This window comes from Acomys russatus, chromosome 5 (genome assembly GCF_903995435.1).
Source record: "Acomys russatus chromosome 5, mAcoRus1.1, whole genome shotgun sequence".
Lineage (NCBI taxonomy): Eukaryota > Metazoa > Chordata > Mammalia > Rodentia > Muridae > Acomys > Acomys russatus.
The window spans coordinates 38,931,459-39,141,772 of NC_067141.1; the positions used below are offsets into that span (position 1 = coordinate 38,931,459).

The 210,314-nt window shown below is 39.8% G+C and overlaps 1 protein-coding gene and 1 pseudogene across 1 annotated transcript; both read right to left on the minus strand.

Moving 5' to 3' along the window:
• Positions 1 to 17,940: 17,940 nt before the first annotated feature.
• On the minus strand, positions 17,941 to 193,517 carry Rorb (RAR related orphan receptor B). The gene is made up of 10 exons (XM_051146232.1): positions 193,091 to 193,517; positions 69,842 to 69,927; positions 64,642 to 64,783; positions 57,720 to 58,121; positions 41,693 to 41,814; positions 40,078 to 40,210; positions 37,205 to 37,312; positions 35,102 to 35,212; positions 32,294 to 32,406; positions 17,941 to 18,291 (listed from the first exon to the last, which is right to left on the minus strand). Exons 1-10 carry the CDS (start codon positions 193,095 to 193,097, stop codon positions 18,136 to 18,138), a joined length of 1,380 nt encoding a protein of 459 aa, XP_051002189.1. The 5' UTR covers positions 193,098 to 193,517; the 3' UTR covers positions 17,941 to 18,135.
• Positions 152,675 to 153,133, minus strand: LOC127189420 (40S ribosomal protein S18-like; annotated as a pseudogene).
• Positions 193,518 to 210,314: the final 16,797 nt, after the last annotated feature.

Consider the following 210,314-nt stretch of genomic DNA (forward strand, 5'->3'; position numbering starts at 1 on the left):
ATAAGCACAGATGCAAAATTTCTCAATAAAATACTTGCAAACTGAATTTAACAAAACATCAAAAAGATCGTCTACCATGATCAAGTAGGCATCATCCCAGAGATGCAGGCATGGTTCAACATACATGAAGCAAAAAATGTAATCCACCATATAAACAGACTGAAAGACAAAAACTACATGATCATTTCAGTAGATGCACAAGAGTCCTTTGACAAAATCTAACACCCCTTCATGATAAAAGTTCTGGAAGGATTAGGGATACACAGCCTATACCTAAACATAATAGAAGCAGTTTACAGCAATCCAGTAGCTTAAATTTCAATAAACTCAAAGTAATTCTACTAAAATCAGGAACATGACAAGGCTGTCCAGTTTCTGCATACCTATTCAGTGTAGTACTTGAAATCTTTGCTCTATTAGCTAAAGCAAGAAGACAACTGAAGGAGATCAAGGAGGTATAAATTATGAAGGAAGAAATGTAGCTTTATTTGCAGGAAATAGAATAGTATACATAAGTGACTCTAAAATTCCACTGGGAAACTGCTACAGCTGATAAGCGCTTTAAGCAAAGTGGATGGATACAAAATTAACTTAACAAAAAAAATCATCTCCTTTATACATATGACAAACAGACTGAGGAAGAAATCACGGAAACAACATATTTCACATTAGCCTCAAATAATATACAACATCTTGGAGGTAACTCTAACCAAGCAAATGAAAGACTCCTATGATAAGCACTCTACCAGGTGTAGTGGTGCATACCTTTAATCGCAGCATTCAGCTGAGTTTGAGGCTAGTCTAGTCTACAAAGCAAATTTTAGGACATCCAGGACTACACAGAGAAACCCTGTCATCCGCACACCGTAAGCCCCAAACAAACAAACAAACAAAAAAAAAAAAAAAAACCTTTAAGACATTGAAGAAAGAAATTAAAGAAGGTATCAAAAGACTGAATGATCTCCCATCCTACTGATGTTCATCTACTGATTCAATGCAATCCACAGAAAAATTCCAACAAATTCTTCACAAATCTTAAAAAGATAGTTTTCATCTTTATATGAAAACACAAAAAACGTAGGGTAGCTAAAACAGTCCTGAATAATAAAAGAACTGCTGGTGGTATTACCACCCATGATTGTAAGTTGAGGGTATAGTAATACAAACAACATGGTATTGGTACAAAAACAGACATGTCAATGGAATCGAATTGAAGACCCAGACATAAATCTACACACCTGTGGACATCTGATTTTTTTTAAACAAAGAATCCAGAAACACACACTGGAAATAAGATACTATCTTTAATAAATGGTGCTGGTCAAACTTGACAGCCAAATGCAGAAGAGTCCAAATAGATCCATATTCATCACCTGGCGCAAAATTCAAAATAGATCAAAGACCTCAACATAAAACCAGATACACTGACCCTGATAGAAGAGAAAACGGGGAATAGCCTTGAACGCATTGGCACAGGAAAAGACTTTCTGAACAGGGTATGGATAGCCCAACACTAAAAGAACCATTAATGAAAGCGACCACATGAAACCGAGAAGCTTCTGTATGGCAAAGGACACTTTCATTCAGAGTAATGGGCAGTCTACCGATTGGGAAAAGATTTTTACCAACTACATATCTGATAGAAGGCTAGTATTGAAAAAAAGATAAAGAACTCAAGAAACTAGTTATCAAGGAAACAAACAACCCAGCTTTAAAAAAATGAGGTGTAGATCTAAACAGAGGAACCTCAAAAGAGGAAGGTCAAATTGCTGAGAAACACTTACATGTTCAACATCTTTAGTTATTAAGGAAATGCAAGCCAAAATTACTTTGAAATTTCATCTTACACCCATAAGAATGGTTAAGATCAGTAAAACAAGTGACAGCTCGTTCTGGTGAGAATGTGGAACAAAAGGAATATTCTTCTACTGCTGATGTGAATGCAAACTTGTACAGCCGCTATGAAAATCAGTTGTTGGTTCCTCAGGAATATGGGATTTGGTCTTTCTCAAGATCCAGTTATGCCATTTTTGGGCATATACCCAAAGGATGATTCATCCTACCACAGAGACACTTGATTACCATGTTCATTGCTGCTCTTTTCATAATAGCCAGAAATTTCAAACAACTTAGATGTCCCTTAAAAGAAGAATGGATAGAGAAAATGTGGCACATTTACACAATGGAGTAGTATTCAACTCTTAAAAATGAAATTATACCTATCTGTTACCCCTAGGATGTATATTCTTGTGATATAAATAGACTAGTAATTGACATAAACATGATTTGATCAATTGACAATTAATTTGTCTAACTGACTTATCCTAAACAGCCTGAAATAGCACTTTCAAGGTATTGGAGGTAAAACTTATACTCTACGTGAGTGGTATGGGTACAATACCTCATATCAGAGTAGTAATATATACAATGTGTGTGAAGAATAATATTTTTTCTTTTTTTAAAATTAATTTATTCAGATTACAACTCAGTTGTTATCCCATCACTTGTATCCTCCCATTCCTCCCTCCCTCCCGCTTTCACCCTATTCCCTTCCCCTAGGTCTATGACCAAGGGGGACCTCCTCCCCCACTATATGGTCATAGGCTATCAAGTCTCATCTTGGTAGCCTGCTTATTCTTTCTTTGAGTGCCACCAGGCCTCCCCACCAAAGGGAGATGGTCAAATATGGAGCACCAGAGTTCATGTCAAAGTCAGTCCCTGCTCTCCACACAACTGTGGAGAATGTCCTGTCTATTGGTCAGATCTGAGTAGGGGTTCAATGTTTACTGCTTGTATTGTCTTTGGTTGGTTGAGAAAACTCCCCTGGGCCCAGATCCACCCATCATGATGTTGTGAAGAATAATATTAAATTTGAATTCTATACCAGCATATCAAAAATTAAACTTATTTTGCTTCAATATATAAATTTTTATACCAATAAATTAAAATAACCTTGTGAGCACAGTTAAGGCCTTAAGTTGAGGAGCTGACTCAAATATATACTTTCTGTCTTATAATCCCTATATCTTTCTATATTTCCCTCTTTTTATTTTCAGCCCCTATCTCCAAACCTAAGAAAGAAAGATAATACATCCTAGGGGTAACAGATAGGTATGATTCTATAGACAGATAAGGTAAAATAGATAAGTTCTTCAAAAACATCAGAGTCCTACAGAATATGGCATTTAAATATGTTTTTATTGTTTTAAGGATTCTTTGACAATAAGACAGGTTAATTCCTGGCAACACCCAGCCTACCTCAGAGAAGATGATGAACATCAAAGAACCTCCTTATGGAGATGACTTCAAATGTGGCAAACCAACTGCTGGGCAAAATGTCTTCATTTCGACTACTGACACAATTCTGCCTAAAAATAGGCAAGATTGGATGCAGGCAGAGTCAAAGGCCAAACTCTGCTAAAAACCTGGGGGGAAAGTCCTCAATAGTTCCTGTCTCACATCTATGTCTGTCAGATATGTAGGGCAGAAGGCCAAAGATTATGCTCCAACATTATAGAGAGTTATGGGTGACTGTTTAGGCAGAAAACTGTCTCTGTCATTTTTTTTTTCAGTTTGGAAGCTGCTAATCTGCACTTCCTGTTTACTCAGGTAATTAATTTTATTGCTTCTCAAGTCTCTGAATGTGGTTGAAGACCAAATAAGTTAGTTTCACAATTAAGCCTAGTTCTTTAGGAGTTAAGAATTTTTTTAGGTCTAGATAGATGTTTTAAGTTGATAGAGATGGGAAAAGACAGATATACATTCAGAATTTTAGACTCACCAAGATAGGAAAATGTTTTCTTCAAGGTTGCCAAATACAAATAGCCAAAACACTATGAATGTGACATTAATATAGTTCCTGATTGTTTTTGGTTCTTCTTGTTCTATGTAGTTTATTTTATATATGTATAATAACATAAATGTATATGTAAAAACCTTTTAAAAATATCAACAAAAAGAATTATGTATAGAAAAAAATGAAATCATGAAATTCAGGTAAATGGATGGTACTAGAAAAAATTATTTCAAGTTAGATAACCCAGACCCAGAAAGGAATATATGGTATCCATTCACTTATATGTGAATATTAGCTGTTAAGTTGATGATAATAAAGCTACAGTCTGTAGAGCCATAGAAGTTAGGTATAGAGTAGGGGGCTTGGAGGTGCCAGATCATTCTCTTTAGGAAAGAGAAATAGAATATATAGTTAATGGGAAGGGTGTGGAGACTGGAATGAGAGGATCAAGTAAAGAGGGAGAAAGGGGAAGGGAATAAGCAGAGAGACAGCTAGCGTTAAGGACCATTTGAGGCATAGTATGAAAACATAACATAGTAGAAACTTCGTAAAACATATACATATATGAAGGTGATCTAAATGAAATTGCCAAATAATGTGAGAGACAGACACTCAACTGGCCATCTCTTGTCACCAAATGGAGTTTCCAGTACTGGGATTGGGTTACATCTAATTTAGTTGTTGGCCAAAGGGGTCCCATGGAAATACCCAAATAATCCAGGATGCTCTCTACAAACTGATGGCGAGGACCCATTGCTGAAGACACCCTCCCAACTCATTGAACATGGAGAAACCAAGGTGATGTGTACATAGAGCCTTTACCTCCGTGTGCTACCATCTCACACACTGTGTGCTACTGAAAAAGAGATGTAAGCACCATCCTATTCACAAGCCTTTCATCTACACAGTACTCTTCCTTCAAGATATGCTACTGTAATGGCGGCACAATGTTTGTGGGAGTAACCAACCGATATCTGATTTGAATGAAGGCCTGCTCCACTAGATGGAACCCATACCTTACACTGTTTGGGTGACAAAGAACCCAAGACCAGATAGTGCAGGAACCCCAGGGACATAGGGTTAAAACCAAATACTACTTTTCTAAAACAGCCACCCACCCACCCACCCAACAACCAACCAACCAATCAAATAAACAACCAACCAACCAACCAACCAAAAATCCCCCAGCAATAAAATGACTCCTAATGACATTCTGTTATCCTCATAGATCAGTGCCTTGTTCAACCATCAGAGAAGCTTCCTCCTGCAGCAGATGGGGACAAACACAGAGATCCATGGCCAGAAATTATGTGGAGAATGAGATACCTTGGAACACTCAGATTTAAATGCTATGTTTCCACCAAATCCCTTCCCTCAGGGCTCGTGGAACGCTGAAGAAGAGGAGGCATAAAGAGTATAAGAGACAAAGGGGGTGGAAGATCCCAAGAAAACAAGGCCTTTTAAGTCAACATGATCAACACACATGTGAACTCCCATAGACTGAGGCAACTTGCATAAGGCCTGCACCACTCTGCACCATTTGGGGGCACCCTAGAGATGAGACAGGAAGTGGACACATGTCCTCATCCAGAAGCAATCTCCACTTGATAAATGCTTGAAAATAAAAATGCAGTCTCTCACTAGGGAAACAAACTACTCTTAAGGATAGGCTACATGGCCAGCAGTTTATGGCCAACAGAAGATGAACTCCACGGCATCTTGGGAGGATCCTAGTCTCATAATGCAATTTCAGGGTCTTCCTTTTAACATCTTTTTTGTCATATATATGAACATGCATGCACGCACACACAATTTGTCTTTTACCCTATATGTCCTTTGTGTATATTATGGCTTCTAGTTTAGTATTTTTTATAGGGTTCTCTGCTACTCCTGTATTTTTGGGGCTCGCTCTTTCCCAATGTGTTGTGTTTGTTTTATCTTATTTTATTTTATTATTATCCCACAGAAGCCTGTTTTCTAATGAGAGTCAGAAAGAGGGTGGATCGGGATGGGAAGGGAAGAGCAGAGAAGCTTGCGGGGGGGGGGGTAAAGGGAGGAGAAACTGTAATCAGGATATATTATCGGAGGAAAAACTCTATTTTGAATAAAAGGGGGAAAAGGGAAAGAAGAAATTCATTCTACCGAGCCACCTATCTGGGCAACTAGGAAGATGTTATTCTTCTCTGGGGTGTGAGGGAGCATGCAGGAAGGGGAAAGTTGGAAGATGATGGGATCTTGTATTTAAGACATGTTTGCAGATCTATGGAAATCACACTGAGGGCCGTTTTCTGGCATACGGATTGGCAACAGCAGCATAGCTGCTGCTTTGAACCTGTCTGGATAAGAGATTTAAATTCTGCTTAGAAGTAGCTAAGCGTTTCCCAAGACTGATGCTACTTAATGGAGAGTCAAGGGCTCTGAAAGTTCAGATAAAATTGCTTCTAGAAATTGGAATACTAATTCAAACAGGAATTATAATTGGGAAGGTGAATTCAGAGGAAGAAAATGTAGAGCCTTCCACATTCATCAAAAATAATTAGTCTTGATGAAGAAATATATAAGGCAAAGATTATGTTTTACTTGAATCACATAGAATCAAGATATGTGTGAAGGGATGCCTTTTAAATTAAAATTCTTATTTATTATTTGAATATCATCCATACGTATGTATATAAAATACATTTTGGTCACATACAGCCCTGTATATTCTTCTCATTGCTACCAGAAGCGTTCCCACTATTATGCTCTTTTAGTTTGTTTTTGTTTTTAATTTCTGTTTTTGTTTTGGGTCCCACTATGTTTAATCGGGCCACCTGAGTGGGCATGACAGTGGAGCTATCTAATGGAGCATGAATAATTTACCAGTGGCCACACCAGGGTAAACAACAACTCTCTCTCTCCCATAGCCATCATCTGCTACCCAAGGAAGGCCACCCCAATGAGCACTTCCTTAGAGCATCTTGTTTGTGAAGGATGACACACCCAGTCTTAGGTGGTCATGGACAGCAGTTGTGAGGTCCTGAGTGCAATAGTCGTATCCTGCTCAGAAGATAGCATTTCCTGATGTCTCTTTCCACCTCCTCTTTTGTGATGTTCCCTGAGCCTTCAAAGGGTGAATAGAGCTGTGACACTGAGGGATAATCACTTAGTTGTCACTTATTTTGACCAAGGCAGAGTAGCACTAGTCTATGTATATAAAGGAGGCAGTTTGATTATTATTCGTTTAATAAAACAGACTCAGTAGGGTCACCCTTTGAGCCTATGATCTTCCCAGCCATGGGAGGTACACAGTGACTAGGCGTGAACTATCCCCCACCCTCCTCCCCACTCTCTGCTGGAGGAAGCCTCAGACCAATCAGAGTGCAGTTGATTACTCCCTTAGCAGTGATGTCGGTACTGTACCAGTAGGTACATCCAAGGAATTAACCTATTTACTTATTTGTTTGTATATTTATTTGTGTGTATGAATGTGCATGTGTATGCACATGCCAGAGCACACATATGGAGCTCAGAAGACAACTTTGTGGAGGCAGTTCTCTCCTTCCAGGTTTTAGGGATTGAACTCAAGCCATCAGGCTGTGCAGCGAATATCTTTACTTGCTGAGTCATCTCATTTGCCCCCGAAAGGATTATTTTAATGGTACATTTTACTGACCATTCGAGGTTACAAATACCTGAGGATATAATGGCTTTCAATACAAGAGCAAAAAGTTATCAAGTTTCTACGTGTGCTATGGTTTTAGTCTCTGTAGTGTGTGTCAGGGAATTTTAAGGTCCCATCAACCTCAGTTCCCTGGAGGATGATGTGGATGTGTGGGCTGAGGAAAGAGGAGGTGGAAGAGAGGTTATTGTGGGACAGTCTTTTCTGATTTTACCTTCTCTGCTCACCAAGCCTATCGCGTGGTCCCCGAGTCAGCCCTGTTTCACCTAGTCTTTCCAAAGCTGGGGAAAAGCCAAAAAGCACCATATCTCCATGTGTTTGAGGATTTCTGGATTTTAGGCTTAAAATGTTTGTTCAGAATGGGACACAGAGAACAGTGAAGTCTCAGTGACACCAAGTGCTCTCCCAGGATGGGTCATAGCTCTGGGAAATCTGCTTCTAGTTGGTTCTGTAAGAGGATTATAAATTCTCTCCTCTCCCCTCCTAGTTAACTCTTTTTCCTGCCTATGGAGGAACTGTGAAAGGTTGTAGTTTATACTTGAGTTTATTATATGTTGTAGGATATTTGCTTCCTGTGTAAGGTTTGTGGAAGGGGAATGGAGTATTTAGGAGTGGCTAGCTGCCTTCGAGTCTTAGTATTCCCACTTTACCCATTTACTCCTCTCCACAGAGGCTTACACGGCTTTCTTCAAAACAGTGTAGTTCCCTCTCTCTGCCTCTGCTGATGCTACTTTGATATGTGTCATTTGCATTAAGAACGCACTATATGATTTGTAGATTGGCTGTCCATAATGACGGCATCCAAGTAATACCATCGTTTTTCTGAAATCAGCTTGAAGTTTTCATCAACTTACTGAATGAGTGAGAAATCACAAACTATACGCACTGTGGAAGGAGGGCGGGGAACCCTGCCTGTTTGCTAAAGCATTCATTGAGGTCTGACCCCAGAATGTGACTTCATTTGAATACAGATTCTGCACCATCCAGATCAAATTAAAAGGAGAGCATCAGATAGGATAAGACTAATGGCCTTACAATAATGTGGACCCAGACATACATGCAGGGAACATGCAATGTAAGGATGGAGGCGGAGATTGGGACAAAGCTTCTGTAACTCTTATACAAAAGACGGTATAAAGATTGCTTAAAAAGAGCTAGAAACTTTAGGCAAGGAACAGAATAGTTCTTCCTTATTAGAACTTTCTCAGAAGGAAACAACCTGATCACACATTACCCGACAAAAACGTGAGAACATATATGCTGTCATTTAAAGCACTCTGTGAGATGTCAGCCCTAGAAAACTGGCACACAAGGACAGGTATATTACTGACAATGCTTAATGGCTAAGAGAGAGGGTTCTTCAAACTGCTGCCATTCTGCTGGGAAGCCTTGGGGTACCTGGAAATTATTGCCGAGTGTCTGTCCTTCAACGTCATGACAGTTACTGCGTATTTCTTCAAAATTGAAAATTTAAGATGGAAATTCTCTTCTTTGGTGACTATTTAAGACACATCCACCTTTGCTGGGAAGAGAACTCAGGAGCATGAGGTGGGGGTTCATTTTTCTACCTCATAGAATTCCTCAAGGTTAGGAATTACTAAGACCTTGAATGCTGAGTCAGGAAATAGAAGGGAAAACAAAGATAAACATGTCAAAAATATTACCCTGTTACTACTCTCGGCTCCATCTGGAGAAAAGAAGGGAGAAGTCATTGTTTCATGGCTGGTTGCTGGTGTTCTGCCATCTTTCTTCTCGTTAAGGTTGCTAAAAGCATGGGTGTTTGGTACTCCTGGTGTGCGTGCACGCACGCGCGCGCGTGTGTGTTGAAATGACAGTAGTTGGTTGAAACTCAAAGGGAGATCCCCAAGCATTAGTTGACATAGCTTTAGAATGCTTACATTTTTACCATGAAATTGGATTGTATGAAGGTTTTGGTGAGATAAGGTCATTAAGAATTAATATCATCAGCCATTGTGGTGGCACACACCTTTAATTCTAGCACTCGTGGTGTAGAGGCAGGTGGATCACTGTGAGTTTAAGACCAGCCTGGTCTACAAGGAGAGTTCCAGGACAGCCAGGCCTATTTACACAGAGAAACCCTATCTCAAAAAAACGAAACAAAACAAAAAGAAAAGAAAAAGAAAAACAAAAAAGAAAAAAAAAAGAATTAGTATCATGGAATAACATTTATTCAGTCAGTTAAGTTTAGCTAGGCTGAGTGCAATCAGAGGTGGCCTTAGCCAAGGTGGCATTGGTGAATTTGCTACACTTGTACCTTTCTTCAGATTGGGACCTGTCAGTTGGGGGAGGGACAAACTGGGACAGTCAACGTCACTTTATTCTCTCATGTACATAGGCCTGGTGTATTAATGATGATGAGTGGCTGGTTCTTGTACTGATAGGAGCAGAGCTTTTCATGAAGTTCTTGGTGCCATCACTGGTGACAATGAAAAGCCTAGAATAGGTTGTGATAATGTATTTACTACATCTGATTGGGCACTGGATGACCCAGTCAGAGACCAAAGGACACATATAGTCACTCCTTGTCACAATGTAGTTGTGCTTTCTGTGATCTGTGCCCAGGGCCATGTGGGAGCTGCACATCCTGTGTGGAGGTGTTGCTTGGCACATTCTGCAAGGGGTACCACTGGTTCTAAAGGTGAGAGCTTCTACTTTTGAGACCTCGATTCACATTATGTTCCTCAGAGATTGTGACTCCAGTGAGCCCAGCCTGCATCACTCTGACCTTGGGAAAGGACTGGTTCTTTTAGAACTACTTTTCTCACCCCTGCTGTGCAGCCGTGGTATTAACTATTACCTGCTCCACAGACTGGGAGTCAAGCAAGATTCAAAGCACGTGCTGGAAAACACTGATTTCAGTGGTGCTTCACTAAAACAGCAAAAGAACAAACAGCACAGATCAGAGGCCTGACCAGTAGTTATCACCCGGAAGCTGTCATCAAGTCTAGGGCTTGTCTCATTTATTTCAAACCAGTTGCAGCTTTCAATTGAGTATTCAAAGAGGATTGCTTATGGTTCTGCTGGGGGCGGGGCAGGGGGCTGTTCCTTTTATATGAATGTTGAGAAAAAAGAGCTGTTACTTTTGAGAGACATTGCTCCTCCTTTAACTGTGTGACTTAGCTGAGAAGAAGTACATATCTTAGAAAAATATTCATCCAACCAGTTCATCTCAGCAAGGTTGAGCCAATTACATCCTGGTAAGCTGTTTGGACAAAATGCACCCTGGGTCTATTCTCCAAAGTCACTTTTCACTTAGAGCAGATCCAGGGGTGAAATGATTAACCATCATTCAGTGGGAAAAAGGACAACCCTGCTGCCAGAACCTGCAGGACCTCCTTCTTAAAGCTCCAGTTACAGTTTCCCTCTCCAGCACTCCTTCCTTGTTCCCTGTGTGGGAAGAAAAGCACCAGGGGAGACAGTTTTCTTTTTTCTTCTTTTAATTTGTTCAGCATCGAAGGAGGGAAGGTCATAAACATTGATTGTCATTTACAGGAAACATTCAGAAATCATGTGTGCATTATCAGGGAATGCTAACAGTATTCAACTAATAATTTACAGGACATAAAATAAGGACAAACCCCATTACATTCTAAAGTAATATAAAACTCTTTTTTTTTTTAGTTGTTAGGGAGTGCTGCTTTAATCTATTATATTTATAATTAAAATTTTTCAATGCTTATTTCCTAAATGACTCAGGCTGCAGTTTTACTCACATACACAGAAATTAGGGTTTATATATTAAACAAGGGGAGAGAGAGAGAGAGAGAGAGAGAGAGAGAGAGAGAGAGAGAGAGAGAGAGAGAGAGGAGAGAGATCAGAAAATTGTAGATTGAAAAACTACATATATCACTGGGTTTATTTGTAGTTTGCCTTTTGCCTCTACAGGCTGGTAAGAGTACATGGTAAAAGCGTAACTCAGCTCCCCAAAAAATCCGTGGTTGACTACAGGAGGCATTGCTCTTTTGAAAAAGTATACTTAGCTTTTCAGAATGAATGCTTTTATTTTACATACTCGTGGCAATGCAACGTCAGGGGCACTGCCAACAGTGGTGTGCATGCTAAGCAGGAGCAAGGCGCGCCTTCCACACTGCTCCTCCAGGTGCAGCTGGGGAGTGGGCGGGCACAGCCAAGCCCCAGACAGTCCACAGGTTCACCCCTGCACCTTGTACTGTAGGCTGGAACTACAGGAGAAGCATTAAACCTCAAAAGGTCGGAAGTATAGGAAAGTCATTTATCTCAATCCTAAAAGCAAGGAAGCATTGTCAGGGATTTCAAAAATATTGGAAAGTCTCATTTAACTAAATATCTTTTTTTTTTTTAAATTTTATAAAGCGATCATCATAAAATACTAGCCTTTTAAAGTCATATTTGGGATGCAGGAAAAACCATCAGTTTCACTGGCCCTGCTCTTGCCTGTGTTGCTGTCGTCACATCTCAGATTTTTCCTACCTCTCAGTCTCTCCCCAACCCTCCCCCAGCTTCTTTACAACATTTATTTGGTGGAGGTCAGTTATGGCTTCAGCGAATGAGTGGTCTGACCTCAAGTTATCAATAAGAAATAAACATGTACAAAAATATTTTGTTCATCAGACAGCAGGGCTTGTTTTCCTTAAGCTATTCCTTGCAGAATAGGTTTGGACGGAGCCATTCACTATGAGGAAATGACAACTTCACTGAGACAACAATTTCTTTTTAAATGTGCCTTTTTCATATTGCTTACTTTAGATGGAGTTTGTAGGTCTTAGGCCAATTTTCAACATGGATTCTTTGGAGCAGTTGATTGATAGCCCTGTCCCTTTCTTATTGTATTACAAAAGAAGCATACACTTAACACTGATGACCCGTCCGGGTGCTAAAACCATTACAACCATTTTTCCCATTTAAAAAACTGAGAGGTACATAACACTCAGAAAGGAAGCAAGTACATATTTTATCTTTGTTGTTTATCCCCCTCTAAAAAATTGTTACAAAGTCTTATGCTTAAACAGAGACATAGAAAAATCAGTGTATTCACTGTCTCCAGTTATTTACAGCAAAAATTACAGAGACAGCATACATTGTATTAGACCTTCCACGAGCATATATTAAAAGTAATTACATTTGAAAAAATATTTTTATTTTTCCTCTACATTTCTACAATACAGACTGCTTTCTGTGGGTGTGGTTTTCATTCTTGGATGGGTGTTAATGGGATGAAGCAATTGGTGCTGTGCTTGGTTGTGGGGCTTGTGGCTTTCAGACATTCCTTTTTGAGTGCCTACCTATGGCTGTGCTGGTGACATGGGAGTGGTCCCCATTAGTCACAGCCAGAGCATAAGTGATATGAGCCTCATGTTGTCAACAGGGGTGCAGACACCTGCATTTCCCATGGTTGGGCTTGTTTAATTCCAGTAATCTTTGTGCTTTAGTTTTGCCTATGCAAAACACCACTGGCCTGGTCTCTCTGATCCACTGTAGGTTGTGCTTTGGTCGTGCAGGAAGCAATGGTTGCTGTGACCAGTTCACCTTGGAGGAATTTCAGCAGCTTAGGAAAAAAAATGCACAGACAGACAGTCCCACCTGCTGTGTAGGAACCAGTGACCTGTGACCTGCACTTCAGAACAAGGTGGGGGGGGCAGGGGGAGGGGGAGGGAGGCTATCTTGATGACAGAATACATTTTCCAGCAATGTACAACTAAGAGAAAGCGAGAAAGTGATTTGAAGCCATACATTTAAGGACACATAGACAGGCTCAAAAACATGAAAGTTACACTTCTGACTTTCAAAAAAAAAAAAAAAATGGACAGGAAATCTAGATCCCTCTGGCTCTTCCACAGTGGGGCTTGGTGCGACACATGGAAGTGATTTTTTGTAAGCTATCATTCAACGGATTTGCCTTTATCTTTCCACTGCCAGTTTGTTCGGGCCACCTGTCATTATATCTTTGAGTAGTGATAGGCAAATATGGCAACCAAATTAATGAGAAGGGCGAGGCCTCTCCTTTCACCTTCTGTACCAGAAGCACAATAATGTCACCCTTATTCAAATCTGGCCTGACTGGCTCTGACCAAATAGATTTTTAGATGTGATTTTTTTTATATCAACAAGAGGGGGCAAGCTGTCTGTCTATGGCTGTGTTTTACTCAGAGCTCTGTTTGTTTGGTCTGTGCTACCCTCAGAGTCAAATTTCATCATTTACACCTGAAGACAGCTTACAGAATCCAGAAGCACTGTCCCATGTAGCCTTGGCCGAATGGTAGCTGTTCTATTGTAGGCAGTGCATTTCCTTGCCAGAGCTTACCACAGCTCTGCAACACTATTTGCATCCAGTCTTTGCCATTTGGGGGAATTTTGAGTTTTTATCTGTTGATTTAAATAGGCAGGCACCTCTGGTTCTGAAGCATATTCCCCTCAAAAAGAAAAATGGTTATCAGCCTGTTTCCAAAAGACTCCATGGCTTCCCACACCAGACCTTGCTTCTGGCTACACATGCACCAGCAGTTCCAAATACAATGTCCAATGGCACTTCATCTAGATGGTGGTATTTCCATCCTCTTTACAAAGGGACTCTGCGGAACCTTCCCTCTAGTTGCATACTTAAGAGCTGTTGCTAGCCACTGAATGGCGCTGGACAGAGCAGAGGCACTCTTGCTGGACTCTATTGCCCTTTGTGGTAATTTAATTAAAAACAAAAGTTAATATAGGGGGAAAAACAGGATAATAGTTTTGACAGCTGTCAAAAGCCTTTCTGTTTCTGGAATAAACAGAAATTAAGGATGTGTAATGATATTGGCATTACTCATTTCTGGTGTTTGTGGGGGAAAAAAAACTAGGAGAATTTTAAGTTGTCCTTAGGACACAAGCATTATTTTAGAATTTGATCCCCTCCTGCATAGCATGATGGAGAGCCAGTGGGAGCTGGGTATCCATCTGCAAGACATCTTACAAATAGTTGGGCTTGACTGCTGGGAAGTAACCTGCTCCATAAGGCAGGCATGATGGAAATGCACTGATGTCCTCTGATGTCTCTGGTTAGTGTTCAATTGGGTGCCATTTAGAGTCTCCGAGCTACTGCCAAAGGAATCTAATCACCTAAGACCATAGTATTCTCTGTCTTTTACTTGTAGGTCATTTAGTCCAGAGCCTTGAAGAAAGTATTAAGACAAAGAAAATGCAGAAAGTGTGTTTGGAAACTATATCTTGACTCTCAATGCTAATTTGGGAATAAAAGAGCCCCAGAAAAAGCGACACAAAGATAGCACAAGTCACAGACAGCATGGCCATTTGTAACTGTCAACCACAATTTGAAATCTGTCATTTTCCCTCCAAAATTTGCCTTTCCTTCTCCAGACTACAGATGCGCTGCAGTTGTCGTCTGCACAGCTTGTCAGCTCTGTCCACTGCCCGTTAGATCCCTGCATTTTCTTTGCTAAGGACATACACAGGAAACATGAATTAATCAGGAGACGATTGGGGCAGCCTTGTGGTTTGTTTCTTTGCCCACTTTCTAGAAGAAAATGAATATCTTTACTTGTATAGCACTTTCAGGCAGGTCCAAAGAAAAAAAGGAAATTTCATTCATTTTCTGACCCAAAGCCACTGTAGCGGGCTTGAAGCCTGTCAGAGAGGCACATTCACTTTAGGTCATTTACATTTTGTTCTCATCTTCCTGTTTTGCCCATCCCCTTTCTCGATGCATGTCTTTTTTTTTTTTTTTTAATTTAAATTTAAATGAAGCATCCCTGAGCAGATTCAGTGCAACATCTGCATCAAGCAGTGATTGTCATCCTTGAGGCAGGAAGGAGACAACAGACCCCAGTCCCTTCTTCCAGTGTGTACCTCATCCTTGCATGTTTTGAACAATGGCCAGTTCTCAGGAGAAGGAACAGCATGCTCAGACTGTGTGTGGTAAAGAGAGTTTTTCTTGCTGAAATCTCATGTAGTCGCTGAGATGTTCAAAGGGCAGTGTTTAAAGGCTTTCTTAAACATTAAAAACATGACTTGATTCTCTTTTAAGGGAAAATTGGCAACTGAAACCAAAACTGGAGCTCTGTCCTCTGGATGGGAAAGTGGGCGGAGCCTGTGCCGGGTACCACTGTTTGGTTTGGGTTCAGGTCCTAGCTCTGTTGTTTTTGTTCCTTTGCTTCAAAAGGTTCATGCTGTTCCAATGAACTGCTAGAACTAGTGGAAATGACGCAATTCCAAAACTAGTCTCTCCTGAGGCAAATGTGGGCAACAATCTTTTTCCTACACCACCCACGGGACAAAGGAAGAAAAAAAATAATTCTCAGCTACTTCATCAATTGAGCCGATGTAAATCCTCCAAGGTAAACTGAAGGCAACAAATGATTCCCTTTGCAGTGGAGTGGGATTCACAGGCTGACAGTGGGAAACACTGGGCCAACAGAACAAGGAAAACAAAGTTTGACATGAGTTCAAAGCTCAAAGGGGAACATCAAGTAGACACAGTAAGCACTGCCTATCACAAGCCAATCATAAAACATATATCGCATTTGGAAGTGGCTGGTTTAATTGAGTGCCTTCCATTACCCTGTTTTCCTAGCAATCAGTAGAGTAATCTTTCCATTAGAAGGAAATATGACTCTTGGAATTAATTCTTTATACAAAGAGCTGGCAGGAGTGACATTTACACCAAAAAGAACCGAGTCCCTGTAGCAGCATAACAAGCAGTCTGCAGCTGTCTTCTCAGAACCAAAGGTAATTTGGTTCAATGTAGTTAAATTAATTGAATATAACAGTGGTTGAAAAAGAGATTCATTATTTTAAAGCCTTTTTGTTTCCCCCCAATGGCTTGGAGTTCATCAATCATGAGGTGAGAAAAGCCCCTGTTTTCTGAAAGGAAAGACTAACACTAATGTTTTGATGGGCTCTGAGGCATTCTGAAGATGACTCTCAACCAAGAACTTTGGAAGAGCATAAGAGATTTAAAACAAACTAACAAACAACCTCCTCGCCCAACTAAATTTCTACTGATGAAGTTTTACAAAGAAGGAATGTGGTGTGTGGGCACATGTGTGTGTGTGTGTGTGTGTGTGTGTGTGTGTACAAGGAGAAAGGACAGGTTTTTATAATCTGGGGGCTTTTGGTGTCTTATGAACAAATATGTCCTCTAGCTGTTTCTGGGAAAGTCCTAGTTTGGACTATACATACTAAAGGCCTGGGCATTCTAAGAACTGGGCGCGGGGTAGGGAGGGAATAAATGGCTTCAAGTTCATGCTTTTCCGGTGCTTAATATCAAAAGAGAGTGGGTGAGGAACCTGTATAGATCACGCTTCCATTCCATACATTTCAGAGGCTAAAAAAATAACAAGTATGGATAGAGGATGTTATTTGAAACTGTGTAGGAAATAACTTTTGCATTGGGAAATATCAGTCCCATAAACAAAAGATTTATTTTTTCTAATCTTTTGAAATTTTTTGTTATATTTTTATAATACAGCATTTTGAAGTGGAGTAAATTGGAGGCCCCAGGGTTTAGCCTGTTTTCTCCTTTATTAACATGTTTTCTAACAAATTATCATGAGTGTTAATTTAATTAATTACCTCTTTACTTGATATGTTCTATTTCTTTCTGTTCTTTGGAAAAATGAATAGAAAATGTCTACTCAAAATGGTACAGGGAAGTTGTCTTACACTTCTGGTCATATATTTCTAGAAACATTGATGATGGTCATAATCTATAAACTGATTTTTTGTTTGAATAAATAATAAGCACCAAAGTCAAGTTTCTTTCACATGTTGAAATCCAAATCCAGAGGAGGGGAACCCCCAGTATTTTGTATTCTGGTGAGAAATAGGAAATGTCATTGTCTGTCTGCAGCCCACTCTGTAATACATGAAGTTGGCTTCAAATCTCTTTGCCCCACCCACAGTATGTGCTATCTTGATGGGGCTTTGATGTCCTTGATAGACACGGAGCTTTTAGAAAGCAGTTAACACCGATTCCTTTGTAGACTTGCTTCTGAATGGGTACTATCCTGTTGTTATGTGTGGATGAAAACTCTGGCCAGAAAAGAAAACCCTGATTGTCTAACATAAAAGAAACATATAACAGAGAATAAATCACAGGAGAGAGCCTGACTGAACCTCCATTGCTAGTGGGCATGGTATTTTAAGCCACAGTGCATGAATACGTAATAGTCATATATAATACTCTTACATATTATATATTCATTACATACATGCACAGCACTTTTCCAAGACAGTTACAAATTTCTACATGCATCAACTATCTAAAAACATAGAAATAGGTAAGCCTAGTCAGTGGAATTTTCTTAAATTATATTCGAACAATCAACAGGAAAAGTAACCATGTTAAAGTACGGCTCTGTTCTTGTATATATCTACAATAAAATTCTATAAACAGTTGTCTCCAAAACATACCCGAATAAAATTAAAAAAGATAACACCCAGTGTCCTATATTTGTATATTTATGATCATTTCAAAAACAAACGGACAAACAAACAAACAAACAAACAAAAGAGCCCCACTCAGATGCATATTTACATTCTTCAAACTGTAGCGGTGAAAAATAATTCTATTAAGTGCAGGACATTCCTAATGTTGCAGTAGTGACATTTTCCTTAAGTCTCCATGGACACATTGCTTTTGTCTTAACGGCGATGCATTCCATGACGCTGAGAGTTCTTGTCTCCTTCATTTGCAGACCGCAGAACAGTCAGGATTAAAGAGCTCCTTGTACAATGGAGGAAACAGTGTGTTCACTATGTCTGGATGAGATTGCTTAAATACCTGCAGCTTCTCCCCATGCAAGTTGCACACGGCCGTGATAGTTGGTATCTTGGCTATTAACTGCAGAACAGAGACAGAGGGAGACAAAGGGGGAAGCTCGTTAGTGGGCTGTCGTGTGAATTAGTGTTTTGGCGGGACCCAGATACAGATAAATGGCTTTGGTAAAAGACGTTCAGGAAGAAAGGCAGCTCACTTTCAGCTTCCCTAGAAAAGAAAACAAAAACATATTCCTCATCCTGTCGTCTAAAGGAAAAAAAAAAAAAAATCAAGGGAAAGCCAGCAAGGTAGCAAGGAAGGCTAAGGCTCTGGGTTCATTGTTTGAAATGAAATATGCACAGGAGGTGTTCTTGTTTAGTGCCTGTGAGTGGGTGCTAAGCAGGCGAGTTGCAGGGAAAATTCCTGCTTCTTAACAGTCAAGGAGGGGACACTGTGACAGTGTGACTCCTAGGCACTTTCTGTCTCAGTCGTTTCACTTGTAAAATAGGCTTGTTAATCCCTTCTCCCTTCTTCCCCTTCCTCCGTTCCCTCCCTCCTTCTCTTTCCCTCCCTCCCTCTCTCTCTCTCCATTCCTTCCTTTCTATCCTTCCCTCCCACCCTCCTCATCCTTTCTTTCCTCCCTCTCCCCCCCCTCTGAGTCATGTGACCTCAGTAAGGTAACTGATATGAAAGCATTCAGAAATCTGAAGGTATGAAACAATTGTTACCTAACAGTATTACTACCCATCGCTTCCTGCAGACTTCTAGAACTTGACTATCAGGTCTTATAACTTTGGAGGATTATACTATTAGGAAAGTCAAAGCAAGCTGCATGAGGTTATAACACAAAGGTGGAGGAGACCGAGGGGAGGGAGTCAGCAAGGATGGAGCAGGGCAAACAGAGAAGGCACTGGGCGTGAATATGAGCGGCTGCACTCACTACTATGAAGATGCCATAATGAAGCCTATTATTTCGTTCACTAATTGAAAAATCTTTTTGAGGTGTGACCCATGATTATCCATAATACTTGGAAGTCAAACTCACTAGATCTACCTGCACCTCCCTAGATATTTTTCACTCTGATGCAGAAAATGAGACCATGCTTGCTCAAGAAAGTCTGAGAGGTCACTGGCTTTGAACTTCCTCTGAAAATTATTCTACATATAAGTGGTCACTAGGCTTTGATTAGGTCTGCTCCACTTTCCTCCTCCTCTTTTCCCTCCTTCATCTTCTTTTTTGTGCTAAAGATGGAACCAGACCCTTGTGCATGCCAGGCAGGTACTCTACCATGGACCTATAGCCTCATCCTATCTGTCTGTCTGTTTATCTATCTATCTATCTATCTATCTATCTATCTATCTATCTATCATCTATGCTTGTATATGTATATATGTATATACATATATATTCATCATATATATAATCATAAGTGTAATTCTTTGAGTTAAAAGAAGGAAACTATGTTTGATAATAATTGAAATGATCCTCATTTTGCTGAATGCTTTAAAGGTCTTAGGAGACAAACGTTTCTGATGTTAAACATGCTTACAACCATCTTTTAGCTTAAAGAACCATCAAATTAACTTAAGCAAATGTCTATAGGACAATATTACTGGCAGGAGCGAGAGCACTCTTACTAAAGGTAAGGGAAGTAGTTCACACAGCCGGTCAAAGATGAACTGCAAGGTGACGATGATAAAATTCAATTAAGCAAACCCATGCGATCACCTGGCCAGCTCCCCATGTTCACCTCTCGCCGATAAGAATACATTTCAGCCTTTGAAGTAAACAGCAAATGGATAATTGCTTTGCAGTTTTCCAAAATAAGAAATTGCTCCTCTACTGCTAACTTTCCTTTTAACTACTGATTATCCTGTAACCATGCTATGAGAAATGTAAAACCAGAGTTAGGCATAGAGTTGCTGACACACTGAAGGGATCTGGACATATCTTTACGATGTGAGGGATGTGAGGCTCCAAACATTCAAGGATGTTTGAGGCATCTTGCCTTTGTAGCCTAGCCCTCTCTGCTGCTGTCAGAAGAAAGTTAGGAATGAAAAAAGGGAGAGTCTTTGTCTGTAGTGTGTGCAGACTTCCACTTAGAATCAAGACATTATCTCCAACACTGTGAACTACATTTCTTTCCATTCAAGATACTTTGCAATAATTAACTGCGTGTTTATTTTATATCGAGGCTTCACTAGACACCGGAACACACAAAATATTAAAGTTATTGCTCACAGTGTGCTTGCTAAGACAATTGGGGATCAATTTAACACATTGGAATAGAGTGTAGCCAAGAAGTGCTAGTTACTTGGATGTCCCAACTTCCTGTGACAAGCTTTCCCTGTCAATGTGACAGCAAATCTGAGCAGGGAAGTAAGAGTGAGAACTGTTCAGGCACTTGAGAGGGTACCCTCACATCCCAGAATCAGTGGCAATGCTGGACGTGCAGTGTGCTGAAGGCAGCTCACACTTGCTGAGGCAGTAGGTGAGTGAGCATGCTGTTTGGAGTTGATGAAGATGTGCACAGCCAGACTCTGGCAGTTCTTATGGTCCATGCCACAGTCCTTGGCTTTAAAGATAAATAAAGATGACCGGAATAGCAGACTCACTTTGAGTCTTGGGTAGAAAAGTGTCTTTTGTATATTTTTATATGTAAACAGTTTATAAGTGTCCACTTAACTGGAGCCCCTTGGGAAATTATTGAAGCTTTCTTAACCAGCTGCCTCCCACAGAAGGAAAGTACAACAATTTAGAAACACTTCTTGCACGTTACAGTGCTCCCTGAAATAGCTATTGAATGCGCGGAAGCCCTGAAAGCATTCTATAATCATCTGCTGTTGAATTGATGATCTGCGGTGCTGCTGAAACTTCCAGATGCAACGGTGAAATGACTGCCAATCTTTAGTGCGATAAGAACCACTGGAGTGCTTCTTCAAAGTGCGGATTACCAGGAACCTCTCCCAGGGATTCAGTTCCAACACGTCAGATTCCATGCTTGAAGTAAACATCTCCTGTGAACGCTCATGTCATGAGCCTGTGGAATAGGCTCTGAGAAACAGTGCCTTGGAGGCTCAGATTTTGCCTGTGTGTGTGTGCGGGTGGGGGGGGGGGCTTTTAAAAATTGACAAGTAAATTCTGTATTCTATCTGAATCAGTCATGTTTCCTGAGTGTCAAGTAGGTACGGACAAAGACATTTTCATGTCTATAGAGGGAAGGCTGTATTGTACAATGAGAGATAAGTTAGGAGCTCTCGGTGACATACAGGCGCCACATAGAGAGAATTATGGATGTGGGCTTTGGGAGCCGGCTGAGTGTGTTTAGATCCTAGTATTGCCACTCATACTTGTGCAATCCTGCACTTAATTCAGCTTCCTTATCAGTCAGATAGTATAGTAGGGTTTCTAGTGCTGTGATAAAACACCATGACCAACAGCAAAGTTTGGGAGGAGAGTTTGTTTGTTTGTTTGTTTTCCTTCCAGCTTATAGTTTAGTTATAACCAATCCATCAGGAAGGGAAGTCAGGGCAGGAACCTGGAGGCAGGAAGGGAGGCAGAAGCCAAGGCTTTCTGGTTTGCTTCTTATAGCTTGCTCAACCCACTTTCATATGCTATCCAGCACCACCCACCTCTTGTCAGATAGACTCACCCACATCAGTCATCAATCAAGAACATGTTTCATAGGCTTGATCACAGGCCGATCTGGTGGGGACATTTTCTCAATTGAGGTTCCCTCGTCCAAAATGTACTCTAGTCTGTGTCAAGTTGACATAAAAGCTAGCCAGCACAGATGGTGACTGTAACATTTCCTGCTTCAGAGGGAGGCTGGGAGGATTTAATGAGTCAATACACATGGTCTTAGAGTGCTGCCTGCCGTCTGCTGACGACACACATGATGGCTATTGTATTAGTTACTTTCTAGTCATTGCAACCAAAATACCGAAGAACGGCGGCATGTACAGAACTTTTATTTTGTGTCCCCGTTTCAAAAGCATCAGCTCATTATGGCACCAAGAGAGTGGTGGGACAGAGGAAAGTTTATTATTTCAGGCTGGAAGCAGGGGAGGGACTGTGCGAATATTAGAAAGCAGCTGACTTTGATGTTTTTTAACTAGCCCCTTAGCCCTGGGGAAACCTTATTATGGGCAGGCCCCCTGTGATGATTGGAATGAGAATGGCTTCCAAAGGCTAAGATATTTGAATGCTTGGTCCCTAGTTGGTAGAACTGTTTTGGGAAGGATTAGGAGGTGTGGTTTTCTTGGAAGAAGTGTGGGGTGGGCTTTGTGGTTTCAAAAGCTCACACCAGGCCCAGCCTCAAAATCTATGCTCCACCCCCAGCCTCCAATTTCAGGTACAGATGTAAGCTCTTAGCTACTGCTCCAGAGCCATGCCTGCCTATCTGAGGCTAAACTTCCTCCCTGCCATGATGGTCATGGACTCACCCTCTGAAACTGTAAGCAAGCCACAATTAAATGTTCTCTTTTTTTTGTTTGGTTTTTGTTTTGGTTTTTCGAGACAGCGTTTCTCTGTGTATCCTTGGCCATCCTGGACTCACTTTGTAGACCAGGCTGGCCTTGAACTCACAGCGATCTGCCTGCCTCTGCCTCCCGAGTGCTGGGATTACCTTGATCATGGTAACAGATATCCCCAGCCCATGCAGGGTGGGTATTTCTCCCTGAGTTTGACATCTGTGGAAGTGTCCTTACAGATATAGTGTGGTCATTCTTAATTTAGTCAAGGAGACAATGAAAGTTGAGGTGTGATACTTCGAGCTCCATCTATCTCTTCCTTCAAGGAGAGAAAGAGGTACACCTATGCCCTTCAGCCAAAGCCCGAACAGCAGAGACCCAAATTAGTCTTTAGCCAAGCACCCATCTTTGAATCTGAGCACATTGCATGCTATTTCATGGGAAAGTTAGGCATTTGCTCTTTTTGGAATGATAATGCAAAATCATGCTGAATTTATGTTTTCTTGTGTCAATAAAGTTGCTGATTGACTGAGCTAGTCATCCCAGTATTCTGGTTCTTCAGACCTTAGCTACTTCTGTTATGAACAGATCATTTGGGAAACTAAAAGCACAAGGGCAGGCCTAAACCCTTGAGGGTTGCTCGCTTGACTAGGGAGATAGGGAGCTGTATGCCTGGTTTTGGAAAGTGAACACCAACTCCTTGACTTTTTCTGCTAAAAGCTCAGGTCTTGACAGAGCCTGACTCATAGCCAGTTCTGCCTCTTGTATGGGACTTTAAAACCATTTTATATTGTTTACCTGTATTATGGGGTGAATAGCTAATGGACACTGTCATTAACAACACTGAGAAGGACAGAGAGCTTCATCAAACTTGTTATCTCAGAAGAGGCTGCGTGAGACAGCCCATCAGCTGTGGGAATGGAAGTGCTGGTGGGGCAAGAGCATTCTGCAGGCATGAAAGGCCAGGAGCCATGAGAGACACTGCCGAGCACTTGGCGGAGCCCACAAGGGCCCAGTGGAGGAAGCAGCTGGCAGCCACTTATTGCTCGTGAATATTATGTACCACAGCTGGGGGACCCACAGTTCAAAGGGAGCTCAGAGCAGCCTCAGCAGCAGTTAATGGTTCAACAACTTTTTAAACAGCTGGAGAGGTGATCCAGAAGTCCTTGGAGGTGGGGGGCGGGGGGAGTAATCAATTTGAAACCATCATGAAATTCCTTCACATTCAAATAATCCCCATCACAGAACTAGATAGAAGATCTATAAATGGGCACCTCACATTTCTTTTTTTAATGGCAAGCATTTCATATAAGAAGGAAACTTTAGCTTATATTTACAGGGGTCTATGAGGAAAAGAACCCAGCTATTTGAATAGACATAACAATCCTACAGTTCTCTCCAGAGAGTGGTTTTATAAGAGAATTCACATTTTAAAATCTGGTACATATGATGTTGGGAAAGTGAGACAAACAGAGGATAAAACAAGCCATCAGGATGTTGTCCATCCTCATGAAGAAAGCCAACAATGGTTTGATCAAAGAGGAAGAAAGGAGAGGTTGGATATATCCCATTTACTGGTTCAGGTTCACAGTGAGTGTGTGTGTGTGTGTGTGTGTGTGTGTGTGTGCGCGGGCACACGTGTGTGTATGTGTGTGTATAACCAGACCTAGGAATTTGTATTGAAATAAAATTAATCCTGAGAGTGATTTCCAGGTCGTAAACTCTTCCTGTTTTCTCCTCTGCCCATTCTTGACATTCATGTTCTGGCACATGTTCTTTCTACCTGGCCATTGGTGGTGACAGCAGGAGTGGGCATTTGTCACAGCTAGAACTGGGGTTTGGAATCAGTCTGACAGCATCAAGGTTCTTACTAAGTGTAGTGAAGACTACAAGTAACTTCAGCAGCTAAGTGCTGGATGTATACCCTCATGGGGACCTGAAAGCAGGGAATGTTGGTACACACACACACACACACACACACATAGGGAGGGAGAGAGAGAGAGAGAGAGAGAGAGAGAGAGAGAGAGAGAGAGAGAGAGAGAGAGAGAGAGAGAGAGAGAGAGAGAGAGAGAGAGAGAGAGAGAGAGAGAGACTTAAGATTGATAAATGTACGGTGGAAAAATTTTAAGGCTTCTGAATTCCAGTATCTTCATGAGTGGGAACTGCTTCTTTTTTCTTTAAAACTTTAGGTTTCATCATACTTTTCCACTGCTTCATCTCATTTTATATATTTATTTTTAGCTTAGTTAAACTTGACTCATGTTACGTGTAACTAAAGAACCCCATTGAAACCACCAACCTGCAACTTGAGGAATGAAGGGTAATAGACTAACTCTCCCATTTTACAGAGGCTTCTCCTGGTGGACAGTGCTTGGAATCTTGTGATGTTGGCCTTACAGTATGTGCTGGTCCATCATAAGCAGCTGAAGTACACAAACACAGCCTGGTCTCTTAAAGAGTCCCTGAAAGAAATGGGCATGCACTGCTCTCCATGTTCTCATGGCTCCTGTATTCCTAACAAATGCAGGCTGAAGGGGCAAACCATCCCCGGAGAGAGCTGTGCTCCATAGATTTATATTTGGAATTTAAAATTTGGAGACTCTGTTAGGGTGTTTTATATAATTCTGCCTGTTTTGGCATTATTCTGCTGGGTATTTACAGTTGTGTAGAAGCCCAAAGGGGAGCTTCGGGGATGCCCCGGATGTGGTTACAAAGGTTTGTTACATTGGGAAATTCACTGAGCAATACAAGCACTTTGAAAAAAAAATACAGACACTTAAAATTACAGAACAATTCCCATGCAAGTAGAAAAGAGACTAGCGAGATTGAGGACACAACCCACAATATCTAGGCAGGCCTGTCTTAGTTTCTTCTAGGCCCCACTGCTTACTTCACATGAAATTGACCCCTGTTCTCTACCTACCCAATGAGGAACCCTCAGAGCTCCCTCAGACCACACCGATATCCCACACGTGGGAAAGGGTATACACGCAAGGCCTCAACACTCCATTATTAACCAGAGCAGCAGCTGATTCTGACCCAATGGAGAATTCAAGAAAGAGCAGTGTGAATGGCTCTCTAGCTTCCCTGGCTCCTTCATTGTTTGCCGCATGGACTCTATGGGCCAAATGACTGTTTTCTTCCAATTTTATTTTACAGTGTTGTTGCCGATGCCTGGTCCTCATGGGAGGATACATCTGCACTTAGCTGAGAGTGGCTAAGAATGACGCAAGTAAACTTTCAATAGGGTTAACTCTCCCACTGTTTAAGCTTTTGCCTAATAACTTAGGTTTTTATGTTTAAGAAGTAGTTTTCTTATTTAGGCTATGATAGACAAGGGAATCAAAAAGTTAGAGAGCCTGTTGGCAGTGCCTTCCCAAACTCATCCTAGTGCAGGATTCTTGGGATGTTAGAAGCCTTTGGGAGGGGTGTCTCTTTCTGAGTTTACCTACAAATTAGTTGTTTAGGTGCTGGTAGGGTCTTAGATTTAAATTCCGACTCTCTTGCTCACACTCTGGCCCATTTTCAGAAAGACACATGATTACTTGAGTTTTTAATTTTTCTTTCATAAAGTAAGAAAATGAAAATGTAACTTTAAAAACTCAGTCAACCTATGTGGACAGGGCTGCACACAATCAGTTCTCAGCCACTGGGAATCACACATTGCTTCGACCCCTCATGTGATTTTGGTCATTCACTGTTTTTTGTTTTCTTTTTTAATTGTAATCATAGGAGTACTACTTTGCTTTATGCTTCACGTGATATGGCGTTATCTCTCATATGCACATATATTGCATCTTTGATCTGTACTAGATGTTTGTGAAGTAAATCAAGTCACTATGACTTAGGAACACCTTTTCCATGGGAAAGTTTCTTCTGCAGTGTAAAGTGGTGGCTGTGATGTTGTGTGGGTAGGGGGAGCATTGCTTCCTGCAAAGTTAGGGCTTCAGACAGTAGCACCTCACCTGGAAGGGGAAAGTCACGCCCAGCTCTTTCACTTAGGTGAGTGGTTAAGCTCAAACACAGAGAAGGGGATGGAAGGCTTTGTCTGGATTGGGCAGAAGACATGAATCATCCTTCTGCCTGAGCTTCAGAGTCTAAACTAGCAATGTCCGATAGAAACAGACCCGAGAATCTGATGCTCTCGTATTTGTCATTACAACTTAGGGTAAGAACACAACTCCAGGCATTCTACTTTCAAGACTGCTAGGAAAATAAATATATAACTAAGGATATCTCATGACTTTACTACCCCAGAACACACAAAGAAGGCCTGCGTCAAACATGCCTCCAGCTGTGGGCCAGAACCAGATGCTTCATTAGGTGAAGGGTGGGAAACAGACTTGAGAGCAAAACTGAGTGAGACACCCAGTTCTGGGCTTTGCCCTTGACTGTGAATATACTGTCTCATCATGATCTACCTTGGACTGGTCCCCACTTCTTCTCTAACTTTGCCCCTATGGTCAGAGCAACAAGAAGGGAAGACATTTAGTGACCTATAATGAGGAGGGACAGCAGGCCAGAGGTTTGAAGTGACAGCCATCTTCACAGTTCAAAGATTTACTGCTGATTTCCTTCCATCAGTTCTGCCTCAGTAGCAGGCCTGTTGTCCTCAACTGGTCCCTGAACATCACAGATCGTCACCGAGGAAGCTAATCTCCCCAAATGAGTCAGATCACTCTCACCACATCAGGAGCTGCCACTGCCCTGGAGAGTTGATGGAGAGGTTGACCCCTAGACAGACACCATCAACACTTCGTGGTGTAAGCTTTGGCTTAGAAGATGACTCCAAACAACACGCTTATGGTATATGGTATAAGTTTGAACCTTTAGGATGTGGGGGGAAAAAACCCCAGCCTTTTCTCTTCAACGTTACAATGGAAAACATCTAAGGAGTCCTTAAAATAACCACACAGGACTGAGCGGTAGAGGGCAAAGAAAATGTCTGGAAGAACCTTTGTTTTTTTCTTTTGGACATCAAAGGGTGTTATACTGAAGGGAACTTAAAGACCAGGCAGTCCAGCCTACTCGTTTCCCAGACAAGAAAAGTGAAGGCCAGAAACAGATGGACTGCCTCCTCTAGTCATATGTGGCTTAAAATATATATATGTCTATTTATTTTTTCATGAGCTTTCATGCAAGTGGCCAGTGTTATCTCATTTCCTGGGCTCTCAAATTCAGGATCTTCCCCAATCTAACTCTTATTTATAGTGTGAGTGAACCCTCTACTTTCCTCCATCTACAATGCGCATCCTCCACTTTCCCCATCATCCACTTTCATCTTGTGAAAAGTTTCCACTCCTCAGTGATGATATGAAACACATTATTTCTTAAACAGACATTTTCTTATTGAAGTAAAATTCCTTTGGCCAACACCAATAAAGCAATAGCTTAGCTTACATAGTCCTTTTTTATGGACTGAATGGAATACTTACAAATTATCTCAGACCTTTAAGGACCCCAAGACACTGATGGCACTTTCAGTCCTGTTATATAGGGAGTTTCAACTCTGTGTTTGGGGTTCTTAGAAAACACAGTTCTATAGCTGTTGTAGCTTATTAATAATATAGCACATATTAACATGCTTATGAGGAGAGGAAAATGTACTCTCTAAAACTTTTGTCTTTAATATCTTTACAAATGGGAAAAACTGATTAATTTATAGACACTGAAACTTCCTAGTTAATGGGTTTAGAACCCTAAATTCTTGAACTCTTACTAGATTGAAGTTTAGCACAAAGTATAAGGTACTGCTGCCTAAATTTTAATTTCAATGTATGTTGAAACCATGTTGGAGTCTGTTCTTTTAGGATGAAATTCAACAACTGCACTGACATTGTGCTTTATTTTGTTATCATTTACACCTATTCAGGGGCAAACAGGCAATTGGTATAATTCCCCCTTTTAAAGGCAAACAGGCAACTGGTATAATCCTCCCCTGAACCCCCCCCCCCCCGCCCCGCTTTTAAAATTCTAACAGAGGCTGACTGATGCTCCTTCCCATTCTATGAAAATAAAACCTAAGTCTCTGCCCTTGAATATAACATTTTGGGTTTGTATGGCTTTTCTTAGAAATAGCTTCAGATTTTCCCATGGGTTTTATGAATAGCAAATGTTGAGAATGGCCATTGTTATTTAAGATGTGACCATGAAGGAATAAGGGAAGTTTCTGTAAAGATAGGAAGAGTCTACAGTGAGTTGGAATGTTTTTCTCTTGAACTAATGAAAAGTATTCCTTTGGGGAGTTCTGTTGGAGGGTGTTAGTTTTCCTTGGGTCTTAAAGGTTCTCCAAAGGTGTATGTGCTAAATGCTTGTTGACAAGCCTGTGGTGGTGTTGGGAGGTGGTGAGAGGCCTTTAGCAAATGGGACATAGAGAAAGGAAGTTAGGTAACTGGGGACATGGCCTTCTGGGGGATACTGGAGGTTTTCTCTTTTCTTGATTTGTTCTTTGCATCTGGCCAGTATGAGGTGGGCAACTTCATTCCATCATATGTTCCTGCTATGGTGTTCTGTCTTTCCAGCGGCTTCAAAATTACAATGAAATGACCATGGACTGAAACCTCTGAAATCATCAGCCAAACAAACCTCCCCTCCTTATAAGTTGTTAATGTCAGGCCTTTTGTTATAGAGACAACAAGCTGACTTATACACTGTTCCAAACACTGATAGCACCTGTGCCTCAGAATGTTAAGGCAAAAACCAAACCAAAAAACAAAACAAAAAAATCCAAGCTCTCCAAACAAACAAACAAATAAACAAAACTCAAAACAAAAAACTAGATGTATTCATGCCTGCACTTGACAATGGATGTGAAATTGAGACAAATCAAGTTACATATCTGAATTTACTGGGCACAAATGGGAATCTATTCTTCATTGTGGTTTAGTCTTTGACTAATGTGATGACTGTTATGAACAGTCTAGCAGGATCCACCATCTACACATGAACTCTGGCTATCCTTCATCAACTGGCTCCAGGCAATGTACACAAGAAACAATCCTTGTTTACAATTTTCCCTGAATCCAATCTTCTAAAAATACCATTTTATTAAAAAAGAATGGAATTGTGTATTTTTCTCTCCCTAAAAATGAAGAAAGTGGGCTTAAGCTGATCTGTAGAATCAATGTTGGAAGTGTTTTATTGCCATCAAATGTATGACATTTGTCAATTTCTGTCTATTTTCTAAAACCTCAAGTAGCTCAAATCATGACCTAGAAACCAGGATGTAGATTCTAGAGTAAATATATAAACACAAACATTTAACGTCCCAAGAAGAGACATAAGCTTAATCTTACAACACATCTGTTCCGAAGCATTTTAATCCTTCTTGTATAGATGTTACAAGCATAGTTTTTAGGCCAACACACACCCCCCCCCCCCTAGCAGAGTAGCAAGAGGTTTTGTTTAACTCTGTTTTCTTTAAGACCTTAGCTTTAGAATGTAAATGGAGAAACCAAAACTTTTGAGAGTTCCAAAACACAAACTAGAAAAATTACTCGAGAAAAGAGAGAGAGAAAAGGGTGGAAGGGATATGGTCAAAATACATTATGTATTTGTATGAAAATACGCTTATGAAACCTACTACCATGTGCCATGAGTAATGCACCAAGATAAAAGGAGACACCCACTACATCAATTCATGGGGAACACTTACACCTACTAGCCAGGAAGCAATTATAGACTTACATGCTGATATTCGTATTGCTTCCTTTTCTGCACAGAAAGGCTAACAGTAAGTTCAAGCTTTACTCTTGACTGGATGAAAACTGAGATACAGAAAGCAAGCGACTTGCCCTTGGGAAAAGTTCTGTCGAAGGAAACTATCACTGTAAAATGGCGTGGAAATGTTCTCCCTTGTGGTGTGTTAATTTTAAGAAACTTTATCATAATGAAGCAGCATATTTAACTTATGATTTTTTTATAGCAGTTCTCAGTATGTGCAAAGTAAAATATGATGATGTCTCCAAATAGTCTTTTACCTACCCCCTCTTAAAAATAAAGAGCTCTGAGGGCAGAGTGGGAAGTCTAATGATAAAAATATAACAAGTAGGATTCCTATTCTCTTTAACTAGGAATGAGTAGAAGTTCCCAATTTCTAATCTTCTGAAGATTTCAGATCTTAAGAAGCCAGAGATACGTTAAAATTTAAAATAATGTTCCTCTAAAAAATTCCAGTACTTGAGAAATCAGTTTAAGATTAAAAAAAAAAAATGCTGAATGTCAGTCATTGATGCCTCTTCCTTCTATGATCACTTTACTTTGGTAAATAAGTTCTCTCAATACTACTCTGCTATGTTACAGTTTCCTGGGAAATGGAAACATTTCACCCTGAAGGGAAGCTCCTTAAGCAGGGAGGTTAACAACTCAGTAACTTCAGGAAGTCCCTGAAACTGGCCAGATTCCCTAGGCCCCTCTCTGCCACAGTAAACACAGACTGGCAGAGCTAAGCTGTAATGACTAGGAGAAGAACCAAGCTGCAAAGAAGACTCTGAGGCCAGGCCAGCTTCCTGGGAGAAGCAGAAATCAGCTGAGCTGCCCGGGAGAGGTATAGACCGGAGTCCCTTGGAAAGGACACTTTCCACCCTGTGGAGCTGCCTGCTGGCTGTGCAGTGTGCTCCAGCTTTCCAGCTTTTGTGAACTGTCACCTGAGCTGGGGTGGGCCTTGGTGATACAGCTTTCTTTGAGTTCTTTCTCCTCCTGTAAGTAACCTCTCACCCATATTCCTGTAAGTAACCCCAACTAACTGCCGCACCCCACCCCCACCCCCGCCTGGGTTAAACAAGTTGGACTCTGGTAGTATCCATGGTCTGTTGTAGGTTTTCTATCTGAGATAAGTAGACGTGTGCATTGCATTTCCCTGGGAAAGTTGTCACAGCGCATCCTCCTCCTAAAGATCATCATTAAGTTAAATCAAGAAACAGGTTTCACGTTGCTTGCATTCAACCCTGGTATGCCCATGTTGAAACAACCCAAGGGCCGACGTCTATGAAGAGATCAGAGTGGAAAGGAAATTAAGAGGTCGTCAGGCTAATCGTCCACTCTCAGTAGGACTGTTGTTAGGACACACCTGAGCACTAAGCAGACAGTGTGTAGTGGGACCTGACAGTGGCATGCTGCTTCACATGGCAGCCCACTCTTGTGTTCAGAAAGTCACACATAGCATTTGATGCTTCTTTCTAATTTTGCATAAAAATCTAAGTGATCTTAGTCTTGGCCCAGGCCCCGAGTCCTGTTGGGGTGCAACCTTCTCTTCCTCACAGATGAATCTGAAGACTTGTTTCTACTTCAGGTGTCTGCTCCATTGATGACATTGACACACCTGTGGGTCTGTCTCCTTGGGCTCTGATCTGTCAGTATGGTCCTTCTCCTCAGCCAGGCATGGTGGTCTACACCTATAACCTTGGCATTTGGTAAGCTGAGGTGCAGAGTGCAGGGCTCGTGAGTTCAAGGTCAGCCTCAGGGAAATAAGCCAGGCCCTGTCTGACATCCAACCAACCAAAACCCCAAACTGGTCCTCTCGCAAGGCAACATGTATGCAGCTATGCTGCTGAGGAATCCCCTTGCTCATGTAGGGCTCCTTTGGGGACGGCAGGCATATGACTTGAGGACTTACCTTTGCCAGGGTCTCATCATCCAGGTGATTCTTCTGAATCACATGTTGAAGTGCAAAATAGATTTTTTCCTGAAGCTTCTGGACTTTCCTTGGTTCTATAAGCCAGGCTCGGTCTAAAAAGGAAAAACCAAAGAATAAGAAGAGAGCATGAAGGGTTTGCTTCATTTGCCTACACGTGTGAGCACTGAGGTTCAGACCCATCTCAAATCACTTAGCTTTAAGTTGCTTTCGAAGATACATACTTATTTATATGAAATGTGAATATCTTATAAACACTAATGCGGCAAAGCCAGCTACACATGGTATAATGATATAGGGAAGGCATTTGAGTCAAACAAATGCCTTCATTGTCTAGTGCTGGTGACTGCTTCAATGTCTCCTCCTTCCTCTGGACAGATGCTTAGATTTTCTTTTAAAGCAGAAACAAATGACTCAAAACCATATGGGAATACTGTTAACAATCGCAGACCCCTTCCTTAGTTGAATTATTCCTTCATCAGGATAAACCTGATACCATGCTGTAATTTTTAGAGCACACACATCAATTACAGAAATATACTTCCTGCCCTGAATTAAGTGATAGGTAAGTTACCCCTTTTCCTTTCCTTGTTCTGGTACACTCCCTTTTTCCTAATGTGCTCTCTCTCTCTCTCTCTCCCCTCTCCACTTCTTTCTTCTTTTCTGTTTAGAAGATTGATACACCATGGTGACAAAGTGTGGTCTAGTACCATTGCCTCAGTTTGGTCAAGGGACTCTGGGAGTCTCCAAATGCTGAACAAATACTCATGGAAAAGCACTTGGCCATGATCCTCCTGAACGTAGTTCAGGTCAGGTGAGAAACTTGATTCTGTAATCTTAGACAAGGCAAGGACAAGTCAAGCCAAGAGTTAAGCAAACCCTTACGTAAGTGAGCACAAAGGACTTCAGTGACAATTGTCAATCAGAATAAATGATGTTCCCTTCTCTTCCCTAAGCTGATTTGGAAGTAAATAGACAGTAGCTATCAAGTCAGTAGCCTGGGGAAAAGTGGAATCTGACTTGAGAGGACACAGGTCTATCTTCTGTCTCCTCTAAGCGTGGCACCATGCCAGGATGACAAAAAGAGTGCTTGAAATTGCAAAGCTTTGGACTGTGGGTGTGCTACCAGGGCTAGGAGACTCCCCACTAGGAAGAGAGATAAGACAAATAGAATGCCTCCAAACTCTTCAGAGAATGAGGCTAGCATCTATATATATTTTTAAAATGGCCACAGTTCAGTTGATTTCTAACTCATGAAGACCAGCCTAGTGTCCTGGGATGGTCATTTCTGTAGCCCTTTCAAGCTGAAGATGGTGTGTCTTCAGCATGGGCAGCTGAGAGTTCGCTGAGCTCTACAAATGTGCTCAAAGAGGAAAGGACGTCAGTCTTTGCAAGGCTTTTCTCATGAGTAAGCAGGAAGCGGAGCAGGGTTGTCTTCTGCTTCTGTAGCATCATCTTCCATGAAGCAGAGCTTAGAGTAGACAATTAAATGTGATGAGAACATGAGAGGACATATTTAGTATGTAGCTGGTATATAAAAAGGACTTTTGTCACCTTCCCCTATCTGTGTTCCTGCTTCTGGGCCTTTCCGCTTTTGATGAAAAGGGTCAAATAAAAACCAGAAACAACATTTTGAAGACTTGATTGGACTATGAGGGATCATAATGTGAGGAGGATGGACTGTGCATAGGAAGATGCAGAGGCACCTCTTTGTGAATGTAGCTAGGATGACATGTCAGAGATATGATAGAATCATCATTGGAAAAACTATTTTTTTCTAGCCTTACTGAAAAAAAAATTAGGTTATAAGTAAAGAGATTGATCTAGGAGGAAAATGAATTACAGAAAGAATTAACCTTAGAAGCAGAAGGGTTATATTCTTCATTCAAGAGAGATGACAATGAGCTGCTATGCTACATAGCTAATAGAGTGACTCTAGGCAAAGAGAGAGCATACAGTTACCATCATAGTATTTTAATTAGATTAGTATGATTATACATTGCTTAGCTGTTTATTGTTACACTTCAAGCTGCCCATACACTTTAAAGTGTGTCCATTGCTATAGTCTTAGTTGATTCATAAATGTCCCATTTTAACTTTGGAAAACAGTTTACTATTGTACTATGTTTTAGAGGTAGAGAAGGTGCCCCCCTTCCCCCATTAGAGTCTACTTCCTTATTTTATCAATGAAGGTACTCCAGCTTTGGAGTCATGCAGATAAATAATGGCATGCCACAATGTCTGAGATTCTTTCTCTCCCACTAGGCAAGCCCCGGTCCACAGCTATCCTTCCCCCTGGAAACACTACTACTAAGAAAAGAGCTACTTAATTTGTCCCAAAAGATGATCGCAATGCATGCTAAATAGCAAAGTCAAGGAAAGGTAGTTAAAGTCCCTACATTTGGTTTTTCAGTTAAGTATTTTCTCTAAGTTTCTAGCTATTTGACTGTACATTACAATTATTTTCTTTATTCTTAAATTCAGAATAGAATCCAGCTGTTCAGTCAAACCACTATTCATTTTTATTATTTGTTGAGGAACAATTTTTGCTTACCTAGATCTGGGGTGATTCCTGCCACATGAAGCATTCTTGTTTCAGGGGGGAAAATTGGCCATTAATAAATGTAAAGCTACTTGCCTTTGCATTGTAGAAAAATATCAAACAATTGCTAGAGAAAATACAGTCCCTTTAAAGTTATTTCTTGAACACTTTGGCTTGGGTAGGTGTAATTGATGTTAAAGAAAGTGAAGCAGGTTTGAAAAGAAGGCAAGAGACCGGCGCCTTCCTACCTGGGGATATCAGAACAGCAGAGGAGAACAAAGCGATCTCCTCCTCAGTCAGCTGCAAGGAACACAGATTCTTCGCAAAGTCAAAGGCTTCATTCACCAGGTCATCAGAACCTAAAAGGAAGAAGAAATCTTAAGCAGACATCCGTGAATTTGGGATGGGGCACAGTGAGAAACACCTCATTATCAAGTAGGTACTCAAGGGTTTGAATATTAGAAACCAAGACAGGACATGTTAAGGCCACAGTCACACAAAAGCGGTTTGATAAGAAATGTAGAATGGGGGAAACTGGGCGACACCTCTGTCAGGTAACTAAGTGAGTATTTGGTATAACATCATCTGGGAACACATAACCTGAGTCCTAAAAATCTGAAAATACTTCTATCTAAAAAATTGGAACTAAGCTGGATTTGGTAGGCACACGTATAGGATGCCAGCACTAAGGAGGATGAGGCAAGAGGATTGAAAGTTTGAAGTCAGCCTGGGGACACAGCGCAACTTTGTTTCACACCTACAATGACTATCTAGATATGAGCTGAACAAGGACAATTATAGATGGGGAAAACAAAAGGCCTTAATGCCACACAAAGACCTGCAGACAACTAAGGAATTCTGAGAGTGGGAGAAATAGTTTCCCCCATGAATTGGTGCAATACCAAACGGTCAGCCCTGAAATCAGCCCTGAAAAGAAACGTTGCACCGATGGGGCAGGTTATGTTTAGAAATATTTATTTATGTACTTCTACATTTATGCTTGGAATAATAATTAATGAAAAAGCTACACATCTGAAACAGCAAGGAGGGGTGTACTAGGGTGTTTGGATGGAGGAAAGAGAAGAGAAAAAATGGACTAAATATCTTATAAGTTCAAAAATAAAAGAAAAAACAGAAGAATTTAATAAGTGATTTGAGAATCCTTTATACTAAAACCATAGGTCATAGAAAACCAAGAGCATTCTACATTGGGGCTCAGGGGGTGTCATTTGTAGTGGCATTTGAACCCAGCAGCATGAGGTATCCAGGGTCTTCAAACTGAGACCTCTTATACAAAGCTCTGTCCCCCAAATTAGAGTGATTATCATTGTCTAATTAAATGACTCACAGGTCAGTTTCTTACTCCTTGTGAATTTTGGCAAAATAGCACTGTATCTGTGCCCTGATCTCTGTAAATGTTTATTTGATGAAGCTGGAAATATCCCGAAGCTGCTTGCCAAGGCTTTTCCTCCTTTCTTGAAAATCTAGCCTTGGGAAGGACATGGGTGCATATCAGTTGTGGAAGGGGAATGTTGCCAGCCCATTGGGCTTGTCGTTGGCTGCCATATCAGCTAACAGCACAAGAGGTCAAAGGGCAGTGGCTTCTTCGGTGTCCATGGGCGGGCCCGGAACAAGCAGCCCTATCGTTTGTGCAGGCCTTTCCTGGCACCAGCCCATCTTTGCTAATGTTATCCTCATGCTTAATCCTAACGATTGGACGTGAGGACACTTGGCACCTCCAAGGCTGAGCCTGCTGGTGTAGCCCACAAGAATTGTCTAGGGGCCACTCTGACCAGCTCAGTACCAACTCGTTTGTGCTCCCGGAAACTTACGAGTTCACAGGTAGACACACAGTGTTTTGGGTGGGAAACAAGTACAGCAACAGGCTTTGGTGGTAATTACACATGGTGATTGCTCTTCATCTTGACCAATGATTATGAATTTACATAAGAAACTTAGAGGTCACTTCTATAGACCCCCAGCGGGCTGCATAGTATTGTATTCTCTGTTGAGCAGTGAAGTGGCAGCTGGAAAAATGGTGGCTGTTCAAGGAATGGCCTGGAGTGGACCCAGCTCATTTTAGCATCACTCTTGTTTACTTCCACAAGGCCTCAATTGTGCCAGTTTTAATAGGGTTCGTGGTTCTCCCCTTCCTTCCTGATTTGGAGCTGTGATTACAGGAACTCTGGAGGGTTGCATGAAATACTGGACAGTCACCTCATCTAATGCCAATCAAATAACGAGAGTCTAGCTTCTACCAAAAGGCCAAGGCATGTCGTTTGATATTTTAGACTAAGTAGGGAACCTGGTGACACTTAGCAGAATCGTGTTGTTATCCAAGGGTAACTTACCTAAGGCTTTGAACATCTGCATTCCTCCATATTTTCCTTCAAACAGAACAGTGTTGTTTAGTGGATTGAAGGCACGGCACATTCTCACTAAAACCACTTCCAAGCAACCTATGAGATAAAAGAATTAAAAATGCATATGTATGTGTCACATCCAACAATAAAATGGTCCTTAGTGCATCTTATACAGAGCTAAAAGAATTAAAATTGCATATGCATATATAATATATCCAATAATAAAGTGGTCCTAGTGCATATGAGACAGAAAACATTGTACAATTTTACTTTTTTGATAGAGGATCTCTGTATTTTGCCTATGTTGCCTTTAGACTCATGATCCTCTGGCCTTAAACCCCAGGTTTTGGATGTACCCCCAAAACCTAGGTCCTTTCAAGAGATTCTTTCTTCAAAAGCAGTCACTTCAGGGGGCAGTGGGATGGCATAACTGTTAAGAGCATGCACTGCTCTTCCAGGGGACCAAAGTTGGGTCCCTAGCACATGTCAGGAAACTCCAACGTCAGGGGATCCTAGTCTTTCTTCTGGCCTCATGTTGTAGTCACACACACCCCCCCACACACACACAGAGGAGGGGGAGGGGAGAGGCAGACAAAGACAGAGAGTAGTAATTTTAAAAATAAAGATCTTTTGATATTTAGATAAAGAATTAAAGAGAAAATATACTTTAAAGATGGATAAAGTGGAAGGCAGGTCACCTTTTGTGGGGAGGAGTGAAGCATTACATTTAATTTTTTGACTAACTTTAAATTCCATTCCAGCTTCTGATAAGTGGCCCCGGAAGGGTGTGCCTCAGCCACATGTGTCTGCGAGCTTTGGTAAAAGCTTCTGGAAAACCACCTTTGGGTTTTCGCAACATGGAATAGCAGGAGATTTTGGGGGGTAATTCCACTCAGTCTTGCATTATGTAGGACCAAGGAAAGCTCCCAGCACATAGTAGGTACTTAATAACATTTACTGAATGAAGATAGTGCCCTTGATTTGGCTGTATCTATGCTACCTTCCACATGCCTTCACTTTCTATTTATGTTTTTTATTTTGTTTCCCATGTTTTGCTGAATTTTCTTTACTCTTAGCCTGTGGGTTTAAAGACAGGAGAAGATGCACAAATATTAACCCAGTATGGCCATCTTGTCACCAATGGAAACAGATAGCATTTACTGTGTGTCTGCACTGCAGAAAACACTTTCCTTGTCATATCTGCCACATGCAATGACCATTTCATGTGAATTTTACATGGCTTCATGTATGTAGGCATCACAGGAGGCTTTAAGGTGCTAAGTGCCTTTACGCTGGAGACAACATTTATACAAGAGGAAGAGGAGATGTTTATGATCGTGTAATTCAGTGGCTTCCAAATACCAGCCCTGAATTGGTGATATATGGATCTCAGGCACACACTGAAATGGGATTCTCTCTAACGGGGCTGCACTCCATAATCTGTAATAGTGACTGCATCTCTGAACTGTTCCTAGTTTGGAGTTCTGTGTTTCTAGTCCCATTCTTTATTTTAAAGGTTAGGACACTGACATCTTAAGGTGTTAGTTCAAGGTCATACAGCAAGTGGGTCAGGTATTATTTTTTTGATGAGAGTCACAAAAGTATTATCTATTCCACACTTCCAAAACCTTATTGTAGAAGCCATGCTTGGGACCTTTGACCCTGGGTAGGCATTCAGGATGGCATCAACTGATAGAGGGTGTACACAACCTAGTGTGACTTCTTAAGGTGTGTCAGAAGAGGATAGGAGCGCCTGCTGTGCTGTGTGAAAATTCTGGCTTCCGGAGCCCAGTGACTATCTGCCTGAAGTCTAGGCCATCTACGGAGGAGACATCTTTCTTACAGGGACAGCAATGAAAGCCCCAACCCGGATGCCAGGCTGTCACCAGCGGATTGTTCTCTGTGTGAGCAAGAAAGTGGATTCTCTTGTCCGGATGTTGCCTCAGCGCACACCAAGAAAACAAGCAGAGTAGTAGCAAGCCATTCTTCTTAGCCCTATGAACTGTAGCTTTGAGAGCAAAATAAGTAAATGATTATTTAGCTACATTTTAGGATGGTTAGATAACTGATAGCACTGAATTTAGTGCTCCAGTCAAAGTTTTTGCCCATTTATATCCCCGGTGAAGGACTCATCATGATGTTTCCATAACAACTCTATGTGGCCCGTGTTCAAATACCAGCTTTATCACGATCTGTGATATTGAACACAGCCTTTTACCACTCTCTATCTTTGCCACCTTTCCTTCAAGTATGAAACGATACCAACCTCATAAGAATAAATGAGACCCCGGTTGCTATTTTCGGTGTGGAAGATGAACCCAAATGCTACTATGTTCCTTTTTTGGGGCTGGGGTTAGAGCAACAACATCTTCAGTATTAATCCAATGTGTTAAAGAGAGAATCAAAGAGGAAGGAAAGGCCCCAATACAGAGGTGTTTCTTCCAGTAGATCCAGGCTGCAGGCGATTCTCATTAAAATGATTGGATGTGACCACAGAGGCCACGCTCAGGCAGCCTGGGTGTTTTTTGTTCTCTTGCAGGAGGCAAGGAGCTGGTTTTAGCGCCAGCTCAGCAATTCAGCCACCTTGCCACGCTAATTACTTTCGCTGCCTGTCAAGCTGGGCATCTCAGCCTCCTCAATTAATAGCTCTATTTTCAATATGTAAAATTGTATTTGACTTCAAAGGGGGGAAATGAATGAATATCAGGGCGTCTTTATTATTGAGTCTCCTTAGGGAGTTAGCTGACAGTGTGGGTGGTAAAGCGACCTACCTGTGGAAGCAGGGTTTTCTAGGTGCACCAGAGTGCTGAGGGTCAAATGGTCCCTATCTGAAACAGGCCTCCACATGTCACAAGGCTCACCTGACTTCAGAAGTAAGATCTGATCGTTCTGACACAGCTCCATGAAGCCTGTGATCCGCTTTGCGAACTCCACCACGTACTGGATGGCATGGGTGATCTGGATGGCACACTGCTGCCACAGAGCCTCCCTGGACTGAAACAGAAGACACAGCCCTTGAGCTGAGCTGATGCAGTGCAATGCCCCACCCCTGACTTGTCACTGCCACCCAAATGGGAAAGTCAATTGATTTTTGTTTTCTTTCTCGTTTCATTATGTGAACTCCATTGTGCTCAGTTGTCAAAGTACCAAAGCTAAATTAGGAGAATCTATGTTTATAGAATGCAAAACAATTCTGTCTCTTTACTATTTTCCCCATTTCTTACCGAAACAAGCTCAGTCTTAGTCCACTAGCTGAAAACAAAGCCCATGTTCAGGAATAGTGATTTTATCGAAGTGTCCACCATAATACTATCTTTATGGGAACCCGGTGGACACCGAGCATAGTATTTTTATGTTGTGTTCTTTACCAGAATTTAAGAAAAAAGACCCTAGGTTATAATATTTTGTTTGTCCATTATTTTATGAGGAGGGCGAAGTTTCACCATATGTCCCAGGCTGGCCTGAAACAGAAGATAGAGCTCAGAGGGCCTCAGTTTCATAAGATCCTTCTGCGTTGGCCTCCTGAGTGATGGAATTAAAGGCAGAAGCCACCAAAGTTAAGTTAGAAATAGTTTTTGTTTGCTTGTTTGTTTTGTCTTAATTTTTTGATATAAGAGAAATTCCATGGGAAAGCTATGAGTTCAAATCAGGTCACTCTAAAAAGTCTTTTAGAACCTCAACTATATTTTAATATGTGAGTTATTTTCTTTGCATCAAGGAACTTAAGTCTATGTGGCTGTGAAGTCTACCTTTATGGATCTTCTTGTGTTTGTTTTCATAATTGTGTAAAAGAAGCAAGAGTTAGATTGGCAAATTGCCTAAATCATACATTTATATAAACACATTTATGTTACTAAATTTCCATCAACTGGCAGATCTTATGATTGTCAATTTCAGTCTGAAGTCAAGTAATATGAATCCTGAGCCTCTAGGAGCAACTCTTTCCTTTATATGTGTCTAGAATACTTAGAGAAGCCAGATTAGATAGCATATAGTGAACTACGTTCTTGTAGGGTCATTTCCAAAAATGTTGGGCAGGAATAAAACTGTAGAATGCTTTGTTCTTGTGTTTGTTTAAGAAACCTTTGGGCATCATTTTTTTTTTTTTTTTTGTGGTGATCATCTATTGTCTTCTGGTCCTTGGCTGAACTCATAGCTGCCACGAGAAGTCCCAAACCATTTGACAAAGGCATCGTCTCCCTGGTCATTCAAACGGGGCTATGGCTTTCAATCAGGGTAGTTTGCCTTCTGGGGAACTTTTGGCACCAAGCAGATGTGTTTGTTTGCCATACTGTGTGTAGGCTGGCATGTTGTAGATACTCTGAGTCAGAAACCAGGTAGGCAGTGAACTAACTGCCCCTACAATGCACAGAGTGGCCAACAGCCAAGAATGCTCAGGCCTCAAATGTCAATAGTGCTGAGATGAATAAACCAGAATTGGCAAGCACAGAGACTTCCCCATGGTCTTAGGAGTACCTTGCTTTGATACGCTTTTATTTCCTCATAGGTGTGGGTCTGCCATGCCAGCTGATGTAGCTCTTCCATTGTGTACTGACATGTCTCCAAGTGGGACTTAATGATGTTTTGTGCAATTCGATCTATGAGAAAAAATAATCAATTTGAGGTTTTGAGTTAAATCTTTCTACAGCAGGAAATGGTTCCAAGAAGATCGTCTGTAAGAATGCAGCTGGTGACAGGCTAAGTGCACAATCATATGAGAACATCTAAACTCCACCTTCTACCTGACTACATCCAAACTCAGTCAAGAGTTTCTCATCTCCCTCTTTGATTATAGCTTTGGTATATTGCAAGTTGTAAAGCATTCAAATAACTGTTTGTCTTTAAAACATATATTCAATTACCCCATGTCAATTCACTTATAAAGTTTAACATACGCATCTCAAATACTCAAAAATGTTTCAGAATCACTACAATCATAATTTATAGCAGGGAGAAGGGATTAAGTATCCGTGTCTGTGCTCATTTTTTAAAAATAGGGGTAATTAGTACAATGAAAAAGAAAGCCTATTTGTGTGGAGAAGGGGAACAAAGTAGAAAACCAAAACTTTACCCAGTGACATGTATTTCTATCTCTATGTGGTGCTATGTGTGTATCTCTCAGAGTTAACACCAAGAGAAAGCAATAGGAAAGGCCCGTGAGTAGGTAACTGATGAAGCTCTTCCATAGAGCCATCAAATTCAATCTTATATTTTTTTCATGCGATGACACTTTTGTCAAAACTTTATAAACAAGACAATGATCATATCAACAAAAGGGAAGTGACAGATTATCTTTTGGGCTGTTTGTCTCAAGTAGGTTGTATTTTATATTCTGTCATAAGTTGCTGTCATTTTGGCTTTGGTTGAGTGATAGAACTAGACAGGAAAGCTCCCCTGAAAATCTGCTAGGAGTCACTTGTGTCAGATGGAACTGCCTGAAGGTTCTTCATAGCCCCACATGCAGTTTGAATACAAGGTAAAAAGAAAAGCTTGAAAAGCCAAAACACTCATGAATCCTGTATGTGGGGTATGCATGGAATGAAGACAAGCAACTCTGCTCAGTAAGTACTGTTCTTCCAAAAGTTTTCTTGTGTTTCAGATGCTTTTGGAAATGTAAACTTGCTTTTATTCTAACTTGTTTTACTATGGTTCTTTAGGATAGGTCTCCAAATAATATACAGATATTGTATATGTCCCTCATTGTGTTTCAGGTATACATGGTGTGAAGTCAGTTGCGTTTCAGTGATGAAAAAAAAAATGTAAGCTATGCTTCTAATGAACTTCCTAAGTGAAATTCTCCCTAGCTGATTGTCTGGCACAATGGAAACTGAGTAAATCGTAGCTCAGTTATCACTGCAGGACGTTCTGTGTGATTTCTCACCAGGGAGGCAGAATGAAGAGTTGGATGGAGACAAAAGAGAGAATTATTTTGTATTTCAGTCAGTGCTACTGATGGGAGACATTTCAATACATGCTAGCATTTTTAAACCAGAACTGTAAAGTGACAGAGATCAAGACACCACAAAATGCTAACTTATGATGATGGTCATATCTTGTTGGCTTCAATACTGACATTTCTAGCCTTTTAGCATATTATTTTACAAAACCCTTTCCTTATAAATCTTATATTCAAAGTTTATTAAAAATCCTATGTTATAAAGAAGGGTAGGAATTGCTCTCTATGTTGTATTAAAATAGATTGGTAAGTCATGGTTCATTATTTTTCAATTTCATTTGGGGAGTCTAATTATTTATATTCTAAAACACAGATCTCTGTTCCCCAGTCGTTACGTAATGAAAACCTAACAGTCAAGCTTTACAGTGTTCAGACCCAGGGAGGCTTATTCTCATCTTCAAAGGTATGCTGATTTGTTGGTGATTCACAGGCTTCAGGGTTTATAAGAAAAACTAGAATTGCTACTTAGAATTGCACTGCAACTGGTGATCTGCTCATCCAGGTTATCTTCGGGGAACTCTGGACCAAAGTTTAAGAATCCTCTGGTGTTCTGCTCCTTGACATGTAGTTTGGTGGCGTATTAGAGAGGGGCACAGGGACAGTCTCTATGTGGAGGAGCTGAGAAGATGGACGCTATGTCTGTACACTCACTCCAGGACTTGGCTGCTTGTGTACTTGTGAGGAAAGCTTCCTTGCTTCTCTGTAGCCCCATACAGTTGGGCAGACAGGCCATGCTCTGATACCCCCTCTTTCTGATGAGTCCTGATTTTAGCCTGGGTGATAGTGTATGGTTACTTTTGTAGAACTGTCTGTCTTAGACCATTCACAACTCCAAGCTTTTAAAGAACTGGAAAACAATACTATTGTGTGTTCACTCAGCAAATATTTTAATTTTTAAAAATTAACTGCTTATTGCTATTAAAAACAAGGAATTCCCGAAATTTGTGGATAAATGGATTGAGCTAGAAATGATCATAATGAGTGAGTTAACCCAGAAGCAGAAAGAATCAAATGGTATATACTCACTTATATCTGCATACTAGCCCAAGGGGCATGTCCCACGAAAGCCTTCACTTACCAGGAAACTGGGACAGAGGGAAAGGCATCCTATTGGGACTCTAAATGAGAGACGCATGGGAGAATAGCAAAATAAAAGGATACAGAGGGTCCTAGAAATCTACAAGTAGAACATTATGATAGGCAGATTTGGGCCCAAGGGTCCCGCTCAAACTAAGGCACCAGCCAAGGACAATACAGGAGGTAAACTTTAAACCCCTTCCCAGATCTAGCCAACGGTCAGAATATTCTCCACAGTTGAGTGGAGAGTGTGATATGACTTTCTCACGTACTCTGGTGCCTCACATTTGACCATGTCCCCTGGAGGGGGAGACCTGGTGGCACTCAGAGGAAGGACAGCAGGTAGCCAAGAAGAGACTTGATACCCTATGAGCATATACAGGGGGAGGAAATCCCCCTCAGGAACAGTCATAGGGGAGGGGAATAATGGGAAAATGGGGGGGGGGAGGAATGGGAGGATACAAGGAATGGGATAACCATTGAGATGTAACAAGAATAAATTAATAAAAAAAAAAAAAGAAAAAAAATTAACTGCTTATTTATCAGATCAAGGCAGAGATTAAAACAGAAGACATCAGTTTTATTTTTTAAGGGTCTAATTGTAGTTTTACAATAGGGAGTAGTAAATGCTCTTAGTTATTGGGGGGATCCCCAAGAAGAAAGTGGTCATTTATATCTGGGGAAGATGGGGGAGAAAGAAGATAGGACAGAACCTGAAGGCTGAACACTGGTTTGTGACATGGAAGAGAATAAGATGTACTTCAGGCACAGGGGACAATAATGAAAAGGCAGAGCTAGAGATGTACACTAAGCTAGGTCATTGCAAATGCTGTCTCTCACACTTGCACAATCTTTACTTCTTATCACCAACTTCCCTTTCTACTTTTCACTTTATTACTACAGAAACAAGGATCTGAAGAGCCAGCAACTCTGGACTAGGTTACAGAGAGCTTGCCAAAGCTGTTCTGGAGTCATCTCCATCTTTTCTGTCAACAGGTCCAGTGTTTGTCACACCGAGTATAGAGGAGATAGGGAGAAATGAGTCTATGTGGAGGGCAGGGATTGGAGTGTGGAGAGCTGAGTAAGAAGGCGCGAGCACGGCTTCTCCTAGGATTTTTGACTTGACCTTTCATCAACGAGGAGCCAGAGGGCGCTGTGGTGCAGAAGGGTGACATGATTAGAGTTTTGTTCCAGAAAGGTGATCTTAGCTTTGGCCAAGAGAAGCAGCAATATTACTGAGCGTGTGAGTGGAATCAGGTTGTTGTGAAAATGTAAGATATAAGATGCCCTGACCTAGATCATGACAGAGAGTGGCTAGTAAGGTTTGGATGTGGTACAATTCTGGAAGAAAATACACAGAACTAGAAGACATGGTCACAAAACAAAGGCCACTAATAGTAGCAGATGTTTAACGGTTGTTGACTTATGATGTCTAGGTTTGAAAATGCCTGTACATAAACACATCCACCATCTTCCATTGAATAGGCACCCAAGCTTCCTTCCCTCCCCTCCTTAATTCACAAAAGGGTTGAGAAAGCTAAGCTTGATCTTTCTGTTTGATAACCTTAAAGCCCAAGCATTTAGAATGGAAAGAAGAGAGCATTATGAATAGACTGTAATTTCCCAAACCCTTGTGGTGAGAAGTGAGTCCAACGATTTTTGAACATAAGGTTTGTACATGGCGTGCACAAACTAACTGGATCCTTTCAGGGGTCAGGTCAGTAAAGCACGGGGCAAAGCTATTCTTGGTCTTAAAAGAATGTGGCTGGAGGACTCATTCTGTCCCTTAGAAAGATGCCTGAACATCAGAGCAAGATAGTTTTCTTGGACTGAGAGTCTGCAGTTGTGAAAAGGACTTAAAAAGAAAGGACAAAGGAGAGACAGTGAGTGCAGTATGCTAAGTTCCTGCTGGGAGCCAAAGGAGCTTCAAGAGTCTCTGCCTGGAACAAGAGAAAAAGGTAATAGCAGATGCAGTCCCCTCCAGGGACCAAGCACATGAGAAAGTCCAGACAAAAGAGGCTGAGGAGAAAGAACAGAGGAGATGGAATCTTACTGGGCAATCACACACCCTTCATCTGGTACCCTGACTTGGATTGCAGCTCCGTCTCAGCAGTCGGCTTTTATTGGTTTCTTTAACTGGCTAGGGCTGAAGATGGTACGTGTTGAAAGAGGAGCTGGCATGAGCTGTGCTGGGATAATGAGTTCAACAGGAATATGACAAACTCTGCCATGTCGAGAGGTCGTGCACATGGACACTACGCTTTCGGAGATCAGGAGGAGGAACGTGATTCATCCGCACTGGCAAAGGGACGTCTAAGGACAACACAGTGTCTACACGCTATAAAGACCCTGTGCGCATGCTCAGTAAAGCCGAGGTTGTGCAGTTTACTGAGTCCGAAAGCTGCTTTAATAGCTAATAAAATGATGTTGAAGAATGTGAAACACAAAATGATATGCTCAGTACTGCCTTCTACTCTCAGTTATAAGGGGGAACAGTGCTGGCTCTGCTGCTGGCCCCGGAACACGGGTGTATAATTATTATTAAGCCCATGTTCTTGACGTCGTATTTATCAATTTCACAGAACACATCTCCCCTCCCCCATGCCTTCCATGTATGTTTCCATATGGATAAAAATACATTTTTTTCCTTTCAATGAAATTACACTTAGAATTAGACTGTAGTCCTGGTTCTTTTCTTAGGGGAAAGCTTATTTGAATCCATGTTTTAAAATTAGTCAGCAGAACTTGTAAATTCATCATAAGTGAGTTAACTATATGAGACAAAAATTATGATGGTAATTCACATGAGATAATAACCCATGAGGTAAAAAGATGTAAAACAATATTGCTACATTATCACACTTCCCCAAAAGTTTTAAGAGCGGTCTTTCTTTTTTCTTTCTTTCTTTCTTTCTTTCTTTCTTTCTTTCTTTCTTTCTTTCTTTCTTTCTTTCTTGAGACAAGGTTTCTCTGTGTAGCCTTGGCTGTCTTGGACAGTTTGTAGACCAGGCTGGCCTTGAACTCGCAGAGATCCATCTGCCTCTCCCTCTCCAAGTGCTGGGATTACAGGCCACTGCACCCAGTTTTAAGGGGGATCTTAACTCTCCATATGGTAAGGGAGATAAGAAGAGAGAACTTAATTTTTTTGAAGGAAAAATGGAATAAAATTGGTGATAATTCTCTGCAGTGTATGCAGTGATTATGGATGTCTGGGGCTGGGGCTAAGCTCCTTCATTTTCAGATGATTGGTGCCTAAATAATGCTAACCGTTTCTCTCTGTCTGTCTTTGTCTCTGTTTCTCTCTGTCTCTTGTGTGTTTCTGTCTCTTGTGTGTCTCTGTCTCTTGTCCCCTCTCTCTGACTTCCACACTTCTTGTCCATCTAGAGTACTGTATTTAATGAGTCAAAGTGAAAAAGGAATCCTCTTGAAGGCCCTTTCAGCATGATATAACCATACTGGGGAGAGTTTACACAGCTAGATAGAGTCTTAAAGTCAGTTATACTGGATAGCAGGAAAGGATGTCTGAAAAATGTTTTGAAGCAAAATTACAGAAATGTATGGAAAACAACTTTTCTTGCATACCAACTCAACAATATCACAAAGTTTAGCAACAAGCCACCCATTGCCAGGTTCAATGGGAAGCAGGCCACCTCTGCTTCAGCAGGGAAGAAAACTGACAGGCAAGGTGACAATTTCGTGTTTGTAGCTGTGATGTTATAAAACGGGGACCAGCTTGCAGCTCCTAAAATAGCAAATGACCTTCTGCAGCTCTGATTCCAACCACTCAGCGGGTTTTTTTCCCCACCAAAGTGGCTTATTTTAGATCTCACTAGACATTTCAGCAAATGGTGCTCTCCAAAAGCTACACCGTTTCAGTCGTGGGCCCCCGCCTCCCACAGGTGGCTTCATTAGGATCTTGGGTCCTGGGAGTTGCTGCTATTAGCATCATTACCAAGAGCACCCAGGTCTAACAGCACTGAGTGGAGAAGACTGACAGTGGATGTTCTGCGTGCCTTTGGACAACTGGCATCTCAACTGCCCAACCCCTTCTTCCCTCCCTTCCCTCTCTTCACACCCCCCTCCCCCACCTCCTCAAGAGAACTGATGATTTTTTTTTCTCAGTGAAAGGCATCTCTGTTTGGTTCCTTTTATAAGAGTTTCTCTTTTAAGTTTGGAAGTATTTTTCCTAAAATACTATATACTCTAGCCTCAATTGAAATGATTAATGGATTTTTAATTTGTCATTTGCCTTAAGGATGTAGAGAAGTGCTGAGCACTCTGTTTGTTACTAGGGTGAATGTGGAATGTTTTGGGGATTCACTTTGGATTAATGCCAGGCTATCTCCATGGAGTCTCTGAAGGCAGGTTTAAGCCCCCTGTGTTAGGTTTCATTGTATCAAGGTTTCCCAGACTCCATGCTTTGAGGCAGCAACTATAATATATTACATTCTAATCTATTAAAGCAGCTGGCTGAAAGGTGAAGCACTAACCAAAAGCACTCTTTGCTTCTTGCCAGTTTTGCTTCATCCCTTCCTGTTGTTTAATAGAACAAGGGCACTGGTTTCTTATCAATAATGTGTCAGAAGAGACCATGTCAGTCAAGACCTTTCTGGTACTTTGAGGTCCTATTTGGACCACGTGACCTCTAGCATGAATAGAATTAAAACATCAGTAACACAGAAGCTTACACGCTCAGTCTATTAGTGATCCATTTACTTTTAATGAAATAGTGGCTTTAGTGTTTATAGGTTGTGTACTAGTCAGTGGGAATTGGTGGCAACAATACCCTGTGCTGTTTGTTGGCCCAGTCCATTGTCCGGCCTTCATTACTCTCCCCGGTGAGCCAGAATAGCTTCTGGTTTGCTTTTTGTGGGAGTTCTTTTCTCAACTCATATCAGAGAAGAGAGAAATTGATTTTTATTTTTTTATTTTTTACTTTATGTAGAACAGCACCAAAAGATCTTTAGAGGGTTCAGAAAATAATATGTTAATCAATATGAAGTTCTAGTTTTATAGTTTCTGGTTTATAGTTTAGCGTGCAGAGTATGATAAAACACATAAATGAAATAGTGAAAATAGAATAAATCAGATTAACGTAGGCAATGCTAATATGTTCACTGAGTGAACAGATGACTAGAATTGTTCATATTTTCTTAGTATTTGGAAAGAGCATACCACAGACACTAGGAGTTTGACAGAAGGTGAGAAGGGGAGAAATTGAAAAGAATCAGAAGAAAACATGCAAAGGTCTGTACTTAAGCGGAGCTGATCCGAAATGCAAAAACCAACCAACCAAACTAAAACAAAAAAAGAAAAGAAAAGAAAAAAAAAAAAAAAAAAGAAATAGCAAAAACAAATTAACTACTTAAAAGGAGGCTTTCTCATCGTTGGTTGAAAGCTGTTTTGGATCATGCCTCCTTTGTTTTATTTCAACAGTGCATGTCTAATTTTTTTTTTTTTGGAAATTAGAGTTTTCTTTCTTGAAACTGGTTGACAAAATTGAGAAAGAATCTATTATGGAGACATTCCATTTGAAAATTAACTTTCAAAGTAAAAGACCTCTTCCTCCATGGAACAATGGGGAAGATGAGAGTGCTTAAGTGCCCCATAGTTATCAGTTTTGAGGAAGCTATATTCAAAGATGGGAAAACCAGACACAACTCCATTTCAACTTTAGTTTATGCTTTTAAGAAAGTCAATTAATCTGTTACTGTCTTGGTTCCATCCATAGGAAAGCTTTGCCACAAAGACACTGTCCTTGGCTTTGGGAGACAGAATGACTCAAGTCTGAGAGGTTCCCTGGCACATTTTGTTCTCTTTGACTCATGCAAGACACATCCTATTGAGCTAAAGAGAGAGTACAGATCCCAGCTTTAAAGGCACATGGCATTCTGACATGACAGACACAGACAATGCAGTGCAAAGCCAGTTAGAATCCTTACTTATTCCCCTTTAAGAACTGTACCTCCCCATCCTGCCCAGAGGACGGTTAGAGGATCACAAATGATGAAATCTAATTATAAAAATTGCTCAGGGCCATCACTAGGATTGATGTTTATTATCTGAATTTTGTTGACACATGGATTGATCGTTAATTTAGATGGAAGCAACCCCTCCCTTCTCACTGAATTTTTAGAAGTTTAGTCAATATATTTCTGACCTTTAGAAAAAAATAATTTAGAGGTAACCATTGGAGATCACTTTTATATCTTCAAATACTTAAATCTTAAAAAGTATATTGATTGCTTAAATAATTCATTTAATTAGCTGATTTAAAATAATACGCTTAAGTAGTCTAAAATGAAACTATCCAAAATGTTTGAAGAGCCTGCTTGAAAACAAAACAAAACAAAACAAAACAGTTTCTTATTTACAGAATAGCTCTTTTTGGCCTCATAGCCAAGGATAAAGTTTATACCTCAAGTTTATTCTCTTTAGTATTGAGGGCATGTTGCCAAAAGAAAGCTTACACCCTAAATTAAAGAAACTAAATTAAAAATTTTCCAATTCAACAGGTTTCTTTGTATCTTAATCATCACAGGAATAATCATCACAGCTACGATGATCAATAGACATTTATAGTTCCATGACCACTGTGGCATTTTAACCCTAAATGACTCTTTCAAAAATGGATACATGAAACAGAGCAAAGTCTGTACCATCCCGACTAGTGATAACACCAAGGCCAAAGCTTGCAATGTGGTAAAAGCATAGCCTGCTGAAGCATAACACTTAGAAACACACAATTCCAGGTGGTGGTGTCAGCAAAAGCCATTTCAAAGGTCACCTTGTAGGTCCCAGCATCCCTTTCTATAAACCAAAGTAGACTGCCCCGAAATCATTCCTTTTCCTGTCTGCGGAGCAGTCCATATCTACGATGGCTTTTGAAATTGAGTGTATAAAATGGAATTGCCTTTCCAATGGCTTCTCCGTGCTTTTGTCCCCTTGCTGGCGGATTTTAGAATCTTCTTACAAAGTTCTGAATCCTGAGTAAAAATTAATCCGAAAATAGTATCTCTAGGGGAATTCCACTGAAGATCAGTTTTTCACAATTTTAACTCAAAATTGAAAAGGTGCTTTAGAAGATTTCCCTACCCTAGTAAATGTTAGCATGTTAGGAAAGCTTTATTAAGAGTTTATGGACTGTGAATAGATGTGTATGTTCATAAACACTTGAGCTTAGCATGTGTGTTTGTGTTGATGGTAGTATAGAGAAATCTTAATATTTGCTTAGAACCTCCCTACTCTCACATTGCTTTGTGTGTGTCTGGATTATGGGAAATCACTGCCCTAAGTGTGGCAGCAGGTAACCTCAGCATCACCACTGGGTGATATACTCAGTCTTTAGGTGAGGGTTTACTAAAGGATACCTATAAAGGTGAATTTGGTTGACCATTAAAAACAGCGACAGAGTCTCTTGTCCTAAGTACCATCAAAAACAGTTCATGGCCACATGCCAGTTAGAATCAATTCTAATCACGGTCAGCTCAAAAGGAAGTGGAAAATCAGGTTGATTAGCCCAGTCCACATACTTAGGGAATTCTGTCTTTGAATAGCAGAGACAATGCTTGAAACTAAGCAGACACTGGGAGATAATCTGTGAGTGATGAAAGAAGATGACAATGTTAAAGAGTCATAGAGGCTAAGAATGGGGCTCTTTTCAGTGACCTAGGTGGCACTCCTCAGTAGTCCAGAACAGGCTTTCTTTTAACTTCATGATCATATTTGTTTTTCGTCCAAGAGAGATTTGGAAATGACCCTCCTGGAGTGGGCTGCTGTAGCCATATCTGTAGAAAGCCATGCATTACTGAGACTAGATCACTTTTAGGTCAATCTCCTCTAACTAGTCATGCTCAGTTATGCAATAGACACATCTAAAATGAGGGCTATTTCTATGCTTGTGACTTTAAACTCCAGATTCCACGAATAGAACACAAAAGGAATATGAGAATAAATTCATGTTAACACAATGTGGGAGCAATGAGACCAGTGAGTTCACACTGCCTTGTCTATATCTAGAGGGAAATTCCTCAGTAAAATATCAAAGCCAGGCCATGGGTATGGAAGGCCCACTATCCTTCTTTAAAGATGCATATACATATATGTCCATATATATACATATAAATATATATATCCAAATATATATATATATCCACATACATACACACATATCTATCTATCTATCTATCTATCTATCTATCTATCTATCTATCTATCTATCTATCTTTCACCTTTCAAAATGACCCTTGAATTATCTTGTCTGGAACCTTCTAGATACCTTATCTATTATCTTTCAGCTCAAGTGAGCTTTATTGAGAGGATAATCTCTGCATCATCCTTAGAGCTTTGGAAAGCTGCGGTGGGAAGCAAAAGGCAATGGCTCCATTTTCTTTTCTGCTCACTTGCTGAGAATCCTTTGCCTGCCTCCCCATCTCTATTACCAACTGCACAAAATTTTATTTCCAGAGACATAACACATCCATCATGCTAGCTTGAAGTAAATTTCCAGCCAAGCCCTGTCAATACTGAGGCCTAAATATTAATTTGTAGTTGACTTCCAGCCTCTTCTTATTTCATGACTTCTTTTTTCTCTTGGGATTTTGAAAAGCCCAGGGATATATTTCTGAAATTTTTTTTGGTTTCTGTTTTCTTAACTGTGTTTTGCTTTCCAGCCTCAAGAGTCTGGGAATAAAAAAAGTTTCCTGTTAAGAAGAGGTCTGAGTAACTGATACACATCAGCTTCCAGACCTGCACATCCAGGATCACCAAGGACTTGGGTTATACGACAGTTTTAGAAATTAATTTACTTTAGCATGTGGAGAGCCAACTAAGGGACGGATGCATGATAGGCTGGTGTTTTGCTGCCGATGGCCAGTCTGTTCCTTCTTAAATTGTAACTATTTCTTTTGACACTTGTCACTTAGATGGAGAGGATAGAAACTGCATTTTACTTGTGTCCAATGACTGGGATAATGTGAAAAAAACTTCTTCAAAATGCACATGGAAGTCTTTGGTAGCAAAATGAGTTGCTGAAATTAGAGTCAGGCTTTATTGCTTAACTAGCTCTGTTCCTTAGGAAACATCTCCTGCTTTTGGCACTCAGCCTTATCTAGAGGCTTCCTCACTATTGACCTTGAGCAGGGGGGTGAGTCTTATGCTGACTGAAATGTGTGAAAAGATGTTCCTTCTAAACAGAAACCATTATCATCAGGATCCTTATCCCGGTACCCTCTGGCACCCTTGTGGAAGGATGCACTTGGTCTGCACTTATTTCGGACTTTGGTAACACATATATACTTGCGTTGATGACTTACACACAGTTGTACAGACCGCTATATTTCAAAGCTGTGAGACGTTGTTGAATACAGGCTAATCTAAAACTTGCCTTAAAAGAAACATCTACTTGCAAGGACTCATCTCAGCATGATGGCAGGGCTGCATGTCCCACACCATCTGAGAAACCAGAGGAAGCAATCAGAACCAGTAGCCTAGAGTGATGCTTACAAATTTCTTAGAGTGCCAGAGCCTTGAATCCATCAATATGGCTAAGCTCAGATATTCTAATTTGTCTGTGCAGGACTTTTTCAGTGACAGCGCACTACCAACCAAGTGGTTCTGAAGCTTAGTGATCAAGTCAACTCAAAAGGTCCACAGAAAACTCTGTGAACTTTATTTAGTGTCACCTAGAATAATGTCAGCAGGCATGAAGTGCCAGGAATGGTTTTCTGTAGCAACGCCTAAGAGTTCCTGAGTGGTTATCACTTCTTGACTGGAGAAAATACACTATCATGTCTGAAAGAATGGCTTCTTATATCTTAGACCTGGGCTCAAATTTGTTCTCTGGTTTTACTTAAGATTGTGACCTCTAAGCCTCAGTATTTTCTTCTGTAAAATGGGTATATAGTGCTTCACAGGATGATTATCAAAATTAAGGGTAGAGTATCATTTAGTGTACAATGGGTACTTAAGAAAAGGTGATCATACTGCCTGTAATAGCTAGGGATCCTATTATGTAATAATTACAATGTCAATCATATAGAGATGATGATAATTCTTAAGCATGGCACATAATATCCACAGAAGTGGTAAGTACCAGCTCAATTATCCCCGTACACAGCACATAGGCACAAAGACAATGACTATTACTGGTCCAGGTTTAGAGCTGAGAGACATAGACTTGCTTAATGAGAGGCATAACTTGCTTAATATAAAAACTTGCGGTTTGACTGTGAACCAGATTCTGTAAGCACTCTCTGCTGTCTTCTTGCATAATGATCCTGCTTTGGACTTACTGTTTTAGTGACATGGATGGCAAGTTTTAGACAGCTCATTAAGACAAGACATCCATTACACTGCTGTGGCTTGGCCCTGTAACCATATACACCTAGATCCATACAGATGGAATGGGTTTGTGTCCACTAGATGGCATTGCTGTTTTAACAAAATCTGAACAGAACCAATATTTAGGTTTAAAAGTCTGTTACATTTGAGAATACTCAAAGGACAGTTCTAATTTCACCTTTAAAGTCTGGTGAAAATTTAGAGCACACATAGAGATCTGTTAAGGCTACCAAAGTCTTGAAACACTTATGGAAAGTTCTCATTGGGTGTCCCCAACTCTGCAGGAAGCCCTGATAAGACATGAGATTTTCCAGTTCTCTTCTGTCAGCCCATAGGAATATAGGCTGAAGGCCAGAAAAGGAAAGTGACTGTCCACAGGAGTTCAAGGCCAATGGTTTTGGCTGTGTCTTATTATAATTTCTATTGAGAATAAGTCATAAATAAACTGTGAAATCTTCCCTTTTGTGTGTGAGGCCAAAGATTGCTCAGCAGTTTCAAGTTTTCATTTCACTGGCATTTAAACACATGGGCCAAACTCAAAAACTTGGATATTATGTAGTATGATACTTTGTTTTGATGTAACCTTTTCAAAAGCTTGGGGGCTTTTGTATACAAAGGCCATCCCTACCAGTTGTGAATGCAAGAAATAGCAGCTACATAGGCGAGCCACAAGACCCTGGAATCAGACTTTCTCAAGTGGACCCTGAGTTCTGACACAGAGTCACCACAGGCTTCTTGTGAAGCAGAGAATTGCCTCTGTAATTTTTTTTTGCAGTAAAACAGGATCTTTTTTCTTTTAAGGCTTTTGTGAAAACGAAATGTTTATAAAGTATCTTTGATCCAATAAGGTCATGGGTAAAGGTAGCAGTATAATGGGCTGGTCAGAGTCCAGCTATTGGTATCTCTTAGTGGAGACATCAACAACTTAATTTTCTGCCATATGAGGAACCACTGAAACAGAGAAACAACACCTCAGGTTTATCATTGCGTGACATCACTTCTTCCTCAGACACATGTTATCAACAGGCTAGAACAGGGCCATAGATTTCATTATATGTTTATAGCAAGTTAAAATGAAAGCACTTGCGTTCTCCAGACACCTGTTTGATGGTAAGTAAGCACAGGGCTTATAAAAATAACTATAGCAGAGACTTGTCCAGTGTTGTTATTCTTATGACATCTCTGTGACTTGGAACCATGATTTGTCCTTTTCAAAGGTTAGAGATCTGGAAGCAAGGCACTTGCTTTACATTATAAACTGCAGAGCCTGGATTTAGACTCAGGTCTCTTGCCTCTTAGCATGGAATTAGTCACTTCTGCTTTTGATCTCGCTTTTTCCATTTTAAGATGGACATGCAGCTCTACTATGGGAAATGTATTAAGACCCTCTTGCCCAGAAGCCTAGCACAATTGTCCTCTGAGAGGCTTCACCCAGCAGCAGTTTGAAACAGATGCTGAGACTCATAGCAAAACACTGGGCAAAGGCATAGGGAGTCTATTGGAAACATCGGGGGAAGAATAAAAAATCTAGAGATGACAAGAGCTCCTTAACACCAACAGAGCCAGAGCCCAGAGGGGCCTGTGGAGTCTGTGGAGTTTGAAGCACCAACCAAGGACCATGCATGGACTAGACCTAGGTCCTCTACATAGATGTAGCTGATGGGCAGTTCAAAGGGTGAAACAAAGAACAAAAAAGGGGAAAACAAAATTACAGTGTCAGAAGAGGGTTTGCCTGAGACAGGGCACCTCTGAGATTCTGCCTTAAGAAGTCAAAAGTCATGTGAGTCCCCTAGTAAGGCAATGGGGTCTATCTCTGACATGGACTTTATTGCCTGCTTTTTGATCACTCCCCCCTCAGGGGACTGCCTTGCCAGGCCACAGGGGAAGAGGATGAGCTCAGTCCTGGTGCAACGTGATGAGCTGGGGTGGGTGGGTAGGGAAGCTCTTCATTTCTGAGGAACAGGGGAGGGGGATGGACGGGAGGGTGGAACTGGGAGGAAGGGGCTATAACTGGGAAGTAACATGAATAAATTAATTAATAAAAAAAGAGTCTTGCTATTTTTATGACAGTTCATTAGATCAATCCAGTAAACATTCCTTGGACTGCTGGAAGTTAAAAGGGTGAAACAAAAAAAACACAAAAATGGCAAAACAAAATTACAATGCTAGAAGAAGGTTTGCCTGAGATGGGGTGCCCCTGAGAAGTCTTGCCCTAAGAAGTCAAAAGTGATCATAACTGAAATATGTCAGTGACTAAGTTGTTACTGTCTATTACAATGCTTTCAAAATGATACATAATCTTTGTTACTGAGACTCAGAATCCCAGGTAGAATTCATATGTGTACACGCCCATGTGTATATGTCCACATATGTATATACATGTAATACATGTAAGCGGGACAACCCTAGCTGTTGTTTATCAGGACCTGTCCATTTTGTTACTTTGAGACAAGCTTTCTCTCAGGCCTGAAGCTCAATTAGTCTAGGCTGGTTGGCTGCCAAGCATAGGGGTCTGCCTGTGTCTACCTCCTTAGTGTTGAGATTATAAATGATGTACCATGTTTATAAAAACATAGGTTCTGGGGATTAAACTCAGGACCATGAGTGTGAACATTCTCCCCAAACTCCCATGTCAAATTCTTGAATTGAGATTCCCAAAATCCATGCTATCATCCGGCCTGCCTGCTGTACCTTTACAAAGGGAAGCTGGGATACTGTGTGTTTACAGTGTTGTCCCATCAATCTTTGAGAATCTTTGAGACACTGCATGACTCCATACTCTGTCTATTTCCCTTTCGATGGCTTTACTTTTTATAGCTAGGAAATTTTCTTGCTCCCCAAAACAACAATTTTTCTTAAATAAGAGCCTAAATTCACTCAAGAGCATCCATCCTTCCCTTATAGACAGCATCTTTCTATTTCTTCTGACTTCCTTCACTCAGAATAGCTTTTATTAAGGCAAGGGGATAGTGAAATTTGTGAGACTATCTTCAACCAATGAAAATTTCCCAGTGGAAACCAGGTATGCATGCAATTTAATTTAGGACTGAGAAAATGGCTTCACTAAGTAGGTTTAAGGCACCTTCAAGGGAGAACTTCAAGAAATAAAGCTTGGAGACTTGTACTTACCGATCTCAGTCATTGTTATCCCTGGAGCTAACTGCCCGTTGTTGAAAGAGCTATAGGTAAACAAGTTGGGTACGGATGTGAGGTCATAGATAGGTTCTTGCTTTATCTGTTTGATTCCAGTCATGTCCAGTCCTGACTGATCGGGAGACGGCTGACCAGAATCTATGTTGTAATAACCCTCGGACTTGGGCAGGTCAATGACGTGCCCATTGGCGTATGTGCTGCCGGTGTCGGTGTTCAGGTTACTGAGGCCATTGCTGATGCTGTTGCTGTACACCCTGGCAAGGGCCTCCGCCTCCCCGCTCTGCTGCTGGCGCTGCTCCTGCAGCCGCTGCTGATGCTTCTGCACCTCAGCGTACAGGCTGTCCCGCTGCTTCTTGGACATCCTCCCGAACTTCACAGCTGGCATGGAGAAGAATAAAAAACAAAACAAAACAAAACAAAACAGAAAACAGTATGGTTACCGTATTCTTTAGTTACTTCAATCTACGGGACGTGACTGGTTGTCCCTTCAGTATCATATAGATAAGTCTCGATTGCTGCAAGCCAGTGCTTCGCTCATTTACAGTTCACATTTAGAGAAAGATTATATTTGGAGTGTGTTGGTTCATATCATAGGGATGAAAGAGGTGTGTTGTCCAGCGTTCTGCCACTGTAACATACCTGAGATGATCAACTTAATAGTTGAAAACCTTTCCGATGTGGGAGAGTGGGGAGGGGCATGGCTTTGGAAAGAAGCGAGGGCAGGGGCATGTCTGAGACAATCTTGAGACCTGCAACAGGGTAGGCTACAAGGAGGGTATGGAGATAATCTCTAGCTGAGCTCCCTAGCAGAAGTGGACATGGAGACTGAGGAGGCCACCCTCTAGCCAGGCAGGACTTACTGTGGGGGGAGGGGAACATCAATCCACCTACAAAACCTTGGACCCAAAATGTACCCTGCCTACAAGATGTGCAGAGATAAAGATAGAGATTGAGAGAATGACCAACCAATGCCTGGCCCAATCTGAGACCTGCCCCATGAGAGAGAGCCAACCCCTGTCTGCTGTGCTTGCAGATAGGAGCCTAGCACAATTGTCCTCTGAGAGGCTTCACCCAGCAGCTGATAGAATCAGATGTTGAGCCAAGCATTAGGAGGGACTCAGGGAGTCCTGTGGAAGAGTGGGGATAGGGGAAGGATAGAAGGACCAGGAGGGAACAAGACCAACAGAGCCATCTAACCCAGACCCATAGGGGTTTAACGAGATGGAAGAACCAACCTATGAGCATGCATGGACTGGACCTAGGCCTTCTACACATAATGTAACCAATGAATAGCTTGATCTTCGTGTGGGTTACCTAGTAAGTTGAACAGGTGCTGTCCATGACATGCACTCTGTTGCCTGCTTTTGATCACTTCCCCCTAACAGGGCTGCCTTGCCTGGCCTCAGTGGATGAGGATGAGCTCAGCCCTGATGTGACTTGATGTGTTGGGTGGGTTGGTTTTGAAGGCTCCCCTTTTCTGAGGAGAGGGAGAGAGGGATATAAGGATGAGAGTGGGAGGGAGGGACTGGGAGGAAAGGAGGGAAGAGGATATGATCAGAATATAAAGTCAATATATAAATTAACAAATTAAAAATATATTAGAAAAAGTTTACTTTTGGCTCCCAGTATTCACGTTTTTTGTGTCAGAGGCAGGCAGATCTCTGACACTTCAAGGCCAGCCTGGTCTACAAAGTGAGTCCAGGACAGCCAGGACTACGCAGAGAAACCCTGAATAAAAAAAAAAAAAAAAAAAAAAAAAAAAAAAAACCAAACAGACAAACAAAAAGCCTCCATAATTAATAGTGATTTTCTTCTCTAGGATTAAGATTGTCGGGTCCTTTGGGAGGAACCCACTGTTTCAGCTTGGGTCATGCTTTATTGGGTAAGAACGAAGATTCAGAGAGTGTGAAACCCTCATCAGTTACTCTCATCTAGACTTTGGAGCAAAGGGTAAGAGCTCTTGGGTGGCAGCTTTCCTCATCTTCTCAGCTCTTGGGTTCATTTTTTCCATTTCTTGCAGCTCTAGCCTCAGACATTTTGTAGGACACTGAGGAAGAGGCTCCATGTGTCCAGGAATAACATAAAGAGGCTTTCACAGCCCCAGCCCCCTCTTATGAAGCCTAACCTCTGGAACTGTTATGAATAGTGACTGTTTCTCATGAGCTGTCAGGCCCTCTTTTAGCATGTGCGCATCTGAGGGCTGGGATGCCTGGTTCAAATCATCTTGCTAATGGCGGGGACTGTGGTAGTCTTGGAGATTCTTATCTGAGTTTCTGATTTTCTTTCTTTGGTGGCAGTTTTCCCATGATCTGTTCATATCAGGACCTCAGAGACTTTATAGGAGGAAGGCAGATAAATGTAGAAACAGATGGGGGGTTCAGTAATTCAGATTGGACTTTTTCTAAAAACTGCCGTGCAGGAAGTACTCCTGGGATCTACAGCTCAGTGGAGGCCTGCATTGTGATGCTGCCGCCATTGGTACCCTACAGCATTCATCCAAGTTCATCTTCTCCTTGTATTGGGAATGATGCTATCAAATCTTATTTGAGCCTGGGATGTTCAAAATGGATACCCCACTTCCCAACCCTGATTACCTAGAAGTGGGAGTGTATGATTAAGTTCTGGATAACAGGATGTGTGCAGGAATATTTAGACACTCCTATATATAGTGGTATGTTTTCTCCCTTCTTGCCTGTCAGATTGAGGCTACGGCTGGCTGGACTTTGATACATTCAGTCTCTCTCTCTTTCTTCGTACTTCTTAATCTCTCTAAAAGAAAATCCCTGCATCCTGGTTTCCCAGTGCTGCCTAAGGAGGAAGATGAAACAGTAATTATCTAGCAGTTCTTTCTCAATGAAGAGAAGCAATCTAATTAACTACTAACAAACTCTTTTTCCCTCTTGGTTGTTGCTTTCTCTGGATCTTGAATAGGTTTAGATTGTTGAGTTTAACTTGCTGTGTAGACACTGCTGTTATTGGACTCTGCTTCTCAGGATTTATTTATGGAGTGTAGTCATATTTCCACTTGTCCATGGGCAGAATTCTATAGAATGTTTAGGGCCCCTTTGCTCAGGGGGCCCTTATGACAGTTACAGTTTTAGCAACACAAGAACTGAATCTGTTGCATGAGATAAAATGCTGTGGAAATCTTATTGAGTAGTGTACATTTACTGGTTTAAATGATAGGAATTGAAAATGAAGAGTGAGCCAGTTTTCTTCATGGGATCAGACTGCCTTTAAAATATACTTGTCATTTAATCCTCAACTTAGATTTCTACATATTTCAAGGGAGCGTGATTGTATTAATGACCCCGATTCCTTTTACCTGCATCCTTTCATGTCCTTCTCTATGTCTAGTCTGTGCAGGCATGCTGCCCAACCCTGGATTTCCAGGTACATGACCTGCCTCGGTCAGTGGGTTATTGACAAATGTGTTCCAAGCAGAGACTTGAAAAAGGCCTGTTTGATTTGGCCACCTCACCATGGCAAGGATATGCTTGAACTAGATTGCTGAACAATAGGCTATACAAAGCTGATTCAGGCCTCTTCCATCACTCAAGCAAGGCCATCTACCATCAGGAGGATCACAGACCGACCTACAGCCAAAGCATGCTGACATGCACTGTTAACCACAGGCTTGTAATTAGAGCTAACGATGTTGGGAAAGCACATTGCCAAGGGCTCTGCTATAATCATCTGGGACTCAACAGGAGAATGTTCATCTCGTGTGAGGTTGACTTGTCATGTGAGTGAGCAATTGGAATAACCAGAAAGAAGTAACATAAAGTGAATACCGTTCAGAATTCTTAGGCTTTGGCTTAAATCAAAGGCTTTATAGATGATGACTACAGAACTACTCCTTGATGGGTCCCCATTTCTTTCTGAAAGGTGTCTCACTTTTATGTCCTCTTCCACAATAAAGCTGGTGATATATCTTGGGAGAAAATGTGCAGTACACCAAGAAAATACACCTACCGAACTTCCTGACATGGAAATATTTTCTGGCTAATCTCTACAGACACATTGATGTATTCAAGGCTCCACTTTTAACAAACGCCTTCGACTGTTACATTTTCAAGTATTTGCATGCGTCTCAGCACTCCCCAGGAGTGAGCACAGCACATATTTTAACTGTTTGCCTCTCTCTAACCTAATTTGTTCTGCTAACGACATTCACTTGAGTACTGAGACAGCATCTTCTTAAACTGATGCCCCTTAAGGAAACCAGTACAATTCTGTATATATTGCAAGTGATTTACAAGTACTCAGGCCGACAGCATAAGGACACAATATACACTTAACTCTCATTGTAATCTCACACTAGCAAAGGACACTTCTGGGTGGGAGGTCAGGAATCACTTCACTTTTGTTTAGCGTATAGGACTTTAAGTAGAACAGAAGTTTTCAGGATGACTAGAAATTAAAAGTCATTTCTCCATCAAATATTTGTACTCCCTTCTGCATGAAGACTGAGCAGGTAGCTTTGAGACTCCAGTTGCATGACCATCATTGGTGACTCTGGTGTCCCTTTGGGAAATTGTTGTGTCTTACTGTATCTAAATCTCCAGGCTTCCACCTGCTACTCACTAGTTAAGCTGGCCTTAGTTTAACTCTTTCAGCACAGGAGATGAGTCAACGCCTCTAGGGGATCTAAGCCTTGTGCTGAAATTCTGAGTCAGTCTACTCATTTTGGCCCTCGGGACACTCAATGCTCAGCCAAACTTTGGATGTGGAGGGTAGCTGCCACTATGGGAGGCACAAGGTGGTATGTGATTGACTTGTGAGGACTTTCAATAGAGAAGTGTGACAGAAGGCCTGACTGTTGGCTTTTCATTGAAATTTAAATCATTGAGTGGTGTGTGTCACATGGCCCAGTTCTGGGTGGAAGACATTTTTTTTTTTTTCTGTGAAGTTTATCTATGAACATAGCATTACCAGTGTTTTCACAGGAGTATGTCATCTATGAGAACACGCTTTAGATACTTAAATACTATAAATTATATCAATATTTCACCCTCTAGAGTTTTGCATGGTAAACATTAAACTTCATATTTTTTGGGGGGTGGGGGCAGTATCTTCCTATTGATATCAAACATTTCTCTACAAATAGTTCTACTGAGGATTGATTTGTAAAGAGTCCAAGGAACAGAAAAGCAGAAGCCATCATTGAGATGTAACAAGAATAAATTAATAAAAAAAAAGAAATTAAAAATAAATTAAAACACTCCAAAAAAAAAAAAAAAAAAAAAAAAAAAGCAGAAACCAGGTTGGGGGGGCACTTGCCTATACTCCTAGCGTGGGGAGGGATGAAGCAAGAAGATCATCCTTGGTTACACAGTGTGTCTGAAACCAGTATGGACTATAGTCTGGGGTTCTATTTCAAAAAGCAAACAAGCAGGCAAAAACAACAACCAAACAAAATGAACATACGTCGCGGAGGAGAAGACTCAAGATACGCAGTGCCTGTTCACACACACTTTTGCCACTTTACTGCACAAGCACACATATGCATTATTTGAGATACATTCATTTTTAATTCTTTGCCTAGGTAGATCTGAACAAATTTGTAATCCCTGAGCTCTGTTCATATATGAAGGAAGGGATAGGAAGCCAATGAGTTGGACAGCAAAACAGCTGTCTATCAAAAGCTGTGATGTTCCCGTGACCAGATGTTGTGAAGGCAGAGGCAGATGTAAGTGGCAGACAGCAAATGCATGTACCAAAATGATACTACTGTATCACCGAGGGAGATGTAAAGACATCTTCCTCTGGCTCCTGTACTACTGCTAAAGCACTGTGCCAGGGTTTTCTGAGTCAGTAGATGGGAAGGATAGTTAAAAAGCAGAAGGAGATGCTGCATTGCTCATCCTTAAGTCCTGATGAGACAAAATTTAGGATTCTTCTGTACCATATGCTACCATCACTTACTGGGACAGGGAAGTCCAGTCCCTGGTACTAGTGGGATTTGTTCAGGACACAAGGCCATTCAGAATGTACTGCAAGAAATCTGGAGCAATATTCATTGTATAAGATTGTATATGTTGGCTGGGCTGTGGTGGTACATGCCTTTAATGCCAGTATTTTGGCGGCAGAGGCAGGAGGAACTCTGTGAGTTGGAGGTAGTCTGGTCTACAGAAGAGAGTTCCAGGACAGCCAGGGCTATATGGAAAAAATGTGTCTTGAAAAAAGAAAACAAGACAAAACAGAATGTATGTGAATGACTAAAAATGAAAGAAAAAAAAAAGAGGCAAAATTCTTTGTTTACTGTGCTTGAATTTTTTTGTCTTGTACTATGAATCTAAGTAATTGGTTGGGTATAAAGGATGAACATACACTCCATCATCTGAGAGGGAACACAGGACCTCTGAATACATTTGTACTCTTCATCATGGCTCAAAATAGTCCTAAGTCTCTGGCTGAGTGTTTATGAACAGCCAATGAGCTGCCTCACTTTCCACAGACATGTGTCTGTTCCTAGTATCTCCATATACTCAGTAATATGTGTGTGTACCAGTCAGATGGCTCTGGTGGATGAAGGGCTTCTGTTCACTTAGGGCTTTCTGGCTTTAACCCTGAAAAATCTCACATCCCAGGAAAACCTTCTTTACCAGACAATGTGGCCAGGTAGTCACTTACTCTCTAGAGTTACCTGGCTTTCACTTAACCTAGTTGTGTAGGCTGCTCTGCAAGCCCTCGCTGCCTTCCTTTTTCTTCTTATTTCTCAGGCAATACTACATTTGATATGTTTCTGCTTTACCTCTTAATTCAGGACCAGCACTCGGGTTCTTTTTTCCTCATATCCCCAATTCCCACAGTTAAAACTCTTCCCGCGGCTTGAATAGCCTCTAGCAAAACATCCATTTGAAGACTCTTAAGAAATAGGAAGGCAGAGGCTTACCATCTCTCGACATTCCTAGGGCAAGACACTTCTGCAGTCGGCAGTGCTGGCAACGGTTCCTGTTCGTTCTGTCAATTAAACAGTTTCGCTGCCTTGGGCAGGAGTAAGAGGCATTGTTCTGCTGGCTCCTCCTGAAGAATCCCTGGAGAGGAGAAGAGAAAGCAAGGGCAGGGTACTCAGAGGAAGGGCGACATCAGCATATACAAGTCTGAACTTTCTACAGCAAGCACAGCTGAGTTTAATCTTTCAAAAGTTTTCTAATGCTTCTTGGAGAGCTTCTAGATGGTTCTGAGAAGAATAGTTATCCACATTTAGGGACCCCTGACAGTATCTTGAGTTCAATTGTCCACTCATTCATTCAATTGTTCAACATTTACTAAAAAAATTTCTCTGAAAAGAAACCAGTTTTGCCCCCAAAAGAACAACAGGGAAGGGAAATTAAAGAAGTATGTTACTGCTGACCAGGTCTGACAAAGTCTGATGGGGATTATGGGCCTGGGTTTAAGCTTAGGGCTTTGGGGTTTGGTTGCATGCGGACTCAGCATCATCACCGCTCTCCTCGCCCCCAATTCTATAATGCACTTTTCCAAATTAAAAATAAAAGGTTGAATTGTCCAGAAAGTGGTAGGTTTTGGGGAGGGGGCTTTCTGTTTGTTTGTTTGAGGCCAAGTCTCACTGTGCACCTCTGCCATCTCTGGCTGTCCTAGAGCTGGCTTTGTATACCTGGTTGCTTTGAACTCACAGAGATCTGCCTGCACCTGCCTCCCCAGTGCTTAGGTTTGGTGCCAGCATATTGGGCAAAAAGATGTTTTTGAAACCCATGATTTTTTAAAATCAAAAATCACATTCTTAGTAAAAGAAATAATAAATACAGTGTCTTCAACCTAATAGAGGCAACAAGCAAATGGCTGCTCTTTCGCTAATGGATGTAAGAGTTTTATGTCAGTTAGGTTTGGATTCTTCTGGTATAGAAGAACTACAATTGCCCCTTGAAATCTGCAGCTGAGTGTGTTGTTATTTTTTAATTCTTTGAATATCAACCTCCCTTAGTTTCCTAATGAAGAAAACACAATAAGGAAAATAAGCATTTTTTTTTTTTTCCCCAGAGACATCAAAGTCATGGTTGTGATCATTTCCCCCGGACAAACAGTTTCCCTACTTAGTGCTTGCTCTCCAAATGCCTACCGTGAAGCAGTGAGAGTGAAATGTGCCACCAGCAAATGATCTAGATAGGAATATTTAAACGACACGCAGGGAAAGATAGCCCTCAGCCTTGCTTTTTTGGAAGTAAAAACCCTCCAAGAGGCTTGGTGTTGAGCCCATAATTTCTTTCAAACACCCATGTTTCCTCAGGAGAATGGAACAGAGATGGTTAAAGTAAAGCACATGAAAGGATCAACTTGGGTATGAAACATACAGTTCACTGTAAATAAAGGCTATTAGGAAAAAGGATGCTTCAATACAGCAGTAACGTCCATATCAATATGAAAGTTCTTAACAGTGTAAAGAAAGAAAGGAGTGATATTATTGCTTTTATCTTCGATTCCAGTGGAGCTTAACCAGGCACTGTGGAGGGGCTTTGTTGATATACAAGGACATTTCGAATGGCTATGTGGCTAAGGGCCCCTTTAGAGAGATTCCACATTGGTTTTGAGGTTTAAGCTGAGATCCATTAAAAAAGGACTACTTTTGCTTCTATAGCTTCATGTGTGGTGTTTGCTACGCTAGTGATTGTACAATAGGGCTCCATGAATTCAGTGCAGTTCGATTCTGGAAACAGGAATCCACCTAAGTCCCCCAGGGGCTGACATACCTGTTTCATATACCAGGAAAGCCGTCCAGAAGCCTGATCACACTGCCTTGCTGCCGACTTACATCTTAAGGAAGAACCACATGGTTTAAAATTTTTTTTCTTATCTTTGGATATTGGAGTGCCACTTATTGAAAGAGTTTGGCAGGGAAGACATTCTGAAGTCACAGCTACGAGCCCTAATTTACAGCCAATTTGACATTAATTATGAGTCATTTCTTGCTTATCTGCTGCTCATTATTGCAAATGAGATTTTTGGCATGAAAAATAGGTACGGTTTCACATTTTACTGAATGAGTAGGAATTGAATAAGTTTTGGGGCTGAACTGATGATGTTTAACATTGTTGCATATGTTGACTCTAGAGCATTATTACAAAAATTCAGAGGCTGATAACTGAATGCACTGACACGGACATCTGATAAAAATGGGATTTCTACAGGAGAAAACTGTAGCATATTTATACATGTCGGCTTTTCCCGCGAAGTCAATAAAAGTAGTGTGATGTGCAGCCAGTTTGATGAAAACCTCAGAATATACTTTCTAGTGACAACGTAATTTCTTCGACGGCGGATTAAAAGGATGACAGGAGCCTAGCCACTTGTTCCTGCTGTTGACATGTTGAGTTATGTTTATTCAATATTTAAGAGCCAATGGCATAAAACTGCTTCTTAAAATGAATATATCTCCACAGTTTCAAGCCCAGTGTTTTTCAAATGCTGTATATAATAAAATAACGAGTGTGCAAGACTCATATACAGATCACTTCAGTGGCTGCAATGTAAGGTAAACTAGGGCTCTTAAACCTGCAGAACAAGCCTGTAGAAATGCCATCACTGCAAAGTGTTCTCATTAGAGACTTACTAATGCTTGTGACAAAAACTATTTGTCTGCCTACCCAGAGAAAATGACTTACTTATGGAGGGTCAAAGAAATAGCCAACTTCTTGCTTTGCTGTATTGCTTTTGATTGATGGAATAAAAAATAGCCCGCTAGTGGATGATACATAGCTCTTAATTCTAACTTTGTAGAAGGATGGAATAAAGGGCTGTTCCATGAACTCTGCCTGAGGATACCAGCAGCCATCTCCCTTCCAGACTGTTGTTCCACTATGTTGATTTTTCTTTTCTCGTGTTATTTTCACTTGTTTTTCAAATTTTTATTATTTGCTTTTTCAATTCCAAGTACTTCATTTTTTTTGAGACGTGTGAAGGCACCGCCAATATTTGAAGAATAATGCTATTTTGGCAGTTACAATCTGTTTTATACTATTTACATATAAAAAGTCTCCTAAGGTTATGTTTGAATCCCAGAATTTATGAGTGTGCCACATTGCTTTCAGTTTACTGAACTGAAAGGATTCACCTAGCCTGCATATTGCTAGTGGCTTTGTCAACATTTACTGTGTCTCTTGAAGATGGCACTCAAGTTTTGTTCTAGTTGTCTTTCTTAAACTCACTGTGGAAATGTTTTGAGTGGACCTTGCTATTCTCATCCTCCCCTTCTTACAGCTTGCTTTTAAAACCTTACTTTTTGCTCCACAGTTCATGGAACCAATGTAAAAATGGTATTTTTTTTGAATTTTTCTAATTCTGGACTCTAGAATTAGAGAAATTATAACAGTTTAAACACATGCTGAGGAATTATGAAACAGAGCTAGATGGAATCTCTGTTGATCCTCCTACCACCATATGATTCTACGTCTTTTCTTTTCTCATTAATTTATTAATGCACTTACTTTACATCCCAGTTACAGCCCCTACCTCCTTTCCTCCCAGTCTCACCCTCATACCTTCTTCCCCTATTCCTGCTCCCCTTCTCCTCAGAAAAGGGGAGCCACCCCCATACCAACCCACCCCAACACTTCAAAGTGCATCAGGACTAAGCACGTCTGCTCCCACTGAAGCCAGACAAGGCAGCCCAGCTAAGGGAACATGATCCAAAAGCAGGCAGCAGAGTCCATGCCAGGCAGAAGCCCTGCTCCAACTGCTGGGGGACCCACATGAAGACCGCACTGCCCATCAACTACATATATGTAGGAGGCCTAGGCCCAATTCATGTATGCTCTTTAGGATAAACTAAGTGAAAGCCACAATAACTGCTTCTTTTGGAGACAACAAGAAACCAAAGAAATCTTAAAACCTGGAGGAAATGAGAGCTGAGGACGGTGCCTTTATAATAGGGCCAGTTTAGCTTTGGTCTCTGCAGAGAAACAGGAAGGTGGGGAATGACCATGACAACGTATTCCTGCAAACAATGGCGCTCTGACTCCAGCTGCAGCCACTGTTGCAGGTGTGAGTTCACTGCTTGGGCAAATTAAGATATCTTGCATTTCATATCAGCTACTTACTTACAGATATTCTTCTGCGCCCATGTATGTTCAAAAAGACATATAGAACATTAAAAAAACCCACCTTACTCTTATTTTTCAGGTTTTGCTTGAATCAGGTTACGTCTGTGGTAACTGCTATTCCCTTTGCCCTGTATTTCCCGACCATCTTATCCACAGGAATGAGTTTGTCATTGGGTTGGTGGCATCCCTCTGAGGGAACAACTGACATATTGTAGGGAAAAAAATCTTGTGATCCTGGTCAGTTTCTTTTTCGAATCTAGATCAATGGCATACGTGAAATAAGGTCTTGCTTATCCTTCAGAATTCATAGAAAAATTAAGATTTTGGGGGGAATGTGACTTTGTTTTGGCGAGGTAGATGACTTTTGACAGATCTAGAATCTACTTCTAACATCTAATGCTTTCAGTGTTTTTAAAATTTATTACTATTTTTATACTTTAAATGTATGGCTACTTTGCCTGCATGTATGTAAGTCTGTGTACCATGTGTGTGCAGTGGTCAAGAAGGCCATGGGAGGGCACCAGATACCCCAGCCTGGAGTTACAGATGGCTGTGAACCACTATGTGGCTGTTGGGAGTGGAACTTGGCTCATCTGAAAGAGCAACTAATAGTGTTCATAACCTTTGAGCCACCTCTTAGCTCTACTTTCAGTTTTAAATTATGAATTCTCTGCAATGTGAGAATAAAGGAGTGTCATGTGTGAATTGCGGTTGTCACCTTGGTGTCTTCTTTGGCTTATAGTCTTTATTTTAATCTTCAGTTCTATAAAATACAAGTAGAATGGAGTCAATGTTGCTAAACTGGGAAGAATTGATACTTATATTTTTGTAGATGTGAATAGTTCAAGCCTTTAAATAAGCATTCATTTTTTTTCAGAAGCAACTGACCAGTTAGTCAAAATTAGGTAAAAGGCAAAGGAAGAGAAAAGTCAGCCCACCCATCGAGCCAGAACTCCCGCCTGGCAGCTGCAGGCACAAATATCCCCCAGGGTGTCTTCTTTAAAGCTTCTGCACACCACCACAATGTGGAGACCCTACCTTGCAGCCTTCACATGTGATGACTCCGTAGTGGATCCCAGAGGATTTATCGCCACAAATTTTGCATGGTATCACTTCAATTTGTGCTGAAAGAGGGGGAAAAAAAAAGACATTTTCAATGGCTTTAATTGCCTTTAGAAAGTGTTCCTGTTCTCATGCTGATTGCCAAGGTGTTTGTGTGAGATTATAACAGTTAGAAGATGTTGGGTAATGCCCTGCAGTCACCATTACTATTTCAATGGCGTCTCTTGGTTCCTTTTAAGGTGGTGGTTCTCAACTTTAGGATTATTGTGATCCTTAATACAGTTCCATATATTGTGGTGACCCTCAACCATAAAATTATTTTCATTGCAATTTCACACTGTAATTTTGCTACTGTTATGAACTGTCATGTGCAAATCTGGAGACACCTGTGAAAAGGTCAGATGACCCCTAAAGGGGTTGTGATACACAGGTTGTGAGCACCACTGTTCTAAGGTCCAGATATTTATTTATCACTCTTTGCTTTGCTTTTCAAACCGAATTTCACACACACACACACACACACACACACACACACACACACACAGACACAATCACACACACAACTGCAGGTGTATGTTTAGAGGCCAGATGTTTCTCTTCCTTTCATTGTTTGCTCCTTTTAAACCTCGCCTTCTTTAAAATAACTTGACAGAAAAATCTTGTGAACTCAAGCATTTATATTTCTTATTCTACTTTTGAAATAGGGAGTCATTATTAGTTTTCACATAGTATTATCTCAATAATACTTTTAAATAACTAAATAAAACAAGGCTGAAGTGTTGGTATTTTGCAACTGTACATGTGTGGCTGGATAGAGTGGCTACCTCTGTGAAAATACCATTGAAATATCAACCAATGGTATTTAAATATCTGCAAAGATACTTAGAGATGATGACTCAGGAGAAGATATGGCAATAACTATGATACTCTTATTAACAAAAAGGTAAATAGTGAAGAAATCAGAAAAATAAGTTATATAGGAAGTTGGCATGCATTTAACTTCAACTGGACATGAAGAGGTTTCATTTTTAAAAGAGTATAAGAGATAGCATATTCTGGGGGCATATTTGAGTGTCCATGGCTGAGGTCATAGATTTAGGTTATCCCAAATTCCATGGTAAAATGTGAAAAGAGTTTCACAAAGTTTTATAGTTTTACAGAACAAAGAAAGTCATAAACCAAGCAATTTTGAAATGCATTGATGGGTACATCAAAGAGGTGGTCACAGCAAAGTGGGGGATGCTTTTCTATAGGTCTCCAATGCTATCTGATGACATTCTGAGCTTTTGGGTTGCTGGAAGCTAGTGGTCTGCTAAAGCAATAGATTTGAAAAGAGCTTTATATATTAGTCACAGGATGTTAGTTCTAACATAGTGGTGGGAATAGAATGGTTATCCAGGGGGTTCAAGCTAGCATAAAATGAGTTAATTAGCCCTGGACCTGCAATATTCCAACCTCTTCATATCGCTGCAATTTTAACAGGGAAGACAGTTCATTTTACAGATTATATGGAATTTGTTTTGGCTTAAGAGAAAGACATGGGACACTGAATGAAGATAGGTCAGAAGTCTAGTATGACTGTGGCTGGTAACCATATAGAGTAATTGGCTCTAAGGGAAATTTGGGTCATATGGCCACACAGAATTCCGACAGCCGACTTTGGAGCCATTGGAGCTAGGGAGGGGAGTTTTCACCTGATCCTATTTGCCACCAGGAATGGACAAAATAAAGAGTAAATGAATGGTGAAAACAAGGCTTGATATGTAGCTCAGTGTTATAGTGCTTGCACAGGGTGAGGACAGCCCTCAACTGAACCCTGAATCCCCCCAAAACCACCCCACACATTACGTGAGACTCGAAGAGAGACCTTTAGAGCTCGGCAGTCTAAGCAGAAAAAAGCAGGTCAATGAAATGTGACTCCTGACATGGGAGTTAGGCAATGGCAGCAGAGAAGGCATCCACTCCAAGACAGAAGGTAGTGAGGGGGCATGTACAAAGATGCTTCAAAGCTGGAAGTGAGATTAAATGCTGAAAGGCAAGGAAATGGAAGCTGATGAAGAAGTGGGGGTGAGTTCTATCTGCCAAGGCTTGGAAGTGACTGACTAAAATGGTGACACGAGGGCCAAGGATGTTGCTGGGCAGTAGAGCACTTGGTGATCATGCATGAGAGCTAGGTTTGAGCATTAGCCTTGGAGCAGCAGTGGACACCTTTGTGGAGTCTGATTCAGTGTGGGACTGGGGCACCCACACTTTCATGGAGCATCTCCCAGGCGCCTGGATGTAAAATGTCTTGGAAGGACATGGGTTTGGCTTCATGGAACTTGTTTAGAGTGCAAGTTTGATAGTACTCTAAAGAGTTGTTAAACCTATTCACACTAAGAAGATCTGCCATTTCCTTTCCCAATTTAAAATAATTATGCAAAATATCCTTCAAAATGCTTTGTACATAAAGTTGACACTTGCATACACTTCTATAGTTTCGCACTCTTGGAGACGCAAAACAAACAAGTGCAAAGCAGTGCCATCTTTTGTTATGACTTCACACAATAAATGTAATACTCAGCTTTAGGGCAACAGCATTAAGTTTTTCAGAATTAAATAAGCCACAGACACTTCAAGTTATCTTTTTCTTGTGTAAGATAAAGGATTCAAGCAAGGGAACTGGGGATGCAAATGTGACTGAAGTGCTTTCAGGATTTGGTGGTGGGGAACCAGGAGGTTTGATACTATTCCCTTTTGTCCTCCTGGGTCACACCCCTTAATCTACCAATGTGTAGGGCCACTGTAGCTAAGATAAAATTTCTGAACTTATGTTTTGTGGCTTATAAATATAGTATTCCTCAACAAGCATCATAGAACGGTGAGATTGAGACGACTATCTTCTAAGAATGTCATCACTTCATCATTCCATCATTATACCCATTAATTGATTCCTCTCCTAACAATTTAGGAAAAGAAGCATATGTCAAAAAGAATAATGCCAAAAACAATTTGACATATTATTGTATCTTTATAAGGTATATTTAAAAAAATAATTCAATGAATCATACAATAACTTATTTGTAGTATGGGTTTCAAACAGTGGGTTATTTATAGTTACTATAAAATGACTAAAATTATCCCAGGTAGCCATTGAATAGTTTTTGGCTCATATGATATTAAGTCAAAGGCTCTCTTTGCATAAATTACTCCACAGGGAGTAACTTACATGTGGGAGAATCTGCTTCAATACATTCTTAATTATAAAATGATCTAACTTTAAAGGAAATGAAAATAGAGGTAATTTGCTCCCTGAGGTGTAGGAAGATGTTTTTGAAAGACACAAAGGTTATCTTATACATCTTCAGAAATACAAATGAGATAAGGAACATTCAATAGGGCATCTGCATATTTATACATATTTATAACCTTGGCTCTACATGTAATCCTGAAGAGCTACAAACATTTCAACAGCATATTTTAAAGAGAAAGAAGTCACCTATAATGTATACATGTTTTCTTATGTGGAAGAAAGAATTCTCAGTTTAGAGAGAATCCTGTGGCTGTTTTTATTCTGGGACAATAAGTCTTCTGAGGTTTACTAGAAGTGAAGATAAATCCGAGTCATTTAAAGTAGTAGCCACTTTTCTTTTCCCTCATTAAAATCTCCTTTCCGAGGTATAACTTTACAGCTTATACCATGTGTTTCCTACAGCACATCTCTAGGCCAGACTTTCAGACACCAGTGTGGATACTAGACTGCATCGTTGTTCAGTGCTTGTTGTTTTTAAGTTTCTTGCTATGGGCAACTACATGGCTTCCCTTGGAAATACACTGTGCAGAGCTAGTATCACATTCTCTGTCATAGCTTTGAGCTGAGCATTTTAGGAGAGTGTGGCTGCTAGGACCTCACTAGCTATGGCAGGTACATAGGAAGAGGAAACTGAGGAGAGAGGTGGTATTTGGTATATTTGCTTGGTTCATGGAGATCTCTCTCTCTCTCTCTCTCTCTCTCTCTCTCTCTCTCTCTCTCTCTCTCTCACACACACACACCACACACGCCACCCTCTCCGCTCATCTATCTCTCTCTCTCTCTCTCTCTCTCTCTTTCTCAGACACACACACACACACACACACACGCCAACACACACATCTATCTATCTATCTATAATCTATCTATCTATCTATAATCTATCTATCTATCTATAATCTATCTATCTATCTATCCATATCTATATATCATCTATATATCTATCTTCATCATCATGTATCTAGCATCTATCATCTACATCTCTTTATTTATTCAGTGTGACAGTCATTGAGAAACAAATTTAGACTATCTAGAATGACCTGAGGGACTGATAAAGCTTACTTGGTTTTCATTTTGTTCATCTTATTAAGTCTCTCTTGCCCTTTCCTTGCCCAGAGTATCCTGCACAACTTTGCACAAAATCCTTGTCTCAGTTTTTCCTGCTTATTGAAATATAATGCCTCTTTAGTTCTGCCCCATTCAAGCCCCTGCTGGTTACCGCAGGTGTTAAGGTCAGAAAACTAATTCAGGCTAATGAGTTAACCAGAAAATGGCTCAGGAAAACACTGTGGCTTTTAAAAAGCATCCCTCAGGAAGGCAGTGATGGTGAGCCTGCCAGGTACATTATGCTGGAGGTTGGTGCATTTTACTGCACGTAATCTTCCAACTCAGCCTGGCCATTTTGTAGTCTGGGCATTCTAAGTTGAAGCAAGGATAAGCCTGTGCTTTTGTATGCATGCATGCATGCGTGCATATGTGCATGTGCCTGTGTGTGTGTGTGTGTGTGTGTGTGTGTGTGTGTGTATGTGTGTTGGTAGATGCATGTATCAGTGCCTACAGCAATGCATTTGCATGTAAAAGCCTGCAGCCAACACTGTGTATCATCTTGTCTTGCCCTCCACCTTATTTTTTGAGACAAGAGTTCTCACTGAACCCAGAGCTCACCTATTATCTAAACTGTCTGACCAGTGAACCCACAGATCTGCCTTGTTTAGTTCGCCCTAGCTTAGAATGTGCATCACAGCCATGCTCAGCTTTTATGTGGGTGCTAGGGATCTTAACTGAGGTACGTATGCCTGTACAGCAATTATTGTAGCAACTGAGTCATCTCTCCAACTCTTGTTTTATGTTTTTGTTGTCTAAAGGAGCTCAAAGCTGTGGTCCTAAACTTCCTTTTATCTTTCAGTTCAAATGAGAGATGTCACACACTCCTTTTTCTGAAATAGACTTTAAGAATTAATGATCTGTTACATTTGGTGTGACAAGAAGAAACAGAACTTCCAGAATGGCGAAAGTAACATATTTTGGTGGAGCCCCTGGTGATTTTGATATAATAATAAGGGTTTTAGGAACTAAATGAATGAATCTACCGCACAAACTACCTCAAAGGCGCAGACCCTGGGGGATGGTCGGCTGGGAAGGGAACGGCCAGTAACTGAACTTTTCTGGCTTTGAGATCATGTTTCTGTAATATCTTCTGGGTTCTGATGGATCTTGCAGGCTGAGGTCCGAGTGCTGGACGCTGTCCCGACACGGCACAGGCTGTACCCCTGCATGCTGGCCTTCCCTGCTAGTTTCTATTTCCCATAACTTTTTGCAGTTAGGCTAAAAGTGGACAGAGCAATTAACTCTCTTAATGTCTGTGTGAAACACAATTTACACATGTAAAAATTTCCAATAAAGATGACTATTTTGGTTAAAAATCTTTTTGCAGATGGTCTCAGTAGCCCATGTCTTATGTCATCTACCCAGACTGTAGCTCATCCACCATCTGTGACAAATTCAAGTTAAAAAAATCTCTGTACTCACCCTCTCTCTCCCTGGCAGACCTGAAAGTATCCACCTCTTTAGTATGGGATTGTTAGCATGAGTCACTCGACAGTCACCCCAAGGGACTACAGTGGAGGAGGTACATTCCACTGTAACTAAGATTAATCAGACAGTAGCTCAAGGATGAGGTGGAATGCACACACAGGATCCTGAATATGTGTTCTATGTCATGCTAGAACGTGATTCTAAGAACTTGGACCATTTATGGGCATTTATGGGTACCTCTCCAAGGCAGTGTGCATTTTAGTGCCAGACTCCAACCTACAAACCTACCTTGCTTGTGAGATTTAGAGCACTCTTATTTCTACTAGAACATTCCTGCATCTGTCTCCTAGAACTCTTCTCTGTAATTTTCTAGGAAGTGGACTCTTCTTCCATTTGGTTGATAAAGTGCTCTTATATAATTTAAGGATACCTTTTACTTCATGTTACAAGAAACTAGATTAAGAAAAAAATATGACCATATGACAATTGCAAACTGATTTTTTTCAAAGAGACAATTGTAAGGGGATCACACTGGGGCTGCTTTATTCTTTATGTAGCATCTTGTTACCCATATAGCGCTGCTTGTTATTTTCATTCTTGAGAACAGAAACAGTAGAAAATGGGACCAACAAATAGCAACTAATACAAAAGAATAAAAAACAGAAATTCCCTCTTAGCCACAGTGCACTTTTCATTGCTTCAGTTACCCAAGCACAACCATAGTATGAAAATATCAAGTGGAAATTTCTTTTTTTCTTCTGAGACAGTGTTTCTTTGTGTAGCCTTGACTGTCCTGGACTTGCTTTCTAGACTAGGCTGGATTTGAACTCATAGAGATCTGCCTGTCTCTGACTTCCCAAGTGCTGGGATTACAGGTGTGACCCACTGCACCGGACAGAAAATTCTAGAAATAAACAGTTTAAAGTTTTCAATTGCACGGTGCCTGATTATAAAAATAAAATTTGGCATCTCATGCCATCCTGCAAAACAAAAGAAAACAAAACAAAAGCAAACAAACAAAATAACTCTTTGCCTAGGGTATCCACATGGTATATGCTACCCATTTGTTAGTCATTTAATAGCTATCTTGATTATCAGATCAATTTGTCAGAATATCTGTACATTAGAAACATTCATTTTTTTACCCTTAGTTGTAGTAAATATCTTATGGTGCCTAATTTCTGCATTAAGCTCCACTATAGGTATATAGTGTGAAATGTCCTCATGGGCATACATGTTGGAGCACTTGGTCCTCAACTGATGGTACACTAAAACGTTCAGAGGTAAGGCCTGTCTGGAGGGAGTGGGTAGCAAGGACAGGCTCTATGGGCTATAGCCTGGCCCTGGTTTCAGCTTGAGTTCTTTGTTTCTTGGAAAGAACCATGTAACAAGCAACTGCCTTTCACACCTGCTGAGATGGAGTTACTATGCCTCCCCCACCCCGTACCAATGTCTGTGAAAATATGAAGCCAAATAAATATTTCCTTCCCTGAGCTGTTTATGTTATGTATTTGGTCATAATGAGGAGTAAAAGAATTAACATTGGGTGAACATTTGTAGGCAACCAAATAAATATAGTGTTTGGTGGTAGTCACTATTTTAAATAGTTACTGGAAGTTTGGGAGTATACAGGAAAAGGGCTGTACTTAATATAGGTACTTTTAAACACTTCTGTGTGCTCTAGTAGTTATAAGATCCTAAATTATGAGGTAATTCCTATTTAACTCATCTTGTCCTGTCAATGTCTTCATATTAATAAGATCTGTAGGTCTTGATGTCGTTCAAGTGGAGACTACTTGATGTCTTTTGTCACCACTCAATGGGCCTACAGACCAAGGGCTTTGGCATAAACTGGGGACAAGTGCAAATGTCACCCAAGCTCAGCTGGGAATCTGCTTTTTTTATCAAGACCCCCAGGAAAGTATTGAAGCTCAAAAAGCATTGTCCTGTGAGGCCAGATGAACAACACAGCTGTAGCTGTTCTGAGAATGGATGGATCTCTAATTTCCCCAGAATTATGATAAAAAGGTTCACAAGTTTCTTGAAAATATCATCTGCTGCTTCTGCTTTTTAGACATCTCTTTTTGTTCATCGGGGTGGTAGGATGCAGGCTTTAGAAGACTGCATCCACTGGAACAGGCCTCACAGCTCTGGTCACTAACTGATGCTGTGGAGGAGGTAGGGGAGAAGAACCCAGCAGAATAGTAAAGCCACCTTGGAAGGCAGTGTGGCATGTTTTATAAAGTCAGAGGGAGCCTTATCAGCAATCGTGTTCCTTGGTATTTTTGTAGCTTAGTTATAAGTCATGTCCACGCAGAGCACGCACATGAAAGTTTATTAATACTTTCTACAAATGGGAAACAATCAAAATGAACTTCAGTTGTTGAATGGATGAGTGTGTGACACTGGTATAGTGTAATGTCATTTGGCACTGTGAAAGAGCTAGCAGGCCATGAGTGACATCCACATGGAAGACCCCAATGCATAATGTTAAGGGAAAGAAGGCAGCCTGCTTCCAGCCACACATTTGGAAAACTCAAAACTATACAGTAAAAAAATATATAAACAAACAAAAATCAGGTGTTGACACAAGCTTGGCATGGAGTGTGCACACACATGAACATGCTCTCATGTATACGCTACACACATATATAATTTAGCCACTTGAGGTTGGCCTGAGACTACAGCTACATGCAAAACCAAGTTTTATTCTTCAAAAGGAATTTTCTGGTTGCACGGCGACACACTCCTAAAAACCTGAACAAAGAGCAGACAGGGGATTGAAAGGTGAGTCTGGAAGAGGAAAAGAGAGTACTTCAATTTAGTGAAGCCGAGAAACCTGAATGTTGAGCTGTCTTTGAGCCTGACCATGGAAAGGGAGCCAAAATTTAAGAAATAAATGTGTAGGGATAGGAAAAACTTAAGCTGGTAGCCAGCTATTGAAAAAGAAAAAGCCAATTACAAGAGTATATTTCCAGTTTAGGTAAATTTATTTGGGAGGGCTTTTTAGTGGCATTAGATGCAAATCAATAGTTAGGTGCTTCTAGGACTATCTCTCTCTCTCTCTCTCTCTCTCTCTCTCTCTCTCTCTCTCTTTATTCCTTTATCTTTAGTTAATCAGCATGCATCAAATGACTCATAGCAAATTGTTACTTTTTGTGCAAAAATTAATTGATACGGGGAATTTCATGTGATTCAACGTTATATTTTATTATTTGTTGTGTTTTAGGATATAGCTCCTGCATTATGTGTTTTTCAGGAATACCTGAGAGCCAGGCACATGCTACACGCCTGTAATATCAGCACTCAGGAGGCCGAGGTAGAAAAATCGTGAATTCAAGGCCAACCTGCTATCCACACTAAGACTCTTAAGAAACACAAAGAAAAGTAAGCATGAAAATAAGCATAAAAGTCAAAGGAGGGATAGAGTCTGTCTGTCTATCTATCTATCTATCTATCTATCTATCTATCTATCTATCTTTCTTTCTATATCTATCATCTATCTATCTATTGCCTAGCATGTAGCATGGTGGAGCACATCTATAATCCTAGAACTCAGGGAGGCAGAGGCAGGTAGATTTCTGTGAGTTTGAGGTCAGCCTGGTCTACAAAGTGAGTCCAGGACAGCCAAAACTACCCTGTCTCAGAAAAAAAAATAATGGTACAGGAACATGCTTTCATATAAAATGAAGCCATAGAATTTGCATTTTTATCATTAATTAAATGATAGGAGAGAAAGACAGGATAAGGGAGGGAGAAGGAGAGGGAGAGAGAAGAAAAGAACTTAATGCCAATGATCTTTACACAAGCACTCATATTTTAAGACTTTATATTATGGATCATCTTCAAGGGCTTTGATTATCTCTAACATGAATAGTGCCACATCAGCAAAAATAATTGCAAGCTCTTCCAAGGAGAATTATGGCATCTTGATATCTATGCTGTAGCAAACTTGCAGACCAGCCACTAACTTCTTAACACTGACTCTTAATGGCGGGAAACCACAGAAGTCAAGCGAACCCCGATTCTTGTCATCTCTAGCGACAAGAATAGCTCAGAGGCTACAAGTCAGCATATTTGGATTTAGTCGACTGTTAGACAAGTGGCCTTCAACAAAGGGAGAGAGACCCCGGTGGGAAGTTTCCTTAAGTGCACAGAGCACCAGAAACCATTTCAGGGGTCAAATGATCATATAAGATGTGACTGCAGAAGTTGTGTCTTACAGCTTTACTCTGTGCTACATGTTACAAAGGGCTGCTGCCCAACACAGTTGGAGTCACTGCTATCCCCTTCAAAGACGGAAGGGGCTGTTCTGCTGATACTGCAGACTTTCTCTAAGGCGATTACCAGCATAATCCTAAATATGATAGGACCGAGCTATCTTATTTTTGAGCTCATCAGATCCAGCATGCTCACATAATCCTCAACAGCTTTACTCTTATGTTTATGTAAGCTGGCTGGTGCCTGGACAGGATGACCATACCTTCTTGTCCCCTGCAGCAACATCAATCTGCATTATTGTCACAAAAAGTAGTAAGAATGGCTGTGATTTTCAAATTCTGCCTTCACGGATTTCCTCTCTTTGAACTGCTCTTCCTCTTTTCCAACAAGGGGGCATTTCCAGCCATGCTTGCCAGTCTACAAATAACATCTGGACAGAGAGAATATTGTATCTCCCTCCCCCCCCCCCCGCCCACACAGCTGGTGTTACACTATTCATTTGTATACAGGCATTTGTATGTCACAGTGTAGATAGCAATGGGAGGAAGATGTTTGGCTTTTTGTTTTTCCATTTGTTTAGGGATTTAAATTGCTTTTAAAAGCAGGGTAGGTATTTATGTCTTTGGGGGAATATTAGACAGAAAAGAAATTGGTGAAATCTAAAGATTGTTAAGTGTAAGACCAAGTGTTGTAGAGAGAGATTGGTCTTCTTAAAGTTTTCACCTTTAATTTAGAATATGTCCTGTAGGTCTGCAAAAATGTAAAAGAAAAAAATGTAGCTCTCTTTTCAAAATGTAAATGCACATTAGTTCCCATGCTTCATTAAACAAGGTTTGTGTGTGTGTGTGTGTGTGTGTGTGTGTGTGTGTGTGTGTGTGTGTGTGTGCATGTGCGCGCGCACAAATGCTTAGGCAGGGCCCTCTAAAATCAAACATTTCATTTTAGGTAATTTTGTAGCAAAAGGTAGCTATATGTTTTGAAATACATAATTAGAAGGAAACCTACATGCTTATCTGTGAGTCACTGTTAATTGTGATCCAGAACTAAAGAGGATTAAGGACATAGACATTAATATGTCCACTGCTATTAATTTCTAAACGACAATAGCAACATTATCCTGAATAAATCTGTTAGTAGTAAGGATAACTAGTTGTTTAAAGACACCATTGATGTCAGAACTGAAATCCGCTGGTCCAGACTTACCTCACCAATATAATATTTAAGAACACAGGTTTGAAATGTGGTAAGTCATGGTATAGAAACAGTGTCTGTGCTCCTTTAAAATCTAAGTACCAGAAGACCATGTACATTGTGAAAGGTGAATTCTGAGTTTGAGATATGTGGGTGCTTAGTTTAGTTCGTAGCTGTTTAGAAACAATTGAAAAGTTTTTTAAAATTATTTGAACAACTGTATCTTTTATATTATAACATTTGCAATTGTTGTTTTTAGCTATTTGATGCTAGCAAAAATGGCAATAAATTCTTTTTGAAATATTTTCAGAACAGATACTCAGGCTTATCCACTCATGAGATAACACATACCTAGAGAGTTATGTCTAACTTGTGAAAAAAAAAAGTAAAAAACAAATCCCCAAACTTCATAATATATCACCATTAGACGAAACAATTAAAAAATAGATTTCTTATGTATTTCTATGTAGAGTACAAGCTAAATTGACTTTTAAAACATCTAGAAAAACCAAGGAACTACAATAATAACTGTAGTAATGTTAACAGGTAAAATTAAAGCTAAAAAATTACACCAAGGATGTTTATATTGTTGGCCTACGGTCAACACAATCTAGCACATGAAAACACTTCAATTTAAGGCCAGAACAAGTGTTTGTAGTAGTTAACCTAGCATATGACAATATTTATGTATAGACATTTCCTCTAGTGTAAAGTTAGGCCCGGGTGCTTGGATTAGTAAATACATTCCCAACTCAGAAATGATTTATTTTCCCCACACATAGCTATTCCATTATTTTGTTTAGAGCCTTGAGACGCCTGCTTTCTCGCCCAAGAGTGGTTGACACTGCTAAATGTCAGCAGATAGAAGAAAAAAATGCAACTCACCAGTGGCGTCAGCTTTAGTTTTGAGCTGGTTCTCACACATTCTGACGGAGCAGTGAAAAGTCTGACTGAAAAATATTACCCGTTTCACTTGAGGTCTGAGGACTGCCCCAATGCTATCCCACAACCAGAATCCCAACAGACTGCATTAATGAGATTAGATGAAAGACGAGTTAGAGGCATCCACTGCTCTGTTTCATTAAGTAAGGGCGAGAGAGAGAGGCTTTCTCACACTGGGAAGGCAGGGGACAGAAAAATTCTTTCTTCTTCTTCTTCTTTTTTTTTTCTATTTACTCAAGAGTACATTTGCTAAATTGTAAGTAAGCAGTTTAGAACCTCCTGCCACCCACCCCACGAATCACGTGGCTGGATATTCTTTCTGTACTTTAAGTCCTCTTTGTTTTCACCCTGCTGGAGCCAGATCTGGCTGCATCTGACAAATAACTTGAGACGAGCAGTGACTCCGAAAGTCTAGCACAGACTTCGTTCAGAATTCGTTTGTAATCATTTTGTCCCTTTTAGTGAGTTGTAATGTATGAGGGTTACCTTTCTCCCATCCTCCCCAGTATTGGATTATGGCTGCCTGTGAGATAATTAATGGGACACATAGACATTTTACAGTTGAAGAAAATGTGTGTGTCTTATAGCCCAGCTGCAACACAGCCTAGTACTAGGGCCCAGACTTCATACTGACCATTAACCCTGGAGTCTTTTTGCTTTTTGTTTTTTTTTCTGTTTCATTTTCCAAGGCAGGGGGTCTCTGTGCAACAGCTTTGGCTGTCCTGGACTCACTTTGTAGATCAGGCTGGCCTTGATCTCACAGAGATCTGCCTGCCTCTGCCTCCTGAGTGCTGGGACCAAAGGTGTGTGCCAGCATGCCTGGCACAACCCTGGAGCCTGAATACTCTATTTGACCAGTGCAGTTCAGTGCTTCCTCTTGTAAAATATGAGTGTGAACATACTTAAATTCTTAGCCCTTATTACCAGGGAAGCAGTGAGGTCTGCAGGTCGTCTGTCCCACCTTTGTGGGAATTTTTATATGGTGTAGATCTTGTGTTAGTAACCACAGCTGCTGTGGGTTCATGAGTGCGATAGCCACGTCATGCCTAAAAGTCATCACTTCTCAGCGCTCAGCTCCATCCTCTAGCCCTTCATCTGTTTCCCATCTCCTTTTCTAAGATGTTCCCTGGGGCTTGCTGGAGAATGGGGGTTTGGTAAAGATTAGGGTTGGGAGCTGAGTGAGGGGTTACAAGAGAGGATAGAGGATGTGCTAACTAGTATAAACTAAAGATTCCTGAGGAAATGTTATGGAAAAACTACTAGTTAGGAAACTAATTTCAAAACATAGCTTAAGAAAAATGAGTTCGAAGGAGGTACCTTGCACAGGTGGCACAGCCACTCCCAGAAGCCGTGGGTTATTACATAAAAATTGCATGGGCTACCCTACTTATGAGTTATTGGTTAGGGAGGTCACAGAGGTCTCCAAGGATATGGTCATTCCTCTTGGTCACCCACCATAATTATGTTAAGATCCTATTGCTAAAGACACCATGGACTTTGGCTGCAGAACATAGTCATATTGAGTTCTTCCTGGCACTGTCTGTTTCATGATGCTGGGAGAGGCTATGCAGGCCCCTGCGGGAGAAAGATATCAGCGGTCTTAACCAGCTCTGAACCATACATGCTATAACACCTACCAACCTTACAGACCAGATGTGTCCACTGGTGAAATAGTGGCATGGCTGGTACCGGTTAATGACCTGTCTACTGGTTGAATTTTAGACTTGCTTTGCAGAAGATTTCCTGCTTGATACTGTAATCTCTGTCAAATATCCCATGGCAGAGCTCATAGGCCCTATGGTAGAACTTGACATTGTTATTGTGTTAAATGGTCATTTTTGTCAAATAGCCTTCCAAATATTTATGTTGGGACCCATAGACCTGGGTGCAAACTTTTTTTTCCTCAGTCCCAGTCAATGGAGCTTGCTTTTGTAGTAGATTGCAGTCAGCCCAGAGACTCATAACTCCAAAGTGTTTGGAAGAAGAGACTGAGGATACATATTTCTGAAATGATCAGAGAACCTACTCACATGAGAAGAAGTGTGAAAGTGCCTACCTTTGTCTGAAACATAGCTACAGCTCAGCAACTAGTTGGATATACTTTTCTTCCTGTGCTTGCTTATCTCAGGGATAAACATGTTGGCAACTATTATCATTTGTGGATTCATGTATTCAATATTGATTAGTTACTAAGCAATTAATACTATTTGTGAAAGTCACTGGGAAATACATATAATGATGTTCATGGGCCAGTTTATTCTCAAAGTCTATAGATTTAATCCTGTTTAATTCCTTCCACTGTCATTGTTAGTTTTCTCTATATAACTAAAAATTGTACTCTCGGAAGACCTGTAGCTAATGTTGCTAAGTAAGCAAATAGATTTGGAAAAAAGTCAATATTTAATTGTTAGTCAAGTCAGTGTTCCATATTTTATAGTTTAATTGTGGAGACAGAACTAATTCTATGAGTGTCTCCCCTCCCCCTTTTGCTCTCTCTGTCCCATGTATGTCCATCAAGAGTCCACAGATTGACTTCGAGCACCTTCTATCTTCCTCAATTGCTCTCCCCCTTATTTTTTGAGCCAGTCTCTCACTGAAACTGGTGCTCATTGATTTGGCTCTACTAAGTGGCTTCAGATATTCACCTGTCTTCCTTACCCAGTAGTGCTGCTGTTCCTAGCTTGTTACATGAATACTGGATATGCAGACTCAGGCTCTCATGCTCACATGACAAGCCTGTTATTAACCAAATACCTCTTCTTTCCTGCTGCAGTAAACTGTTTAAGAATTATCAAATCCTAGCTTGTTTGCAATAAAATTTATATGCATCATCCATAAGGATTGAACATCAGATGCCTGGAGTAAAATCTTACTCTTCTTCATTCCTCCTGACTCTTAAAGGAAACCCAACTCCTACCCTGGCCACCCAAGCCATAGATGCGAGAAATCCGGAACTGAATTGAATGCATCTCATTACACAGGAATTATCCCCTTGATACAAAGTGCAGGCTGGGAGATGATAGCTCACACGTGAGGAGTGAATCTGGCTCATGTTGAATAAAGACGGAAAAACGGGACTTCTCTAGAATTGTGCTTTAATCACATTGCTTTCCTTATGAAAGCCCTGTTGATTTCTGGACTCTGTAAGATAAATTCATAACTTCGTGCTTCTCCTTAACTGGGGTTTTCCTCACAGGGACACTCTGTCTTCACGTCCTTGACTGTAAACCTAAGGCAATGCCAGTCTTTCTGTGAACAGCCCAAGAGCTTCACGTCTCCTTTCCCTTCCTCTCCTCCTTCCTTTTTGTCCTCTGTAAGGCCTCTCTCCAGCTACCCAAATTTACAGCTCAACTCAATTTCAACTACTTCTTTTTAGTGTCTCCTGACCATCTGTCTACAGTGAGCTCCTGTGTCTCTACCACTCGTTCGGTCCTGGAGTGCTTCATTAATCTTGTTTACATGCTTGCTTTTCACCCTTGTGTAAGCTCCTTAGTAATCACCCCCCCCCCACTTTACTGTGTCTCTTGTGTCTAACATAGTACTAAGTCTGTGAATGGGTGATTGTATACTCGCTCATTCACACATTAAAGAATTATATATAAGCCTCACACTCTACCTTTTGATTTTTTTTAACTTATCCACCTGTGTTTTACATGGATAGCTTATTGCTGTAGTGTGTTTGCTTTCTTGCTACTGTTAGGTAGAAAGAAGGGGGGGGGGTTAAGAATGAAAGCAAGCTCTTAAGCTCTTGCCTCTTTCTGTTCTTTATAAATTGGTTCTAGCATATAAACAAGAGAGTGAAATAAACTTTTTCCCATTGTGTCTTTCTCCTTCATGTACTGATTTTCCTTTCCTTTGTCGTATGTTTAATCACCACTTTAAATTATTATCTGATAGCTATTAGATTGATCATCGCATTGATCTACGTCTTCTCTCTATCCTGTTGGCAGATTTCTCTCATAGGGAGTGTTCTCACTGGAAGAGACATGAAGTTGGTTTCCTCCACACACACACCTCTTCCCACCAACCTGGACCACCTCTGGCCTAAAAGAATAATCTAAAAAAATTCAAGAAAAATCTTTCCAAGATTTCAGGATGAAACAAGAGAAAGAATCTCCCTAAAGCGAAAGAAAGAGTTTCATCTTATAGGAAACAGTTCTGGTTTGGGACACAGTTTACAAACTAAGGTCCTTGGGTCAGAGGTGGCTGCAGCAACAGCAATGGCAGCAGTGGAGGCTGCAGCATTACTGAGAATTTATTAGAAATGCAGATTCTTAGGCTCTGAGGAATCAGACACTCTGGGGGTGGGGCTCAGCCGTCTGTGTTTTCATAAGCTCTCCAGATGGTTCGATGCACGCTTATGTTTCAGAGCTACTGGTGTACAGCATGGGGTTCCAGTTAGAACGAGTTACATTTAATTCACAGCTCTGTCACACACTAGCTGTGTGGACTGGATAAGTTCTTTAATCTTCAGATGTTTTCTTTTCACCTTTGTAAAATGGTGGTGTCTGAATGTTCCTGTCTGCAGAATGCACATGCTGAAATCCTGATGTTGCAGCTGATGGCTTTGATGGGAGTTCTTCTGTGAGGTCATTAGGTAACGAAGCATAGTGATCTGCCTTGCCATTTCTACTATATGAGGACATAGGAAGAAGGCACCATCTGTGAATGTGGGCTCCAGACATTGAATCTGCTGGCACTGTGGGTTAACCAACGTCTAGAATTATAAGAAGTAAATTGCTATGGTTTATAAGCCATCCAGTCTATACATTATCATAACAGCTCAAATTGACTAAGACAAGTGGTTGAACACCCACTTTTCTGATGGAGGTGCTACAGGATTTAAAGTATGTTACTTCTTTAATCTAGAGCAGCCCTGGCCATTATAAGGCAGCTAGTAACTTTATGCCATTACTATACTGTTACTTCATGAGAGAATAGAAAGTGTTCCATACTTTTAAAATATCTGCTACTTTTCTCTACACATTTCTTAAGACTTGGCTGCACATTAAAAACACTTGAGGAAATTGAAAAAAAAATCTAATTCCCAAGAGCCTTATGCCAGACTAATTCAGTAAGAATTTTGGGAAGTGACAGCAGTATTTTTATTTTACAGGATACACTAAGATGATTTTCCTGTCAGGATAGCACACTATTGTAATGATTACAACAATTAATCGTTGCAACGAGAAAGAGTTGTGAGATGACAAGTGGATAAGGACTTCGTATCGGTGACATGATATACTGTATTGATGAGCACCCCATTTTGCCTAAATTTCATGGTAGAAGAGTGCAGAGAAATGCTAAAAATTAAATTCTAGAGGGGATGACATGTCCTGTTGTTCACCCTGGCCTGGACAATTCCTTTTCTTCTGAGGAGTGTCTCTCTGTGTTATAAGTACCCTAAGCTACTGTGTAGTCACCCTTTCCCCTCATTATGAGACCCAAAAGACTTTTAAACATTGCTTTCAATTCATAATCTCTTTTAGCATTTCAGCATCTGTGCACAAATCAGAATTTACTATTTAACAATACGATTTAGAGTGAGTTGACTAACCTAGGTCTTTGTGCCTTAATTGTCTATTCCATGGAGATGCTTCCAACTTTAAAGTTGTGTTTTGCTGTTTGAGAAATAAAAATGCATATAGAATCCCAAATACATTGGAAATAGTCACCCGTAGTATCTCCACCATTTGTGTTTGGACTGACAGTCTTTCCTTAAGACACTGGAAAACCCCTATTTTCAAACTTGTATGTAGAAATTGTGCCTCCATTCGCCAATTTATTATTTGGGTAGGAAACAAGAATGATTAAATACTCATAAAATTATCTCAATGTCTACAGAGAGGTACGGGCTAATCTATTAACAGTCTTACAAATGAATCATTTGTGCCAGTGAGCACTCACCTTGCATAACCCATAAGGACTGCTAATTTTGGTGGAGTGTAGAGTAGTGATTATTGCATTAATATAAAGAAGTTATTCTGGTGGCAGAGTTTTCAAATATTTCAACTTGGAATCCGACCAATATTCTGAAACTGAACCTTTTCACATGTCCAAGTACTTTCTCGACTCTTCTTACTTAATTTTTTAATCTAAGAGGAATTTATATGATGAGCAGAATAGGCAACACAGGGACCAGAAGTCTTCAAGTTAGGAGTAGCAGCAAATCTTTTGCTTGCACATTAGGGTTCCCAGTTTTGTTTTTAGGAGTTTTCTGTGTGTGTGCGAATGTGTGTGTTTCTCAGCATCTCTATGTGTTTCTTGTGCTTTTTCTGTGGTTCCATTTTTCCTAATTGTTTTGTCTTATTCTTGTTTGTTTTCATTTTTAATCCTATATCATTTTATTATTATTACTTTGGATGCCTATTTGTATTCTAAGGAGAGAGATAGGAAGAAAGCGTATAAATTTGGGTCAGTGTGGAGATGAGGAGGATCTAGGAGGAGTTTGTAGAAGGGAAACTATAATCACAAGATATTGTATGAAAAAAATCTCTTTCAGTGAAAAGAGACCAGTTCTGGGGAAAATATAACTACCACTTATTAACAATGAAAGGAAATTTGCAGAAAAAAAAGAGGGGGGCAGGAAGGAGTAGCACCCAGACCCCCCTACAGCTTTTGTGTCAGTAACACAACACAAACTCTTGGAAATAACAAGATTTCTATGCTGCTCTGTTGATCTCACCAGTACAGTAAAACAGATAAGAAATGCTATGTGTGGGGTTGCAGAGGGTCTGTCTTATGACTCTAGTTAGAACTTTGTCTTAGATCCTTGCTGTTAAGTGTGTATAGTGTATATCTACATATAATTTGGTAATACATATAGACATGTATGCATACATGAACACCCTATAGTATAAATACAGACATTTTTTTCTATTTGTTCTCAAGTGTGAGATATTTCACTCACTTCTAATTCTCTGTAAGTTTTTCAGTGCTGCTGAGGCCACCAAATGCCATCACTGCTACGTGCAATCTCTGCCCCCTCAGTGTGTGCTTTGCATGGAGACAGAGCACCAAGCATGACCATTATAACCCTCACTTTAGGGCAGACTTTCAGTTCTTTCCTAGCAGTGCACTTTCTGCTTGTCCCCAGTCTGAGGGTTGGTCTTCCTCATGGAAGAGACATCACTGTTAAAAGCATGCGAAGGCACTTGAAACATATGCGTCATAATTTGTGAAGCCGACTTCAGGCAAGCTCTTGAAGTTCACATGCCACAGGGACCATTGTTGTTGGATGTTAGGGCAATAGCAGCGAGTTTGTACATTACTAAGTATGTAACATCACAGGCTGAACTTTGTCCAAAACAACTGACAGAGCAACTAGCTGTTCACTATGGAACTAACTATGACTTTACACCTTTGTGTGAATTTTGTTAGCTCAAAGGTTTCTAATAAAAGCACTCCTAGCTCAGGAGTCTCACCTCATTTTATTTTTTAGAAATATGAGAGATTTTTACATTACTATTTTTTTAAAAGACAGTAGCTAAGTAGGTTAGAGTCATTTATCTCTATTCCTTAAATACGATTCTGTATTCCCCCTTCTGTACTAAGATACCAACAACATACCTTCATTTCCCTGAAAACTAGGCAATCCTGTCCGAGAGAATTCAGGTGGAGCCATTAGTACTAAACTAACTCAGCTTTGTTCTAAACAAACCAGAGTTGAGTTTCTTATCCCATATCTTCTAAAGAACATACTCACCAAGAGACAGCTTAAGGACCAGATACAGTGAATTTACTTAAAAATGTAGAGACGTCCAAGAATAACAACATTATCTCTGTGGGCAGCCCACGTTTACATTAGCAGAAAGAAATTTGTCCCTGAAGCATTTTGTAAAGTAGAACTGCACATGGTCCTCTTCCTTCATCCATCCTGGGACATCTTACAGGAGTTTGCAGCCAGCTAAAATTGTGAATATTTTACTGAATAGGGCGAGAAACAAAGCAAGAATATAAAACTGCGTATTGCCAAACTAAATGTGGAATGGTTTTTTTTTCAAACTCAAAACAGTCCAGCCTGATCTAAAGTAAAAAGGAGAAAATCCAGAGATGCAATCAGAGGCAAACACACAAATTCATTCTGTTTTCAATTCCAGAACCCTCATGGATGCGTAGAATGAAGGAACAATCATGTATCTTTAAATGCGTTATTACCTCATTCCTTTCAGCTAACATGAAAGACATTTACAGAGGTGAGTGATTTCAGGGACACTTCAAGAAAAGTGTGCTCAGTCTTAAGTCTTATGGGAGTATTCGCTCTATCTGAAGTTTTGAGGAATGCTTCTGAGTCCCATAATTTCAGGAGGAGATGGTCCTCACACCTCACATATTAAAGACAGACTGCATAGTACACATGTCTCTTTAAGGTAAGAAGCAGCCTCTGAGTTACCTATTTTTCCTTAGGGATAAGTTAGGGACTGGACATTCTATGGAAAGTAGTTATCCGGGTTTAAATGTTTCCAGACTGTCTCCTTTTAGATATGGCAGAAATGCTCTGTGAGTTTTAGGTCCTGAAGTCTGTTTAGGATCTTCCTCCCCTTTGTCAGATTGGATTATCGGTCATAAATCTGTCTCCAAATGAGGACCATTATTTGTTTGTTTCATACCCTTCCAATCATGCACATTAGATAGAGCAGCCTTTTCTTTTCCTTCCTCTTCTTCCCCACAACTACTCCTGCCTGTCCTGTTTGCTGGCCTTGAACTCATGGTCATCCTGTTTCATCTTCCAGTACATTGAGATTATGGGTATGTATATACCTAGTAGCATTTTCATTAATATTTTTACTTATTATCAGTAATACATTTATAGTACGTCTTGCTGAATGTTATTTCATATTTTGATCTCTGGGAAAAAGAGGTAAGAAATGTATGCCCACGATGCTCCCTCTCCTTAGCCCCAGAAGTTAGCAAGGCTTTGTACAAAACTTGGAACCTCACCTCATTTTCCTGCAACAAAAGGAAAAGGCCCGAATGTGGACAGAATTTAGCAAGCACAGTAGCATCTGCACTTGTGCTGTACTCACTGTTTGTTTCTCATCCTTGATGCTTATTAGGTGTTCAGGCTGCTGTCCTTAGCACTATTAAGTGGGAAAGTTATTTTCAAACTGCTAGAAAAGCATTATTAAAATATAGCTGCATTGGGGGTCAGCAGAGCCTGGGGCGTTTCCAGTGATGTATGTCATATCAACCACTCAGAAGATTTCTTCTCTCACCCTATTCAGACAATTTTTTTTCGTGTTTGCTGAGATAAAGATCTTCAAGTAGAAACAATTGGTATTTAACATCCCACATTTGCTAACAGATAATGATTTTATGATCTGGAAGAATAATGAATTATTGTCTAATGGTTGGAAATTAAGAACTATACCCCAAAAACTAAAGACTTGGGCATGGATGCTGCAGGGGCATTTCAGTAAATAAAGGTCAGCGCATATCTTTGACTTTGTGATGGAAGCATTGATAGAATAGAGAATCCAATTTGCCTGTGACCTTGCAACTAATGGGTCCAAGAATAGTTAGCAGTTGGAATCTGAAAATTATCTTTGGTTTGCTGAAGGCAGTTGGTGGGGTGATATGTCGACCAAGCAGTTGCTTTAGGTATGTTTGACAAAAGTGCTTATTCTGATTTTCTGGAAGAGTCTAAATGGTTGTGCTGAGGAGTTGCTATTGCTTCTGGTATGAAACGGGCAGGATCATTACGATATTCTAAAAAGGCAAAATATTCAACCAATATTCACTCAAAAATGAATCCACTTGAGATTGAAGACAGATTAGTCTGCACTGCATGTGCCCTTTTGGACTTCTTTGAGATTTCATGTCATTAGTTTAAAAATTTAGCCTTCAAACCTTCTTAAATAATCCTACATTACATAAAATAATCATGACACAGCAATACCAGAGTTTTGTTACTACAAGAAAATCACCCTGCTTGGCTCCATTCACCTACAAGTAAATAAACTGTCAGAGCAATGGCTAGGACAATGTTATTCAACTTTTAAAAAGTTTATTGCAATGTATGTTGCACTACATATTGCAAAGCTTTATAGTTCCTCTCCCCTACTCACTCCCATTCACCAATGGATTTCCAGATCTCCGTATTCACTAGAGAATAGTAATTTTATAGGACTGAGCGTAGGATGTTCCCAGTTGTAGACTACTTTTCTAGCATCCGTGAAGCCCAATGTACCCTGTCCCAGCACTCACAAATATAATGCCCATCCATGATGTCAACAGAAGCCATATACAACACCTGGTTGTCATTATCACAAATATCTTAACACCTAGCAATACACTAAATGCCTTTTGTCCTTGGGCAATGATGGAACACAGTAGACTTGACTTTCATGAGCCAAGACCCCAGGGAAGGCTTGTGATGGTGAAAGGCTGGCCTGGAAGAGTGAGATTGAAGACCCAACCTTAGCAATCACTGGTTTCCCATGGGGGTCTTGTACTTTGCTTGGTATTTGGCTAGTGTACTTAAGAGTCATGCCTTTGGTCAAGAAGATCAAGTTCTTTGTGCCTGTTTCTCCTTCAGTTAGCTGGCATGATGATTGCCTTTACAGCGATTGCTTGAAAGAATAAAACACAATCCCATCGGAAGGCGATTGGCCTGTGACTGTCATAAAAACAGTATCACCATGTGGCAGCCACTACTAAACAGGAACACTTTCTACCTTCCAGCTGAGCTCCATTGTCCTGCATCAATAAAAAGCCATGGTCCTAGACACGCTGGGTGCTTGTGTTTATCTGAGTGTACACAGAGGCTGATGTTGGGGAATGGATCTGTTTTGGGAATCAACTCTTGGAAGCTGAGTTGCCAGGCAGTGTATGCTGCAGAGCTCTTCCACAGACCATCTATTTCTTCCTTTAGAAAGAGAGAACATGCTTGTTCTTATGGCCTGTAATGTCAGGGCAGGGAAGACGACATGTGCACTTCTCAAACAAAACCCCACGCTCTTCTGTTGCCACCAGAGCATTTACTTGATCTGGTTATGTTCCCTAATGCAGTGTGAAGGAGTAAAAGTTGTCCCATGCTCATTCTTAACATTTATTCTTTGGTACAATAGTACAGGACCCATTCACTCAGAATTGTATTTGAAAATCATTGAATACTTATAGGTCAAGTAGAGAAATTCAAAATAGTTTATATAAAGCCTTTTTCTTCTTACATTTTTCTTATGGGAAAGAAACTCAAACTCTGAGACAAAAAGGCATTTGGTCAAAGAGGTCTTAAGCTTCCCAGGAAAAAAGTAGCAATAGATTACTTCCTAGGATCTGAGAGGGTTCTGTAATGACAGTGAGGAGGGGCCTTTGATGGGAAACTGGATGCCCCACCACAAAATGGCAGGGATCTTCTTTTTACTATGATAGAGAAATTAAACTCATCATCACACATTTTAGAACTTAGATATGTATAAGATATATTTGATATGATAAAATATAAAGATACATATTGATTATCTTTGGGGAGATGACTAAGGTCATGAAAGAACAATTTACTTGAGAAGCTTCTGTACCATTAAATTACTGCCCATATACCAATCAAATATCCCATATCAAAAATTAAAATCAAAATTTAAATAAAGTATTTCTAAATGACTGTTCTTAATGTCTATACAATATTACCTCATCTCATTTGCTTAAATTCATTCCAATTTCCTCATAAATCATTATTTAGTTGTTTCTAAGAGTTTTCTCCTACTTTACATAGCACATGTCTATTTGCTTCTATTTTCCTAGTAGAATAGTGTAGGAAAGACTACAGTTCCATTAGATGTTCTTTGAAACACTTAGCATGAACATTTCCATCAAATTATCCCCAGCTAGATACTGAGCACCACCTGTTTCTAAAAACAGCGACTGCTGAGGTTGTAGGTGAAGAGTTGCTTCCGGAAACTGTGACATTGTAAGAAATGACTCAGTTTACCAGAGAGTGACTTCTACCTGCTAGTGAACATTGAGGCTTAGTTTTCATATGTTCTGCAGCTACTTAATGCCAATTACCAAAACATTCGTACAACAAACCTGTAACATTGTGCAGATAAGCAGGTTGTGTTTAGGAATATGTATGTACGTGTGTGTGTGTGTATGTGTGTGTGTGTGTGTAACAACAAATGCTGAAAAAAGACACTAAGGATTTGAAAGACAGCAAGGAAGGGTATATGTGGAACGGGGTGGATGGAGGAAAGAGAAGAGAAAATGATGCAACTTAATCTTGAGAAAATGAAATAAGTTCTTTTTTTTTTTTTTTTTAAATAGAGAAATAAGAAAAGATGAAAAGTCTGACTTTACGGAGAGATTTGCTCAATGGTGAGAAAAAAGTACATTTTAGATTTCCTGTGATCTGGTAAACTCTGGGCTGTTTTAGTTCTTCTGTGACTGGAGTGCTGTTGATCCTGACTCCTCCTAATAAGCCACATATACAGTTAAAGGTCAGTGTGCTAATGACTCAGGTTCTGAAATCCACCTCTGAGTCTCGGGATCTGGGTCAGTCTCAGTAAAATGCTGTTATCAAGCTAGTCTAAGGTTTCAGGTTACAATCAGCTATGACCAATAGTCCAAAAGGAGGTGACCATGAGATTCTGTGTGGCCTATTAGAGACCCCATGGACATTCATGACCCCAAGGCTTACCAAAGTTTTCCATGTCTGTACTTATTTTCAGTGAGATAATTGAAACACCTCAGTTGTGCTTTTTTTTTTTTAAAAAAAATGAATTTGACAAAAGTTAGAGTAACTTGGGAAGAGAGAACTTCAGTTGAGGAAACAGCTCCATCAGATTGGCCTTTGGCAAATTAACATGGCTCTTTTTTTTTTTTTAATTTATTCTTGTTACATCTCAATGTTTATCCCATCCCTTGTATCCTCCCATTCCCCCCCCCCATTTTCCCATTATTCCCCTCCCCTATGACTGTTCCTGAGGGGGATTACGTCCCCCTATATATTCTCATAGGGTATCAAGTCTCTTCTTCGCTACTTGCTGTCCTTCCTCTGAGTGCTACCAGGTCTCCCCCTCCAGGGGACATAACATGGCTCTTTTTTTATTAATAATTGTTGTGGATACTTTGACTTCTGCCTTTTCAATTTGTATCCCTTTGATCTCCTTTACTTGTCCTATTGCTCTAGCTAGAACTTCAAGCACTATATTGAAGAGATTCAGAGAGAGTGGACAGTCTTGTCCCTGATTTCAGTGGAATTGATTTAAGTTTCTCTTCATTTAGTTTGATATTGGCTATAGCCTTGTTACTTCTGGCATGGACTCTGGTCCCCACATGTTGATTACTTCCCCCTGGCAGATGGCCTTGCCAAGCCCCAGAAGAAGAGGGCACAGGCAGTCCAGATGAGACTTCATAGGCTGAGGTTAGATGTTAGGGGAGGAGGGCTCCCCCTGACTAGGGGAGGGAGAGAGAGGGTGTGAGGGAGGGAGGATGGGACTGGGAGGCAATGAGGGAGGGGCTACAATGAGGATGTAAAGTGAACAAGTTAATAATAGAGTAAAATAAAATAAAATAAAAATCAAAAATAGAAACACACACAGTTATTTAGTTATGCAAAAATAAAGAATGTAGCCGTTTAGGTGTATTGACATAATTGTTAATTATAATATGGGTTATTCAAGGGCAGGAAGAAGATCAGTAAGGCAGAAATGAAGGAGAGGGTAAGATGTATGTCTCACGCACCCTTGTCGGCCTTGGTAAAGACTTTTATCAGATTTTGGGTTTGGTGGGGAAGTGTGGGGGTTCAGCGTTAGAACAAGCTATGTCATGAGTGAATGTGTAGTAGACTTAGTTTTTCTATTCATAAACAAACAGAAGAGTCTGTTTGGAAACACTTAAAAAAACAGACCGTGTTGTGGGGCACCAACACAGGGCGCTGCTTACTGAGTCATAAATAATAAAAATCCACGGGAAAAGAAAAGTGCATCAAGGCATCGAGGCAGAAGATGTTTCTCTGTTCAGCACTGACCTGTATGTGGGGAAGAAGCCAAGATGGTGTGCAGTGATCTACCTGGTGACTTACCATGATGCATTGAGTATGAGGAATGTGTTGTCTTGTTCTTCACTGATGAACAAACAGTCTCATTCTTTTCATGGAATGTGACAGTGTTCTGAAGATTTCTTAACTTAGACACATTTTAGATTAGAAATCTCAGTCTAAATGTAGCCACAGCAATAAATAATACTTCTTCAAGATCAGAACAACCAACAATGTATAGGCCTGATTTGTTTATTTTTTATTTTTATTTTATTAATTTATTCTTGTTACATCTCAATGGTTATCCCATCCCTTGTATCCTCCCATTCTTCCCTCCCTCCCATTTTCTCCTTATTCCCCTCCCCTATGACTGTTCCTGAGGGGGATTACCTCCCCCTGTATATGCTCATAGGGTATCAAGTCTCTTCTTGGTAACCTGCTGTCCTTCCTCTGAGTGCCACCAGGTCTCCCCCTCCAGGGGACATGGTCAAATGTGAGGCACCAGAGTACGTGAGAAAGTCATATCCCACTCTCCACTGAACTGTGGAGAATGTTCTGACCATTGGCTAGATCTGGGTAGGGGCTTAAAGTTTACCGCCTGTATTGTCCTTGGCTGGTGATAGACCTGATTTAAAATTCCCATTTTGTAGATTCATATGCTATAGCTCACATAAAAATATTCTTACTAAAGGTTGAATAGTTAAAATCACTGTGCATGTCAGTATAACAGTGAAGGTTGACATGGAATTTAAATACATTACCAAGTGCTGGCCTTTGCCTTTTTAGTGCAATGTTTCATAAAGTTTAGCTAATAGAATATTCAATGTGCCCTTCAATGTTTAGATAATATATTTGTGAAGAATCAATGTGTTTTATACAATCTAAACTGTGAATGCATTTTTACAAAAATAAAATAATATTTATGGCAAAAAATACATAATTGCTGTGGAAGGGTCCAGCCAAATGTGGGAAGTGCTGTCCCTGGGCAGGGGGTCCTGCATTGTATGACCAGCAGGCTGAGCTCACCATGGCCAGCAAGCCAGTAATCATCATTTTCCCATAGTGTCTGCCCTGGTTCCTGCCTCCAGGTTCCTGCCCCCAGGTTCCTGCCTCCAGGTTCCTGCCTCCAGGTTCCTGCCTTGAATTTTTGCCCTGATCTCCCTCAGTGATGGAGTATGACCTGAGAGCTGTAATATGAAGTAAAATCTCCCTCCCAAGTTTGATCTCTGGTTATGGTGTTTATCTTAGAAAAAAAAGCAAATTAGGACACCAGGCATGAACTTGGATGTTTGCTTTAATTGGCTGAGAAGATAACCATCATGTGTAGATAAATAATTGTTTTTCACCTGATCAAGTAAATCATTGATTCTGAATAAATTTCTCTCCTGTCTGTCTGATGTCTAAACCTTTCATTCTTTGACCATTTAAGAATATTCCTACTAATCATGAGATTATAACATAATTATATCGTTTCTCTTTTTTCTTTCCTCTGTCCAGACCCTCTCATATATTCCCCTTCTTGCTTTCTTTCAAATTCATGGCCTCCTTTTTTCACTAATTGTTGTTACATACATATTTGTCTATATACACATTTAAATATATCTTTTTAATACACATATATACTCACATATATTCTCATATATATTTACATATTTCTAAATACATAAGTGCAACTGCTTAGTCTGTACAATGTTACTTGTATGTACATGTTTTCAAAGCTGACCATTTGGTATTAAGTAACTGCTTGGTGTACTATTCCCTGAGGAAGATGAATTAATTCTCTATCTCTCAGCATCCCTTAGTTGCCTGTAGTTCTTTGCTCAGGGTTGCAGTTCCATGAGATTTCCCCCCTTCATCTAAACATGTCTATTGGTGATGTCCTTGTTCAGCTCATATTTAGGTAGTCATGTGCATGAGACGTTGTGTGTGTAACTTCTGACGTTCTTAGGACACAATCCCACAGCAAACTCCCTGTTCTTCTGATTCCTGCACTCTTTCCACCCTCTTCTGCAACTGATCATTTAAAAATGACATTACAGTCTCTAAGAGATTGAATCAAAGAATATCCAGACATGCACACATGTGTGATCCCAGCTTTTGGCAGAATTGAGGCATACATTGCGAGTTTGAGTTCAGTGTAAGGTGTTGGAACCCGATCTCACAGAACTCCCCAGTCAAATCAAATATAAGATTAAAACAGGATGGGCAGGCCTCACCTGAGAGTGAATTGGGTGTTACAGACGTGAGGCATACATACAAAAGCTGAGGGAGAAGACAAGATGGGGACGTTTTATGGAGGAGACAGACAGACTCATCTGGGGCTCTCCGAGTGCCACAACTGGAACCACTGATTAACTTGTCATTTGAGGACATGACAAAGCTGCCAAGAGAGCTTAGCATTAGAAGTTAGATATTTGCTAATAAAAGCTTTGAGCTTAGGAGTTTGCCTGCCTCTGGTCATTGTTCAGGTTTTAGTTGTTTAATAATATTCTTAATACTTCTCAATCTGGAGGCTGTCTAAAGAATAGAGATGCTGCCGTACTCACATGATGGCACGTAATCCTTGGGCTTGCTTTCACTTCTTTTTTAAAATATAAATATTTATTTATTTACTTTATATCCCAATCATAGCCCCCTCCTCATCTCCCCATTCCACCTTCCCTCCCTCTTTCCCTACCTCTCCTCCCCTACCCCTCAGAAAAGGGGAGCCCTCTTGCCCCTCACCAACCCCAGTACATCCAAGTCACACCATGACTGAGCACATTCTTTTTCTCAGTGGCCTGGTAGGCAGCCCCGGCCAGGAGGCAGTGATCAAAAGACATGCAACAAAGTTCATGTCAGAGACAGCCTCCACTCCCCTTATAAAGGGACCTACATGAAGAAAAAGCTGCCCACTGGGTACAGATGTGTAGGGGGCCTAGGTCCGGTCTATGCATGATCCTCAGTTGGTTGCTTCAGTCTCTGTAAACCCCTGTGGGCCCAGGTTAGTTGTCTCTGTTGCTCTTCTCATGGAGCTCCTGTTCCCACCTGGTCCTTGCATCACTTGTATTCAGTTGAAGCAGAGTCCAGATTTTTGAATACAGGCCCAATGGCGAGGCAGGTAAGCATAGATACAGTTTATTAACCTGCAACTTCGTTTGACTTGGGTTATATCTGCACCCCTCTCCCAAAAATTCACTCAACAACCTAGGAACCTCAGCCTTATCAGGCTGCTTATAGGAATAAGTTGCTCCCCACACAGCAGTCCCATAGCTACTCCCCTCTTATGGTTAGTTTCCATCCAGATATGTCCTGGAATAACATACCTGAGGTCTAGAGGCATGGGTTCCCACACAGCCTGAACCCATTTTAGGTATAGGCACAGTATGGTAACTTGCATCCTCTGAGATAACTTTTAGAAAATATTCTCTATTTACTATTGGATGCCTATGCATGGTTGGAACTTCTCCATGGAGGAGAATGGATGCCAAGGGAGCAAGAGCTAGCGTTACACAGTGCCTCATTGAACTTCCTGTGATGACGAATGTGTTCTGCTTCTGTCACATCCGATGTGGTAGCCACTGCCAACATGGCTAGGGACTATTTGGGATTTGGCTAGTGCAAATGAAGAAGGAAGAATTACATTCGATTTCGTTTTCAACATGCGTTTAGGTAGCCAGATTCACCAAATGAGGCTGGTGACCATCTAATGATGCTCTTTCTGATAGGCAGGGGAAGCAGATGTTCTGTGGTTGTGATGGGGTAGCTTTGCCTTAACGCTTGCAGTGGTTTCAGTGTTAGCTCTGCTGAGGCAGAGCTGTTAGTCAACAGCCCTGTCTTCTGGGGTAGACTCCCTGAAGGAAGTAATGGATTGACTGGACCAGTGTGTGTTCTAAACCTGGGATTAGGGTAATCAAAACATCCCCTACTCCTTTCCTTGGTAAACACTCATGCAGTTACTTTTCCAGATCAGGAGGTAGAAGCAGGAAGTCTGGCAAGGAAGTCACCACAGACAACAACCATATTTTGTAATTAATGGTTGCATAACCCATTCTCTTCTTTGGGGCCTCAGAACAGGCAGCCTACTAGTTTATTACTGGTCCAAGTCATCTGGCTGTGCTTATGATGACCCTTTCGTACTCGATAATTCTCTTTCTTTAAAAAAAAAAAAAGTGCTCTCTGGAGTTGACAAGTGTCTGTACCTTTGTCCTGAACCCATTCTCCCTCCACTGTTCTTGGGCAATTACTGTGATTTCCTGCACTTCCAAAGTACAGGCGCTTTCCATAATGACACAGAGAAAGAGAAAATGACTGGGTTTCAAGGGATGAGATAGAAAGCCCTCAGTGCCACAGCTCTTATTACTTAAATAAGACTGAATAAGAAGAAAAGTGATGTGCTTTTTTGGGGGGGGGGGATGGTTCAGGTCCTCACACTGTACTTAAGCAGCCCAAACCCTTGCTTTCCTCAGATACAAATCATATTTGATCATGAAATTGAACTGGTGCATGGAGCTGGCATGTGGTTTCTGATGAAATTCTCATCTGACGAGACACAAACTTTGTGGCTTTGGGGTCTCAGAGCATCTTATCCCTTTACCGCATACTCTTTAATTCAGGGTTCTTGAAAGGGTAAATATTTCCCACCCAACAACTGCAGCTTCTGACTCTGCCCCTTAATCTTTCTTCAGAGTGGACCTATTTAATATTTAGTTGTAAACTTTATTCTACAGATAAGCCACAACCTATTTTCAAGTAGAATCAAAATATGACATATGTTAACCATAAGAGTGTCATGTAACTGGGTGAAATGGTGACATAATTGTGTCTTTGGCAACGGGGAAAAGTGACTCAAGGCTGTTGCTTTCAGCATGCCCACTCGGACTCTTCCTGAACGGTGTGCTCTCTCTACCTCATCGATCTAATGCTTTAATTGGCAGACAGTAACGTCTGATGGGAAAATAATGGTCTCTTAAATACCTGAGAATGAAAAGCAAATTAAGTTAGTGCAGTGTAAAAGGCAAGTAATTACATGATGTCAATCCCATTTTATGCCGTTTAGACTTAAAAGGCACAAAGACAGGGCATGTTTAGGAGAGATAAAGGTAAGACTGCTTCCTCAGGTGACTTTGCTCCTGTTTTCCCTTTGAACAGAAAGCTCCACAGATGGCTCAGACCAGGTTGGTCTGTATTCATTCTTCATCTAAGGCCTGTAGTTGTTTCTCCTAAACTCCTAAAAGGTGACCACCATCATGAGCCAAAGTTCTTTCTTTCTTTCTTTCTTTCTTTCTTTCTTTCTTTCTTTCTTTTTTTTTCCTTTCTTTCTTTTCTTTCTTTCTTCTTTCTTTCTTTCTTTCTTTCTTTCTTTCTTTCTTTCTTTTTTTTTTTATGACTACATTTAATAGCAGGGGGATAACCTGACAGAGTATGGGTTAGACCTAGAGAGTCACAGGGGGCGTTGGTTGCTGGGAGGTCTCCATCTTTGACCATGTCCACAAATGGCTTTGTGGCTTCAGGAGGTTTTTGACCTTATGACCTAGGCCTTATCAGCCACTACAGAGGGATACCCTTGGGGACTGGGCATATAGAATAATCACTGGGCTCTTTCACAGAAGTGTCCTATGGTCAAGCAGTTAAAGAAATGTGGAGAAAGATGAAGGACACATTACAGGGTGAATAGCAACTGAGAAATCAGTAAACCAGGCCATCCCACTCACCCAGCCCATTTTGCTCCCCTCCATCCTTCTCCCAGTCTGTCTTTCCCCTTCTCCCTTTTTCTTTTTTCTTTCCTGTTTCCTCATCTTTTTAACTTCCTTTGATCTTTTTCCATTTTCTTTCCTCCTTCTCTCCCCCCTCTTTCTTTATGTTTGTTTCCTTTTCACTCTGCTTTCACTCATCTCTTTTCCATATTATATATATGTGTGTGTGTGTCTTACAAAAAACATTGACAGAATGCAAAGATATAAAAAAGAAAGAAAACTACAAATAATTTTATTTCCTAAAGAAAAATCAGTTAAGATTTTATAGTGTATTTTTGTGATCTTTGTAATACACATCTCCAATTCCATGCCTACCTATTTGTCTTTCTATTTCTTTATATGTGATAATTATATTTTGTATACTATATCAATATATATATACTATATGTAGATTATGCATAATGAATTTCATGATATCTTACACCCAGACAAGCTCATTTAAAATATTCCTTAAGGAACAGGTAAATAAATTATTGTCTGGAACTTCCTAAAGGTTTGATGGAATTAACCACTGTGGGAGTTGACGCATGCAGAGTGTGTGGTGACAGCTCAGATGGGAAAGGCTACACAGTGTTCATAAGTGCACAGCTGGCGCTGATGGTGCACAGGCCTCCCACATGCAAGAGGCACACAGATAAATCAGGACGCATGAACATGAGCCTTCTTTACTCCTGCCTGCTTGTCATTATGCTGAGTATGTTTCTCCCTTTTAAATACATCCTGAAGCCTCAGCTGTTCAGATGTTGTGGTATGAGACACTGCAAAGCTCCTAGATGCATGGTGCCTGCTGTTTACAGCGCTGGATCCTCTTTGGAGCTCTTTATAAAACATATTACATAATTAAAATTTTTTTCTCAGATACAATATTCTGGACATGTGCTAGTTTTTGTAAATGCCTAGCTCTCTTTCGAGGCTTCTGGCATTGATGTGAAATGAAAAGACCCAGATACTATGAGATGTGGACAAATGTTAGTTATCTATGTAAACCAGTTCCAGAGGTCTATTTGTTTCTGAGCTCTGGTGTTCTGGTTATTTCTTCAGCATACCACTTTCTAACTGGCTCAGTGTGTTTTCCTGAAAGAATAGTATTGCTTGTACTATTTTTTCTTTCCATTTCCTCTAATTCATTCTTCCTGTAGAGAGGTCTAGATACAAGATAACTGAGGTTGTTGGAACGGCATGCAAAATGGGATAAAGCACATAAAAGTGGACAAAAGCATTCATCTGGTGTGAATCTGCATGAAAAGGAGATTGCATTTATTTTAAAATCTGATGCCAATTTTTGCTTTTTGTAACTGCGTCCCCATCATCTTTTTTGATCATGATTATGGTACCTGTAACACAATCAGTAAATAGTAACCGAATTAAACAAAACTTTGGTGTGCAATTTGGGGACTACATCACCAGAGAGTTGAGTAATGGATGAACAGGCGACCATACCTGAAGATGTCACAGGTAAAAAGTTCCTGTGACACTCATTAGCCCAAGCAGCAGACTATAGGAACTAGGAAGACCTTGTGGTTGAAAGTTCCACTTGAGCCTGTCCCTGACAGCATTCCTTAGCTTCTGAGCCATTCACTTCCCAGTTGTAAGTTGAACTTGTCTTGGCAGGCTCACAGTGCTGCCTCCTCTTCCATTGTAGATTTTGACACAAATCACTGACTATCTGGTTCTTCTGGTTCTGTTCAAGCATCTCTGAGATGCTCTATGGTCCATAAGCAGCTAGTCATGTGTCTCTAGAAAGTGGCTTGGGCTACCAATGAGTGGTGAAGAAGGAGACTCTTCTCTAAGCTACTGGAGACTCTCTACTCCCCAGTCTTACAGTACTGTTACAGAATATTCCAAAGAGGATGTTGGCCAGCAGTGGGAAGACTCTTACAGGGAAGTGGCTTGCCAAGCTTCAATGCATGTGCAGACCATGTTTAAAGAAAGAGATTCTAGTTCATCAGGTGCACATAGAGTCAGAGTATCAATATTTTTCCATGTCTCTTTCTCTTCTAAGTACCACATTACATTGGCCAGGAATTGAGGCCCAGACATAGCATTCCTGAATTTTTCTGGAGTGTGTGAATGTTAAGAAGAGAAAATAAAGGGCTCCAAGGAAAGTGAATATGGATGACAATGTTCTGCCTTTGGATTATCAAAGTATGGATTACTATAGATGATGAGCCAGTTTCTATTTTACAAAGACTCAAGTTAAATGATAATATGCCACAGAACAAATAATCTCCTCTTATCAACACACACACACACACACACACACACACACACACACACACACACACACACACACTCAATTAAACTTTCCAAGCACTGGAAATGATTAAAAAATTGGATAAAAATAGGACCTCAAGAAAACCAAATATTATTGATTTGCTAAAGGAACATAGCAATAAAATGAGTCATAATGACATTCTCTTATACCCATAGGTCAGTGTCTTGCTCAGCCATCATCAGAGAAGGTTCCTCCTGCAGTAGATGGGAACAAACATAGAGACCTGTGACTGGAAATTATGCAAGAGAGTGAGAGACTTTGCTTGGAATGCGTATCCTAAATGGAATGTCTTAATCAAGCCTCTCTCCTCAGGGCTGAGAGATTTACATGGAAAAGGGGGTGTGATGATTGTAAAAGCCAGAGGTGGAAGATGACTCCAAGGAAACAGTGTCTTTCAGAAACAACAGGGTTGATGCACATATGAACTCATAGAGACGAGAGAAGCATGCACAGGATCTGCACAGGCTCAAGCTAGTGCTGAGACAGGGGAATGGACATGGGCTCCCTCCCCTATACACAAAGCTATCTGCGATTGGTGTCCACTGGCAAAGGAAAAATTGACCCTCTCCAAAGGAGTGTTCTTGGCTATATTAACCATACTTCAGGGTAGGCCCAAAGCCTAGGAGTAGATGGCCAACACAAAATGAACTCAATGCTGCATTGTAGACTTTTTGTTTCATAGTGTTCTATTTGGATTTATTTTTTGGTCTTATTGGTCTTTAGTTTGTATATTTTGGTTTCCATTTTCCTATTTTTGTATGTGTTTTGTAAAATGTGCTTTTGTTTTGTTTTGTTTTGTTTTGTTTTGAAGAAATAAAAAGGGTCCGGAGTTGGGCTGAGGGAGGTGTGAGGACTTGGGAGGGGTGGGGGAGGAGGGAAGCATGATCAGAATATATTGTATGGAAATTTTTTATTTAAAAGATATGAAAATGGCACAAAAGAAGAAGCCAGGCCACTTCCAGTTATGCGTTAGTAAATGAAATGTGCTCAAAATGCCTATTCGAATCCTCTTTATGGAAACAATTCAACATAAATACATTTGTCTTCTAGCTGTCAGAGAATTAAAGTGAATCTCACTTTGAAAAACAACGTGTTTTATATAAAAATAATGTCAAGGTTCATGAAGATCTACTTATTAGTTCAATAATCAGGCAGTAAAATGAACAATTAGCTAAGTCCCTGGGGCTTCATGATTTATGGTCATTCATATCAGCTGTCTAGTCAAAAGAAGAATGTCTATTGCATTGTTTTATTCACATTATTTGACATAAGCTTTTGTTCATCTGCAATGAGTATATACAACCTGTATTCTAAAATATTTTTAACAGTTAGGAATGTTCTGTTAGGGAAAAATCAGTAAGATGCCCTGCATGTTGAATAGATACCAACCCCACAATGGATGCCGGTTCACTGCAAGGGATACTATAGGCCCTGTTCAAGACCAGATTTTAAAAATTTTAAAAAATTTTTATTTAAATAATGTATTCAGATTACATCTCAATTGTTAGCCCCTCACTTCTATCTTCCCCATTCTCCCTCCCTCCCTCTTTCACCCTATTCCCCTCCCATAGACCTGTGATGGACTAGAACTCCTTGCCCACCATATGATTACAGCCTATCAGGTTTTATCCTGGTAACCTGCTTACCCTTCCTCTGAGTGCCACCAGGCCTCTCCACTAAGACCAGGTTTTATTTTCAAAAGACCATTAGTATTTAATTTTACCTTGGGTCTCTGACTAAAGTCTCTTGTTCTTGGTCACCCAAGCAGTGTCATGTATGACTTCCATCTCCTGGAGTGGGTCTTAAGTCAAACCAAACATTGGTTGGTTAGTTGCACAAGCTTTGCGCCACCATTGCCCTAGCATATTTTGCTAGGGTTTGTGGTTGAGTTGGTGTTTATGCTTCTCGTTTAGTAGCCTTCAGAGTACCTTCTCATATCAAAGACTTTAGAATGTAGGTGTACGGATTCTTTGCAGGTACCAGTTCCACCTCTTGATGTTCAGTGAGTGATTTAGGTGTTATCTTTAGCAATGGAACCTTGCTGTCAGTTTGTGGAGAACAAATCATTGTCTTGGCAACATCCTGGATAGTTAGGGTATTTCCATGGGACTTGTTTGGTTACCAATTCAATTGGATATAGACCAGTTCAGGTATTGGAATTATCATTTGGTAACAAGAGATGACCAGGTGGGACTCTGTCTCTTTCATTATTAGGAGACTTTATTAGGATCACCTTCATATATTTTAGGAAGTTCCCGCTGCACTAGGTTTCCATACCGTCCCTCAAATGCCACTCTGTTTTAGCAGTCTCTCCTTTCATTCTCTCCCTTAGCTCCATCTGCCCTCCCTACCCCCAACCTGATCTTTCTAATTTAGTTCTTCCGCCCCCAGACTGAGAACATTTTAAAAAGCATTATGGAGCTGGTTGATGTTAAATGTTCAGTTTACATCAAGGTCCACTGTATAAGAACTCGATCTGCTTGAAACTTAAGTGCTTTCTAGCTAATGTTTGATAGAAAGTATCTTCATTCCTCCTCCTTTTCAATACCACTTAGTTGGATCTGAAATTCCCATTAAAACAATTACATTGCTATGATTATGAAGGCTTTCTAGCATGAAAATGGAAATCATCCTCCCAGGGTGAGATCACACATCTGTCCAGTACCTGCTGCTGTCTCCTGAGGGACAGAACACCCAGCTGGCTGATCCAGAAGTCTAGATGTGGCATGACAGGCCATCATAGGAAGAACTGACTCCAAGCAAGTGCAAATGCTTTTTACTTTATACGCCCTCTCTTATCTAATCCTCACGACAATTCTTGCTTACAGTGAAGAACAATGGTGCAGGTGAAGTCAGTGTCCCAAAGCACCACAATATGGTGGCAGAACTGAGTCTTGAGCCTCAGACTGACTGAGGTCAAGATCAGAGTACAGAATTTTAACCATCCTAGAGTCCACTTATGTATCATACATATGAGATTTATTAATATATATTAAAGTATATGATATATTTTAATCCAATGGTATAATCTTTCAACAATTGTGTTTAGGTACATATAGTGTGCTAGGTACAAGTGAAAATAAAGGGGTTTGAAAATGTGCATTCTAACTTAGCAGGGAATACTGCTATTTCTTGCTACTTCTTGTATGCACAGCACTCCTACCGTGAGTCCTGCTGCTGCTCTTGCCATTCCTCCACTATTATTACTACTATTATGGACTGGCAAGATTTTAAACACCATCTCACTGTTATTTTTGCACAACAGTTCAGTGAAGCACAACAGGGTTGAGTAGCTTGCAAGGTCATGTAGATATTTTGTGAAGTGGGTAGAATTTTACTCTAAATAACCTGATACCAGAGTCCATATTCTCATCCAACACATGACGCTAAGAAGTGTAGTGAACTGATTAAAAAAAAAAAAGGAATGTCACACTGCAACAAAGAAGAATATGGAGTGTGTCACAGGGGACCCAAACTGATTCCCACGGTACGAACATACTTTTCTAGGGATGGTATAATTATTACAGCTGGGGTAGAGTTCACAGGTGGCCAGATCATCAAGTGTCTAGAAAAAGAAGATGACAGGATACACAAGAGGCACATCAAAATCCTCCATGGTACTTCTATGAGAATCCTGTGGTTTCCTTTTTCTTTTCAGATTTAGTACTCGCAGATATGGAGACGAGGAAGCAAAGTGTGAAAAGGAAAACTATGCTTACTGTATAAGGTATTTCATCAGATATATTTTCTTTAGTAAGTGAGTTGATTGTCACACATTTTAGAATGAAAAAACCATTGAGGTTTATAGAGTCACTTGCCCAGAGCCTCGTTACAAGTTAGTCAAAGTCAGAATTGAAGTTTAGTACTTGTTGTTTTAGATTTATTTATGCCCCCCTGCCCCTGCCTCTCTCTGTCTGTATATGGGAGTCCATGTGCTTTCAGATCCCTTGGAGCCAGAGTTGCAGGCAGCTGTGAACTATCTGACACAGGTGTAGGGAACTGAACCCCAGTCCTCTGACAGAGCAACGATCATTCGTAACTGTTGAACCATCATATCCTGCACTATGAAGATGATATTTAAGGAGGAACCTATAACCCATGGTGTGGGTGTGTGGTGGGGGAAGGTTGCTTGGAGAACCTTGGTAGTCACATTCCAAGCCACATGGTAGAGAGGGGAAATAGGCAGAGTAGCCCACTTGGAAGTTTCATTTTTCTCACCACTAAAATTTACAGCTTCCTTAGCTGCAGTTGCTGTTTTTCCTACCTATTTGCCAAAATTACCAATTTGTAGACGAAATATAAATGTGGACAAGTGGGGCGGAGAGGAATTCCAACCCTGAGCACAAATGCTGAGTTGAGAATGATGTCTCTCAGGTACTGTTTGTCCAGTGGCTGAGTGCTGCCCACAACTGTGGACGTTAGCACTGCACCGAAAATGAGAGCTAGAGCCGTTCCTTTGCCAATGCTGCATATAAAGCGTTTGATTCTTTCTGAGTCCCTTGATAAAAAACAAATCTCATCGAACAGAGTCAAATCCAGAAGAAAACAAAAGGAAATAAGAAACGTTAACAGTGCAAGCAGGCCAGAAAAACATACAACTGCTCTGCTCGGGTGATTAAATGATATCTTGCTTTGAAACACTTGGTACCCATACAACCAGGCAATACATGTGCCTTAGCTGACTAAACAAGATTCTATCGATAGCTTAAAAGCTCCGGGTCTTACATAATGAATATACTATTTCATGTACTAATGGCCCCAAAAGAATGAGAAATGCTTTCTATCTTTCCCTCAGAAGGAAAGGTAACTGGATGATGAATTAAAAGTATAATACCCTTGTTTTAAATCACAGACTACCCAGCCATAATGAATGATGACCTATACCAATAGTACCCTGTATATAATGGCATTTATTAGGACAGGAGGCAGACTCATTTCCATCAGTAGCTTGAATCCTACAAGCATTACTTTTTGTGTAGATAAAAAACTAGACACTGATTTCCTTTGACACGAATACAATGTATTGACCTGAACTTGCCAAAGTCAATATTTCCTTATCAAAGTATAATACACCCATATGTTTACTGGACTGCAGAATCAGTTTTAGTACCATTCCATGCACTCTAGTTGCCTTATAGTTGCAGAACACAAGAGCACCAATCCCTCAGTTTCTGGGAGAGGAAACGGATTCTCACTGCGCAGGGTTTCTAGTTGTCGCATTGGCACCTTACCATGGTCCAAAAGCATGTCTGTGTAGGCTTCGTCTACTGTCCTTGCTCCATATCTCCCTGAATCCAGTAGCTATTTTAAATGTTCTCCGTTAAGTTTAAAGGAACATTTCCTTTTTTCCCTTAATTATTAAGAATGACATACAATTTTGTAACTTAAGGGCTGTGCACCAAAGGGAAGAAATGACCAAATTAAGTGATACACACTTACATTGAGTGATTTTTCCAGTGAAGACCACACCCCCGCAAGCCACACTTCTCAATGGAATTTTAATTCTATTAGCCTTTCTCGTTGCATTAGAGGCAGGGTTGTGTCCATACCTCCATATCCATGATTTACAATACAGCACCCTATACTGAGTCTAGACTGTGCATGTGACTTGCTTTGGTCAATGGACAATAGCAGATGTGAGACTGAAAAGTTTTGTTGAGTCTGTACTCCCTGGAATTTGACATTCTTTATTACTTTTGTAATCCAAAGGCCCCCATGTGAAGAAGCCCAGGCTAGCTCATGCAGGAAAGGTCAAGCCTGCTGAGGCCCCTGTATGACAACTTTATAATCACTAGAAATGTGAGTAAGACCATTTTGGACGATTCATCTCCAGTCAAGACTTTAAGTGATCTCAGAGGTCAGCCACACTGACCTGGCTGGCCCACAGTATCCCAGCTAATAACATTTACTTCTGTGAGCTTCTGAGTTTGGAGGTGGTATGTTAGAACATAAGACTAACTGGAACATTTTATGATGGAGATAATATTCATAACCAAAAAGCCCATAAAATAATAGATAGAATTGGAAGGGTATGATTCTAGGTTCAACCATTTGGTCTGATAATTCTAAGATAATTCTCTCATCTTTAGATGTGTTTTCACTCCACAGTAACTTTTAATATAGACTCTTACTTCCCTTGGGGGATGACCAGGGAAGAGCTGACATGAGCAACATCCCATAGGAACACAGGGCCCTCTGCCCAGGGCCAACCCAGATCCTAAAGTCATCAATTCGCAGTGCATGTATGCACAAGGCAGAGCTCTAGGTACCATCTGATGTCCATTGAGTCAAAATGTTCTATTACTTACTACCTACAATTTACATCAAGTTTTTCATTTTGCTGCTGGGGGAAATTGAAATACAAAATTAAGCAATCTGCTCAAGCCAATTAGGTGAATGTCTATACCAAGAGAATGGTTTAGGTACTCACTGGATATCAAGTGAGGCTTTTAATGTGGACAGTAGAAAGAGCTTGTAATGTTCATCTATAGGAACACACACTAACAAGGGCTGTGATTTTAGTTGTGTGATTTAACAAGTTATTTACTTTATTCAATATAATTCACTTTAGTGATACAAGCACATGCTACTCAAGTCATCCTCAAGCCCTTTCAAACTCATGGTCAACAAACAACCTTTGCAAATTCATAGAAAACACTCCAATTTTTGTCCATGTGTTATGGTAAAGCTAGACTAGAGGGAGGAGTAAAGATTTCAAAAGTAAAATATCCTGGGACTCCATACACACACAGACATTCACACATATACTTATTCATACACAATTTTAGTTTTTCCTAAAACATTAATACAAATACAAATAAAAGAAATTTATTTACAGTGTAAGTTGCCAGTTCAGTCTAAGATCTGGTGCCTCTTTGGTGTCTATGGATAGTTAGTGTGTTAGTGAAATTTTTAGGTCACTTATGATTTCCTATCCCCTCGGAAGAAGAGTATCAAATAGGTTGTATTAAATCATCTAGTGCCTATCAACTCACAGACTGTGAAAGTTGAATGATACAATGCAGAGCCATATTCATATACACGGAAGAGAAAAGGTTCTTGTCCACAATACAGAACCTAAGTTGCTATTCTTCCTTATAGGAAAAAGTTACATGATGCAGATCAGCTGCATTCTAACCTGCATACAAGAGGAGTGGCTTCCAAAATTTGGAATAAAAAGACCTGCTTTACCACAGACAAACATTCAAGCTCATCCTTTAAGCTGTACTTTTAGAATCTGTTGACATGGCAGATGTCCAGTTACAAGATGGTGCCAGTGTCCTCAGGAAAGCAGCTTCACTTGAAACATGGCCCAAGTATCTATTTGAGACAATGTTTATTCAGCCTGCAGGCAATCCTTGGCAGCTTTGGAGGTTGGATGTCTCTGCTGCCACCCTGCTGCTCTCTGCTTGGACATAACCCTAAGACAGAGGTGGGAAGGGGGATGAAGTCTTGGCCTACAGAGCCTTGGGTCTGATCACTTTTAATATGATCCATGTTATTAGTCCATGCATAGTTGCTTTGTTTCCAATAGTCCAACTTCGTGTCCCCAGTACACACCTCTATTTCCAGGTGCTTTTATTACCATAGCTGTTGATCCCCTCTGAAGGCAGCTTCATTCTGCTCCTTCTACTTGACTTTGGCTGATAGCTGCAACAGTCTGGAGATCTGTGGCAGCAGTCCCTGAAAACAGAGCTGAGACAGTTACAGACTCTGTATCAATCACCAATGAAGAGTGACAAGAAGTAGGCTAAACTAATGTCTAGCCAAGTGTACTCTTAATGGCATTCTATCTACCCTCTCTGCCATGGAGATAACACAAAGGACAGTCGACTCCTGCCTCATCATTATCAATAGAAATCTCTTCTGATGCAATAAGTAGCCTAGTGAAAGCCTCTGATGTCCCAAGCAGAGGAAAGCATACCATACTTCTTGGAAGATGCTAAGAAATTTATAGTTAGATGCTAACTACTGTTGAATAACTTGAATATATTATTTCATTTAATTATTACCATATTCTGGCAGCCAGTGGCTATTTTACTCTAATACTCATTTTGCTGCCAGAAATCGAGGAGGAAATCGAGACATGGAGAGATTATTAAGCTCAAAGTCAGGCAGCCGTTCCAACTTCAAACTGATTGGCTACAAATCACTCCACCAGGCCACCATTTTACCTACATGTGCTGCAGAAGAACGAAGCCATTATCTTATTTATATATTTCTAAGTCTTCTTAGAATATAGGAAAAAACTTCTGTATGATTTGCTACACTGATCCCACCAGTAGTGAGGCATTTAAAGTTATGAATATTTGCTCAGCCAAACACTCAAGGTTGCAGAGACTATTTCTGGACATCAAGCCTGGCACACAGAGGAACAGCATGCAAGGTCTTCCAAATGTTACCTCATAGAAAATTTCATTTCAGTATCGGTGCTATACAAAGATGGCATTTGCATAATCTTGAACGACACCATCAAAATTCTGAGGCTATTTTCTGTCCAGCTTATCTTCTGGCTTGGCAAATATTAAATTCTGCTTTACAGAGAATGTGATCTTCAGCTTGGAGAAGGCCCCCTACTAACATTGACTATGTTTGTCTCTGGCTATTAAAGTCTCACAGGTGGGGAGGGTCGGTGCTAACTAGCACTTGTTGGGTGCGTACTGAGCTCCCACCATCTGAATGCCCTCACACCAGCCCAAGGGTTGATGAAGCCATAGTGCTGTCTATGGTTCCACTTGCTCATATCCTCTAACTGGCAGAATTCTATCCTGCACCTTTAGGGAGTTGACTGAAAATGCTTAGTTGGTAAAGCAATTATTCAGCCAATAAGTAATTACCTATAGAACTAGGTGCTCAAACAAACTGTATATGTGTATTTGGAAACAAATACAAGAGTGAGGCAAAGAGGAACCTTGCTGTAGAATTGCCATGGCTGAGTGTAGGGAGCAGGTACAATATTTCTCAGGGATTGAGTGATGGCTAGGGAAGAAGCTTGGGTATAAATGGGTTTCCTACATAAACGTAAAGAAGTTTCTTTCTAGCCAATGAGCTTATTTTGTAGCCATTTACAGAACTGGGGGACATTTGAAGGATAATATGGAAACTTAGTGCAGTGGAAACTTCCTAAAATATATGAAGATGATCCTAATGAGGTCTCCTAATAATGGAGGAGACAGACTCCCAACTGGAAGTCTCTTGTTACTAAACTAAGCTTCCAGGACTGGAATTGAATTGACTTGTAGACCAAAGATTTCCCAAGGAAATCCCCGAAGACAAAGGGTTGCTGTCTGCAAACTGACAGCAAGGCTCCATTGCTTACGACAACACCCACACAGTTTATTGAACATGGAGAGGTCAGGATGGTACCTCTATAGAACCTTAGCACCTGTGTTCTAAAGTCTTTGCTATGGGAAGGCGCTCTGAAGGCTACCAAAAGAAAAATAAACATCAACCCAACCACAAACCATTCAATCTACGATGCTGCTCTGCCTGCAAAACATGCTAGGGCAATGGTGGTACAAAGCTTGTGGGAGTAACCAACTGATGTCTATTTGACTTAAGGCCCGCTCCATGAGATGGAACCCATACTAGTGACCGTGAGCCAGAGACTAGAGAGCTCAGAGACCTGGGGTAAAACAAAATACTACTGATCTTAAGAAAGGTAGTGATGAAATGACTCCTAATGATATTCTGCTATACTCATAGGACATCTCCTTATTCACCCATCATCATAGAAGCTTCCTCCGGCAGCAAATGAGAACAAATACAGAGACTCAGAGTCAATGGTAATTATACACAGAGAGACAAAACACACCCTTGACTGCAAAGTGTAATTGTGTCAGTACTTGAAGCAATAGGCTTGAAATACTTTCGGGGAGAGAATGTGGGTGTAGGAAATGATACATAAATCCTACACTTTTATATCTGCGTAAAGCAAAGCCTAGCCAAATCTATTTATTAAGTTAATTTGTGCTTAAAGAGAGATCCTCGTAAATATTATATAATTCAACCCTGAGACTTGAGCTGGAAAATGACAGTGGTCCAAGCTCTTGAATTTAGTCTTGACTATGGATCAGCTCTTACATTATTATTATTATTATTATTATTATTATTATTATTATTATTATTATTATTATTGAAAGCCATTTTGACACCATCCAAATGAGTGAATGGATCATGTCTCTAGTTCAAAAGATAGACACCCAGGGCCATTATTGATTGTCATTTGTAGATAGGAGTCTTAGGAGGCTGCAAATTCAAGTGCCTTCTGGGGCTTGAGCTGGTAATATGTGATTGACTGGAGACAGGCAGAAGAAATTCGGTGTGGCAGAGACGAAGGCAAACTAGCTCTATCTAGAAAATCCAAAGTAGGTCAGAAATAGATGATTTTTAAAGGAGGAACAGAAACTCAAGAGGCAACCCAGATTTATGCATGAAATGTTTCAATCTTTGGAAGGATGTGTTTATTATTATTGTGTGTTTACATGAGTGTTTGTGTGTGTGTGTGTGTGTGTGTGTGTGTGTGTGTGTGTGTGTGTGTAGGTTAGAGGACAACTGTGAGTCAGTTTGCTTCTTCCACTGTGACTTCTGGTGATGGAAACCAGGCTCTTGTAACAAGTGTTTTACTGGCTGATCGACAGTATCTCTTAGTAAAACCACTGCTCACAGTTTGGCTGAACTGGCTGGTAAATGGCTACTGAGGATCTGCCTGCTTCTGCCTTTATCCATAACTAGGGTTATAAATGTATAAGACCATGGCTGAATCTTATGTGGGTGCTGGCAACTGAACTCAGATCTTTCATGTTTGCACGGAAAGTACTTCATCTTTTAAGTTATAGCCACAACATTTACAAGCAGTTTGTTTTTTTGTTTGTTTGTTTGTTTGTTTATAACACTGTAGACAAAACCAAAAATGATATGGTAGGGTTATTTTAATAGGAATCCTGGCAGTTTGTAACATTTATAGTATTTCCAATCTAATAATTGGCTCACAGTTTTGAGTGTCACGGGCGTTCTTATCATTCCTGAGACATGGACTCAGAGCCTCTTTTCTGATGTCGGTAGAGACTCTCATTGGTCTAGTCACTTCTCTGGTTAGCTCCTTTTGGCACATATACTGAAATTAATGTAAAAATTGGTGTTAGAAGTAAATGGGAAATAAATGATCCTTAAACAGTTAATTGGATCATAATTTCAAATCCAACCTTTTGTTTTTATTAATGAAATGACCTAACCAATTTAGTGTTGTTAGAGGATTACAATACCTCTTTCACTCTGTGAACACTGTACTGGGTATTACTTCTGATGAGATACAGTATTTTGTTCAGGTTGCTAACATCAAGAAGAAATGTAAGTAGACACTGACTAGACCATAGAAAATTTATATTTTCATCACAAACCCCAAGGAAAGGATCAGTTTTTTTTAACTGATTGATGCAGATGAGAATTCTTTATTTCAATTCAAAAGTACTGACTTTACAAACTAAAATAGGCATATGATGTTTTAAAATATGAAATAACATACATAAGGTATATCAGTTACCTTTGAGTATTTTAAGCTCTAGAGAAATAGTGCTATAAAATATATGATGGAAAAATCCATAGAAGATTGTTTCCGTGTTTTGATACATATCAGTGGTCATGAATTCAGTGTCAGATGGTGTTGGATCTTTTGGTGGAGTCACTTTATGATTAGAGTATTTCACTGCAGGAGTGTCTGGACTATGGAAGCAGATGCTTGACACATGGGAAGATTGTGGTTTGAAGGATATAATTGGCCTCACACACTGTATAGTTGATGCCCATGGGGCCTTCACAGTAGGATTGAATGTCATAAACTTTCCTTTCTCCATCATTTTGGTGAAGCTGTGAAAATGACTGACTCATTTCTGAGAAAGCTCACTTGGTCACAGAAAGTTTCCTTTGCTCTTAGGGTTATGGTTGAAGAGTTGAAAACCAAAATAAGCCTGGTTCCCTTACTAAATGACCTCATCTTCACCTCTCCTCAAACTCACCTTAATTTAAGAATTCAGTGATGTGGGAATGGAGCTCATACAGCCTGCTGGCTCATCACTTAGCAAAGAGTAGACTTGGCAGGTCCTATTTCAGGCTCCTCTGTACAACTCTCCTTTTTATGTCACAGATGTGTTTCGGTACCTGTGGCAGCATGCAACCCTTTTATTTTGTGTTTCAGATCATTAAGAAAGTATGACAGGGTAGCCAGGCATGGTGACAAATGCCTTTATTCACAGACCCAGGAGGCAGAGGCCAGCCTGGCCTCCAGAGTAAGTTCTAGGGCAGCCAGAGCTACACAGAGAAACCCTGTCTTGAAAACAAAAACCAAAATAAAAACCATAAAAAGATTCTCAAGGCACTGGGGGGATTTTGTAAAGGATAAGAGAAGCTGTAAATATATTATTGTTTCAACTTAGGGCCATCAAGATGTTATTTAAAGGCTCTGTGGTCCTGAGCTACCAAGGAATGAAACAAGAGTGAGCCCCGAGTGTAGAGAGGAAGTCATGCTGCCTCCCTATCTGAGCTTCTGGCTCCTCCTCACATCATGACATCACAACAAATCTTCCTTCCCTTCTACAGATGCTGTGGGGCATTGGAGGTGAGTCTGTATGGCCACATCCTTCTACTTGTGGACTTCCGAGGACATTTTCCTTGCTACTACTTTTGTCTTTATAGGTATGTTCTATTTATAGTCAAAGTAATGGAGACACTATTTAAATTGAGTGTCACAGAGACTTATTCTAGGTGAGGTTATGCCATTAGAAAGCACTGGCAAATCCAGCATCAGACACTTCACTGGGCTCATTTTGGCATGTTGTCTGGGTTGCGGACTGAAGGTTCTGTTTAGCTGCTGCATCTGCTGTCCTTGGTGTTGTCCATGTTGGTGTTCTTTCTTCTCATCACACAAGTAGTATATTCCTTAACACATGATTACACATCAAAGGGAGATGACATGATGGATGAGAACTGACAGCTCTCTGGGATTTCCTCAGCCTGCAGGTTAGAATATTTGTTGGGTCGTGACTCTTAGAAAGATGGCTCCAGATCCCTCTTACATGGCAACTCCATCAGAGGAGCTTCGCTTTCTAGAATATTCATGCTAGTCTTGGCATTATAACGCTGGTGTAGCAGATTGCCATAGAAAAACATGCCTGTATAACCTATGTCTGTATTGGAGGCTTTGTTATCACAGGGAGTTTATCTTAGCTAGCTGATGTCATCCCCATCTCTCTAGTTTTTCTTAAGGCACACAACATCTGTGCCTTTTCTAAATCTCATTCTTTCTAAAGAAATGCTTTCTGCAATCACTTGGATCTTGAATGTATCCCAAAGGCCCACAAGTCAGCATCATTATCTTCTGTGTGATGTCTTCTGAAGGTGGTGGAGTCTTTGAGACATGGGGACTTGTGGGAAGTCCTTAGTCTATTGTGTGTTTGCTGGAGCGGAGTAGTAAACTTTGACCCTCCCTGCTTCCTTCTCTTTTTTCTTTCCACCCACAAGGGGAGCAGTTTGAGCCACCATGTGTTTTTCAGCATTGCCACTGAGATCCCTACCAGAAGATCAAAACAATACAATACAATGCAATCTCTAAATCTATGAACTCAGCCCTTTTCTTTTCATAACTATCTCAGACATTTGTTTTATAGCTTTGGAAAGATGATTGCTGCACTTCTTAAGCCTTTTTTGAACTCTTTCCTACATCAAATAACCTCTGCTCCCTAAGACATCTCAAAATAAAACTGTCCATTGACCAAAGAGAGCCAACGATGACAGGAAGGTACTTTGCCTAACTATACATTGTGACAGTTGGACTGTCCCCAAGAATATGTTCAATCTGCAGCTGAATGACCTTGTGAGCAGTCACTGCTTTCCTTCTTTGAGCTACTCTGATCTATGACCAACTCTAATTTGAGCTTGTCTTGCCCCTTGTTTCATTTTGGGATTCTGGTGGTGACTCGAAGCAAGATTACTTGGACTAAGGACTACTCTTGGCTGACCTCTACTGGTCTAAGACTTTCAGTCCAAAGAAAAGCAATGCGTTTAATGAAAATTGTTCCTAAAGGAAGCAAAGAAGCTAGTTCCTGTCTTACTACCATCACTTGGTATATGTCTGAGGACACTGACACAACTACCTACTTTGGTTCTAAGTTTTCTTATTTGTACAATATGCTGCCATGCTGGCTAGTTTTACGACACATGCTGATATCATTTGGGAAGAAAGAATCTAAGTTGAGAAAATGCCCCCCACCAGACTGGTCTGTGGGTAAGTCTACAGGATACTTTCTTGATTGATGATTGATTTGGGAGGGCCTAGCTCACTGTGTTTGGTGGCACTCCTGGGCAAGTGACCCTGGTTGTTATGAGATAGCCCACTGGGCAAGCCTTGAGGAACAAGCCACTAAGCAGTGCTCCCGTACTTCATTTCCTGTCTTTAGGTTCCGGCCTTGACTTCCCTCAGTACTGACTTCCCTGCCCCTTCTCAAGTTGCTTTTGGTCATGGTGTTTTATCACAGCAACAGATACCAGATACCCTAACTAAGACAGTTGTACAGGGATCAATACATCATCTGGGTGGGGCAGATAGGGTTTTTTTTTTCTTTTTTAAACCTTTCAATTCTTCCACTTAAGATTCTTTGAGTTGGAACCTAGAATCTGTTGTACTGTCTTTAAGGGTGATCCCAATATTTCCTTATGCTTTGGGACAAAAATGAAAGAAATAAATGATTAATTAAATAAAGAACTAGGCAGCTAGTGTGTGTCCAGTATTTTATAGGGGGTCTCATTAATCAGTTGTCACAGCAAACTTACATTGATATGCCTTCATTTTACACCACTGGTCAATGAAATTCACCCAGGCGAATGGGTGAGAAAGCAGGAGAGCTGGGAAAATCTGGCATGTTAGGTTTCTATGTATCTTTCTGATTTAACTTTATACGATGAACATGTGCTCCCCCTCTGCCAGCTTTCTCTAAGTGGCGTTTCACTCTTGGCTTTAAAGTTCATATAGCATTCCCCTTAGAGCTGAGTACAGCACACAGTTTCTTTCTTTTGTTTTAAGAGAAAACACACACACTGTCTTTCCCACTGCCTACATTTTCTATTTGAAGAATCATGTCCTTTAGTACAGCTGCCTTGAACAAATTTAGGCAAAGCAAACAGGAAGGTAGATTCTTACAAGTAAACCTGCAGCCACTCTACACTTAATCCTTTACTATAGTTTAAGGCAGGGATAATTTGGAAGACACAGTGGAGGTTTTAAGTTTATTGTTTAAAAGCACCTATCTGCGCAACCTGATACTAGTGAAAAAATCAAATCCAGATGATAGAACTAATTGTTCAGAAATAAACTAGGGAGCAGAACGAAAAGAAAACCACCAAAATGTGCTTGCTTTGGTTCGTAAGAAGACACACAATCCAGTCTTTCTGAAACCCGGGTTAAATAGAGTATGCAAATACACACAAATGCAGTCTTTCTCGTGTAGACTCATACATTCAAAAACCTCCATAGCATGAACCTCAAAGACAGTAGGTGTGAATGGAAAGAGCATGGATTCTACATGTAGGCTGTCCAGACAAGACAGCCCCTCCTATTGCAAGTCTTATGATCACAGACAAGCTAATTACACTATACTGCCTCAGTTTCCCCATGATTTCATTATAGAAACGAGTTGAGTTCACTTGTCAGTGGCCCACTATTTTTACATATTTCTGCTATTATTATTTCATAGGCATGACATCAAAAAGGCTTTTGGAACCCTCACAGCATGAGACAAAAATGACTTTCAAAATAACCTTTCCTTAGCTCTCCAATTACTTCCACTCACGAGTTCAAAAGCCAGACACTGATTCTTTAAAAAAAAAAAAAAAAGCTAGGCAACTATATGGGCAGTTTTCTAAAATGAAACTTAAAGTTTTCCTTGCTGGACTTAAAAAACTAATCAACAGTATTTGCGTTATAATCCTCCTGACTCTGACAAGAACAATTCCATTTCCTCCCACCTACAGCTTTCCTCTGTCCACTATGAGATCCTGAATTTTCCTCAAGTTCTCCTCTCCCTAACCTTGGCTAATGCTGTGGTCTGCCCCGACTGCCTTTCCTCCTCACTTCTGTCATGTTTCCACACTTCAAGGCAGGGCTAGATAACTTAATGGTGATTAGCTGCTACAGACAGGAGCTGGGGCCAAGAAGAAAGTCCGAAGAATGGTGTCTAATGTGCATCCACAAAGGCTTTTATGTTGAGAATGTAAAGTCTTGTGAGGTGTTTTCAGCAGCCTCAAGGTAATTGCATTGTGCTGGAACCAAACCTAAGAGGTATTTTATAATTAAAGATCACTCTGGTTTCCTTTACTGTCCCCTGCAACTTAATCACATAGTTGAAACATCCCCCAAATAGTGAGGCTGTTTAATATTTATTGGACACCCACAATTATCTTCACATTTCATTTCTCTGGAAACATACTTCTTTAGTTTGGCTTCTAGGGTCCGTGAAGAAACTATTGTTTTACTTAGAACAGGGGCAGAGGAATTCTATGTGATATTAGCTGTGGCATAATTTACGTGTCACAGGGCTTTCTCATTTCCAAAGGGCTTGTGCATTTTTTAAAAAATTTCATTTGATCCCCACACGGTTCTGTGTTCAATTTGTTCTTCATAGTCTGTGGAGTATAATATTCCCTGTGCCACTTGAGAGGTAGAGTGTTATTTATTGCCTCCCCCTGACTTTTAATCTGTATAAGATTTTGAGGTAAATCTCTTAACAGTGTAAGGAAAGATGCAGCTGGTTGGTTTTTTTTGTTTTGTTTTTTGTTATCTGTGTCAAGAGCTGTGGCAGTCAGTTCTTCAATGGCAAGGCCTCTTGAGATGGAGTGTTCATTTGAATGCCCTCACATTCACAATTGTTTTTGAATCATTGAATGAGTAAATAGATGTCTCTGTAGACTCCATGTTCCTTCTCAGAAAATGGTTGGGATCAGAAGCATTTTGGGTTTCAGAGGTTTTGCTTTTGAATCTTGGAATATTTGCATAGATGCGATGAGCTGTGTCAATGACGGGACTCAAGTCTAAACATAAAATTAAGTGATACTTCATATACGCCTTATGCAGACAAACTGAAGGCAGTCTTGTATCACATCTGTACCTGTGTTTACACAGTGGTTTCACTGTAGGAGTCCAGGACTGGAAATGTCCATTTCTGGCATCAAGGTGGTGCTCAAAATACTTTTCTATTCAGAACCTTTAAGGTTTCATATTTTCGGGTGAGGGTGCCTCTGCTGTATGGCTAGAAAGTCTTGTAGGTGATCCACAACAGCAGCACATATGACGTTAGCCTGACATGCCCAAATTACCCAAGCTTCACTGTTTACCACACGCTTAGCAAACTCCAGGACAGCCACTCAGTTTCTCTGGTGAAGAGATGGGCTGAACCAAGCCATGTTGAATAGGGGAAGAGCGTGTCCACCTTCCTCCTGTCCTTGAAGCGCGCCTTAATAGACATTTGTTCAGAGCAACTCTGGAGCCAACAGTGAGGCTAAGACCCCGCTTTTCTCAGCTGTAAAGTGAGAGAAATAATTCCTCTTTACTGGGGCTTCCCAGAGTAAACAGAAGGATTAGAGCTGAGGTGCAGGAAGCATGGCATGTCACTGCTACCACTAAAAGGCATTTCTTCTTCTTTTTTTTTTTTTCAGTAATAGTTTAAAGTTTTTTTTTTCCCCTCTGTGAATCAACCAGGTGTTCAAGTGTTTTCAAGAGTCTGAGAGAAGAATTAATTCCTTATATTTATTTGCCTCCTATTCCTCTTGAGCAAATGCTTCTTTGCTTTTCAACAATACCAGGCCTATGTCTCATGTGAACTGGGCAGCATGGCTGCATGTGTGATGCACAGAGTCCTTCACTTTAATCGCGCTTCTTACTAGGGCATAGGCTTTGGTGGTTATTTTATCTCCTGTATTTATTAGTGCAGGCATCAGTAGCATTTAAAGATGTCTCCTTAGTCATCGATATCAGAATCCCATCATCATTGACTTGGGTTCTAAGTTGTATCTAGCCAGTTTAGTGCTTTTTCATAGTGTTTTTAAATTCTGGGCTTATGAGGTAAAAGACTTAAGAAACTGAAGTGTGCTGACCCTGACCTGGTGGCTTTGGAGCTTTACAGTGACCTGGCAACACTGTGAGGCAGAAGATGGCTACTGCACCAGGTGCCTGAGTCTCTCTTTAATACTCCCTCGACCACTTTACACAGCTGCTTCTCACAGCGTATTTGATAAAGAATGAGAGAGTAAAGACAAATATGAGATCCAGAGAGAAGAGAGTTTGAGGATATTCCTGGAAGAAAATCATGAAGACTTAACACGAGTAACGATCACGAAGAATTAACATAGGCAACTAACGACATGGTGGAATACAGGCATCTTAAACAGCATGCATTATTATCTACTGCTGTGTTTACAGAGGATTCTAGATAGTGCCGCAGACATGGACTTTTTGCTGGTGGGACTTAGGAAGACCGGTGAATCAGAATTATTCTTGCTGTTTGCTGGGAGACAGAGGGTATTATAACAAGCCTGCCAGGTGATCAGGAAAGAAACAATAGGGAGGCAGTCAATCAAAGCTGTGGAAATCTAGAACGGACATCGTCTTCATCTTCCTGGTGTGGCGGGACATCATAAAGGCTCCTCTGTTTCTTTAAAGTGCTACTCCAATAGTGGGCTGGCCTCCTGTGCATTCCGTTGAGGGTGTCTCTAGCTTTACTGAAACACTATCCTGGCCACAGACCTTATTTCCCCTAGCTGCTTTGATACCCTGTCCAGCCAACATATCCTCCAGAGACACAATGTGTGCTCCACAGTAGCTTCAGAAACCGCTTCAAGAGCACCTGAGGACAAGACTCCCCTCCCCCTCTCTTTCATCACTCACAGGAACGGTCAAGTGTTTCATTAGTGAAGTGCTTTAGGGTGCATCTATGGAGACGATCTGGCAGTTGGCTATTGCTCTAACAAACAACCAAAAGGAGTCGGAAACTCGTAAATGGGAGCTTTTGGGCCAAGTGTTTTGTCCTTGTGTGTTTTTGAAGCAGTGCAGGTCATTAGCAAGTCTATGCTAATTGAATTTGATTTCACGTCAACACTGGTACAGTCACACAGAGCATGGCAATAACATCCTGACACTGTGTGCTCTGATCATTAGACTTAGGCTTTTCTAGCAGCAAAAATTTGGCCTTTGGACGATGATGATTTTCACACAGCACTTACGGATTGCGATGGCTCCCTGTATTCCATAGGAAAAATGCAAGCAAACAAGTCATCCTGGAGGTGGAGACAAAGAGAATGGGAGGCTCCACTTGGACAAGTGACATTCCCAAGTGGCTGATTGCCAGTCAGTGTCTGATAAGAAAGCCCTTCATAATACTGACAGGCAGGCTCAGATTCTTCACAAGATGTACCAGTTGATTAATTGCCCAAAGTGGGCTGTGTCATACTTTGCTTTTCTAAAAGGGAGACCAGTAGCGCTTTCTCAGCAAGAGAAGTGTGTGTGTGTGTGTGTGTGTGTGTGTGTGTGTGTGTGTGTGTGTGTGTATGTGTGTTTTATGTTCACATTGCTATATATTTTATAGATTTGGAAAATGGGACACTTGACCGAATTACCAAAATGATTTAATAGAAGATCCGAGATCTCTGTGACCTACAATTAAAAGGCTCTGAAGGGTGAAAATTAACCTCTTGAATTCAGCTAGTTTGCTAATTTTTGAACAGTCCTTCAAGAGGCAATTTCCTCACATTCTCCTTTGTGCTTCTTCACACAAGGGGAAATTAGGAATATATTTCACAAGATGCATTGGGACTCGTTTTAACATACATTGTCACGTTACACCTGGATGAGAAAACATGAAGTAATTAAGTAAAATCTATTGAGGAAAAAGGGGATTTCAGCTGAATTTAGCTAATTGGTCCCGTGACTGGCCTGGAGTGTAGAAGGAAAAATATTCCAAGGGTTTTTTTTTTTTTTCCCTTACTGGGTTTAATTAAGCTGAGGGCAATGGCAGCGTGGTTCGGCTGTGTTTGTATCTCATTACCCTCAGGAGCACCCTTTTTCCTCCTGTGACCTGCACTTTAAGGGCGATACCATCACCTCATCAATTGCCAATGCCCCCAGTTCAATAACCGGCTATCACAGTGGTACATCTTTCTCCACGAGAGGCAATTGCAGGTCTTGGCTCCTTCCAAAAATAGCCAGCTCTGCAGTGCCAGGCTTATTCCCAGACTCCCCCAGGCATCTGTGCTCAGGAAAAGAGTTCATTGCTGGGCATTCTTTGGGATATGTGCAAAGTTAATAAAAAATGCATTTCCTGCGACTTTGGTATCATGACATACTGACCATATTTTCTTTAAATCTCCCAGTACTTAGTATTCCTATTTTCCTTTAAGAGCAGTGACAATTTCTTTTGTAAATAAATGCTGTGTGTGGTTTCCCCATCCTATTGAGTTTAGCAGCTTGAATTTTAAAGAAAGTGAAGGCTTTTCATTTAGTACCTCTGGGTATAATAGGAGAGCCTCTGGGGAGCTGATTTGACTCAACCCTAGCAAAAGCTGAAAAGGATATCTCACTTAGTGGCATGTTGGAGTGAAGAAGTCCTTCTCCAGGAAACGGAAGGAAGTTTTGTTCTATGCAGAACTATGCAGAACTATGGAAACTAGGTAAGATTTACAGGCGAGGGTGGGGTGAGGGAGGAGTAGGAGGTGCAGAGTTAGATACCCAACCAGACTGTCCATCAAGTGATTCATTGATTCTGTTCTGTGAGGAATGTGGCTCAATAATCCTGCCCTTCAGTGTGTCATGGCTTTCTTCCTACATCACAGGGTTTTTGTACTGAGGGCTGCAATCTCCCATTTTGCTAAATGACAGGAACATGACACTACCGAGGTGAAAGTTACCATATTAGGCACCTACTAAGGTCAAAGTTAAAAACAAACCACCTTAACTTTCCTATTATGAATTGGAAAAGAAGACATGACAAAATACTTAATTGTAGGAGATAGTGCATTTTGAAAGCAAGGACAATACTTGACCAAAATATCATAGGTAAATAAAGTCAAAATATTAATTTAGTTTTTAACTATGGAAGTATTTTTCAAGTAATTACACAAGGCAGTGAGCTGTCTATACCCTGTTGAGCAGAACAAATATGCCCCAATTCTAGCATTTAAGGCAATTGCTTTCATCTGGAAAGTAACTCAGTAAACCTCATTGCACTATGTATTGTCTGTTCATAATAGTATAACTCATTCATACATCAAGATAATTAAGATATTCTAAAGTTTGGAGAAGTAATGATTAGTTGTAAAACAGTGAAAATTCTTCCCCTCAAACTTAACCGACGTGATACAGATTTAAGCTCTTTTATTTTGCTGGCAGAGATTCAACCAGCTTTGGGAAATGGTCTTACTTTGCTGTCGATACCAACATCAACCACATGATGTCACCAATAACTTCAACCACAAACCAAGAGGCTTAGGCATGAAACTAAGGCATACATTTCTTTTTTCTTTTTTCTTTTTCTTTTTTTCTCTCTTACTTTCTTTTTATACTATAGGCTAAACTGCTGTGTATTTTGTTAATAACTTCTTGCTGTATTTATTAAACTAATATAAAATTGGTACTGGCTTGCTACTGCTTTTTTAATGAATTGACAACTATAGTGTGACTCACCAAACTTTCTGAACTTGAAGTGTGTGGAAAGTTCGTAACAAAAATAAAATAAAAGTTAGTAATAAAACTAAAAAGTGGGTCTTTTGAAAGATCCACTTGCTTGCTGACTTTCATATATGCCGTCCAATATAATTTGAATGTAAAATGAATATTCGAGAAAAATGATTATTGAAAAATATTTTTTAAGTCCTGTGGTGAGTTGGAGATAGAGAAACATTTATAACATACACACAAATGCTTAAACACATAAGTGAACTATAGGAGCTTTAGTCCCAGTGGATGGCATAGTCTAGAATTCTTTTCTTTTTAAAATTATTTACTTATTTTTTTTTATCATTTTTACATATATGAGTGTTTTGGTTGCATGTATGTCTGGGTACCCCAGGGATGTCTGATGCCTGAGAAGTGTTGAGTCTCCATGTGCATGCTAGAAATCAAACCCAGGTCCTTTGCAATAACAAGTGCTCTTAACCATTGAGCCAACACTCCAGCCCCTAGAATTATTTTCCTATGTTAAGTGAGAAGAAGCATTCCTGTCCTATAGAAGTTGACAGTTATATATAATGTTTTGGTTCTAGTTTGATACAACACATGATTAATTTAAATGAAATTTTCACCCTTATTCATAAAATCAATGTGAATCTTTTCTACCTCTAGTTCTTGTCACGGATGCATTCTGAGGAGACAAGGTTAAAAATATAATCGGTTACATTGTGATTGAAAGACCAACTTTTTCTCTTGAAATGGTTTATCATAATATTATGCTTAATTATGCAAATACGCTGCAGGCTTTTTTATGGGTGCATCAGCCAAATTAAATACATCAAAGATGACAAATGCATATTCATTTATATATTCAGCACATATACCCTTCGTGCAATATTCTATTAATTTAACAAATAATGGCATGTAGTGACACAAATAATGCAAAGTGAGATGGCATAGAACCCAGCTGGCAAATGTCACTGAAAAAACTCCAGGGAGGTCAAGGCAAGAGAAACTGGAGTTCAAAGTCACCATTGGCTAAATAGTGAATTTAAGAACAGTATTAATGAGAGCTCATCTCAAAACCAAAAAAGCAAAACACAAACCTACTTAAACAGATTTTTTTCTGTGTTGATTTTTCTTTGTTATTTCCAGAAAGATTTTAGGGAGAGAAGATATTTCAGTGTTGTAAGTTAATTATAATTTTATTAGTGATAAATAACATCAACTGATGTTTTTATAGTTATGTATGTATGTATGTATGTATGTATGTATGTATGTATGTATGTATGCGTGCCTGCTGCCAAAGTTGGCTTTGCTGTTAGACTCAGTCTATTGCGTCCTACTGTGCCCTAAATACACTTTTTCTTTCTGTTGAAAAAGAAAGGCACATGAGAGGGTATGGTATTTTCTTTTAAAAAATATTCAATGTAGTGCTTTAATTAGATAAAAAAACATGGAATAAAAAAATTTACACTTTCAGATATTTGGTAGAGAGAACATTCACCTGAATTTCTAATTGAGCATCTCTGACATTGAATTTATAGCAAATAAATAAATAAAAGAAAGAAAGAAATTCATGTCTAAATTGTAATTTATGTAGTCATTTTGTGGAAAGCATGGCACATACTTTTCTATTTATATTTTTCTGAGTGTTTTAAAGTATTTGTAAGCAGATCTTAAAGTGCCTTAAACATTTTTTAAGATTGTTTTGATATCACCAAGGTCTTTTAGTGACAAGTAGGGGCTTGTGGATTTGCCACAGTAGCACACACAGGACCTCAGAGTCCAGAGCCTCTGATTCATCTTTCCATTTGCTGTCTCATTGCAAACCACCAAATTTGTGTATTAGTCTTGTCTCCAGCCATCATGAAACAAGCTGAACACACGTAACTACTTTTATATAAGTAATCCATAGAACAGACCTCATTTTGTAAACTATCATTACAACAAGCCCTAGCAAATCCTAGCAGTGTTGTGCTTTTCTGTTTTTTCAGACACATCTTTCTATAGATGCTGAGCTGATTACACATCAGCTTGTTGGATTTAGAGTTGCCCCGAAGAGACTCTGGGCATGCATGGCATTAGCCCTATCCCAGAGGCTAGGGTGCTGGGCTGAATTTGGAGGGACAAAGAAAAAGGCAGCTGAGCACAGTATTCCTCTTCCTTTGATTACTAAGCCATCTAAGAGTGACCATACCCCCACTCCCACAGCTTTGAACTATTTCCATTTTCCTTGAAGTCATAGCCAATAGCAATGAACTGGGTGCCAGAACAGATCATTCCTCCCTGAAGCCACCTTTTGTGAGGCATTTGGTCACAACAGTGAAAACTGCAGCTATAAATTATTCCATATGCATTATACATGCATGCACACATTCAGATACTATATATATTTGCAAAACACGCCTTCAAATATTCATAAAAACTGAAAAGCTTTGTAGATAAAGTTTGAAAAAAATATTCCTTTGTATTTAAAACTTTACCCAAATTGGTCTTATGTAAAACAGTTCCGTTTTGTTGATTTATTTATTTCATTTGTGCATTGTGACAGTGTGGATTGACTTATGCTTTATTTATGTAAACCTTCTTAAAGGTTGATGGGCTTTAGCCTTCAAGAAGAGTACTGTTTATGGCTAGCAGTAGAGTCTCCAGAATTGGTTGGACTTTTATACGTGTCACTACTCTGGAGGAAAAGATGTTATCCACCACAGCTATGGCTTCCCCCACGTTATCTTGTTCCTGTTTCCGAGAGCACTGATATTGGGGAACATCATTTTTCTACCCTTGCCATTTCCCATGTGTTCTGAAGTTCTCTGTTTTTCCTGTTTCAATGATGAGTCCTCAAGGACAGAGAAGAGAGCATGAAGGTTTGATTCAGCCTTGTCTTGAGTCATTCACTACTTATTTGGAATCCATTTGACTTTACTTGGATTAAAGGGTCTCCTCAGATAGCATGTGATCCTTATATACAAGATTTGGGAAATCAATAGCTCTAAATTTCTGGGTTATCTCAGACTTCTGCTTGGAATACTTTTGATTGCAATGAGGCATCAGTATGGCTGGATGGCTGGAAAGGTGTGTCTTCATTGCTAAAACTTGACGATTATTCTTGTATTTTATCCACTTCTCAGATTAACTTAGTAAGGGATGATTTGGGGAACAGATGTAAAATAACCCTTTCTACAAACATAAAACTATGGATATCAGTAGTTTAGAATAATAAAAGAAACACTACTAATATTAGAAAGTGATGGAAATCATAGGTCACCAACCAGGAGAGGACATTTGCATGCATTGGATTCTTCCGGTGACTCTATGAAATAGAATTACTTTGTGATTCTAATACTAAGAGGTTAGATTTCAGAAAGCTGGAAGAGTTGAGTGCTGAGAAAGATTTTAATAAACAGTGTTAATAAAGGGCATATTTTATCTTACTGATTTCTCTGGTCTTGGATTTTATCATTTCCCCACTTATCCTTTCATCATTAGAGGGGATCATAGCTGACAAATGACAGAGGAGGAGGGAGCATGTTTGTCATCTCTTCTGTAGATGACAAGTGCATAAATGACTATGGTCTTTTCACTAACCCTTCTCCCATCTGTGAGAGCCACATATGATGCTTTTTACGTATTTTTTTTTTAAACAGGAAATTTTAGGATTAGAGATCATCAGAGCATCTTGTTGAAAGAGCACTTATCTTTAATCAGGGCAGTTACATTAGAATTAGGCAGTTCTGATGTTCATGTGCCAGGCAGGAAAAAGACTGTCACTAAAACTCTGGTAAGGAAGAAACCAAGGAATCTCATCTGGACAAACATCCTTCGAACTACACAGAACCCCAGAGGAGTCATGTGTTAGCACACAAGCAGAAAGCTCAGGTAAGAACCCTTGAATGCAAAGACTGATTTTTAAAAAGTCATTTTTAAAAATAGATACCTGCCTCCATCTTGTTTTCTGAGTAAATGTAAAGTTAACATTTTTCTTCACTCTACATTCTGTATTTCACAGCTCAGAGGCCCTAGGCCCCATTGCCAAGTGGAGGGCCTTCAAAAATAAGCAAAATCATAGCAATCTGTAAGGTTATGAAAAAGTCTGATGACAGTATCAGCCTGCAAGACCTGGCAGTGAACAGTAACCAGCTCCATCATTTTACGTGATTTTTTTCAACATAGTGTTTGCCGTGACTATGTTTCAGACATCCACCTTTCACCTGAGGTGACCGAATGTTCAGCTAAAGAAGGAAACCAGCCCATTGGTTTTTACCAATTATCATACAGCAAACTTGCTCACACACCTTTGGGAATAAATGCATTGTGCATAGGGATCAACCTTCAGAAGTGGCGTATTTAGTGCATCCTCTAATGCTCGGTCTTTCCAGCTGAGACTTGTTTGGTATTTGCTATTATGCCATTAGGTCCTGTGTACTAGATTCAAGTAACGTTAGATAGAAACCACCACGGAAACAGATGTGGCACAGGAGTTATTTAAATAAGGAGGCGTGCCTTTTTTTCTCATATTAAAGACATCTCTTGTAGTCACTACCGCTCAAAGGTCCTGCAGAACCCACGTTTTGCCGATTCACATCGAGTATATAGGAGAGAGCTGATTTTAATGTTTGCTGTGGGTCACAAAGTAGCCCCTCCCCTGATCTGTGAGGTTTCACTATACAGCCCAAGCTGGTCTCTGTCCCATGGCCCTCCTTCCTCAGCATCCTGAGAGCTAAGGCTATAGGCATGCATCCCTGTGCTCAGCTCAGAAGGTTTTTCAGTTTTTTTCTCTTGGGAGTTGAATCAGGGTCTTGGGCTTTTGAAGCAAGGGCTCTCCTACTGAGCTTCCAGCACATAAAAAACAAACAAACAAACAAACACCCATACACATGTTTTCTCAATGCTACCAGGGTAAAACTAATCTCCTGGACAAGAAGTTCTCAACCTGTGGGTGACAACCCCTTTGAGGATCAGATGACCTTTTCACAGGGGTCACCTAACACCATCAGAAACACAGATATTTACCTTATGATTTATAACAGCAGAAAAAATTACAGTTATGAAGTAGCAACAAAAATAATTTCCATAACACGAGGAACTGTATTAAAGTGTTACAGCATTATAAAAGTTGAGAACCGCTGTCCTGGACTCTACATAATTAAAAAAAAAAAGACATTCTGTAACTGAGATTGCTGTGAGGCACAGCATGGCATTGTTATGTTTCATAACACCGAGTTAAAAAAAATGAAAATCTTCCCATTCTTTAGTTCCTTAGGACCCTAGCAGAGGATGTATTTTTAAAAATGAGACATTATAAGAACCATGTCGACATACATTCTATATTTCTTCTACTAGTGTGCTTTTTACTAACTATTAAAAGAGCCATGGTTGGTCAAAGTTAATCAAAGGGTCAAAAACAAAAACAAAAACACACAAACCAAAAACCAAAAGCCATTAACAGAGACACAACAGTGAAAACAGTTACAACTTCTTCCAAAACTGTCCCCAAATGGTACAAAAAGGTGGGCTTACAGGGAACAATCACTTATGACTTCTACTCCTCATCGGAAATGGAACTGAAGGAGACAGACCAGAGCAAGAAAATGGTTTCCTTGAAGAACAATTCTAAGAAAGAGACATTCTGACTTTGTACATGGGTTATAAACACAAATCATTCTGCTTCATTTACTCATGAGTCGACTGACTGCGTGGATCTATTCCCATTCCAAAACATGGAACATGAAGGAGACGGACGTGCCAGGATGCTGTCACTGATGAGTTTCCGAGAGCCTAAGTGTGTGTCCTAAGGTGATATAGCCAAAGGGATGACACCAATAACTGTGCCTAGGTTTTATGATTCATCATTTGGGGTTTTGTATTTTTGAGTAAAGTTAAATATCACAGCTGGATGGTATGTGGCTATAGAAGAGGGCTGAGAAGTAACAATATTAATTGTTCTCCATTGACCTACCAGGTCCATTGTTGATTTTGTATTTGCTTTGCTTTGCTCTTCTGGAGTATGGCATTTATGAGCTACAATGTCGGTGGTTCATGACTTCTGGCTCCCTGTAGACGGTCATAGGAAAGGATCTACTCCCACTCTTATGGCTTCCATCACAGCACTGGCTGTGCCCATTCTCCTGCCATTTTGCTCATGTCCTCCTTACATCTTTAGTTAAGGCTCTAGCTCACAACCAACAAGTCTGAGGTCATACTGCTTTCCTCTATTGCTGGTCCTGAGTGATTCTGTGTTCCCTCCTTTTTTGATACTTTGCCCTGCTCACTCCTGTCTAAAAAGCTCTCTTCTAAGACTCATCTCTGTTAAAAAAAAAAAAGTGCATTACTTTTATCTACCTACAGGGAGGATTAGAGAAATCCAGGTGAAGGGATCTTGTATGAAATAACTAGACCTTGTACTTCAAAGTGTTGATGTCATAAAAGAAAAAACAACCTAAGAAAACATTTCAGATAGAAACAAACTGAATATGCTTGGCAGCTAAGTGCAGGACACAATCTGGAACTGATTGCACACAAGACCTTTTCTTTTTCTGTGAAGACAATTTGAGTGAAATTTGAGTAAAGGCTATGTACTAAGTAATGGTAGTTGTTAATTTCTTGCATTTTAATGACTGCACTGTGGTTATAAGAGATAATGCCCTATTGTTAGGAAGTGTTCTTTGAATTATTTAAAGGAAACAAATTAGTAAATTAATAACATGTCTTCACCTGGCTTTAAATAGAACAGAAAAATCTTAATACATACTCTCTCTCTCTCTCTCTCTCTCTCTCTCTCTCTCTCTCTCTCTCTCTCTCTCTCTCTCTCCCTCTCCCCCCCCCCCTCTCTCTCTCACACACACACACACACGCACATTCACACTCAGATCGGAGAGGATAAGGAAATAAAGTCAGAGAATGATAAAATCATAGCAGTTCTAAAATGCTAACAATGGAGACATCTGGGGAAAACAGAGACTATAATATTTTGTACTGTTCTTATAACTTTTCTGGGTTTGGCTTCCAGTACTGGGAACAAAAAAGATATAATAATACTACTGCTTAACTCTTTTATCACTTCAGAGCCACTTGGGGTAACCGTGGGTCAGGCTTCAAGGCACATAGCTGTTAGAGGGAGCAGGTCACCCTCAGATGCCTCCTAGAATGTTCAGCTTCCCAGGCCAGCTCCCAGACTGGATTCCCAAGTCAATGTAAATTTATACATTTCTTGATTTTTTTTTAAAACAGTAATCTCAACTGTTTATTGCAGTAACATTAAGACACACATGCACCCAGAGAAGATTGCAGGGATCAAAGTACATTGTAGTCTTTTATTTAAATGTCTACCTCACTGAATTCAATTTTGAGAAGTGAATAGTAATATTTTGGCATATCCGTGCAGGTAAGACATGAAGCCACACCTCACATATGATAAGAAATAGTGTAGATAGCCCAAGGGACATGTCCCACGAAAGCCTTCACTTACCAGGAAACTGGGACAGAGGGGAGGACATCCTATTGGGACTCTAGATGAGAGAAGCATGGGAGAATAGCAAAGTAGAAGGATCCAGAGGGTCCTAGAAACCTACAAGTAGAACATTATGATAGGCAGATTTGGGCCAAGGGGTTCTGCTCAAACTAAGGCACCAGTCAAGGACAATACAGGCAGTAAACTTTAAACCCCTACCCAGATCTAGCTAATGGTCAGAACATTCTCCACAGTTGAGTGGAGAGTGGGATATGACTTTCTCACTTTGACCATGTGCCCTGGAGGGGGAGACCTGGTGGCACTCAGAGGAAGGACAGCAGGTAGCCAAGAAGAGACTTGATACCCTATGAGCATATACAGGGGGTGGTAATCCCCCTCAGGAACAGTCATAGGGGAGGGGAATAATGGGAAAATGGGAGGGAGGGAAGAATGGGAGGATACAAGGGATGGGATAACCATTGAGATGTAACAAGAATAAGTTAATAAAAAGAAAAAAGGAAAAAAGAAATAGTGTAGAATAGTAAAGTCAAATATGCAGCAACTTAGATATAAAAGTACTTGCTAACTCATTAGTAACAGATGCAAGATTATTAGCGATATGGAAGTTTGTACTGTGAGCAGATATGCAGGTGAGCCCCATCAGCAATGTGACATATTATTAACATCCACCATCCTTGATATAATGCGCTAGAGAAGCACTCAACATGGCTGTTCTGTCGTTTTGGCTAACAATACATATTGGCAATCTGTTCATGAGAAAACAGAAAGCCAAGCTCAGCCATGCTGTGTGGCATCCATTATAATGTCTGATCAATACTCATCATGAGAGGCAAGGATATCTAATCCCGTGGCTTAAAGAAGCATACCATCAAGTAAGCCTACTGGGGGGTGGTTCTAGATTAGACTCTGGAAGAGAAAGCAGCAGTGAAGGAAGAGCGAGTGAAGTGCAAATGAGCTTGGTGGACTGAGAATACTACACCAATACCAATGTACTGGTTTTCATCATATCACTCTATCTAAATTGATAAGGGATATTGTATAATATATATCTGGGAAATCTGTGCGTTGTTTTCACCTTCCTGCCAGTCTTATTTTTTCATAATAAAAAATGTTGTTCATGACTAATTCTCTAATGAAATTATGATTGTTTTAGCTTGAATACTTCCAATTTTAAAAAAGAAAATGTCACACTAAGTCAAAAATGCTAGAAACTTTCAGGTTAAATCTTAAAGTAGATACTGGGTGACATGGCTCAGTAAGAAAGGTGCTAAAATCTTGAGGGAGACCTCTCTGTAGTTTCTTAAGTCTAAGAATGAGGAACCTTAAATAAATCACATTTTTTCCCTCTGGTGTTTTCTATTCAGTGACTTGGTACAGAGTGGATAGTGATTACCACATAGCAATTGCTAGAATAGGAAACCACCACTATCTTTGGCATGCTCTAGGTGGGCAATATACTCACATTGGAAAAAAATTCAAGGGACTGTGTCACAATAAGTTCTCTGTCCTTCCTCAAATTCTGACAGCATACATTAAATCACTCTCATGAGCACGCAAGAAAAAAAAAAACCCTCACACTTGAAAATATGATCTGCGATCTGAACTTCTAGACTCGACTCTAAGGTTAATAGCCAAAGGTACGGTTCTATAGACAAAGTCTCACTCACAAACGACATCCTGAGAAGAGGACCTTGAAGTCCCTACACGCCACCGAAGAACAGTGAACAGAAACGAAGGGCTGTAGAATAAACATATGTTCCAATTCTCTTTACATTTCCTGGATACCTTCATCATTTGAGAGATGTGAATGTCAACGGGCCTGTTTTATTTGACCATTCAATATTAATGCATTCAAATAAGATTTTTGAAGGAGGTATACAATGTGGTTGTATGACATTTGGATGAAACTTTTAGATCTTTCTTTAGTGTCCCTACATATTTATAGTATGTCGACTGCCTCAACTTATTCATATTTTTCTATGACTTTTAAATATACTTTTCAAAGAGACAGAACTTTGTTTCTTCATCAGCAAAGAAGAACAACAGTGTTATATCTCCTGAATGGAAGTGCTATGAATATGTCAATGTTGCTCTCTAGGTGCATTCCTCTCTTCCATAGAAAGGTGTCGTAGGAAGCTGGAATATTACTATTATTAACCCATCTAGCCTCAGTGAACTTTAGAACCTAAAGGTCTCGTCTTTGTGAGTTTTATAATCCAGTCTGAAATATCTGGATTTGCTTTTAAATTTCATCACATGCCTAGCTCCATCAATAATGTGCAAAGTCAAAGGTGAAACTGTAGCTATATTAAAAAGAAAAGTAACTCACAGAGACTTAAAAAGCAATGGAGGAATATAGTAGATGGGGTTACTGTGAGTGAGTTTCTTGGACCAGGGTCAGGTTGTCACCCAGTAACTTCACGTAATACAAGTCTTATTAACATTTCCTGGAAGGTGCAGCCAGCTCTGAGCTGTTTTTCTTCCATCAATTTTTTTTTTTTTTATCCTAGAGCTGGAAAGACCCTTTCTGGGAGACTCACTCTACCTCTTTGAAGGTCTTAGCACCCTGAAAGGCATTTTTGTATAAAAGATAAGCAAAAATAGTAAAAATATTTGTCAGGAGGACAAAAATAAGGACTGGGGTATTTCTCAGTGAAAGAACACTTTCTTAGCATTTATGCATCTTGGGCTTGTTTGTTTGTTTTTGTTGTTGTTGTGTTTTAAGACAGGGCCTCAACATGTGGCTGTTGTCCAGGATCTCACTATGTAATCAGGCCTCAAACTCATAAGGATCTTCCTTCTTGTGCCTCCTGAATGACACCATGCCAGCTGGTCTCTGGGCTTGATCTCCAGTGCCACAGGGAAAGGCCACAGACATACAAAGACATACATTTTAAAGACATCTTTTGCCTCAATTCTGCCTCTGAAATCCATGGCATCTATCAGAAGCCATATCCTGAACAAGTTACTGCTACCAGTTATGACATCTAAAGTGGACAATGCAGCTTCAATAAAAGACATTCAAGTGTTAGTTAAATGGGTCAGTTACACACTCTCTAGAATTTTGATTTTATAATTGTTGCTAACAATGCCCATGTACATGTGTCTGCTTTAAATGAACACTCTCTAAGGGGGATTTTTATTTTAGTAGACAAGAGCTAAGATCTTTCTGAAGCTAAAATCCCAGGATAGCTGGCAAATCCCTAGTCCTGGGGCTTATGCAAAACAATATTATATAAGTTGAAAAGTTCCCAAGGAGAAGTGGGGTTCATTGTTTTACCCTCTACATCTCAGCATCCTAACCCTCTACATCTCAGTGTCCCATTCTTAGTCTCCTCACACTATATATTTCTTTGAATACTGAAGAAAATCTCAGATAAACTCTTCAGCACCTGTGTACTGGAGTGACTGACACTCTGGGGAAGGCTGTATTTGATAAAAAGTACCTTTGGTTTGTAGAGTTTGAAAGTCAGCCTGAGTGTCTATTTTTAGGGTTTTACTTTATTACAAAAACTTGGAAATAAATAAACCCACCACTCACTCAAATCAATTATCTACAATTAACACTATATAATTACTGATATGTAACTGAGTATGAGTTCCTTGAGTTGTATGGTCTTTTGGATTTGGTTAGTGCCTGCCGATTTAAAGTTAGTCTTAAAGGAATTATGAGAGCTAGGACAAAAGGTAGAGAGAGAGGAACACTGGCAGAAGTGATGAGTGTAATTCCTAGAGGTACTAATAAAAAGACATAGATTCTTAATGAACAATCACACTACAACCCCTCCTACTTACTCCATCTACTCACAAACTGGAGGTAGTAGGCTGAAAAACAGCCACAGAAGGACTGATTGCTCTGGGGTCACTGTCACGGGTGTACTACTATCACTGAGATGTTCATGTTACGTCAAAACCATAAGTGTTGAAAAGTACTGTGCATGTAAATAGTAATGAAAAAATAGTCTCTTGAATAGATAAGCATATGACACAGATCATTTATTCCATAAGGTGGAACTCTGACAAGATATAGTGATGACATTTTCAATTCCTTCTGATTTCAATACTTTCTAATTTTTTTGTAGAAAGTAGTTGTCACATATTAGGTTCTAAAAAAACTTCAAAGTTTGTTGAAACATATTACATGAAAGAATACCTGTTCCTGCTTAATATGGGTGGCTTTAAAGCATTCAAACATGATGTTTTCTCATTAGTGAATCCAAATTAACTGGCTATGGTGGTACATGCCCGTAATTCCAGCACTCAGGAGGTGTGGATGGAAAGACCAAGAGGTTAAGAGTAGCCCAGTCTACATAGAGAAACCCTCACTCAAGAAACAGGCCAGCCAGCAAGACAGAAACAATAACCACAGAACAACCAAAGCCCCAAAGGAGTAAGGCAGAGATTTATCTTCTGTGGTTTGTTCTGTTCCTTTGTATGCTGAGACCCCAAACAATTTAGTTTTGGTGACTTGAGTTGAGAACTATGTTACAGAGTTCACAGCCAATAGCACAGTTAAAGCCAAGATTGTGCAGAGTTATTATTTAACAACTACAGAGGCTCTTTCTGTTAAAATAAAACCATGTCCTTTGCTTTGATCATAAATATGTACACCTTGTATATCTGAATATTCTAGGTGTATAGAGGATTCAACTTCAGTATCAAAATCCCTGACTCAAACTAGACAAATCATTCAGCTGTGTTAACTCCCTAAAACCATCCAGAGGCGGGAAAGAGGACCAGGCATAGTACCAGTCAAATTTAGCCTGTTCTCTGGCACCCTTTAATGTGTAGGGGGCTAGCTCCTTAAGTTCGATTTCTGTAGTGCTTCAATGTGTGCATTGGGAATAGCAACTGAGGCCACCTGCTTCCTTATTTGGGCTGTGGACGGGCAAGAGAACTTACCCTCCCAATTGTGGACTGCAGACGTTTGGTCAGAGCGTGCTGTCTGATGCTTAGTCTAAACCCTTTTTTTTTTCCCAGACCAATACCAGACAAAGAAGAGAGATCATTTTGAGTCTTACAGACTAAGATTCAACTCATATTACAGGTGGGAATAGATTAACTGAATTTTCTGAGTGATATGAGGAATGAGTTTGTTCTTGGAAAAATAAGGAGTCAGAGAGTTCTAGAGGAAATGGACAATAAATACTGGCGATAAATAAGGACAGTGTCTACAATGTGACAGTGTATTATAGGAGAAAGGGGGAAAAAACAACAAAACAGGGGTCAAGATATTCAGAATATATCCCAGGAGCTGCCCTTTGATTAACGAGTCAGCTGTAAAAGTCAGAAAGTTTCTGGGCTTCAGTTATTGTATTAGCAGCCAGAACACAAGATAATTAGAAATATCTCTATGGCCTTGTGGACCGCCATGATCAGATGCTTATTTTTTATCCCTTTCCCATCCTGCATCCCACTCCTCAACACACAAAGTGCCCACTTCAGCGTATAGGTAAATACCTTTAAAGGAATGACTTTCTTGGTAGAATTTTTTTTTTCCCCTGCTATTTATCTCATGGCAGATCAGCCAGTTGTTATGACCCAGCAAAGCAAGACAGTGTGTGGTACAATTATCTGTGAAATATAAGACAGCCTGTGCCATCAGATAATGCAGGCAAAGGTGGGCTTTGTTTCCTGAATGGTCTGTGGGGTCGCTGCGGATGGTGCCCAATCCCCAGATAAAGGGGCGGGGCTCCACTTTTCTTTGGTTGCTTAACTCTGGCTCATTGTGAGTGAGGTTCAAACTCTTTGCTGTTGAGATAAGATCGCTTATGCTACATTTTAAGAGCCCAGGTTTCTTTTGAAAGGCTCAGTTTGCTCTTTGAGTGTCATATGACACTCTTCACTTGCCCAGTGGGGTCCCTCGACCTACAGCAGAGGCTCTTGTGCTTCTACAATAACATATCAATAAGTATGTGAAATAAGTGAATTAAAAGCATGCGATGCTTCTGTTTTTCTATAAACGGTCAGGAACATATGGAAACTATTCCAACCACAGACTCTGGCACTGGGGGGTTGGTTATACACGTTAAAATTACTGACAGGAGTTATTTTATATGCTTAAAACCTACAGTGGCAGAAAGCAGCAGGACTACAGATTTCCAGTTTAAAAAAAAAAAAGATAAAAACTACTTGGTCTCATTGAAAATGAATGAAAATCCTTTTAATACACAGATAGACATCATTACTTCATCATGGAACTAGTAAAAATGCCACAGAAATACATTTTAGAAATGGAAATCCACTCTGAATTGTGGAATCAGCTTGTGGAGGGAACCTCTGAGAAATTCCTGCTGGTCTTACAGATGCTAATACCTTCTTATTTTCCCACGCTGACATCATATGCAAACTGCCATGTCCAGAAGGCATTTGCAGAATACCCAAGTAGTAGAATGAGCGTCATTCCTTCTTATTTGCAGCCGCTGCGGACCCTAATTGGAGTAACAGTGAATTTAAAGCAGTGGCCACTGCAGGAGTGCGCCGCAGTCTAAGACCTGTGCTTTTTCAAAATGCGTATTTCTGAAAACTCAGTTAAACAGACCTGTGTGCTCTAGGACGTGCCAAATGCAGAGTGCTTAAAAAATATTTAAACAGTTGTGACTTCCAGTTTTTGTCATATTATATTTGGATGCATTTGAACATTCATTAATTTAATACAGGCACATGCTATATATTTGTATTCCTTAAGATTTAATTTCTCTCCCACCAACAGTAATTTCTTAAGGTGCTCCTGGCTTTTGGACTCATTGAAATGGGCAAGCTCTCACTTTAAATGTCTCCTGATCACCGGCTGCTTCCCAGGCTAATAAAAGCTGCTAAATCACAGCTAGGACAAAGGTCTCCACTGTGGTGCATGAAAAAGAAGATTTACAGTCATATGCTATGCTGAACAGCCTTGTTGAGGGTAACGCAGTGCCCAATGTCTGTGGCAGGCTAAAACAAACTGCATGCCAGGTCTGATTTCAGACTTACATAAGAGGCCAGCTAGGCTGCAGCTTCAGCACCTAAGAGAATAAAATGGAGGTGAGTAGAGGGGCCACAATGGGAGATGAGAGAGCGCCAGAGCAGGCAATTAAAGCAGTCGTTTTAAAGACTGATTTCTCAGTGTTGATTTTGCTCACATGCCCACTTTTTCCTACAAGTCATTCTTTGCATCACACCAGAAGCAGCATGCAAACATTGGGGGCAACTGTATCATATTTGGCCACATTCATAACCACAGAAAGGACAATGAGATCTCTGAATTTGTAATATCAACTCATAGCAAAGAAAGCACTGTGGTGGCTTTGAGCTAGCAAATATTAACAGTCATCAGAAAATTTAAGGTAGTCTTTTAACTATCTTCCCATATGTGGAGAACACCTTTGCATTGAATGACTTCTTAAAAAACAGACAGAAAGCTGGTATCGATGATATAATCAGATAAATGTTTGTGAAAATAGATGGTGGGATTTCACTCTTTATTTGTTTTTTAAAAATGTTATTCAAATGGCACCCGTAAGACCTCAGACTTTGCATGTCTAACCTCCTTCTAAAGCTTAGCTGGGAGGAAACAGGGATGCCTGTGCGCTCTCATTATTTATGCAGCTTCCAAACACCTCACTCCAGTAAGTGTCCAAAAAGAATGGAAAGAGCCCAGGTGCTTCAGTGACTTAGGACAGGAAGACAGAGACAGACAGCCATGATGATAGGCCCCAACCTGGGCTTCTCTGGTGAGAGACAAGGAAGTCCAGTTTGGGGTGCAAATACAAGCAGCCAGGAAGCCTGACTCTAGAGCTGGTTTAGCACCACACCAAGCTGGGGTATCTTCAAGAAATCATAGTTTCTTGGATTCTTAGCTGCCTCATACTTACAGTAAAAATGTGAACAAATGGTCCTCAAGTTTGGGTGTGGGCAGATTTCATCGAGTTTACTAATGTGTATGTTACTGGGCCCCATCTCTGATTCTGACTCATCAGGTCTGGGTGGGGTTCAGGAAAAGGCATTTCTGACAACTTTCCACGTCATGAAGATACTTCAAATCAGGAAATTATTCTCTGAGAATTACTGACTATGATGACTTTCAAAGGCTCCTGGGATACATAGATTGCTAGGGATGGACCCTGGGCACCATGTGCACACTAGATGGGCCCTGTATCCTAAGCTGCATCCCCAGCCCGCTCTTTCAAGGCTCTTCACGTTCTCTGTAATACCAGCATGACCTCTTGTACTCCAGTTGCGTATTGCTCATGCTGGCTCAAAGGGGACAAAGGAATGGTGATAATGCACAAGAGTTCATTGATTCTGACGTCAATCACTTACTGCACAGAGCAGAAGACATTAACAAATGTCTGCTTGAAAGCCCCAAAAGCATCATTTTTCAGCAGGTAAATGCAGTGTTATCAAGTCACACAAATTTTGTCTATTGGGAAATTCATTTGCCAACTTCATGTCAGTAAAACACCAGCTTTCTTTTGATTCCCTTCATTTTTTTTTTCTTTTAAACCCACACCTGTGACATCTATTTCCACCACCATCCCTGGAATGTTACTGTTGGCACTTAGTACATAAGTGGGGGCTCAGTTTATTTGATAACAATTGTGTGATGCTAACTCATTCTGTTATTGTGACTCTAGGGAAGTCATTTCACTAGCTGTGTCTCAAAATTCTACTCGGCAAAAAGAACATTCTCCAGAATTAACAGTATTTATTTAGAATTCTGCTTTTCTAAATATGTAAGTAAATGAAATTTTTGGTTTCTGAATCAGAACCAAAATATAAACGAAAATGAGGCAAAGTATGTGAGTCTCATCTGGAGGCTCTAGACTCAGAAAAAAAATTGTTCAGCCCATCTGCTCCTGCAGGACTGCCCAAAATTGCTCTTCCTGCTTCCTCTTCCGCTCCCTCCACCTCCATGAGCTTCCTATGGCCGCAAACTTGGAATCATGGCTGTTCTATCCAGTCTTGCCTGCCGAGGTAGTTTTCCAGTGACTTCATACACCCTATGTGACTGTTTCCCTTTGACTTCTGCCTATTGTACGTTTGTGAATTCAGACTTCCAGAGCGACCTTCTAGAGTCGTGCGTGCCATTATTTATTTTTTTATTTTTTGCCTCTCCATGCTATAGTAACTTCACAGTATTTGTTAAACTATTTCTCACACGTGTAGGGTGTTCATTGTCCATGCCAAGCATTGCTTATGGAGATCGTAGGTCTTGTGATGGCAACACTTTTCTCTGTGTTGGCTGTCCTGTCTTTGAAGCCCAGCAGTATACATACTTGTGATATGTTCATTTTTTTTGTTTGTGAAATGAGCAAAAGAACATTGTAAAGATAATATGAGAGAAGTCTTTCTGCTCCAAACAGACATGTCTCCCTTCCACTGGCTGAACATACTGTGCACAATGCAAGCTAAGTGTTTATATAAATATATAATACCAGATTACGTAAGGCCATTTTCATGAATTGGATAATGTACTTTGGGCATGTCTTCCCCCATAGCCCACTGGCCTCTTCTTTCTTGTCTCTCTTCCTCCCATGGGTCCCTTTTACCCTGAGCATTTTGCCTTCCTTACTAACATTAACAGTTAGGACTTATGGCATAGTAAGACATAGAGACACATTCGCAGAGCTCATGGTCCTAAGCATCATGCTATAAATGGGAAGATCTAAGTCTTAACATCTCTTTTCCAAGAATGTCATGCTAAAGGAATTCTCCATTTAGGCTCGATCACTTCCACACATAAAATCCTCACTGTTCCCAAATCAGCCCATTTCTCACAGTAAAAACTGTGATAAATTTCCTCTTATCTGGCTCCAAATTTCCTTCATTGTTGACTCTTATTTCTGCCTGCCCTCTGCTTTTGGAAGACTTCAGATCTAATCTCAGCAGTCAGACGGCAGAGACAAGTAGATCTCTGTAATACTGAGTCCAGCCCGAGTGACACAGTGCCTTCTAGGCCAGCCAAGGCTGCAGAGTAAGATCTTGTCTTAAAGGAAAATGCAAAGTTCCTCTTCCATGATACCTCTGGCAGTTGGAAGCTACTTCACATTGCCTCTCTGAATCTTTTCTTCCCAGGGTGACTTTCTCTGTTTTTTCAGAGGCCTTTTTTTAGAGACTCTTGCCTTCTCACTGGTTTCTTCTCTCTGGGGAAGCTGCTCTAGTCTTTGTCCTATTACTTTTGTCCTGGCATTGCACACATTTCTGATGTGATAACATCATTTAAGAAAAGAAATCAAAGGTCTTCAAAACCCCCCAAGACATACAGAATGTGCCATTTAAAAATGGCTTTATTATTTTAAAGATTCACTGACATTGAGATAGGTTAACTCCTGGCAACAACCAGCCTACCTCAGACAGGATAATGAGCATCAAATGACCTCCTTATGGAGATGGCTTCAAATGTGGCAAACAAGCCACTGGACAAAATGTCCTCATTTCTGCCACAGACAGAATTCTGCCTATAAATGGGCAAGCTTGGATGCAGGCAGAGTTGATGGCCAAACTCTGCCAAGACAGAGTAAGCAAGTCCTCAATAGTTCCTGCCTCACAAATATGCCTGTCAGATATATTGGGCCAGAAGGCTGAAGAAGATGCTCCAACATTATAGAGAGTTTTGGGTGACTATTCAGGTAGCAAACTGTCTCTGTCATCTCATTTGGAAAGCTACTAACCTGCACTTCCGGCATACTCGAGTAATCAATTTATTCCATTTGAAGTCTCTGATGGGGTTGAAGACCAGGTAACTTAGTTTTACAATGAAGCTTAGCTGTTTAGGGGTTAAGATATTTTTAGGTCAAGATAGATGCTTTAAGTTGATAACGACAAGATGTGATGGAGACTGATTTACATTTAGAATTTTAGACACACCAAGATAGGCAAGATGTTTTCTTCAAGGCTGTCAAACACAAAATAGCCAAAACACTAAAAATGTAACATTTATATAATTTCTGATTGTGTCATGATTCTTCTTGCTATAAGTAGTTTATTGTATATATGTGTAATAATATAAATGTATAAGTAAAAAATGTTTAATTAAAAAAGATTCAAAAAAAAAAAAAAAAAAAAAAAAGAAAAAGAAAAAGAAAAGGAAGAGAAAACAAAGCATGCCGGAAGAAATTCCTGAAAGGCAAAAATACAGTGACAACTATGTCAGCGAAGATCTATGTGTACACTGTGATGAAACTAAACCATCTTATGTCTCTAACTGTGTTATTCAATTTTAGACCCCTAAATTAACTTTCCAAAAATGTGAAAGTAATGGATTTGATTTGCCTCAGTGGGAATGGTTTATGTCATGCTTGCACCATTCCAGAGGATGCAATACACACTTCACACATAATTTAAAATTCTGTGGTAGTTGCACGTCTTTTTAAGTAGAGAAAGAAACAGGTATAAATTTTAAATTAGTTTAGTTAACACTTAGTTCCAAAATGTCATTTCATTTTAATTTATGATAAATATAAACTTATTGATAAAATATCTTTTCTTTTGTAGCTAGTATTCAACATTCACCCATATTTGAGGATGTGGCAATTTAGACTGGCCAGCTTTTAATTGCTCAATAGGCAGATGCCGTCGGTGGTACCATATTGGACCCCTGCGGCTCTCAGTGCTCATAGAGAGATAGTGCCCCACACATACTCCTTCTCTGGGCTGCCTTTTAGATCTTGTTTATGACTGCCAGCAAGTGGGGCTGACCCGACAATTGCTTTCTTGGGGAGTAGCTATAGAGGAGAAATGCTTTGAAGTGACACCCTCTTCTGTCAAATACACTGTCAAGTGGTAATTGAAAGGATCCAAAGTTGTCATTGGCCAATTAAGAGGAAGTTGCAGAGAGCTAGAAATCAAAACGGCTGACCTCTCCTCCATTGGAAGCTAATAGAAAATTACTTTCAGCCCTAGCGAGACTGTAAGACCACTTGTGGAACTTTCAAAGCCTACAGCTGCCAAGTTCTACTTCTGATCTGTTAATGGAGACTTTCTGGAGACAGACAGATGGTCCAGGTCAGCATTCCAGGTTAGGAACCACTTATCAGAGTCACCTAGGCCTGGAAAAGCATGCTGTCTGTCCTCCGTGAGGGAGTTCTGTTCCTTACTAGATCTTTGTAAAAGACTTTCTGTTAATCTAATTTGAAGCACACAGACTGGTGCTTTCCTTCTTTAACTTAAAACATGCCAGAGACAAAAAGAAAATTATTTAAAATGCATTCATGGAGGGTGCATATCAAACAGTTCACAATATTTGTGGAAATATCAGCAAATAGTTGTGAACTTGCATCTACAATGTAAAAAGAAATGATTGCTTAGTGTGGCCAGAGGAAAAGGGAAATTAGAAATAACGCACGAACCTAGTAGGGGATGGGACAAGATGTTGCTAAGATAAAGACTATGAATGGTTAACCTTTCATGGAAGCCCAGTGGATAGCTTAAAATGTGGATACCATTTGATTTATTGCTCCCATTTTTCACTTGGCCAAAATTTAAAAGAAAGATTGTAAAGTTATGTGAAAGATTAGAATAACTAACTGTAGTTTATCTCACTTGAAGGAATTCAATATCCAATGGTGTCACGAAATCGTTGAACAAATGATGTATTCATGATCTACATTCTGCATTACCATGCAAGTGAATGCAAAGGGACAATGTTATGGGAAATACTTAGAATATTTCAGCTAAAAAAAGTAGAAGACTAAATTTGTTCATACTATGATCTCAAATTTGGAAAACAAAGTGCATCTTTATACATATGTATATCAAGGAAGACAAGAAGAGAATCCAATATATTTGCAAGTGTTTATGAATTTTTGTTCATATTTTTTTGTGATCCTGCACTTTTCATGTCCACTGCAATAGCCAGTTGTCCTTTTGATGTTCACATTGGTTTAGAGGTGACTGTATTGTGCCTGCGGGGAACAAGAGGCTAGGCTGTGGTTGGAGTTATGTAGTGCACTGTGTGTGTAGCTGGAAGCACAGCCCAGACCAAGCAGCAAATCCACTGAAAAAGTCAAGTGCAAAATAAGAGACACAAAAAGACCTACCCTGGGCAAGTTGTGATTTCCATGGCATAAATACTTTGTCACTAGGCTGCTAATTTCCAGGGTAGCTTTTACTGTGCAATCTTGGAGCCACAATTTCTCCAAACTTTTTAGCTCAAAGAAACCACTGTTTTGGAAAGGGTAGAGTTGTTAAAAACAAAACAAAACAAACAAAAAACAACAACAACAAAAAAAACTTAGTTAAAACAGAAAACGAACTTGCTAGTTCAATGAAGGCAATGCCATTTTATGCAACACGGTAATGCCTAGGAGTAGATAAAGCCGCTGACAGAGCAGCCCTGTACCTACAGCGCCTGGCCCCCGCAGCCTTCCCCCACCCCTGCTCTGTATGCTAACACGTTGCTTTGTCTGCCCAGACAAAGAGAGAGGGCAAGCATTCTTAACTAATTTTCAATTTCATATTCAAATCGACAGCTGTCCTTCTGCCCTTTATACAAAGAATTACATTGAAAACTTTCCAATAAAACTAACACCGAATTTCTTAGAAAAGACACATGAGACCTTCTATAACCAAGGACCATGGGACTTCTTCCTCATCCCTGACAATTCTTTGAGCTTTGCTTCCTGCTCTTCTTTTGACAGCCAAAGTCCTAGCATGTCAGGGCTTTTGCATTTGTTACCCATTTTGCCTGGAAGACTGCGCCAGGTATCTATCCACGCTACAACCTCACCAGTTTCAAGTCTGGGCAAAAGCAATATGGAGGTCCCCTCAAGCTCCATTGATAATTGTAGCTTGTTTATTCTACTATTAGAATTTCTCAAATCAGCTATGACAAATCTCCTTGGTTTCTCTACGCCTGTCTCCTTTAATGTCAGTAGATGTTTCATCCTTCCTGAATGGATAGGTTTTTAATTAGTGAAGGTCACTTATGACTTCTTTCTCTTTATCTCCAAGTCACAATGCATGTGATCTGTTTTCCTTCTTTCCTCCAAAGTCGACCAGACTTCTTTCTTATTTAAAACCGGTTCTCCACAACTCAGATCTCATTCTTATTGCTTTCTCTGCCATTACATTTCTTTACTAGACACCTATGTCATTTCCATAACAGCTATTGTGAACAATGTGTCAGTAAAAATTAATGTAAAAATGTCTCTGTGATGTGTTTTTAGGTAATTGTGAATGAAATAGTTTTCCTGACTTCTTTCTCAACATGTTTGCTAATGACATATAGAAAATCTACAGATTGTTAATTTTGTATTCAGTCACTTTATTGACAGTGTTCATCAGTTATAAAATTATTTTATGGCAGTCTTTAGAGCCTTGTATGACCAGAGGGAAAGCTACTTTGGCTTTTTCCTGTCTTATTTTTACCTCTTTTACTTTCTTACTTAATTGCTATAGCTAAGATTTCAAGCATTACAATGAATAAGAATGGAGAAAGTGTATACCCTTGTCTTGCTGCTGATATTAACAGAAATGTTTGATTTTATTCTCGTTTAGTATAATGTTATCCATCAGTTTGTTGTATAAAGCCTCTAGCATTTGGAAATATGTTCCTTTAGTCCTGATTTCTTTGGGGGCTCTTTATTGTGAATTGATAGTAGATTCTGTCAAAAGCCTTTTCTGTATCTATTGAGATGGCCATGTGCCTTCTGTCTTTTCTGCATCTATTGAGATGGCCATGTGTCTTCTGTCTTTGAACCCGTTCATATTATATATTACATTGGTTTATTTAAATATAACGAACCACCCAAGAATCTCTGGAATGAAGGTAAGCTGCTCATGTAGAATGAAATATTTTTTTGATGTTATGCTTTCAAAACCTTATTGAAAAATTTGCATGGTTAGCCTTCAGAGAGACTGGCTTATAACTTTCTTTCTCTTTTTCTTTCTTTCTTTTTTCCTTCCTTTCCTTTTTTTGTCTTTTCCAATTTTGACATCAGGGTATTAATGGCTTTATAAGAGACTGTGTAGCATACCTTCTCTTTCTGGTTTTTGAAATAGGTCAAGAAGTACTGCTGTTAGCTCTTTAACTATGTAGTGTAACATCACTGATTCCATCTGGGCCTGCATGTTACTTTGGGAGACTTTTTAATTAGTGTTTTTATTTTGTCTTGTTATAGATTTGCTTAAGTTTATTTTTCCTTTTAGTTTAATTTTGGTAGATTATATACATCTACAAGTTAACCATTTCTTTTAGATTTTTCAAGATATTGATATATAAATTTAAAGGTGTGTCACAATGATTTTTCTACATTCACTTGGCACTTGTTGTAATGGCTCATTTTTATCTCTAATTCATTTGGACCTTCTTTCTCTTGATTAGCTTGACTAAGCATTTGTTGGCCTTATTTATTGCTTCAAAGAGCCAACTTGTACATTCTTCATGTTTTATGTTTTCATCAATTTCTGTCCTCGTATTAATATTTTTTATCTTCTTCTTATCATTTGTTTGACTTGTTTACATTTTACTAAGTCTTTAGTTTCATTATTACGCTATTTATTTGAGATGTGTATGACTATTTATGTTTTTCATATTTAGCTTCCTTCCTAGGAAGTATTTCAAAGTCTTGGATATATTTTGTTTTTATTTTCACTCCTTTCTAGGCCATGTTCTTTATTTCCACCTTGATTTTTTCCATGTGCACAACTGCATTTTCATTATTCAATAGTGTGCCATTAGGTTTCCATGAGTGTCTGTGTGCTCTGCATTTTTTCTTATTCTTGATTTCTAGTTTTGTTCCATTGTGGAAGGTGGGACATAGGACATTATTTCAATTTCCCATTCTTTGTTAAGACTTGCTTTGTGTCCTAATATATGATCTACTTCAGAGATGGCCCCAGGGACTGCTAAGAGGAATATATCAGAAGATTTCTAAAACATCTTTTTTGATGCTATTACCCTTCTGCTCTTGAACCTTGTCCTTTCTTGTCCCATTGATTTTTATTTTCAAATTCCCTTCTCAAATGCTTCCTCTTCCACAAATACCCTCCCTATGACATAAAAAGGAGATTTGAATTTTCATTCCCACTAAAACACAGAATGACCTCACCATGATAATATTAAATACATCTCCCATTAAAATAAACCTGGAATATTTCAAGAAGTCAACTTGGTTAGTTATTTATGCAAAGTAATAGAAATATTTGATAGATAAAGATTACTCCAACTCGAACTACCAAAATATCAGAAGTCCTCCCAACTGAACCAACCTTTTGGGTTATAACACTATATTTACACCTCTTTGAAACCAACAATTGAAGAGGAATTTAAATAAATTCAGTTTTGCGCCTCATCCAATCGGACACTAATTATCACTCTGCAAACAGGGCACCGTCTTTCCTGCTAAGCTGTAAAGGATTTTGAGCATGATGGAAACAGAGGAAGAGCATCTTTACATTCACTTAGGTCAGCCATCCACAGAACTCTTTCCATCCACGCCCTCCTAAGCGCTTCAGCATCTTTACTATGAATCCCCAACTGAAGATGATGTAGAGGAGCTTCTGTGGGGTTAAATGTCTCCTCTGATTGCACCAAGGTAGTTAATGGTCTGAGTTCTAAGCACCAGCTTCCAAAGTTCATCTTTATTTTTTTGATTGTGACAGGGGACTTGACTGGCATCTATGGTTATTCTGCAGGTAGGTTGGGTCAGCGGATATGGCTGACATGAGAGAGTCCTGTGTACCAGTTTCTCCTAGGATATGGGTTTGACCATGCTCCCTAGTTATTGACTTTTCTGAGCATCTCACAACAGCCTGGCGGCGTGAGTTAGGAGGAACAACAGAAGTATAAAGTGGTATGCAGGGAGATCTCTAGGCCCTGAGGGTCATTGTCATTTAGCAAGAGCTGGACCTTTCCCTGAAGTGCATTTGCTTATTTATCTGAATGCACTGTCTGCAAATAGGGAAACGATCCAGCCATCGGTAGAGCACAGGCCCCCTCCCAGACCTTTGGTTCTAGCCATTTTCAAAACCAAATTGTATGTGTGGGACCTCAGGATGTTGGGGTCACTAGACAGTGCAGTGCTGACTTTATGAATCTACGAGAGTGGAAGAAAAGAGATCTGGCTGGACTGACTAGCATGGGCCATTTCAGCCTCCTTCATGTGACCAAACTGCAATCAATATCAATAGCGGTGTTCTCTAATCAGGAGGATAATGACAGAGAATGGAGCGAACAAAGGCAAAGGCAAGCCTGAGAGTGTTTGGATGAGGCAGGACCTGTGGCTCAGTAATGATGACAGCATAGAAGGAGGAGAGGCACCGTGTGTGCTGACAGCACCTTTTGCTGATCTCTTATACCAAGAAGAGTCCCTGGTACAATCTCCTGAAAGCTTCCATTTAATTTCAGCTCTCCTCAGCCAAGGGACTGGAAAGAACACCTATAAACAGAAAGATTCTAACTTCAAGGTGCTCTTTTCAACAAAGGCCCAGTCACTTCTGACTTTGTCCCTGAATGTGAAGCCAGCTTTCATATCGCATGCATTTAGCGGAGACTGTGTTTCTAGTAATTTCCTCCCTACCTTGATGAAGTGATATTAATTTCCTTTGCATTGCAGCAGCGGAAAATATCTCCCATCTCTCTTTTTGATGTCACTGATAGAGGAATATATTAGTTTTTTATAGGATTGACTAGGGACACATTATTTACCTACTCAGCTCGTTTCCATTTAAACATGTGTTATTTCAAGACAGTTTCAAAACCCTTGCTTCTTTTTCTTTGAAGCTAAGGCTTTTATTTAGAAGCTACAATTCCTTGAACTCCCAAATTTACCTGGAGTGTTCTTTTGGAAACAGCTTGTGACTTCTTGGATCTCATGTGGTTCTGATGTCATGGCCTGGCATAGGGAAAAGAATGGCTCCATAAACTTGCCGACTGAGCCAATAAATAAGCAATAAAATGGGTTCTCAGAGATAAGAGCAAATAGCCTGTTGTTCCTCTGCAAGATGTGAATGGAGGTGTGGCATATGATGAACAAAGGGGGGCCTCCTCTAATGGGCGTGCTGTATCTTGTGGAGCTCAGCACAGCTCACTCCTTTGGAGGTGGGGGTCATCTGTATGGGCGGTAGTATTACAAACTCACTGAACTGGCTAGAAGGAGATATTTTGGCACCATCAGTCTAATAGGTAGGATTGGCACCAAAAAAAAACAAACCAAACCAAAAAAAAAAAAAAAAACAAAAAACAAAAAACAAAAAACAAAAACAAAAACAAAACAGTGGAAGAATAGGCAGTGGTTTTTTTTGTTTTGTTTTGTTTTTTGTTTGGTTTTTTTGTTTTGTTTTGTTTTGTTTTGTTTTTAAATCAGATGGAAGGATATCAGTGGCCCTTATGTTGAAGGCTTCATGGTCAGTATGAGTGTGTCGAAAAGAGTGAACTCATGCTGAGGACCCCAAATACACAGGCAGTGTGCTAGGCACTTCATACATGTTCTGGGATGAAATTTTCGTGGGCCACCTTCTTAAGGAAGGTTCCGTTAATCCCATATTAAGTGTGAGAACTCTGAAGCTCAGGACACTACACAGCTAGGATATGGAAATGCCGGACTCAGTTCAGGTTCCCCGACTTCCGCAGACAACTGTGGAAGTGGACATTGAGATGTATGGGGACCTGCAGGACGGTTGGATAATTAATCTTGGGAGCACAAGCATTTTGAGTGGAGTTAGCACAGAACTTTTCTGAAAATTTGTTGGAAAAAGCAGAGAAGTGGCAACTTTGCTGAACCTGAGCAATAACATTTTTTTTTAACTAGTTGTGAAAAATTTGCTGAGAACAGAATCTTGCACACTGCTTCCCATCCCTCCCTTCTCCACCATGACTTCTGTGACCTGTGTTGCACTTTTTTATCTGCCATTTCTTTCCCTTTGCTTTTATATTTCTTATCTCTTTATTGTCTGGCATAGTGGGTAAGGCGTCCAGATCTGTCTTTGGTTATTGTTTGGTTGTGATTTTTTCAGTGTTATATACTTGCTGACATGTAAATTTAATCAATAAATATATTTTAAGGTTTTATTTATTTTATTCTATGGGTATAGGTGTTTTCTTGTATGTAAGTATGTATGTATGTGCAGAAGAGGAAGTCAGATTCTGTAACTGGAGTTAGATGAAAATGAGATGGGTCCTCTGCAGAAGCATTTCCCCAGCTCTTTAATTAATATGTTTTTAGTTTTTGAAAGGTTTTTGCTTTCTTCAAAGAAAAGTTCTTTTCTTCTGTTTATCATTCACATATGTCACTCCTTGTGTTTCCTTCCTAATACTAATAATGCTGAAATTACATTTTGTTTTTCTAATCCTAGTACGTGACATCTTGATGTGTCTGGTTATTCTGTCTAGTATTTCAGTCAGTATATCTCATTTTTGTCAATATCTTGTTAGTTTTCATAGTCAATCTATCTGTGTGAATTGAGGTCAGGATTGGAATTTCACTTTTACTTTCTTTCTTTTTTTTCCAAGTATATAAACTATTTATTAACAGCGAAGGCCCAGAAACTTATTTCTTCTTGGACACACCCACAGTGTGGCCGTGGAGGCCAGTGGTCTTGGTGTGCTGACCACGGACATGAAGGCCCCAGAAGTGGCGCAGACCCCTGTGTGATCTGATCTTCTTCAGTTGCTCCAGGTCCTCATGAAGCTTGCTGTCCAGGCTGCTGGCCAGAACTTGGCTGTACTTTCTGTCCTTCACGTTCTTCTGTCTGTTCAGGAACCAGTCTGGGATCTTGTACTGTCATGGATTCTGCATGATGGTGATCACACACTCCACCTCATCCTCCGTGAGTTCTCCAGTCCTCTTGGCGAGGTCAATGTCTGCTTTCCTCAACACCACAGGAGCATATCTTCGCCCCACACCCTTAATGGCAGTGACCACAAAGGCTATTTTCTGCCGCCTATAGGTGTTGGTGTTGAGTACTCCCAGAATGTGCTGGAACTTCTCGGGGATCACTAGAGACATGGTGGTGGCACAAGCGGAGGCGTGTCCACTTTTTCTTTCTTAAGAGAATTATGTTTGCACTCAATAGATAGGTAGCTGTAGTAATGCCTATTATCTCAAATCACCTTGTGGATGGAGTTGGAGCTCCCCCTGTGCATGGTATAAGTTTGGGCTTCTGGGTACCAGGATGACTGCTTTGTAGTTACCAGTTGTCAAGGGAGCCGTTTCTCCTCTATAACCAAGGTAGCGACATTACTGCCCTTCCAGTTTCATGGAGGCTCCTCAGGATAATCCCAGTCTAGGAGAGCTCTTGAGACCACTGTCCTTTCTCCTTGGCTCCCCTCCCAAGTCTTCAAAATGGAAGCTGCTAATGATGGGCAGCTCAGGGATGAGAGCAGCTTAAATGCCCTGTCCTCGCATCCTATGAATTCACCATAGCTTATGAATTTGGAAGATGGATATTGAAAAACTCCTCACAAAGTAAACGCATCTCAAGAACTTGAATAACTTATTTCTCAGCTCGCTGACATGCTCTACACAACTTGTGGCTCAGGAGTGGGGTCAGCCATTAAAACAGAAGCTATGGAAGGATGTGAGGCCAGGCCGGAGAATGGCATGGTTGTTTGCAGATAAATATATTTTCCCTTAATAATCTCACCGTTGATTTTCTTTGAGGATTATTTTAATTTTTAAAACTGTTTTTAAAATGTATAATAGCTTTATCTGCTAGACTGCTCTTAATTCTAGATTTCACATTTTTTTTCCTCTCAGAAATATTGGATTTTTACTCAGAAAATGTGTCTTTACAAATTGTTTTCTCAGGTGCTTCCTCAGATTCTTGGTGAGCTCTAACCTGGCACAACCACAAGAGGTAGTAGTTTGACTATTCATCTTATGTTGCGAATGACTTTGCCCTTGGAACCAATAATCTCACTGTGGGAATCTCTCCTGCAGATTTTTCTGTCAAAGTACTATATTTATGAGTTTCTTTGTTGAGGGGTTGTTAATAAAATCAAAGACTGGAAAATCTTAAATGAGCCACAATAATCAATTCTTGTAGATTTACACAATGAAATGGTGCACAGCTATGAAAATAAAATGTTATATTACGAATAATGGATTATTTTAAGTGAGAGAAGAAAAATAACACAATATATTGTATTCTACTTTCAAGTATAAAAGAAAAATTTCCAGTATGTGTTCTTTTTCTAATGTAAGTCTTTGTCAAGTGAACAAACATGTGTCTTAGGAGCTCATATTAATTATTTTGAGTATTATTCCATTTACTTATCATTAAACCCTTTGATATGGATACAATTTCTGCTTATGAGCAAACTGAGGGACAGAGAGGGTATCATGTCTGAGTTTGCACAGCTAGGAAGTAAAAGGAAACAAACAAAAGTCCTAAATAAGAGTTCTCAGCATGGCCACAAAACAACTGCACGCAACTGGGGGATGGATAAGAAGTGCTAATATAGGGGCCGAGCGATGGCTCAACAGTTCCCAGCATGGGCTGCTCTTCTAGAGGACAGGGATTCGATTTCTAGCACCCACATGGAAGCTCTGGTAACCATCTGTGTCTCCAGTTGACCTCCTCAGGCATATGTATAAAATGAAATGAAAATTATATGAGAAAAAGCCTCAGTAATATATCCTGTTGTAATATGTTTTCAAACTGTGAGAATGAACTAATAAGCGAAGTCGTCTTTGTGTGTTTATCCATTAATATAGAAATCTTAGATCCCACCCCCCACATCCACCCACCCCTCCCAGTGGAAGATGCCCAGTTTGTCATAGTGCTGGAAGAACAATGTGGAATTAATAACAACTTTCCTTTATCCCAGTATCCCTCTGTGGCCATGGGACCCAAAGAAGCTGGGACTCAAACATAACCAAACTAAACTGTTCTGGTTCTGAATTCCTTTAAGCCAGTCATTCTTATTTGTGATCCAAACAGGAAGAAAACTTTGTTTTCCTTTGGAAACTTTATTTGGGTAGGCAGAGGCAGTAGGAGTTAGCTACAAAAGTTATGGTTTCTTGTGACTGTGCTTGAAAGTGGCCCCTTCTCTTGATGTCCAGTGCTGAGTCCCCTTTCCTTACTCTACCGTGCCTGTGACACTCTCCCTGGACTTCCCTCCTGATACCTGCCATTTGTGTGTTGCTGATTTGTTCATAAGCTGTACTAATGAAGAAAATGCTCTGTGTGAGCCACTCTCAGTAAGTGGGAGTTCCTCTCAGAAAGTTTTAGTTTAATTTGAAATGGGCACCTTAAAAAAAAAAATAAAAGCATGATTTTCTGTTTCTCTGATTTGCTTTCTCAACACCAGCTCATCTTGGTCAATTGTTTTTCCCTTATTTTCCTGGCATTCTAGAACAAGTTTTTCTAAATGTATTGCACGGTAGGAGCGTATAAAGAAACGTCAAAACTGAAGTCTGCTGGAAACAAAACAACCCAGAAAAACCAAAATAAATGCACGTTATCCTGAATGCTTGGTCCCATTCTGCCCTGGTTCCTAATGGATTGCTTCCTCACTAGCTACAGATAAATATGGGAGGCGTTGTCTCAGCGTTCTCCAGGACTTGTTCTAAATTTAAGTTGGCTTTTCTAGCCTCTTAGAACATGAGCTTTAGTCCAGCTTCTGTGTTTATAGTTCTATGTAATTGCCAGTGGGACGGAGCATGCAGGCCACGATTTTGTTTTTTGTGTCTAACTGTGCAAAATGCATGAACAGACACAGTGCAAACACTTCATCTTCTTTGAGGTAGCTATTATTTATTATGTATGCCTTTTTCATTCATTGTGGAAGGATCAGGGAGCTTGGGAAAAAAATGTTCAAGGTCAACCAGCTAGATGAGCTTGGATTCAAATCCAGTTTTCTCTGACTCTGAGTACCATGCTATTAATTATGGCTAAAATACTTCCCTTTTACTTTAACTCTTTACTGGAATCCTAATTGTGTGTTTTTCCCATTGTTATCATTTACCATGAGCTACTCAGAATTATTTTATGAAGCAGATCAGACATAATGCTTATAACAAATCTTATGGCTATATTTGTATACTAATTTTAACTATTCAGTAATAATCATTTAAAAACCTAACAAATGCTATACGTCACCAATGTATGACATTTTTCATTAAACCAGTATATTACACTAATGACTATACTAACAAGGTAACCTTTTGCAAATGTCTTTCTTGTTTTTTAAGTTTTAAAGTTTTATTTTATTCACTTGCGATTTTTAGATCAAGTTGGTAAGCAGTGAACAGTACAGAAAGAATTCTACAGCAACACTGCTTTTAGCTCTTTCAGGATTGTTCAAGGAGCTTTTTGCAAACAAGGATGCTCTGTCTTCATCAGTTAACAATGATCTTTGTTATTTCTATATCCGCACTTCCCAACTTCATCAAACGACATTTAAAACTTCAAATGGCTCACAGCTAGTCAGCAATGAAGGCCTTTGAAAATGTTTCATTTTGAACTAATGAATAAAATGCTTACTTTTGAGGCAGAATGACTAACGTTAAATGTCATTCTTGTTTTAAAGAAAACAAACACCTGCTTGAAGATTCTTTTATATTTAACTAGAACTGAGGGTTGCACGTAAAGGGGAAAAATGAGATTTTTCAAGTTTCAGGAAATATAGTATGGCTTTTTTTTTAAATTGAGTGAGCCAACATAAATCAGAGAAAACTTACAACACTTAGAAACCAAATGGCCCAGTGGAGAAAATGTTTTTTCTTTGTTCTTAGGTGTCTCCTATATTGATGTTCCGTAAGTGAGAGAATCTAGAATTTATTCTTCAAACCTCCAAAGAGAAATACATCTTTTGAAAAATTAAAAAAAAAACCTTTTTTTGGTGTTAGAAAGCATGGAGAAAAGGCAGTGATGAAGAAGGGAGCCCGATACCCTGGAAACAGCGTCATGTTTGGGGATGAAGAGGCTTATGTTTCTAGTTCCGTCCTTCAGTAGTTCTGGAGCTGGAAGTCAGCTGCTTACTTGGAACTCATTTCCTTTATCTGTAAACCCAGCATCACTCCAGTCTCTTGTGTTTTTACCAAGTGCTTGATAGGAGTTTAGTTATGAGCAGAGACAGAAGCATCAAAACTCAAGATTGGTTATGGGCATGGTTCCTAGTGGGTTCTGGAATGCTTAACACATTTTAGGAAATTCAAACATCCTCCTCTTTTAACAAGTTCAAAGCCTTTTGAATGGCAAGTGTTAAGCTGTTGCCCTTGTGCTAGTCACCAAGTGACCTTGGCTCCTCAGCTGGTGTCTGCTTTGTGGTTTCTCTTTTTGAGCCACAGGAACAACATAAATGATTCCAGCTATACAGTCTGAGGAGGAGCCTTACAGTTACTCACGTGGCCATGTCATCGCAGGACAGGCAGGCTGAGCTGCGGTGTTGGAAATATATAGTCAGTTGAATTTCTTCCAGAAAACTGAAAGAAAGGGACATTTTGAACTGCTCATCTTCTCAATTACCCAAATATTTGAACAGCTGGTATTTGAATGTCTCAAGAGGCAGTGAAGAATTTTGCCTCGTGTATTTCTGAGGTCCTACATGAACTCACACAACTAGTCTGTTAAAATAGAGCATTTGTCCCTGCTGCCCCACAGGAAAATGTCACTTAATATTCTTTTTCCCACTTTCCTTCTTCTCCTCTGAATACACCTTCTTCCTTGTGGTCATAGTTCTCCTCAGATTGAATGTTGTGTCTTAGCTCTCTGTCAGTAGCATACCCCTCCCATAAAACTGTTTCATTTATTTATTTTATGTGTGTGAGTGTTTGGCCTGTGTGTATGTATGTATACCACATGTATGCCTGGTCCCTGTGGAGGTCAGAAGATGGTCCTAGAACTCTAGACACTGATAGTTGTGAGCCATTGAAACTGTCGAATCCAGGTCCTCTGCAAGAATACTAGGTGCTTGTAACTGCTGAGCCATCTCCTTAGTTCTGCATCCCCACTTTAAACCTAAAAACCAAAATGCTATTTCAAGCATCTAAATCAGGTTAGATTTTCAGTTGAAGAGGTATTTTTTCCTATATATAACTGAACTGAAGGACTTAATAGCTTGTGTAACTAGAAAAGTTTATTATACAAATTAGTCATATATTTGCTTTTTATATTTGCTTTTGCTACTTCCATGTGTGAAGTCAGTGGCCCATAATTATCTTAAAATCATGAGTCACAGCTTTTTGTAATTTTAATAAGTAAAAATAAAAGATGCACCTGTAAAGCCCTATATAATGTTGCTGTTGAGACATTTGGTTTTCCACTTAACTTCTTATGAATGAGCAGTAGTAAAATGCCTTCAATCTCTATACCACTAACCTGCACACCAGACACAAACACTGCTAAATCTCCTTACAACATGGTCTTCCCCTGTGATAAGTTTAGACTGCACATGGGAACATTCCACACCAGCCCCCCTCTTTATTTTGTGCATGTGCTTACCACAGAATGACAAGGGAAGTTACCCTAAAATCCTTTCGGATATGCAAAACATCTTTCAAACTTCTAAAATCAACAGATAGAAACAGGAGCTTCCGACTCAACCCTGTTAGATAAGTGGAAGCATCTGGAGAGTGGAGAGTGTCTTTTCCTGGGAATGGGAGAAGGCATTGTAGGTGGAGCCCTGTGACGCCAGTGGGGGGTCTGCATTGTGTTATTGGCCAGACAGTCTCTTGTCTTATTCAGTGTGAGTAACCTAGAAGCTGGTGGAAACAGAGATCTACACAGGCTTTATCCAAAAGGCAAGGCAAACTTCTCCACAGTGCAGAGATTTGCCTTTTCATCTCTTCCCTCCATGTATTTTAATAAAGCGAATAAAACCACATGCCTCTTTTTGTACAGTGATGTACCTCCACCCTATGTGGATGTCTCCCTCCTGCCCCCCACCTCCGGCCCTCTGTTGCTCTGGGAAAGATGCAGTTTTTATGTGAGCTAACTGCATGTTTCACCTTGTTCTCCAGGGCTCTGAATTGCCAGTCTTGTGATGCACTGTCACAACTTATGCGTGACTGACGGGTTACAGAGCCTGCTGATCTATATGGAGAGGTGAGAATTTGTCACTGTGCATAAGCAGAGAGATCAGTCAGATACAGTGATAGATCTGCTCTTTGCCTGGATTCATCTGCTGCTATATTAGGGCAGTTCCACAGCTGCCAAATCCAATTGTGAGCCTGGCTTTGTGGTTGAGGAAACAGAAAAGGAGGGAATGATGTCCTGACATAGCCACTTTGGGATACAGTATCTGCAGAGTGAAAATATTATTGTAACCAATATATCAAAGTATTTTCTGACTGCCAACTGTAGGGCTGCCTCAGTAACTTTAGCAATCTTTCCCGAGCATGGCAGAAGAGCTTATAGATTGTGGTTTTTGGAGCTGCAAGTTAGTAACCAGGGTATAAGTATTTGGGCAGACTCATACAGAACTCAGTTTGACTCTTTTTCTAGGCCCGCTAATTCTAATTAGCCTCTAACATGACTAATGAAACAATCACTCTGATACCAAGGGCAGCATATGGTCAAATGACCCTTGAACAAGCTGCAATGGCATTACATGAAAATAGTACAGATTTTTCAAAGCTCATTAACAGTAAGGGCATAAAAGACACAGTGCTTGTCAGGTTGGAGGGTACAAACCATGTATGGTGTCTTCTCTGTTCTTGTGTTCGTTCCTCAGCCGTGTTCGTGACTATTCACATAGATTACAGAGGAGGAAAGAAAGAAGATCAAAGAACTAAAACCAGGTGATCATCAACCAAATTTAACTAGTGTCCTTTAATAGGTAGCTGCCACGCAGAATTCTGCCTCCGAGTGAAACTTGTTTCTCAGCTCCCCCTAGGATAGTTGAAGGGCACTGTGTGTGATTTTTATTCTGGGATGACCCTGGCAACTTTAACCATAGGAAAAGAAGAGGAGGCAAGGTACAGGAATACTGGTGAAGTAGGGGAGCATTATGATGGAAGTAGCATGTAGATTCAGCCTGTTTCAGAATGCCCAGGGAAGAGACAAGTAAGTCTGTCATTGAAAACCACTCCATGGCACCACAGCAGCTAGCCACTACTTAAATAAATTATTTTTCTCCCATCTACCTGATTAAATAAAGAGCCAGATGTGTGATGTCCTTCATTAATAAGCTCTTTACTACTTCCCAACAGGTGGTTGTAATTTCTTTTCTTGAAAGTCACTGAATTTCAGCTTTTCTGTAAGAAGGTGTAGTCGTTATCCTTAAAGGTCGGGACCTCAGCAGTAGTGCATACTTGAAAGAGTCAGAGCACGTCTTTGCCTTCTGCATTACAGGACTGTGGCTCATGCTATGGGGACAGAGGCACATGGGTGATAACCAGCATCATTGTCTCTCTGGACTGATGTTCAACCCTGCAGTCATTTTAAATAAGCTTGATAGGCCTGCCCATATTACATAGATTTTTTTTAAAGCAAAGGGAGGGGATTAAAAATAAAACCAACAATAACAATGCAATAAGCATTAGAATGTGTTAGCCCTTGGAGACTTTGGCTGTGATTAAAAATATACTCGTCAAAGGGACTCCACTCTCTAGCTTCCTGTCATTAGCACTATCCAGGTCAGGGATGTGGCTGTCACTGCCACTATTAGTAATTTCTCAGGACATTTTACAGAACTTTTCAAAAATGCAGGTCTCATCATGTTCCCAGAGTGGAAGCAACTGAATGAGGGCTCCTCAGGAACGAGATGGAAAAGCTGGCAAAATTCTGCATACTCATGAGGAAAGCAACGGGAAAACATTTTGACACTGAATGGATGCTATCAGAGGCAAGCATCTATTATTTCCCCTCACGGGGAAGTGGCATGTATGAGACAGTTCTATAAAATGAATCGGGAAGTCTTTCAGAAAATGTTTCTCTGGATAAGAGGCAACAAACTCAACTTTCTTAAGAGCCCAAACAGGAAACTGCGAGTGCAGCAGGGGTGGTAGGCAAGACGGAGGCCAGTTCTCAGCTATGGCTCTGCAAGTGTGCTCACAAATTTACTGACTTTCAAACTTTTCTTAACAAAAGAACTGAAAGTTTAGTTATTATGTTTTCCCAAAGTTTCAAAACGGAGGCAACTTATTCAAAACGAGTCCAACAAAACCACCTGCACACTGGTCACATAATTCTCTCTCTTCCTTCAAGAGGCACAGTGGAGTCTGGAAGCCTGTATTCCAACCCCTGGCAAATACCAGCTGCTTAAGAAAAGTTTATAGAGTGACTAGAGAGAGATAAACAAAGTTAATCTGTGCTATACCCTCTCTGTCATAGTGCACATGCGTGTATGCACCTGACCCCCAGCCCATCATATCAGCTATGATTTTTACCTGAAATAGCAAGGTATCATGTCCTTTGTAATGATTAAGCATCACCTGGATGCTAACCTCACCACTGACGTTCAGAAGGATAATGGCATGAGAAGGACATGTTGTTGGTGAGGGTATTACAAAGAATAAGATGCTCAGCTGAGCCAAGAGCCGAGAAGTGAACACATTCACTACCTGTACTATGAAGGTACAGTATAAATTGCATTGCATCTTAAAAAAAAAAAAGAAATAAAGATTCTTTATGGCATTAAAACCCCAAAAGAAATATGGTCAATGAAAAGGCAATGAAACTAGAAAGAAAAAAAAAAGACTAAGCTTGGAGTGCTATTTTCGGGGCTGAATATCAGATCTGATCTTTGAAAAAAGAAAAGAGGTGGATGAAGAATATGTTAGATTTAAATCATCTTCAAATATATCTGTCTAGGTAATTTGATTTTTCTTGAAATAAGATTGCATTCACGATTTCTCTACACATAGACTACCACAGGGAAGAACAGCGAGAGTACTTGCAGTGGTTTAAAGGAGGCAAGTCACCAGTCATATTGGGAATCTGAATATAAGGTCCCCGGTGGGTGGTGCTCTTTGGGCTGGTTAAGGGCTGTGGCCTTGCTGGAGGAAGCATGTGACTTGAGGAGGTTCGAAAGCCCCGTGCCGTTCCCAGTTGGGTCTCTCTGCTTCTTGCTTACAGTTTAAGACAGGAGCTCTCAGCTAGGTGTTTGGCTCCCGTGCCTGACCGCTTCAGTGCTTCCCTGTCATAATGAGGGCAGAGGGACCCTTAGCCCCCGGGAACTGCGAGCCCAAACAAGCCCTTCTTTCTATAGGTTGCCTTGGTTGTGCTGTGTTATCACAGCACTGGGAAAGTAACTGACACAGAAGTTGGTAGCAGGGAGTGGGTTATTATTGGGAGGAACCCTTCCACACTGTTGTATGGAGCAATCTAGAAGACTTTGTGACTGTGAACTGGAAAAGGGGCAGAAAGGCTGTCTTAGTAGGAGTCTAAAAGATTGTGCACAGAGCAAATTGGACTGAGGAGGACTAGCACAAGAGTTTGTTGTTGTTGTTGTTGTGTTTTTTTAAAAGAGGGGAACAACATTCACAACTTGGCTAGAGACTGTTTCTGTGCTGTTCCAGCAAAGAATGTGGCTGCTTTCTACCCTTGTCCTAAGAACTTGCTCAAGGGTAAATTTTAAAGTAATGAATTAGTTTCTTTAATACAGTATTACTCAAGATGTTGTACCTGGAAACTCACACTAGTATTAAAATTCAAGGACAGGTGAGCTTGGAGCAGCCATTTATTTTGCTCCACAGTTTCACAAAGTTAGGTGTTCCTTTGTTTTTAGTCACAGTGACAGTGCGTCAACTTAGATGAGGAGAAACGCTGAAGGTTTTCATAGGCTTCTGACACCTCATAGAAGTAATTCTGGAGAAAAAATTTCACGATATGAATTTAGATGGAAATAATTTTGACAATAAATTTTTAAGACTAGGAATTCATCCCTCTTCCATTCCTCATCATGTGCCCCGTCAGCAAGAAGGCTTAGCAATCAGGTTTAGCAAATGTTTACTTGAAATTTTAATAGGTTGGGGAAAAGTGGAGAGAAGATATACTGAGTTCACTCATGCTTATATGTCTTTAAATTGACGATTCAATATGTAGGAGTTATTTTTCTTTTGTGTACTGAGAAGGCCATTATGAAATGAATATGTATATATACATGCATGTGTGTGCACACGGACTCAGATGTTCGAATTTAAGGAATGTATATCACTTAAACCAATCTCGTACAGAAAGAATAAAATTGCATGGGAGCACAATTCGGCATTTTTGAAAGGGGAATATCACTCACTTAAGAAAGGCATTTCAGCTTCCAGATTGCCCTTTAATAAGGGGTGTAATTCATAGAAAGCAGGAGCTCAAGATCCACTTTCATATACCGTCTGTACTGGGCACGTTGGGGTTATGAGAACAACTTAGAAGCAGAAACTTGACTTAGTGTTTCATCTTGATCAGTCCTTGCGATCTAATCAGGAAAATGCCAGTGTTCATGTCAGCAATTTACACCTTGTAGATGAGGTGATCTCATTGATGCTTACTGAAAACCATTTTGAAGTCAGCCCCGCTTATGTATCAAAGTGCTCCCGAGACCTCAAAGGTACCCCATCAAGTCAGTATCACTGACTCATGTAAAAGTTGACACCTACCCACTCCCTAATAACATGAGGAATTTTCCTTAATTATGAACATTTTGATGCTTACAACAAATATTTTATTCCTTAAGGATTCTGATGGATAGAAAAATGGAGAATCTCTTGAAAAAACAGTGGTGAAACAGAGAGAACCAACAAATGGTACATTGAAAGATTGGTTCATGGATTTGAACCCGGACGGTCTGGAACCATAGCCTGTTTGTATGGATGTTATTAAATTACTTCAACCTCATTCCCACATTTAAAATATGACATTAGTAAAAGTGACCTCCTCACAAGATTTTTTTCATTGTAATTAAATGAAATAAATCTAAAATTCAGGGATGAGTAGGCACACAACAAATGTTAGTGACTCTTTCCACTTGTGAGCAAGTGAAGTAGCAAAGGCCGTCGAACTCTGCCCAACCATCTCATCAACAAACACTCACTGGTGTGGTACTCCAAACAAAGAAGGGAAGATTCCGGAAAATTAGAAAAGGAAATAAATTACATTTAAAAGAGACAAATTTCAGGTTGTCCCTAAGTGCTATTGAAAACCCACTCATATTCAGAGTTGGAGTAGAGAAACAACTGTGGGTATATCTACAGCCTGTCTCCATCTTTGTCTAGTTTGCTCACAGTTTACAGATCGAAAGGGTAACGAGACTTTGGCCTGGCACACTAAATCCTGCGTTCAAACATAGAGAGCTGCCGGCTTTTCTGCCGCCAGACGGACGGCTGTTGGAAGAGAGATTAGGAGACACTCGAGACGTGGATGCCCGAGGCTCGCAGTCCTACCCATAATAAACAGTTTTCTTTTTCAGTAAACCAAATGCGATGGGAGCAGCTGCACCGTCAAAGTACCATTTTCACAGTTACTTCTAGCAATAACCGCACTTTAATGTGTTTCCACACATGGGCTCCGAGAACCTCCAGATCGCAGACTGACTCAAGTTGGGGAATCTAGTTCCTGTCCCCTCAGGGCCCCTTGGTCTTTGCTACAGCAGAAAAATGATCTCTGGTTTTTATTTTTTATTTTTTGTCACATAAATTTAGGGAAAAGCAAGTGAGAGGTCTTAAGTTTATTTTACAAACACATGAAAGTTCAAAATAAATTTTAGTAGGTACACAACATGTTGTGTAGTCTGCATAGATCTCTGTGGTAGGAACCTCACTCTGAGACCCCACTAGGAGACCACGTTTGATTGCGTCATCACTCACATGATGGTGTTAATAGCCATCGGTCCTCAAGTGTGTGAGGTCAATGTGTTAATCTGTAGCCACACGATTGATGAGATGGGTAGAAATGCTTTGGAACAATGAAACAATTTTTTAAGCTACTCAGAACTTGTTTTCAGTAGCACAATGAATCTGGAGGGACAGCTGTGTTCCGCTCCTAAGACACGTGGACAATACAGTGCAGAGTGCTGGTCACCTGTGAGTGAACACGAACTCATGTTGTTACCTCTTAGACAACATGTGAACTGCTGTAGCCCTGATCTTTCTTCTTGAAATCCAGAAAGTTGCAATAAATGACATCAAGCCTGTGATTTTATTCAATATTTTTCTTAGCAATAGGAAATGTAGTTTTGCTTTCATTGCATAGACTAAAAAAAAAAAAAAAAAGAGTACTACCCCACAACTTACCATACTGGCACTTTCGAACTGATCTTTCCTAAAGTTTCTCTTTTCAGAATTGATGAGGTTCATAAATACTACATTTTACTTATTAAGACTAGTTCCTGCCTCCCCTTTCTGGAATGCGGGGCTTTATTGGGGTGAGCATTCTTCATATTTTCAGTCACCACTATAGCCCCAGATTTAGAAAGTTCTACCACCTCCCTGCTTAACTTTATTAACTAGGCTATACCACTGTTTGACTTCCTACTGAGTTTTTGAAAAGAACCTTAGAAACACTGCTTCTTCCTGACTTCTTGTTAGAATTTATGTTATTCAGTGGGCAAGCCTTTAGCTGGTAATGAAAAATCAATATAGCCTTCAATCCTTCTAAGTTCTTTGTTTTACCTACAAAGGAATTAATAAGTCACAGTAGGAACTATGGCACACAAACACGCTGTTCTTTTTTCATATGCCATTCAGTTGACAAAAGGAAATATTGTTTATGTTCTGAAACTCAGGAGTTTGTCCTTTTTTTTCTCTCTTGATTTGAAGATTATATGGGCTGGAGTAATCTTTTGCATTTACTTACTGGCATTATAGATGCAAGTTGCAAAGTAGACCTAGTATTATATGTAATTAATAATTTCATGAGTATTTTTGAGTAATATATACCTCTTTACTCATATCTATCTGTCTCTGTCATCTATCTATCTATCTATCTATCTATCTATCATCTATGTATGTATGTGTATGTATGTATGTATGTATGTATGTATCTATCTATCTATCTATCTCTTTAGATTTATGTCTTAGCAAATCCAAGCAGAAAATACAAATTTCTCTTTATAAAGTTCTTTCATATTCAATCACGAGAATATTAGATTATGAGGCTCTTTGTTATTGGAATTAAAGATGTATTTTCCAAGAAATATTTTAGAAGCTTAAAGAAAAATTATTGTCTTTGCAGATGTGACATTTGCCCACAATATTCTACATTATTATTCACAATTCAATTTAAAAGACAGTATCATATTTAGAATTTGCTTTTCATATTTGAGTTATAATGATTGGCCTAAGCTTTGATTACTAGAGAAGGAAAAAAGCCAACATTGACTAAGAAAAGTGTTTACACCATACAAATAGAGAAGAGACTGACTACAGAGATAGCTTGAGCAAACAACAGGGTAAATATTTAAACATTATATCCTTCGACAAATTAGTTGAACCTTTCCATGCACGTGTTTAAAGCAACACCTCATCTTATAAGAGGGAATAAAAAGGTCAGGAGAAATAAAGTTAATTAGCTTTTCATAAGAAGTCAAGACCTTCTGAGTTCCTTCAAGATCTCTTAGGATTCGCTATTGAGATAAAAATGACAAGGCTGTAGTATCCATCTTGAACAGCAATGTTTTGGGTTGTTTCATTGTCCATTGCATCATGCCACGTCTCTCTACAGGAACACCATCTTTATTCTGGTGTTTTTCCATTGTCCCCCATCACCCACTACCCAAGGTAGACTAAAGTCCATTGCCTAGGGTCTCACACTGTATTGACATTATTGTTTGGTCTTTAAAAATTTTTTTAAATATAGTTTATTCAGATTGCATCCTGATTGTTATTCTCTCACCTGTATCTTTCTTTCCCACCTTCCCTCCTTCTACCACCCTTTTCCCCTCTGACAGAAAGGGTCCTCCTCCCTCGCCATATGACCATAACCTATCAGTTCTCATCCAGGCAGCCTGTTTTTCCTTCCTCTGTGTGCCTGTTGGCTCTCTCCACTAAGGGGAAGTGATCAAATCAGGGGCACCAGAGTTCATCTCAGAGCCAGTCCCTGCTTCCCCTACAACCTTGAGAATGAGCTGTCCATTGGCTATATCTGTATAAGGGGTCTAGGTTCAATGTATGCATTGTCCTTGGTTGGTGAAACAGTTTGTGCAGGACCCCCTGGATCCAGATCTGCCAACCTTGATGGTTTCCTTGAAGGACTCCTGAACCCTCAGGGTCCTTCCTTCCCATCATTCTTCCGTACCACTCTCAGTGCCCTGCCTAGAGTCCAGCAGGCAGTCCCAGCATCTGTCCTGATTCTACACTGGGTGGAGTCTCTCAGAGGACATCTATGTTGTTGTGACTTTTGTGTATGAAAGGATCTTTATACCACTTCCTCAGAATTGGCAAAGGTTGTGGAACAAAGTAGTTTCTAAAAGGTGCATGTCTAATATTATAAATGAAACATAGCCAACAACGCTATGCATGCTTTCTGGTCTACAAATTTAAACTTACATTATAGAGCAGCACTGAATTATCTTCGAGGTTATTTCATAGCTTATGAATTAAAGACTAATAGTAAACCCAAATAGCTTCAGTTGTGTAATTGAGTCACCAAAATAGCCCACGTTTAGTATTGATTCCGAACGAACATTCAACAGTAAACAAAAGATGGATCATCCTGATAGGTTGGCCATCTCCAGTGCGTGGCCTTACAGGCACATGTACATGGGGAGCAAAAATTAGACACAATGAGTTATACAACAAAGGAAATTAAAGTTAGAATAAGGTCAGTGTAGACCTAGCATATGGGAAGGAGTAGGAGTAAATATGAGCAAAATACATTGCATAAACATACAAAATTCTAAAAGAACTAATAAAATGTCATATTCACATATACACACTTTAAAAAAAGATTAATGGGTTTTTTTTTTAAAACACAGAATTGACAACAATTTGGATTAACAGTTTCCAGAATGAAGTGTCTAGCTGGAAAGTTGTTGTAGAAAGCCCCACAGGCTATTTATCATTACCACCAACACCACAATCATTATTTTGCTAACATTCTTATGGTGAAGCCTTAAGGAGGTCAACAGTTTTAGTTTGAAAACTCTGGGTGGAGTTTTCAAGTTGTGAGATGTACATGTGTGAAGATTAAGTATAAACACACCTATAAGTCAAATCCATAGCCTGTGATAAAGATTTCCTCTGTGAGTCCAACCCAGTGCAACCCAGGCATCTCTTCCTTAACCAGGTGACAGTTTTGATAAGCTTTCGCCTACGGTCAGGTCATTGATAGGCAAGAGTGAGAATGAGAAAAATAAAAAAAGTTGGAGGACATGAGTGAGACAGCTTCAAAATAAGTCAGGATATATTAAAAGACCAGTGAGATAAAATAAGTGAAAGAAAAACCACAAAGACGGAAGAGATAGGAGACGTTTAACCAAAGAAGAGAGAAAATTAACTCAGAAACAATGGAAATTAAAGTGTGTAAATTTAGCTTCCATTTTCAAAAACCATGAGCCCATGGGGGATGTTTCTCATTCAAGCCATGACAATACTCGTGGTATCAGGATGTCCCTTAGGTAGTGGTAGGGATAAACTGGTGAAGAAGTAGCTGGAGACAATCTGAGATTAGGATCAAGCTGCATAGTCTGATTCTCTTGGTTTGCCTGTCTCGTCAACTCAGCACTTTTCCCGGATGGTAGGACAAACAAGTTTTTGGAAGATTCCCGTGGTACATTCAGATGCATTTTGAAAACTGTAGCATCTCTATAGAGATTTGTCCATTGTTTAACTTTGTATTTGTGAGGAAGATTGTCTTCTGTTCTCAGGTTAGCAATGGAAAACTCAGCTTTGTTTGTTTTGTTTTGTTTTTGGTAGGACATTGCTAGGTTGGAAAGAATTGGAGCTAGGAGCTGGAGAGGGCACTCACATGCACTTTATGTTTGCTTCATTTTTCAGTTTTCTCAGTGAAGGTCGGTGATGCTACTGTTCTCACAAATGCTTCCTTCCCTTTTGTACCTTGTTACAGTTTTGAGTGTGTTCTTGGATATTTTGGGAGGGGGTGTTGCATTTTTAAAATCTGAATTTAATTTTCCTCTGCAGAGTAAACCACGGCTCCGTGATTTACCCAGCAAAAGGTCATGGGCTAATCCATCCGGATTTTGATGGAAGAGAGAGAACACTTAGGTTAATTATAGAATGAGCTTGCATGATCTATCACCCCTAGATCTGTTGTGGAAAGTTCTCAAGAGATTCAATATTCATGTGGTTCTTTTTCTGAAGGGTACCATTGTTGTTACAGCTGGGTTTCAAAATATGAGTCATCTTGGGCTTATGATTAGGCCCCTAGGAGAAGCATTAGTCTGGATAAATCATCATCTCAGAATCAAAGCAAGAGTTTCAGCTTAGGTTTGGTGAGTAATGCACAGGTACACTAAGTTGTAGTTCTGGCAGGATTGGAAGTGCTCCGTGAATCTTTCTAGCAGGTACGGCAGGCCAGCTAGCATCCTGTTGTCTAGTAAACTAAATATAGGCTTTACTACATGAAGCTCCTTGGCTCAGCTTAACACCTCAAGCTATTTATCCAAATCACAAAATTTTACCAATTGCTTTTGTGTCTTGCAAGACCTGTAGTTACAGATCGTAAGTAGGTTAGGGTTTCAAATGCTTTAAGGTAAGCGATAATGTTTCAGCTTGTTATCAGGCAAGATGCATGATCAACAGAACCGCAATCAGACTCTCAAGTATGCAGGAGGCAACCCAGGACAGTAATGAGACTAGCAGATTAGGTGCCGGGGAGCTGCTGTAGGCCAGCTTGTACAGTGCAAACATACAGGATTTCTGTCTTTCACATGATATTACAACCAGTGAAGTGTCTGTTAAATTTGACCCATGTTGCCCCATGAATTAGGTTTCATTCTCCTATTGGGCAAATAAGAAAATTGAGATTCATTAAGGTAGGGACCCCAGCACAGTACGCCCAGGATGTATTTAGGGACAGAAAAACATCTGATTTCAAAGCTCCATATTTTTACCTTGTCTTTCTTCTCCCTTTTCTTTTTAAAAATGTCAGTCTTCTACTACAGTGCTAACACTCACTTACAAAAGCAATTTGGGCTTTTTTCACTAACAACTTTGCATGTTGTGTGAATAATGGTTTATTAGACTTCAAGCCAGGCATGAGGAAGAATAAGGAGGCCTGGGCTTTGGTCTTGCCTCTCCCATTATCTGCTGGGCTATCACTTTTTAAAGACACAGCATTGAAGGAAATGTCTTTCTTCATTGTCTGTGTAATCCCTAATTGCAAGGATTTTTTTTCTTGCCTCCTTAAGTCTCAGTTTCTTCCCAATAGCTGTTAGAAAAAAAAAATGGCCTTTCACTCTTCCAGAAAAATACATAGTGAAGGTTGTACCTGCTTCTCGGAGATATTTTAATTGACCTGCAGTGACAAAGGATGCAGTGACATTCTTGGAAATTGCTGCGAAATGTGAAATATATATACACATATATGAATGAAAGATGAACAAGACCAAAGGGTGTGTACACTGCTGTGTTTTCCATTTGCATCTATGTAACTTACCTATTTCTGGGCATCCTTAAGAGGACACATATAAGAAAAGTGAAAACAAATTTCTTCTGAAATGTTTTCTAACCTTCAGAGCATCAAAAATCAACGAAGTCTCAGAGAACACAGGCTTCTGGTACTGAACCGGTCTGCTCGTGAGTGGGCTGGCAGGCAGAGCTCTGCTTCCCGCTACCAGGAAAGTCCAAGTCAGCATATACTTAGAAAATTTCTTTCAAAGGAGTTACAGAAGCAGTCCGCAAGTATCAATATTCCCCGTACAAACTCCTATCTTTGCTTTGTTCACTTGCTCTTGTGCCGTCTCTCTCTTTTTGATTTTCCTATAAAAGCTAAATTAGATCTCAAGGGTTCTGCACCACTGAGCAAGGATCTCCTCTTGTCCATTGTGATGGGAGTAAATGCACTCAGGAGGGAGATGTACTTGAAGGAGAGGCTAAAGTGTCTCCCTTCATTGAATTCCCCTGTCTCCTGCACAGGCTACCCACCCTGACTTCTGTCTCCAAATACCTCCAGCAGGCGCATGCGTACACCACACTCCAGACAGCGCTCAGCAAAATCTTCCAGCGGGCAAAGCTATTTGTCTTTAACCAGCACAACCTTTCTATGCCTGTCCTATCTTAGCTCTGTCAAAAGGGGAGGGAAAGAATCATTCAAGTCTTTCTTTTCTTTTCTTCTTTTTTATTTTGAAATTAAACTTTAGTTTTTTTCAGAGTAATGTGACTTAGAAGTGAATAGTGGTTAAAAGACCACACAAAAGAGAGATATCAGACAGACAAGGAAAAGGGCAGACAGACAGAAGAGGGCTGGTGATAGCTGGCTATGGTTAGATCTTCTCCATTTTAGAGATGAGGTCATCACAGACCCTGGTCAGCTCATCATTTTCTTTGGTCTTCTGCTCCACAGTCTTCTCCAGGGAGTGGATCTGCACCTGTGCCTTCCTCAGGCTTGCCTGGAAAGCCAGTGCCTCTGCTTGGGCCTTGCTGCGTACCTGGGCGATCTCCTCATTCGCCAGCTTGAGCTTTTCTTCTGCATAGGTCTTCAGCACCTGGTACCTCTGGCCTTCCTTTGCTGTCTTTGCTATGTATTCCTCAACACACTTCTTTATGAGGCCGTACAGGATGCTAAATTCAATGTGGCATATGCCTCAAGAGTAAGGTGCAGCCCTAACTTCTCTGTAGTTTTAAAAAATACAGATGTAGTGTAAGGTCCCACACCATGGGAACTTAAAGTAATTCTAAGAAGGCAGAAAATATTTTTCCGAACTCACCTAATAGATTCTAGAATTGGGACCAATACTCTAGTCTAGGATTTAGGAATCCTACAGTGCTAAGACTGTAGATGCCTGTTTGGATTTGGATTTGGATGGTCTTTAAAAGCCTCTGTCCTCCAACCAAAACAACTTTAAACCAATCCCTGTAACAACGCAATGACTATATTATCTTTAGGGCTGGAGAGCTGGCTCAGTAGTTGAGAGCACCTGACAGGTTGATCTTGCAGAGGACCTGGGTTCAATTCCCAACACTCACATGACAGCTCACAACTGTAATTACAGTTTAAGGGGGTTCTGGCCTTTGCAGGCACAAGGCGTGCGAGTGGGAGCAAATGTGCATACAGGCAAATCACTCATACGAAAGAAAAAAATTAAAAGCATCTTTAGGGTGGGGTGATTCTATAGATGACATCTGAAAGAGAGCCTGGGGAAAAATTCGTCCCACATTTTCTTTGAAATGAGGAGATGGGGCCCTGGATATATTAGCCACAGCTAGAAAAGTGCTGACTCATATAAATTTTACAGTTCTTTCCAAAGTCTCCAGGAGACTGTTAGTGTCGTGGGCTCTGCCTGCATGTGAGTGTGAGCAACATTGTCTCAGGACAATTTGTCGGGGCTAGGGTTAGTGGCTAGTTATCGCCTGGGAGTTGTCTGAATGTAAAATAAATAGGTAGGCATACTTTTCAGTGATGTCTAATGCTCACTCTCTGTCTCTCTGTCTGTGTCTCTGTCTCTCTCTGTGTCTCTCTGTCTGTCTGTCTGTTTCTCTCTCTCTCTCTCTCTCTCTCTCTCTCTCTCTCTCTCTCTCTCTCTCTCTCTCTCTCTCTCTCTCTCTCTCTCTCTCTTTTGGTTTCCCTTACAGGTGAGGAGGAGGTAGCCCTCAGTGCTACACACCTCCTGGATGAAAATGAACCAGAGCATGGCTTATCTGCAGCCTGAGTAGAATTTGGGCTGTGTTCCCCTGGAAGGGCCACTAAAGAAGAGACCCATGGAGGGCATGAACTGGAAACACTCTGATAGGTGAGTGCTGTGGACAGCTCAGCTGTGAAGAGTCAAACCTTGCTGCCCAAGGGCTGATGGGTGTGATCTTGAACAGGTTTTTGTAGGTTCTCCTCAACTGCAAAATGGATTAAATTTTTACTAATTTTGGGGCTTTTTTCTCATAATTAACTGAGAGAATGCATTTTACATACCACAGCATGTTTCCTACAGTAATTCTTCATTTAAAGTTAGTTATCATGAGGAAAACAAAACAAAACGAAACAAAAGCTTGGTAAAGTCCCAAAGGAACTTGGACCTTATAATTTTTTTTATTTTATAGTACACATTTATAAGATTTTAAGCGCATTTAACTTGGAGAGGCAGTTTGAATAAAACAACAACAAAAAAACCCCCTCTGCTTTTTTCTTTTAGAATTGAACACTTCAAGGTAAAATAATGCTCCTGGGGCAATTTTCCACTGCTTTTCAGGAAAATGGTCTATTAAGTTTTTAAATTAAAAACGTCCATTAACTATTTCTTACTCGGAATAAACAGAAGCTCATCAAAGGCCATTCAAATGTTATGATTTTTATCTATATAAAACTTTTCTTTCCTAAATCGGGTCAGCTGGAGAAGGAAGGTTTTGTGGCTTTACAAGGTGTTAACACCAGCGCCACTCAGGACACCCTTTGCCTACTCACTGGTTCCATTTGTTCATAATTACACAACAAGGTTGGGCTGAGGGCAACATGTATATATGCAACATAAGCTACACAATTTAGCCATTGGCTGAGGCTGGGATAGAGTGTATACTTAGCATGAGAATACTTTGGGTTTAGCCCCCAAGAGCTACATTAAAAACAAAAGAAAGAAAGGAAGGAAGGAAGGAAGGAAGAAGGAAAGAAAGAATGAAAAAAGAAAGAAGGACAAAAAGAAAAAAATTCTGTGTATTTTAGGAATAAATGAAGTGAGTATTTGAAGTTTTGGTTAAAAAAATTGAATATTTTGCAAGTGTATATTTGAGGAGTAGCACTCGATGAAATTTTGAATTTTTCTAGTCACAGTCTTACTTTTTAGTAGGAACAAAACTAAAAACTTTCTTTCTTAGAAAAGAGAAGACTTTTTCTAGAATCTTGGAGGCTTCTCCAAAGACTTTACGTAAAAATATTTTTATATATTAGATACTATGCCTCCATGTGAAAACTGATAAGATCTTTCTGAAAATGCTCCCTAGAAAGCTAGATCAAACAAGTCTTCTTCAGCCAGGCCTAACGTTCATTGAGGTGCAATGTGGACGAGCTACAGTGTACCTGTCAATGTTGCATCTAAAATTTTTTCAGGCATATAGTTAAAAAACGTAAATAAGCATGAGAACGAACCTTCAGTTGTGTGTTGAGCTCTTCTATGTGCTAGGAAAGATGCTTGGTAGAAGATAGGGTTTGCGGGGCTTAATGTCTCAGCCTGCAGACAATGTACTGACCAAGACTGTATGGTTCTTACGAAAATCCGTGAGGCTTAAAAACTTCATAGTTTGTCTTTTACACATGGACAGAGGCATAAATTTCCTTTCAAATCAAAAGTTTAGACATTAAATTAATCTCCAACAATCTAAACGTGTCCCAACATGCACAAAAATACCTTCCCATTTTGTCCTTTTGGTGCCTTGAAGTAATTCTCTGTATGCAGCTCTCTATTTCCTCCTGAGACCTACCCAGGGAAACTTGGGCAGCTTGGAGAATACTTCTCAACTGAGAAACTTTAGTTTGTGACTTAAGGCTGAGTTTTCTCATGAGTGTACAGAGGTATAACAGGACTGTACATTTGGTATACAACAAATACAAACAGGAAAGCAATAGTAAGCTCCCTAGCAAGGTATACTTATTATGTCCTACCTCTGTACCAAATATTATTTGCAAGTGATTTATCCTTAACAATGACTCTAAATACAAGTATTATTTATGTATACTTGAAGCTCAGAAAACTGACAGAAGAGTGGAGGATTAGAATTCAGACTACCTCATTCAATGCTGAGATTTTTGTTGGTCTCCTAAGAGGTAAGTATGACATCTCACTGAAAATAAGTATTGTTTTTATTGAGAAATGGTTGAACAAGACTGACTATCAAGTGCTTCCAAAATGACTTTCTCCCTAACCATAGCAGCATCTACGTATTTTCTGTGCTCCTCTAGCCTTTAAAGTTTACAGGTGTTGTTTTGCGGTGCCATATTGTGTTGTACTCTGAGATAATGATTCGTATCTGTCATTTTGAAACCTGGGGGATTCATTTATCAAGAAAAGCACTTGGCAAAGGATAAGAATAAAGTCACGAGAGCTAGGGGACCTGAACTCCAGGCTTCCACTTACTTGATGTATGACTTGGGACCAGAGCCCCAATTTTTCATTGTCTCAACTTCTTCACCTATTGGATAGACCAACAACAGATACTTTTCTTTTTATATCACCCACTTGCTACAATGGTTAAATCAGTTTTCATTTTTTTAGGAGTTCTATCAGAACCCTGCAGGTAAGATGTGTTATACAGTATTTGCATACAAAGTAATTTTCTTCAGTGGACCTCTAACAATGATCTAAAATATTCTAAATCTGCCACATATTTGATAATTGTTTTGTTAATTGACTGATTTTTTTTTTTTTTTAGTTTTCACGCACCATAATTACTGTGAAATTTCAGTTGCCTATTATAGATAAGTATGGATTTAGTCTTGGCGTGGTCCAAATGATGCAAAATATAATCAAGGAATATGTGAAACATTATTCCTGAGTTATCATTGATTCTTTACTATGGGGAGAGTATATAAATAATGCCGGAGGACTTTTTCCCACTGCTTGTGGCCAACAGAGCACTTTCTAATGTCTAAGCTATATTAAATTTGTGATTCTTTTCTTAGTTTCAATCATTCATTGTATTTCATAATATTTTAATACCTTCTTAAGGTTTACATTTTTGTACCCATTGAATATTTATTGATTCCGGAGACAAGAGAAACAAATTTAGACATATATTCTGTCTTTAGGGCTTTAACAGGTAAGTGTTGGGGCCAGCAAATAATTGCCCGTCTAAATCTAGCCCACATTATTTCTGCAAATAATGCTTTATTGGAACACAGCCACAATAAGTATGTTGTTACACTTGGTCTGTGGCCACTTTGCAAAGTTCACTGTGTACAGTGATGACAGCCTCAAAGGCTGCATAGATCCCTGAGCCTAAAATATTTATGAACGGGACTTACAGAACATTCAGGGTGGTCTAGAGGAATACATTGGCTCCAACCCTTTGAGTGTGGCAATTCTTCTATCTCTTGGCTCACAATTCTTTTTTTTTTTTTAATATTTTATTAATTTATTCACATTACATCTAACTTGATAGCCCATCACTTGTATCCTCCTGTTCCTCCCTCCCTCCCACTTTTCTCCTACTTCCCTCCCCTATGTCTATAACTGAGGGGGACCTCCACCCCCTGTATATGCTCATAGGGTATCAAGTTTCTTTTTGGAGGGCTGCTATCCTTCCTCTGAGTGCTACCAGGCCTCTCCATCAAGGGGACGTGGTCAAAAATGGGGCACCAGATTTTGTGTGAAAGTCAGTCCCCACTCTCCACTCAATGGTGGCGAATGTCCTGTCCATCGGCTAGATCTGGGGAGGGGTTCAAAGTTTACTGCACATATTGTCCTTGCATGGTGTCATAGTTTGAGCAGGATCCATGGGCCCAGATCTGCCCATCATAATGTTCTTGTATGTTTCTAGGACCCTCTGGATCCTTCTATTTCCCCATTCTTCCATGCTTCTCTCACCTAAAGTCCTAATAGGATGTCCTCTCTTCTGACCCACTTTCCTGGTAAGTGAAGACTTTCATGGGACATGCCCCTTCGGCTAGTGTCCAGATATAAGATAGTATATACCATATGACTCTTTCTGCCTCTGGGTGAACTCACTCATTATGATCATTTCTAGTTCAATCCATTTGTCCACAAATTTTGGGAATTTCTTGTTTTTAATAGCTGAGTAGTATTCCATAGTGTAAATGTACAACAATTTCTTTATCCATTCTTCTACTGAGGAACACTTAGGTTGTTTCCATGTTCTGGCTATTATGAATAAGGCCGCTATGAACATGGTTGAACATATGTCCCTGTTATGTGGTGGAGCATTTTCTGGGTATATTACAAGGAGTGGAATAGCTGGGTCTTGAGGAAGCCCTATTCCCATTTTTCTGAGAAAGCACCAGATAAATTTCCAAAGTGGTTGTACCAGTTTGCATTCCCACCAGCAATGAAGGAGTGTTCCTTTTTGTCCACATCCTCACCAGCATGTGGTGTCACTTGAACTGGCTCACAATTCTAAGGTCCGAGTTTATAACTTCTACAGGGAGCAGCTCTTTAACATATGTGAGTACAAATAAACAGTTGCTTATTGCCCAAAGACTGATATGATTGTTCCTGGTTAAGAAAAGCTCCTTGTGAAAAGGCAGTCACTCCAATGGTGAAATAATTGCCCAGGTATTACACTAATGAATTAGAATACTGGGTTGGCCACAACTGGGGAAAATATGGCAGATGACTATAGGACAGGAGTCACAGGCCCTAGGGCATTCTGTTTCATGCTGGGGTGACTATAGAAGCAAACTTTATGGCTACCATACTACTAGCTCAAAGAGTATAGTTTCTAAGGAATTTTAGGTTTTATATTTTAAAGTAAAATTGATGAATTATTCTTTCAGCATGCCAATGAAATCAAGATTTTACAATATTTTGATGTCTATATCATAGATTTCAGGAGAAAGCACATGATATCTACTTTTCTTCTGGAATTCATACTTTCATACCACATATGTATTTATGCCAAAACTTTCATGTTAGCATTCTTTTTATTTAGTCACTAGGTTGTAATTTATTGTAATAAAAATGTGTATTAATTTAGCATTTTTCCCACTGGGAATACTAATTTTCTGATAGTTTCTTCAGGATTGAAATTATATAATTATTGTTATCATTAAATACAACTGTTAAAATGAAAAAATCTGTAATAAATTTCACATTATTAAATGCAAAATTATATTAAAGGAAATTAATATTTTAGGTGAGATAGCACCTTGTTGTGGAAGGTTTGGGTTATATGTAAACTTGTTTTTGTTTTAATCCCAGGTGTGGGGTATAGGAGCGGCTCCAGTTTTTCCACAGCTGATAACTGTGCTGTGAGAGGGAGGGTGATCTGTGTCAGCTGGGAACTACCTAGTGCAGGGGGCGTGGCCTTTGTCAGAGAGAATAAATGTGAGACCCAGAAATGGACTGGGATCTCTGAGAAAGAGAAGTTGAAGATATCCTGAAATGAGGATTGGGCTTGTCCGAAGGAAGCTGATGACCCTAAATGACATGAAGAAGCTAAGGAAAACTATGCTCCCATTCCCTACTAGCCTTCTTCTCTCCTACCTGGTGTTGGGGTATTGGAAGGGGTTGTGGTGGAGAAGGGAGAAAGAGATATAAGAAACCAAAATAAAATAGTGTTAAAAAGTAACACCTACAGGACCTTACGCCTCAATTTATTTCTGGTACTTATTTGGCTCTTAATACTAAAGTATGGTGCTGTCTATCATCAACTCTTTGTGAAGTTTTTCTTCTTTTGAGAAATATACATGCTAAAAACCCAATTTATATAAATATATAGAAGAAAGTGTAGCTAATTTAGCTATAGAAATTGAAATCATATACTCGTATCTTCAAACTCCTTCTAAATAGATGGTTCAACTCACAAAGCATTCTGTCACCAAAAACTATTTTGAGTGGTCTATAACTGACAGTATTAGTAGCTTCTTTTCAATTTTGTGGGAAGCCAAGAAATGGAAGCTGTCTGACTTGCAAAATAATGTCTTGTTCATTTGTTAAAAACATTCATTATATCAGCACCAGAAACATGATTTGAATGACCTGTCCTGCTAACGGGCTTCTCATTTTGAAATTCTTAGAATGAGTGGAGTTCTGTCTTTCTTTGTGGTGGCAATCAGGTTATTGTTCAGGGACAGGGGAGAAGAAAAGTCACAGCTTTTCCAGGAACCAGGATGTGGGAAGTCACACTGCTCAGAGACTCTCCCATACTTCTGGGCAGATTGTCCAGTGTCAGGACTGGCCACGTGTGGGGCAGGATGAGTCTTCACTGTACACTGTGTGGTGATGTTTACAGTTATTCCTGGCCTCTACCTGTGAGATGCACAGAACTCTACCTGAACTGTAACAACCAAAATCACCTTTAGACGTTACCACATATTTCTTGGGGGTGGGGCAAAACCTACACCCGTTTCCCAATATATTTCTCTGGCCACGAAATTGCACCCTACTTTAAACCACAGTCTTAGAGTTGTTACTATTTATGTATGATAACTACCTTGGGAGGTGAAAATCATTGAATTTGGCCTTAAATACTAAATACCAATGAGCTTCGAAACATCCTAAGGGAGAGCCGAGATTTCTCTTCTACCTCAGAGCACAGGTCCATTTAAAACAATTTCGCAGTGTAGGAATTGTTTAATTTTCTATCTTCCTATACTGTGACACCCAAGCCTGTCAATGTTGGTTGGCATTTGAACACTTCTGGCATTACAAAGCCTGCCCTTTTTGGGGGGTGGGATAACATAGGGAGCTCAACAGACCTAAGAGCAGGAAAGCGAACTATAGGAGTACCTTGCTCTTTGCACCTGCATTTGAAGTGATATGTTTTCAAAATTAATATGAACCTTCAGAGATATGAAGAGGGGTGCTAATTTATGCCCAACAGGAGCTTAACAGGGGAGAACTCTGCTCTGTTCCATGATTGAGAAAGTTCTAGTGTGCCTTCTCCCTCTTCTTCATCTCCTTCCACTGCTCCTCACACTCCACCTAGTTTCACTACTTTGTATGGTAGCATTTGCTTTTCAAGAAGAAAACACTCTCTTTAGAAGTCGGGCAGGACTCTGCATGCACTTCGGCATGTAGTGTAGTGCTTAGTGTGTAACTCTTTACTAGTTACAGTTAGCTGATAATGCTCACATATGAATGAGAGAGTTAATTTCTTCAAGAACCCATTAGTGCCTTCATTCTTAATCCTATCAACATACTGGGTACGCTAGGCTAACAGTTAAGCTAAAATACTTTCAATCATAGAAAGAGTACTGCCTTGTTACTGTCCCAGAGTGTTTACTTTGTTTACTGTAAAATGACCCATATTGAGTATGTATGCAAAATTTGAAGGCACATAAAAAATAAAGAAAAAAATTAATAAAAATCTTAATATCCAGATGTGGCTTTTACTATTGTATTTTTAGGCATCTTATGTAAGTTGGGTACTAACTATTATATCTAAACTTTTGCACTGTAGTTTTTCTTATTGGTGTTTAGGCTTAGTCTGATCAATGAGATTTTTTTTTTTCCTGCCACTTTAACCCAGTTTCTAAAGCATGTTATTAGCTATACGTATTTAGTTAGTGCCAGTGAGGTACATGGAATATATGACAAATACACGTGCACAGTGAATGCAAATAAATGAAGTCTGTGTTATAATGGCAGTGCATAAAAGTATTCCTTGAATCACTGCAAAGCACACAGTCAGGCTGGGGCCATGTCAAGTGAAGTAACTTTTCTGTTTATGTTAGTTTATTTTCCCTTGGAAAGATTCCAAAAAAGGGGGTGAATTAATTGACGGAGCAAAAAATTATGGTTTAAAAATATTAATAGCATTCTCACATCTGAGTGCTCATACACACAAACATTCAGATATGTATAAATTCACACCTTTTCACATACACAGGTGAATTATCAAAATTTCCACTTATAGGATTTGATAAAATACTGCGGGATATATATCAGCTTTGCTTAGTCGTCAGGACTTTTCAGAGCCAAGTTCTCCCATTTACCACATTGTAAGAGAAGGGCCAGAAGAAGAGACCAAGCCATCGGGACAGTGGACAGAGATCACTGGCAGAAAGCAGAGATGGGATAACATTGAACAAAAGGAAAAGAAGACAACGGTGTCATAAGGGTTGATGCTAGTGGTTGTACTCACGTGATTAAGCTACCGTCATAGCTCAGGGACACTGATTCCTCTTATTCTCAGTCCAGCACACCTATCCTGGACAGGTGAAAAGGTCACTTCTGTTGTTTATTTCTTTAATACTTGAATCTCAGTTCCTTTCCCAACTATTTGTTAACCATTTTCGTTATTTCTTAAAAAATGAGCCAAATGCTTACTTTTTTTTTTTTTTTAATTTGGAGCTACCTTGAAATGTAAGAGTTGAAGGCTTAAATTGTTTTATAACACATTCTGTTTACATTTGAGAGTTTTCTTTGGCTCTTCTCCTCTACACCTATTATTTTGCATACCTGTCTTACATAGCTCACAATATTCCTGAGTGGACTTGTCAAAATAGCATCAACATAAGGTGGCTTGGAGCTATAGAGCAAGAAACAAGCAACATATTATTATACTATTTTTTTCCTGCTGTTACATCTGTACAGGCATAAGGCTGCATCTGTCAGCTCCTCTCAGCTTTACACACTTAGTTCCTTTTAAAAATGTTTCCAGAACTTTCCTTAATAGCAGCTGCAGTACAGTGACAGAATTAACGATTTTGAGGAAGAGTGCCACTCTTTCTGAAACAGTGCTATTTCAGAGGGTATTTTAATAAAACAAAAGAAAGAGGATCACCTGAGATAAGTAAACAGTCTCTCTTAACCTGATACTATTAAACAAAGTAGAAAGCAAATATGAGGTGAAAATGAGCCTGTATGTGCAGTTTTCTTTTGAATAGTATCTGTGGGCAAATTAGGATGACTATGGGAGTCAGCATCATTACATAATATGATCAATTACTGTCCTGAAGAATAAATAACAGGGTAGTGCTAGCATTTTACACCATTCTTTGTACAGTTCAGTTTACAGTGAGGAGGCTTGGAAAATCAATAGCAGGAGCCTAACAATCATGCCTTTAAAGAAACGTAAATGGACTTAATTTGAAACCGTAAAAATTAATTGCATAAATGATAGCTTCATGTGAGGTGCATTCTGTTTCAGCCAAAATGCAAAACAAATTAAATTGCTGTGGTGTTAAGGAGTGAAACTCTGCATTTCTTTAGAATTAATGTCAAATATAATTGGTTTTCCCCTTAATATTGCTGGGCACAATTAGATATGGCACCTTCCCAATGGTGCCAAAACTCTTTCCTTAAAAGACACATTATATAAAGAAGCATAAAAGGACAGGAAGAGGCCTTGGGTGTCAATATTATTCAACCAGGCAAGAGAAATTCAGCTCAGGTGGGTAAATGGAGGTATGCCAGATTCTTCAGCTCATTTCTTTGTTTGAAATATTTATGCTTAAGAAGAAACCACCATCTTCCTGACAGGCATTAAAAACGGACAATTGACAAGGTTGGGGACAAATAAGCACATTTATCTCAGGCTGAAAGAGAGTTGAGAACAACGTCATAACCAGAAGAACAGTTTCTGAGAGTTTTCCCCAAGTTCGCTTCCTTACAGTCAATATAGATTCTCAATGGGAGAACAAAATACACTACTTCACTAAAAGCTTAAAATTGATATAAAGGGAGACATATTTGAGTTTATGAAATTATATGTATTTGAAGACTCTAATGGAATAATTCTCAAAATAAAAATACTATTTACACTTTGGATTCATTATATTTTGGCTAGTCAGTGCCCAGTCAGAACCTGAAGATGTTTTTAATACTTAGTTTAATTTTTCCCCGTATTGGCAAATAACATTGTGATTATTCAGGGAGTAAAAATTGTGGAGAACTATATTTTCCTAAGGGTACACTGTAATTGAACAGACAGTTTTATTATGTGATTCTTCATCATGTGATCAAAACATTGGCCAGAGTTTTAATGAAAACTTCATCTCCTCTCTTTCCCCCTTCCTCCTTTTCCCCCCTCTTCTTCCTCTTCCTCCTTCTTTCTTCTTCTTCTTCTTTTCTTTTTGAGACAGTGACCTGTTGGGCTCAGCCTCTTACACTTTCTGAGTGCTCTGCAATTTGATTTACAATGTGGAGGTACCACATAGAGCTTTGTCATGTGTTTTATTTTTCTTTGTAGTCATTGTATCATAAGAAAAATGTTTGTTCCTGACTTTAAACCAACACTCAAGCGAGTTGTATTAGACAACTGTAAAAATCATTAAAGAGAAAGTGGATACAACAGTTTTTTGGAAATAAACTCAGAATCAATTTATTTATTTATGAAACATGTTCTAAAACTAGCAACACATTCTGATTTTAACATCAGAGGAATTAATTAGTCTCTAGTAATTAGTAAATAAATTGAACAAAACCATGATGGATATTCACATTATTAGTATTCTTACTATTTGCATTTCTGAATTGTCCTTGGCATAGTTTGTTCCAAAAGTCCCATTTCTTTGGTATTGGACAATCTTTTTAACAGTGTAAATATATATGAAAGAATAAACATGGTAAGAGTTAATCTTATTTCAAAATATAGTCAGTTTTGAAAGGGAGAGAATGTAATATATTATACTGTATGTTTTCAATTTAATTTTAGAGTAAACTAATTAAGAAATATATTGAGATCCTAAATCCTCTAAGTAACATATTTAAAATATTTTGTTTTGTAGGATGAAAATTATTTCCAGGAAGCACCATACCTTAAAGATATGACATGTTTTCCTCAGCAAATGTTCCTCTGTTCTACCAGACTGTATGGCATTTGCTCATATTTAACAACTGTGGGAATTTGGACTCAGGTTTCTTCTTTTCTTTAAAAGTGTTTAATTCCTCTGCATGTGCCAGGCGCAACGTATGTACAAGTTAACATAAAATGTTCTATGTAATAATTTTGACATTTGATTCAACAACGATAATAATAGCAAATCATTGATTAGGAAGTCAACATGTCTAAGTGTTTTTCAACTTGTGTTATTGTTTGCTTCTGAAATCTAGAAGCCAACAGCTGCTGAGTGAGAACATGATTTGAGTACTTATTCTGTCTTAAACTATAGAATAAAAATAGGATATATCTAATATTGCATTTCATGCTAATGAAATACTATCAAACTATATGAAGTACTCTTGTAAGTCATTCGTTAGACATATTCCGTTTAACACTCCAAGAAACTCTTTTCAAGTAACTAGTTTCACCATGCTGCTTAGGCAAATAAAAATAACACAGTGGTCTGACGCTATGAGCATTAATTACAGAGAACAACACACTCTGATCCTATTTAATAAGATTGCCTTATAAGCAGTCATTTTAATGAAAAGATCAGAATATTGGTTTAATGCTATTAATTAGTTGAAAGTACTATGCATATTTTCTTACAGGTTAAACACAAACAAACAATAACAGCTTAAATAAATTCGTTGTTTTTCTGAGAGTTACTCACATTTATCACACAGACGAGGACATTGGCTAAAAATTACTTCAAGTATCAGCATGTGCCAATTGCCATTAACCATAAGAAGAGAGAAACAAGAGTAAGTATCCAGAAAAGCAGCTGTCTTATTGAATGACTGTTTGGTCAAATCTACTAGAAAAATAGAATGATTTTCAACCTTTCCATCCTTTTAGAGAAGCCCCAAGAAACAGATTCAGGGTTTTAAACTAGAATTCTTCTAGTATTAAGAAACAAACAGACCAAGGACCACTCATAGCCCTCATATGGCTGGATGGTGTTAGGACAGAAGACCACGTTTCCTTAAGTCTAATAAATTCCAGTTAACAGACAGCATCAAACTGAATACTACTTCTCAGTGCTACAAAGTATGACTGCAACGTTGCTTCCCACACAGAAATTTGGAAACAATATTTTTGCTAATTCAAAGGGTTATGGCCAACAGTGGGGACAATTTGCCTGCTTGGCAGCTTTCAAATGGTGACATTTACCGGGGTGAGTTCTCTGCAGCCTGACCTGCTTTTCAGCTTCATGGGCTTAGAAACTCGATCTCACCAGGGTTTCAGGGTGGACTAAATATTGGGAGGAGGACTCACAATTACTCCACTAAAGCTCACAGAGCTAATGTGTAAGATAAGAATGGAATACTGTCATTTCAAAATGAGGAGCCTTGACTGTGAAGACGACCGTGGGGGGCCTTCAGCTACTGCCTACAAAACTCTCCTATGGACGTGGATTTTTTTCTTGGTATCTGGTAATCTAAGATACTCCCTAGAGTGGTATCACTACTTTCAGATAATAGCTTCAACATTAAAGAAAATGAAATTCAATATATTCAGCTATTTTCCTTATTTGGAAAAAAAGAATTTTATTTATAAAAGCAGGTAGTATATGTGTCGTGTATTGCTGTAGTTTCACTTATCTTTTTCTCTGTGGTACTGCAAAAATAGTAACATGCACACACATATGTATGTAACAATAATAATCAAAGAAAAAGAGACGTTCAATTTGGGAATGGGGATAACTTGTAGGAACATGGGAGGGACTGGAAAGAGGAAAGGGAAGGGTGGGAGGGATGTGATTCTCTTTTATTTAAAAATGCACAAAAATTTAAAACAAAGAACAACGAAAATATTATAATTGTGCTCATACTGACATTTTGTTCCAGGTACTTTTTCTTATAACTAAGAAATACTTTAGGTTTTCTTTTTTCACTCCTTACTTGAGATATTTGAAAACAATACTACTGCTTGTTCTACATAAGATTGTGCTATTTTCTCAGTATTTCTTTCAGTATTTTTATAGGCCTCATTCATATCAACAAATTAACCCAAAGTGGGAGTACTCATCTTTCCAGGCCATTATAAGTGCCTCTTCACCTTTGAGACCTGAACACCACGGTGATTCTTTACTTTATTTATTTATTTATTTATTTATTATTTTATTTTGCTTCTGTTCTCCCTACAGTAAGACCTTGAAAATGAGAATGGGCCACTGTATAGACCTGAGCGGTCTCAGGATCTAGTCCTGTAGCTTTTCTAGCATAGATGATCAGTAAGTAAATCCTGTGTGTGAAAGTCACATTCATACCTATTGGTATGAAGATGGATACAAAAATGACAGATTTGAACCTTTTTTCTCCTTAAAATCAATGTAGCAATGGATGCAACCTTGAGAAAATAATCTTCTTATACCTGAGAGTTTAATCTTAACTTGAGTTTCTAGAAGTGGGATGATCTGTAAATCTGATAGTTTTCAGAACAGGAGAGACTCAGGTTTATGAGTAAAGCAGAGACATGAATTTCCATTTGAAAACATATTTTAAAAATTTGGTTAGAAAAAATAATATAAGAGTCTATGTTTTGCCTCTAATTCTGAGAATATTGTTTATTATATATTTATCCCAGTATTAAATCACCGTATCTGTGCTTACAGCATAGTTTGAGCCGTCTAGTTAACCATGTAACAGTGTTTAAAAGAAGGGCGATTGATTTTATATACTTTACAAAATTAAAAAATATATAATTCAGATTTTACTTTTTTGAAATGTATAATGCAAATGGCATTTCCATGAGGTAAGTTCTGTATAACTGTTTTCTTGCTGCATGCCAGCTCCTCTGCCTGCTCCATGCGGCCGGATAGTTGGTTTACATGAGATTATTCAACAATGAGCAGGCTCCTCACCAAAAGCATCATTTAGTACAAAACCCGGCTAAATTGTTCTGTCTTTGCTAACATCAGTAGTTTCTCTGAATTAGAGAAATAAAATCCAAGACCACATAACATGATAACCAATCATACACAAATGACATCGAATAATGCACATTTTTAAAACGTAATTTACAAACTCAGCATACTTAGCTGACAATCACAATATTCTCTATGCAGAAATGGGCATGTCTAACTCAAAGCAAATTGCTTTTCCTCCTAAATTAGAGCACATTTATGAATAAGTTTCTAGCCCAGTTTTGGCAAAAGGTGATATCTTCATTTTGGCTTTTGTAAAAATGTGCCTATACCAAAAATATCATACGTTAATTTAAAATAAAATGTACTATGCAGTTGCTATTATTATGGAGCTACTATTTATTTTTAATACTTATAAAACAGCCAGTAACAGGAAGAAACTCTGTCATGATTATAAAATACTACACTTTCTAAGTTTTATTTTTAAATGTTTATTCTGCATAATATGTAGCCATGTGGTAAGTATATATTGAGTAATATTTTTATCTTCTCAGATAAGCTTTAATGAGATTTCAAGCATCATAGAGTCACTAAATTTGGTACCTGAAATATTGATGACCGTGTAGTAGCCGTATCTTAAAGTTTACCTGAGCAAGCTGAAACTTTCTGTAGTTTGAAGTAAAGTATAATTTTTGTGATGCTATGAACACAGGATTCCCTTTTACAAGAATCCACACACAATGCCATTTGTTAACTACATGTTATTATATTTAGCTAGATTCACCATAAATGCCGTTATAACACCTGTGGTTTCCCTCATTAAGAACTGAATTGGAGAGGTCAGGGGTTGAAAGGGCAGCATATGCGCCATGAAAGAACTAGTTAACATAGTCTATTATATTGGTGCACTGGTAAATCTCATTTCTATTCATCAGATGATTAGTTCAATCAATATTTATTCCTCTATGCTCCCTTTGTCTTATGCTACAAAGAAGACATCCTTCAAATTCATGGCAGAAGCCTTGTTATCTATGAATTTATTGCTTAATTTGAGAGGGAATATTTTATTTATTTGGCAATCCTCAGTTCTTTGATTTCCTTTCCCTCTAATTATCATTAGGTAGTATAATGGAGTTTTGTGTAGATTATTTATAAATAGATGCTATTAACAGTTCCTTTTTATGCGGCTCAAGTGCCACATGTATTCACATCTCCCTTCTGAATGCTTTGGGAAGTCGTTCTGTTTCTGTAAATATGTCTGAGTTTGAAATCTGGTTGTGAAAGCAAAGATAAGAATGATTTTCACCCTCGACTACTCGTTCTTTTTGTCTGAGTGGGTGGTTACAGACACATGCACATCATTGCACATCAGCGTGTATCAACAGACGCCTCCAAAGACTGCTATCATCTGATAGGGATTCTGTTAAGTCAGAGATTCTATTCAAAGTCAGATTAAATATTTGCAAGAAGCTATAATTGGAAGATGATTGCAAAATTACAGGAATAATACTTTTTATGTAGAGTGTTCTTTTTGTAAAAGGCCATAATTCATTACATCATTAAAGACTTATTTCATTAGTCAGTTTAATTTTTACCCATTAGATTAGAATGGCTAGAGTAGAACAGCATCTAGGAAAAGAAGACATTTAATTTTGAGCACAATTTCTTCTCTAATATCTACTTTTATGTGTTTTAACACAGAGTAATATTTCATTAGCATTAACCAACTTAATACCAATATAATTAAAACTATTACTTTTTGTATTTATGAAGTAATCTTAAGGACGGCTCAACATTAAGGATCTATTTATATCCGTAGAATGATAAATATTCTTTCAGTTACTTTTGCACTCACAATATGCAAACTTGTGTACCTTTAATATGGTTTTAATTGGACAGAATTTGGAGCCTTCAGTTCGGTGCTATTATTTTTAATTTTCATATGCTTGACTGTGTGTCACAGATTTTTTCCAACACACAGTGACACTTATGTCACTGTGCATAATTTAAACTAATACTTTATAAAATTTTAGAATCCCAGCAGCCTTGAGCATACAATTTTGAAACTGGATTACTTAGAGTAAATTTAAAGTATTTATTTATCGAAAGCTGCAATATTCATCTTAAATTAGAGACCGTTTAATAATGTAAGTAAGTTAATTATTGTGCCGTGGGTCACATTTGCATTTCTAAGAACTAATACAGTAAAATATATAAAAACTTTACAGGCTGTCTTATCTTCTGGAAGCGTGAACACAAGCTTATCAAACAAGAAGTCAAATCCTCAAACATTTATTTGTCATTTTATGTAGGAAATCTACCTGCATTAAGTACTGTCATATGTTAGGCTTAGAAAAACAAATATTATTTACAAGCTTTGGATACCAGAAAGACAAACTCCAAATTTTCTATAATTTCTTGATGCCTTGATACCTTTTTTGTTAAAAAATTATGCTGTGTGAATTGGAAACACTTAAGTTTAAAGCATAATTTGTGCAAATACACTTATGAGTAGTTTTTGAGGCTTTTAATAATTTGGTCTTTTACACAGTACCAAGACAAATAAATATTAACATTAATTTTTTAAAATTTATTTTTTAACATTAATATTTATGTTTGGTTAAGAGCACACCATGATGAGTTATATACATTAAACTACTGCATAAAACCACTTTGACAGAGATAAAAGGAACTGCCTTAAAGGAGTGTCCAATGATAGGAAGTTATTATCATTTACGGAAAATGTAAGAACTTGCAAGTCTTATGTCAAATCAGACAAAGGAGTTATAATTTTATGACACTTGTTTAAGAAACCTGAGACTTAATATTTCCATCTTTACATTTACTGATTTTCTTTGGAAAATACAAAATCTACAGTGGACTCCTGCCTAACCCTCAGCTCCAAAATGTCCAACACTTCTGTTTCCCAATAGTTAATGATTCACCATTGGCTGTTGAGGGAGGAGCAAGGTGGGTGGGGATACTTGTGACTAACTATTTAGGGAAATATTTTTATTATATAATTTTCCACAGTAGTTGAGACACAGCTTTAAGATTTTTCTTTAAGCTGCTGAATGATTGATTTTCTTACTAGAAAGACAGTTCATTGGTGATTTCCGAGTGGGCAGAAATTAACGGAGTGCTGGCAGAGATATCTTTTCAGCAAGGTTTCATTTTTGTCTACTTGTGGAAGGTGGAATATTGGTTAGAAATATTTAACTTAAGTCAATTAATTGGAGCTTGTAGAGAAAATTCGGAGCAACAGCTTAATTTAAGGGGGAAAAAAATAAAACTAAGAATATTCAGACCTTAATACTTTCAAAGGTGGCTGCATCTCAGAGAGCAAGCTGATTCTTTTTTAAAATAAAGTTTATCCGGCAACAGAATTTACCACTTATAAATGATAGAGTCTAGAGGGTTAAAAAGAAAACAAGCCAGGACCCCTTCTTGTTCACAGCAAGAATCAAACCAGAGTCAAAGCCTTGCAAGCTGCAGTCACCTACGGATCACAGTGGCAACAGAGCTTCTGTTTGGGAAAGAGGGATTTTATGCAGAGGCAGGAGAGAAGAGCCACCATTTATATGTCCTTTGTGATAAACAACTGATGAACTACACTCAACAGGGAGCCCAGAAAAACCACACCAGGTGCCTCACTCCTTCCCTCCCTAAGGCTCCCCTTTTCCAGCAGTTTCCATTCAAGAAGCAAGAGGAGAAGTGCCCCTAGAAGTCCTATAGCACACTCCCCACACCAGACAAAAGGTGAAAAGTTTTGTGGGCCACCAAGCTGCAACTTCCTCTACCTTATGGGGACAGGAGGCCATGGCTGAAACTTGGGCTAGCTTCAGGGCAGAGTATTGGGATCTTTAAAACCCCAGTTATCCCAGAGCTATACCAGGACACCCCAGTTAGTTACCCCAGAGCTGCCTCAGAAGCAGAGAAGTCTCTCAAACACCTCAAACAGAGGTAAAACTGAGTGGCATAGTCTGACCTGGGGGTAGGTTGCTGGATTGGCCCAAGGGGAGACAGCCCAATCCTAGACGCAATTTGTGTCTGGTAAATTGACCCAACTCAGGACAGCTGCCATTGCCAGAAGCGAACCTTGGAGCCAAAGCTCTGACAGAACCTGTGTGTGTGTGTGTGGGGGGGGGGGTGTGTGAGGGTAGCACATGGTAGATAGAGTAGATGGTATGCTCACAGGCAAAGGGCAAAGCCAAGTTTAATGTCAGCTCCTCCCCCAGCAGAGTCTGTTCCAATACTGCCTGTTTAACAGCCACGCACAAGGGAAAGATGATTTGATTCTTCCCCCCTCCTTCACCTCTTAACTGATGCTCAAGTTCAAGTATTTAGAAGACTTCTGGATAGCCTGGATCTCCTCTCATTCTATACCCACCTCCCAGTGGGAATACTGGGCACTGAGCCTCTAACAGCCTTCTTATTTCATCTTTAATGACCAGTAGCTGAGAGTGGGATGGGACAAGACATGGACTGCAGGGAATGCAATTGGTACAGCAAGGTCAGGCGAGGAGAGGCAAAAGGGCTAGAGATCCCTGACCTTTTCTATACAGGAGTTTCTTCCAAGCTGTCCCAGGAGAGTCATCTTGGGTTAGACTAGTGAAGTGTCCTGGGTCCTCTGTTGAGCCTAGTCCTCTGAGACAAAGGTGTGGGTTCACACTGGGTACCTAGATATCTAGCATACACACCCGGGACTAGCCCCTGCATTAAATCCTTCAAGGGGGCTGTGAAACCACAGGATCAGCGAGATGAAGGTGAAAGCGCTGGGAAGCTGCACACTGCTTGGCTAGGCAGCTTAAGAGGTATGCATCTCTGCTCCAGGATTTAGTGCAGGGGACCAACTGCTCGGTGGCACGTGGTTTCTGACCCTCAGGTAGCTTGAAACTCACCGTGGGGGAGGGGTACAGTTGGGAGGGGAGAAAAAGCCGAACTGCAAACTGGCTGGCGAACTGGCTGGTGGCTTTCAGATGGAAGGGAAGGAAACCGAAAGCAAAGTGTGTGAGGTGGGGCAGAAAAAGATAAACAAAAACCCAGTTTCTCATTAAGTAAAGGTGTTCTCCACCCCCCCTCCCCGCCAAATCCTGTAATACAGTTTCTGGAAATAATCTGGATAGTGGACCATGTGACCATCCCGTGATTGGGACAATCAGCTGTTGTCACTGCGCACAAGCACACAGAGATCCTAACTTCCAGAGAGCAGGTCAGTGAAGACACTCACCAAGACAGCTTTGTCCTTTATCTAGAGTCCTAGTCCCATGGGTGATGGACAGCTTTTTCCCACCCCTCTTTGTCCTGCCTTGTCCTACTCAGTTCATGGTCTAAGCTTGTGGCCCTGGCATCTATGTGCCTTTAAGGTCAACCAGGCCTGGGGCTCCTCGCTGATGGCCAGGGTGAGGGCCATGCTCAGTCTTCCCTAAGGGGAGTAGGGACAGTGCTTGGGAGCAGGCAGCCCGGTGGGTGGGCCCTATTCTAAATGTATCCTGCTCAAAGCACTTTAGTCCAGGATGCAAGAAGGTCCGAAGTTGACTGCCGCCCCCCCCCCTTTTTTTTGGAGGGACTTGTGAATCTAAAGAAAAGTCATTAGAAGAACGCAATGCATCAAAGAAGAGGCACTTGGATGTAGGAGCTGGGCGTCCAGACACACGGAGATGTCCAAGGCAGGAGGGCATCCAGTGACCTCTTTAAGCAAAGAGGGAAATTGTGTCCTACTGTAAAGTGCGAGAGGGGTCTGAGAAAACTTGTGTCATAGAGATCTCCAAATTGACTCTTCACGCTTCCTGAAGCCAGCTAGCTGCTCCAGTAGTCTGGAGTCTCAGAGTCAGAGCTGAGGACTCCCCTCTGTCTTCCCAGCCAGCCACTTTGCAACAGTGAGATTGCACGCCCAAGGAGAGTAGTGGTGCTGACTAGAACGAGGACTTAGCACTAGCTCTCAGTTTGGTCCTCACCTCACAAAATAGCCTGAGCTCCTGTTTTCTCCAATGTGAGTTGTATGGCCTTTAGTCTCCAGAACTTTCTCCTAGCAACTTTTTTTTTCTTTCTGGAGGGGGGCGGGGAATGACCCTGGTCAGAGTATAGCGGAACTGGGAACAGGGTACCAGGGGACGATCCAGGAATAGGCATCTGCGTCCAGGAGCACCGGGCATTTACTGTTTCTGGGAAGAGACGCGCCTACGGACTGGGATGCTCCTGCGTCTGGCAGCCTGGCCCAGTATAATCTCCCTTGCGCCAGCAGGCTCTCCTTTGGCTAGCAACCACAGAGTGACACGGGCTTCCAACTGCCACTACCGAAAGTCGTTCGCTCCCTGCTCTCTTCTATCTCGCTTCCCATAGTGCACCCAAGAGTGACGCGCAAGAAAGATTCAGAACTGTTCCCATGTCCAAAAAGCGCCCTCCCGTGTCCTGCCTAAGTCCCCGAAAGCCTTCCACACCTTCTCACAACTTTCCAAAGCCAGACCATTTGCACTCCTACCTGTGAACCGAACTCGGGAAGCTGTGCTTAGCCAGTCTCTCTTCCCTTGGGCCGTGTACTCTCCCCTCCCCCCAGCTCCCGATCTGGCACCAGTTGTCCAGTCTCCAGGACCCTGGGAGTCCGCGGGCTGGCTTACCTCGCATGGTGTGGCCGCTGTCCTGCTCCGCGTAGTCATGAAGCTCCCAGCCCGAACCCCAGAGAACCCAAAAATCCCGCTCAGCACGAGGGAAGAAGGCAGCCGGCAAAGAGCTGCTCCGCCGAGAGAAGCATCCCTTTAGGCAGACGTCGTGGCCACAGGGTGACGGTGGCCGCCGCTGCTACGCTAACAGTTTTGATGCTGTTGCTGATGACTGTTTTTGATGGCTGTTTGTTTGTTTTCAGGCAGAGTGGAAAAAATGTCCTAGCTGATTGGTGCCTGGGTTTTGTTTTGTTTTTGTTTGTTTGTTGTTTGTTTGTTTCTTTTTTCTTTCTCTCCAGTGTGATTGCTTTTTAAAAAAATGCCACCGCCTCGGGATCGGAGATTTCTTTTGTGATCACTTAGACTGAGGAGGAGGAGAAGGAGGAGAAGGGCAGCGGCAGCAGGAGGAGGAGTTGTTGGTGGTTTTGTTAGTTACAAAGAAGAGGGAGAATGATGAAGGGGGGGAAAAAGGGAACAGAAAAGAAAGAAAGGCGGCGTGGATGGCAGAGCATGTGCGTTTTCACATGACATCTGTGCCTGTTAGCGGATCCACAATGTGAATTTTCACTCTTCGGTTGCAGAGAGGAAGGGAGCGAGAGAGAAAGAGGAGAGAGGTGGAGAGAGCGAGCGCAGAAGAGGCTTTTACGCGAGGGCGGGTTTGGCCGGACTTCCTGGCCCCGCCTCCTGTCAGCACCATGTCCAATCAGCGCCCCGCAGCGAGTGGAGAGGGAAGAGGCGGGGCGGGGCGGGGGTGGGGGCGAAGGGGACGCGCTGGGGGACAGGGGGCGGGGCTAGGGACTCTGTCGTCGCGGGCTGTAGGGACCCAGACTGGGAATTAGAGAAGGTCCTATCTAGGGTCGGATCTGGGCTCAGAGTAGCGCCTGCGAGAGTGAGGCAGATCTGAAGGTGTAGTTCACTTCAGACTTCAGTAGTTAGAAAGGGGCACTAGCCGGTTCTTTGAAGGAAAGAGCGGAGCGTACCCGCTGGGCAACATCATCTTTCCTTGTCCCACTCCAAGAGTTTTGTATTTACAGCAGAGCTTTGCAGAGTCCCCTTTTCATAACGTCCTTTCCTCTGGCAGAATGTTTACCTTGTCAGTATGCTTCTGCCTCGGAGATAGACTACAAAACCACACCCCTCTTTAAAGGACAGCTCAAATGTTCCCCTCTCCTCACTCTAACTCTAGCACTGGGTCTCAGGTCCTCCTTTTCTTCCCTCCTTTCCCTCCCTCCCTTCTCTTGCTCTCATCCTCTCCCCAATTCCTCCCCACAGTCCCAGATTCCTTTGTCAAGGACACGGGCTTCTTTAGCATTTGGAAGTCTTCTGACCCTTGTTTGCAAGACTTAAGGACAGGCTCATTTGGCTTTTTGTCACCTTAGTGACTGGACACTTGGCAAAGAGCCTAGACGAGGAGGCAAGACTGTGGTTTTATTCAGTTGGTGAAGGTTTAAAGAGCAGGACACTTGGCTAGACACTCTCCAGAGACACCTATTTAGGGGAGCTTGACACTAAAACGGTGGTCATGTTACTCACATTCTTTACACGAAATTTCCCAAGACAATTTACTTGTATTCCGGAAAAAAAAAAAAAAAAAAAACAAACCCAAACAAACAAAAAACAAAGCACAGGTATCAAAACTGTTTCTTTGCATAGTTATTTTCTTCGTAGATGAAACAAACATACCATATGGATGTATGACATCGGTTTCTTTCTGTGCAATTAGGGACTGCTTTAATAATTTGGTTAATTGATCATCACAAGACTGGAAGTGCGAAAGGTTGCTTGATTGATCAGTTTGAAAGCAGAGAGACAGGACTCCCTAGGACACCCACTGGAAAAATGGGTCTCCTCAACATTTCTCAGGACAAATAACTTGATTTTTATTTTATTTTTTTTTTTGGCCAGCATTTGTTTATGCTACTTTTGGTTACACAAAATATGTTGTAGAATTAAAGGTTGCTCAGTAGTCTGTACACTGTCAACTAGCTGCCCTTCCAGTATGAAATGGAATACTTCGGCCAGTGTTCAACTAACACAGTTCTACTGCCAATGTGTAACTTAGGAACATTTTGTGGAAAAGGTAAAAGCTGATTGAGTCATTAATTAAATGAAGTGAACAAAAGGAAGTTTATATTCGGGATAGCTATTCCTCATAAATACCTTTCTCTTAGATTTTTAACTGACACAGTAGTTAATCTTTTAAGATAATATTTAAGGCTCCCTAGTTTTATCATTTTTAATCAAGTAAAATATATTCATCATAACTACATTAAAGCTGCAGTAAGTTATGCCTAATTTAGTTGCTTCATTAAAAATTACTGCATATAAAATAGTCAAGAAACAAATTGTGACTATATCATTTTAATTTTATGAGCGTCAAGCAGAGTCATAGGAATATTAAAAATTTTAAACCCTTTGTAAACATTGTAATTGCTAGTGTTATTATTTCCTATTTTTATTTCTCATCAAGGAGGAACTTCAAAACTCCAAAACTTTTAACTCTTATGTATTCTTACGTTTTTAATAAATTATCAAATCCTGAAATACCTTTTTACTGTTGAAATATCTATAAGCTTCAAGAAAGGCAGTGAACACATGCATGGGTGAACTCCCCTGTGTGCGTTTTCATCTGATCTTTTGTTTCTTAATACAATACTATGCACTTTCTGCTTTAAATATATTTCTTGATTTTCTTCAGACATTTTTGAAAACATATTAATTATGAGTGAAGATATCAGTTTTCTAAACTCTATACACACAGTGAAAGAAACACATTCCCTTTTCATCGTAACACTAGCACTGATCCTTGGTTATAACATGGTAATCTGGGATATTTTGGACACTGCTGAAACTTTTAAATCAAGTTTTTCAATGTTCCTATAACTTTTACATTTAATTCAACTGAATGGAACCTATTTGAGAAAACCCCCAAATAGTCACAATTCTAATTAAGGAAGCCATATGTTTTTAAGAACGTATACAACACAATATGATGGTTTTATAACATATCTGGTAACAAATGTTCGTATTTCAAGGGGACTAACAATAGTATTGTCATAAAATATTCTTGTTCACATAAAATACAGCATGATAAATTTTATTAGAATGATTATGGAATTGTCTAGTTATATGCTTTACGCCTGCTTTTGGCTCTGGAATTTGAGGATATCTTTTTGGTGGATCAATTTTGATTAATTTCACTCAATCTCAAGCACAGATATAATTTTACATAGCGATGTATGTGCATCTCTTGTCTATAATGTTGACACTCCTCAGGTAAGGCCTTGGAACATTAGTAATGGGATGTGTCCTAAAGGAAACAAAGCTGTGATATAAGCCAGTCATGTATGGTGAAGGGGGTATTTAGGATGATAGCAACCCTAAAATGCTTGGCACTTGGTCAGTCTATACGTGCAGAGTGTTTATACAGCTATAAATCTTAGAGGGATGTTGGCAATGCTGACATATGTACTAGGAATGACTCAAAGATTGCTTGTCTTCAGCGTAACTCAGGAGTCTGTATCACTAGGAAAGTTGAACACATGACATATAGAAGCTTTCTAATATTATAAAGGCTGGGGGTAGGAGGAAGAAAATCTCACACTTGAGTCTACTAAGTATGAAAAAACCAGAGTACTGGTGTTCGTGTTTCTGAACGCATCAAGGAAAGGGATGAATGAAAGGGTCTGATAAAGATGCTTGGGCATAGATTTCTGTTCTAGGTTGGACATTCTCTGGGAAACCTCTAAAGAGTTTCTGGGGATCCAGCCCTGCAGTGCCCTAGCTATTATATCAAATAGTGCTGGCCTTTCTACCCTGGAAGGCAAGCCCTAATGGTATAGGAACAAGGGTTGTGATCCTGAGATGCCATAGGTCCTGGGCAACTATAGCATCCTTTTTTCCCAGTGGATACTGATAGCAAATGGAAACAGGGATTCCTTGCATTTTAAACTCTCCAGAAATTGAGGAAGAAAAAAAAAAAATAAAGGTTGAGATTGCTTCCATGACTATAAAGGTTGAGATTGCTTCCATGACTATAAAGGTTGAGATTGCTTCCATGACTATAAAGGTAACTCTGCTACTTGTATATCCATTATTATTTTCATTTTACTCATAGAATCTCAATAATATGTTAGTATTTTCAGTCCTGTTTCCTTTTAAAGTGGGGACACAGATTTGACAAGCTTTCCAAGTGAAAATGAAAAGCAAATATAAAAAGGGGTTAGTCTGTGCTTTATAATAAATTAGAGAAGGTAGCATGGGCTAAATAAAACAGAAATTAATCTCAACATGTAGGGTAGGAAAAGAGGACAATAAGATCCTAGGAAGGAAAAAAAATACATAGGCGAAGAAAAGAAGAGAGAAAAAGAGCTAATATTTGCTTTATTAGATGAATCATCTAATTTCTGTCTCTCTCTAGAGCTTGCCTGCTGTATATCATATTCCTCCACTCCAAACCCAGCAAGGCAGCAAAGACCTAGAATGCTATGTGGACTGTCAAAGAGCCTAAATCTGAAAATGCGGGATCCAGAGTTCAAGATAAGATATACCAACTAAAATGCAAATCCCAAGAGTATGGGAACTGCTTTGATACTTGTTTTAGTGCTAAACAGAGTTTAGAATTTTATTTGGCAAAAAGCAGATGGTTAAAATACACAAGTGAATAAATAAACACACGCTGCACAATTCAGCTTCTATTCACTAAATGACAGTGAGTGCAAGAGAGTGAATCTTGGTGTGGAAGATAAAGGGAAATAGTAAAAAAAATTATCAAGCAATAATAACCCAATTGGGTTCCTCACACAAGTTACAAAGTAACTTTGTAATAAATGTTTCATAGCAGAGATAGTGTTTGATGGAATTAAGCATGCACCAATAAAAATGAAGCGGTGTGGGAGGGGAGGCAAGTGTGACTCAGGGCACATTTTTCAGGTAAAAACTTGGGTGTCTCTTCATGCTTACAGGGGCAAGAGGGTTAAGAGAGTGAGGGGGAGCCAAAGCACAGTTTTGTGAGTCAGAGGAGTAAGGAACTTGGGAAGACTGAGTACTCCCCATTAACAAGGTGGAAAGGTTCTTTAAATCAAGAAATGTTGAGATAAACTTGACTTTTCTGTCTGTCACCCATAATATCCAGCAGACTGCTGTGTATACAGAGCTAGAGAGACATGCTGGTTAAAATGAGAGTGAGAGCCAGAAAATATCCAAACACCAAGAAAAATACAAACACTGTGCAATGGAAATGGAAATAAGTACAAAAGCACTAAAATTACATTTTATATATTTATATAATACCGTGGACAAAGTTTTCTAAAGGTAGTTGTTTATGATACATAAGGAAAGTATGTCTTCTTCTGTAGTAAGTTAAGAAGCAATCATTGTGAATGGCAGAAGATTCCCAAACAAATGAATAGAATTGAGGAGATATCTGTGGCATAGCTGACAGGAAAAAGACTAACAGTCTTCATAAACAAATCTTGATAAACAAACAAACAAAACATAAAAAAATACAAACTGATAAGAAAAAAGGGGTGATAACTGACACAGTTTTTTCTTTTAGACTTTATCTTCCATTTATAGCCCACCAGTGGTGCTCGTAAGTGATTTCTCAGGTTGCTTGGCAAAACTTTAAGGAAACTTTCACATGTTCGGTAAAATATGAATCTAAATACAAATATGAATCTAAATATAAATATTTCGTGCCTGATATCCTCCAGGATTGATCTTGAATTATTTATTCTTCTTTTCCTTCAGTACACCTCATCAAGCCAAGCTAGTAACCTTTCCATGCCCGCATAAGGAGGATATTTGCAGGTTTTATCTGACCACTTCCCTTCTTGCTTCTACTCCGTCATTTTTTCAGCTATTTGAAAAGAACTCTCAAAAGTCTAAGGTGAGTACAGTTTTCTTTTCACATTAAGAAAATAATCCATACCTCTCTTCTTGGCTTGGACTGTGCATTAGGGATTGCCTTGCAAATCCTATATAATTATTTAAAGTGCCCCTATTGGTGCTGGAGAGATGGCTCAGTGGTTAAGAGCACTGGCTGCTCTTCCAGAGGTCCTGAGTTCAATTCCCAGCACCCTCATGGAAGCTCACAACTGTCTGTAACTGCAGTTCCAGAGGATCCAACACCCTCTCACAGATATACATGCAGGCAAAGCACCAATGCAAATACAATAAATAAATTATAAAAAACAAAAACAAAACAACAACAACAAAAAAATAAAGTGCCCCTATCCTTTTCATGTGTATTTCTGTCTAAGTAATACATAAGGTGGTTACTCTAATTCTGATTTCACATAATTGTCACATTTCTAAAGGAAAACTTCTGCCATCGTGTCTCTATTCAAAGAACACTTGTTTGTGAGTATTTGTTAAATCATATGCTATAGAGCAGTGTTTTTGCTCATGTACCATTTATTATTACAAATCAGAGGTATATATACATTTTAACTAATATTAATTCTAGAACGCAAGGAAGACGTAGGATTACTTTCCCTATGCCTATATCATACCTGATATTTAGGATACTTAGTAAAGTTTTGTTAGAGTTTCTAACTTAAATTAGGATTAAAGGACACAAGTCATGCTATTTTGAAAGACTGTTTCACACATTTGCTAAGATGTCTCCCTATTGCATGGCTACCTTAAAAACCATGAGGAACAACAGTTGTGTTTTTCAAAGCAACTGACATGTATAGTAACAGTTAAGTGCATTTGTTTTATGGTGAAATGAAGGAGTAAAAAAAAAAAGGCCAACAATTTTTACAGTCTCATATTTGATTAGCAATATAATGTCTGTCTGATTACTTAACCCATGAGGTACCATTTACTCATATTCAGGTTACATTGTTAATTGACTTTCTAACCCGCAGTGCGTACCCAGCAGGCTTTAGATGGTCATTAGGACTGGACTCATCTAGCTCCTCTTTAACAAGTGAGAACACAGCAAGAAAGCAGCTGTCTGTATGCTTGAAGAAGGCCTTTATCAGGGTCAGAGTCTGGCCAGTGTCTTAAACTTCAACTTCTCGGCTTCCTAAACTGTGAGAAAAAAAAAATGTCTATACTTTAAACCGCCCTGTCTGTGTTTTATTCTTACAATGGGCTGAGGGGACTAGCAGAATATCTGGATTGCCGTGTGTGTGTGTGTGTGTGTGTGTGTGTGTGTGTGTGTGTGTCAGGAGAGGAAGGGGAAGTATGCAAGTTAAGGCTAATAAATACAAAAGGATAAAAAGAGATATAATGACATAGTGCTCAAAATTTTACAATCAAACTATTTGCTTTGGAAAATCTGTTTTATGAATTGGCAGCAGCCAGACTTTTAATTTACTACAACAACAGTCCACTCTCTCTGCTTTTGGGCTGACAAAGCACAAGATGCTTTGGTTTTCTACACCCTCCTGTCACAGTCCTTGGAAATCCTAAACCAACATAAATCTATCCTTCCTTAAGGATTAAGACCACAACGGAAGGTCCAATACACACCTCCCTGGAGAAGAAAATCGCGTGTCTGTGGTTTATTAAGATTGATAAGAACTAGCAGGTGTGTACATCCCAGAAACATCCAACTCCATTAAACAGCCAACCCTGGCCTGATGAAATCCACTCTACATTTGTCACTCTATGTACATTTGAACTTCTTGAAAATAGTATCTCCATTAATTTAAATCATTAACATTCCTTTGGATTGTCCCCAACTTCCTGCATTTTCATGTTTCCTTAGGGGACATTTTCATGCTGCTGTTTCTTGGTTCTTTTTAATAGATTGCTGGGTTAAGTGTTCCAGGCACTGACGTCATAGAAACGTCTGTGTTGCTCTACTTAAAAAAATTTTTTTTTCCATTCTGGTGACTTTGTTTCTAATATTTTATTCACACTGTTCTTCTGTTTTCTATCACCCTGAGTAAGAGTCAACGATAAGACTGTCCCTTTGAAGAGAATGTAGCTACCTTTATGGTCCACTTGTGATTTTTTCCTTTGTCATTGTTTCTCAGCTGTTTTACTGTGATGGGCTTAGGGATAGGTTTTTATTTCCTTTTCTTTTCTTCATTTTAAAAAAAGATAATTTCTTTTTTAAAAAATTGCATTTTGTGTGTGTGTGTGTGTGTGCATTTGCACACACGAGTGCAGGTGCTTGTGGAGGGTATCATTTCCTCAGAGTTGGAAGTGCAGGTGGCTGTGAGCTGTCTGATATGGGTGCTGGGAACCTCAGGCAGTGTGAAGAGCAGTATGTTCTCTTAACTGCTCAGCCATCTCTCTAGCCTTGAGTGTGATTTTCTTTTCATTAATCGGAGTTTGGGGTACTGCTTGTATCTGTAGTTTAAATCTTTCATCAGTTGGAATGTTCTCAAGAGTTGCTCTTTCTCATAACCCTTGCCCCATTCTCTCTCCTCTCAGCATGGGTATGGTATTTCATACATGCTCAAACTTTTCATCATGCCCCACTTTGCTTACCTTTCACACTTCAGTGTAATTTATATCTGTTTAATTTCCCAGACTCCATCAGGACAATTGTTAGCTACATAACTTTTGTCCAGCTAATATTTATCAAGTATTACAAAGTTCTGCACCTTGTTGATAGACATATCTATTACATTGTTTTATTTAAGTTACTGCATTTTTTTCTCTGACTTTTCATTTGGTTCTTCTGCATATGTTCCACTCATCTGTTGTAATCTTTTCCCTATCTATTTCTTTTTAATATATGGACATTGAATTACTTCAAAGTTCTTGTCTGAAAATTCATATCTGGGTCATCTGTTCACTTTGTGTATCATTTGTTTATTAGCCAAAGTCATTTATTGAAACTGTAGCTATAACCTATACATTTAACAATATGTCTGACTGGTATAAAACTTTACTATTTATGGTACTTGTCTGACTAGGTTTTGTGTTGGTATATTTGAATATTCTGTGCTAACTAAGTTACAAAGAAAAGTGGTTTATTTGGTCTTAATTTTTAAGTGCACAAAGTTCACACAGCGTGGTACCATCATTTACTTGTATTGTAACATGGCAGAGAAAGAGAAAAGAAGAAGGAAGTTTGCAGAAGACACGGGGCAGCAGGAGCAGAGATGACTCTTTTACAATCCATTCCTTCAGAAACAGACTTGGGCAGCCACAAACTATACTTATCCAATCTGAAGGTGGGTTCCTTGTGATTCACTATTTATTAAAGGCTTTACTACCTCTCAAAGCTCAGACACCTTTTAGCACCACCACCAAGGCAAACAAATTTCCAGCATATGAACCTTTAGCAAAACTCACACCAGTGGGGGTTTGGCTGGAAGTTCTAGAGGAAAAATTGTAATGAACAGTAAGAGGAGAAATGAGGACAATTTTGAAGATTTGAATTTGCAAAAACATGGTTGAAATACAGGTGCATAGATACAATTTGACTCAGCATTTTCTACTACGATTTGAGATTTTTTTTTTCCTCTGTGTGTCTGCACTTCTCCAACATCAAAAGTGACACTGGCATGGAGTTCCATTCTATAAAATCACTACTATTTGTATATTTGTATCTTTATTTTTCAACCTGCTTGCCCAAATCAGACCAATTCTTAGCAAAAAAAAATTTTTTTTCCTCTTTGCTCTTGCTCAGTAGAGAAATGGGAATCCTTTTCTTTTGAGATTTCATAATGTGAAATCCCATCCTGTGACTTTTTGCCATATTTCTTTCTTGGGATGGAGAACAGAAGGCTGAATGAAGCCATGTGAAGAACCAAATATGACCACCAAGTCTTCTGTAGGGAAAATGCACACACAGATGTGACTGTCCAGTTTGAACACTTGGCATGCATGACACCTGGCAGTCTTTCTATAGATGATACGCATATGTAATTTGAAAATTTACAATTCCTTGGCAGAGCTCAAGAGATGTTTGTGTTAATGAAAGCATGGCTTTCTGGATTGGAACAGGCAAGGGAGGCCTAATTCCTTCAGATATGGAAGCTTGCAGAATCTTTCTAGTGAGTGCTAAGATATGAATGCAAAGTGCACCGCAAGAATAGGAGCAATGTACTCTGTCCATCTGATTCAATTTTGAAGTTCATCTTCCTCTCTGGAAGAGTGCTGGGGGTAAAAGGAAGACATCTCTGTGCTGTTTTACGGACTCGGAAAATGTATCTTTGAGCTCTCTAATGAGGCATATAGACTCTTACTCAGTTTATATGAAAAATGTGGAGGAAAAGTTTTATATGAATGTAATTTCTGTTAAATTAACAACCACGACTCAAAAGGAGGGCACAGAAAAAGATTAACAAGACAAACCAAACAAACACTGAAAAACAGAAGAACAAACACAGAAGAGGTTAAAAACAGCAGTAAAATAAGAGAAAGAGAATGAGAACAAGAGGTTAAAAAGGCTTGAGAGAGGCCCGGAAGTGATTCACATGTCTTTAGCCGACGTAGTTAATGGGCATTGTGTATTTAATTGGACATGTTTCGGCTTAGTCATTTTGAGGAGAGCAAGGAGAAGCAGGGCTGAGGCTGGAAACTGAAGAATAACAAAGGATGAAGAGAAGAGAAACCTCCCAGAGAGGCAGAGCAGGGGAAGCTTGCTGTGCTTATTGGCTTGTAAGGGACAACATACCACTTAGGACTAGAGTCAATGCCCTGGTTCCCCAGGGGAGTGGTACCTGGATTTTTGTTTCTTTCTTTGTCTTTTTGGCAATCAAGTCCCTACGGTGTTCTCACAATGACATCTTTAAACTACCAAGCTCTTGTCTTTTAACCACAGTGGTCTATCTGGGGAGGAGAGAGAAATGGGTTATTCTTCTTGGAGTAATTTAGTGCACACAATGCAGGTAGGAAACCAGAAATACAGAGTGATAGGCCCAGCCCTTCAACAAAAGATGCAGAATGGGATTTTACAGTTCTTTCCTGCAGAGTAACCCAACCAAGAATTAAGCTGCTTCTGGGATAATTTAAAATTTTATTTTTACTAAACTCATGTTGTTTATTTAGGAATTTCTTAGAGCTTAAACATAGGAAAGCTGGTGCAATGCATAGCTATATGTTAAAAAGGGAAACAAAGCAAAACAAAAATAACACCTAATTCCCACGTAAGAGAATTGGCAGGTACACAACACTGTGAGGGAATCTTTCCCGCTCTTGTTGAGCTTCCAGGTGCCCAACAGTATGAGTGAATTTTTCTTTCTTTTCTTTTCCAAGTGATGAAAAGTTTGCCATACTCAATGTGCCAGGCATAGGGATAAAATTCTTTCTTTCTCTCTCTTTTTTGTTTTCTGGTTGTTTTTTTGTTTTTATTTTGTTTTTTTGTTATTGCTTTTTCCTTGACACAGGGTTCTTCTGTGTAGCCTTGGACTCTCTGGACTCTTTTTATAGACCAGGCTGGCCTTGAACTCACAGAGAATCCACCTGTCTCTGCCTCCCAGAATGCTGGGATTGCAGGTGTGTGTGACCGTTTCCAGCTGAAATTAATTTTTTTAAAAGGCCCACCTTTTGTGTGCGATGAGTTCAAAGGGCAATATAATTCATGTGAAAGAGAAAAGTACAGCTTGGAAAATAATTGGAGGTATCACGTTTCAACATGTATATATGTCCCATTTAAACATGTATACAGGGGTGTCTACGGAGAAGGGTTATGCAGATACCCTATGCTTTTAAACAAAGGATTATAGAGATTTTATTAAAGTGCTTGTACCTTCCACCTTTGCTTGTGAAGATTCTGGTAGAATATCAGGAAATGTGAGAATAGATTGGTGCTGTTAACAAACCTGGGTGTTGGTTTCCACTCCAAGGGGGCCATTTTATTAACATTCTGTATTAAGACTTTCCAGTAGAGGGAGCAGTGCTGGTGGCAGAAACCGGGATAGCAACTAACAGCAAGCACCAGGATTTTGTGTTGGAACTAGAGAAGCTGATCAGACAGACATGAGGACTCATAGCACCATTTCCTGTAGGGAGATAACTGTAGATCTTCAAGTCAATATTTAAACTCCAAGCTCATTGAGCTTTAAATTAAACATAACAAACAATATTAATTCACCATTAGAATAATTATTTTATTAAAGCAGACCATGAATGGATAGGAGCTACTAAAAAGTGAAATAAGGTCTTATTTTAAAATTTTTCTTTAACTAAGAAACCAAGAGTAGTTTATTATAAAATGTCCTAATCCCCTACCCACCAAATAATCTGTCTTAATAACCATTCCTCCCCTGGCAATTTGATATTTCATTTATATTTTGAAATCTGTACAACTTTAGTACTTGGTCTGCTTGTAACTTGGTCTTTTTGGAAGCTTGCCTCTCTTTGGAATAGCACATTTCCCCACTAGCTCTCAGAATGCTCAAGAAAGAAATACATCTATCCCCCTAAAGGTGTAGAGAACTTGCAATAACAAAAGGACAGCAAATGGAAACATTCAGGTGCCTGAGGAAAAGGCAAGCAGGTTTTGATCTTGTGGATAGTGATGAGCAGGACAATTCAGTGTCTTGGCAAAGATCCTGGAGAGAAAAATGTGGGGGTTACAGATACCAATGGCTAAGAAAAAGCTGAGGGAGGACCTTAAAGGTAGAATTGTTGTGCATTTACAGATAGGATTTTTATTCATATACATTGCAATACTTAATTTAACAGAGGTCAATGCTTGAACAACTATGAAGACAATGGAAATTGTTTTAAAAAAACCACTCAGAAGTAATCAGATATTTATTTAAATATACGTACTTTAAGAAATATTCCAAGATATACAGAACACTAACAAGTTTTCTTCTTATATAAATTTTCTCCCTAATTTATGTCCAAGGTTGTAAGAATTTACAAGCAAAGGGGAAGACCTTCAAACCAGATATCGAAGTACATGAAACAAAATGTAAAACTAAAATTTACTGATAAGATGGTCTTCAAAGTTATGTTTGGATGAGCATTATGATAAACATATTTTAGAGCCCTGTTAAGTTTATAAAAATAAAAGCACAAAATTTCAAATTCCAATGTACCCTACCCCACCCACCTTCTAACGTTTTTTCAGATTCTACTACAAAATCCGTGATTTCCCTAGCTTTGGGTAGTTGGGTAGGTTCTCAGTACCAGGCACGATAGCCTTGTTGCGTGGGTCCTAAGTTTAATTAGAGAGCCGTTGGTTACCACCAAGGAACGTGTGCCACTAGTGCACCCTTAGGGTTCTGCTTTTCTGATGTTCATTGTTGTGTATCATAGGCCTCATAGCCAGGTGAGACCCCTGGCTGCTTCCCTCCTTTGGAAGCTCCTATGATGCTTTTTGGTGCAATGAGTTCTAGTCCTTAGGGAGGAAATATTCAGGCCAGTTCCAGCTCAGGAGCCTCCAAACTCTGTGTCTAAAGTGCATGATGCCTTTAGCTATGAAGACTCGCTTTTCATTTCTAGGTCCAACCAAAAGCAAAACCAAATATAATATAATATTTTGGAAGTCCCTTGGACAAGCCTAACTAACAACTCAAGAGAGTTTCTTGTACCTGGCACTGGGGTTCTTGTTAGGCAGTCCATAGCTCTTGAAGGGAACATTGTTAGTTCAGATGGGAGAATTTGTTTAAACTAGATATTATATTTTTTCCCAGTAACTTATGTATACTATAGATATTTTGTGTACACAGTTAATAGTATGATTCCTTATAGGGTTTTAAGGCACCTTTATTATTATTTTATTCTTCTTGCTTTTCTGTATTTATTTCCTCCCTCTCCCTAATTAGAGCCTCAATTTCCCATTCAGATCACTTGTTCTATGCTAGTCCCAGCTCTATTTCTGCTCCACCTCATGCAATGGTCCCTTTTTATTTTTTATTTTTCATTTCTGCCTTGACTCTAGGTTGTGTGCTAACTTTTGAGGATTTGGAACTAGAAGCTCAGATGAAAAAAAAAAACCCCACTACTAATTACCTTATAAATATTTATCTTTATATCTACCCCTTATAAAGAAAAATTCTATTTGCCACAGCCAAAGGCCATTACAGAAAACCACAACCAATCAAGATACAGAGTTGTGGAGCTCAGTGCTAATATACATATACCCTGCACCTAAGACTCTGCGCTCTGGGACTAGTTCAGAAGAAAGGGACGCAAGGATTGTAAGGTCCAAAGGGACAGAATTTGCTTTAAGATTTTTGTCTCTTAGTAACATTGGAAGCTACATCCACAAAATCAGCATACCTGCCTAAACATGGCTGAAGAAAGGACAACAACAACAATACACAGCTTAATGTGGAAGGAGGAAAGTACAAGAGGCCTCAGTCCACACAATGAACCCCAGGTCACTAACGTCTGCGGAAAGCAGGAGTAGTCTTCCTCAGAGAAGAGTACACTAATTTGTTCTCCAGTACAAAATGGTCAGCTTTGAAAATAGACCTACAAGTAATGTTATACAGACTGAACAGGTTGTATTTATAAATTAATAATATATATATATGTATAAGTATGAATGTGTTTAAAGATTAGTGAAAAAACCCTGGATTTAAAAGAGAGCAAGCAAAGGTATATAGGAGGGTTTGGAGGGAGGAAAGGGAATGGGGAAATGATGTAATTCTATAATAACCTCAAAAATCCTCAATAGTTAAAAAGACTAAGACAATATATATTATATATATTATTTTTTTTTTCTCAGCTCTATCTGTCACAAGTTGTGTCACTGATAGGCTCGGGGAAATTAGAGCTCGAGCCGCAATGATTGAGGTGGTTTGCAACGACCATCTAGGAAATAACGTCCACATTAAGTACAACACCAATGACACCATTCCTAATAATTCACATGAATAAAAACTTTGATGCTTCAAAAAGAGATTCATCCATCTACCTATCCTCCTTCCATTTATCTATCTATCTATCTATCTATCTATCTATCTATCTATCTATCTATCTATGTATCTATCTATGTATCTATGTATCTATCTATCTATCTATCTATCTATCTATCTATCTATCTATCTACCTACCTACCTATCTATCCATCATGTAGCTATCTATCATCTATCTGCCTGTCTGGTTATCTTCTATCTATCTGATCTATTTAGAAAAAGCAACATCTTGCAACAGTGTGGCAATTCGTTGTTTGGCAGTTACTTAGGTAGTATTGAGATGTCATTAGATTATATGTCCTCTATTCATGTGGTGCAGTCTGTTGATTTGGGCAAATGACAGTATCACAGAGTTCTTTCACTGCCTTGCAGACCTCTCTGCTCTGACTGCTGATTCCCACCCCAGACTCTGGCAACAACTCATTGTTTTACAGTGCTAATACAATTTCCTTTCTCAGAGGATCCCAGAACTACTGTCTTGCTTTCTGGAGTCTTTTCAGACTGGTTTCTGTCACTTTGAAATACACATTGAAGTTCTATTCACACCTTTTCATGTCTTGAGGCTTCATTTCTCTTATAGCTGAATGATACTCTACTGTTTAGATATTCCAGTTTATTTTCCTGTTTGCTTAGGAAGGGACATCTTGGTGTCTCCTGAGTTTTGGCAGTTAGGGATAAAGCTGCTATAAACAGCTATGTGCAGAGTTGTATGTGGACACACATTTTTAGTTCACTCAGGAAAATACCAAGAGATTTCTGAATCAACTTTGGAAGAAATCTACATACAGTTTTTCGAAGGGGTGGTGTCATTTTGAATTTTCATCAACTGTGAATGACATGCCCATCACCCCCAATTCCCAAGGGATTGTTTAGGATTGTGGCTATTTTCTGTGTTTGTAATGATATCTTGCTGTTAGCTTACTGTTTAATTCTATAATGACTTATGACTTTTAACATATTCTCAAATGTTTATTTTCCATCTGTGTATTTTCTTTTGGTGAGGTCTTTTGTCCAAAAGTGAAATTTAAATAAAGTTTATTAAACATAAATAATAATCAACATAGGAAGCATACAGGAAAAATAAAAATATATTTATAATTATTTTGAACATAAAGCTATTGTCACATGTGTATTTCCTTCCTTCCAATTTTTATTTTTGTTTAAATTAATAAAAACTTTATGCAATAATCAATACTCACATACCAATTAATTTTATTATTAAAATTTTTTATTAAGAATTTCATACATTAACATCTTCTGACCAAAACCACTTTCCCTCTCTTCCCTTCAAATGTATCCTTTGTATAGCCTCTACCAGTTTCCCCTGCCAACTTCATGTACTCTTTTTTCAAGCTTTCTGAGTCTGCTGATTGCTGACTGTGTGTACCCAGGTGTTGGTACATATATGGTAACGTCAGGAGCCTGCAGCAGGCTCAGCTGAGGAAAACTGACTCTCCCCAGAACCTCCTCACTGCTGGCCTTTGTGAGCCCTTCTCCATCCATGCTGGGGTGTTGGTTGGCTTCATCTTGTACCAGTCTTCTGTGTGTAGTCCCAGTCGCTGTGACTGCCTCTGGAAAGCACTGCCCCAGAGCCGTCCTCCACAGCTCCAGCTCTTACCTTCTTGGTGACTCTCCTCTATGAAGATTTCTGAGCCTTGACGGGGAGGAGTGTGGTGTATGTGTCTCATTTAGAGTTGGGAATCCTGTGGTCTCTTATTCTCTTCATTTTTTTAGTTAGGGATAGCTCTAGTAATCTCTGATGTGAGTTAAGAGGGGGAACTCATTCATGGTAATGTCAGGCCCTATCCCAGCTCTATGGGCTACTTAGCCAAGAGTTCTTGTTCCATATCTACAGTACCAGACACAAAATCTGTCTTATTGAGAGGGCCTTAAATTCAAGCAAGAAAACATTTGGTTACTCTAAAATTGTGTTTGCACAAATGGGTATATTTTGTCATGCTGGTTGTTATTATAGTGGGAAAGGTTCAAAGTTGAATAAAACTGCTGGTTACTTTACTCCCTGCACAGCTTGCAGGGGCCATGAAACACCAGCCAATAGCGGTGAAGCTTATAAGACAGTACCAGCTTGATTGCTCCATGCCTGTGAATCAGATGTATGGGATCTTGAGTACATGGATTTTACTATCAATTTTAGGAGGTACAGAGCAATGGCAGTAACCTGTATTGGTTTGGTGGGAAAGAGCATTATAGGACAGACTGCCTAATTACTCAAAGGGAAGTAACCCTCACAGGGCACTGGAATTTTGTTTGCTCTCCTATAGCTTCTGGAAGAGGTATTTCCCCCCCCCCCCCATGGGGTGGGAGAAACTGCATTCAAACTCCTTTATGTATGCACTTTAGACGTTATCTACAGCCTTGAGTTTCCA

Coding starts and splice junctions, on each gene's coding strand:
- Rorb (XM_051146232.1), bottom strand. Junction 41,815..57,719: donor GATAACAATGACTGAGATCG/GTAAGTACAAGT, acceptor TTTTTCTCATAG/ATCGAATTGCACAAAACATC. Junction 35,213..37,204: donor GCAGATGTTCAAAGCCTTAG/GTAAGTTACCCT, acceptor TCTTCCTTTTAG/GTTCTGATGACCTGGTGAAT.